The sequence below is a fragment of the Pseudopodoces humilis genome, chromosome 4 (genome assembly GCF_049639895.1).
Source record: "Pseudopodoces humilis isolate 2021_Gansu_Grassland_sample_001 chromosome 4, ASM4963989v1, whole genome shotgun sequence".
NCBI lineage: Eukaryota > Metazoa > Chordata > Aves > Passeriformes > Paridae > Pseudopodoces > Pseudopodoces humilis.
In genome coordinates, this window is record NC_142203.1 from 3,554,359 (window position 1) to 3,842,716 (window position 288,358).

At 42.2% G+C, this 288,358-nt stretch overlaps 7 protein-coding genes and 1 long non-coding RNA gene across 18 annotated transcripts in view; 3 read left to right on the forward strand and 5 right to left on the reverse strand.

Moving 5' to 3' along the window:
• Positions 1–2,063: 2,063 nt before the first annotated feature.
• PRRC1 (proline rich coiled-coil 1) lies at positions 2,064–24,970 on the reverse strand. 3 transcript variants are annotated; one of them, XM_005529440.3, is made up of 9 exons: positions 24,862–24,970; positions 18,637–18,753; positions 15,256–15,642; positions 13,927–14,084; positions 11,640–11,742; positions 8,444–8,607; positions 6,794–6,897; positions 5,002–5,104; positions 2,064–3,573 (listed from the first exon to the last, which is right to left on the reverse strand). In XM_005529440.3, exons 2-9 carry the CDS (start codon positions 18,731–18,733, stop codon positions 3,364–3,366), a joined length of 1,326 nt encoding a protein of 441 aa, XP_005529497.2. In that variant the 5' UTR covers positions 18,734–18,753; positions 24,862–24,970; the 3' UTR covers positions 2,064–3,363. The 3 variants fall into 3 exon arrangements, with proteins under 3 accessions (XP_005529497.2, XP_014113703.2, XP_014113704.2); XM_014258228.2 differs by lacking the exon at positions 24,862–24,970 and adding an exon at positions 24,643–24,850; XM_014258229.2 differs by lacking the exon at positions 24,862–24,970 and adding an exon at positions 24,458–24,583.
• A 3,902-nt stretch (positions 24,971–28,872) lies between these two features.
• LOC148184399 (uncharacterized) lies at positions 28,873–29,980 on the reverse strand. The gene is made up of 2 exons (XM_088054184.1): positions 29,705–29,980; positions 28,873–29,484 (listed from the first exon to the last, which is right to left on the reverse strand). The coding sequence occupies exons 1-2, from the start codon at positions 29,978–29,980 to the stop codon at positions 28,873–28,875; spliced, it is 888 nt and encodes a 295-aa protein (XP_087910310.1).
• A 7,138-nt stretch (positions 29,981–37,118) lies between these two features.
• MEGF10 (multiple EGF like domains 10) lies at positions 37,119–122,727 on the reverse strand. The gene is made up of 25 exons (XM_005529439.3): positions 122,643–122,727; positions 103,283–103,414; positions 100,564–100,665; positions 99,781–99,881; positions 94,694–94,786; positions 82,638–82,884; positions 81,995–82,115; positions 80,025–80,161; positions 77,447–77,659; positions 71,986–72,160; positions 71,053–71,173; positions 68,464–68,627; positions 65,516–65,618; positions 56,169–56,315; positions 53,977–54,111; positions 53,496–53,624; positions 50,862–50,990; positions 49,650–49,778; positions 47,743–47,871; positions 47,025–47,261; positions 45,963–46,090; positions 45,672–45,795; positions 43,841–43,885; positions 41,716–41,922; positions 37,119–40,835 (listed from the first exon to the last, which is right to left on the reverse strand). The coding sequence occupies exons 2-25, from the start codon at positions 103,396–103,398 to the stop codon at positions 40,672–40,674; spliced, it is 3,396 nt and encodes a 1,131-aa protein (XP_005529496.1). The 5' UTR covers positions 103,399–103,414; positions 122,643–122,727; the 3' UTR covers positions 37,119–40,671.
• A 40,534-nt stretch (positions 122,728–163,261) lies between these two features.
• C4H5orf63 (chromosome 4 C5orf63 homolog) lies at positions 163,262–172,577 on the forward strand. 3 transcript variants are annotated; one of them, XM_005532230.3, is made up of 5 exons: positions 163,262–163,509; positions 165,512–165,642; positions 168,331–168,451; positions 171,093–171,149; positions 171,915–172,577. In XM_005532230.3, the coding sequence occupies exons 3-5, from the start codon at positions 168,332–168,334 to the stop codon at positions 172,092–172,094; spliced, it is 357 nt and encodes a 118-aa protein (XP_005532287.1). In that variant the 5' UTR covers positions 163,262–163,509; positions 165,512–165,642; position 168,331; the 3' UTR covers positions 172,095–172,577. The 3 variants fall into 3 exon arrangements, with proteins under 3 accessions (XP_005532287.1, XP_014116282.1, XP_087910154.1); XM_014260807.2 differs by lacking the exon at positions 163,262–163,509 and adding an exon at positions 163,516–163,659; XM_088054028.1 differs by lacking the exon at positions 163,262–163,509 and adding an exon at positions 165,001–165,395.
• A 4,736-nt stretch (positions 172,578–177,313) lies between these two features.
• Positions 177,314–241,991, forward strand: MARCHF3 (membrane associated ring-CH-type finger 3). Of its 6 annotated transcripts, none has more exons than XM_088054027.1 (6): positions 177,314–177,429; positions 178,687–178,834; positions 216,715–216,995; positions 218,004–218,211; positions 230,345–230,554; positions 241,905–241,991. In XM_088054027.1, the coding sequence occupies exons 3-6, from the start codon at positions 216,736–216,738 to the stop codon at positions 241,965–241,967; spliced, it is 741 nt and encodes a 246-aa protein (XP_087910153.1). In that variant the 5' UTR covers positions 177,314–177,429; positions 178,687–178,834; positions 216,715–216,735; the 3' UTR covers positions 241,968–241,991. The 6 variants fall into 6 exon arrangements, with proteins under 6 accessions (XP_087910153.1, XP_087910148.1, XP_087910151.1 ...); XM_088054022.1 differs by lacking the exon at positions 241,905–241,991 and adding an exon at positions 234,082–236,192; XM_088054025.1 differs by lacking the exon at positions 241,905–241,991 and adding an exon at positions 234,082–236,192 and having other exon boundaries at positions 218,007–218,211.
• LMNB1 (lamin B1) lies at positions 241,297–264,582 on the reverse strand. The gene is made up of 11 exons (XM_005532228.3): positions 264,107–264,582; positions 255,338–255,494; positions 254,397–254,522; positions 253,230–253,400; positions 251,726–251,851; positions 248,966–249,186; positions 247,530–247,755; positions 245,459–245,563; positions 244,930–245,049; positions 244,110–244,223; positions 241,297–242,084 (listed from the first exon to the last, which is right to left on the reverse strand). The coding sequence occupies exons 1-11, from the start codon at positions 264,451–264,453 to the stop codon at positions 242,043–242,045; spliced, it is 1,755 nt and encodes a 584-aa protein (XP_005532285.2). The 5' UTR covers positions 264,454–264,582; the 3' UTR covers positions 241,297–242,042.
• Positions 264,583–264,811: 229 nt separating this feature from the next.
• LOC148184400 (uncharacterized) lies at positions 264,812–270,149 on the forward strand. 2 transcript variants are annotated; one of them, XR_015772370.1, is made up of 4 exons: positions 264,812–264,970; positions 267,312–267,571; positions 268,219–268,304; positions 268,695–270,149. It is a non-coding gene; the product is annotated as an uncharacterized LOC148184400 (long non-coding RNA). The 2 variants fall into 2 exon arrangements; XR_015772371.1 differs by lacking the exon at positions 268,219–268,304.
• Positions 270,150–282,901: 12,752 nt separating this feature from the next.
• The window catches only part of PHAX (phosphorylated adaptor for RNA export), a 9,763-nt gene continuing 4,306 nt past the window's right edge, over positions 282,902–288,358 (reverse strand). Inside the window, exons 3-5 of the mRNA XM_005532226.3 lie at positions 287,408–287,528; positions 285,543–285,626; positions 282,902–284,743 (exon numbers count right to left, since the gene is read on the reverse strand). Of these exons, the coding sequence (XP_005532283.1) occupies positions 284,474–284,743; positions 285,543–285,626; positions 287,408–287,528 (475 nt within the window). The 3' untranslated portion in view covers positions 282,902–284,473. The remainder of the gene's footprint in view (positions 284,744–285,542; positions 285,627–287,407; positions 287,529–288,358) is intronic.

Consider the following 288,358-nt stretch of genomic DNA (forward strand, 5'->3'; position numbering starts at 1 on the left):
GTATGTTGCAGAGTGAACACTATTCAGTGATAATGCCTTACTTTAATCTACAAAGTTTACTATTGTGAAAAAAACCAGTATTTTTTTTTACCATTATGAAAATTTTACAGCTATGCAAAGGTATATTTAAAAATAACCATAGGAATTGTTACAAAAATTCTCATTTTCACAAGTTTATACTTACAGAAGTCCTTCAGAAATCTCCCCCTGGAAAAACCTCCCCTATGCTGCATAGAGGGGTAAACATCAAAAGCAACTTATAAAACTTCATTAGAGATACAGAATCAAATCTGTGCTGAATGTCTCTGCTGCAAGATTTGCATGTTCGTGTTTGTGTTCTAAAGCTGGCCAGAATTGACAGGAGTATCAGACACGAGTTATTCCATATTCCTGATTTCTCAGCTACCCCCTACCACCTCCTGCATTCACCTGACATTCCTGACAGGCACTGTCCTGATGACTTTCACATCTTTCCACACTCTATTTTTTCATTTGCTCTCTTCTGCCACTCCTCACTATCTTGCCCAAAATGAGCAGGGGTCTAAAAAAGGTGACTGGTATTATTTCTAAAAGCCTTTTGTTAAAGGAGAACACTCTGGAAAGTGTGTGAGCAGTAATTGAGGCTATTTTGTTCCTGATTTTAGACCAAGATGTTCCACCAAGCTGTAATTCCTGTTCCATCAGATCCTACATCCCCTTCACACACCTTTAGGGCCAATCTTGAGAGGGGCAGCTGAGTGAAAGCTATCAGACTAACTTCAACAGAAATGTGTGGGAAATTTTATATCCATGCTTTTTCCTAAAAAACAGCCATGCTCTGAGCAGCACTGTGATAAAAAACTGAAGCCAAGAACAGAGCTATAACTTCTCAAAAAAAAAGCAGCAACAAGTGCAGAGCTTCTTCCAGCATTTAAAGAAAAATCTCAGTTTAAGGATCTCATGGATCTTCCTAACGTAATGCAAACTCAAAGAGCTTGGCTGTCTTTTATGTGAAACACAGTTTAAAAATGGCAGTATGATGGTAATGCACGTAGTAGCTTTTCTAGATACTTTTTCTGACGCTCACATTGGAGCAAACTTAGCAGGAAAGGCTTCTGCAGCTGCACCTACAAGTCACCCCCTGCCTTGATGTGGCAGTTGAGAATTGTAACAAAAGTTGCACATCCAAAGTGTCTCTGCTTTTCTAAATTGATCTGTGGATCAATTTAACACCCCTGCTGAGCTTCCTCTCTTATTGTTGCCCACATCACAACCCTGGGGGTGGTACAAAGCTGAACTGTCACCGTAATGAATTCATCCGTGTAACTTGGACCCTGAGCGAGGCCTCCATTCTGGAAGCAATTTCTGACTTTTTAGCTTCGTATATCATTGTCGAGACATTTTTCCTTCCCCTGGCCTCTTAGGGAAGAAGCTGAGCTCATGGTGCTTATGTGAGGATGTTATTTTTCAACATACAAGCAAATAATGCTCCCCCCAAAGGGAAAGAACTAACTGCTAGCTGCAAAGCTACACTATTTTGATTCTTCTGAGAGCTGTCCAAAATAGATCATGAGACCTTCACTGAGCCAGAGAAACTGGCTTCACTTGACTACATCATCTTCCTCTACTGCTCTCACCTCTTAAAGTGAAGGCCAAAGCCAAGAAAGGGAGAAAGGAAAGGGTCATTCCTCTTCAGCTTTAATTTTAAATCATGCTAGGGCACCTAAACTTTCTGGTGACTTCATGTCCTCCTCCTTTCCATCAGGGATGATGCAAGCAGGGGGTAAAACAGCAGCACTCAACACTGCAAACTGAAATTGTAGCAAATGCTAAGATGTCTTTACTGCACAATGAGAAAGAAAACTCTCTGTATCACTTTTTGGTTTAACATAGGTTAACATTGGTTTTATCGCTCTTTTGGTTTAACATAGAAAGAAAGCAGTCTCAATGAGGGACCTCAAGACTGAGAGCTGGATTCTGTTTGCTTGTTCAGTGTGAGACGAATCTGCAAACTGACCATGCAAATGCAACTTCAGTAAAGATGTTCATTATCTGTAATAAAAACCAAGCCTTTAAAACAGATGGAATTCTCTAGGGAAAACATTTATTCAACTGCTTAACAGAGTAAGCCAATTAAGGCCAAATATATTACTTGGAAATAGGCTTTCATTGGGTACAAATATGAGCTGGCTTAACAGTATATTGTATACAAAATGTTCTTTGAAAGCATCTAAGAAAGGTAAAAGCTGAGCAATATAAGCTAAAAAACTGCTTCTTTAAGGCAAACAAAAAGTATTTGTTTATTCTTTATTTCTTAAAAAAGTATTATTACCAAAATATTTTCTTCACGATTACTTCCACATTTCTAAGTAAAGATTTAGGATTATGTGAGCATGTATGGAGGATATTTATAGCCACAAAAAAACCCAGACACCACTGAAAACTTGAGAAACTGAGCTCATGACATCATGAAAGCTTTTAGACTTAGAAGTGTTTAAAAAACCCAGAATAGCAAAGCAAGTGATAAACACATCACCATTTTCCATAATCAAATTACTGACAACTGTAGCTACATAGAAAAAATTACATAATTACATATAACAGATGAAGTCTGGAAGCACAGGAATAAATCATATTATTCAAACTGCTGAGATGATTTCATGTGGGGAGTGTAGTACCTGATCTAAAACCCACTGAAACAACTTGAAATTTTGTCTGTGGTTCTTCAGCTGGCCACGAATTTAATTACCGTTACATAAAAAGCAGAAAGATGCAGCATAGAAAATGGGAATTCAGAATTATTTAGCAACAACTTCAAATAACGGGGCATGGATTTGTGCTCTTCCTCAGCAGCTCACTGTTATGTGCTGTAGACTACTTGGCATTGCTCCTGAGAACTATATACAGACACCAACCCAAGGAGGTGTTAAGTATCCCCTAAACACATGCCCCAAAAAACACATGTAATACAGAAGGTAGTCTCTCTGGATTGAAATGCATATATAACATACATGTTATGCTGTCAACATGTTTATATTACTAATATAATAGAAATAGCTAAACAAATATCCCCTTTAGAAAGAATACTAACTAACTATCTCAATAAATGCCTGGTAAGGTGTCACACCACAGCACATTCCAGTTAAAAAACTGCAATGCTGCCTGTACCAGTCATAAATACACGTTTGTTTGATGAATCATACTGGAAATCACACATTAGCTAAAAACTGCAATTCCACTCCTGGAAATCACCTTCACTTCTCAAGAAGTAGAAACGGCTTAGAGTTATATTACAAATCTGTGTAGCTGACAGTGGGAACACACGGCTTTCACTTCCATCCTAGAACCAAACCCAGCGCTCCTGGTGTGAGGGTGCCACCGCTGTCACACGGTCCTGGGTGGCAGCTGCTGTTTGTACATCCCTGCCAGGGCCTTGGCCGCGCTGTAGATCATCTGCCGGCGGGACATGCCCGTGAACACCGCGTGCCAGTCCGTCCTGTTCACGTTCAGCACGCTCTTCTCCAGCACCTCGCCCACCGTCACCAGCAGCCCTGACCACCTCAGGCTGTAGTCCTGAGGGGTCAGACTCTTGGCCTGCGGGTGAAAGTTTGAGAAGTGATCACTGAAACAGTTTGGAATTAGCGGATTTGCCTCTGCCTTCAGCTTTAACCAACTCTTCCAAGGAATCATTCTTGTGTCAACAGACCTATGTGGTAAATTAAAGGGTGTGAGAATCAAGTTTCAGCCTGCCCCATAATTTGCCTGGCCAATTTTTTGGATTTTGATGTATCATGATCCAAGCAACATTTGGAGAGTATAAATAGGATACTTGAGAGAGTGAAGACATACTGCCATTACCAGGAAGCAGTTTTGTTTTCTAAAACTGCCAACAGATGGAATCAAAAACATGTATTTATACAATATCCATTCATCCCCAGCCTGGATTGATCCTGTGGCTGCTCTCATCCAGGTGCAGCACCAGCACTTGGCCTTGTTAATTCTCATGGGATTCCCATTTCTCAATCTTGTCCACGTCCCTCTAGATGGCCCCATCCCTTGAGGGTGTCACTGCACCATCAGCTTCATGCCACCTGCAAACCTGCTAAGGGTGCCTTGATCCCTCTGTCTGTGTCATTAATGAAGATACTAAATCTACTAGAGAGGTAGAGCCATATTTCTCCTTTTGCCAGTCATCAACTTTTCAAAGCTGGAAGAACTCAGGAAAGTAAGAACTGAAACAAATGTTCACTTTACTTAAATTGGTGCTAATGAAAAAGGCCCCAAAGTTACTATTTGCTCTGCCAAAACAACATCTGAGGATCAAACCCCAAGCAGTTTTGGTTATAAATTCTTCACGGAAACATTAATTTTAAAAGAATTTTCAGGCCAGATTTAACTAAAGCATGACTTATATCTGCTGTCAGGCAACATGCAGTGACTGGAGTTATTCCCAGTCTGTGCCCAAAGGAAAATAAACCATCTCTTGAAAAACTTCTTTTGGTGGTATTTCAGAACTGCGCACTTCTGCAGTTCATTATTTCCAATTGAATGAACCACAGTATTTCCAATATTTAAATCTTTTGATTTCAGTATTTTACATTCTTGTCAGATAGCACATTGGAAATCAGCCTTGTCTTTTAGGTGGGACTCTGTGTGTTCATAGGGGACCTTAAGTCCAAGCATTGATCTGGAAAATGGGAATCTTGTCTTTAGGAATGAGTTTTCAGAGAGTACCACATGCTGCCTGCTTGGTTAGTATTTCTTCCTCTTGAACCTCAGGAGAGTAAAACTTATGCTCTAAAGTGACAGACATTGCAGAATGAGACTCTTGACTAAGAAAAGATTTACTATAAATCTCTGAAGATTAATTCATAAACATGATGCAAAAATATTTTGCATCCTCATTTCATAAATTAAAACATTTAAGTGTAATAACTTACAGTAAGAACTGCCAGCATAACTAAAATTAAAACCTCAGTCTTATGTCTCAGCTGTTAATTGCTAAGAAAACTGAAAACTCACCTGCTGAACATATTGTAAAGGCACTGGTGTTGCTTGGGTGAATGCTTCCAAGTGAATTCCATGAATTGGATCCTCAATAATCAGACATCCAATGTCAAACCACCTGCAGTGATGTGTAAATTGTTTTATTTCTGAGTACTGAGTATCACTCTGTTAAAAACCAACATGCTAAAAGTTGAATTATAAACATTTTACAATCTTTGTTACAGCTGTAGTAATAATGTAATAAAGAAACTCATCAAAGTGTTGTGGTATTTTGCAAGTGAAATTTACATGTGTCACTTTTTATCTATCTATCTATCTGTCATCTCTCATAATAGTGCATGTGTATGCATGTAAAATACATAAAATACACAGAAATACAAATTACATGAAACTTACAAATCAAAGGGGAAAAGAAAGCTGGAGGGGTGGGTGTGTGGGCAGACATAATCCCTTGGCCACAGTTATTCTGCTACAGTTTTCATTCAAAGAACATTTCTCATTAAAATAAACTTCCTTAACAATTTCTGAAGAAAATTGTCAATTTATAATTCCTGTTCTACATTCAGAAGACTTTTTGGCAAGTCTAATGCTGTAGCCATCATTTAAATGATTTATTCAGAGAAACATTTCTGCCTGTCTGGGCCACATAAGCTTCATGGTAAGAGTTTAGTGGAGCCAGACAGGAAGAAGCACTTCCATCATCTTTGTAGCAGGGAATAGAGCACTGGAATGCTCTGACTGGCAACTATTAAAGACTGCTGAGAAAGCCTCATGGTTAAATATAACTTGCTTCCAATTAATAATGAAGTTACTGGCATTTTCTTGTCTTCTAATGGTCGCATTTTTATGTGTGTGATGATGGGTTTTTATTTATTTTTTTGACAGATACTCTCCTTTTGCTAAAAATATATTTTATTTGCTAATAATATTTTATATTTGCTAAAAATATAAAATATTTTTACATTTTGTATTTTTAGTGCAATATGAATGAGGAATTTTCTAAAGGAAATAGAAGTAGGAAGAATTTTAATTTTTGTTTAGTATTTATTTCTATCTAGTCTCATTTTGGTGTTTTACTGTCTTTTTACAGAGGAGTAACTATGACATACATTATTATTAGAGGTGAGTGATTACTTGAAACTCCTCTCATTTGGATATGCACAAGCATGGTAAACAATAGAAGAAAACTATATAAGTTTGCATTAAGAAAAACTTAGCACTGTCCTTAGTGTTTTGGAAGTTAATTATAAAGCTGCTTCAAGAACTGCCTGTCAAACAACATTACAAAATCAAGTTGCAATGCATTTTTGAAAAAACATTTTTATGTCTGTGCAGTGCAAGTTAGATGCAGTAAGTACGTTCTCAGTGAAAGGAAAACAGAAAATATGTTATTTGATAAAATCATATTATTCTAAACGCCAGAATATCTCCCAACATCTCTTCAGATACAATTTCAGAGAGAAGGGAGGACGGACACAAAAATGCACAAACTATTAGCCAAATTCCAAATTTTACTGCTCCTTAATTTTTTCACTTCACTTCAAATTCACTTCACTTCAACTTCACTGTGTTTTTGCACTGTAAATCTACAAAAAACCTGACAATGATTTTTTTTATATTGAAGTCTCAAGATGCCTGGACAAAAAGCTGAACATCATCACCAAAACCAAGCTGGCTGGAAATACTGCAGACAAACCCTTTCCTCTCCTCTCTGCTTAAACTTCCACCAGCTCCTTAAAGGCTTTGAGTCAACAAGGAATATTCCCAACATCTCCCCACCCTCCTGGAATAAATTGAAGGTTCTCACTTGTCAGGAAGCAGCTCCTCAATGAAGTTTTCCACCGACACAGCAGGCTGCTTCTCGTGGATGACTCCTGTCCGGCGCAGGCTATCTATCCTCTCCTGGGCTCCCTGAGTGGCAACACAAGCTGTTAGACAAAACTCGGAACCACAGCTCAGTGCAGTGCTTGCAGATCAATCCCAAAAGAACCCTAGAACACACTTTGCAAAATGACTCAATAGGGAAAAAAACCCAGCAACTCAAACTAGTGAAAGGCCAGGAATCCCAAACAGAAACAAAACCTATGATAAAGCTAATTAAATAGTTTTAGGGTTTTTTACATTCCAAGAAAAACACCCAGGGTAGCATGCAAACAATTCCTAACCTGTGACAAGAATTCTTAACCTGTGACAGCTTTAACTATCAGTGAAAGCATCAGGGTAAAACTGTGTTACTTTGACATTTTTACAACTTAAGACTTCTTTGGTTTAGAGTCTTTAAGAGCTTTGGACCAACTTTTAAGAGCAAGGGAAAGAATCCACTTCTTGTGGTCCACATCCAACTAAAATAAAACACAGGAATTGTTATCCCTGAAATGGTTATACCCTGAAAACTACTATCACTCTGAAGTTGTAACAGAAATATGCAACACACTGCAGGAGCTAAACAAGTAAAGGAACATGCACATTGTTCTGCTCTATCTCAATATAAAATTGCATCAGGTAATACATTGCTATGAAGACAGGCTTTACTCCTCTGCAAGCACTGCCACAGCAGCTAGGGGAAGGGCTTCCTTTTTCATGAAGTTTTGCTTACATTTAGTAAAAACAGAGTATGAAATAGCTGTTTTCAGGATTTGCAGTTATTGACCAGAACTGGTGAAACAACCTTTGCTAACCCTTCCTTCTGGGGTGGCACAGCAGTTTGCAAGGCTGCACAGTGAATTCTTATTTTTCAGAGAGAACACAGATCTGTTCAGGAAGATCAAGTGTTGATCAAACTGTCTTTGATCTACAGAATCAGTGGGGAGAAAAAAATCAGTCTTGGAGCATCTCTTTTAATTTCCAACATGATGTGCTGGTAACAGACAATTCAAAAAATGCCTGAAATACTTTGAAACCACAGTAATAGCACAATGTATGCAAGACGGGATGGCAATCCATACAGTATAAGGAAAGTGACATAAATGCCCTTCACTTGCTGCAAATGTGTTTGCAGAAAACCTCAAAAATATTTCAGAGAGCTTTAAACTGATCTAATGATCTATATTGAGGAAAAAAAGTCAAAAAAACCCAAGGCCATTAGCCGCCAAGAAAACAAAACCAATCAAACAACAACAAAACAAATTAAACCAATAAAACAAACCCCACAAACCAAAAGCAAAACAAAAACTAAAAAAAACCCCAACAAACATAAAACAACAACAAAACCAACGAAGGAACCCAAACCACCAAAAAAACCCCAATCCCTTAAAGAAAATGTCTACCTATCCTAGAAACTGACCTTCACTTTACAGAAAACAAGATCCTTCTATATACTACTACAGCATTAACTATATATCTACTACTAGTACATATATATCTACATCTATATCTATCTATCTATCTGTATGTATCTATCTAGACTATACCTTTAAATATATATCAACTTTATATCAACTACTATATATTAACTTACTTTTAAGCCTGCAGCATAGCCCACAGGCTGGGGTGCAATGTTGGACTGTGCAGCCTCTCCAGTCACAACAGCCATCCCAAAGACTTCTTGAAAGGCATCCCGAATTGCTGCAACTTTCACCTCTTTATTAGAAGTAACCACTATGTCCAGCTCTCCCCCAGTTCCTGCAAAGTAATTTTGTAAAGCAATCTGTAAAAAATACATCCATGCATGGAATATTCCTCCTTCCCACTGCTGGGTAGTTCAAATACAGTTGTACACCTTCTCCAGCTGCTTTTTTCTTTCTCATGCACTGGACAATAGTTCTTCCATTAAGCAGAAGTCATTTAAGTTAGGAACTGAAATTCAGATGAATAACTAAAGCATACAAGGATGAAAGACAGGCAGCAGGAACTGACCTATTTTCAGGTCATACCAAAAAATCATACCACTCATTCAAGATGACAATTCAGAGTTTTAGGAAAATAACTGAAGGCATCCATTTCCAAGGATGTTCTGGTGTTCTGTGAAGCAGCAAGGAATATTGCAAACTCTTATGAATGGGATGAAGAACACTGATGCAGGTCATAAAATCCAGTGAACAGCTGCCAAATTACATGAGATTTAAAAGAAAGGCTCCCATTACTTTTTAGCTGTCCTTGGAATGTGAACTTCAGTGTAATTTTATTGCTTTTTTTATATATTAAATACATGTGGAACCAAAAAGCTTGTTCACAATTCTAAACATTTTCTACAGGGTTATATCTCCATAAAGAAGCAAGGGCTTTATGTCACCAGACTTTTTCAGAAAGAAATGAAGCAATTCATGATTTAAAAGAAATCTAAAATTACTACAGAAGACTCAATCACAACTCACATCTGTTTATCACAGCTGGATCAATTTTATTGTGCAGAAACACATCATAAAATGTGATCCTTGCTGTGAGAAGCTTTCTCAGGAACAGCTAAATCTTTTCTCAAATGTGGAATATGACACTAGAGAAAGCTGCCTAAATAAACTGCATCAACCACACGAGCTTACAGAGTTTGCAGTATTTATCCTGATTCAAGAAAAGTTCCCCCACTGATAAGGCTAAACCCAAAGCTTAAATTTTAATTAAAAAAAAACAATTAACTTTTTGGCTTGTATTACTCAGTAGACCTCAGTTACAGGAATAATTTTTATGAATAATCACCAGATAGACTAGAACAGTAGTAAGTCCTACTATTTTGGGAGTTTAGGGTAATTTTTTACCATTTTATTTATCAACTGCTTTGCTGAATAAAATTAGGTGTACAGATCACTGAACCTGGAGCCAATTTTTTAAATGCTGTGCAACGACTGGACTAAAAAAAATTGAGAGTATCTTTTTTTCATTGATCCCTTCTTGATATAAATCAATTGAACATAGTTAAACAAGTGCTTAAGATTGACTGCAGGCTTTTACTGAAGTCAGCCCTGCCTGACTGCTCAGGAACAGAAATACTGTTAAAAAGCTTTTAATGAAGCTAAAAACTAATCCATAACAGATCTTGGAAATCACTGCCTAACAATTTTAAGAATGGCAACTGTGCCTCATGTTTGAGTGCAGAATACAGAATATATTCTTTTGTATTATAGATCATCAAGTATGAAAAGTTTATCTTTTTTCATCAGACATACTACAGAACTGAAACAAAGATATTACATGGGTTAAAAGAGACCATTTGTGACAAAATCTAGTAAAATGGAAACCTAAAATATAACAACTAGACACACCCTGGTAAATGTAGGGGCAGAACCTTTACATCAAGTTAAGCTCCGGCACTTGAATGTGAAATTCCATTGTACCTTGTGCATTATAAACTGAAATGACCGTCCGTATAAATGAAAGGTCCGTATTTAATTTAAGATTCTGTGTTGTCTTTTGTTGTAAAAGCACTGTTGTTTATGCTTATGAGATGACCATTTCCTGTCTAGCTAGAAATTGTCTGTTCCAGGAATGCAGCTCAGATGACATTTTCACAATGTGCCACTGGAAACAGTTCAGCTCTTTCCAAGAGATTACAGAAATACTATTTGTACAGATGAGGGAAAAAAAAAAATTAAACCACCTCATGAAGAAGCTTTGGTAATTTCAGGTTTTGGCATGAGGAACATGAAATTCCTCTGGCATTGCAGTAATGAAGGGAGAGCACAGAGAAGTGGGGCTATTGTTGAGGACATAATTTTTGTAGAATACAATTCTACAAGGAAGTACAGGCTAAGTTTACAAACCTCTGCCCCATTTTGACAACCTGCAACTACAAAACCAATGCAGTACTTAAATGGCCAAGATGTACACAGATGCTTCCCCTTCCAACTGGACTTCAGAGAGTTTTGAGGTAACCATTGACTTAGTTTACTCAACCTAAATCCTACAAACAAAGCATTTTATTAGAATTACTTCCTCCTCCAGATAAAGTTGTTCTGTCAATAAACACTGGGTCAAACTATCCAGGATACCAACAGATCCTGTTTCTAAGAAGGGACGGTCATGACTGCAATACAAACCTTAAATACACTTTGCCAAATTGTGCATAAATTAACATTTACTGTAGGTTTGCATTGCATCCTGCTACTCTTCTCAAATACCTTCAGAAGGCATTGCTGGCTGGCCTCACTGGTACTATCTCCTCACCAGACAGCTGTTGGGAAATTTTCCCTTAAATGTAAGACAATTAACTACTGCTCAATAATTAGGTCATCTTCCCCTGTCCTCTAGTACAAAGTGCAGGCACAGTTAGCTGGGTCACCTAATAGGTTCAGCTGGAGAAAAAAAAAATCTCAGGAAAACAAAATAATAATAAAAAAATCATTTTAATAGTTTATTCTCAATGTTAGCTGTTTCCTGATCAGCTTTTTTCATAGGCAGAAAAAGGTCAATACTGACACACACAGGAGGAAGAACTGCTTATCAGGCTGCTAGGGGAAAGAAAAAAAAGCCAAAAGAACAAAAACCAAACCACCATGCTGGTGCCTTTTGCTTCCTTATTTTACTCTCAGGTCAGCTACATGTGACATGAAGTGTCGCTCAGTAAAACAAAAAATGGTGACTAACGAAAAGCTTTTCTTTCCTGTTAATTTTAAAACTGTAACTGAAATGCTTTAACACTTCAAGTGTAGAAGTGGTGTGCTATTGTAATAGCCTCTCCAGCATTTACAAGCAACACTTGATGGTTTATCATAAACACTTACTGATATAGGGAACCATGCCAGGATCCAGCGTTGTTATCATGCTCTCCACTGAATGCTTGGTTTTATCAAGAACAGACTTCACCATGGGATTCTCAGCTACACCCTAAATTTAAGCAAACACATTTCCATATTATCTTCTGGGTTGTTTTGTTTTTTTTTTCCCTCCTCAAGAAATTCAAAATGTTACAGTTAAAAAAACAACAAACAAAATCAAGCTGCTCTGCAACATCTGCTGTGCATTACTCAGCACAAACACGGCAGGATATGACTATCAGTGCATGGCTTTTCTGCTACAACCTCAAGTTTAACTATTACCTTCTTCATAAATGCAGAAACAGCCCTATCATCTTGCAAAGCCAAGCAGTGCTTCTCCACTTAGCATCCTGGCTGCCTAACTAAGATAAAGTTAATTATACAGAAGGTTCCTGAACACTGAGACTGCTTCTACCTGTGGAAGATGCCTTTATGTGTCCGTGTGCCTAGCACAAATAGGATGAAATAATCCATATCTGCATACCAATCCAAAACATGAACTTATTCCAACAATTATGTGGAAATCAGTCTTGGAAGTGCAATGGGATTGCTCAGGCATCTTTGAATGACTGAAGAAACTGAAACAGTCCCATTTGATTTCAGACTATTAATTTGTCAATTTTAGATCATCATAGCTTCCAGTATTAGTGAGCTTGAAGGAGATCTGGAAGGAAGGTGTAAGATTTCTTAACAACACCAGAGGAAAAAGGGTATATCACATTACTTCAACAACAGAAATAAAGATAACTGTGGCAACTACGGCTCTTCAACAGGAAATTCAGGATGCATTTCTGTAAAAAACCACCACCACATGGCCCAGATTCTGGCTCATCTTTAAAAAGCACAGACTCTGATGTGAGCATACATACATCATGAACTTGACAGTTTCAGTATAATTAATGATTCCTCACTCTTTCACCTAAGAAATTCTCAAGGAGTGGTTACTGAATACACAGAGTACATGGAATGCCTGATACTTCAACCAAAATCTTTATTACTGGAGTCAGTAACACAGATCTGCTCCATAAAAAGAAACAGGACACCTTCTGGATCCTAGTGGTAGCACTAAAAAGTGGATGAGGTTGGCTTTTCAATTAATTTGCAATTGAAAGCTCTAGTACTCTAAAACAGGCTACAGAATCCTGTTACAAGTAAAAAGTTTTCTTCTAGAACACTGCCACCTACTGCAAATATTAGGAGGAATAAAATACTGAAAGGAAAACATTGTTATTTAAAGGAAGAAGGAAAATGTGCTCTTATTATCATGAAAATGGCAGCATGACCACTCTGCTGTCACTGTACTGGTGGAGAATTAATCTTCCTCTTTAAAACTGTACCACTGCAGTAATGGAGGGTTCAGTCTGCACTGTCTTTTTCTGGCAGGTTTTCATGCCTAAAAGGGATTGAAAACCAAAATTCTTCAAGCGCACTGGGACAATAATCCTTATTCTTCCTTCACATTCAGTGTGAGATGGGACAGAATTTATTTAGTGCTGTTCTTGAAGACAGCTCAGTGTTGATAGCCTCAGATCTTTTTGCCACCACCTCCATGATGCTACTTAAATGTAGCATCTCTTACAGCTCCAGAAAGGTTACAGGCTAATGAAATTCTACTAGTTGATGCTGCTGCTTATTTCCTCTGTCTGATGAGATGACATCACAAGGAGTATCTGTTCTGCACTGTACATTTCATGCCTTCTAGCAGACTAATCTTACAAAATACCTTAGGCACTTTGGGATTGAAAAAATATGTATTTTGTCTGTCCTTGAAAAAAGACAAAATATAACTTGATTGTTATAGAACAAGCATGACTGGCATCCCACAGGAATCAAACTTGGGTAATTAGGAAGTTAAAAATGGGATATGCAAAGCATTCAAGCAAGGTAAAACAGACTTCTATTTTTCTGCATACAGTCTTTGTGAAGTAAAAAATACCTTTCAGGTCTGAAAGGGTCCTAGAATTTCCTCTGGTTAAAGAACACATCCATATGTAACAGGTTCTATCACAAGTTCCTATCACAGGATTAAAAATTAATCTAAAACACCTGCATTTTTACAGTCCCCTCTCTTCTATAAAGAGAAAAAGTAAAAGCATAGTTTCAGCAAACATTACTATCAAAAACAGCCACTTTGCACATGAGACTGGAAAAAAGAAATGATTTATAGTAGCATGCACTTAAAGAGTGCAACATGTCTTCCTACAGTCAGTACCAACTGGTAATTCCTCCTGAAGGTAACACACAAACCCCATACCTTTATAAACCCCCAGAGTCCTCCAGCAGGTGCTCCACTCTGGGCAGTGGACACTCTGGGATCTTCATGCTCCTCAGGAAAAGTGATTGCAGAACCAGCCCCAGGAGACAAAGCTGATGAGAAAGTTGCCTGTTGAGTAATGGGATCTGCCAGAACACCTGTAAGAGGGAAAGATAAAACACAAAGTGTTTAATTTGTTATGCTGAAGCAACATGCAATTGTTTAGCAGGAAATCAGCAGGAAAAATAGAACAATTCCAGGCTAATTCACCTCATTTCAAGGCCCAAGAACAATTCTGCCTGTTAAAAGCTAGCAGATCTAATGAATGCAACCATTGAATGCTATCTGCTAACAGAATTGAGACTGCCTGTGCATTACGTACAAAATTAAATAATTACTCTTTTTCTTATCACAGTTATTTAAAAGCTGTTCTTTTAATTGTATTCAATTCTCATAATACACTCTCAGTAAAGAGAGGGATAAGTGTAAGTCTCTGAACAAAGATACAGGAATGTTCTCATACAAGAGGAAAAGTAAATTGTCTAACACCAAGTGCTGAAAATCAATAGTAGAAAAAGGAGGAAGCTTTACGTATTTTAAAGGAAAACTAAAGAAACTAAAACAGTAGAAAAATAAAGTTGAACCCCTTGCCCCATTACTCAAGCTTATTTTAACAGATTTTTCAACATTTACTTTAATTTAGAGTATTTTTATTTTATGCTGCACAACTGATAGCTCTTTTTAGACATTTTCCTAATGCAGACTACTTAAAGAGATATCACCAATAATAACAAAAGCTTGGCCTAACTGCAGCTGAAGAGACAAGTTTTCATGCCACAAGCTGAAAATGACATCAGTTCATCAACCACAGCAACTGCCTGCATGGAAGGTATGTATTTTTAGCTTTCCTAATGTAATTTTGTGGCTGGAAACAAGAAAATAGAAGCTGGTGTCATGCGACCAGCAGCTTGTTAAGAGACAGATTTTCAGAACAAAACCCTGAAAATTATTTATTTTACAGCCTGTGATTGTCATTCTGGGGGAACATAATGGTTGAAGGTGGCTCTTTGAGCTGAAGGAAAGCTGTTCAGCTGGGCTGTGCTGTGCAAGGTAACAAAAATAAAAATTCTGAAACAAAAGATTTTTCCTGCCAACCTGAATGCTGCCAGAACTTGAAGTGGACTCTCTTGGTCCTGGACCAAGTTTTAAAAGTTATTATCCCTTCTTCTGAGTAGAACTAATTAAGTATACCTAGAAGAACAAAGCAGCCCCCCAGGAGATCCCCCCATGCTGCCCCACGAACAGGAAAGCAAATAAACAAAGAGTTACCTGTGACTGGAGGTGCAGAAAATGAAGGCATCAGTGGGCTCTGAGGTGCTCGGCCAGCGTGGCCTCGGGTGATGTCATAGGTGGAAGACATGGAAAACCCTGAAATGGGGGGACCAGTGGGAGGGGCAGGAAGGGTAGGACCAGCAGCAGAGCTGAGTGGAGGAGGAGCAGAGAACTGGGACAAGGGGGTGCTGAAAGCTGCAGGGGCAGCAGGAGGTGGGACGGGGCTTTGGGGTGGTGCAATTGTAGAAACAGTGGCAGAAGGCACAAGCGGAAGAGAGGCCGAGGTCATCATGGGAGGAGGAACTGGGGACACTCCAGCAGGCAAGGGTGGTGAGTAGGCAAGAGAAGATGGCATGCTTGGCATGGCAAGGGGGCTGGACAAAGCTACAAAAATAAAGGGGCAAAAAAAAAAAAAAGAGAGAAAATTATTTTAGAAGCCTCAGAGATTTCGGTTATATAATTGTTCAGACATTTCACAAATAATTTTTGGCCAGGGTTTTTCTCTCATTGAAAGTGAATTTGAAACTTCTGCTCGAGTTTTCATACAGCACCAATGGCACTTAATCCTTGGTGACAGTGCCTTGTGAGACCTCTTCCTGCACAGCCCTACTTGTCATTAGCATAAAAAGACAAGTTGGCATTTGACGACTGAGTTTACAGCAGCTGAAACCTGCCTCATAAATTTCTGCCTAGAAATCTCTAGTTATTCTAGTTATTCTAGTTATTCTAGTTATTCTCTGTTATTCCTGAGTGACTGCTGTATCAACTGATGATGCAGGAAGTGCTCATCTTCAGGAATAATACACACACTCCTAATTTCTGGGAGGGAATTCCTGTTCCAGAGGTGTGGCACTGTAAAATGGACTGAACCTAAGGCAGCCCTCTCTTCTCTGGCACTCATCTTCCTGATCCCTCTGCTTTCCCTGTTTCAGCTGATCCTTGGATAAGTCAATTTTCCTGTAAACCAAGTTTAGCCAGGAAATTAGGTAAGAAAAACAGAAATTGCCATTTTTGATGGCAGTAACATGCTAAACCAGCTTAAGCATCTCACTGGCCTCAGCCTAAACACCACAGTCAAATGATAAGCCAATCACACTAATACCATGGTCTCCAAACTTGGTCACACACACCCAGCAGTAAGAAAAAAACTGAGCACCCATTTGCCCATGTAAAATTTATTTACATATTGTTTACATGCACCACTGTACCAGTATGTTATGTATATTACAAAAAAAACACAACAGAAATTTTAAAATTATGAGGTAAAGACAAATGAAAAAAAAAAAAAGATTTCTTAAGAGTACAAAACATTTTTGCTTCCACTGGAAATTGTTTTGATAATATACTACCAATATAATAGTATAACTCATTAGTAATAGTTAACAAGTTATATAATACAGTCACTGATAATAACTTTTTAGGGTGAGCACTGCAACTGATGAAACCTCAGTAATTTTTACATCTTGGTTTAAAACCTGATCATGCAGGAGTTTAAAGGTCTGGTTCTACATCCAGACTGTTCTGCTGCTTGGGTTTAAGGACTGAAAAGAACACCTCACAGAGGGGGAATTGCCTCGTTGGAGTTCTCGCTGTATCATGCTATTCATTTTCCACTCTCACTCATAAACCATGCAAAAGTTTTCCCTGAAATTTAGCTGGCAAATTTTCATCTTCCCTGATGTCCATCAATTGCCCTTACAAGATGAATGTGCTGCATTTCTGTATTTTTAACAAGTGTGTTCAAATCCCACAGGAACTGTTTGCAAGATGTTTACACAGGTCAGGAAATTCTCCTTGCAAGTTGATGTCTACAGATCAGATAGTTTTTATGCAACACTTGCATTGGTATTGGCTGCAGGAGTGAATAATGATGGAAGTTATTTCCAAATATCACTGTTGGAAATGGTTTTTCAAAATGTAATTTTTTCACAAAAGTACTTCCTGCATTACTCCTAGCTGAAATACCACCTTTACTTGTGTGGAATAAATTATGACTGCATCTTTTTTTGAAAGTATCAGCTAGGTAGTACACATTTGAAAATGTCTAGGCTGAAAATCTGAAAATTGAAAATCTAGGCTGACAGCCTCTTGTCACCCCAAAAAACATCAGCAAATCTGAGACTTTGTGTTGGGGAAAAAGAAGTTCATGTCCACATTAACATCAACTCTATTAACAGACCTTGCTACTGGTGGCCAGCAAACCTCTGCCATATAAAAAAATATAAAATCTTTCATGGTCACTTCCTAAGTAGAAAATACTGCCAAAAATGTACTATTTAAAGACCATTTTTATAAAATTAACTTTATTGATGACATCCTGTAGCACTTCATGCACTCATGGCTCTGGTTTCTTTGCTTGTGTGTCAATGAGGCAGTGAGAATTTCATGTGTGCTAACATCTCTGCAAGCCTACTCCAGAATCTATTTTTATCCTAGTTAAAGCAACCACACCATCATAGGTTACATTTCCACAGTTTTAATTTTAAAAAATTGATTTTATTATTATAGAACCCATTTAATGTTGAGGGCAGATCTTCTCAGAATACTCCTCCTTTAGCATTTGACAAGAGAAACTGCACAAGTCTGATTCAATAATAACACATGTGCCTAAAAATTCAGTATCTGGTGTTAAAACACATTCAAATCAGAAAAAGTGCTCTGATTATCCCCCCACAAGTGAGACCTTAGAGCACCTTCCACTACCTAAAGGGGCTACAAGAGAGCTGGAGACCCCTTTTACAAAGAGTTTGAGTGACAGGACAGGGGGAATGACTTTGTAATGAATGCACTTAAACTTGATGAAGGCAGATTTAGGTTAGATATTAGGAAGAATTGTTCCCTGGCAGGGTGGTCAGGCCCTGGCACAGGGTGCCCAGAGAAGCTGGGGCTGCCCCTGGATCCCTGGAAGTGTCCCAGGCCAGGCTGGACAGGGCTTGGAGCAACCTGGGATAGTGAAAAGGGTCAACAAAATGATCTTTAAGGTCTTTTCCCACCCAAACCATTCTGGGATTCTATCAGCATTAAAGCACAGGCAATTATTCAGGTTTATCACTATCCCCTAGAGGACTGTAAATCTGTTTTCACTCCCTTCTGTGCTGCTCATCTAACTGTGGACTGTAGTGGAAGGTATTATGTCCCTGGCCCTGCATCCCTAAAAAATACAACTGCACCTACCTCACTTCCTAAAATACTTTCAAGAATAAAAAAAGTGTTTAAAATATTCTGTGTGATATCAGATGGGTTACAGATAAGGAGCCCACTTCCATGATTAAGAAACAATTTAAATCCTTTCAGTTAGCCTGGAGAAGAGAACTGCAATTATGCTGATTGTAACTGGTTTTGTAGTGCTTCAAAAGACAGGAATAAACGTTTCTGTACCTAATGTGACAGGTGTAGCAGCAGCTTCAGCCTCCCCTGCTGTGCTTGGAGGGGGTGTGCCAGGTGGAGTCGTCTCTATCCCACTCTCTTCCATCATCTTCCTTCAGCTACAGAAAGCTGTGAGGGGAAAAAAAAATAAATTAAAAAAAATAATATATATATATATATGTATAAATCAAAAATGCATCTTGAGAAACAAGGGAAAAGATTTTAAATTAGAATGTAAAGGCTACAAGACAGTTATTGCCATTCCTGAACAGAACAGGTAATTAAAATGCCAGGTCTAGGAATAAAAAAAGAAAACCACTGACTTATCTCAAGTACAAAATTATCTAGTGTGTCCCCCTTCTCCTGTGTCTTCCCTTTATTTTTAGCACTGTCATAATGCCTCAAACTCCAAAACTCTTTCTAAAAACCTTACTGTGCCTGCCCAGCTACTGCTTCCAAAATACACTGGTGGTACTTAGAAAAATAATAAGAGAGAAGTAATTACACATCACAAAACCCACATGCCACTGCAAGAAAAACTTAACAACTTAAAAACTTAACAACTAAACAATTCTGCTGCATTGTTGAGCTGCAATAATGCAAACCAGGACCTGTTACTTCCAGCATGATTAAAATTACACTGAAATTAATTTACACCAAGTTTCCCAGTAGAACCAATTCCTGTAAAATCCACACACCACACCTCTCTGGTGATGTTAGCAAAAGTGGAAGTAATTGAAGGCTTTGGATTTATTTTGAAGGCCAGAATTATCTTTTTGACATAATTGAATAAACCTTTAAAATATACTACTTCTAAAGAAATTAACCTATATGCTTATTTAACAACACTAAATTAATGTAAAAGGTCTTAGAAAAGTGGAAAAATTAAGATTTTCATGAACACCAGAATATTTTCATGCTTCAATACAGCAGAAGCTTTCAAAAAGTCCTGCTTTCTCACAAGTCTGGTAAACTACCTGTACCACCCCCTGAGGCAGCAGTCCTTAAGAAACTTTTACTGTAATAAATTCTTGTACAAATATATGTATAAATGTATATAAATATAAATAAATTATTGTAAATATATGTACATATATAAAAAATAGATAGACCCAAAACATTTTCCACCACATCCATATGTAATGTATGCCTATTGAGAACTGCCATCTTAGTCCCTTTAAGAATTCAGAGGAAAAGACTTAGATAATATGTTAAATAAAAATATTCATATGCATATAAAAAAGAGTTCCACTTAGAAAAATGCAGGAGCTTTCTTCTGTTTAAAAAACAAAAGTAAAAATTCCTCATTCTCTCATTTTTGTTTCAGAGATATAAATACATACAACTCTTAGTTTAATGCGAAGGAAAAATTACTATTATTATCAAACTGAAAAATCCAGACAGCAGGACATGAATGTCAGTCTTGACAAGTGCACTAAGGGTTTCAAAACCAAATGAAAGCATCAAAATCACACAGGAGAAGCCACAGACCCTCTGACAAATTACTGTGATTTGCATTAAGTGATTCAGGATTAAATGCTTCAGCCCAGTCATGGAAAGCGAGTAAATGTGGCTTATGTTCAGTAATCTTCAAGAAATTCTCATGATGGCTGGATTTTGGGTTCTGAGCATCTCTATTTCACTTAAGGACCTCCCCTCAGAAGGGATGAAAGGGTCAGTAACTGCCTGGTGGGGAACACACTGTTCTTGCAAAGTACATCTCATCATCCCGTAAAAAAGAAATGCAGAGTCTTCCATTAAACTTTACTCAGGGCAAGAATGTGCAATTTAATATTTCTGTCTTTTAATCAACCCAAAGGAGTTTACATTCCTCTGCACAGAGGTATTAAGATTCTTAAGTTATTCTTCCAGCTATACACTGCAAAGCATGAAAGAATTTTCCATTGTGCAATTAAAATAATCACTGACCAAAACCTAGAAACATTTTTTTTTGAGGCTCTTCCAATCTGCTGCTTGATTTCACCTAATGCCATGATTAAAAGCTGATGAGAGGTACTTACTACTTAAAATAAATTCTGTGGCCATGCAGAATGACTGGTAAAGTTCCACAGAGCAAGCTTTCCAAAAACTCTGTGCAGGGATTTTTCAAAGCTTCAGAAACCTGTTACAGTGGGGAGGGAGCAGGGGCAACCCCAAAAAGAGCCACCCGACATCTGGAAAGTCAGGAATTAGTGGAATTACAAATAAATAACTCTGTGGCTGTTTTTCACTGTTAACTTTGCTATAAGAAAGCTGAAGAACAGAAACAGTAATCCCAAATGTGCAAAAAATCATGTCAGCTGCTGAAATACAATAAAAATCCCATATGGAACTGACTGAAAAGATGTCTGGAATAGTATGGAGCCTGCACAAACAACAGCTTTCTGTACACTGATTTTTCAACATGATCCAGTTGTGGTTTGCAGGTACTACATTACGAAAAAAGTGAATGATTTAAAGAAAAAAAAATAAAGGGTAAATACCAGGCATGGGAATAAGCAAAAGGAAAGAGGATAGTACAATGGGTAATTTGAAGCTAATAGATCACAGTGTTGAAATAATCCAGCAGCACAGATTATTAAAATGATGCTACAGGATACTTATGAACATAACTGGCCTACCCAAAACCAGCTGAGGAATGTGAAGAATGGGTAGAAGAAGAAAATCATGGGAAAAAGGACCCAAGAAACCCATTAGTGGTGTTCCATCTTCAACAGATTCCAGTGGGGATTCCCAACTTCCCTCAGGGGAGATCCAGGGGAAAAAGTTTCCAAGTAGGATGAGACTACAATTCCTTAATAACTGCTGGGTGCAGAACTGGGCTGTCTGTTCAGTGGTTTGAGAAAAAACTCGGAAGTTGTAGCAATAACTCTTCGTAATCCAAGCCACAAACACACAATTTGCAACAGGGAACACCTGGAAACTGAGCCTAACTTCTTAAGGAAGCGACTTTTGTGCCTTTTTGCAAATTAGAGGATTTTGGTTTACTAAACTGAAGGGGCAAAGGAGAAACCCAGAAAGGGGGAAAGTGGATTTAGTACTAATATTAGTACTGCCATCTAGTGACTTTTGACCAGAAACTGCAAGTTTGATAATGCCACGTGTTTTGCTAGTAGAAAATCCTGGTAGAAAATACATGGAAATAAAAAGGAAGGGACATGGAAAAGAGAAATACAGAACAAACATATTTCCAGTGATCAGTTATCCTTAAAACAAATCCTTTAGGAAACAGAAGCATCAGTTTTGTTTGATCAATTGCTTGGTTAAAAAAGACCCCTTTTCAGTACAATGAAGACATTATAGGGATGATGCAAAACTCTCATACTACACAAAGAAAATACACTGCACCCACAAAGTCTGTCTCTAGAACTATTTCTACCGATTCTCACCAGCTGAACCTCATCTATTAATCTAACACCAAATCTCAGCCATTACCCTCATTCCCAAACTAGGGAATTACGTTGTGTATACTGAATGGAAAACCAGGCTAAAACTCTGACTGAAATTTTTAACAGAGCTTGTGCTAGAAGCAGGAAGTAAATAATTTGATTTAGAGACTAGAAGGCTTATCTGGCAAATTATTCATATTTTCACTTTAGTTTAATAGAAAGTAATTACATTTGTGCTAATATTTTGCAATAATCTTAATGGCTTAACCACACTTCAAAAGCATTCTTCAGGTTATTACTCTAAAAGACAGAAATTCACAGCTAATGATAAGATTACCTACAAATGGAGATTAGCAAATTTCATGTGGATAAAAACACATTATCCAGAATCAGATATAGAGTTTATAACATGTATTTTCAGTCATCTTTAATTGATCTCTTCTTCTATTTTAGTAGGCGCCCCTGCTAATAAAAAAAAGCAGAAACCCCACACAAAAACAAACCCCCCAGAAACCCACAAAAAGAAGCCACAATATATTTACGCACACTAAGAGGGGAAACTGCTCTTTAAATAGATCTTAAAATTAAACATAACCACTAAGCTGGAACACTAAATTGAAATGCCACTAAACTTTCTGACTTTAATCACAGTAGGCATAACATTTAATTAAGTTTTGACATGCTGCAGACACTGCTCATGGCTAAGCACAAACTAACAACTGTCCAGAATAAGGTGCAGCTAACATCAAATAAAGGACAACATTCTGCAAAAAATGAAACCAAACCAGAACTGGGACCTGAGTATATTTTAAACTTTCATCTGAAAATTCCCTCATGGTTTGTTTTTTTTTTTCCATTTTAGAAAGGGAGAGCACTATGGGCTTTCAGCCTCTGGTTTAGAAAATACAGCCAGATCCCAAAGGACACACTAAGTCCTGAATGAAGCCAAAGAAAGTGCACAGAGGGATCCTCAGTTTAATCACCTCTTGCTGAATGACTTGTTCCAAAGTCCAAAGTCTTAAAGAGAAGTAACCATGAGAGCGAAAAAACAACACAAAAAACCCCAACAAAACAACCCCGCCGAACTCTCCTCCACCTGTTTTCTGAGACTCTGGGCTCTTTACTGATGTCATACCTCGAACAATGCACCTGTGAGGTCACCCCTTGATTTGAAAGGTGGTGGCAGATAACTTTTCATTATTAAGGTTTTAGAGTAGGAAACTGAAGCTAAGTCAACTTTCCTCCCATTCATAATGAAGCTGACTGCACCAGGTAAACAGTACTGGGCACTATTTTGGGGCTCTGTTTAAATTGTTAACTTCCTCAGAGTTAACATGGGCACTTCAAAGATGTGACATGAACTGGAAAATCCACAAATCAGATAACAACGCTATTAAACCTAGTGCAGTGCGCTAGGTTACGCGTTTTGTGGTATAGCTTAATGCAGAGCCTGATATTGAATTATCAGTAGAGTGTGAAAAATATTCAAACTAAAAGAGAGTAGGTTTAGGTCAGATATTAGGAAGAAATCCTTGACTGTGAGGGTGGTGAGGGCCTGGCACAGGGTGCCCAGAGAAGCTGTGGCTGTCCCTGGATCCCTGGAAGTGTCCAAAGCCAGGCTGGATGGGGCTCGGAGCAACCTGGGATAGTGGGAGTGTCACTTCCCATGGCAGGGGGTGGAACAAAAATTATCTTTTCTGACCCAAACCATTCTATGATTATGTATTTCTTGCATAAATTACATTAAACACAACACCTGCATGACCTTTTCACCTTAAAATAAACCCAAAAAGCAACACCAAACAAGCCTTTTCACCAGCAGGCATAGCAGCTAAAACAGACCAGGACAGCTGGAAACACCAGGCGTGACAGCAAGGGCTGGTGGCCTTCCCTTGTCACTAGTGCAGACAGAATCCACAGACACCATAAACCCAGAAAGTTCCCTTTTTCCAAAGGCTGCCTGGTCTTATCAGAATCATCAGAATTCCAATTATTTCATTTCACACATTTTCATGCCATTGCCAACCCTCAGATTTGCAGCAAACCACCCCCCCACCCCCCCCCACTCCTTTGCTATCAAATATTTCAGTGTCACAAAACCCTCATGAAACCCCAGACAAGAGTGATGGAACTACCCAACATCATCCAGCAATGCCATGAAGTAACACCACCAAAGGAAAAGCCATTCCAACAATCTGCACCCATCAGTTTTCCAGGGCACGGAAATCTCAAGATGCGATGGAACAGCCCCAGCACTTTCAGAGGTGCTCTCCCAAAAGAAGTAACGCGGCTTTTTTCATGTGATAACAAAACCAAATAAATCACATAAAGAGCAAATTATGGCTCCAGAGACACGACAAGAAAGCAACAGGGCTCCTGAAGCACCATTTGCATCCGGCATTAAGAGATTCCCGAGGGTGAGGATGAAACCGCAGGCATTTTACCAGGACCAGCACTCCCATTCCTCGCTGCAGGGCTGGAATTCGGTGCCCCGGGGCTCCAGCACCCAGACTCTCCACGGAGATGGAAAGCCGGCCGGAGGCAGGAGCAGGACGGCACCGGCGACCCAGCGAAGCGCCGGGATAAATCGCACCGGGAATTCTGCGCAGTGCAGCTCCCTGGCCCTCACCTCACAGCGAGCCTCGGAGCACGTCGCTGGCAGCACTGGGAGCGCAGGAGCCGCTGCAGCCCTGCAAGGACGCGCCGGGTCAGAACACGAGGAGCGAGCCCCACACGTCCCGCAGCCTCTCCGGGCCCCGGCAACGCCCGGCCCAGCCCTCCGGCCGCTCCTCCCCGCCGCCGGGCACGACAGGTCACAGCGTCCTTCCGCCACCAAAAGCGCCCTCACCGAGCCCGATCCCCCCGTCCTGTGCTGTCTCTTCCCGGCCTTTCCCGTCGTAGGGATACAAGAAAGGAGGCCACGGCCGGCGCCGCCTCGGACTACAACTCCCAGCAGCCTCCGCGCCGCAGCCGCCACGCCATGCCACGTCGCTCACGGCCGGGTCCAACGGCCCCTCGCGGGGGGGTTTGCACCCCCGTCCTGCGCCCTCAGTTTGGTTCGCTCCGCACGCATATAAAGATGGCGGCGCGGGTGGGATCTCGGCTGTGCCACGTTGGCGGCCTGAGTAAGGGGTCGTGGGCGGGAAGGGCGGCGGAATGACGTCGTAGCTTTAAAGCTTGCAGCCGTTAGAAACTATCGGGCGCTCTGTATAGATCTTTATTAGTAGAGACACGAAGTACGTCTCGGTTGAAGTGATTTGTGCTCACAGAGGAAATTAGGTTGGGAAAGCCTCTAAGGTGAGGGAGTCCAGCCTGTGACCCGCTCCCTCAGCCCCTCCTGGAGCTCCAGCCCCTTCCCAGCTCCGTTCCCTTCTCTGAGCACGCTGCAGCCCCTCAATTCCCTGTGCTGAGGGGCCCAGAGCTGGACACGGCACTCGAGGTGTGGCCTCAGCAGTGGCAGCACAGGGACGGGCACTGCCCTGCTCCTGCTGCCGCCCCACGGCTGCCACAGCCCAGGGGCCATCGGCACCGTCAACATGAAGAGCTTCTCCGGCGTCCTTCCCTGCCTACAGGGGAGATAAAAAATAAGGTGGAATCTTCCAGACTTGACACCCTATCAGGCACCCATTATAGCTAATACAGGAATTTGGAGGGTATCTCAAATAAGGCTTGGCGAGTATGCTCTGACAACTGTGATGCTTACTATTGAGTCTATGCACAATATTAAGGAAACCTCAGCAAAGCCAAGTACTTTCCAGATTAATTTAAAAAAAAAAATTTTTTTTTTTTCAGGAGGTTGTTCCCTCTCCTTGTGAGCCTGAATTTTACAGTAAAATCTAAGGTTAGAGAAACAAGGAGAGGGCATGTGAGGAACAGAAACTGAAGCTTTTCTGTGACCTCTGACTTCCCCAAAACCCTGTTAATCCAATGACAAAAAATGTCCTCGGCCTTGACAGCACTTCCAACCTTGCTTACAAAACAGCAGAGTATGTGAGAATCTAAAGCTTGTAATACACCCTTGAAGTTGTATCCTGATGGAGAATAAATCTGTTTTGACTATACTGTGTGAGAAACACACATCCAAATACTGCCAGAATTCTTGCCTATACTCAAATGCAACTGGTTTACAAATTTAAGTGTACAGCTCCTCAATATGTTCCCAGATGTAGTTAATAAGTTATTTAGAATTCCTTGTTAAGAGAGGTACTGCGAGTGAAGTGGCTCTAGAGTCAATGAACTCTAAGGCTGTGTGTGCCTGGAAATGTCTGCTGGAATGAACAGCAGTCTTTTGTTTGTCTAGACCAGGCTGTGTTAAAACAAGCTAGTTGGGTGCATACACTGTATTGCTGTAGTATTTGCTGGTCACAACAATGTTTGCTGCTTCCTGCTGCTGGCAGAGCTGTGCTTCTGTCTCCTGACCAACCAGTCATGATGAGCCGAACCAGAACCACGACAGTGCTTTGGCCCAAAGCAGTCACTGCTGTTGCAGTGCAGAAGAAAGCAGGGCTTCCACTGTGCCACTGATTCCCTCAGTCTCCTGCAGGATTCTTACAAATAAGGTGTTGGCTCATGCAGATGAAGAGGAATTATTAAGTGTGGTGGGAGTTCTGTTAAGGTTTATAGTTCTTTTGACGTGTAGTTTTTGTTGTTCATGTGTTGTTCTGAAAGAATGGACTTAGCATTTCTACCAAGTGGGATTTCTCTCCTTTGTGCTAACCTCACAGGGCAGGTTGGAGAAAGAACTTGGGATGATCTCCTTGAACATGTCTGGGGGTAGAGTTACCCTGAGGGATAGATATCTGAGAATGGGAAGAGCAAAATTTGACACTTGGTGTGCTGTTACCAGTGTCACAGGCTTTGCAAGAGTCCCAGACACCATAAACCCAGAAAGTTCAGTTTGTGAGGAACTTTTTGCTCACCATTGGTGCCAAATCTGGGTTAGAAAATACTGCAAGTCTCTCAGGAGCTAGAAGTTCCTGTGGGGTGGTGACAGTCACGGGGGTGGCAGTCACCAGGAGCTTGCTGACTGTGTCCATGCTGTGAATGCGACATGGGCATAAAGACTGGGAAGCTGTCACTGGTCTGTGCTGGAGCAGTGTCACTGAATCCCAGTGCTGGTGGAGCAGAGGCACCCCAGCAGCAGGTGCGTGGTTCCCACAGGGCCCGTCATCCCCTCAGGGGATTTGAGAGGCTGGAGGTGGAGATGGGCAGAAGCCCAGCGTGGGCAATGTGGTGTGGTCAGCCAGGCCGGGAAGGCAGATGTGCTGGAGAGGCTGTGGACCAGGACGAGGCCGAAGGGGTGGCTGTGGCCTTGTAGCAAGCCTGTCAGCTGGGCTGTGGGACCAGGACTACAGCCTGAGGCACACACTCCTGGAGGAGGGGTCCCTGGCCGCTCCCAGCATGTGTCCCACAGTTCTGACAGTCCCAGGTCTGGCTTGGGGCTCCCTCAGTGGGAGGGACTCAAAACCCCCAGGAGCCAGCCTGGACTATGGCCAGTGCCCTGCAGGGACAGGGTCTGGTGGACATCAGAGGTGGGCACATGGGGAAGGCAGTGGCTGTTACCAGGGCGAGGAGAAGGATGAAGGAACAGGACTTTTTCTCAGCGCATTGTAGGGACACCTCATGGCAGGAGGGATGTGGCAGCAGGGCAGAGAGGCCACATCTGCTCCTTCAGAGCTGGGAAAGTTGCTTGGAAAGGCTGTGGGACCCTCATCCTGGGCAAGTGCCTGCTCCTGTTGGCCTGGCTGTGACATAGCAGTTTTACCAGCTACCTCCAGAGGTCCTTTCTGACATGAAGAACTTGAGGACTTGGTGACGGTCACTGTCTGGTACAGAAGTTTTCATGGGTCATCACTTCACTGCCCTGCAAAACAGGGTCCTACATTGGGAAGAGAGACTGTGTCATCCTTAGGCACAGAAACAGAACGTTCATGGGGTCCACAAACAATGCATGCCAGCTGCTGAAGGAAAGGTGTGAGGCAGAGTTACATACTGGAGACAAAACCATTATGACTGAAACTCCAGGGAATTAATGAAAAGTTACAGGGTTTTGCTAAAAAGAAAGTCATACCTGGGCCCAGCAAAGAGCTTGAATGGGGCAGCAGAGGAGCACTTGCAGCTTTATGTTGTGTTCTTTGTTCCTGCTTTATACTCACAAAAAGGAATGGCTGGATACACTTAAATTAGGTCAGCAGGGACACCCAAGGAAACATCACAGCCTTGTTTACAGGGAAAAGCCCTGACATTCTCCTTTCGGGAGAATGAAGGCTTCAAATTCATCATCTATACACTAAACTTGCAGTATTGTAAAATTAATTTTTAATGATAATTTAAATTATATAAATGAGAATTACTACTAATAGTGCCTGATGATGACAATTTAGGATATTTCAGTTAGCTAATTTGCTTTTATTTGTCAGATAATTGGTGGGAAACACAGGCATTTAACTAATGATAATTTTTCTTTTTCTGTAACTGTCTCAGTAATAATGAAAAGTATTTCAAAGGACTTTGAGATAACTGTTTCAAAAGGAATGATAGTTGTCCTTGTTTTTTGTCATCAGAAATGGCACAGGCACCCTACCACAACAAACTCAAATTCTAGTAATTTTACCACTTTTGTTGTAATCACCTCAAAAGTGATCTTTCAGAATCACTTGCAAAATTTTTCAAAATAAATACTACATCCAAACTAGTATCAAGAGTTAAAAGACAATGATGGAGTCTTAAAAATCTTAAAAATTATCTTAAAAAATTAAGAAAAATCTTAAAAAAAATTAAGATTATTCCACCGGTTTTCAAAAGTTACCACAAATTCTCTGGTTTATTAAAAGAAAAAAGAAAGTTCTTTAAGGAAGGACTAAAATTTCATCCCATATGTTGAACAGCTTAGGTGGTGGTGAGGAAATGGATACGGCAGCTCTCTGGCCCACAGGCAATGGCGCGACTGGGGCAAAAGCTGCCAGGCCGACGTCACCAACATTTGGACCCAGCGGGTGACTTTCTCGGCGTCCAGGTACGAGCCCGTGCAGAGGGTGTCCAGCAGGTACCACTCCTGATCCCTGGGCAGCTGGCCACCAGAGGCGTGGAGAAAGCACGTCGGCCCCAGCAGCCGCTCCCCGCAGCACAGGCACTCCAGCGCCACACGGACGCGCCCGGCTGGCGGATGCTCCGCGCTCTCCGGGACGAAGGAGTGGCCGGGGGGTGGCCGCAGCGTGACCAGCGGGCGGTAGGTGCTGCTGTTCTCCTGGACGCTGCAGACTTCACGGCTGCTGTACGTCCCGGCGACCAGGTGCAACTCCGGCATGAAATTCCTTCGGGACAGCACTCGGCAGACACCGAGGAGCTCGTCCACCAGCTCCTTCAGCCCCTTCGTGCTGGGCAGGTCCTGCTGGAGAAGCACACAGTCCCAGAAGGGTTGGGCTTGGCAGTCACCTTGCAAGGCCGTCCAGTGTGACCCCACAGCCATGAGCTGTGGGGACATTCTCAACTAGATCAGGGCGCTGACAGCGGCTCCAGCCTTATCCTGGATGTGCCCATCCTGGATGGGGTGGGCACAGCCAAAGGGCTGCCACCGCTCTCTGCACCCTTGACCTCATCCTCATGACTACTGACCTTCTCCTCTCTGCTGCACTTCTTGCTCACAACCATCACGTATTTCTTGAAACCCTTCAGCTCCCTGCAGCTGTCACAGCCACACTTCTTCTCACCAGCCAGCAGCCCACAGCCAGCAGAACCAGAAGCAGCGCTGCTGCAGTGGCCCAAAGCAGACACTGATGGTGCCGGGCAGAAGACAGCATGGTGCTACTGCTCCCCTCAGTCTCCTCCAGGAGCTGAGTCATCTTCTGATGCAGATATTCCTCATGCTCCTGTATCTGTTTTACTTCATCATTCTCAAATTGTAAATTCCCCTTCAGCACAGTGGGGGTGGCTAACAGAGCCGGGATGAGCACAAGTGTTGGAGACATTGCCTGGTGGGAGAAAGGGGGCTCAGCACCTCTGGGTGGGAGGGTGTAGGGGCCTGGGACACCTGCAAATGTCCCCAGAGCCTCTATGGATGCCTGCCACACTGAGTTGACCTGAGCCTGTGTCCTCCCAGCCCTGGGGCAGTGCTACGTGCAGATCACACAGGCAAGGGCAAGCAGGCAGAGTTGCAGTTGAGCCTCCCCAGTGGGACATGTCTGCCTGCCTGCCTTGCCTTTCTCACTGCCGTTCTCCTTTCCTTTCTCCTTTCTCCTTTCTTCTTTCTTTCTCCTTTCCTTTCGACCTTTCTCCTTTTTTTTTTTTTTTTTTTTTTTTTTTCCTTTTTCCAAACAGAACTACCCATGAAGGGCTGTCCAAGCACCTCACTGCAGGGAATGTCTGAGCCTGATGATAGTACCAGAGAACAGTGCAAGCAGGTGAATTATTTCTGTCAGGTAGCAGAGCTTAAGGGAGAAGTGTAAAGACAAAGGAATATCAGGGAAAGTGAGTGAAGGGAAAACAGACTGGTGGAGTTCTACTCTTCCATCCTTGAGAGAAGCCCATCAGGAGTCAGAGGAGCCCCCATGCCTATGATCATGCAGAAGACCTATTGAACAGGTGAGGGTGGAAATACAAAAAATAAAATACGAAATTCCACCCCCACCCAGCCCCATCACCTTCCCAGGTGTTGCTTCAGGATGGGTATGAGGCCCTGGGTCCAGGGGGTCAGGCAGATGACAGCAAAGAAAATAATCTGCCTGGAGAGTTTCCCAGTTAACACTTCATCTGTTGGACGAGTACCACCTCTAGTGTTAAAGAGAAAAGAAGGGTAGTGGTAGTTGTTGACTTCCTTCTGAGGGGAACAGAGAACCCTGGGTCCCAGAGGACTGGAGGTGCCAGTGTGACCCCATCCCCAAGAAGGGCTGGGAGGAGGCTCTGGGGAGCTCCAGGCCTGTCAGCCTCAGCTCAGTGCCTGGTGAGGTGGAACAGATCCCCTTGAGTGCCATCACATGGCACCTCCAGGATGGCCCAGGGGTCAGACCCAGCCAGCGTGGCTTTAGGAGGGGCAGGTCCTGCCTGACCAAACTGGTCTTGTTTTCTGGCCATGTGAACTGCCTATGGACGCAGGAAAGGCTGTGGATGTTGTCTGCCTGGCCTTCAGCGAGGCCTTTGACACTGTGAGCCACAGCATTTCCTGGAAAAGCTGCAGCCCACGGCTTAGGAAGGTGCACTCTGCGCTGAGTCAAGAACTGGATGGAGGCTGGGCTCAGGGAGTGGTGGGAGTGGTGCCACATCCAGCTGGGAGTCAGTCGCCTGTGGTATTCCCAGGGATCTGTGCAGGGCCCAGTCCTGTTTAGTATCTTTACTTACTATCTGGATGATGGGATTGAGTCCTTCATCAGTGAATTTGCAGATGGCACCAAGCTGGCTGTGCATGTGGATCTGTTGGAGGGTAGGAGGGCTCTGCAGAGGGACCTGGACAGGCTGGATAGATGGGCTGAGTCCAGTAAGATGTTTTACAAGTCCAAATGCCTGGTGCTCCACTTTGCCACAACAACCCCTGCAATGCTACAGTCTAGGGACAGAGTGGCTGGACAGCAGCCAGGAAGAAAGTGACCTGGGGGCTCTGGTGGACTGCAAGCTGCACGTGAGCCAGAATTGTGCCCAGGTGGCCAAGAAGGCCAGCGGCACCTGGCCTGGATTAGTAATGGTGTGGCCAGCAGGACCTGGGCAAGGATTCTTCACCGGTGCTCGGCACTGGTGAGGCCACACCTTGAGTGTCCAGTTCTGGGCCCCCAGTTTAGGATAAGGATAATTGATAAATCCTGGGAGAAGAAATAAACTCTCTCTTCCTTTCACCACACGTCAAGCGGTGTTTGTGTGATCAATTCATCTCCAGCAGTAACACTTCTCCTGACGTGGTGCCGCAGTCCTGGCTAACTCTGTTCTTGCAGCACCACACTGGGAGTGGGGAACTGCTCCTGACCTAAAGGACAAGAGCTGAACCTTAGAGCTGCTGCTCCTTACAGCACTTTGGATGCCAGTGCATGGAGGAGATAAAGGAGGAGGCTCTTGGTATGGGTTCCAGGGAGAGGTTTATTTCCTGAAGGGGTCAGGGACCAAAGAGCCCTGAACAGGGGTCTACTAGGGTTTTTATATATGGGGGATGTTCAAGGGGAGGGTAGAAAACTCCAACCAATAGGGAATCTGTGAGGGAGGAGTGAAGGGAGAAGATTATAGTTGAGGGACCAGTCATGTACGGCTTCGAGTATTAGGGGAATTGCAGGATAGGGACATGTACACCAAGAGGGATTGACAAGGGACTTCCTGAAACAAGGGGGAAGTGACAAGGGGAGGAGGGATGGGGAACTTTCCAGGGAAGGTAGACATCCAAGGGGAATACACAATTCAGGGGGGAACAGGGAATAAACCACTTACGTAACGAAATACATTACACCACATTTCCCAACCTGATGGATTCTGTGGCTCCATGAAGCATCCAAGCCCTTTGTATTCCTACATGGAAACATGACTCTTTATGGAGAATTTTAATTTATAACCAATGACTGCTTACCGTATGTAATCAGGATCACTCTGTTACTTTTTTATTAACAAGGTGGCTGTTTGTAAAACAAGTCAATTATTTAACGATTAAGCCCCCTGTTTCAACAGTTGTTGGGGTTGATTAGACAAAGAAGAGGAAGAGCTCAACCCAAAGCCATGGGAAACTTCCTCTTCTATGAGGGAGCTTTAAGCCCACCCCCAAAGGTCCCCCATTGGTTCTGTGTTAATCATTACCAGAATGTTCCTCGATCCTCATGTTCCTATTGGTTACTTTTTGCTGCAGTTATTATTAATATTCCTAATCCTCTGTCCTTATATGGGTCATTCCCTCGGACCCCGCCTTAAATCCTCCCTGTTCCATAATATATAAATGCGTAATATTTTGTGTATATTGTGTACTGCGTAAATGTATATATACTTGTCCCTGACCCTGGGCCCTGGTCTTTTCCAGTAAATCTCCTGTTACGTGTATGACATCCTGTTTCTTATTTTTGCCTTATTAAAGGTTCGGTTTTGTGTAACTGGATCAGACTTGTCTGTTTCGAATCCAAGTTGCCATTAACCAGTAATCCCAAAGACAGTAGGGGCTGGACCCACTCTGGGTCAGGGCCAGACTGCTACAGATGGTGCCTGAACAGGGACCTGTTACAAGTAAATCGATGGCTGCAACAAGTTGATTAATTGTTAGCATTTGATTATGATTGTTATTTAGTATATGTTCCTAATTAATGGTTAGTATTTGTCCATAGGGAGTTTGGGTTTCCATGCTTCTATAAGGGAAGGGGGTGAAGTCCAGTAATCTGCGTGGGATTGAATGGAATCAAGATTAATTTAAAGCTAATGAGATGCTGTTTAACAACGTGAAAGGCTCGTGAACTGAAAGAACATTCCAGAACATGACCTCATAGAAGTGATATCTGTATCTTGGACAACAACTGGTGGAAGGGCCGACCAACCACTCGATGCCCTGGAGGAATAATTGTTCTGGAGTGCACCCTGTTAAGGACTAATGGGAGCCTTAGAAATGAGCCAATCAGAGAGAGAATCAAGAATGAACCTATCATTCATGACAGAAGGGGGCTATAAAGGCAGTAGCAGGACTTCACCCTGGGTCCTCCTGCGGAACAAAATAGTCCAAAGGAGCGCCCAGTGTATTGCTGCGGTTTGTCCGATTTGCTGAGTGGGGCTCGGGCTTATCCTGGTCTCCTGCCTCCGTTCTTTTGTTTAATAAACGAGCTGACTTTTATTTTCACCCAGAAAGTCCAAGCCTTATTTATAACAGGTCCCCTGATATCCAGGTGAACTGTCAGGATTCAGATTTATCCTTCAGAGCTGAACGTAGGCCATTGCCATTCTCACTGGAGTGAGAATGGCTGGCAGCGGGTCGGAGTGGGAAGACACTTGGACTGCTAAGGAGCTGGAAGGAAGCTGCCTCAGCAACGACCTTCAGAGGAAGGTAGGAGAAGGGTGACATCTGCCCCATCTACTCGATGCAATTCTTTCTTTGGTTGGCATTTCAAACTAGTTTCAGGATGGGAGCAAGGATGTCGGTAGCTGAGAGAGACATCTCTGAAGCTTTTAAGTTAAAATCGGCAAACTGGGGAAAGAAATTCCAAAAGAAAGAGCTCCAAAATATAATTCAATAGATTCTTAGAAATATTCCAGAAGCCACTGAGCCCAAGATATATTTGACTGAATTTTGGGACCCAGTAGGGGAAAAAAAACCTCATAAATTTGGCAGCGGAGCGGAATAGCTTTGCACAAAAATTAATCCAAATATTCCAAATAGTATTCAGCGTGGCAAAATTAGAAGAAAAGAAGAAGGAAATTAAATCAAGGTTGTTCGTAAAGGAGCAAAAAAAACAATGACTCAGGAAACTGCAGGAATAACAAGCCCACCTTTTCCTTCAAAATCTCTCCTCTGACCATCCCAGATGTTGTCTCAGATGAGGCGTAGCGACCCGATTTGTGAGTGACACGACAGCTAAACTTACAGGCCTGTTGGGCTAATCACACGCAAACACCAATGTGGTGGACGGTGAAGAGCGTTTATTTCCGGTGCGCAGGTATTTATATAACCAAGGTATGATGACGTAAGCACCGTGACATTATGGGTTATAGAACTTCGGAGAAAGAGGGGTCCGATCTTCCCGTACAACGCGAGATCTTCCGATCGGCTTTCCCTATCTAACCACATCACCCAGAGGACAGACCTGGGGCTGAGATGGCAAATGCCTGTGCTGGTGGCTGGCCCGGGGAGAAGTGTGGCTTAGCCGGTGACTCCACTGCCCTGTGTCCATCGCCATCAGACCCTCCACCTGACATCCACAGTGGCAGTGCGCAGGTCATTTTGGACCTCTCCCGTTCTGTCCCACCAACCAAACTAACACCAAGCGGTCCAGTTCCACGATAATCACCAGTGGTTACAGCACCACCGGCCGCCATTTTAAGAATGTCGGCCATTTTGAAGGTTGCACTGACATTTCTGATCGATGCCCTGGTCTGTTGGGAGTCTCCACCTCCAGTCCCACCTATGATCTCGCCCATGCCTCTGTGCAGCACACCCATTACCCAGAGGAACCTCCCCTTCCTAAACCTAAGTGCCACACCTTCTCTGAGGAGACCGGAATTATGTTTGCTGCAATTCCAGAAGGGTCCACCTCCAAGATGGCTGCGCCTGGGTCACCATGGCCTACTGCAGGGCCTAGCTTAAGGCAAGGTCGCAAATACAAAAGGTTGCTCATAGCTGAAGGTGGCATCTCCCCCTCTGATTCATCCTCCTCATTGGAAGAGGATCTTTCCCAGCCGGAATTCTGGAAGAAGACTTGGGAAAAAATGAGGGCAGTGGTAAAAGAAGGTGACAAGGTTGGATGTTTTCCAATGTAACAGTAGAGCCAATCTGTATTGGGAGGCTTCAGCCTTTAGCAAAATCAAATAACTAAGCAAAGCAGCTGGAGAATATGGAAGGGGTTCTCCATAGTTTTCCAGCTTAATTTCAACAACTTTTTCCGCTCACACTTCAGCTCCACATGGTGTATGTTACCTCATGACATCGTTGCTAACCCCCACTGAATATTCATTGTGAGAGTTGGGTGGAAACATTTATTAAATAAGCTGCAACAAAGATTATGCCAGAGACCCTACCAGAACAGGACTGACCATGGAGCAATCAGCCAGAGAGCCAGGCCCATTACGGACCTAGATCAGCAAGCTATAAATCTACCAAGGTCTGCTGTTAATAATATTAAGGACACAGCCAGAAAAAGCCTTGCTGCAAATACCAGATGCCAGTAAGCCCAAACTGGACTATGCTGGTATCAGACAGGGCCCTACTGAGCCCTATATGGCATTTTTGCATCGCCTTAAATTAGTAGTCAATAAATAAGGAAGATGGAGCGCAGGAGAGATTGCTGAAACAGGTGGCTGTGGTTAATGCTAATCCAGAATGCAAAAAGGTTCTGTGTGCACTGAGGTCAGAGCCTGAGACCTTTATTCCTCAGATGGTGGAAGCTTGTAACAAATTAGCTATTCCTGTGCATGCTGCTGCTGTTCAAGCAAAAGTACTGACTAATGCTTTAGGTAGTTTTCAAAAGGCCTCCCAAAAGCAACAAAACCAGAAAACTGGGTATTGTTACAGCTTGTGGACAAAAGGGACATTGGGCAAAGAATTGTAACAAACCTAAAAGGGAGGTCTTCCAAAAACAATGTGACTGCAGTAAAAATAAAATACTAATCCCTCTGAGCTAGTGCAGGGACATTGCTGTTTATCGGGAAACCTCCGTCGGAGCGCGGGACAGCGGTGCGCAATGACACGAGATTCCCTGCCACCCACCTTGGAGAACATCAAGGGCCTCGGGTCAGCAATTAAAAGGTCATTAACGACCTTCCCGCCTCAATGCCAGCAGGTACCACATTGGAGTTGTCGACTGTCTGGTCAGTAATGATAACGGACTGTACACCACATGGAATGTGCACCATTCCTACAGGTCAGGCCCAGAACCACGGCCTGGAGACCTTTTAATTGTAGGAGCGGCATCCTGTTTGTTATTTTTGTCTTATTATTAAGTTCAGTTTCGTGTAACTGGATCAGACTCGTCTCTCTTGTATCCAAGTCACCAGTAATGGGTGATCCCGACGGCAGCAGCAGCTGGACCCACTATCCGGGTCAGGCTGAACTGCTACAAACAGCACTGAAGGGATGCTGAGGTTCTCAGCTTTGCACAGAAAAGCCTGGGAAGTGGAACTACACTTCTGCAATCCTGGATTGTAGCTTTTAAAATCTGAAACATCAGACCTCTATGATGTATTTTTCAGTTTTTGTATTACAATTAATAGTAGTACTTTATTTAGTTTCTTCCGATTATTAAACTGTTCTTATTTCAACCCACAGAGTTTCCTTTCCTCTACTCCTTCCTGGAGGAATGAGTAACTATCTGCATGGTACTCAGTTGCCAGCTGGGGTTAAACCATGAGAGCAAAAAAGACATTTCATACATTTGTCATGCTATTTCAAGATTCCCCTGTAAGCAAATGAAAATCAAAGTTTAAAAAAAAAAAAAAATCAAAGCACTTCCCATCTTTCATTAGAAACTTTATTGTATTAACCTACAGGTATGTGAAGTGACGTGAAATACATGGTAGTGAGAGGGATAATGATGAACATCAGTCATCTTTGGAAAATATATATATGTTTTCACAACAAAACACTTTTTTTGTTACAACTAAGAAAAAAGCCAGGCATACTTGATAGGTTTTCTTTAAAAATATAATACAGTTCAATCATATCAAAGTGAAGTCTTGTGGGCTAAAAAACAGAAAAGTTATGTTCAGTGCTCTAGCACTACTATGAGTGTATCAAATGACAAGGTTTTCTCTACAGTAACTGATAAACATACACTCATTTGTTTTCAGTAATTTCAGATACTGTATGTACAATCTTTAATATAAAGCATTTTTTGTCAAAACTAGCTCTGTGTTCTTCAGTCTGGACTTAAGAGCTTCGGTGTAAGAATTACTGTTTGGATACGTACTGAATAAAAAATTGTTGTTAGTGTATTTGAAAATCCAATGTATTTAGAGTAACACATTCCTTGCTTTTGATTTTATCCTAACTTCACTTCAATATGAACTTGTGGATTGTCTCAGCAGAAAGTGTGAGTACAATGAAATCTTCCTTCCCATAATCTGCTTGTGCATCTCCAATTAAAGTTAATGGAAGTACTCTGGGTAGATCAAGATAAGGACAGTTTTTATATGTAACAGTGTGTTGTGATTAAAATATTGGATATAGTAGAAAGCCGTGAGGTTCGTTACGCTTCTAAGTGGCCTGAATTAATAATGCCTACAGTATTTAAAGCCTAAAGTTTATACTCACTACTTTAAAGTCAGCTATTAACTCGGTGCCGCACGCCTCTAGGGGAGAGCTACCTCCATGTTCAGTGCTGTATTTTGTCACTATTGCAGTGTGAATATATTGAGGCAAGGCATCCCTTTCCATTCCTGTCTGTGGTGAAGCCAGTTCTCTGAGTGCTTGCTAAAATTGCTCCATCAACTGATGCATTCAGTCTCCTGCACCCTAGAGAATGCACCTTCAGAAGTATTTAAATGGTGTGAAGACCACAGTGGGATCTACAAGAAGAGCTGTCTGGCAGTCACGAGGACTGACTGGGGATCTCTGAAGCTTGAGAACAGAGTGCACTCCAGGAAATCGGTGTTCTGAGCACCTCACCAGCCATCATTCTCTGAAGTAAATTCGCAAGCCATTTGTTTGCCCTGTATGTACTGCAGATCCAGCTCAGATTTATGCAGACACTGCAGCTGCTGACTACACAGCAGGAGTTTCACCTGCATGCAGAAAGGCAGACCTCAGTGATGTGTACATTTAGAACACACACCATAAGCAAAATTACAGTAAACTCATTTATTTTCATGACTCTTTGAGTGAATGTATCACTCAAGGATATGTGGCATACTGGAAATTAAAAAAAAAACTCCCAACATTTACTCAGCTCTTCACTTTCCTATGTTAAAAGAATTGTTTATGTGATGAAGACAATTTACCTAGTGGTCTTCAAAAGAGCAAGACTTTTTTGTGAGCTCCCAATTGTTAAATGCAGCATTTTCTATTCATGGCTTCAGAGAAGAAAGGTTTTATTTTAAAGTCTGTTTCACACAGTACAAAAAGTTTGTTTGCATACAAACCCAATCAATACTTCATCTTAGACAGGGATTAAATGGCAACCAGCCTTAGAAATCTCATAGCTAATACCTGTACATTCCAAATCTAAACCATAATGGAATTCTTTATTCCAAGGATGCAACAGAAATGCCCAGGGAACTGCAAAGCAGCCAGGATCCTTTTCCTCATCCATCAGCAATGGGACAAGGTGCTACAAGAGGCACTGCCAGGTCATGTTAAACGCTGGCACCTCACCCTTAGGTTCCTAAAACTATCTTTTCACTGAAAGAGGCTGTCTAGCGTGTAGCAACCATGTTATTTTTAGGCTGATGTGTTCAGGGAAAATTCTGTCCAATGGATGGATACCTTGATGAATTTAATTTCCACTGAATCGTGGAGCTCATAATAGACTATTTTGGAAGGACTGAAAGCCCCTGTTGGGAAAAAGGGGCTGCTTTGGGAAGATGGTCTCCATCCACACGATCAACAGAATAAGCTAAACTTGAAGGAGGAGCTGCTTCTTTACTTTTCTTCTGGGTTCTTGGTGGCATTCTCAACAAAAACCACAATGATTTTCTTCCCCTGAATTAGTTCAGATTAATTCATTGTTAGGTATTCTTTAATCACCTCTGATAGACATCACTGTGAATTCTTACTTTTGATCCTCTTGCTCTGCCCAGAGGTCCTTTGAACTGGACAAAATAAAGGCCAGTTGGCAAAAATGCAAAAGAAATGGACACACACACTAGAATATTTTTGCAGTTACAAGCTAGTTCACTAAAAACACAGACACACAGCATAAAAATGGAGATAGAAGTTAATGGAGGTGGGGGGGTACATGTGTCACATTATTAGCAATGCAAAAGACCAGCTTAAGCATGTGTTTTCCCTACATCGACTATAAAAAAGAAAAGGTGCCTTTTTAGCAAGTATGCACAGAGTTTGCTTAGTTATTTAGAAGAAAAAAAAGTCAGAACACTTTACTATTTTTATCCTATATTACAGTCATTATAACTACCTTTTTATAAAATGTAAACCCTTCCTTGCAGTTAAGATTTACAGAAGTCATCACCTTTGTCCACTCCTTACATAATCAGTCCATGGTGACAAAAAATAAACTGATTCAATTTACATATTTTTTTAAGCAATAAACTGATATGTTGTGGATCATTAGCTTGTGTGTGGCAGAAATAGTGGTCACAACTGCAACGTATGAAGCTGAACTGTAGCAAAATACTTGTTGAAGACTGGTGCTGGGTCTGCAGTACTAAGAGATCTTGAAGCATCGTGTAAATATTGATGTATGCAATTATTTTATCTCCAGAACTATTCAAGCCAAGTACATCCACCACCTGCAATGGACGGCAAAGCCTGATGATGGATTTCTCAAACAACTGCAACATTGTGCTTCCTTATCCCCATCAGATCTTGTTTTTTCTTGTAATATGTCTTGACTAAAGATAAGAATGGAAGGTAAAATTTGGCAAGGCAGTTTTCCTTCAACTAGTGAATAACTGGTGAATCAGATCACCTGTACAAAGTGGTATTTGGTAAATTGCACTGTCCTGGGAGCATTACTACTCTGGAACATGACAGACATGAAGCCTATATTTGAAGTCCCTAAAATGTGATGTTACCAAGACTAATCTGCAAACTACTATTTTTTAAGCCAGTATATTACAGTATAAATGTGTTGCATACCTGTTTCTATAAAATTTACTGCCATGAATAAAAAGAGAAAGAATAATCAGGATCCCCAGAGTGTGGCATTTGTCCATCTGTCACTTGTATACGCAATACAGACCTCGTGCTGAGATTCTGCTCAAGGTACAGCAATTATCTGCCGGACAGATCAGGAGCCAAGAGAGATGGTAAACTAGAGAGGAAGGAGCACGACCGTGCCCCTCTGCCCCTTGAGAGTCCCAGGGCTGTAGGCATCAGCTTCTTGAGGGGTCATTCGCTGCTGACCTCCTTTGTGGAGGGCGTGGGGCTCTCTCGGACGGGAAGGAGGTCATAGTGGCATGGAATGTGGCTGTTTTTTGGGAGGTCGTAGGGATCCTGGCCGAAGCGCCCGCCGCCGCTGCCGAACGCGCCCTGGACAACGCTCACCGTGGGCTCTGTCAGGAGAGAGAGAGCACACTCAGCTTTAGGGAGAACACCGATACTTGATCTCAGTTTCTGCTTCAGTGGGAAGATTCATCATCCTGCTGAGTCCTGAAATGCTGCTGTAGAAACACAGGTTGGTGTTTTGGCTTCACACTTGAAGCAGGGCCCTGCCGTGAGGGTCTTCACTGACAGAAACAAGACAGTTTCTGTTCTTTATGTGTCTTTAATTTCAGGAAATTAAAAAAAACCCAACAAAACAACAACCTGAATTTGAGAGTTTTAATCAAGACTTTATAACAGTCCTTAAAAACAGAATGTGTATGTGGATGGGTTTCAGCGATCTCCAATTGCATGCAGAAAAGGAAAATACATCCTGTGACACTGCACACAATTTATCACAGCCCAGAGATGACTGGGATAGCTACCACTCCACAGGACCCCAAAGTTTTCTCTAACTAAAGAATTACAGGAACTAGGTAGGGCCCATTTCAGTGGAATGCTACATCTGTGGATGAAGATTTTATTCTCATCAAGAGAAGGAAACAGAACTTCAACCCTCCCTTACAGTCTAACCTAGAGCTGAACTCCACTGCATCAATGCTAAGCTTAACTTATGGTGTTGTTTAAAGGAGGGCTTTCACACCAGGGAAATTCAGAGGTACCTGTAGGTTACAGAACAGAGCTGAAGGTACTTCAAAGCCTGTTTGTGTGAATTAAACCAAAAGAGTAACAGCGCTGTTGCTACAGCTTTTGAGCAGAACACAGAATCTGAACACGTAGTTTTGTTTTTCCGGTGATTTTCACGTCTTTGACGAAATTGAATAGAAGAATAAAAAGCCCTGTGCTCTTGGTTCCTAACCCCCAGCACACAGAGGTGGATTCTGCACCTACCAACTTCATACACATTCTTGCTGGCAGTGGCAGAGCCGGTGATCTCGGCGTAGGGGGAGTCACGACGTGCCGGGGACTTCATTTCCACATAGCCACATTCTGAACTCTTTGGCACCAGAGCTGGTGGGTCTTTGATAGTAGCATAGGGGTTCTCAGAGCTGCTCAGTGAGCAATTACTTAAATTGTATTCCGAGTTCTTGACCAGATCTACCAAAAGAAAAACGTGTCACTGTCTCAAGCATGCTGTGTGCTATGGATGTTGCTACCAAAATAAAAAAGGTTTTTCTTTATTGCCGAGTTCTGAAAGGTCACTCAGAAGTGAATATTTAAATGGAAAGCGGTCATAACACTTCAACAATCAATGAAAGCATCTCAACTGCTATGCTCTTTAATGGACTTGGTCTTGCCACTAGCAAATTACTGTTGCAAAATCCAAGTGTCTTCAATTCTGGTTAAAATAGTACTTAGCATTATATTGACGTAAGCTGTACAACCAGTTTTTAACAAGCACTTCAGAACCCTTTCTGTTCCTCCAGGTGCTGAACTCGGGACACTTAAAATAACTGATCTGAGACTCTTGCAAGGGGCAATGTCTGGGTAAATGGCAGCATGATTTCTAGGGATGGTTTGGGTGGTACAAAATTTGAGTATTTGAGTACACTAAAAGAATAACCAACTTCTTCTAAGTTTCTGTAAGGCACACGCAGGAGAACTGGAAAGAAAACCTCAGGTGGTTTATGATACCAGGATTTAACTGAAGGGTGAAAAACTGGTATTTGCTCATGCTGGGAAGTGATTTTGCGGTGTTTGTTAATTTGTTCTCTGTGTTGCTTTGTCATATATTGTGTTATTTAACGTGAGACTGACCTCGGTGGACCTGTCAGTGGATGGGTGCTAGTGATTTTGTGACTCATTAGAACTGGGCTTTCTGTAATCACAGAACTGTACAACTGTTTAGGTTATGAAAGACCTTTCAGATCATTGAGTCCAACCATTTATGTAACACTGCCAAATCCACCACCTAACCATGTTCCAAAGTGCCAATTCTTCACATATTTTAAATCCCCCTGGGGATGGTGACTCCACCACTTCCCTGGGCAGCCTGGGCCAATGCTTGACAGCCCCTTCTGGAAGGAAGGAATTTTTCCTGATACGCAACATCTCCATTTCTGTCTTGTGCTGAGGGGCCCAGAGCTGGACACGGCACTCGAGGTGTGGCCTCAGCAGTGGCAGCACAGGGACGGGCACTGCCCTGCTCCTGCTGCCGCCCCACGGCTGCCACAGCCCAGGGGCCATCGGCCTCTTGGCCACCTGGCCACCCCTGGGCTCGTGTCCAGCTGCTGCCACCAGCACCCCCAGGGCCTTTCCCAGCTTGCCAGCCCCTCTGCCCCAGCCTGGAGCTGCAGGGCGTTGTTGTGAGCCGAGGGCAGGAAAAACCTGGTGTAATAAATCTTTCAACTGCGCCCTACTGCACACAAGGGGACAGCTGCTTTCTGTCCATGTGTTTAACTCATCATTCATATGGACTTTGCTACACCTTTTCCATTGTTTGGATATCCCTGGCCTGCCCTAATTAGGTACCACAGTGACATACAATGTAAAGTCGTGCAAGGTAACTGGATAATTCAGAAGATAAAAATATCACACCACTACCCAGATTTTCGGAATTGCTTCATTCCTGTCTGTGTCTCTGTATTTTGATATCCTTCCAAAGGGCATGCAGTGGATGTGGTGAAGGTCTGTGGTCATGCAGACCAGCTGCAGTTGGAATTGTCTCTCTTTTAGAGCCTTTCAGCAGAGGCAGCATGTGTTCTGCACTCTAGAACTGAGCTGTGCTGTGACTCAAGCACAACAGGAAACATTTCATCTATGTGACACATAAAATGTGACTTAAAATGGCTTGGTTTGTGGTTGTTTTTGGTTAAAAAAAATCAAAACCCAACAGCCTTCAAAAAAGATAAACTCACACCAGCAAACAAACCAATCATGCATTGATTCAGTGTCTAGGAAAAACTTAGTCCAGAATTATTTTTATATTCTCTTCACCTAGAAACCAAAGGTAATTCAGAGGAGTAAAAGGGATGCCTATGTAGCTTCATCTAAATACATCAGAAAACAACCTCACCTTTCAGGGACTTCCCCACATATCCCCTATCAAGTCCAAAAGCACCTGAGGAGAAAATGATACAGAAAAACAGAGTAGTTTTAAAACCAAAGAAAACAACTGTGATTAGACAAAAGGTTCTGAATGTTTAAAAATTGCCTTGGGACCCATTTCTGCCCTGGTGAAGTGATTCTCTTGTAAGGACTGTGAAACTGCCCAGGATGGGGGTACAAAAGCACTTGTACTATTTCCTTGCACATTTTCCAACAGGAACAGGGAAGGTGGGTTGTAAGGGACCAATAAAATACCAAGTTTCACCTGACAAAATGCCAGTTACTCACTCTTGAATAATCCTAGTAAGCGCTGTTGGACTAAAGCTTGCTATTTTAAATTTTTTTTTTCTGCCTGCATAAAACCTACCTACCTGAAAGGCATCCCACCTTGACCTGAAAATCTCAGGGTGTGCAGAGTTCACTCCCAATTCTCAATGCTCTGCTTCCAAATTGAATCACTCCCAAGTCAGGGTTACTCAGCTCCAGCCCCAGGGGCTGAACACCTCGCACCTGAATCTGCAATTAGCTGTTACTGACAGATTTCTCTCAGTAAATGTAAACTGCAGGGCATGACAGCTGTCTTGAGAGACCTGGCACTTTACTGATTACTGATCTATTCAAATAGCTTTGATTGATATTGTGGACAGCTAATTTTTTAATTATGCTGTATTGTGGTAACTATGCTAGAAATATTATAAAAGCCTAAAATGATTTTATCTGTGCACTATCTAAACAAAATTAGTAGTTTTAAAGAGGGAAGTGATATTAATTAAGGAGACTTAAACATAATTAGTTTTATTCCTTCCCCATCTTTATTAGATCTCATGTCAGCTGTCCTGTTTTCACAAGTTTAATGCTCAGGTCACCAGCCTTGAGTTACCCTGTTTGATTTTCTAGGAAACATTTACAACATCAGCATTCATCCAGTCCTCTGCAGCCTCCCTGTTGTGCTCAAGAGCTCCTGCCTTGGGCTAACCACAGCAAGTGTCTCTGAGGAGCATTTAGAGCAAGTTCAAATGCTCTGTGAAAACATAAAGCTGAATATTGAGCATTATGAGTGAAATCCTTTACCGAAAAAAAAAAGAAACCCAAACAAACCTCAAACACAACAGATCTGAGCCTGAATTGTAGTTTGACCAAGACTGGGGAAGAGCAGGGAAAAAAACAAACAGTGCTGCTTCCTGTTGTTCTGAATCCCAGAGTCTGATACATGTAAATATCAGAAATTAAGGTAATTACATTTTCTGAATTATACTGACACTGAAAGTCCTTTTTAAGGCTTTCACTGGTCAGCCTTTATGGAATGAATGAGATTGGAAAAGGGTGAAAGGACAGCATAAAGCAGGATACAGCAACTCTCACCATTTCTCAAGAATTTCTCTTAAAGACAATGCTCTTGTCTTTTAGCAAACAGGAGGCTGAGCTGGGAATATCTACTGTTTAGTAGTAATAAAGTGTCTCAGGTAATGAAAAAATACTTTTTAAACCACTGATTGCATTTTGTGGTGATTTAAAAAAAGAAAAAGAATATATGCAATCTTTCATTTATTAAGAATTTGTAATTTAGTCCAAACAGACCCTTACTTCAAAAACCCCATTATTTTAGGAAACTAATCAATAAGCAACTCTTTTAATAAAAATGGGATATTTTACACGTTGTGTCTTCACTGAGCATCAAAAACTGTTCCACCATTCCTCACAAGGGGTCACTTTCTTATCTCTTCTGCCTTAAGGGATGCATCCCACATGCAATGAGTAACATTCACATTCTCCTCCTTTTGTTTCTGCTCTTTTTTTACCAAGCTCATTGAGGTAGCCGCCGTGTTTCCAGTCTGCTGGCAGTGTTCCTGTGTAGTCCATGACACCACTTCGTTTTCCAGGCTCCATATTCTTCAGGTTCACAAACAGCTGGCTGTTTTTGGCCTGTTTCAAAGAAAGAGAGGCAATAAAACTGAAATTGTGAAGAAGATGCTGAATTTCCAGGTGATGATCGGGAAGAGCAAAAATGAGCCGAATAGGAGGGATCAGGGAACAATGTAAAATAAACTGAAGGCTGTCAGAGAAGTTTCCTCCATGTTTTTCTGCTTTACCTTGGCCAAGGCCAGTCTCTCCATGTTGGTGACATGAGGTGGGCTGGAGCACTGATTCAGAGTGTGGTAACTGGGGTTGGAGAAATAGTGGCTGTTGACATTTCCACCGTTGGTATGAGGGATGGTTTCTGAAAAGAAAAATGAAGGAAAATGAACAACTGAAAATAACACAGAATTTCTTTATTAAATTTTTGAGAGTGCTGCACTGATTTCTGAATCTGACCTAGAGCTTCTTAAAAAGAAACAACAAACCCCAACAAACACAGAACTAAATTTTATTCATTCCAATAAATTACAGACACAGGGCAGGAAGTGACAAGTCGTGTCCTCACTTTTTTATTAAGGAACATTCACAAGTGTAACCTGCTAACTTAACTCCCCTCTCTGCTGTGGTCCTTTTCTCTTTTTTCCTTTCCATCACTGCAGTCACTTGCACCACCAAGTCTGCACCACCATTTTCTGGTGCTTCAGGAACACCTGGATCTTTGCTGATCTGCTTTTTCTCAGCTCTGACAAGTCCTCCTGCTGCCTTCTTCAGCTGCTGCTTTCCTCAGCAGTGGCACAATTACCTAAAGTTTCACGTACCCACTGAATCTCAACTCACAGGCACTTTAATAGGTCAGAAACTCCCATTTCACTGCTCCTCCCTTAATTAGTTTCAAACCTTTTGCTGTTTCTCTGCAGAATCTAGACACAGATAGCATGAAATCCTGATTCTCTATGCTCTTTCTCTATTCAAGCTGTTGGCATTGAATTTAAAGTCCCTTGCAGAAAGCAGATTTTGCCACACTCAAGCTGTATATACAAGTAGGCACAGATGATAGAAATGTCCCTATTTAATGCAGAAAGAAAGTTGGAGGGTGCAAAATGTTGCACAGTAAAGTGGGGTACGTGGTCACTTTTCTTTACAATTAACACATTTTTCCCCAGTGTGCCACCTTCATGGTATCCAAAAGCAGAAATAAGTGAATTTTTTCACAGAACTCTGTGAGGGGCAGATCTGAGCACAAAGGCAAGAGATGGAGGCAGGGGAAAAAAAAAAGTGTTCTAAACATCACCTACCTGAAATGGTGTAATCTGCATTGATGACCCTCATAGCAGGGGTGTAGGTCACGGTGGGCATGTGTGTCTCCTTCCCTTTCTGCTTCTGCCTGTAAATGATGAACAGCACCAGCAGGAAAAGCACAACCAGGACAAGAATGATGATGCCAGCTATGGCTCCTATCTGGTAGGAGTCAGCAGGGAGGGCAGTGCTGGTACGGCTCAGGCTGTTCAGGTTCCCCACTATGATCACACCAGCTGGAAGAGGAGAAGAATTGAAAGTAAGTGGCATGAATCCTCAAGGGCCAGATGAGCAGGAGACAAAATTTCACTTCTAAATCTAACTGTATTTAATAATGCCAGAATAGACCTCTGTCAGTAACCAATCCTAAATTTAAGGAAGAACACTAAGAATCTTCACAGAAAAGAGATGCTTTCATTAATTTGAAAAAGAACATTCTTTGGGTGAAAGCATGGGGCAGGTGAAGTCTATGCCCCATCAGCACTTTTGAGCAGCCCAGCCCTGTCATTTCATGCAAATCTACACTCCAGTTACTTTGCTCCAGTTAATTATCACTGAGGCATCTAATTGAAAGCCTCCAAAACTGACATGAATTAACAGAATGTGCTACTTAAATAACCTATCAGATTTATTTAATGACACAGAGATGGTGTTTAACAGCTGAATCCATCTCCTGTGTGAGAAGATGACAATTTATTTATTGTGTCTGGGCTTTACCTTGATCACACCTGGCCCCTTTCCAGCCTGGGCTGCAATAGCAGGTCCCCGTGATGTGGTCACAGGTGGAGTTGTTCAGGCAGTCACAGATTTGGCGGCATCCATACCCGTATGTGCCCTGGGGACACTCTGCAAAGCAAAAACTCACTGAAGGCTTTGTGGGCAGCAGGTGGCAATGTGTCATCAGCATCAGATCTGCCCTGGAAATGCTCCTAGGAGGGAGCCCTCGGTGTGCAGGAGAGAGAGGAATTGTGTTTAGATGTGTACTCATCCTTCACCTGTAATGCCACTAAGGCAGTGCAGCGAGCAATCAAGGGGACAGAAAAAAGAAAAAAGAAAGCAAAAGAGATAAAAAGGGTAGAAGGCAGTGTAGAAATGGGAAAGGTGTGAATAAAGAGCTGGAAGATTCGGATCCCAGTGCCTGAAAAATCTCGTTCTCACACAGGTGGAGCCAGGCACCTGGATGGTGTCCTGTGGTGTGACAGATGTGCTGATGTAAAACAGCAAAAGGGCCCCGAGTCTAAAATGCACCACACACTTACAGAGAGATAAAACTGCTGCCCATATCATGCTCTGATACTGTAATGTATACACTGAGAAACTACTGACAGGAGAAAAATACCAAATTATGGAGAATAAGGTGTAACTGGGGAAGTTGTACTTAATTATTTGAATTACTTTAGTAATTCAATTACTGACCAAAGTGTCTTCTACCTCATGTTAGGTATCCTGGTAGAGGTTTGCCCTGATACACTAATAAAAAATATTTATTTTATACTGCCACCTCTTGGTACTGTGTGGTCTGTCACATTAGAGTAGCTGTGATGGTTTCAGCAAGTGTAGTATTGCTTCACTTTTTCTGAAATTCCTCAAGAGTTCTGCAACCATATTTGCTTCTGTCTTTTAAAAAGAATCTAACTCATCTTTCATGCATTCCCAATTTGGAATAATTTAAAAAATAAAATAACACAATGGCTGCCAGAGAACAGTCTTGACAAATCCCAGCTCAAGTGAAAAACTTTGTGTTTATGTACCTCCTCCTCCTTCTCTTGATTACATTGAAGAAAACAAGATTATAAATACTGAGGTAATTGGGTGGGCAAAACCCATCATGTCATAATATATTTTGGCACTTCAAGACCCGAAGTAGAATGAATACCAAAACATTCAGCTTAACGTTGTTAGATCATTATTATCAACTTGTAGGATAAAGTACAAAATCCATAACAGAGTTAGATTTGCCAAATTATTCAAAGTGATGTTTTGACATCAAGAGACTATCTTAGAAAGTTATCTTTTCCTGAACATTAGTGATGTTCTGGGGAGAAACACAGATGTCATCAGAATGCACAAATTTGGGAGCACAGCTCCGTAAGGTCAGCAAAAGTCGGACAAACAGTCCTGTGCTCACGAGCCTGATTATTCTTTTAGTCTTGTGTACAGCATTTTGCCACCAGTGGTGTCAGTGGTGCTATCCCTGATCTTCCTGAGGAGAGGAACCACACACATGTGAAAACAAAACGCCATCTACAACGCCTTCAGAACCAGCTGCGCTGTAAAACCACACTGCAAAGATTAATTCCATCCACCAGCTTAGTTCTTATCTCCAGTTTTCCAGCTATTAGCTGTCACTGTGGTTTATTCTAAGGGATGTATTTCATTGCTTTCACAGGGTGCTAATGAGAATTCCTTGGACTCATTTTGTTGCTTTTACATGATGGAGCAGTGGGGTGTTCTTTTAGCGTTAACGCCCCAAGCGACTAAAACGCAGTGCAGAGTAACAGACACCACAGTGGTAAAGACTTCATTCTGTCGGGTTTTAAACTATTTGGAAAAGCCTGTGGCCAGCAGGACTGTCCCTGGAGGCCAGAGGCTGTGTCCCAAGGCAGAGAGAGGGGTGTGCTCACTGTGCTCGCAGTGCCGCCCCATGAAGCCCGTCCGGCACGTGCACTGCCCGCTGATGTGGTCGCAGTCAGCTCCGTTCTGGCACTGGCAGATCAAGGCACAGTCCTTCCCAAAAAACCCCAGGGGACACCCTGCAACACAAGCAGAGGAAAGGGGGGACAGGGGTGAAACAGCTGCTCTGGGAGTGGAACATTCTAGTTCAGTGTGTTACTGAGGGCTTGCTCCTGCAGCTCCAGAAACGGAGAGCTCTGACAGCACAAGGGACCCAGACCCGCCTTGTCTGGAGTGGTTTAAAGCACACATCAGGCAAAAAAAAAATGAGGTGGGGAAATGGTGCTGGCAGCAGAGGTTCTGAAAAGACAGTTCCTTGAAGAAATGGGCTTCTAAAGAGATTTGAGGGAGGAGGACGAGGGCACTTTGGGAGTCTGGCCATCAGTCAGTGAACCTCTGGACATACTTCCTTTGTAGTTTATACTGAAGCATTAAAAAGCCAAAACAACAACACATTGTACCTGAGCTACTCACAGAGAAACCATTTCAGGATGAAGAAGACACACCACTGCAAAGAGATCATTATTCACCAGCAGGAAGCAAGAAACCCCTGCCAGCTGAACCAACATAGTGGATGTCTCCCAGAACTGCATCCATATGGTCCTGTAGTGTATCTGTTCTTGCCACTATGACATTACTCATTTGAATTACTCATCTGAAACAGCTAAGTTCTGATTTCATGGAAAACGTCGTATTTGAACACTAAATGCAAAAACACAGTCAGCAGCCCTGTTTTCCTTGAGGTCAAATATAGGGGTTGTGGCCAGGCTGACAGCCACCTGAACTGAAGGTAAAGCAAACTGAAAGTGTAATATGAAAAAGATAAAAAGTCAACTTTACCCATATTTATTTCTAACAAATGTTTATTTCTCAAACTTCTTATGAACTCTTAGCCAGCACGTAATGAATGCCACATAACTACACCCAGTCACTGCACAGCTATTTAACAAAAAGCTCTTGGGGAACAAAAACCAGTATTAATGCATTATTAAATGAAGAAAATTCAAGCAGAAATTATGATGTTACAGTCTAGCGAAATCACCATTCAGAGTTCTAAATGAAAACAGCTCCTGTATCAGTGCTTGAATTCCAGGTTCAAGCTGTTCTGAAGGATAATGCTGTCACTGATGCTCAGACTAAGAATGAACACAAAATTCACTCACTCTGTGTGCAGTAAAGGCCAGTCCAGCCCGGGGTGCACTTGCACTCCCCATCGTAGGCACTGCAGAAAGCTCCATTGTGGCAGTTGCACGTGTGGATGCAGTTTGGTCCCCAGTGAGAAGGTGGGCAAGCTGCAACAACCCAGAGCAATTAATTAACCTCAAATGACAAAGGTTCCTTGATGCACATGAATAGAGCTGCTTCCATTCACACATGAGGACTGCTCTGTTTGGTGTTTGCTGTTTCTGTCCCAAGTGCATGTTTTGGGCTGCTCTGCTCTGAACAAACAGCCACAGATTTACTCATTTGTTTCAGCTAAGGCATCATTGTGCTCCAGGTAAAAAGTGCTGGAAGATATTAAATGTGTGAAAAATGCACACTTGATATTCAGTAAATAGGACACTCATAGCAGAGAAAGCCTTTTCCTTCCTTCCTTCACTTATTTTTCACTCTGCAAGCAGTCAAGGTGATACAGGTTTTGAATCTCGAAAAATGAACAAAAACAGAGAAAGTTTAAACTCCTACATAGCCTAGAGCTTTAGATCCAATACTGAGCCTGTTTCTTGTGCTTCCACTGTGGAATTTCATGCATTTGCCTAAACGTGGTGAAGATAATCAGATCTGTACCTTAATCTGGTTAATTCAGTTGCTTCCGTGGGTCCAATAATCAATATAATATTTCTAAATACCAAGTAATTATTCAGAGAATGGAGATTATTTTGCTCACAATCATGTCGACTCATTATGAGACAGAATTTACTGGCTGCTTTGGAAATGTCATGATGGATGAATCTGATGCTACGTGCTGCCACTAGAACGGTGAAGTGGTTCCAAGATACTAATTACTATTTAGAGACAGCAAAAGATAATTTTCTTCATGGTAGAATATCACTAAGTGAAGAGGGTACTCTAAGAATAGACCCTTTCTGTTGAGTAGGATTCTCATCTTGAGAGGTTTTTTCCTTTAGCAAAGAAGGCAGTACTTTAAGTAGAACTAAGTATTTTTAAAATAAATAGTAAAATAATTCTTTAGTACTTTAAAAATAGTTCTATGGAAGTACAGGGTCAGTATGTCATAGGAAAGAAGAGACAGGTCAGGCACTGAAGCCTTGGTTTTATTCCTGTGTAAATTTAAAAGGGTGGAACCTCTTAATTGTTTTGTACTGATCTGGTTGCCTGAGACCAATAAAACTCTTTAATCCTTTAAATCCTTAAAAAATTTACGTAATGATTCACGTATAAGTGGGATGTAATTTTCAAAAGCATCACCTTTTCCCTCAGAATTTCAGTTCATTAAAAATTATATTATGATGAATTGAAAAAGAAAAAGGCATTAAGTTTGGGGTTTTTTGTTGCTTTCACTTCAGTTGTGCCTTGTAATTATTTTTTATTATTGTTTTTTGTTTGAAATTAGTGGTCAGCTAAGAAGGGATGTAAATCACATACAGGCAAAAGGTTAGAAGTTTAAAAAAGGTCGCTGGTTCTGAAAGAAATTAATGGAATCATTATTTTCCATGTGAACGAAAGGCCTTTATACAAAGCAAATAAACTTCCTCTGTTATGGTCCGTGAGCACAGCCTCAATAAACACTTCCATTCATATTGCTGGCACCATTTTCTTGATATTGATTCAGTGAGTAAGTCCGTCCTCCTCCTAAATACCCCTATTCTCCAACTCTCCCAACTACCTACTTATTTTACTGTAAAAACAGGGACCTTTGTAGCCACTGGCTTCCACAGGAATGGGCCCAAGATTTATTTTGGTATCATACTGGGCTGTGCATGCTAATCACTTCACAGGATTTAGCCAGGAAAGTTGTTTTTTTCGGGTTCTTTTCCCAAACTGACCAGATGTTACCCTGCACTTGTGCCTGTTAACCTGGGCCAGTCAAACCATAAATGATATAAACCAATGAGCCATGTTATTAAAAAATGCACTTCACTGGAAACCCCAGCACAATGCCTGACATTTCAGGGTATGGTGCAGCTTCACACAAGTGGGCTGACTGAAATTTTGGCACATGTGTGTTTCAGACTGTGTAGATTTTAGCACCTTATGGGATTGGATATGCTTCTCGTGAGAGTTTTCCTTAAAACAATTCTTTCCTCTAATTAGTAAGTTGCATATACCCATCCAGGCATATGGGGAGTGACTATTTAATGAAATTACTTTACAAAAAGTAGTAAAATTAGGGCCTTCCCTTCTCCTTTTTAAGTCAGTAACGAAGAGTCCAATGAGTTCAGCACACTAAGACAATCCTCACTGAGTGAGGCAGAATCACACTAAAACTGTCTATCTGTGAAAACACTTAAAAAAGGAAGAAAGAGGAAAATCCATCACAGAGTTACAAGCACTTAAAAAAAAGGGCATAGTGGAAAATTTCTTAACAAAATGTTTGAATGCTTAGTGAGAACAAGGATGGTTGTGCAGCCAGAGCACTAACCCTGTCTGATAAAATTTCTTTGTTCTTGGCCTGGCCAGGGAAGTTTAGGATCTCTCCATGATTTACCATGAAGTCCTAATTTCTGACTTAAGACAGTGTTTCTTTACAAAAAAAAAAAAAAAAGGTATTTGAAATAGCTGGACCCTGATTCTTTGTTCTAAAATTAAAGGGAAAAAAAAGAGCTGGTACTTACGCTGAGAGCAGTCACTACCAATCCATCCAGGGTAGCACTGGCAGGATCTATCAATTGGATTACAAGTCCCATTATTGGTGCAGGTGCATATTCCAGCACAGTTCTTCCCAAACCTGCCACTGGGACATACTGAGAAGGCATTGTCAGAATTAGAACTCCTTAGTGATCAGAACAAGATTTAATTTTCTTCATTTCAGGAGAAAACAACCAATATTTTGATCGAGAGAAGGCATTGCTTAGTACAAGGATAAAGTGAGGTATTATAAATTATGGTGAGTACCATATCCACATTCACTACACAAATAATGCAATTGAGAGTACAGAGGGTTTCATACTGAAGGATGACACAGCCTAAGATTCCAAGTTTATAAACTGAACATTCCAGAACAGAAAATATCTTTGGCCTCACAGCTCCCAAGTGATGGAAATCATTCCAGCACTTGGCGAGCGCATCCCATGGCGTCTTTCTGGCCAGCTGTACCTTCATTGCAGAGGGCTCCTGTGAATCCAGGCAGGCAGTCACACAGGCCAGTGATGTGGTGGCAGGGGCCACTGCTGTGCACGCACTGGGGGCAGGTCTGGCTGCAGCGGTGTCCGTAGAAGCCCGGCGAGCAGACTGGAACCAGAGGGGACACACTGTCACTGCTGCTGCCCTGCCATCATCCTGGCTCGGAGCTGGCTCTGCTCTCCAAGCCCAGTGGTGGTCCCTGTTATTTGTACAGCTCAGTGATTTACACTCCCAAAACAAGATCTGCTCCTTCTCCTCAAGGATTTGGTGTATTTTGGTTCATCACGACTCTGTTGACATTCCACTACATGTCAAGCCACCCTGAACTTGGATAATGTTTGGAATGCATATGTTCTTTATTTGGCTAAACAAGGACATCTTTTGAAGCACATCTGAAGTAACAGAGAGAATAGTTTTATCTCTAGAGAAGCAAGGTCATCTTAGACCTTGATTCCTGATGTGTTTCCTAACTTGGAATTCAAACAGCCATAACTTCACTGGATAAAAAGCACAGATGTTTTCCAATCAATCTTTCTTTTACATGGTACAGAGTCAGTCTAACTTTGAGAGAACCTGAGACCAGAAATACAGAGCTTACCAGTTAATTGTGATGCTAAAAGCACAAGTTCTCTAAAAGAAAAAGAAAAAAAAAGGGGAGGAAACAAAGGCTGTTTCTCCTTCTTTGTTGATCTAATCCCTTTTGGCATTTATTTCCTGATAAACTAGAATATTAGGTAACAGATCAAGAGAAATACCTGAACAGCTGCAATTAGCACTGATAAAACTACCTTGGAATCTTTCCAATATTTCAATTTCATTCAAGATTCAGAATTTTAATTACACACTTGATACAAGTTATATGGCCAGGTTCTCTCCAGAGAGATTAACTTCTCCGAGTGAAACAGTGCCAAAAGGTCTTCCTGTTTACTGAAAAGGCAGTTTCTGACCAGGATCCAAATTTTACATATGACCTTTGTCTTCCCAGCCTGCAGACCGTGCCTCAGAGGGGCACTGGACTAGGAACCTCTTGTCCAGGTTACAGGCACATTTCCAAAACACAGGGGAACATTTTTACATGGCTGGGTTACACTTTGGATGCGCTGATTGACTGCAGGGTCCTCAGAGATTAGATAGTGAGAATAATTACTGCTCACAGTCAGGAATGCTCAAGGAATACTAATGCCACACTGATGAGGGATTTAGCAGTGCCATGTCACAGCCTTCAGCTTGAAATTTTGCCATTCCTGGACTGAGAGAACTTCCCCTTCCTCTGGTTCTCCTTCTCCCTCACAGTCACCATTCCAGGTCATCTCTTCTGCCTTTTAAGCCTCTCTTGGAAGAGCCAGGACCTTCTTGGCTTTTCCTTAAGCCACCTGCTCCTGGATCCTGTTTCTGGGAGACCTGCTCTGGAAACGGGGCTCCCCTCCAGTTCCAGACAACTCACATTTCTCTTCCCTGAACACCTTTCCCTCACAGCTTCAGTGACTCAAACTGAAGACAGCTGGACTGCTGGCAAACGGTGACAGGTCTTGGGAGGGCACACTTACTATTTACCTCCCTGATTCTGGCATGATTTTCCTCAATTCATCCCTATCTCTCTTCGTGCAATTTGTATTTTACCCAGACAAGTTTTTCAAAAGGAAGCAGGGGTACATTTGACATCCTCTGTGAGGCCTGATCCCACTGACTGTTCTTACAAAACAAGTGTTAAAACCCCAAGTATTGACTAAGCTAATGATCCCAAGCAGACTCTAGGGAAGGCTTTTAGTTTCTGGAACTCAAGTATGTTTTATTTACCTGTATTACAGACTCAACGCTCATCAGTCAGGTTTGGAAATGCTTTAGAATGGAATCCCCTACAACACTTCTTGGAAAGTCATGTTCATAACAGTGCCACAGGACAGACAGTGAATAAAAGGAATAAATAGTGAATAAAAGGAATTCTGTACCATAACCAGAAGAGCACTACTAGATGGAAACATTTGTTCATTGCAGGTAACCCCTTTTTTTCCTGAATATTTATGTGTTTTGTCAAAATGTCCAATCAAGGAGTGTTTCCTGGTCTTTCACACTGCAACTAGCAAAGCATAATGATGATTTATGACACGTTTTCCAAGCAACTGAGGGAGAAACGGAGATTTGAAAAGAATTTATGTTGTCCTTACTTCTCTGGCAAGTGGTGCCTCTGTATCCTGGTGCACACTCACAGATCCCATCATCTGGAGAGCAGGATGCTCCATTTTTGCAGTAACAAGGCAAGGAGCAGTTTGGGCCCCACTGTCCCTCAGCACACACACTGTCACAGTGAATACCTGCAACCACAAACAAACAAAACATCTGTGAAGAGCTCTTGTGCACAGTTAGGTTAAACCTTTGCTTCTCAGAGGGCTGAATCTTTATCCTCAGATAAACACACCCTATTTATCAAAACACCACCAGCATCAGGAAAGTACAAGAAGATAATCTTGCATCTCTGTTCCTGCCTTCCCCAGAACAGTGGATTTCCCTGATATTCCAGTTTTGATGAGAGGTACATAAGTGGCTTTTGCTTCCTCCACAATGGATGTTTCAAAACAGCGGAAGATTTTTGGTTTCGGATTTTATGTTTGGGAAAGGCACGACAGAAGGTATTGCAGGAACTTTTCTCTCTCAGAATTCTTCGTGTCTGACATAATTTGAGTATAATAATGGGGTGCAGGACATGGAATGATTTCTAATTAGTGGTGAGCTGATTACTGCTCAGCCTTGCACCGAATGGAAAAATGTAGTGCACACAAAGGGTTTCCAAACACGCCATGTGAGCATTCCAAAATGCTTAGCTGCCACAGTGTTAAGGATACTGCTCAGTCACAGCTTTGCTTAACCTGCTTTGGTATAAAATTGATTGTAAAATGGCCACAACCTGAATCTCTACACATAGATCATAATACAAACCACCCATTACAATCATCCAGTCACTGTTTGTTTGCTGGGTTTGTTTGTTTGTCTGCCTGTCATTTTCCTTCACGTTGCAGCAACATTAAATATAATTTTTCTGCTTTTTAAGAAGCACTGTGCATGTTAAATGCCAGCAGGCACCCCCATGGAACTCAGACTGTATTGTGTCTGCAGCACTTTGCATTAACAACCAAGTTTTATTGTAATGCCTCTACTGAATGAACCAAAAGTGGACTGGATCCAACCACAAGCATGTCTTGCTTTGTAAGTATTTCCAGCAAAATATGCCACAGGTTCAATGGCTGCCAGAGTCCTAAAAAAAGCAAAACAGTTTTACATGTGACAAGGGGAAAAAAAAAAAAAATCAACTTTGAATGCCAAAACCTACTGCTTGTAAAAATCCTGAAAAATAATTACATGGTTTGCTGATAGATCAGACTAAGAGGTGATTCCTCAACACCCCCCAGCATGTGCCCTGCAAAGCTGCCCATATCTAAAGACCAACTCTCTAATTAGAGGAAAGGTGTAACTCCAGACTCCTGAACTGTTTTTCTCTGCAGGACAATCAACAGATGGAAGAATCAAATATGTGTTTCAACAGATTGCACCAACCTCTGCCAGCAAGACAGAAGAATACTTGACTTTAAAAATCCAGATACTGACAGACAGTACACAGGCCACCTCAAAGCCCTGACTGCACAATGATCATTAGTACTGACCTAAAACAAACCTATTGTCAGAAAATGAAAGGCTACTTACATCACTGCTTTTTCTCTTTCTGCCTGCCTAGACAATGTCACTCTCCTGTCTCCATCTACATTTGAGAGGCAGTGCTGACTTGTTTCTCAGCAGTCTAGTTCAGCCTTTTCATTACCTCATTTATGGATAAGCAAATTAAAGAGAGGGGTTTGACTTTGAGAGATGCTGGTGCACATGAGCAGCATGACACCACTGCATTTTAATTCATTTTTTCCCCCAGAAACAGGGCCACTTCTTCCAGCTGCTGCTTCGCCTTGCGTTCCCAGTCTTGAGAATTTGGGTGTGTGAGACTGTGAGAACCCTGAGAGCATCTCAGGGCTGAGCCCTGTGTCCATGTGAGGGTTATGTGCCGTATCACACATAGCTGCACCCTGCCGCAGAAAAGACATTTTTCACAGCCTCAATGGGTGTCAGCAGTGCTCAGTGTATAATGGTCACTATTAACAAGCCACTGGTTGCCAAGAGCTACCAAAGTGCATTATCTGAGATTATGTAGACCAGTGGCATACAATAACACCAGGCTCAATTATACTGCCTTGATCTGTGCACAGAGGATGCTTTATGACAGCAGAGTGTCCGAGGGTGATGCGGGATGGGGAAGACAATGGGTCCCACGCTGCACAGAGCCATGGGGCTTAGAACAGCCAGCAAATACCACTAAAAATGAAAAAAAGGGGGCAAAAAAAAGGCTCCTTCAGTACACATGAGGGAACATCATCCCTTAGGGAAACTGAAAAAAACCTGCCTTTTACTTCTCACTTTCACCCCTTACGAGGAGGTGAAGAATGGCATCACTCTACTTAGCAAATGAACAGTGTACACTCAGTGCCACTGAGTAACAATGATGACAACATAACACACTGCAAGACTGCTGAACATGATTCTGTTTCACTGTAATTTCATTATATTCACTCTTGATCATAGGGAAAATCAGTATCACTCCTCTGAGTGTAAAGAACCAATGTAGCAGGGTAGAAATAATTTAGTTATTTACTGCATCTCTACTTATTAAAACAATTTTCAGTCTCACTGTTCATTTTGTTAAGTCCACAAGGCACTTAACAAGTTGAGTTTCATGTCTTACAGTTGTAAAAACCAAATGTGTATTTTTGAGAAAGAACAGGTTAGAAATACTTAAGGGATTACAAAAAGGTCAAAAAACTTATTTCCAGAGTGATGTTTTTTTATGAAATTTCATCAAAGAAAGCTGTGCTTTAATAGAAAAGCCAGAAATTATTCAGCAAAAAGAAGCATTTTTACTAGAATCTTGCAAATCAAGATTGGACTCAGCTTTTACAGCAGTGTTACCAACCGGTTTATGACTGCCACAGTTTCATGCAAGCACTAATCTCTTACACAAAATAAAATTGTTTTTATTAAGTTTTCATGTTGGTTTGGATGCTGATAAGGATATCTGCAAGAAAATGTTTTTGCCAGAGCTATGGACAAAGAGCTCTTTGATGGCCTTCACAAGTTGCTAGGCAATAGCTGAATGCTCATGATAAACTTCAGCTAAGCTGCTCTGAAGAAATGCTCGTGCATTTAATGCCCAGTGCTTTATGCTGGGGGCCTCACATCCAAATCAGCATTCCCCCAGCATTTGTAATTGCATGAATGAAGTGAAGAATTCTTTAGGGATACCACTCCTTCTGCCCATGCTAGCAGAGTATTTGCACACTCCCTATGCTGTATTTTTAAGTTGAGACACAGTGATCCACCCAAGTCAGATCAACAAAGAGCTGATTTGTTTTAGTATTTGAAGGGGGGGTGGAAAAAAAAAGATTACCAATTATTTATTACTATCTTCCCAGGCAAATTTACTGTTGGAATAAGCTGTTTTCCAGCTTATTATGTTTACATTGGTTCTGATAAAAGGTTATCCAAACCTTAAGAATATTTTTTTTTTTGGTAAATAAGTTTTTTTTTGGTAAAGAACATGTATTTGCTGTGCAATTTATATGTTAACACACATGGAACCTTCCAGTAGAACCCCTCAGCATTAAAACCTATTTATATACTGGTGTACTTCCCATGTGTCAGTGCAGAATTGGATACATAGCAGCCTAGACTAAAGACAGAATAAGACCTTCAAAACCTGGAGGAATTTTGGTGTCATTAAAGCTAATGACACTTTCCCATTATGGTCCAAGAGCTCACCCTTCCTATTTGAGAAAACCTAACACTTCTATTCAAGGCAGCTGCAACTTCTGATGGAGAGAATTACTTTCCTAATTTCTCTGTCAAATAATGGATGGGCAGCCCAAAGGAAAGGAGGTGGTGAAAAATATCACAGGCACTATTTTTAAGTACCTTCAATGTCTTTGAGAGAGGAAGGTACCTTGCTCCGCTGCTGAAGGTAGCTAGAGGAATTAATTACAGCGTCCCAAACTGAGGAGCTAATGAGAGGATCAGAGATTTTTCTGCTGAAGCAGATTTTAGCTGCTTCACTGCAGCAGTAGGAGAGGCTGCAAGTTTTGGTAGGAAGTTAGCTAGAAAAGACTGTCAACAAGGACATCTGAGTTTGAAGGCAAACATCCTTATCTGCAAATTTTAGTAGCAGAATGCCTTTTGAGGTATTTCTAGTATCCTTCTGAAGGCCATGATCTCACTACATACTGTAGTATCCACTCCAGAGGTGCTCTTCTTTTTATCTGTCAATCTCTAGGCAGCAAGAAATAACACTTCTCCCTTTTTTTAACTTCTTGGTAGGCAGAAAACAGATAAACTTAATCACTGATTTAAAGCTATTTTTTTTTAAAAAAGGGTGGCATTTTTTCCACAAAAAGATCCGCCACAGTGCAGAGAGAACAGACATACAGACACAGCCAAATTCAGATGCAAAATGGAGCCAAACCTCTTATTGGAGGATTCCTCTTCCCAAGTTTGAAAAGCAGATTTATCATTTATCATGAGAGAGTGCTCAGGTATCATTTCATTCTGCAGCTCACTGAGTGTTCCTCCCAGTGCGGCCTCATCCTTCAGGAGGCCAGGGGAAACTGGTGGCAGTGGAGGGAAAACCACGTTTTTACAAGAGAATCTTGGCTTGGGTGCACTGGTTCTACAGCAGCAGCGCTCATTTTTGCCCTAAAGATGAACAAGACCCATGACAGAACTTTTCCAATTCTGTTTTTTTTCATTTTGTAGGAGGAAGGAAGGTGCATACTCATGGAAAGCTGAGGGTCAAGGCAGAGCTGCAGCTTCCCAGCCGACCTGAGTGTCAGATGGCAGACCTCCCCTTTATAATCCAGCAACAAATGTGCCTCTCAGAAATACTGTCAGAGGCACATGGAAGGACACAGGAACAACACATCTGGTGATGGGTGAGCTGAGTAATGCCAGCAGGTGTCCAGCACAGAAAAAGTCACCAACACCCCTCCTGCTGCAGCCTGTGGGTGAACGCCGTGCCTGCTGGTGAAATGTGGGCTGGTATTACTGCATCTGTCTTTTCCACAAACCACTGCCATTGTTTTGGTACAGATAGCAGACTAGTGGCATTTCATAATCCCTGGCATCACATAGCCTTCAAATCGATTTTGAGAGTAACAAATGTCACCCTGACGTGACATCTCCTCGCAAATGCAAAGGTAGGGCGGAGCTGCGCCAGTGGAAGCAGAGCAGTGATGTTTTTGATCAGGGACACCCACATCGCTGCAATTACACTGTCTGGAGGGGAAAAAAAGGCTTTTGCCATCTTCATTAATTAATTAATCATATTGCTTTTAATTTAATTGCTTTTAATTATAATTTAATTGATTAATGCTTTAATGCGAAACCTCGGTTTGCGAGAATATGAACTCCCTAATATTTCAGGAAATTTGGGAGAAATTTGTTTTGACAGCTGCTTGCACAACAGGTAAGAAACTAAAATGGTGCTGGCTGGTTTGCTTGTTGAGAGAAGTGTTAGGATGTACCTCTTTAATGGAAGTTAACCCCAAGTTTTGGTAAAATTTAATGGAAGAATTATCATTACCTATCAGGAGAGTATATTTTCTGTGTGTCCCTGCTGTTTTCTATTTGAAAAGTTCTCACTCTTTTCCACTCTCTGGCTACAGAGAAATGAAAAAGAATTTTCCCTCCAAAAAGAAGTTATTTATAAGATACAGTGAAAATGTCAAGGGAAGAGGGAGTTTGGGGCAGACATCATCCTCTGTGTGGGCGGATGTTTCTCATTTGTGCCATCCTGTCATGTGGCTCCTGGAACGTGATGGGATGGTGAGACTGCCAGGAAAAAAACATCACCCTTAACTCTTCCTTCCCTACACGGAATCGAGCTGCTGCACAGGGAAAGCATGATGCAAACTGCGGAAAAGCACAGGATTTCTAACAGGGGTCCTGTAAACCTAAGTCGCTTTTGTTTAGGATGTAACAGAATGAAACATTCTTTTCATTTCATTTGGGTTACATTTGGATGTAACCCAAATGAAAACCAGCAACCCCAAATAAAAACCTAATTACAGGTTATTTTAACTATTTCTTGAGTCTTGGAACACAACAGTCAAAAACTGAACTTTTACTCCTAAGCAGAACCTAAGAAGGAAAAGAGATCACCCCGGGAATGCGCAAAAATGAACTTAAAAGCTACTTAACTAAACTAAACCTTAGAGCATCTCCTTGTTGAGCCAGTGGGGAGCTACAGCTCTGCCTGGAGGCTGAGGCCAGGCCCTCATGCCCACGTCAGCAGCTCAGAGCTCCCTCACACCCCGAGGTCACTGATCCACCCTCCCCAGCCTTGTGGGACAACTGTGTCACTCCTTCATTTGCTTCTGAAAAGTTATATAAACTCTTCCCTCTGATGAAATTCCCTGGGGGAAGTGCAGATAGCTGTTCTGTTCAGAGGGCTGAGGAAAATGCTGCTTTTCAAGTACCTTCTTGGAAAATGTGTGTTGTTTTGATGGCATCAAAACATTTTGGGAAGTTCACCTTAGCGTCATGGATTTATTTGTGCTTAAAACCAAAAAACACTGACAAGTTCAGATTTTTAAGCTTCCTCAAAATGTATTTATTTTTAACACTACATTCCCAGTGGTTTTAAGCTAAATCCTTCATTTGGGTTGAATAAGCATTAAATTGATCCAAAATCTTGTTTTTCAACTAGGTAGGTAATACTACCCACCCAAAATTATTATGAAAAACTAGTATGAAATATGGTTACTTTCACAAATCCAACACCAAGATAAAAAAAAAAAAAAGCTAAGCCACTCTAACACAGTTTCTTTCATTTCAGAAGCTCCTGTATTTTCCACATTTCCTCCACCTGCTTCTCCACTCAACTCTATGCAAAGCCTTCCTCCTTAATCCTACAATCTACTGCTATTCCTGCAATGCACTGTTACAGCACAGCTATTTGAGAGCCCTTTCCTGAAGTATTCCCTCCTATTTTTTTTTTTAATCATTCCAAATATAAGCATCTGCACAAAGCCTGGATTCCTCACTGGGTATTGCTCTGACATGCAAAGTGTGGGAGGAGGATTTTTCCAGACACGGAGTATAAAGTCAGCTATGCTGTGGATGTTGTAAAGTGTGTCTAGACATCACCAACATGTCAAAACTAGTCTGTCACACACATGCTGCTCTGATGACATCACCCAGGGATGGGGGGCTCCATTTGATCAATAATTAGGCCTGAAGTCTCTTTCTTGTGAAGTCTTTTTCCTTTCTGAGAAAGAAGGCAAAGTAAGATTTCACTACACAAAATTACTACATTATGTCTTTGTCTTATTATATAACGTATATTACTGATATATTATCCTCTCCCATACCTGAGTCCAAGCACAGTCAAGTTTTGTGCTGCATTTGAAGCCTCTGTCACACCCTGGGTTAGTTGTATCACAGTGACCAGGTAGTTTTTATAACCTATTATAAAAACTGCTGCTAGATTTTTAATCTGGCCTTTCAAAACTGCCTGTTTTTACCTGGATCTACTCATTAACACAACTTTTGACCCTGATTGTCTATCTCAATTTTAGAAGACTCACAAGATGTGAGCTTCAAGCTGTGCCTTTAGGATTTGTGACCAGCTCTGCCTACCTGCACTGTTAAGATCAGCAACTGTTCACAGGTTTTTATGGTGGGTATTCTTTGATTAATAAATTTAGTAATTTATGAGATCACATTTTCAGCAGATTCAAATGTAAGTTTGTGGAAATGTGTCCAAACACACACAATTACCTTAAAACTACCTGAAAGTTAAGGACATTAACATCTTAACAGAATAAATACAAAGTAATGTCAGGAAAAATAGCAATAGCTGATATAAGGCTAATAGTATTTTTGGTAATTCACTCAGGTAGCTATGTTTTGCACTTCTGAGTGGCTGAGGGCAAGTACCACTTCAGGCTGTGGGAAGAGAATTGAACCAAGAAAGTCCTGCCCCAGTTAGGTGAGTGCTGGCTCCTGAAGCTCCTCTCACTCACACTGAGAGTGAATGGTGAGACAGGCCTTCTCAAAGAGCTAATGAACAGAAAAAATGAGTAAATAATAGGTTGGTCTCCCAGGGCAAAGCAGGAGCTGTTCCTGCCTGTGTATCTGTAATCCCTAGAGATTTCCACCTCCTACCCATAATAATCACAAAAGTCATGTTCATCTGAACAGAAAGTAGAAAAACAGCAGGTAAGCTGTAATCAGCTACAGTTAATCAACCTGAATTATAGACACTGAGTATTATGTACTTCAAACAAGATGCTGGCAATCCATCCACAGAGCTAGGAAGAGCATAATAAAGGTTTGGGGAAAAAAATCAACAGTAAGACTGTATCTATCTGAGGAGATTATAAGCTCACCTCCACCTACTTTGTCAAAAAGCACCACAGAAAAAGGAAAACAATTCTACCATCAACCTTCAAGTCACTTAGGCTAAACATCAGTTTATACAAGAGTGGAAGATGTCTTGAAATCACAAAGGAAACACAAATCACTGATTTTCAGAGCACAAACATGCTTTGCTCATTTGAGGTTTGTTTTTCATGCTGACTCCTCATGATTAAGTGGAAGGAGCCCACACAGACAGGTGATGTGAGATCTGACCCTTTCAGCACTGCAGCATCACAGTGAGGCAGTAAGTCTGGAACACTCCAAGAAGGGGAAAACTTACAGTGTTAATTAAACCTTACTGAAGATCAAAGAGCTCTTCCTAAGAAATTCTTGTGAGACTTTAAACTCCCTCCTGGAGATAAAGGGAACATTTCATGACAGCTGCCCTTCTGCACAGTTCCACCAGGTTTTCAATAAATCTTGCTCTCCACCAGCAAGAGGGGGCAGCAACAGTGCCAAACACAAATTCTGGTGAATGGTTTGACTGACATAAGTTCTTAAAATCAAACTGTAAGGGGAAAAAAAAAAAAAGAATTTTCACATAGGACAAAAGATGTGCAGAGAAACTTAAAGAAGGTTGAGACACTGAAATGGCAGCACGGTTTGTCACAGTCTGCATGGCTGTCTTGGTTTGAGACGAGTCAGGAGGCTGACAAGTTAGGGCAATGGTTCATCCTCTTCTTGGCTGCCTGAATGAAGCTTCCTGAGCTCCTGGACATGGATGCTTTACCCCAGAACAACCTTGGATAGCTCCAGTTGATCACCACTTCTGTAAGGAATTGTGTAGTGGAGGTGCCCAAGCCTGAATGTTTCCCTTTCCATTCCCAGTTTTCTGCAGATCCCACACTGCACAAAGCTTTCCCACCCGTGAGTCACAGGAGGGACTCAGCAGCCAGAGAACGGGGCCCTTTCCCCTTCCAACCTCACAAACTCTTCCTTTGCCCACAAAACCGAGTCCCACTGATGGGGAAACTGTGTTTGTGCTTCCCAAGGGCGTCTCCTGTACCTGACCATCCCGGGAGGCAGCGGCAGTAGCCCGTGGCGGGGTGGCACCCATCCGCGTGGCTGCAGTCACAGCGCTCAGCGCAGTCCAGGCCGTAGGTACCGTCCTGTGGCAACGAAATAAAACACAACAACCCAGAGATGATGGCAGCTGGGAGTTAGAGGAGAGAAAAGTTGTGGTCAGCCCAGCCTGAAAAAGCAACCACAGATCTCTCCTGAATCTCCAGGCTGATGTTAATGTAAAACACTCGCGGCGTTTGGAACATGTCAGCATCCTACACTTTCGTTCTTTCATTAAAGAGGGGAAGATAAAGAATGAATTATGCTCTCTTGAAAAACACCAGACTAAAGCAATTAAGTCTCCTTTCTGCATCAAACCCTGAGATCTCTGCTTATGGGTCAAAATGGGTACCACACAGAGGCATAATTTTTAAGAAAATGAGTGAAAACCATTAAATTACAAGATACCTTCAGTGTGAGGTTCACTGCATAAATAACGCAAACAATCACTTTCTTTTGATTAGAAACATTTCTCTTTTGATTAAAAACATTTCTCTCTGCCCTACAACATATACTCCATCAAAGAGAGATAATCTTTGGCTGTTGGGACAGTGCACAAAACAAAATTTTTATTTTTACCTATGCAACATTTTTTGAACCAACAAGAGATTAAAGTTACAAGCTGAATCATCCTGTTGGTGTATTTCTTTTTTCATGGAAAACATCTAAACATCTGAATTTGCTTTTCACAGAAAATCAACCCAAGAAACTGAGAAGAGCAGATTCTTTACAATTTCCAAACAAGGAAAAGTATAACAGTACACTGATCTTGAATTAAAAGTGTCAGAACCAAATTTAAAAACTAACATGGAAAAAAGGCCACTATAATTTACTGTAATACTTCAGGGTTACCCACAGCAAAGGCAAAGAAGGGAAAAAAACATGTCCAGTTTAACCCCCCACCATTTACATTCAAGGCTAAAAAGTGGTGTCAGTTGCATTAAAAATCTATCATAATCATAATAAACCATAACCATGTATCAATAATCATAAACCTTAATAAAACCTGTATGAAAATTAATCTGCTGTTCTTTGATGTTCATGCATACATTCCAACCAAGTGCCACAGGATTTGGCTATTCAACTGCCAGTCTTCCAAGTCTAAAGCATAAGAAAATCTTACATTACTTTGGAGTAAGGAGCCTTTTGCTCATCTCAACAATACATTCTTATATGAAGAAAAAGAAAAGATTAAGCATTTCCTCTGCATACAATCAGATTTGGAATGAAAGGAAATCCTCAAATATGCTGCTGAAAAGCAGTATTTTTAGCCTGCTATGTACTTGGACTGAAGTCCAAACTGTAGTTCAAATCTTGAACAACAATCTGAGCAGTGATAATAATGTTCTTAAGTACAAATTGAAATACATTGATTTAAATAAAGTCTCTGCTCATATGTGAAAAACATTTCAGATAACTGGAAGTATTTGAATTATTTTTTTTTATAAATTGTTATATTTATTATTATTTGAATAAACAATTTCTGCTTATTCCCCCGCTCTGGAATTTTGAAGCAGAATTTGCATTTGAAATAGGTAAATGCTTATGGAGATGGTTTGATGCAGATGGAGAGAGGGAGAGGAAGACAGTGACCTTGGGCATGCTGAATTATCTGATACAAAAATGCTTTTAAGCTTTATTTTACTAAGTTTGGGATAGTAATGCAGCTGCTCTGAAACGATACATGTCTTTTTTAAATGTCAGTTTTGGAAGAGCAAAGGCAGCTTGGGAGGTCTCATCGCCCTCCAGAATCAGGCACTAAGTGGTAAACAAAGCTGTTTGAGAAAACAGAAGAATCAGTCTTCTGATGGAGATGCATTGTTGGAAACATTGCACAGGTGGTACTGATATCAGCCTTGCAGAATATATTACATTTCCTTTGCCACTTTACTCATTACAGGAGTGCTTAGTCTTAAAACCAAATGTAAACACCCAAAAAGTCACTCCTGAGTGTTCCTAGTGCAGTTCAGCAGAACAAATTCTCATTCAACACGAGGTGATTTCCAGTTTTCTGCTGCAGTTCAGCTACTCCCATTGCTCAGTAGAGCTTGTCCAAACTGAAAGAAGCTTAAATCAGATGTGGGAGGGGAATTTAAAAGGTTTGTGTTTACTTCAGGTGACTCCTTTGCAGTTACATCAAGCCAACAACCTGCTCTGCACTCGTACACTGCAAAAGTTAACAACTGACAGGGGAAAGGAGAAGAGCAGAAAGCAGTTTATTTTAATAATTAGTTTTGTTAAAAATTTCCCAGAAAATTGAAGTCCCTCACTGAAAACAGTGGACTCTGGGAAACCACATTTTTTTATAAAATATAAAATATTTGTCTTTTCTTTTTCTAGTGTTTGAAATATAATTGAAACTGAACAGTTACACAATAAAACAAATCCACTTGGAATTTTACTATTAAAAAACTTCTGAAATTACATATTTGAATTTATGTATTTTACTTCCCCAAAACTGCAGATTACAAGATGGAACAAAGCTGGTAAGGAGCATGCTATTGTTGTCACAATGATTTCTGATTTTCCAAAGTCTGGGAGAGAGTAGAAGTCAAAGCCCCAGCAGAAAAGCAAAGCCCTGTCATGGAACTGGGTGCTGAGAGTACATTCTCACATTTGACTGAGAAGGAGTGAAAATTCTTTATTCATACTCTAACACAGACATAAGAAAAAAAGTAATTTAAATGACATTATTTGGGGTGTATTTTTGGTATTTTTCTCTCAGTATTTATACTTGAAAGTAGCTGAACAGCAGCAGTTTGATAGCATTTGGTGAAGAAGTGTTAGGAGAATTGTTAGTGCCTGTCCCTGCACCCTGTTCTGTGCACTCTGAAGGGACTCATCCAATATTCTTCTACAAAACCTCAAAATTCAGTGGGATTATTAAACTACCTGGCAAGGGAGTTCACATTTCTCTCCCCTCCATCCTGGGGCACAGGTACAGGTTCCATCCAGAGCGTTGCAAGCCCCTCCATTAAGACACTGGCAGGTCAGGTTACAGCCCAGTCCCCACGTGCCACTGGGGCAATTTATGGAGCAATCCACACCATGCCAACCTGCCAAGAAAAAAAAGGGATTACAGCCAGAAATTAATCGGTTTTTTCCCCATTGCTCTCAGAGGATGCTTGCCTCTGCCTGCCATGGAGCATGTCTCTGAGATGGGCAATACTGGGGTAAAATTCACTGCAGGATTTATCAGCAGCTTCAGCTGAGGGCTTGTCCAGGTTGGAACAAAGGTGTTGAAGGGCACCTTGTAACATCTGTGCACAGCACACATCTGCAGGTGGGTGCCAACAAGCAAAAGAGACTGATTGAAGATCTGAAATGGAAATCGAGACATCTTCACTGAGAAGCTCTAAATTACATTGAGAGTGTTAAGGTGTAGCCTGGAAATAAATAGGAATATTTTCCCTAGGCTCAAGCTGTTGCTTTCATAATTGTTCCACCAGCATTCAACTCAGGCAGTCCTCTAATATGGTTTTAATAGGTATCTAACAAAAAAACAAACCAACAAAATCCCGTGAAAGTATTGCATAAATTGGATTCTTCAAGGAAATACAGAAGAGCTTTCAGAGGATTTCTGTACTTCTCTCCAAATACAAAAAGAAATGTAATGGAAAATAGTTCTAAAATGCAGCATTCACCACTGATCATGCCTGATAGCAATGGTTTGCAGACTGGATAGACTGGGATGTGAATAGATTTTTTAAAACGTGATCATCCATTGGATTCAAGAGGAACAATGTGAGGCAGTCAGTCACATATTACCACCACCAGTGACACAGGCCAAGTTTCTAATTTTGTACCTTGTTTACAGTAAGTGGAGGGTAAAAATAATTCTGCACTGAGACTGATCAATAGCCTATGCAAAACACATGCACAGAAATCAGGCTGCCTCGTGCTTCATTGATAACTTCAAATTTAGGGGTCATTTCAGGAAGAAATGTATTCTTTACAGTTTGGCCAGGAAATTGAGACACTTTCCCTCAACTGTCTTCCCAGGATTTATAATCTTCATTTGTTTACATGGCAAGTACCTATGCTCAGTTTCATTTTACTTTTTGCTGCCCTTTTTCATTGTAGTATGATTAAAACTGCATGAGATACAGGAAGATAGGATTCTGCATTGCCCAAGGAATATTTTTCTCCTCATGAACTAGCTGCTTTGCAGCATCTACCTGAACAAGGTTAAATGAGCCCCAGTTCTCTGGAAAGAGTAAAAGTTCCACATTTACTCCACAACTAATTTAACAGTGTCAGTCCCTGAAAAATTTAGTGACTATTTGTCTAGCAAATTCTGTTTAGATGGGATATTGGGAAGAAATTTTTCCCTGTGAGGGTTGGGAGGCCCTGGCACAGGGTGCCCAGAGCAGCTGTGGCTGCCCCTGGATCCCTGGAAGTGTCCAAGGCCAGGCTGGACACTGGGGCTTGGAGCCATCTGGGATAGTGGAAGGTGTCCCTGCCCATGGCAGAGGGAGGAACAAAAAACCTTTAAGGTCCCTTCCAACCCGAAGTGTTACCAAATCCTCCAAAGTCCTTGGTATAAATAAACCCCTCTAACACTGTTCTGTGTCAGCAAGTCAGGCATTAGTTTACTCCTGGTCAGGGTCTGTGTGTGTGGCTGACAAAATTCTGGCCTCCACACAGATGCAGACAAAAAACTTGCTCACCTATTTATACATTTTTAGCAAACAAAGAAATTATTATTCACTGGTTCTAAATGATGTAATTCTCTTTCATTACGTAGCATTCTATCCTCAATTGGTAATTGATTCCTCGCTTCTCAGGCTAATTAGTCTGTATTTTTTACACTTTTTCTTATCTTTTCCCCATGTAGGGAGTTTCCAACACACATATATGGAGTCTTTGTTATCTTGTTGTCTTCCTCATCTTCTGGTTTCTGCAAAATGTCTTTGTAGCCCATAAATTCTGCACTTCTTGTGTTCATTTTGAACAACACATCTCTCTCTCTCTCTCCCTCCCCCAGGCTTTGTTCACTGAGGCATATCAAAGTTAGCTAAGTAGAACTTGAAGTTTCAGTAACTTTTCCCAAGCTGTATTCCCACAATAGCTGCTTATGACAAACTTTGCTAAATTGTGGCTAAAAGTGATTCAAAACTAACACACTGCTTATATTGAACATACTGGCTATGATTAATTAAAATCAAATTATTAAGAGTAAATGAAAATCATTAATTAAAAAAAACAAAACAGAAAGTTACATAATTTCCAATTGTTCTGGGATTCTGTATGATTTTGATTAGGAATGCTGACATAAAATAAAGGGTACAACCCACAGACCTCCTGAGAGAGAAAAGAACATGCTTTCCTCCCTGAGAACATGTTTTCCTTGTTTTCACCTCCCAGAGCAGCAGAAACATCAAGTGTCTGTTTCTCATCAAGTTTCCTCTCCTCTACTTCAGAAACCCAATTTCATTTCACAGTTACAGAGAATTAAAATCAATCTGAGGAGACACTTACCTGCTTTGCAGGCACAAGAGCCATCCACAGGTGAACAGATGGCCCCGTTTTTGCAGCTGCACACGGAGGAGCAGTTCACCCCATATGTTCCAGGGAGACAAGGGGTACCACATGATGCACCCTGAATTATAAAAATAAAAATAAAGTCTAAAAACTATCTGAGGAGCCTCAGACAATACAACTGACTGAAGTGATACAAAAGCCAGAATTAATACAGCTCAGGCATGTCCTAGGCTGTCACTAAATTATCTTTAATTTAGGGGAGAGGGATACCTTCATGCTTTTGAAGTATTTTTAAGTCTTTTTAAGTATTAGTTTTCTATGATTTGTTGTGAGGGTTCAGGTCACAAAGCACCTGGTTAGATCAATGGGCAGTAATGAAGGAGATCTTTATGAAACCAAGACAATAAGAAAGCAGTTTAATGGTAAATTATGTGGGTATGTAAAGTACTTTTAAGAGCTAATTTGGCTGACGTTTTCAGTTATTACTTTTACAAGAACAGTCATACTGTAAAATGGTAGGTTAGCATCCAAAGCACATGTAACAGCAAATGTGTGTAAAAGTTGCAGAATAATCTGTCCTGAAGTATAAAAAGAATTGCTTTTGGCTGGAGTTTCTGGGGAAGGAGCTTGAGGAGCTGATGACTGAAACCTATCATTCCTCCCTTTACTTACACCTCAACAGCATGGCCTCATTCTTACCAACATCTTATAAAGCAAACAACTTCTCCTTCTAAAAATACCTTCATTTCAGCACTGAGAACCCACCAGAAATGTTGACTTTTCAGGGTCCAACAGCACAAGCAGCGCTACCCAAACACCCTCACTTTCCCTTTAACCGTGGCCGAGAAAGGACGGGGCGGCACCCTGAAGAATTTGTCGCACAACTGGGGCTGAAAAACTGTGAAACTGTGAAAGTGAGACCTCTTTTACCTTAAATCCAGGGGCACAGGTGCACCTCCCAGTGACGCTGTCGCAGTCAGCCCCGTTCTGGCAGCTGCAGATCTGCTGACACGACTCCCCGTAGAAGCCCGGAGAACACGTCTCGTTGCAGTACAGCCCAGACCAGCCTGGCTTGCAGGAGCATTCTCCAGACATGGGGTGACAGCTGCCACGGGTGGGGGATGAAAGGTTAACTCAGTAATTCAGGACTAAACATGCCATAAATATTATTTTCTCTCCACAAGACAAAAAAAAAAAAAAAAAAATAAAAAAAAAGGTGTTGCAGATGGGTTGCGTGAAGGGCCTTGTGTGAGACGATTTTACTTCCCAGAATGTGATTTGGTGTGTTTATATAAAAATATGTGCCAATTAAGACAGGAAATGGAACATGACACAGCATACAGACATTTTGGGAGGACATGGAAAGAAATGGAGGGCTATCATTCTTCTGTCTGTATTTGAACAGAAACCTTGCTGAAACACCTTTTTTACCATAAGACAGATATCTACGGATACAAATATTAAGAGGATGAAACCATTAAATTCCCCAGCATTTGTTGTTACATTCCCACTCTCTAACAGGATGATTTTCTTAACACTGCAGAAGCTCAGCAGCGAAACATGATCAAGAAAAACAGCATGGCACCATCCAACACAAAATAACAACACAGCAACCCATCAGCAGAGCAAGAGAACATTCTTCTCATTAAATTAGCTCGGAAGAGGACAACTGGAATCTTTCAGGGAATGGTACAAAACCATCAGCACTGGGCAGAAGCCAGCTATAGCATGAGAGCAGTGACCTTTTGGGGAGTATCTCCCCTCTCTGCTGGCCATACCTGGTGGCAGAGCAGCTGCCTCTGTACCTGGAACAGCAGTTTCATTGAAGGGCCACGCAGGCAGCTGCTGCCTCGTAACAAATGGACATCATCAGCTGTGCAAAGATATATAGGCTGGGAGAGGGGACACAATGGGGTGCTCTGTAGCCCTCTGGCAGACAAAGCATTTGCTTAATTCTCACCAAAGGAAAGCCTTGCTATCCAAATCCAGTGTATTTACAATGGGAAGACTGTTCAGAGATATTTGCCTCCCACTGATTGAAGTGAAGCTCCTTTAAGAGTGCTGGAAGGACAAGGAAAAAAAAAAAAGTCTTCCTCCAGACAAATTAAATGACCCATGACAAGAGCCTGGTTTTGCAAGACTTGCTGACTTTGTGTGGGGGTGTACTGGAAACTGAGTGTTTTTCTGACCATTTGAGAGTCTGAAAAAATACCTGCTGCACTTTTAGGTGCTGTAACATTACAAAAGCAATCTTTGAAAGAGCTGCAGTGTTACATGGGAACACAACATTGGCTGCAAGTGCTCTTGGATTTGAGGGCTGCTCTTGTCCAAGTAAGAGTTTAAAATTGCTGAAAACAACCATTGCTAATGAGGGAAGGCATGGACTGTGAAAGCTGGAATATCACCATGTATTCTGCTTTCTGCATATTTAATGCACACGCTATGGCACCATAAAAATTCATGGGTCTTCAGAATATTAAAATACCTTTGACAGTGTTGACACAAAGTGAGAAGAAAGGCCTTTTCATGCAGAAGTGGTTCAAAACTCATGAACAGCCCTGGTTATTTGTTACTTACGTGCACACCTGCCATGAAACAAGATGAAAGGAAACTATTCTCATATAAAACACAGGCAAAATTATGAAGACACATGATGCAGCAAGATAATCAGGTTTGTACCCTGCCCTAAATTCCTGTAGGACCCCAAGTTCTCATCAGTGGAAGAATGCAGAGCAGGGAAATTTAAAAAAAATAAAAATAAAAAATTAAAAAAAAATTAAAAAAATCCACAACTAGATAGTCAGGATAAGAACCAGAATATATTAATAACATAAATTCAGTAGCACTGGCACGTTTAAGACATGAATCCCAGCGTTCATGGGACAAATTCCTAAAAGATCCTGACTGGAAGTGTGGTTTGTTGTTGGGGTTTGTGGGGTTTTTTCCCCTTCCAGGAGAGGGGGAGCCCACATGCATGAGGAAGCACTGGATATGAGGCAGAGGCATTGATATTCTGTGCCCCCCAGTGAGTGTCACTGAGGCGTCCTTGCACACGTATTGACTGACGCCCAAATTAGTATTCCGTGATTTGTAATTAGATGTAGGAAGCCAAAGCACTTCTGGAGGTTTTTGATGGGTTCTCACGCAGTTATCTTAATTGGCAATAATGTTTAAATATTAAGGTAGGGAAATAAAGAGATGCTGAGAGATACTGGCATTATGTCCTCTTTTATTCCTGGTTGTCTATTCACACCTCCTGGAAATGCAACCCTACTCTGTACAGAGGCAAAAAAAATTATTTGTGGGTAGTGAATATTATGTATTTGAATGACCTAGATGAAAAGAATGATTTTTATATGCTTCATTTATGTGTTTTGCTTTTAAAATATCCAACCAAATTGTGCATCACCCTAAAAAATAAACATAATATGAATAAGAATAAAATCTCCATGAAAAGCTCTTGTATCTATGCATACAGGCCCATTAGAAAAATGGAAAATTAAAAGGCCCTAATCTTTACTTTAAAAATAGAGCCAAACTACATGGACAAATACATGAATTCCACCAATAAAACTGCAAGCAATCCTACACAGGTATCTCAGAAAGGGCATGAGACAAAAAAAAAAAAAAATCCCCACTAGTGCTCACATCATGAATAAATCTTAACTTGCAGCCTGAACTGCACCAAGGGTGCTGGTACAAGGCTTTTACCTGTTGCCGTCCTCTGGGCCCCTCAGACAGATTAAAATCTCTCAAGTGTAGCTATTTTTATGCTCTACAAAGCATTTAATAAAGGCTGCTGGTACAACCAAAAGCAAGGAAGGGCTTGCCTTTCATCTCCAGGAGCTGCCATCGACCAACAGCAGCAGCAAAATCCCTACAGCTTATCCTACCCAAAAATTCAAATAATGAATTATTGTCAAAGCTGTTTTGATGCCATCTTTTTGTCAATCATAAAAGTAATAAAAAACCAAAGAAGGAGCATTTTTCAGCAATGTAAGTGTAGAAGTATGTGAAGAAAACTACTAAAAACATAGTTGTATTCTGTAAGTTACATACATCTTCTTTAGAGCAGGATTTTTTAGAGCTAAGCATATTTTTAAAATTAACCTTTAGTTCATTTCTGTATTGATTAATACAAATAACCCAGAGCTCTAAGCCTACCAATAGCTCCTCTTTGAGGATATCTAAACCAGTGATCACACCCAGATGAAAAAAAGCTTTTATGGTATCAAGGGCCCCCAGAACAGAACCCCAGACCTACAGACACATGAAGTTTACTTGCAGAAGGAATTCCACCCCCTTCTTTTTCGTGCCCTGGTATTACTTTGCTGCTAAATGGATTAGTGCTGTGAAGTTCCTCAGGCTAGAGCCAGGCCAAGCAGTGTTTGTGGCAGGCAAGAGAGGGCTGAGGGTGTCCCCCGACATGATTTAAGAGTTGCCTCCTGGCTGACTGACATCAAGAGGTGAGGACAGCCAGACACAAATGGCTTCCAAAAAGATTCCCCAAAGCCTCAACTGTCCACAGGGAGTTTTATCTTCTTCTTCATTACCCTGATTCCTGCTATTTATGGTCTTGGTTACCTGCTGACCCAAGGGTAAGGAACTTACATGTATGTAAAATTCACTTGTGAAGCAATGAAGATATTTGTTTTTCTCACACATCACGATGCTCTGGCAAATATGTTCCAGCACCTTCAAGGTTGTTAAGTGCCTTTGGATTTGTCATTCAGGGGGGGAAATGTCCCAAAAAAACCAGACCAGTCAAATGCTGTTGTTTACCAATGTGAACATTTGTGATCTGATTTGACCACGAGCTGTCTCTTCCAGTGGTATAAATGAAGGAGCAGCTGTGTGGAACATGAATCAGAAGTAATCCCTGTAATATTAGAAATGGTATACAGTGCAATGCATTCCTGTCAAACCAGGCTGCTGCAATGGTCTGCAGACAGATTTTTCAGGGAAGTAGCTAACAATATTTCATAACACAATATTATTTAGTGTGCTTGCCTAGTTTGAGAGCTGGAGGGCCTTGCATTATAGTGCCATTTATTCCTGAACACACTGCCCAAATAATAAACTGGTTGATTTTACATCAAAAAAACTCTGTATTTTTTTCAAGGTATTTCAGGCAAATGGGATGAGCAGAAGCACAAGTACACAACTGTAAAAGTATATGACAGGAAGGGGGATAGAATTCAGTTTGTTATCACACAGTTTGTCAACAAAAGGTGTGTTGGACAACTCCAACAAACCACAAAGTAAGTTTTCACAGAGAATTAAGACAATAGCTATTTCCATTCACAGATTTAACATCACTGCTAAATTCTGGCTAAAGGATTTTATTTTGTCTATGAGAAAAAGTGCATGTTATATTAATGTACAGCAGCATTCTATGTGACACTCAATAATTCCTGTAAATTTCCCCCCACAGCTACTTTCAGCAGCAAAAGTCCTTGTCCAAGGTACTGTTAATAGTAATGCAATTAAGTGTAAGTGAATGCACAATGACCACAGTATCTAATCAGAAGAACTGTTTTGTAACAAGAGAAAGCTGTCCACAAGTGTTCTATAAATATACTGGCTTGCCTCAACTGACATCTGACATCCCTCCCTCACAGCTGAAACTCTGTCTCCAAATAACTAGTTTTTATCTTTTCATAACAATATGCCCAAATGCTGTCAAAATCCATAAAAACTCAAAAAAAAATAGGGCTCATTGCTTCCTGAGTAAGGAGAGATGTGTAAAAGCTAAGCTATTGGGAAAACTATTTCTCATTTGATTTCCAGGGATCAGATTTTACCTGCTCCTTTGAAAAAGCAGTTAAATGACAAAAAATGTACTTTTCAAACCCAGATTTACAATAGTTATGGGTTTTGAAATTCTGTACTGAAATAGTCACCCAGAGCAATTATTATATACAGAGAGAGACTGAGGGAGAGGAATGTCCAAGCTTCTCATGCCCAACTCAGAGGACTTCACACATCCATTGATTTCAATTCAGTTATTTCTCATCTGCAGTAAACCAGAATATGTGAGAGACAGCCCATGACTATATGCAGTGAACAACATAATGATTTATTCAGGTGGCAAACACAGATAAAGGTCATGTGCATATGATTTGTCTTAGTATTTATTTCATGGGTCAAAGACCAAACACAGCAGTGAACATTATGATCAAAATATGCTTGCAAGTAAAAACTAAAAGCATCTTTTGGGTTGGTGTTTTCTTTCTCACTGTGGCCATGGAACGTCAAATACAAGTCTGTAGCTGCTCCAGTTTGCATGAAAGTATTAGAGAAACCAGGAAATAACCCCTTTTCAGGTTACATTTGTATTTCTGTGTTTCACTTAGGAAAAACAAAGCAGGGCAGAGGGTGCAACGCCTACCTCCAGGTGTTGGGCATGTGGCAGGGACACTTCTTATCACACTTGAGGCCATAAATTCCCTCGGGGCAGAGCCTGGTTTCACAGTGCTGCCCGGTGTAGCCTGGCTCACAGAGGCAGGCACCATTGATGTGGTAGCACTTCCCACCGTTCTCACACTTGCAGGTCTCTGCACAACGCAGCCCGTAGCTCCCCACTGGGCACTCATCCTGGCACCTGTGAGGTAAAAAAAAAAAAACCCAAACAAACATCCCCAATCAACAATCAAAAAAATGGTTGTATTTCCCATAAATGACAGCTTATGGAGGTTTAAAGGAAATAGGGTTTATGAGGAATGTCTTCTGCTGGTCAGAGACGTCACTTAAGTAAGAGCAAAAATGTGTGTAAACCAGAAAAACCTTCAGGAGATCAAACCCCTTCTTTTCATCTGATTTTTCTGACAGATGAAAATGAAAATCAGTAAAGACTGGAGTTTAACCCACATGGGGAATGATTTTTGTTGCTGCTTAAGGAAAATATATCTTAAGAAAGAGAGTTCTTCACCAAACTTTTCCTCCTCTCATTCACAGTTTTAAGAAGATATACACTTTTGCCAACAGATTTATTTCTTTAAGTTTTTATAGATGGAACATGTTGTTTAACCTAAACATCAGTCTGTATCTTTAGCCTGACTACTAGAATACAAAATTTCAGTACCCTGCTTCTCAAATTTGCAAATCATTAACTAATGATTTTCTGGATAGTAATTTCATTTGGCTGTGTCTTAAGATTTTGATGTTTTCAGCTTTGTCTTTCCTGTGTTCTAGAAAGGAATTGTTAAATTCTGATTGCCAGTCAAGTTACAGACTGTTAAAAATACTAGTTGATAATATAACACACTATTAATGGGGTGGTTTTTTGTTTTGGGGTTTTTTCCACTGTTTTTCTTATAAATTTGTTTTATTGTTTTGGTTTGTTTTCAGGTATGACAAGTGGTTCATTACATGAGAATTTAAAAGACACATGATACAAGTCACTGCAAAATGTAACAGAAATTAGCAGAGCCCTCCAACTGAAGTAAAATGGGTAGACATGTTCGTTTCATGCTTCTGCAGTATTTTTCTCAATATGTTGCTGACATCCAGAAGTTTCAAGTTATTTGTAACTCTGTCCTAACTGAAATCACCAATAAAATCTTATTTTCTCCTGGTAGCCTAAGAATAGAGCTAATTACCCTGTATCAATATTTCCTGATTTAAGCTATACAAATAAAGCCGTGAAAGAATTCTCTTCAAATGCCAACCAGATAATCCCAGCCAAACTAGACAAAACTTAACCTTGAATTTTTAGGTTTTTTTAAAATTCTTTTAAAATTTAACTTGCAAAAACCATCCCTTCAGAGGTGGTGTGTATGGGCTACCTCAGACACTGCCCACACAGTTCTCTGACGTTTTTAAGGACCAGTCTACAACCTTGCCATTGACTCCTTCCTGCCCTTGGAACCATCTTGAGAAATGAAAATTGAAAATACAGCCTCTTTTGCAGGAAAAGAGGGAGGCTCAGATTTGCAAACGTGATCGAAACTGCTGCAAACTGCAAGGCATTTCAGATGAAAGTCTGAAATTACTACAACATGAAAATATTAATTTTCAATTACAATATTAAATTATTACAATATGGAAAATTTAATTACTTTTAGAAACACCAGTGTAGAGGCACTGTGTAGATACTTGTGTGGTTACTCCTTTGATTCTCCCCTGGAGCCCCTGTCTGTGTCTGCCTAAATGCATCTACCACCTTCTGCACTGTTTCTTCACAGACACAAATATAACTTTGGCATGCAAATGTCTCTGGACTAATTATTCCTCTTCTTCTTGAGCTCTTTTTCCACATTATGTCTGGCAGAGCACTTCCCACGTCCTGTGAAGGTTCATGTGTGCATATGGTTACAATACCCACAGCTGCTGGCAGAGATCCCCTGGACTGACCCCAGTGATCAGGCTGCTGCTGACTCCTGCAAATGAGTTGTGTGCTGCTTAAAATACACGCAGGAAAACGTTCTTTCATCGCTTTCCACTGCCTTCAAGAGCGATGTCTCACACTGCTATCTTTCCAATCTGCCAAACTCAACTCATACAGCCATCAGAAGATTAAATTTTTCATTTCATTCGAGAGGAGCATTTTTAGGAGACAACTCTCCGGCCTGCAGCCTTTGAAGAGGGACTGACCGAGCCTCCCTCGCTGCTGTGAGTGCCAGACATCTGCACAAACCCACCAGCCTCCCTCCTCACCCCTCCACCACAGCACAGGCTGCACCATTCTGCAAGGCTCTCCAAGGGAGGAAGATCCACAAGAAGTGCCAGAGCACAGCAGGAAAACAGTGAAACCCCGCAGTTCCTTCACAGGAAGTGTTCTTTCACATGGGCTTCCAACTTGCAATCCGGCATCAGCCGAGTGACACGGCAAGCATTTTGTCACCAAAATTAGCACTTTTGATCATGTCTCAGATACTTCCATTGTTCTTTCTACCAGCTTCTGAGGTTCCCCTGCTGTAGCTGAGCCCTCCAGGCTCAGCAGCCTGGCAGGAGTGGGTTTTCCTTACCGTTCCCCTGTGTAGCCCGGGCTGCAGTGGCAGTGACCCGTCACCGAGTCGCAGGTCCCTCCGTTGTGGCACTGGCACTCCTGTGAGCAGTTCTTCCCAAAACGACCCTCAGGACAAGGCTGACCACACACCATGCCCTGTGAGTGCAGGAGAGAAATCTCAGAGTTGGGACTGCAGCTTGAATGGACAAGGAGAAAACGAGGGAAGGTCAGGGAGATCCTGTATTTACTCTCCCAGTGCTGATCTTGGAAATGCCAGACCCTTCTCCAGCTTTAAATTTGGGACATATTCCAGCACTGGAGGAATAATCTTCTAGGATTTCCATGTTGGAAGTAAAAGCTCATGAAAAATACTCTTTCTAAGCACCTGTAAAAACACACTTGTAAGACTAACTGATGTCAAGCTCTTCCCAGTTTATTTACCAGGATTACTATATATCAATACACCCAGAAATGCCCTCAAGTGAATAGAGGCTCTAATGCCCCAATTATTCTACTTTATAGTAACTTGGGTATTTTTTTCTGATGAATGAAAAAGCTGTTTGCAATTTCACTTAGAGAAGGATATCCTAAAAGCTTAAGTAGCATGATTGCTCCTTTCAGTGGGTTTCGAGTTTCTGCACTGCCTTTTACATCCTTGGAATTAATCACACCTGGGTGGTGAGGGAAACATCAGAACTTAAGACTTTTAGGAAGCCATTTCAAGAAAAAGGTATTTACAGGCATTTAATCAGACAAAAGACATCCAGGTATTTCATCTAACACAAGACCCTGCAGAATTTGCACCTGGCTACTTTAAAACTCCTGTACAGGAAAAAAAAAAAAAAAAAAAAAAAAGTTTAACTGACAAAATAGTGTTTCACGGAATTGAAAGCCCTACAATTGTAATTTATACTTAAATAATTACTTGGAAAATTAGTCAAAGGCCTAAATAATCATGTATTAGTTAATACGCACTAGTATAAAATTTTCCTCACTACTTCATGTGCTATATATCTCTTTTTTAGTAGCTGTGTATAGGGAGATAAAGGGAGTTAGGAATTTTTGCAAACATTGTATTCCAAGACCAGTAATTTTGCTCTCCTAGCATGAAATGCAATAAAAAGTAAAAATGGCCATATTCCAAGCTAGGTAGTCGGGTGCTCTGCTCAAATTGATAACCACAGATTGTATTTTATAGCATGCTCTCTAGTTGGTGAAAAACTGGCCTCTGCCACAGGTTCTTCTCAGTATAATACAGTCACAAGGTAATTAAACCATCAGTAAATGTGAATTTTCACCCAAAATAAACATTTAAATGGAAAATAATATCAAATGCTCACAATCAGTATTATCAGCAAATGTATTTAAAGAATTTATCTGGGCCTTGATCACCTTCTAGCTGCATTATTTGCCAACTCAGAGCAGGCAGCCTGATAGCAAGGGAAGGCAATTTGCAGCTCCAAGGTCAGGTCTTAATTCCCTGCCCTCTGATAAAAGGGAAAGAAGCCTAAAGATAATGTCAAAGATCTGATGTTCCATCTCCTCCCCAGCAGTGAACACATATGCAAAGGTTTGGGCTTTTTTTCCACACATACTTGACATTCAAAAATGGGCACAAACCCCACTATTAACAAACACAGTGGTGTCACCTCCCTGTAATATCAACCTACATGGAGAAACCAATGACTTGCAGGCAAGATCTAAAGGATATTGCCTTGTCACAGCACAACCATTCCTTTTGCTTCCCAGAATCTGATATAGTTAAAAAGGCAGTGCAGAGCTGGAGCATTTTCAGTAACAGATGGTTTCGCAAGCATTTTATTTCAGTCCCTTATGCTAAAATATGTTTCTCATTACTCCTGGCTACAAGCAGACTGCATTTGCTATCCTCATTTGCTACCCTTTTTTTTTTTCTTTTCCCCCCTTTGAGATGTACAAATATGGAAGTTTTGGGGGGGTTTTTGGGGGGTTTCAGAGCTCATTTTTTACCATCCATCCCGGCGGGCAGGAGCACTCCCCGGTGATGTGGTGACAGACGCCTCCGTTCTGGCACGGGCACCTCTCCTCGCACTGTGGGCCATGCTTCCCGGGGGGACACAGGTCCTCACAGCTGTGCACAGGGTGGGGACAGCACAGACACCCATTACCACAGGCCCCAGCTTTGTTTTCAGTGCTATCATCATCAGCTCCTCCAGCCAAAATTGTGGAGCCCAGAGAGCAGCGTGACACAGAGGGATGCGCACCGAGCGTCGTGCGGCATCCACACAACGGATCTAAGGAAGCAGACCTGGCATTCTAGGAATCACTGCTCCCAAAACATCTCTTTATACACAGTCTGGCACTCATTCAGTGCTGCTGACACAGCTCTGGAATGACCAAGGCCAAACAACTCCATGTTTCAATGCCATTTCCCAAACCTGTGATGGCCAACAAGAACCCTCTGCTGCTCCTTTTCGTGCATTTTTACCCGTCTGGGTCGACGCTTTATTTCCTCTTGGCCGCACATCTGAAACGCGCCCTGCAACGCTGGTTTGCCCAAAACTGCTTGCTCAGCATGGAAACTCACCCCAAACTCCTCCAAACTCATACCCCACCGCCCCAAAAAGCGACACAGCCACTTAAAGGCACTTACAAGGCGCCGGTGTATCCGGGGGGACACCTGCACTCCCCGGTGACGTGGTCGCAGGTGGCTCTGTTCTGGCACTGGCACTTCTGGTGGCACTCGTTGCCGTAGGAGCCGGGGTCGCAGCGCTCCTCGCAGCGCCAGCCCTTGAAGCCGGCGGAGCAGTGGCAGGCCCCGGTGATGGGGTTGCACAGGGCCCCATTCTTGCACTGGCAGCGGCTGCTGCAGTGGGGTCCCCAGTGGTCGCTGTCGCACGCTGGATGGGCAGAGGGAGGAAAAGCGCGGCGGTTTTAGAGTGATTTTTTTTTTGGGCTCCACTGGAGGTGCTGCGAGCTGGCCACGCAAGTTATGGAATGGAGATTGTTACTCCTCTTTGGTCCTAAAGGATCGTGGCAGGCAGGGCAGACTTGGTTTTTGAGATTCATGCAAGTGATTCTTCCCGAGAAAAGGCAAGATTATAAAACACTGGGAACTAAATGCAAGCTCGAATCTCTTAATTCTCAAAACTCTTCATTGTGACTCTCCGCCATCAAACCATGAACTCCCCTTTACAGAGGGAAGTCTAAGTTTAAAAAATGTAGTCTAAATCCAACAACAACTCTCTGAATCCCAAAAGGAGGTTGCAAAACTTGCTTAGGGTAGATTTATGATTTTGGGCAAATCAAAGAATTCCTACTTGTTCAGCTAATTGCAAATAATTCCTTTGCAATCTTGCAATATGCTAATAGGGCAAAAGGAGACATAAGAAGCACTTCAGCAAGCAAGAGGAAATCAACAATTACATGGTTAAACTTCATCTGGATGTTAGGAATTTGGTTATCCAGTGTGTCTTTACAATCATTCAAATCCATCTTCTCTTGTCTGCCCCAATGCATCCCACTGAAGCCCCATAAGCAAACCATTCAGAGGGTATTTCAGCATCAAAAGAACTTAATGTTAAGGAAGAAATTTTATCCTAAGAAACACAGGAGTTCTGTAAAGAGCCAGAAGATTAGGGTCACCTGGAGTTCAACAGGAATGTGTTAATCATATGGTCAAATGGTCTGATTTTATTTTTATGTTCTGTTGATAACAGCAGCACAATGGGAAAGCCTCAATTGCAGTGACTGTAAGCCCAGGCTCTCCTCTTGGAGACTGACAACCATTGTTCTCCCAGTCTTCTCCTGGGGCAAAAAAGCCAGGCAGAGAACAGGCACACTTTCCTAGACTAATGCAAAGTAATTCAAGAATGCTCCTCAGGGTAGAAATTATTCAGCTGTAAGAGCTGTTCACCCAGGCTACACAAATAAAAAGGAATTAGGGTCTTTTCAAGAATCTACTCCTTAAGGTTGGTTTTTTGGTTTTTTCTTTTCTCCAGGATAGGTCACTAGAACATGCATCCATAAATGGAGATATTGTGAGCACTTACACACAATAAAACAGAGAGCAACAGAAAGTAGTGTTATGTGTTATAAACACCCAGCAATGCTGCTGGGCTGTAAGAACAACTGCCCATCTTATTATTATTGGCCTTTCTCTTTAAAGATGTGTTGTGGACAAACAACAGGTCTACAACAGTTTTGTAACGTGCTGCTCCCTACAAATTGCCTCTTGCCGTGATAACTTCCAACATTTTCAACGTGTCTGCACAGAGTAGAACATATAATCCTCCTCCTCAACTAGCTATTTTGGGATATAAAAAAGACATGTATGGCTTTCAAGATGCCTGAGAAACTCATGTCTTCTGTCATGATAGAGCAGAAACCCCTATTTTTTTTTTAATGTTTTTTAAAAATTAACACATTAGTCTGCTGATGAAAGTCTTATTCCTTTCAGACAAAATTTCAATTTCTGCCATTCCTCAGGGAAATATTAATTAATAAATCAGGCAATTAATAATTTTTTAAAACTCCAAAACCCAAAAAGCCCTGTCCAGGCATGTCTGATAGAAGGGAGAATTCAGACTGATTGCCACACCACAACTGCTCCAGTGCAGAGCTCAGGCAAGACCATGCCCTGATGGGACTGGCAAGAGAAGATTTATTCTTGGTTGGTGAGAGGCTGTGCTCTTTTACCAGCTGCTGGGAATAGGGTGTTTGGTGTGGCCACCAACATTCCTGCAGCTTCCTGAAGACCCAGTGTAACAAATCTGTGAGCCAGAGGGATCAGAAACTTCTACCAAGCACCTGCCACTGCATCCAGCACCCAGCCTCACTTGAGGAGGATACACTGCACTGTGCATAACCATTAATTAGCCTCCTGGCATGGCCTTCTCATTATGTTCACAGGAAATCTTTACAATAAAAGCACATCCAAAGGCTGGCAAGGGGATTCTCAGCCTCAGGACCATTCCCCTGGCAATGACCAGGTGAATGACAAACACTTCACAATCTTTCATTATATTCCCCAGCACAGTTTTGCCACAACCCCTCCCAAAAGGTCTGTCACCAACATGTGACTTATGGGAAGAACTGTGGAGAAATGTGCAGAATTAAGGGGAATAAATAATAATACTGAACAAGATGGATAAATCACTCATTTTACCTCTGTGTCCCCTGACTGATCATCAGTAATATTCTCCATAGGAAATCAGAGTGATTTTTCAGAAACTGATGCTCAGTTTAGTACTAGAAAAGAAGAAGGCAAAGGGTAGAAATGTTTCCTGTGGCAATTTTGGATTACTTAGAATTAGTTTTGGAGCTTAAATTTACCAATTATTACCTCAGACTATTTCTAGCATTCAGACACTGAGAAAGCTGGGCTGGAAGTCACACACATCTGCTAATTTGGTGGAATGGGATAGTCTTGGAGTTCATGGCTACTGCCAGGCTACAGAGTGTCAGCTGGAGTTTAAGGAGGAGAGCTGTGCTGGCTGCAGCCAGGTCACAGGCACACATGCACAGGGCACACACAGGCAGCTGCAAAATCCTCATACACTGATTTTCTCAACAGATCCAGGGCCGTCATACCACAGCTCTCAGCACAAGGAGAAAGGGGAGCAACAGAAAGGCAAGAGAATGTTCAGAATAGTTTCAGCATAAGGATTGTGCATCTCAGCCCCAATCACTCCTGCAAAGTCTGAACCACTCAGAGGTGGTGCAAAACCCAGCCAGTAAACCAGCACTAATTTTCTGTGTTGATCCTTACAGAACTGTTTTTACATGGAACACCTTCACTACAAAAGGCCCTCTTTGCCTTTCACATGGTTTTTTTATGTTTTAAACAGAAGACTTACTATACCTGTCAGCTTTTGTATCAGATTCACAGCGTCCTTTCTGCCTTCCCCTTATGCAGTAGGGAAAAAACCAAAATGAACATAAACACTACTTTTAACACTGTGGTATTAATGTCACATCTTCTTAAAATATTTTCCTTTCATTATTCATCTGGGAACATCTTCTTTGTCACCACAGCATGCACGGTGCACATCACACAATGCCACAGACACAGGGAGGAAAACTTTGCTCTCTCCTTTGGTTTGTTGAGCAGAAGTAGGAATTCACCTTTGGAATAAGAGCACTGCACTGCATAAATTCTGTTTGACATGAGCACTGTGGTAAGACTCTCTAAGGCTATGCAGGTCTACCACGACAAAAACTCTTGCTGACCAAGTGATTTGAAAAACAGGGAGAATCTTAAGGATTAAATGGCAAAAAAAATCCCACCTTCTAGAAGAAGCTGAAACCCGTGATGGAAACTGCTACCAATTTGGGGCCTTTTGTAGCATCTTTGAAGATGTAAGGTTCTCCTGTATAGCATATGATTTCCTTGTAAAATTACTGTAAAGCATGTTGTTATTGTGCTGGGCTAAATGTGGTTTTATGCAAATGGTTTTTGTGATTTACAAACTGAAGTGGTGGGAGCCTGGATATTTTAATTTTTTTTTTCGTTTTTTTTTCTAAGAATCTGGAACATGTGTAGAATTTGGCAAGTACTTTATTGCTCTTTATATACAAAAAACACTTTTAACTAAATATGGCCACACACTTGTGTGTTTTTTTCCCTGCTTTTTAGAAATGTTGATTTCATTAAAGGGCAACACAAAAAAAAGTGCAAGTCCCAGTTTATTCCTGATAAACCCACCTTGACCACCTAAAATTCTGCACTTCTCTAAAGGTTGGCCTATAATAAGAAACATATAAGGCTATCAGATCAAGCCAAAGAACAGAAGAAAAACCTCCTTAGAAGCTCTAACATGCAACTACCTTTTAACTATGCCACAGTTTCCCTTATAACTTCACACTGAAGCCAGACAATGTTTATTGAAATGCTATTTTTAAAGATCACTGCTTTTTGTGCCATTGGGGAGGGAGAAGAACTACAGCAAAACGAAGATTTACGGTCCTTGCTGTCAGTTTCTTGCAGGTGTCTCATATGCAGCACCAAGACAACTAAATGAGATTTTAGTCTATCTTACCCATCTTTCTGCAAGACACATTGCAGTGTGTTCCTGGAAATACACACTGCTGTTTGAAAACAGAGGAGATCCTTATCACTCAATTAGGCTTATGTATTTTTATGGTCTTCTAGAAAAACTGAAAACAAAATTCCCTACCACAGACAGCAGGGAGTGAATACTCCCTCCCCTGGAATGTAATATTGTGAAGTATAAATTTAAAATAACCTAACACTGGCAAATATACATATTCCTACCTATCTGCCCTCAAAACTCCCAACCCAGTGAAAGGTGATTTTCCTTGCTTCAGCAAGTAAAACAAACAAGCTGTCCACAGCTTCATCGTCCCTCTCCTCTCCTCTCCCTCTCCCTCTCCCTCTCCTCTTTCCTTCCCTTCCCGCACCTTCCCTTCCCCTTTCCCTTTTTCCTTTCCCTTTTTCCTTTCCTTTTTCCTTCCCTTTCCTTACAAACAGCCAACCATAGATGGTGTGAGTAAAAAAAAGACAATATTGAGAAAACTCTGATTTATCCAGAGAAGTATCCCACTGAGAGTCTTATTACTACAAACAAAATTGCTAATCCCTGGACATGCCCCAGGGTGTGACCTCCAAGAGTCAACAGAAGGGAAATCCATGGATTTTTCTAAGCAAAAAAATGACAAAAATATGGATATTATCACTAATCTATACTCACATCACACCTACTGTAAAATTTAGAGAGTGCTCTTGAAACTACTCTCTGCTATTTCCATCTGCAGATCTAAATGGATTGCATTTGTTTCCCTTAGGATATTCCTGCAGGATAGGAAACAGATAATAATTCTCCCAATTGGAATTTAAGCCAAGTAAAAATAAATTCATGCCGATTTTGAAAGCTATAAATACTCAAAGTGTGTTTCAAATTTGACAAGATGCATTAAGCCCATGGTGACATCAGCCTGTCTGTCAGCCTGGACAGCAAATGTGGAACATGGCAAACAGAAACTTCAGAGATGAGTCAAAAAAGCCAGGAAACAAAGCCAGCTACTCTGAAAACTAGAATAAAAACATCCTGCAGAAAATCTTCAAAGTATTATTTCATAAAACCATGGGTTATTCTCCATGTTTTTTGTTTTTTTTTTTTATTTTGTTCTGTTCTAATCATATCAAAATGCTATGAAAATGGCACATGCATATTAAAAAACAAATAATCTCTTTTTTTTTCCTTCAGAGAACCACACATAATAATTATAAAATACCATTTTCTTTTACTAAAAGACCTACTTTACCTACATCCCAGTCACAAAAATGCATGGAATTTCTTTTTTTTTTTTCCAGAATGCCATTTCTATTGGATCTGGAATTTTCTTTCAGTCTTTTGTTTCTATCTCATTCCATTTATTATACTGTAGGCCTTTTACCCTGTGGCGTCTTTTTCATTGTTACTTTTTGTTTTGTGTATAAGAAAGGATTTTTATTCAAAATGCTAAGCTTAAACTTAATTCAGGGGGTTTTCTTGTTTACTTTATAAAAGCCTTTTGATCCGTGAAGTGGAAGAACAATGGAAATGTGTTTTTCAGATCTTATGAAAGGCTGGAACTATATGCCTTTCACATGCCATAAATTTCCAAGACTCTTTAAAGTGCTTTGGACAGCAGAACACAAGGATGGATAATTGATAAGGAAAACACACACAGATGGTTGTTGGTATTTGTTTTATCACATTACTGAGATAAAACCTGTTAAAAATAATTATTATTATAGGAAAAAATTTAAGAACTTTCTTGTACTACATTCTGTCTGTGACCCCAGTTTTGCAGAGATGTCCTTGTAGGAACCATAAGTTAGCTGTTTGTTGGTTGGTTTTGGGTTTTTCTGTTTTATTTTGGTTTGGTTTTTTTGCAATGACTTGAAGGTCATCTTAGTTGTGCTTTTTAATGAGCCACAAATGGTATCCTTCACATCCTTGAAAACCTACGAAGTGAGCCACTGAAAATATATAAGCCCGCCAATATGTAAGGCAGATTGAAATGAAAACAGCACTAAAAATACTTATGCACTGTTACTAGGAAAAAAAACCCCAAACCCACAGACTTTAGTCAAAAAATCAGCTTAGGCAAACAGTACAAATTACTAGGTTTCCAAAATGGTGAAAAGCAGAAATGAAAAGTTTCTCTGGTCCAGAAAATATTTACAAAGCATCAAAACTATTACCATTTACTGGAATGCCTTCCTTTAAGTAAATCTCAACATAAGTAAATTTAATAACTCTGTTTCGCAGAAGGCAATTTTTTTGTTTCTACTTTTGCCTAAAGACCGATCCAGTACTTAAGCAAAATTCTGAAGCGTGGCCATAAAATCTATTAATTTCCCTAGGACTTCCAAACCAAAATGGTCACAGTACCAAAAATATGCTAAACATAAGAATATTATTATTTCAAATGCACAGTTGTACTGCACCTCTACACAAGGAGAGGTGCTATGCAGCCCTGGAAATTTTGATGCCACCTACCACAGTGACACTGTAGTGACTGTGAAAAATGAATGCGATGGCAACTTCCATGAAATATCTGTTTTTCCTATTTGCACCTCATCTGACTTGCTGGTGGGTTAGTTTTTCAACTCAAAGGTATCCAGCCTTCTTAGAGAGGAAAATGAAGTGTTCAGCTGGAAAAAGTGAGAAGTCAGTTGGGGGAGTTACAGCAGCAATAATTATAGAAGAATTACGGGTAGTGAACATAGGGAAGATACATTAAATATGAACAGGTTCAATTTAAGATTGTTCATGACCCGCTGGCACGGGAGCTGGGCTGGGGGCAGTTCTGCACTACTTAAATAAACTATTTCTCTACATTTTCCATACAAGTAAACAGCTCTCTGCCAGGATACTCTGTAGGTTTGCCTGTGTGCTTACCAGCTCCCCAGTTCTGGGAACCAAGCCTTCCTAATGCAAGGATGTGGTTAAAACCAGAACTCATTTCTGCAGCCTGCTGGATGGCCTGGAAAACTCAGGGATGAGCTAACCCCCTAAGTGTGTCTTGCAAGCTGCATTAGTTAAAAATGCTTTTGACAAAGGAAAAAGGAAAGCAATGCCCTGGCAAAAAAAAATAAATAAAAAAAAAATTAAAATAATAATAAAAAAAGCTCAGTTTAGGAGGACTCTGTGCCATCAAAGTGTGCAAGGTGGTTCCAGGCAGGTACCACACAGGGGCTGCGTCACTTGGGGTGCAGTGGAAAAGTCACACATCCACCCCTGCAGGGTTAAAGGAAACCAAGGGCTGCACTGGGAAACTGGCACTGCCTGTGGCTCACGTGAGTGTCTCACACACATTAATGCCAAGGGATCCAGTTTCTGCCATGGCCTGCATCTGCCAAGTCCCATGAAGAAAACAGAGTGATTTTCACGGAATTTGCGAACTTTACAAAACACCCATGGCTGTGAAGGAAATCTGACAGTAGCAGAGCTACTGTAGTTTAAAAGTTACCTTAATAAGCCCATTTAAAGGTAAAGGTTTCTCTGAGGTGCCAAGCCTTAAACCTGAAGCTTAAAGTATTAAGGAAAAATCCTATTTTCTTCTCATGTTTTACAAAACCCTGGAGACAAATTATGTCTTATTATACCATTTTTTCTACTCCGATGCCTTCAGACCATAGTCCCAATAAAGCTCTACTAATCAACAACAGAATCAAATTACAAATTAAAACTCAGTCATTCAAACAGATCTCAAGATTACTGCGGCACAGTAAAAATGGAAGAATTCTACTCCCATTTTCATGAACAATCCTGACCATGCTTTAGTCATAAACCAAGGACATGTCATTCCCTTTTTTGCTTTACCACTCATGCCAGCTGCGGGGATCACAAGGCTATAACCATTTCAGACAAGTCAGTGTAATATTGATTTTTGCCTCTGCTCCAGCTTATCCAGAAAGTGTCCTATTGATTTCTGAAGGAATTATCTGTGAACTGCTAGGCATGAGAAGAAAAACAAAGTGGATGTCCTGGTTGTGGATCTGAACTGCATGCCCACTCAAAACTCACAATCAGGCTCATATATCATCTCTTATAAAATAGATGACAACATAAATAGAAATAAAATATAATATAAATAAATAAAATTTATAAATAAATATAAAGTACTGTTGCAGGAGTGTGAGCAGAAAACGGGCAGAAAACATAAATTATAAATGTACAACAAGGTCTAAATGTACAACTATTAGCACATGTAGCAACTTCTACAAAAGACTATTCTATTCTCAGCCTGTAGTCAAAAGCATTTTTCAAAACAACCCAATCTGACACCTAGCAGTTAAAAAATTTGATAAAACAGTAATTTAGTTCAGGAGGGAAAAGTTGTGTTAGTTTGTTTGATTGATTGATTGAAATCAATCAATTTTGTGTTAGTTAGATTAAATAAAATCTATTTGTTTAACCTATAATTTAGCAGTCCATGCACTTTTGTTACATTGCACTTCCCCAGCCCACAACTGTCCGACTTACATTTCTGGAATTCACAAGTATTTCTTCCAAGGGGAGCTGACAACATATGGATTCTGCTGATTTCACTCACTCAACACATGTTCTGTCCACTCCCTTGTCCTGACTGTTGTGTTCAATCAATAAATCTTTATTAGAATAAATTGTTTTTCATGACTGCCATCTCTCCCACTAGAATGCAAGCGCTCTGCAAAGAGGTGATCTCTTGATCCAAGTGGTGTTTCCTCTCAGGTCTATCTACATTTTCATCACCTTCTTGATCCACCTCACACTGACTTTCACTGCAAGTAAACACTGCCTAATACACTCTATTTCCTTTAAATAAAAGAAAATACCTGAAGAAAAATTACACCTTGTGCAGGAAATGCTCCCCAAGGAAACGTTATTTAATTAACAAAACTCCCAGGCCACCACTCAGGTTTTGCTTGCTGAAGAATAGATCCAATCCTGTTTTCTGTGCAGCTGGGATGTAATTTTTTCAGAAAGGCAGAGGATGTGGTGGGGAGCAGAGTCATGGTCTGGGTTAGAATTGAGCACTGAAAAAAGACAGGCTCAGCACTCTTGGTCAAACATTAGGCCTTCTCTCCCTAAACTAAGAGCAGCCACTGACCTAAACAATTCAGGAATTGGCAAAGAGTCATGGCAATAAGGAGATGATATTTGCTACAAAAGGAAATGGGAGTCACCCAAAAAAATTATTCCCTCCTGAGAAACAACTGATAAAAATCAGTCTGGGGGGTTGGCAGATGGACAGATGCTGCAACAGGACTAAATTTGTTCTCAGATACTTGCAGATAAAATTCCTTTGTAAGGAGAATAAACAATTCCAATAGAGATAGGACAGCAATTTGGAAGAAAGTGTTTAGTTCTGCAGTTTTACAAAATGTTTTGTCCCTAGGTAGAACAGTTCCTTCCAATATGTGTGCGTCCATGAAAATGAACAGATGACTACATCTGGAAGTTGGCCTAATACCTCACCCTTTGAGGATAGTATCTTCTGTTCAGTCAGGGCACTTTATCTGGTCATCAGCAGCCATAAAATCCCTGAACCTTTCCCCTACAAAAACATTGTCCTGTCTTTCTAATATGGTTCCACCATTCAGTTAAGTAATGAAAATGTTTATTTGATGGACATCAGTGCAGTAGGGAAATATGCACCTATTCCTACTGAATTAATAACTTGCTATATAAAAAAAAATATTATTAAAAAAGCATAGATCTTTATTTTGTATCATTGTACCTTTCTGTGACTAAAACAAGAAGTTCAGGATCATGCAGAAAATCCAACTAAAGAGTATCAAAACCTTTTACATTGGACAAGCAACAAGGAAGCTCAGAAAGCCAAGCACCTCTCACTGTTATTTCCAACATTATCCACCGTTTCTTAATTCAGTTTGACCTGTGTTGTAGCTCTTCAGACAAGGAAACCATGGACAGATAGCAGCAAATGTCAGCTCTCAAGCTCAGAAGGACAATCGAGTGAAATCAGTAACTTTCTTGGGTTTGTCCACACAGAAGGGGATAAATACCAGAACAAATGTTCCTGTAGCACATGTACAGAAATACCCACTTTCTCAGCCTACCCTCCTCCTCCTACCAGTGATCCCAAACAAATTCTGGCAGTTCCAGGTAGCCCTAGTGTTATACAGGAGCCTTTAGAGGATCACCAGCCTCTCCAGAGATCACTGTTCAAAGGTACACAAAAGGCAAGCAGCTGAGGAAGAAGCAGAGGAAAAGAGCTGCAGATGTATTCAGAGTGCATTACACCAAACAGGTAAGAGAAATGGACACCAGAAACCCTATGAGACGAAGGGTTATTTCCAAAGGCAGATTTAGAGGTTCCTGTCTCATCTAAAGCACACTTTCAGACTCGAAAATCTTAATAAATATATGTAACATAATATGTTACAATAAATATAACAGTATTTTTGCAATCTGTGCTGTCTAATGATTCACATTTCTTCTGCATGTTTGATCAGCTACAGAAGAGCTCAATACATAAGTTTTCAGAAAGAAAGATAGCAGGTTATGATGATTTATGTTGAAAATTCAGTACATTAGATTAAGACCAGTCTTACAGCAACACTGTTACAAAGAACAATGGCTCTCTCACTTTTATGCCTTATGCAAAACTTGGGTGTTTATTTGGAGTTATACATGAATCCCAAGTAAGTATACATGAAAACTACACAAAAAATGGTGTAATTAATTTTAAAATGCTTAAATTATTCCTCATGCCAACAAATATGCTGCTGGAATAATAGAGCAGCTCCAGATGAACTGAGTTATGACAGCAACATGTTTGAAAATTGAAGAAAACTTCCTTTTTTTAAAAAAAGAAAAATAAATTAGAGTTGTTAATTTTATAGGAATAATGTATTAAGTTAACTACCAGTGCAGTATCTTTGCCGTTTGCTAGAAATTTGTAAGGTCCATGGAATTTAACTTGTACATACAGTTGTTTTTATTGTTGGCTAAAATACATTTCTTTCAGCTAGACAGTCACTAGAACTTGTTACAAAAGATGTGATTTTATGTCAACCTCAAAAATACATTTTTAAAGACCTTAAAAAAGGGAGTTACACAGCTGGAATAAATGAAGAATTACAATGAATTGAACCATTACTTTGAGAAATTGTCTTTCAACCAAAGGGAAGAAAAGGTAATGGTTTCTGTTCTGCACAATTCTGCTCCCCTCACCTCCTGCACATGTTCTTATGGCAAAGGGAAAGGAGAAGAAAGTGGGAGAAATTTGACCAGAGTACAATGGAAAGACACAGAGAGTTCTGGGAGTGAAGAGTGAAGGGGAAAGCGGCAGAGTGAAAAAGGAGGACAGAGTTGTTAGGAAGGCTTTCCTCATAGCTTTTAAATGTGACCTGGCACCATCAAACTTCACACATTAGTAAAATAAAAACTGTGAGCTTTTCTTACATGTAAAGTAAAATTATGTCTGTACTCCAGATACCTTGCTATCTGCATGTTTCTGAGCACAAAAAAAAAGAAAGAAAAAAAAAGCTCATTAGTGCTGCTACGAGGGAACACCGTTTGCAAGTAAATGAAGAAAAATCAGGTTACACAGAGTAACCTGATAACTCAGAAAAAAGCCCTGATCAGACAGCAGAAGCCCAAGCACAGAACTGATGATTGTCTGTCCAGAAGAGAGGATAACACCATGGAAAGAGTACAAGACAGGCAGAAGCAGGTGAAAACTCACCACTGGAGCAGTTGGGTCCTCCCCAGCCAGGCTCACACTGACAGGTGTTGGGAGCAATACAACGGCCGTGGACACACTTATCAGCACAGTGAGCTGCCAGAGGAGGGAATAAAATAAAACAATTAGAGAAATCCTGCCACTGGGAAAAATCTTCTTTAAAATACTCTAAAATAGTCCTAACACAGTTCTTTTGTGTCTCAAAAAATTGTACCTCTTAAAAGCAAAATAAATACCAGTGTTTTCATGTTTGGTGGCATCTCTTAAAAATATATTTCACTTCAGTCTCTTCTATTTCTCTTAAGTTTGAAAACTCCAGCTAAAAAATGTTTTAGTATTACTCAAATACTTCCGAGGAAATTGTCCAAATTTAATGAAAAAAGAGTCAAATGATCCAGGTTGGAAACTCATTTGACCATGGTCCTGGACAAGGCTGGCCCTGCCTGAAACTTGGATGGGATGACTTCCACAGGGCCCCTACAATCTCAACCATCCTGTAACTCTCAAGCAAACCCTCATGCCAAGAAAAAGAGGGGAACTTCAGTAGGCATTCCAAAGAAATTCTCTTTTGCAACAGCATGGATAAAATATGATTTGCAACACCAGTATTTTAATACCGACTTTTCCAAATGGTTGCACAGTTCAATTGAAGGATAAACAGTTACAGTGATTAAAGCAAAGCATGACATATAAACCTTATCAATCACTGCAACCTTTATTCTAAGTGCTAAACAGGCTGCCTGAAATTTATTCTTTTTTGATTTATTGCAAGCACATCTCTAAGTTAAGCCTTAATTTGAAACAGATCTTTTGTTTGAAACATCTAAGAAAAAATTGAAATGGCCTTGATATTCAGCATTATCAATGACAGAATGTAATACACCCAAGAGGAAGAATCTTTGACCAGCAACAATTTACTGGCATCATATTAATCACAAAACACCCCTACCTTTCCAAAATACATACACTGTAATAATTTCCTTCTACTCTGAACAACACTAAAAGTTAGAAAATGTGCACAGGATGAGATTTTCCTTTGTACCAACATTCCCAGCGAAGCTAAAGCAGAAATCTGACTGTTATACCAATGAATACAAAGTTAGCAAGGGGAAAGAGACAAACATTAAAAAAAAGTTTAAAGGGGGTACCCTGTGGTTCAGAATTGATTGAAAAAGTTTTAGAGTAATTAGATATTTAGGTAAAGTATTTTCAAATGTTCTGGGTTTTTCTCTAGTTAAAGATGATGAAGCACATTGGTCATCTTTACATTTAGTGTGTCCAAGGAAAAGGAAAACCACACAATCATCTATAAAATAAAAAGTTTTGATCATATGTGATCTCAGCCATTAACTGCTTATTTTTACAGCCTTTAGTTTTCATTCCCAACTATTTCTAACAAGCTGCTTTTTAGACATGCATTAAAATGACCTTCATTAGAAATCAACAGAGACAATAATAATTTTTAAACGTTTGATGAAGCAAGGAGTTAACACAAGGTGTTGCTGCCTATTTATGTATTATGGAAAGACTGAGTTTAAATAATACATCACAATTTTCCATTAGTCTCGTAACTTGATGTGAATCACTTGTATCTTTGAAGATTCTTCCCTAGTTAGTGCTGCCTTGGGCACTGAGGCTCTCCACAAACCAGAAGTGTGAAAAACCTTGCCAGCAAAGCCTGAGGCAGCAGGAGGTCACTCTGAACATGCAGTGTGAGCAGTTGTGTGAATAACCCAGGGAATGCAAACATGCTCAGCCCAAATTTCGGAGCACTGAGCTTTAAATACAGCGAGGCAACGCTCCACCACCTCCTCTGTGAGGCAGCTGGAACAGAACAGGAAAGGAAAGAAGCTGCAAGAAACCAGACCTATCTCCTTGCGCTGCCCCTCATACCACGCTGAGCACACAGATCCACACTCTGGATATACATAAAAATCTGTTCTCTAAGCAAAAGAAATCACTCTTCAGACACCTTTTGGGCTTACTGATTCTTGGCAACTGATTCCTACATCTGTATAAGACAGGACATGTTAAAAAAAACCCCGAACATGTCACAGTGGACACAGGGATGAGAGAAACAAAATTTACTACCCAGAGCTACGAAGAGATGAGGACAACATAAAAAGCACCTAAAAGAAGCTGAAAAGACATGAATGATACCAGGAACAGATGAACTACTTCATCTTAGTTTTCTGTGGAATTGTTGGGCATGGTACCAAAAAAAATATATAGCTGCAGGAGAAAAACTTAAAATTAAGGTTTTGGGTTTTTATTACTGACCAGTGTGAAGAAGCACCAAAAAATCCATGACAGCAACTGGCATGTCTTCTTTTTTTCCAAGTGAAAGCTCAATTATAGTATGAAAAGCAGTCTGGGTTTACTCTTTAACATTTGTTTTTACATCTTATTTGCCCTTCTCATTTGTGCCTTACTGTTTTTTGTCAAGATCTTTTCTACAGTCTTGCCTTCATTATCTGATATTAAAAGAAAACTTGAAGAAATGTATTTTTATCTTTTATATAAGTTTATGCATGCATTTTAGGATCAGTTGCTTTTTCACTTGGAAAAGCCAGCCATAAACCAGTTAACATAAAATTGGAACACTTTGGCTGTAACTATGCACATAAAGTAAATTATTGCAAGGTTTAACTCCAACTTCTTCCAAACTCGTTGAAACAAATATTTGTCGTGGGGAAAAAAAATCAATTATCTATTAAACTACATTATAAACATGTTTTTTTTCAAATAAATCCTTCTACACTGTATGCTAGAACATACCCCTTGTTTGATCCTGTGCTTGATGGCTATTTGCTGGTAAAGTTAGTGATATTCAGTTATATCTTAAGATAGATGGTTCATTTTCTATTTCATGTTTTGAGAAAATTCAACAAAGATCTCCATTAAGTTTCTTAGAAATGTACTACAGTGTTAGAAACTAAGTGAGGTTAATGTTCAAGCTGCCAGGAACAATCAACTTTTGCTTGTGTGTCCATCTTCAATAAAGCCACAAGAAAGTATCTTAAAGCCTTTGAAATCTTTCTTTCCAGAAACATGCTAAAAAAAAATAAAAAAATAAAAAAGCACCTTCTGAAAAAGTTTCTAGTCTGTAGCTAAGCCTATCATGCCAAATCTCCTAGGGATTGCCACTGACAGTAGCAGACAAGTGGCAGGAAATTCTTTAAAATTAATGAGAAATTTAGTCTGTCACTCAGCCTGGGGTGGAGTTGCTAAGGCCAGGAGTTAGCTCCTTTATAGAGCTTCACAGGATTATTGTTCTGCCTTAATGTATCTGCACATAAACTGCATTCAGATCATCTCAGTGCATCAGGTGTAAACATTGCTATGTGCACCAAAATTTTTAAGAGTAAAAATAACAACCCAAGGTCCACTTAACCTACTGTTCCACAGAGGTACTGGAAATACTGAAGACAGAGGAGAGAAATTTGTACATTATTTATATCCTCTAATAACATGAGTTTCATAAGGACAGCACAAAGCATTCTTTTTTAGTGAAAGGTAATTAGTACTTACAAACAAGGTATCTACACTCTTATAAAACAGTCCAAATACTGACCCCATATAATTTTGGATTTAAAATTTTAATACAATTAAATTTAAATTAAGATTAAGTGAAATGCCACAACTAATAAAACACAGATTCCTATTATTTCTGAGAAGAAGCAATGAAATTCCAATTCACGCAATGTTGAGTCATACCAAAATCATCTAGCAGTAGACTTTTCTAATTTACCATTCTAAATTGAGAAGTCAAATAAAGGGAGAAACAAACAAAATATCAACAGCATCACGAGGATTTTAGCTTTCTAGAGGCATCTTGCATGCCTCTAAACAAAATAATCCACACTTCATGGAAAATAAAACTGCAGTAACAGAAATGCTCCAGCTGGAGATGATGAAGGCTGAAGGTCTCTCTCTTTCCTCCAAGGTCAAATAAATGCAAACTCAGCTACATGAAGGGTCTGTATTTTCACATAATTTAGAGCCTGAGGCATTCCACAACCACTTCAGAAGTCAGAGCAGGTATGTCCTGTACCATTATCAGGCATGCTTTTATGTAGTAACAGGAAAAATTAATATGTCCAATGGAATTTGAATTTTTCAGGTTCTGAATATCATTATGTTAACACAATGAACTTACTACATATGCTATGGCTGTGTATAACCTGCAGTCACATAAGAGAATCACCATCATATTTGTCATTACAAGTCAAACTGTAACACACTTCAAAAAGTATACTACCTAATAAAAAAATTAAATATCATTCATACATGCTGTGTAACAACCACATGTAGTCAGAAATCGGTTCTTTTGAATCTGATATACATACATATTACAAACAAAAAGGCTAAAATCATTCCCAATCTGATATCAGATATATTTTTTTTTACAAATATTTTTGACCTTGCTTTTTTCACATGCAGAAAATGTTTTGAATCAAAGCTTTTTTTTTTTTCCAAATTCCAGGATGTAAAACATGTTCTTAGCAAAAAACATTTTAAGACCTCCCTAAGTCTGTACAAGGCCACACAAGAGAGAGAAAAACTGAGCCAAGGTCGCTGCCAGACCCCCCAGACACAAATTTTCCCAGCTGTGGGTTAGATGAGGAGACAGGGGCATGTCCCACCCAAAAAAGGTGCAGAGACCTCCAAAAAAGGTGCTGAGACCTCCAAAAAGACCTCTGTGTCTCCAAGAGAGGTTCAACATGAGGATCTACTGGATCCAAGGAGAAAAGACTTCCGTTTCCCTCGTGGTTTTAAAACCTGGTGTTTATTTGCTGTGTTGGAAAACACAGATGTCTGCCCTGTTCATCTTTCACAGGACCATTATTTAGAACCACATCAAGGCTGGCTGGCCACTGGGACATCTGAAATCCAACCATCCTGCCATTTGCCATTTGCACAAGCCCAGCTGGCTGCAGTGAGAGCTGCACGTGCATCACTGATGAGTAACCCTGCAACTCAGCCTCCAAAAGTTACCCACCAGAGGGGAGTCACGCCAGCACAGGGATGGATGCATGGAATTTCAAAGCCAAAGAAAGAGAAAAGGAAGAAAGGAAAGCTGAACTTACGGACACACATTTCCCTGCTTTCATAGAATCCAGGGCAGCACTGGGATTTGCGCCTGTACATCGTTTTCTCACCATGTCTGTAGGCAGTGCGGTAGCTGATCCTGAGGAGAGGAGTGAGTGTTTGTCACGTAGCTTGGGTCAGAAACAAGACAGGATATATTCTTGTACATTTTAAAAAATATTCAGGTGTCGCAAGAAAAGAGGAAAGAAATGCTTCAAGTGGTCTTGATTTATCTGCTGTTCAAGAGTCCAAGGGGTTCCCTGACATGCCTTATGCTCATGGCTGGTCAAAAAACAGCACTTTTCCCACTTGTAAGGGTTCATACTTACGGGAATATTCCTCTGAGGAAAATGCCCTTCATTGATGTCACCAGGTTTTAATCATTGAACCCTTGCTTGCTTTCTGCTTGCACAAGAAGTTTCCTTCAACAAGTCTTTTTGCTTTTCTTTCAAGAAACATACACTTACTACCCTCAGAACACAACACTGCAGGCAGCAAGGGGTCTCCATGATATTTCTGAACAAATACACCTTGCAGGGTCTGGAGAATTTAGTTTTTCACAAGCTGTTCATTTTCTGTTAGCACTCCATGGGATGGTACACCCCAACCTGCTGATAAAATGCATGTAATACTGCTTGGACAGGCATTTTCCAGTTGACACAGATCACAGCAGTTAGACAGGCTGGGTACTACAGCTAAAAAATCCTACATACCATGCTTGATTTTGAATCAAGAATCTGAACAGTATCAGCAAATTGACAATACTAGGATTTATACATCACCTGTGTCGCGTGCACTTGAACCAGTTCAGGATGTCAGTACAACTGGTGTAGTAAATCTGATCAAAAGGGTGTGGATATGACTCTTGCACTGTAACTGAGTAACTGAGGAGAGACAGAGAGAAAAAAGGGAGATCATCAAGCAAGTGCTTTTAGTACAGTCTCATTTCATTAGGTCTTTTACAGAATGGAATAAATGTAACAAAACACCCATGTCTAAAAAAATGAGACAGAAATCTTGTGAAGAAAAGCATACAGAGAGCCATCATGCTTCTACTGTGTAGCACATTTGATGAAATTCCACTACTTGACATTTAAAGAAAAGTAATGTTCGCCTAAATTTTCTTAAAAACAGAACACCTGTATCTCAAACAGGCAGCAAATGGAAGCAGCACGTATCAGGTGTTCCCCTGTGGAAACTTTTATTAATGCAACTGGATAACTGGACAGCTAGTTAAGGAAACAGAAAATTAGGTTTTTTCTGTCATCACTCAAAATAGAAAAATAGGACTTTCTGAAAAATTTCTTGTAAAAACTGTATCTGGGCCTATAGGAAAACATTTAGACACTAAGTGAATATTAACACAGAGATACACCTGAGTAGTAATGACTGAAAAATTACATTACAGGCATACCACCGAACAGTCCAATCAGCAATCAAAATTAATGAATACTGAAGACCCTGCTTTCTTTTGCTTACTGGATAATTTTCAACACAGAACCATTCACACCACACCCCCAGAAACACTATACAAAATCCTACTATTATTTTTTGCCAAATTACACAGTGTCCTAGAAACAAATCCATGTTGAGAGCCTCCAAAGCTGTCAGTAGGGCAACAAGAGCAGAGCCCTGTCGCAAAAGGGGAAAATATTGAATCATCCTAGAAAACTCTTCGAAGAGGCTGTTTGTGCTGGCAGCCAGTCCTGGATTGCGCAAGGCAGCTTGAAAATACAGGAATGCGTGGCAAGCTCCTGCAGCAGGAGGATTCTGATTCCCAGGACCAGCCAAAACACTAAACAGCCTGCCCAGCTCTCCCTCACTTCCACTCATCACACCCCGACCCCTGAGCACCCACTGCAGGGTGACAGCCACAGTCTCCTCATCCTGCTGTCACCATCTACACCAAGGGGAAGCACATCCAGAGCCACTCACCCCTAAAGGCACACACCCTGCTCCCTGTTTTCCTGAATGAAGGCAAGCAGCCCTAATCCACCCAGCTGTCCCAGCCCAACAAAATACCAGTGGGATGCTGGCGCTTGCCTGAGGCTCCGCGCTCTTCTCACAGTTCATTTGTAAAGACCATTTTAGTACTGACTGAGGTTTATTTTTTATTTAAAGCACACAACAGTGCCAGTGGCAGTCAAGAGCTTCTGTCTGGGGCTTTGCCCTTTCATACTTCTGTCCCTTTGTCACCTGCTTTGGGCAGCAGCGTAAACCACCAAGTTTATTTGGAGCTCCGCCCCATTTCTGAGACACAGCACACGAAGGAAAAAATGTTCATGGAACAAAGTGGGCATGCTTGCTAGATGCATTCTTCATTATATTTTTCCTTCTGAAGACTTTGATTAGCTTGTTTTAAATTATATTACGCAGTGTGAATAGCTGTCTTCAGGGTTTCTTTCCCATTCTGCCTTTACTATCCTGTAGTTTCCCCCAAAACCACTTTTATCTACAAAAACTGCAAAGAAATCACACATTATAGGACAGAATCCAGTAACATGATAGACAAATGCCTGACTACTATGAACAGGTACTTAATATGGTGACTACTTCATATAAACATTGTTGTATGAACTAAACACAGCAGCTGAGGCAGAGGTGCCAAATGCTTCACATAAAACTCAGGTAAGTTTCCAAGGAAAGTCCATAAGTGTTGGGTGGTTTTTTTTTTTAATAGATAGACTTTATAAAAGAATAATTACAAGTTTCAATTTTCTTTGTAAAGATTCAGCCATAACAATCACAAATAAATGTACAGTGGGTCCCCATGATGTAGCATAAAACACAGTTTACATTAAGAGCAGAAAATACTGACATCCTCAAGTTGAACTGTGAAAATTAAGACTTTCTCATGGACCAGCTGATCAGTTACAGGCACAACAGTTATAATGAGACCAGAAGTCTTGTTTTCACTATCATAACTTTTGCACAAGGAAAGAACTTCAGCAGATGCTTGAGGCTCAACCTCTCCTGCCCATTGTGGCATTTTGCAATTCACATGAAATTGGATGAACAAACAGACCAACTACATTGATGATGAATTTAATTTTGCATGTTATAAATTTTTGAACCTCATCAAAATAATTAAACAACAAATCTTGATTCAGATCCTGTGAGTGCTGAATAGGAGAAAATCAGCATAATCAAATTTGGCCAAATTCCAGTATGGTTAATTATGTTTTGCATATGTAAAACTTCTCTTCACCTAAATTGGAAAGAGCTATTTTTACTCACTTCTTGTACCCAGATGGTTGTGTAACATTGCTAGTACCACTGTAGTGTTTTTTTGCATCCTAACCCCCAATGCAAAGATGCATTTCAGCCCATAGTCTTCTACATATCATGAACTCACCTGCCCATGCAATAAAGATAATTCTTTTTCCCCCATTTTTAATCTCAGCTAAAAGCTTTCAATAATTTGAAGCATGCCAAGTAAAGCAATGCAAAATGATTACATCACAATTTACACCACTTATTTTTCCAAAAGGAAAGTATTACCTTTCCCAGTGGCTACACACATTGGGATCCTCCAGATTCAAAGACACAGCTGAACCCATCCAGTGGTACAGGAGTATGACAGAGAAGCCAAAAAGGGAGTTGAAATGAAGAACCATCTTTCCAAAGAGGTGACTGTGAAGAAAAAAAAAAATAAATTAATCCATTAATACCATACAGAATATAAACTAGCTAATAATGTTGACCATCTATAATCAACCTAAAGCAAAGGGTACTTCAAGGAACACACACCTGCTTGCCCAGCAGCAGCAATACCATGCCCATTTGGGAAGAAGAACAACCCAAACAGAGCAGTTTCACATGGGCTCAGCTGGTGGAAAAACTGCATCTCAGAGGTGCTGCTGTCCCCTCCAGCTGCAGCCACCCAGGCTGGGTGTGCTCAGCCAGGCTCTGCCCACTCTGAGAGCCAGAGCTGGGGTCTGGGATAAAGGCTGGCACTTGCTCAAGACCACAAGAGTGGAGAGGCACAGCACCAGGAGCCCTGCACGTCCCTCACTTACAGGAAGGGTTTGTGCCTCCCCAGGTGCTCCCCATGGCCAGCACAGCCTCACATGTCACCCTGCACTGTCACTGCTCTTTAAACTTGGATCCCCAAAATTTAATTTAATTTATTTTAGTTCCCCCTCCTCAGCTGGCTGTAGTTTCCAAACAGAATAAACGCTCATTAAAAAAAGCTGTGGTAGTGACATGAAGGTCTAAAAAGATTATCCTAACACTTTCACTAAACAAATTGTTTTAACTTTCGTGCTGAAACACTCTTAATCCAACTGGTCATTAATCCACAAATGCCAGAATGGGTGCTATTAACATGTAATTTATTTGTAATCACTTAAGCTACATTTCCATTTCAGTGAACATCTGACCTTATTTCCTCACTTACACACCAATTCTAACATTATACCTAATACAATATAATTACATTTTAATTCTAACATTATATACACATTAATTCTAACATATATTCTAACATTTATATGAGATATATCTCATATAAATAAGATCCTTAAATCTAATCTGTAATATAATGAGAAAATAATTTCTAGCAAATATGTTTGACTTAATATAAACATTTTTAACCAAGTAAATTAACCCAGAAATAGCAATTTCTTACTTTAAATATTATGGGTATAAAGCAAATGACAGAAATCACTTTATTTTATGAGAAAAAAAAAGAACATAGGGCCATGGGGAAAAATAAGAGACAAAATAGTCTTACTTAACCCTTACTTCATAAGTCAGCATAAAAAAAGCTCACAACAAGAAACTATTACATCTAAGGTATCTGAGGATACAGAGATGATCCCATTTTGCTAAATTAATCTTGAAAAATCAAGCTGCTGAAAGATATTTCGTGGTCTGTAACTATTTCTCTACATGCAGCAAAGTAGTCAATGTGCAGCTATTTAAAGAGCAGCTGTATTTTCAGCTAATAAATGCACTGAAGTAGTGATTTCATTGAAAATATTCACTCTGATTAAGCGGACTGTAAATGGTATTTCCTTTTTTTTTTCTTTTATTCTCAACTTCAGCAACTTTCCTTTTGCAGGATACATTTAACAAAATTTAAAATTAAAAAAAAATTAAAAAAATAAAAAAAATTTGCATGAACCCCCTAGAGTAAAACTTGATTGCATTCCAGATCTTTTGCTTAATTATTAAGGAAAATCCAAACAGAAAATCAGTACAGCTGATTAGCATTGCTAAAGTGTTGATATTAGCAATAAAAGATGTAGATGTCTCATTTAACTCTTGCTGCCTATGGTTTTCTCCAAGGAAAACTGCTCAGAGATGCACTTTTCATACCATACATTGCTCAAATTATCTCACCCAATAACACAAGAGTATTTTCATTATCTGCATGTACATGGAACCCATAGTTAAAGTACTGAAAACGCTCATTTTGAGGAATGCCTGTGTAAATTAGTGCACAGGCAAATAATTTCCCATTATTTGTTGGGGAAAAAAACCCAACAAACTTAAGTTAATCCCTGGCATTTCACCACCAGGACTTCCTTCCACAACAGGACACTAAAATCTTACTGCCTGTTAGCTTTTTCTGCAGTATTTGAGGCAAAATCTCTTGTTGACAAACCTGTATCTTTATTCCTATTTCAGGCAGGAACTTTAAGGCAGGTGCAGTGTCTGTTCAGGTCAGATTTCTCTGTCTCCCTCAACTTTAACCCAGGCCCATTATCTAAAAATTTTAACAAGAAAGCAGTGCAGCTTCAGAAAACAAATGCAGAGTACTTCCCTAAATCTCTGTAAAATAATTTAGGAAATTAAACTTTTTCTCCATTTATTATTAAAAAATCAAATAATCAATAACAGTCATATTAAAAAATTAACTTGATCACCCCAAAGTTTATTATAATTAATAATAAGCTCATTTTAAAATGGTGTCCCAGGTGTACAAAATATAATCCCATAAATTACAGGTACTCCCCTAAACATGTTTAAACTTGAGCAGCTACATGAATTGCATTTGTCTCACTAGTAAGCTGATGAAAAATCCTTTACGTGCACTACATAAACACAGTTAGTTAACCATTAATGCACAATATATGAGATTTTTAGGCACTTTCTCTGCCACTACCAGCTGTGTTGTTTTTATTTGGTTTGGGTTTGTTTTTTTTTTTTCCCCATGTGGTGTTGAGGATGAAAAACAGAGAATGAACAAAAAAATAAAATTTAAAAAAAAAAATAAAAAAATGCTTTTTTATGAGGTGAAAAATAAGACATGCTTACAAATTAATCTCTCCACCCACCCAGAGCACACCCACAGGCAAAACTGAGGGCACACAGGGCACACAGTTCTCCCTCAGATTTATCATAATCAAGGTAAATAAATACAGGTGGAACTGGGCGGGGAGGGCAGGGGAAGGTATGATGTACACTGTAAAATAATTGAAGGTTGCTCAAGGCTGCAAACAGATATTTTTTGGTCAGCAAAATCAAATGCTGCCAGAGAATTAACCAGGATTAGAACTGCATGAGGAACAGAGAATAGTATGACACAGTTGCTAACATGACATAATGGACCCAAGACCAAGGGAAATGCTGATGCAGCTTTCCCATTACCGTGGCAAAAGCATTTTTACCATTGATACATGAAAAATGCAGCAGGAACGGGCCATTTAGTTAGAATTCAAACTGCAGGGAAGTGAGAGCCTTTCGTACTCTGTTGTTGCATCTCAAAGGTTTTACAGCACTCAGTCCTGCCTTTCTGCAATGTTAAGGCACAGGGACATCAAAATGTTTTCTGAGCTGCAAACCCATGGGCTGTTCTTAACTGCACAGACATGGCATAAAACTGCATGTACAGCAAGTGCTACTTGAAAATAAGTTTTCTCTTGGTCCATTGTAGTTTTCTTCAAATTTTGGACTGAATTGTAAACCACACAGTCATCTGTGCAGGGCCCCTTGCAGGTGTCCTTGCCTTCCCTCTCTCCAGAGCACCCCACACAGACTTGGTGACTGCAGCTGGAAATTACAGCTCCACGTGAGAAAAAGGAGTTTTTCTAAATATTTTTTGGTGAAGAATTGTTTGGCCTGCAGGGCCTTTTCCGTAACACTCTTCACTCCAGAGGCTCAGCTCCCCTACCAGGGACACAATTTGCTTATAAAAATGTCTCTCTCACGACTGATGTCAGGCAGAGCAAAATCTGAATCTGACCTAATCTTGTCAATGATGATTAATCCCATGTTAGCTCCGTGGAAAAAAAAAAAACCACAACTGATTGCTTTTATCGATTACATTAGAGAATTAATGGATGAAGAGAAGAAGGCGTTTTCCCTTTGGAAATCAGTAAATCAGTTTGACACTTTGTCACATGAAATCTCACTCATAAAGGAAATACGAAATAACCTGAATTAGGAGCATTATCACACAGACCCTAGGCTGGCTGAAGATGTACAGTCACAGCAAATGGAAACTGACTGGTCTTTTCCCAAATCCTCAAAACATGTCACTCCAAAGGCAGCATTGACTGTCACTGTCATGGGGAGCTCAGGACAGACCAAGCTGGCAGGGCTGAGACTCTGCCTGACAGAAAATGTGTGGGATCTGCACAGCCAGCATGAGAGTTTGCTAGAGGATAATCCAATATCCTTAATAATCCAATAGCCCTTAACTGAAGTGCCCTAAACTTCCACACCCTCCATGATCAGAGATTGTAAGAGGCCTTCTTGATGCAGCTTAATCAGATCTGACCCTCCACTTGTGCTGCTTTTCAAACCTCACTGTGAAAGAGACTGACACATCTGGAGAGTCCAAAGGTGCTGAAGATGGCTAAGCAAGAGATGTGGGAAAAACAACTCATTTAGACTCATTAGGTGTCTGAAGAATAACCAAGTCAGAGGCTGAGTGTGCTGGAGCAAGTCTCCTTGATGGAGACAGATATGCTGCTACTTTTCTCCTGTTATGCTGCTAAGAAATCAGTAATCAATAACCATTTTTCTTTGGTTATTAGATAATTTTTATTTTTAAGTCTCTCTTTAATTATCAGAGGCTTCTAAAAAAATGAGGCTTATGTAATCAAAATGTTTGTCTGTGTGTCATGGCCTCATGCCCAATAACTTGTAGTTTTATTGGTCACTTAAACTGGAAGCAAGAGAGGGGAAGAAGTCTTGAATTGTGGAGTTCCAGAGAATCCAGGGATAATGCAAAAGTCTGGAGGAAACCAGGCTTTATTTGCCCTAAGTGATGGAACTACCAGTTTTGAAAGCTACAGCATCAAGTAATGCTCTAATTTCACAGAATGCATCTCTCTATCATTCCTACTAAATATAAATGCAATAATACTTGACCTGATCTTAAATAACAGAGAGCACCTCTCAAACTATATTAAAATTCTAAACAGGAGTAAATTTTGGAGTTAAACTGTATTTTTTAGGTTTTTTTTTCCCTTAAACACAAACATTTTCCGGTGGAAACCTGGAGAGGTTGGGAGCTGTCACACTGCACATTGTTTTGTAAGCATCAAACAACCTCTTGGATTGTAATTACAAGCACAGAATGAAATAAGGTAACTGCAAACATGGGAGGAAACAGAAATCTTTACCACCCAGCAATTATGTGGATTTGCACTAGTAATGCCACGTGGTTTCAGGTGGAATGGGTGGCTGGATAGCATGGATCATGCTGCAGCACAGACCAAAAGCATGGGAATATTGCAACAAGGTCCTCAAGGACTCTGTCCTTCCCTGCAGAACACTCAGCAGTATCTTTTAAAAGACCTGTTCTCACTGCAAAAGACCACATGAGAGTTTCCTCTAGGAACTGTCCTCTTGAAAAACAAGATTCTCTTTGGCCCACGACTTCACCTACTGCCATTCAGTGGGAGTTTTGTAAGCTGGTAAACTGGCAGGGACCATATATCCACTTATCAGTCCTCTTCTCCCTTGAATTAGCATTAAAAGGGCAGGAAAAGACAGTTCAGTGGAAGTCAAGTCTGCACAAGGCAAGGAGGCATGGTAAAGACAAATGCCAGCATGCCAGATACTCTGCAGATGGACTCATTATTATTCCTCAGAGGAAGGCTGCCAAACATCACAAACATGGGGTCACTTCACTGTAGCTTTCATTATCTGCTAAATTAGGGCCCTTTCACTTGAAAGTATTTCCTTTTTTTTCAGGCAGACAGGAAGTATAGGTGTTGAACCACTCAGGTTACCTATAGCCCTTGGTATTGTATGTTTAAAGATTATTTCCATGGGGAGGCAGCAGGATTAAGCTTTTAACAAAAACCTTTTGGCTAAATACGGTTCCCTTTTTCCTTTTTTTTCCACCCAAGTGAAAATTTACCAAATAAAGACAGTTAAAGCTGTGTAGACTCCAACCCAAATTTTCTAAAAAGCACACTTTGAGAAGATGAAATAGCACCTTGAACATAAATCCTGATTTGCTTGTTTGACATAAGACATTTCAGGGGAAACATAAAAAACTATGTCCATACACAGATGGCACCTCTCAGCCCTAGGCATCCTTCCCAGGGTGGATGTTGGGAGCTAACAGTTCTCAGCAGAAGTTGCAAATGTCATGTAATTTAATAGAGTCTATACAGTATAGGTTTGAGACAAAAATCATATACCCCTCTTCTTCTTACCCCCTCCTCTCCCTTTCTTTTCTTTTTTTTTTTAAATTAATATATTTTAAAATATTTTTTCAAATAATGTATTCCTTACTGAAACACCTCTTTCTATTAACCTCAGGTCTATTTTAGTGGTGCAGGTGAACACTTTAAGTAAAAATGTCTGACTGCATGTGTTTAAGGAGAATTATTTCTGAAATTAGGTATTACTAGCATGTATGAAAGCTTTATTGAAGAGTTACAGGATAAAGATATCTGTATCAAATTTTTGTCATAGTCCCTCAGCCATATACCATCTAGATTTCTGATATTTAATTTTTTTTTTCCCCCTAATGGGAGTCATAAAAAAGGCACACTGCACATGGATGTAACTGTGAAAACTCTGTGGTTACTGACAAGCTGCCTGGGACAATCCTGTGGTTGCCTAAATACACCAATGCCCTGGTTCCACGGCTGTGGAAATTACCATTCATGGTTTTACCCTCTCCTGAACAAAGTTTCTGTGACCTCTCTTTTCCTATTACCAGCCTTACAGACACCGTGTCACTTCCAGTTTATTGCCAGGATATAAAAGAGTACAATCAAAGGACTCAGTTACTTCAGCTTCCTATGCAATTTAGGATCAATTTCAAATGTGCCTACCTTCATTTAAAAGTCTTCTGCTTTTCAGCCCTCTTCAAAGACAGCCTCTGTTTCCTTCCCTCCCCCATCACATGCATGTTCTCTTTTTCCACATACATTTTCATCATACATTAGATTCTTCCTTTTCCTAGACACAGCCTCTGTTATCACTGGCAAAATTCTTCAGTCTGCAGCTCCCTGCACTTGTCACAGCCTTTCACTGGACCCTTTCATTATGAAAATCAGACATATGAACTCCTGCATTTGTTTATAACTTCTAGCTGCTAACAGGATGCTATAACTCGTGCAAAAAATTTGCTGGCAACTCTGCTTCAGTACCTTTGTCCTTGTAAATCATCTAGTGAAATGCCATTTTGCATGTAACACCCAGCAGAAAATAAAGTTGTCCTTCCAGCTAGCTCCCGTTTTCATGATTTACACAAAGCATTACACTCCTGTAAATCTTTATCACAGCTCACAAACTTCACTTTTCAAATGATCTCCTTAAAAAACCAAAATTAATTAATTCTGATGCCATTTCCCCTTAACAGCTTCTGAAACATTTCAATGCATTACAGATCAGTTTTTCCGCCTCCAACAATCAAAGCATCTGTGATTCACTGCACAAAGACTCACATGCCCCCACCACCCTGCAAAGAAAATTCAAAACATTTTAGCAGAAGAATGGGGAATGCAAAAGTGTTTCCTTTGACAGTTCATTCGCTCACTTCTACCTTTTATTTTGGTTATTTTCAGAGGTTGGAATGCTACTAGCACTCAAAGGAGAAAATGGAAGAACAGGATTCAGAACCAAAAAGTGACTGGTTAATTCTAGTTCTTTAACAAACCCACAATTAAAGGGATAAATCCTATCTTTATTTAAGTCTTGAAGAACTTCTGCCTTGAAGAACTTTCACAGGGATTACAACACAACCTCAAGAGGCCTACAGAGTGAGGAACATGCAAAAAATGTAGTTTTCACAGTAAACTGGCTTAAACACATTACATCCTCCACAAACATTAATACAAACTTAAAACCATGTTTGCAGTTGTGGAATTCTAGTACTTAGTCTCCCTGTCTGCCAGCAGAGAAAAAAATAAAAAATTCCTGGGGAGAAATCCAACTTTGCCAGGTGCCAGTGGTGTCTGCAAGTTTTCTGCACAGTGAGGATATAAAATGTGCAGGTGAATGTACACAGGCACAAAGTGGTTCAATACACTCCTACAGTATCACTTGAAGTTGTAGGGTATGATGTTATGCTTCTGTGAATAAATAGAACCTCCAAGAAATAAAACTACCAATGCTTGTGGCAGGCAGTAAAAAAGCAAATTCTTTCTAAGAATGACTAAGTAAACAACTTTGTATTTTATGCCTCTTACACTAACAGAGTAATTTCATATAAAAGCTTCCTGTTCAGATTTATATCAGTATCAGTTTTCTCTTACCATAAATTTTAGGGCACCTCAGATCATTAAATTATTGAATTAATTAAGTCTAACGATGAATCAGAGGCCTTTTTAAAAAGAGTGCCCAATACATCAGTGGAAGAAACTAATGACAGAAAATGCCTTAGAAGCTTCAACAATCAGAAGACAACTTTTTTAGGTTATCAGTAAAGTTTCTCTAATATGTTAATTGGCCTGGGTTTCAGATTATCTGAAACCTTTTTTAAATGCCTGCTGCTGAATTCAGTTGAGGGCAACATACTTTGAACCCAGAAGAATCAAGACCACATTTTTAACAACTTGAACACAAGGCCCTAAATCCCACAAAATATTATCCTTCAGGACACATGTTGACTTCTTTTAGCCAGTACCTCTTTGCAGTTTGCAAAAGGACAGCAGTAGCACAACCACATATTTGTCATACAAAAATGGTCTGTTCATATCATTGTCTGACAAAGCACCTTTAGTAACAAAGCACCCTATTCAGAGATCTAATTTTTGCAGACATTTGTATGCCAAATTAAAAAAAAAAAAAAAAAAGAAATCTCGATGATGGTGGGTTTAATGAGGTACTCTGTTATTCTCTGTAATAAAAATTAAACGAGAGAGAGACAGAATTCTTCAGCTTAATTGCCACATCTGTTATTAGGCACTTTACTTTGATTGACTGGAGTGTATGTGTCAGAGACTGTGCCAGAAAACAGGCAAACTTTGTAAAGTAGACTTATAACTTATAGCCCAACTGGCACTAGCAGCATCTCTGTTACAGCTTCTGCTGCCTCTCAGTTAAAACTACAGGAACGTTGGCCTTGGTTCAGTCATTCATTATAAACTGAACCAAGTATTTCAAATTATACCTCCTTTTTTTTTTCTTTTCTTTTCTTTCTTTCTTAAAGGTAAATTAAAAGCAGCCCCTGTTTTCAGAAGGAAGACCAGTGGTTATCTTAATGTCTGAATGTGTCATCTCTCATTAATGGATGAGAGAGACATAAACAACTGAAAATCTCGAAGTCGCACCACATGAAATTTCACGTTCAGCGTGCATCTGCTGCCTTATCTTGCCAGCAGGTGAGCAAAGGGCTGAGAGGACAGTGACAAACAGCACAGCATTTGCAGAGTGACTGGACAATCACAGTGAAGGAGCTCCTAGGAAGAGCAAAAATGGAATGGACAGTCTCCTCTGATCTGCATGGAAACTTGGATAAAACCTGAACTCAGGAATTGCCTTTCTCTGAAATTCACATATGACACCTGGTGAAAACCCTAGCTATTTTGAGCTAGCCAATAACTGGTTGTATGACCAGCTGATTTTCTTTTGGCTCTAGAACCCAAACTCTTAGCATCTACTGTCCTGACATAGCAAAATGACACTTTCTCCCTCAACTAACTTTTTTTTTTTTTCCAATTTCACACCGGCTTTCTACCAAGAGCACAGAAATGTATGTTGCTATTGTAAGCATGAAGACAGACAGGCCAGCTGCAGTATTGCTGAAAACTGCTTTTCATCCACTTCATCCAGTAAGAAGTAAGGGATTATTTGACTTTCCTTACCAATTTTCTCTGCTGCCCCAGAGAGTGCAAAGAAAGGTAAAAGTATGTGTAGAAGAGCAACAAAAACTGCACCAATATCCACTGCATCTGCTCCTGAAAGGCAGAAGGATGCTGCTGTGCTGGAAGCTGAAGCAAAGCTGTCCACCATGGGCTAGGTGAGTGATGGGCACTTGGCCTGACCCAACCTGTTAGCTGCCCACTGAACTAATCCATGTATAAATCTTTCTTCTCTCTGGAGGGCAGATTGGGACACTCTAATTCTCCTCCTCCAGGAGAGCAAGTGACTGTTTTTTGGAAGGAGTCTGCCCCAATGGGTGAGACAAGCCAGGGCAGATGCTCTTTGTCACTGGCTGAAGGTTTTTGTTGGGCCCTCAGGAGTTCAAGGCTGCTCCATGCTACAAGGGGGTCCAGAAAGTTTCCACATGGCTCTCTACTTTGAGGTCTCTTCTTTTGCAAATATCTGTTTTCCCTCATCCTAGTGAATACAGCAAAAGATAGCACTCACTTAAGCACATTTATTTTAGATACACATTATGTAATAATCTCACATACAGCATTTTAATTGACATAACTCCCTACAAGATATACAACACTTCTAACACTGCACGGCCTTTTTTTTCTTTTTGTTACGAGGCTACTCTTAATAACCACACTGTACATGGAAAGTATTTGACTCCAGTCTGTCAAAGTGTTTCATCTTGTTTCACAAAACCAGTCAACAGCAGAGCTGAAAACAGAATTTAGGTCTGCTACTCTCCATTTTCAACCCACCCTCAGGACCCATGCCTCCAGTTTGATACTCTCCCACGATGGCAATAACATGAGCATCATGGTACCAACTGGGTGTAGCAAATCAGGAAATACAACCTTCTGGGTCCTAAACATTTACAAAGGAGTGACTACACCCAATGTCACGACTGAGAGAATTTTTTTTTACAGATTTGGGTCACCTCTGAAGAGGCCAATAATGCCTTCTTGTCAGTCTGCTGTTTCACTTCTTTGTTTTTCCCATTGGTGTTCTTGTTGGAATCAGCAATGAAGGAAAACACACACATATGCCTAAGAGAAAACATCAGTGTAATAAAGCTTTGCTATTTCGCTGGAGATAGGCCATGCAACAAAAAGCAGGGTAATTTTCGGAACTCTATTGAGAGACTCCCACAAGAGAAGGAGATAAAGTGAGTATCTAGAAGGGAGGCTCGAGAAACATTACTCAGTGGCATTAGACATTTTTGGAGTGATTGCAATGGATTTCTACTTAATTCCAAAAAACCCCCTTGTGCAGACCAAGAGGCAGCATCAGTGACCCCAGGCTTTCTTCACAACTTGTCTCATTGCTAGATGAGAAAGGGCATTTCCTCCCTGCATCCTGACACTACTTCAGCAAGCCAGCCAAACAAAAATCTCTTTTCTGAAGTTGATCCACTGTCACAATACGCACAGAAAGGTTGGCAATCTGCAAAAGCACAAAAAATCTTCTCCGGCATATTAGTGGTGCAGACCAGAACCCCAAACCACTGCATCCTTTGAGGTTCACTTACCATGAATGCATATCCTGGCTGTGATTATTCATACATAATGCAAATTGGCATGAACTAGTATTCAGCAAGAAAGAATGAAGCATATCTAAAACAAGCATTAATGTTGCAGAGGAACAATATTGTTCCAGAGATGAGATTAAGTCTCACAGCTCTCTGAAATGGGTTATGGAGATGGAAAAATCCACTGACAAGAAGAGGGGATACTTAAAACAAGGAAGCTTCTCTCTTGCTGTGTTTTTGTTTTACTATTTCAAGAACTACTCACCCAATCTCCTTACTCAATAATTAAAAATGCAATCTTTTCTGGGTTCAGAGTTTAAACAAGTTCCCTGGAAGTAGTGATATTTTTTCTTCAGCACCATCTTCTCTTTTGAAGTGATGGTGGCCTGTGGCATACCTGCAGAGCAGAATCTGAAGTGTGTAGACCCTTTAATCCAGACCAACCCTAAAGCACAGAGAGCACCGTATGTATTCTCAGCGGAGTCCATCACAGTGCTGGCAATTCTGCTTTTGTCTAAAAGAAAATTTAATTATCTATTAAAAGAAGCCAGTTGTTCTGGCTTTGGTGGAGGCAGCCTTGGTACATTTGGATGACACAGATGTGTGTGTCTTCACAAATCCTAAAATGCATCAACAATGGGTCTGCCATCATGAACTTTCACCTCAGTTACTCTGGAAGTTCAGTGATCTCACCTGAGTCACTCCTGGTTTACTAAATGCAAATAAGAGTAAGAAAACTGGGTTCTCTGTACAGTCACTCCTTTTATTTTAAAAGAAATAAAACTAGCTACATTTATTAATTTAAACAAACAAACAAACAAACAGAAATTACATTCTTTGCAGTCTGATAAAATCTTCATGAACTCTACCCCTCTATTTAAAATGCACATTTTAATCTCACTGGCAGGTACCCTTCAGAAACAGTTGTTATCTGCAGTATCAGTCTGGGGAAGGGGGGGAAAAAAAATGAAGACGAAGGAGGAAAAAAAAAAAAAAATATTAGAAGATCAAGTTACTCTTCACTTCCAAACAAGCCCGGCCACAGCTGTACATCAGCTTCCGAGCAACTGCTCTACAAACACACAACAGGGCTTCTGTCTTCCCACAGGGTTTGCTCGGGTCACCCGCATGTGGCGTGGATTAAAAAGGCAGGAAAGCTCCATTACGGAGCGAGCAGAGCCACGAGTTAAACGGGGGAGCCGGTGGCGCTGCTGGTAAATATCCTGCCCTGTGCTCCATCCCGAGGGGGCTCCCCCAGATCCGGAGGAGCCCACACACAGCTCTGGAAAAAGAGGCCCAAATCATCATTCTGCTTCCGTACTTTCACTGTCTAAGCAGGAAGAAGTTGGGAGGGAAGGTGAGAGGAATGACGGGTTTGTCTTTACAGACAAGCTGTGGGTCTGCTGATAAGATGCAGCTATCAGTGAGAGACAACAGAAACAATGGGATGGATTCCACTAAAAGATGAAAGAGGCACTGAAAGAGCACCATCAATTCCGCAAGAGTTAAGAATTAAGAAAGGATTATGCATTCGGTGGGGAAGGTATCGCAGGTGTCAGGCGTTCCGGGAAGTCTGTATCTCTCAAGTACCTCAGCCTATGGGGAAAGAGAGAAGGGACAAGCGGCCGGGAATTAGGATAAAAAGGAGGCTGCGCCCTCCAAAAATTTGAAAGAGCCCAGGGGAATGCCCCATGGCCTCTCCCTTTATTCGAATAAAGTAAAAGGACTCCTCGGTCTCCTTTTTGGACATAAACCTCTGGTGTTTGTGGATTAATTTTCCTGACAAAGGAGACCAGAGAGTTAAGAGTGGTTTTCATAGGCAAAAAGAGGATATGAAAGAGGCAGCCTCTGATTTTCACTGGTGACAGTGATGGATTCAGGCAGGCAGTCTGTGCAGATTGTGAGGTTCTTCTTATGGTAGAAAACAGCAGAAAGGAAAAGTGACACACAGCACAGTTAGGGAATAAAGCCAAACCTCTTTGCAGGGTGTGATCAGTAACTCTGGCCATCATCAAGTGCCACCTCCCATGTGCTGGAGAAGTCACTGCAGCCCTCAAGGCTGCAAAGGCAAACCAGCTGTTTTTAAACAAATACATTTCTAATTGAAGAGCTCTCCACTCCAACTGCTGTGTCCTATTTACTCGCTAGATTTCCAGCCCTGCTGCCTTTGGGACCAAGACTGCAACAGCTCACAACCTGTCAGGGATATTTCTTCGTGTATCAAGTGCTCTTGAACCCTTTGAAGAGGGTTTATAAATCACCAAACAGATGTTTCCCACAAACACACACAGCCATTATTTGTGCTGAAGTTCCAGAGATCATAAGATGTGTGTATTGACAGACCAATGTGGTCCAGAATTTTGTGAACACTTTAGGAGACTAAAACCCAGCTACACATGCACAAAAGCACACAGAAGGAAGCAAGGGAGCAAAGAAGCAAAGGAAGTGGAAGATCCACTTGGCCTGTTGGCATACTCCGTCTTATTCCCACTAAGTCTGCTCTGAACGCTGTGTTACATGTGTTTTGCTGATTCCTGACAGCAGCTTCTAAAAAAACATAAACAAATCAATTATGTCATTTTGTACTTAAAACTTAACCAGACCGTGGCATGTGCATACACACAAACACACGTCTTTTTATTTTTTATTTTTTATTTTTTTTGAAAACTTGCAAGTGCTTCCAGTGTGATCAAGCTTGGTCTGACTATTGGCTTTTGGAGGATCTGATGCCAGTCAGCCGTGCATAATGGGCTCTTTGTCTCCCTGTCACATGAGCAGCATTGTGTTACAATCATTGTCACTCTGGGCTCAAACTGCAAGGCATGCTTTCACACAAAACACTCACTTTGGGGGCTCCTTTTGGCAGAGCCCTGAGATCGAAAACTCTTCTGCTGCACTTTAGTTAATCAGCCCAGCAACGCTGAAACTTTAAAAGTCAGGATTCAAAAGCTCTCATCCAAATCAACCGATTATGAAGCTTCTCTATGGGCCACATGAAGAGCAGGGCAAGTAACGTAACATAACCATCATTTATTTAAATCACTTTAAATCGCTTTTCCTAGACCCTATGACAGCAGACAATTGTGCTCCAAATAACACAACGTGGGGGATGGGAAAAAACCCAAAAACCCAAGTCAAAGTTATCTCCACCTTGAATATTTTTCTCCTGCACTTCAGAAAAATGCCTGCAAGATAAAATCAAAACATTTCCACAGGACAAAGACAAGTAACTTACCAGGTGACAATGTTATTTTACTACTTGCTCTATAAATCCTTTAAATTCCCCAAGAACACCCGACCTCTCCCCTGCCAAAAAAAATTCTGAAAAATACATAGACAAGACTTCCGTACAGGAGGAACTTCAAAAGTTGCTTTAAACATGCTGAACTCATTGAAACCCTGCACGGATGTCTCTGCTTTCATTCATGGAAAGTATTCTCACAGGGCTGAGACCAAACCATGTTAAGAACAACATCCTCCTGCCCGTACTGTCTCTTGAAAAAATTTGTACTGGAAATTTTTTGTCTTGTACAGCTACTCTTGAAATACAGCACTCTGAAGAGGACTGACAGGACCTAACCCTGAAGGAAACAGGCACTGTGTGGGAAGAATTCATGACATAATGCCTGTGATGTGCAGAAAACTTTGGGAAGCAGTGGCTTCTTCCTGAAAGAAATGGGCTGTGCATGGAACAACAAGCTACCAGCTCGTGTACCATCTTCTGTCCAGCACATTTTTCTTTCGTTCGCAGTCCATCAAAGTAACATAACTTCTTCTGAGCCCTGGTTTGGTGTTCCACCCTGGTACTGCTCATATGTGTGCCAGGTACCCTAAGCACACATTATCCTTCCTCTGGATCAATTTTCTTTATTAAGCAGCCTGAGCCAGCCGTCCTCCCTCTCTACACCCTCCACTGCAGACCCTTCCAGATGAGCACTGCCCGGGAGAAGCATCATCATGATGGGTCAGGGCCACCCTGACTCTTGCCTGGACAATTCCACCCAGACCACAAACCCTTGATGGTCTCCTCTTGTCCAGCCTGACAAATTCACCTTCTGCATCATCCTAAGGTCATGACTTCTCTGAGATGCCCTTTGCCTTTCATGGTCTCTTCCCATACCCAGCATTTCCAGTACTTTTCAAGATGTTGACCCTTTGTTTGGTGAGGCCTTGGTTCCAGCCATCATTGGCAAGATACTGGTACCACAGAGAAATAGTTCCTCACCATTTCCTATCTGAAAAAGAGCTATTATTAATCCCTTTAAATGTATGAACTTCCATTGACTTTTCACAAAGAAGAACATGACTTTAACTTGAAACCTGTCTTTGTTATTTCATTGTCTCCTTATTTCCTCTTGCCTTTTGTCTTGGGGTTTAGATCACAAAAGGCAAGATCATTTTTTGCTACTGTTCTTCTGTTGTGTATCTCCTGCAGCTGCAGGGGTGGACACTAGAACCATACAAGCTGCAGCTCTTCGTGCCAGTGATCCTAATTCTAAAATGACATACTAATATGAAGTCTTTCAATTTCTTAGAAAAAATAATTTTGCACACACTTGCACCCCTGTGTGTTCAACAAAAATGATCTGGTAGGCTGAGAAGGGTGTTCTTTTACAGCAACAGAAAAACAAAATTAAATTTCTTTCCTGAGGCCACACAGCAAGTCAATCTCAAAGTTAAAATCATGTTTTTTTTGCTGTATCTTCTCATTGTCTTGCACATCAAAAGACCTCAGAATTAGTATCTCACTGCTGACTATGAGTAATTAATCAGATACAAAACACTGATAAAACTGGAAGAGATGGCTGTCCACATTTTAATATAAACCTAACATGTACATCCAAAGGCATGAACCACAAATCCTTACACAGGCAAAACATCAATTAAAGACCAGACAGTTTGAATGGGTTAATTAACATGAATGCTGACACAATCAATAAAGCTATTCCAGTAAAGTAAATCCCGCCCCAGAATATTTCTCCTAGTTTTCTGACAGATGGCTTTGGATGATACATACTCTTTTCATAAGTAAAAAAAACCAACAACCCTCATTTGGAATAGCAAGACACAGATTCTTCACACAGATGAAAAAATACTGCAGTTATATCTACATTTATGCTATGATGACTGGAGCATATGAAGTCAGTACTAATTACTGACAAACTAATCTGTTAATATTAAAAATCAGGATCAAATTCCTGGCAGTGAGTCAGTACCATAACTGCTACATACTGAAATTTGATTCCACTGGCATCATTCATCAAGGAAGACACCACTTAACAGGAGTAACGATGTAAGAACTTTGTCCTTTCACGACACCATTCCTGTCCATACCTGAAGAAACACTACTCATCAACATTGTGTTCCATTAAAATAAATTAAAAAACTAAATGGGATCACATCCATCTTACAGCACTGTCTACATAACTTTGGGTTTTTTAAAGCAGTGTATCTTTGGTTAGACTAAAACTGTGTCACACACAGAAAGAATTTGTTTTTTACCTTCCTCAAAAGACACCTGCTTTCCCTAATAAGAAGTGAAAATGCTTAGACTAGAAAAAGTGATGTAGAAAAACCACACAAAACTCCTGCCAAGTAATTGGAATATAAATTCAAGGGATCCTTACCAGCTGCAGTCAAAAGCCCACTCCAAACTCTGCTAGATGTTAATCAAACTTAAGTATGTTAATGCACAGTTCCTGTGTTCTTTGCATAGATGACTTAATTGCTTTTGTTAACTGCACTTGCTTCCTTAGGGGGTGTGTGTACCCGTACAGCTGAACAGCTGATTGTGGAAAACATGGTTATGCAAGTCACCAAAGGACTGTTCACTTGGCTAAACCCTTCTGCTCACCTCAAAACAACTCATTTAACACTAGAACCACCCCAGGACAGGTCCTCCTACTCCCACCCCACCAGTCACACTTAAAATGACAGCATTAGCTATCTAAGTAGACATTTAAATGGTAAAATTTATATAAAAAGGGCTATGGCATCTCCCCCCCACCCCTAACACAAGGGTAGTACAGTTTCTGTCTTTGGGGACTTAAAGACACAGCCAGCCCTGCCCCTGCAGAACTGTGCCACATCTGGACCGTTTTACCACCTGATACACCAGAAAAGGGCAAGTCTATTTCCAGAGAAATTAAGCAGACATAGCCAGCTGACTTCACACAGGTCACTGAGCTGCCTGCAGTTTAGATTTTTTTTGCCAGATACCGACTATAATCATAGTCCACATCTGCCAAATGTGGATATATCTCCAATGTCCATAAGATACAAATTCCATAGCCACTCCTGTGAACTGCTCTTTTCTGTCAGAGACTTGTAACACTCCAGACTTACAACCACACACTAAGGAGCAAAGCACAAAGCCATGGCACCTCCACAGCGGCCAAAACTAATACGATGCCACTGATTCACCCCCTGTAGAAGCAGCACACATTTAAATTTGATTGTGTGACAAGGCCACATGGTTGGCCGTGTAAGAAAAATTAAATGAAGTTTATTACATAATGTGCCATATATTGATGCTGTGCAGGTGCATGAGTTACATAGGCAAATAAGTAGAAACTTGGTCCTAAATTACAGTTTGTCCAGCTGATTAAAGATCTGAAGCACACCTGCCCAGCTGGTCTCTTTGATTTGAGATGGGAAATCAAACTAGATGTGTTAATATGATTTCATTTGCAGGACCAGTAAGTAGAAAGCAATACAGTTATTTGGCCACCCAGCCTGGTATTTTCCTAAATTCTGTCTCCAGCTCAGATAGTTGAATCCCCACTCCCTCCACTTCAAGAAGAACACACATACCTAATTACATATGCTTTCCTCCAAGTATTGTGCTATTGGGCACAAATACCAGTTAGGGATGTTGACAAGACAACTGAAGCCAGCTTTCAGTTTCAGTCTCACATCAGACATGCTACTCAATCAAAGAACGCAAGACTTTTCAGAAAAGATCTGCAGCTTATCTGCTGGGAAACAAATGCTACTCTCCAGACTTGTCTTTTTGGTTTTTTGTTCTTTGTTCTTCCAAGATGCTGGATAAAAACATTTTTCCTATAGACAGTCATTATGTTAATCAGCTTTCAAACACACTGCTGCCAAAGCTCAGTTACCAACTTGATAAAATAAGCTATGAAGCATCTTCTATACTGATGACACATTCCAAGTGAGGTTTTAAACTCACTCTGTAGTGAGAAGTTCGTACTTTGGAAAAACTTCAGAGCTGTATGTGATTCTAGGAAATGCATGCTCACTTTGACTACTTTTCAGTACTCAATGATTGGCAGCAACATTTAAGTAATTAATAAGATTATCAAAAGCTCTCCATTCCCAGCTCATTCGAGGAAAGGCAGCTGAGTATTTTTCCTAATTGATTTGTGCCTGCATTTCCAGATTGAACCTACTCCTTGGCTGAAAGACAAAATAGGAAATGTTTATGCTACTATTACTGTCGCCAAAAGAAAATCTGTGCAGGATACCACACAACTGAGAATTTCTCTAGGCAGCTTCTGCTGAGAGACATATGCTGGAACGGAATCAAGGTATTAAACAGATGTGCATTTTCACGTGCAGGTCACACTAATTTACATCTATACACAAGCATCCCTCTATTCCAGTGCATACACTCGCTCCAATCTCTGCTCACGACTGCCAAAAGCCTTCCGCGAAAACGAAGCATAACCTTTAAAAACAGACACTTAACGGGAAAAAAAGAAAAGAAAAAAAAAAGTGCTCTGAAGAGAAGCTGAACCGACTCGTCCACTCTCGGGACCGCAGCAGCTCTCCCGCATCCCGCCCCACCATCCTGTCACCCCGCACGAACGCGGGGACAAACACGCCTGAATGCTCTGCAAAGGCGGAGGCACCGCGGTCGGCTCCGCATCCCACCCGCTGCCCGAAGGATGCTTCTGCCGAGGGAAAACCCCGCTCCGGGAGCGATGCCGCCGCACCCCCGCTTCCTCCCCGAGGCTGCCGCACCCGGCACCTGCGGCCGGGACGAGACGGGACGGGACGAGACGGACGGGACGGGACGGGACAGGACAGGACAGGACAGGACAGGAAGGGACAAGTCCGGTCAGTGCCTACCTGTCCCGCGGGCGCCCTCCCCGTCCGACGGGCCGCCGGGAGCCACCGCCGGGAGCCGCCGCCGCCGGGACTTGAGCGAGGGGCGGTGAGAGCGGCGGGGCCGGCGGGGATCAGCCCCTCCTCCGCCGGCCCCGGACCGCCCCCGGCCAGACCCACAGACACTTTTAACCGCTTCCCCGCGCTCCGCCCGCCACTCTCGCTCGGGCCGCCGTGCTGAGCGGGTGCTGCCTACTCTGAGTCCCGGGATCGCTGCCCTCAGCGGGCGCTGCCTCCCCTCAGTCCCGGGATCGCTGCCCTCAGCTCACATGCAGGCAAAGTGCGAGCTGTGTAGGGACCCCATGGGGAATTTTATTCGGCCTAGTGAAAGATAGGTACCTACGCAAGAGGTTGTGGAGGAGTGAAGTCGTCTTTTCAAACGACTAAATACTTACGTTCCCCCCATGAGGGACTAATAACTCAGGCCCGTCAGGAGATTGAAATTTACAGAAAAAGAAACGTCATGTGCTCCTCGCCAGAGCGGCTTCGGGAAGGAAGAGCAGGATGACTTAAATATATTCTCGCATGTTTAAGATACTTCGCAAGAAATGTTGAACTTTTTCAAATTCTTTTCCCTATCTGAACATGCTGTCTCGGAAACGTTAATTTGGTCGCTGCTTGGCTCGGTCTTTGCCAGCGGCGGGCGCGTCCTGGAGCCGGCGCCATCGGCTCTGCGGGACGGGGAGGAACGTTCCAGCACCTTCTCCGAGAAGCCACATCCGTAGTCCCGTACGCAACTAAAACCCGACCATGCCACCCCATACAGCTCTTCCCCCATGGCCGTGAGGTCTGGGGGTGCTGAGGGTGCTGTCCCCAGGCGCTCTTGGGTTACTGGGTGCCCGGCTTAGTGCAGCCCAGGCTGTGGGGATGCCGAGTGGCCGCACCTGTGGGTGATCCCACATGGATCGGGGAGTGTCCAGTGTGTGGCAGGGTGCTGGTGCCGCTCGCCATTCATGGGCTGGGTGGGCGCTGCCTGAAGCGGCGCGGGCTGGGGGCAGAAGCAGCGGCGCTGCCGCCTGAGGAGGCGCAGGGGGAATCGGAGTTGGCCCTTGAGCCCCAGGCGGGTCTGCACAAGGTGGGAGCCCGGCAGTGGGAGCTCAGTGCCCATGGCGAGAGCTCCCAGGGTGCAGGGGTGCCTGACGGGGGCTGGGGCTATCCGTGGCTGGTGCTGGATGGCCGCTCCTTCCTGGTGCCAGGTTGTGCATTAGTAGGATGAACCTGCGGCAGTTCGCAGGAGCTTGTCCCAGGCACAGTATAAACTGCTGTGGTGCCGAGGGAGATCATGGCAGTAACACCGTAGACATGTGGGGACACCAAGTGGCCAGAGGGACTGCATGGGTTTGGGATGGCTGTGGGCTGTTGGCACCGAAGTCCCGCCGTGTGAGGGGATTTCAGGGACACAGGAATGTCGAGAAAGTTGTTCTGAAGCCGGATATGGGTCTCCTGCTGATGGAAAGGGGCTGGGGGTCCCCAAGATAGTTTGCAAGGTTGGGGAGCTTTTCTCAGGCCTGGTGTCACTGGGGCCTGTGAGTCCCTGAGCAGCCTGGTGAGCCCAATGGTCCCGAGATGGAGACCTGGCCAGCGAGTCCCCTTTTGGAGATGAGTGGCGACTGCTGCATCGCCAAGAACTGGTACCACCTGTTACCTGCAGGTGGAAAGGGAAAATGTCCTTCCCGAGGCCCTGGATGGGCAGAGTCGCTGAAATACAAACATGGCAGAAACAGTGATGCAGCTGGAGATGGAGACAGGATCTACAAAAGAGAGGCTAAAAGGAAGCCAAAGATTTGGCTGCAACCATAATGTGAATGGAGGTCTGGGAGGGAGAACAGAACACTGTTTTTCACATAACCTCGAGTATTAGGAATGGCAATAAAAATGATAAATGATGAATGTAAGCATTAGCGAAGTAGTTATGATGAATGTGTTAGATGAGAAGAGTGTACCGTGTTTGTAGCTGTAGGAGAATAAAAGCACAATTTATATACGACCCCAACCCCTTAAGACTGTAATATTTCGATAACCAAACAAGGCGGATGGCGAACGTGTAATAATCTCTGTAAGATGAGGGTGGCGGAGATGCACATGGAGGTGTGGTGTTAATCCCCTGCATGCTGCATGCTCCCTCCAGCCAGGCCTATAGAGATGTGCTTTAGTTTACAGTACCTGACTGTGGAGTAGATTGCTTGCGTGTCCCGTGTAGGTGGAAGGGGATGTGTCCTTGCTATGGCCCTAAATGGGCAGAGTTGTAGTTGAGATGCAGACATGGCAGGAATGGAGATGCAGCTGCAGATGCTGACAGGATGTACCTAAGAGAGTCTCAATGGGAGAGAGAAAGTCCTTACATCTTGCGTTGATTGGTTATTTCCAAACATTTTTCCTGACACTGATGGAGTTTCCTGGGTTTAGTTTGGTTGATGTAAGCAGATCAGCCCCTGCTTGCCAGGGCAGCAGGGGCTGAGCAGGGCCATGGGGTGATTCTGCATGGACATTTGCCCAAGCCTGCAGAGGGGCTCATGCCTGGGGCACTTGGCTCTGCTGGTTTCTTTTTCCCAGTGGGTGTGACGTATCAGAGAGGAGAGATGGATGTGGATATTTGTGGGTGCACAGCTATAAGGCAGCAGAGCTCTGTGTCCAGGCCTCCGATGAGTTGTGTTTGGGCTCTGTGCAGCTTTGTGTTGAGCTTGTGCTGTTGGTTGTTGACCTGAGGAGCTGCAGGTGCTGTCCTGTGTGATTGTGGTGGACAGAGCAGGGCCTTGGGATGATCCTGCACGGGATCCTGTCTGTTCCTGCAGATGAGCTCATGCATGGGGCACTGTCTTTCTCTCTCTGCCCAGCGTGTCTGCTGTTCGTGGAGGCCAGGGGAGAAAGGTCAGGCCTGGCAGCAGGCGTGGGCCAAAGGGCTGCTGGCAGCAGGTGCCGTGCCCAGAGGCTGTGGGCCAGGCAAGCCTTGAGGTAGCAGGTGTCTTTGGGGCTGTGCTGTGGCAGTGGCACGTCCCTCGCTGGCTCTGGAGGTGTGGGGTAGCCAGGCAGCGGCAATGGTGCTGCTGAGGGGCTGCTGTGGTGTCTGCAGCACTGTTTTGTTTGCTGCAAGAGTGGGGCGGGCATCACGTGTGGGATGAGCAGGTTGGGTGTCAGCTTCCAGCTGTCCTGCAGCTGCAGAGTATGTGTCAATGGGCCTTTGGAGCTGGGCAGGGAAGCTGGCAGCTGGCAGGGCTGGTGCTGGGTGCTCTGTGTGCTCATCGATGCCCATGCTGTCAGCAGTGGGCAGCCAAGTGAGAAAGCAGAAGGAGCCTCCAGCAGCAGCCTGGTCCATCCAGAGGTGAGCTGTCAGAGGGGCTGTGGCTTCTGGACAGCCTGTGTGTCTTGGCCATGGGAAGGGGCGGGTGCCTGAGACCTTGGCACTTCTGCTTCCATTCTGTGCGCAGTCAGGTTCTTGTTCTGGACGCAGCAGCCTCAGCAGCCACTGCAGGCCTGCCCAGAGCAGAAGAGGACCAGCATCATCTGCCTAGAGAGACTGGGCAATGAAAACGCCTTCCAAACCGTGGCGTGCCCAGCACATTGGGATTCCTGGTTCCGTTGGATCTGCAGCCAGGGACGGGCTCTGCATTCTGGCAATTCCACCTTGCGGTGTCGGGAGCCGAATAAGCCATTGGTTTGGGCAGTGCTCCCCATAGGGACCCAAGTCTGGAAGAGCTTGGCTACTTTTCTTCCAAATGGTCAGAGGCCAGACATAGTGCATCAGTGCATCACCTGTGGGATGAGCAGGTTAGGTGTCAGCTTCCAGCTGTCCTGCAGCTGCAGAGTATGTGTCGATGGGCCTTTGGAGCTGGGCAGGGAAGCTGGCAGCTGGCAGGGCTGGTGCTGGGTGCTCTGTGTGCTCATCGATGCCCATGCTGTCAGCAGTGGGCCGCCAAGTGAGAAAGCAGAAGGAGCCTCCAGCAGCAGCCTGGCCCATCCAGAGGTGAGCTGTCAGAGGGGCTGTGGCTTCTGGACAGCCTGTGTGTCCTTCTGGCCACGGCTGGGTGGGCGCTGCCTGGAGCGTGGGCTGGGGGCAGAAGCAGCGTTGCTGCCGCCTGAGGAGGCGCAGGGGGAATCAGAGTTGGCCCTTGAGCCCCAGGCGGGTCTGCAGAAGGGGGAGCCCGGCAGTGGGAGCTCAGTGCCCATGGCGGGAGCTCCCAGGGTGCAGGGGTGCCTGACGGGAACTTGTGGGCAAAGTGCTAAGTTTTAATGACCAATAGAACTGTCAGCAAGGGTGGAAATGCGTAGGAAAAGTATAGGAATGCAATTAGTGCCCAGTTGTAGAAGTAGCATCACTAATGTCGAAGAAAATTTGCTAATGCTTAGTTATGATGAATGTGTTAGATGAGAAGAGTGTGCCGTGTTTGTAGGTGTAGGAGAATAAAAGCACAATTTATATACGACCCCAACCCCTTAAGACTGTAATATTTCGATAACCAAACAAGGCGGATGGCGAACGTGTAATAATCTCTGTAAGATGAGGGTGGCGGAGATGCACATGGAGGTGTGGTGTTAATCCCCTGCATGCTGCATGCTCCCTCCAGCCAGGCCTATAGAGATGTGCTTTAGTTTACAGTACCTGACTGTGGAGTAGATTGCTTGCGTGTCCCGTGTAGGTGGAAGGGGATGTGTCCTTGCTATGGCCCTAAATGGGCAGAGTTGTAGTTGAGATGCAGACATGGCAGGAATGGAGATGCAGCTGCAGATGCTGACAGGATGTACCTAAGAGAGTCTCAATGGGAGAGAGAAAGTCCTTACATCTTGCGTTGATTGGTTATTTCCAAACATTTTTCCTGACACTGATGGAGTTTCCTGGGTTTAGTTTGGTTGATGTAAGCAGATCAGCCCCTGCTTGCCAGGGCAGCAGGGGCTGAGCAGGGCCATGGGGTGATTCTGCATGGACATTTGCCCAAGCCTGCAGAGGGGCTCATGCCTGGGGCACTTGGCTCTGCTGGTTTCTTTTTCCCAGTGGGTGTGACGTATCAGAGAGGAGAGATGGATGTGGATATTTGTGGGTGCACAGCTATAAGGCAGCAGAGCTCTGTGTCCAGGCCTCCGATGAGTTGTGTTTGGGCTCTGTGCAGCTTTGTGTTGAGCTTGTGCTGTTGGTTGTTGACGTGAAGAGCTGCAGGTGCTTTCCTGTGTGATTGTGGTGGACAGAGCAGGGCCTTGGGATGATCCTGCACGGAAACCTGTCTGTTCCTGTAGATGAGCTCATGCATGGGGCACTGTCTCTCTCTCTCTGCCCAGCGTGTCTGCTGTTCGTGGAGGCCAGGGGAGAAAGGTCAGGCCTGGCAGCAGGTGTCGTGCCCAGAGGCTGTGGGCCAGACAAGCCTTGAGGCAGCTGGCGTCTTTGGGGCTGTGCTGTGGCAGTGGCACGTCCCTCGCTGGCTCTGGAGGTGTGGGGTAGCCAGGCAGCGGCAATGGTGCTGCTGAGGGGCTGCTGTGGTGTCTGCAGCGGTGCTTTGTTTGCTGCAAGAGTGGGGCTGGCATCACCTGTGGGATGAGCAGGTTGGGTGTCTGCTTCCAGCTGTCCTGCAGCTGCAGAGTATGTGTCGATGGGCCTTTGGAGCTGGGCAGGGAAGCTGGCAGCTGGCAGGGCTGGTGTTGGGTGCTCTGTGTGCTCATCGATGCCCATGCTGTCAGCAGTGGGCCGCCAAGTGAGAAAGCAGAAGGAGCCTCCAGCAGCAGCCTGGCCCATCCAGAGGTGAGCTGTCAGAGGGGCTGTGGCTCCTGGACAGCCTGTGTGTCCTGGCCATGGCTGGCTGGGCTGGCTGGGCACTGCCTGGAGCGCGGGCTGGGGGCAGAAGCAGCGGCGCTTCTGTCTGAGGAGGTGCAGGGGGAATCAGAGTTGGCCCTTGAGGCCAGGCGGGTCTGCGGAAGGGGGAGCCCGGCAGTGGGAGCTCAGTGCCCATGGCGGGAGCTCCCAGGGTGCAGGGTTTCCTGACGGGAACTTGTGGGCAAAGTGCTAAGTTTTAATGACCAATAGAACTGTCAGCAAGGGTGGAAATGCGTAGGAAAAGTATAGGAATGCAATTAGTGCCAAATTGTAGAAGAAGCATCAGAAATATTGAAGATAATCTGTAGTAATAAAAAAAAGCATTAGCAAAGTAGTTATGATGAATGTGTTAGATGAGAAGAGTGTGCCGTGTTTGTAGCTGTAGAATAAAAGCACAATTTATATACGACCCCAACCCCTTAAGACTGTAATATTTGATAACCAAACAAGGCGGATGCTGAACGTGTAAATAATCTCTGTAAGATGAGCGTGGTGGAGATGCACATGTGTTGTAGTATGTTTATTCAGTTCTGTTACAATGGTTAATATTTCATCTGTTTCTTACGTTCCTGGTTCTCCCCCATTTACTACTTTGGTTGGTTCCAGTTGTCTGTTATGTAAACCCCTCCCAGTTTTCCTTAATGTTCCCCATCAATCACCTTTACCCTGCCCCATCTCTCCATCCATCATCGTAATCCCCACCTCTCCTTCCAGCTCCTTCCACGTATATCATCCCTTTCTTGTCATGTTATTGGTTGTTCTGTTCCCGCCTTCTTTGTATCCCCATTGGTCCCTGATATTGTAACCTCCTCCCCTTACCCCTCCCTCTGTGAGCTCTGATTGGACCCTGGACTGTGCCCGCCCCTGAGATAAAACGCAGTGCACAGAGGTGCTCTGGGCTCTCTTTAGTCCTGCTTTCTCCCAGCCCAGACCCTTGTGCTCATCTCGTCTCCCGAATAAACCTGTTCCTGGGAAGTACAGCCGAGCGAGTCTCCTCCTTCCTTTTGCCACCACCCATGACGCCTGAATTGGCAGAGCCCAGCAGGATTCGGTGCTCTGAAGGTTCTGCAGTGGGATCGCCTTTCCCCTGCAGTTCCCCACTCCTGGCGACTGCCCGTGCCGGAGAGGCACCGTAGAGCTAGCCCGGAGCTCCAGTGTGGCCAAGAGCAGCGTCACACATGGAGGTGTGGTGTTAACCCCCTGCATTCTCCCTCCAGCCAGGCCAATAGAGTTGTGCTTTAGTTTGCAGTACCTGACTGTGGAGTAGATTGGTCCTATGTCCTGTGTAGGTGGAAGGGGATGTGTCCTTGCTATGGCCCTAAAAGGGCAGAGTGAGATGCAGACATGGCAGGAATGGAGATGCAGCTGCAGATGCTGACAGGATGTACCTAAGAGAGTCTCAGTGGGACAGAGAAAGTCCTTACATCTTGATTATTACGTTGATTGGTTATTTCCAAACATTTTTCCTGACGCTGATGGAGTTTCCTGGGTTTAGTTTGGTTGATGTAAGCAGATCAGCCCCTGTTTGCCAGGGCAGCAGGGGCTGAGCAGGGCCATGGGGTGATTCTGCATGGACATTTGCCCAAGCCTGCAGAGGGGCTCATGCCTGGGGCACTTGGCTCTGCTGGTTTCTTTTTCCCAGTGGGTGTGACGTATCAGAGAGGAGAGATGGATGTGGATATTTGTGGGTGCACAGCTATAAGGAAGCAGAGCTCTGTGTCCAGGCCTCCGATGAGTTGTGTTTGGGCTCTGTGCAGCTTTGTGTTGAGCTTGGGCTGTTGGTTGTTGACGTGAGGAGCTGCAGGTGCTGTCCTGTGTGATTGTGGTGGACAGAGCAGGGCCTTGGGATGATCCTGCACGGGATCCTGTCTGTTCCTGTAGATGAGCTCATGCATGGGGCACTGTCTGTCTGTCTCTGCCCAACGTGTCTGCTGTTCGTGGAGGCCAGGGGAGAAAGGGCAGGGCTGGCAGCAGGATTGGGCCAAAGGGCTGCTGGCAGCAGGTGCCGTGCCCAGAGGCTGTGGGCCAGGCAAACCTTGAGGTAGCAGGTGTCTTTGGGGCTGTGCCGTGGCAGTGGCACGTCCCTCGCTGGCTCTGGAGGTGTGGGGTAGCCAGGCAGCGGCAATGGTGCTGCTGAGGGGCTGCTGTGGTGTCTGCAGCGCTGCTTTGTTTGCTGCAAGAGTGGGGCTGGCATCACCTGTGGGATGAGCAGGTTGGGTGTTGGCTTCCAGCTGTCCTGCAGCTGCAGAGTATGTGTCGATGGGCCTTTGGAGCTGGGCAGGGAAGCTGGCAGCTGGCAGGGCTGGTGCTGGGTGCTCTGTGTGCTCATCGATGCCCATGCAGTCAGCAGTGGGCCGCCAAGTGAGAAAGCAGAAGGAGCTTCCAGCAGCAGCCTGGCCCATCCAGAGGTGAGCTGTCAGAGGGGCTGTGGCTCCTGGACAGCCCGTGTGTCTTGGCCATGGGAAGGGGCGGGTGCCTGAGACCTTGGCACTTCTGCTTCCATTCTGTGCGCAGTCAGGTTCTTGTTCTGGACGCAGCAGCCTCAGCAGCCACTGCAGGCCTGCCCAGAGCAGAAGAGGGCCAGCATCATCTGCCTAGAGAGACTGGGCAATGAAAATGCCTTCCAAACCGTGGCGTGCCCAGCACATTGCGATTCCTGGTTCCATCGGATCTGCAGCCAGGGACGGGCTCTGCATTCTGGCAATTCCACCTTGCGGTGTCAGGAGCCGAATAAGCCATTGGTTTGGGTAGTGCTCCCCATAGGGACCCAAGTCTGGAAGAGCTTGGCTACTTTTCTTCCAAATGGTCAGAGGCCAGACATAGTGCATCAGTGCATCACCTGTGGGATGAGCAGGTTAGGTGTCAGCTTCCAGCTGTCCTGCAGCTGCAGAGTATGTGTCAATCAGCCTTTGGAGCTGGGCAGGGAAGCTGGCAGTTGGCAGGGCTGGTGCTGGGTGCTCTGTGTAGTTATCTATGCCCATGCTGTCAGCAGTGGGCCGCCAAGTGAGAAAGCAGAAGGAGCCTCCAGCAGCAGCCTGATCCATCCAGAGGTGAGCTGTCAGAGGGGCTGTGGCTCCTGGACAGCCTGTGTGTCCTTCTGGCCACGGCTGGGTGGGCGCTGCCTGGAGCAACATGGGCCGGGGGCAGAAGCAGCGGCGCTTCCACCTGAGGAGGCACAGGGGGAATCAGAGTTGGCCCTTGAGCCCCAGGCGGGTCTGCAGAAGGGGGAGCCCGGCAGTGGGAACTCAGTGCCCATGGCGGGAGCTCCCAGGGTGTAGGGTTGCCTGACGGGAACTTGTGGGCAAAGTGCTAAGTTTTAATGACCAATAAAACTGTCAGCAAGGGTGGAAATGCGTAGGAAAAAGTATAGGAATGCAATTAGTGCCCAGTTGTAGAAGTAGCATCACTAATGTCGAAGAAAATTTGCTAATGCTTAGTTATGATGAATGTGTTAGATGAGAAGAGTGTGCCGTGTTTGTAGCTGTAGGAGAATAAAAGCACAATTTATATACGACCCCAACCCCTTAAGACTGTAATATTTCGATAACCAAACAAGGCGGATGGCGAACGTGTAATAATCTCTGTAAGATGAGGGTGGCGGAGATGCACATGGAGGTGTGGTGTTAATCCCCTGCATGCTGCATGCTCCCTCCAGCCAGGCCTATAGAGATGTGCTTTAGTTTACAGTACCTGACTGTGGAGTAGATTGCTCGCGTGTCCCGTGTAGGTGGAAGGGGATGTGTCCTTACTATGGCCCTAAATGGGCAGAGTTGTAGTTGAGATGCAGACATGGCAGGAATGGAGATGCAGCTGCAGATGCTGACAGGATGTACCTAAGAGAGTCTCAATGGGAGAGAGAAAGTCCTTACATCTTGCGTTGATTGGTTATTTCCAAACATTTTTCCTGACACTGATGGAGTTTCCTGGGTTTAGTTTGGTTGATGTAAGCAGATCAGCCCCTGCTTGCCAGGGCAGCAGGGGCTGAGCTGGGCCATGGGGTGATTCTGCATGGACATTTGCCCAAGCCTGCAGAGGGGCTCATGCCTGGGGCACTTGGCTCTGCTGGTTTCTTTTTCCCAGTGGGTGTGACGTATCAGAGAGGAGAGATGGATGTGGATATTTGTGGGTGCACAGCTATAAGGCAGCAGAGCTCTGTGTCCAGGCCTCCGATGAGTTGTGTTTGGGCTCTGTGCAGCTTTGTGTTGAGCTTGGGCTGTTGGTTGTTGACGTGAAGAGGTGCAGGTGCTGTCCTGTGTGATTGTGGTGGACAGAGCAGGGCCTTGGGATGATCCTGCACGGGATCCTGTCTGTTCCTGCAGATGAGCTCATGCGTGGGGCATTGTCTCTCTCTCTCTGCCCAGCGTGTCTGCTGTTCGTGGAGGCCAGGGGAGAAAGGTCAGGCCTGGCAGCAGGCGTGGGCCAAAGGGCTGCTGGCAGCAGGTGCCGTGCCCAGAGGCTGTGGGCCTGGCAAACCTTGAGGTAGCAGGCGTCTTTGGGGCTGTGCCGTGGCAGTGGCACGTCCCTTGCTGGCTCCGGAGGTGTGGGGTGGCCAGGCAGCGGCAATGGTGCTGCTGAGGGGCTGCTGTGGTGTCTGCAGCGCTGCTTTGTTTGCTGCAAGAGTGGGGCTGGCATCACGTGTGGGATGAGCAGGTTGGGTGTCAGCTTCCAGCTGTCCTGCAGCTGCAGAGTATGTGTCGATGGGCCTTTGGAGCTGGGCAGGGAAGCTGGCAGCTGGCAGGGCTGGTGTTGGGTGCTCTGTGTGCTCATCGATGCCCATGCTGTCAGCAGTGGGCCGCCAAGTGAGAAAGCAGAAGGAGCCTCCAGCAGCAGCCTGGCCCATCCAGAGGTGAGCTGTCAGAGGGGCTGTGGCTCCTGGACAGCCTGTGTGTCCTGGCCATGGCTGGCTGGGCTGGCTGGGCACTGCCTGGAGCGCGGGCTGGGGGCAGAAGCAGCGGCGCTTCTGCCTGAGGAGAGGTGCAGGGGGAATCAGAGTTGGCCCTTGAGGCCAGGCGGGTCTGCAGAAGGGGGAGCCCGGCAGTGGGAGCTCAGTGCCCATGGCGGGAGCTCCCAGGGTGCAGGGTTTCCTGACGGGAACTTGTGGGCAAAGTGCTAAGTTTTAATGATCAATAGAACTGTCAGCAAGGGTGGAAATGCGTAGGAAAAGTATAGGAATGCAATTAGTGCCAAATTGTAGAAGAAGCATCAGAAATATTGAAGATAATCTGTAGTAATAAAAAAAAGCATTAGCAAAGTAGTTATGATGAATGTGTTAGATGAGAAGAGTGTGCCGTGTTTGTAGCTGTAGGAGAATAAAAGCACAATTTATATACGACCCCAACCCCTTAAGACTGTAATATTTGATAACCAAACAAGGCGGATGCTGAACGTGTAAATAATCTCTGTAAGATGAGCGTGGTGGAGATGCACATGTGTTGTAGTATGTTTATTCAGTTCTGTTACAATGGTTAATATTTCATCTGTTTCTTACGTTCCTGGTTCTCCCCCATTTACTACTTTGGTTGGTTCCAGTTGTCTGTTATGTAAACCCCTCCCAGTTTTCCTTAATGTTCCCCATCAATCACCTTTACCCTGCCCCATCTCTCCATCCATCATTGTAATCCCCACCTCTCCTTCCACGTATATCATCCCTTTCTTGTCATGTTATTGGTTGTTCTGTTCCCGCCTTCTTTGTATCCCCATTGGTCCCTGATATTGTAACCTCCTCCCCTTACCCCTCCCTCTGTGAGCTCTGATTGGACCCTGGACTGTGCCCGCCCCTGAGATAAAACGCAGTGCACAGAGGTGCTCTGGGCTCTCTTTAGTCCTGCTTTCTCCCAGCCCAGACCCTTGTGCTCATCTCGTCTCCCGAATAAACCTGTTCCTGGGAAGTACAGCCGAGCGAGTCTCCTCCTTCCTTTTGCCACCACCCATGACGCCTGAATTGGCAGAGCCCAGCAGGATTCGGTGCTCTGAAGGTTCTGCAGTGGGATCGCCTTTCCCCTGCAGTTCCCCACTCCTGGCGACTGCCCGTGCCGGAGAGGCACCGTAGAGCTAGCCCGGAGCTCCAGTGTGGCCAAGAGCAGCGTCACACATGGAGGTGTGGTGTTAACCCCCTGCATTCTCCCTCCAGCCAGGCCAATAGAGATGTGCTTTAGTTTGCAGTACATGACTGTGGAGTAGATTGGTCCTATGTCCTGTGTAGGTGGAAGGGGATGTGTCCTTGCTATGGCCCTAAATGGGCAGAGTGAGATGCAGATATGGCAGGAATGGAGATGCAGCTGCAGATGCTGACAGGATGTACCTAAGAGAATCTCAATGGGAAAGAGAAAGTCCTTACATCTTGATTATTACGTTGATTGGTTATTTCCAAACATTTTTCCTGACACTGATGGAGTTTCCTGGGTTTAGTTTGGTTGATGTAAGCAGATCAGCCCCTGCTTGCCAGGGCAGCAGGGGCTGAGCCAGGGCCATGGGGTGATTCTGCATGGACATTTGCCCAAGCCTGCAGAGGGGCTCATGCCTGGGGCACTTAGCTCTGCTGGTTTCTTTTTCCCAGTGGGTGTGACGTATCAGAGAGGAGAGATGGATGTGGATATTTGTGGGTGCACAGCTATAAGGCAGCAGAGCTCTGTGTCCAGGCCTCCGATGAGTTGTGTTTGGGCTCTGTGCAGCTTTGTGTTGAGCTTGTGCTGTTGGTTGTTGACCTGAGGAGCTGCAGGTGCTGTCCTGTGTGATTGTGGTGGACAGAGCAGGGCCTTGGGATGATCCTGCACGGGATCCTGTCTGTTCCTGTAGATGAGCTCATGCATGGGGCACTGTCTCTCTCTCTCTGCCCAGCGTGTCTGCTGTTCGTGGAGGCCAGGGGAGAAAGGTCAGGCCTGGCAGCAGGCGTGGGCCAAAGGGCTGCTGGCAGCAGGTGCCGTGCCCAGAGGCTGTGGGCCAGGCAAGCCTTGAGGTAGCAGGCGTCTTTGGGGCTGTGCTGTGGCAGTGGCACGTCCCTCGCTGGCTCTGGAGGTGTGGGGTAGCCAGGCAGCGGCAATGGTGCTGCTGAGGGGCTGCTGTGGTGTCTGCAGCGCTGTTTTGTTTGCTGCAAGAGTGGGGCTGGCATCACGTGTGGGATGAGCAGGTTGGGTGTCAGCTTCCAGCTGTCCTTTGCCTGGTAGGTCGTGGGTCCTCTGGTTGCTTAAAAGGGCTGGGGGTCCCTGAGATTTCTTGCAGGGTTGGGGAGTTGTTCTCAGGACACCGAGAACATATTCACATGGTCACTGGTGGGCTGTGGGACACAGGGCTGCCTGGTGACCCCAAGACCCCCAAACTGAGACCTGCCAGAAGACATACAAAGGTATTCCAGCCTTCCTCCCAAAAAAGCCCTCCATTTCCTTCTAGACCTACATTCACACTATGGTTGCACCATTTTGTACTCCTGAGCTTCTGTTTTGGACATCCAGTCTCTGTCTCCAGCTGCATCTTTGTTTCTGCTTTGGCTGTGTCTCATGTACAGTGAGATCTAATGAGTCTCATTAATAATTAATAATTGTAATCATGTATTATTACATCTGATGAGGGCCTACTCAGGCCTACTCAGGGACTTCACCCAGGGACACATGTCCTTCCACCTGCAGGTGACAGACAGCATCAGGTTGGGCTTTGGGCACATGCTGGTGTTGGGGTTGATTCTAATAAAACAACCAAGGGTGACAGCCTAAGGCCATGGGAAAACCCTTAGTAAGGGAGACCAAGTTTTGCCCCCATAATTCCCCTTTTTCAAGTATGTTAATTTTGCTCAAAAGTTCTGTGTTCCATTACGATTGGTTGTGTTTAGCTGCAAAAATCTGAATATTCCTAACTCCCTTCCCTCACTGGTCTCTTTCCTTAAACCTCTCCCTTCCGCCTCCCCTTATCCAAGTTGTTATATATCCCTGTTACACCCTGACCCCTGCTTTTCTGCCACTGCTCTTGTGCATGGTAAAAGCCTCCTTGTGGCTCCCTTCCCAGTTCGTCCCATAGCATTTTTCTGGCTTAGTGTTTGTTATTTTCACATTATTAAACCATTTTGTTTCAGGCAACCAGGTCAGGCTGTATTTCTGAACCCAGTTGCCAAATCTCATGAAGCCGGCAGTCTCAGCATCCAGGCTGAGACTGGCCGGAGGCTTCATGCTGGCATCTGTGACTGCCTTGCTGTGCCCTTGAGCCAGTGTGGCAACGACAGAGCAGGGCCGTGGGGTGATCCTGCACGGACACTAGCCCAGCCATGCAGAGGAGCTCATGCCTGGGGATTTGGCTCTGTTACTTTCTCTGTGTCCCCAGAGTGTGTGGTATGTCAGGCAGGAGAGGTGTGTCTGGGTATTTGTGGGTACACAGCCATGAGGAACAAGCTCTGTGTTCACACCTCCTGCCTGATGGGTTCTCTTGGGGCTGGATGCAGCATTGTGCTAATGTTGGGCCATTGCTCATTGATGTAAGGTGTGGTGGCTAACAGCTTGTCTGAAGGCCCCACAGTTATCAATAATCCTAATGTTATAAGTGAAGTAGAACTATGTAACTAATTATATTAGTACGAGTCATCCCTCCTGGGATGCAGGGCCAGAAAGACTTCAACCCCATATAAGGTTATGTTTCTGAAATGTGCCTGATGGCACTTCATAGGTTCATCAAGTTATCCCATTGAAGGTTTTGTTTCTAGAATCTTCCTGGATCTCTCCCCCAACTGGTTGCAATTTGTTGCAGTATTTTGCATCTTTCTAACCCCAGTCTGTGTCTGGACCCATGCCCTCAGACTGCGCCCTCACACCTCCCCTAAATATTGTTGTCTCTGCCCCTAGTCCTGGTCTTTGCACTTCATTCCTGTGCTGCACAGGCTTTATGGGCCTCATCCCTACTTGATTTTCCTATTCCAGTTGGTTTTGGGGACTCCAGGTTGCCCTGGTGTCAAGGGACTCTGAAGTTTTAAGGGTCGTTGCGGCCACCCTCAGCAGAGCAAACACCTGAATTATGTAACTCGACCAGTCTGGACTGTTGGGGAGCAGGTCTGGGCCACTGGGGACACAGGCAGCTGTTGACCGGGTGACAGCTGATCCAGCCAATCAGGACTAACAGTGCAGACTTTCAAAACTACGTAAGAAGGACAGCACTCAACAAAAGTTGACCGTTTTCACGTGAATCTGGGTTTGTTCTGTCACATACTTGTCTCCAACATCAGCGACAAGTGGTGACCACTGATGTGACACAACAAGCTGCCGTGGGAATTGCAGGGAGACAGAGCGCAGTGGGGATTGCTGCCTGCAGCCTGTAGGACTGTGGAGAGCAGTGGGGAGAGCTTTGGTAATCCTGGTGGAGCAGCAGGTATAGATAGCTGCATAAGACAATGGAGAAAGCTGCGTTGGTCTGGACCTTTTGGGAATAGAAGATGCTGCCAGGGACTATTGGAGCATAGGCTTCATTACAGGAAGACCCCGTTGCCAAGGTACGGACTCTTTAATTTAAATAAATGAGGAATAAAATACGACAAGCTGGCTTTGTTAGCCTTGGTGATGTGGTCCGAGAACCACAGATTAGACATGACTGAAGGAGCTGCCCTTGACGATAAGAACATGGGAGGGGGCAGATTTATAACTGAAGCAGCTTCCATAGGTGATGAGCCAGCCATTAATGTAATAAAGCTCTGGAGGTTCATTGTGGACTCGTCGAGGCAGTTAAAGACCGAGTGTGACACAAGGATGGCAGAGGAGACACCGCGGGTGCTGCCCGCCGAGGTGACCAGCAAGGACAGCGCACGGCAGCAGGGAGACGCTGGCATTGCATTGGGCAGAGGGGAGAGGAGGACAGATGAGACAGCTGCAGTGCTGCCCCGTGCTGGGACACCTTGCTGGAGGAACATCTGCAGCCACACAGAGTGGAGTCTCTGGGCAGGACGCATGGCCAGTGGAGCACACCGATTGAGCCGCAGCTGAGTGAAGCTGCTGCGATGTCACACCGAGCCATGGCAAGGCCCCATCAAGCTGCAGAGCCGAGTGTGCTGCTGAGCCATGCCATGCTGCTGTGTCTGGCGAGTGCTCTTGAACCGTGCCAGAGCTGCAGGCCTTTGCTGCAGTTGTTGGCCAGTGTGATTGTGGTGGATGAGAGCTTGAACAGCTTTTAGGTGTGGGACAGCGGCCACACAAAGCTGGAGACAGCCAGGAAGGCTGGGCAGGATGTGGCAAGAGCAGGAGCTTTGCAGTGAGACAGGCTGGTGGGAGCTGCTCGTGGAGGCCAGGGGAGAAAGGTCAGGCCTGGCAGCAGGCGTGGGCCAAAGGGCTGCTGGCAGCAGGTGCCGTGCCCAGAGGCTGTGGGCCAGACAAGCCTTGAGGCAGCTGGCGTCTTTGGGGCTGTGCTGTGGCAGTGGCACGTCCCTCGCTGGCTCTGGAGGTGTGGGGTGGCCAGGCAGCGGCAATGGTGCTGCTGAGGGGCTGCTGTGGTGTCTGCAGCGCTGCTTTGTTTGCTGCGAGAGTGGGGCTGGCATCACTTGTGGGATGAGCAGGTTGGGTGTCAGCTTCCAGCTGTCCTGCAGCTGCAGAGTATGTGTCGATGGGCCTTTGGAGCTGGGCAGGGAAGGGCTGGCAGGCCTGGTGCTGGGGTCATCAACACAGGAAATTACAGTTCTGGTTTTATGCCTGAACCCCTCTCTCTTCATCTGCAATGTTGTTGGAATCCAAAATAAAAGCCTCTCTGAGCTCCTTAGAGAGAGAAAATTATTAAAATATATTAAACCATATATGTAGAGTAGAAGTGTAGGTTTTAGTTTTAAGTAGGTAAACATATAGCTTAAGTGCCCTATGAGTCTGTGTTAGCTAGTGAAAAGCGTTATTACCTAGTTTAAAATTCTATTATAATACCCTTCACAGATTCAACTTAGCTCTAGACATAACGAAAATATAATTTGCATTCTTGGATAAGAGCAGGTAGGATTATTCACGTAAACAGATAATACCCTATACCTAAAATCTAAGTAAAAAGAACATTGCTTTCGCACGTTAGAATTAAGTTCAGATTGGTGTAGAAACTATTGTTTTAGAAGCGTGTTTTCAGCTGATTGGATGATTTATGAATTTAATCCCCTGTATTGGGGATCAGGGAAGAAAGAACGACTGAAGGAAGAAGAACAGCAGCTCCATCATCATTACCAACTGCTTCTGTGGCCCAGGACAGCAAGGACAACAGAACTCCATGCTGAGAAGCTGCTGCCCCGACCATGGGAACCTTATACTAGAGATCTGCTGCTCAGAACTCAGGACTTTATGCCAAAAGCTTTCAACAAAGACTTTAGCTCTCTGAATTCTTTGCCTTTGAGACTGACGCTTTTACACAATAAATACCTTTTAGCAACCATCAACTGCTCATGTCTCTTTGAAACCTAGAAATATTCCTGGAATCCCCGTTGAAGCGTTGACATGGCAAGGGCACTGTTGTCACCCAAACTTATCTTTGGCTTTACTGTCACCATGCCTGCAGATCCACAGGCGATGTGGGCTCCAATCCTGGGTCACAATAGGTATGTTGCAGAGTGTGCTCTATCTCAGAAAGGAAAAACCTCATATTCATAGGACTGTTGGACACTGGAGTGGATGTCACTTGTAATAAATAGAGACCCTTTTGTTCGCCTATGTTCACTTACCATTTCCTGCTCCAAGTGGCCAAAGGAATGGCCCCTTGTACCAGCTGCTGGGGTCATTTTGCACTGGGGGAGCTACCACCAGTTTCAGGAGCTGGGACAACATCTGCTTTGGGGGCTCTGAGAGCAGAGTAGGCACAGTGAGACCTTTTGTGGTCTGGGGGAGGGACCTATTATTGCAGGGGGGGACACGACTAGAAATCCTCACCCTACCACTGGATTTCTAGTCAGGGACACTGAGCAGTGTACCTCCAGTTAACTTGGAAGACTGACAACCCCATATGGGTGGATTTATTCTTCCAGAGAAAAAATTAAAGGTGCTGCAGTCCCTCATGCAGGAGCAGGTGTCCAAGGGTTGTATAGTTCCATCTGTTACCCCTTGGAACACGCCTGTCTTCATTATTCAAAAACCAGGCAAGGACAGGTGGTGGTTCCTGAAAGACCTAAGAAAGAGCAATGAGGTTATTGAGGGTAAGGGTCCCTTCCAGCCTGGCCTGCCCTCAGCCTCTGTGATTCCCCAAGACTGGCAGATGGTGGTCATCAACCTGAAGGACTGTTTTTTTAACCTCCTGCTCCAGACAGATGATGCCCCCAATTTGTGTTCTCAGTCCCATCCCTAAATAGGCAGCTCTGCAACAACACAGTAACAGTCTTGTCACAAGGCATGAAGAACCCACCAAGGATCTGCCAGTGGTTTGTGGCCCGAATCTTGTCCTCTTTTAGGAGGAAATACCCCAATGCAATCATCCTCCACTACGTGGATGACATTCTCACCAGTGCAGGGACTCGTTTCCTGTTAGACTGTGCTCTTCAAGATGTCACGGAAGCTGTACAGAGCAGGGGGTTTGAGATGGCCAAGAAGATCCAGCACACCACCCTGTGGAAGTGCCTTGGCCTCACAATTGCAGAGAGGATCATCATGCCCCAGCCTCTACAGATCAAGGATGAACAAAGGACCCTCTGAGATCTACACTGTCTCTTCAGAAGCACCAACTGGGTTTGTTCACTGCTGGGGATCAGTACCGAGGACCTCACACTGCTGTTCCACCTCTTGAAGGGTGATGAGGATGTCGATGCTCTGTGATCCCTAACACCAGAGGCCAGGGCACTGGTAGAAAAGGTAGCTGATGGCATAAACACCAGGCAAGCACATGGGTACTATCCATAGATACCTTTCTCCTTACCTATGCTCAGCACCGGCCCCAAATATTACACACTCATATTTCAGTGGGTTCCCCAGATATCAGATCCTGTGATAAGAATTGAGTGGGCTTTTAGAACCCACCAGCCTGGCAGAACCATCACAGCAGCACAAGACATTACAGCTCAGCTAATAATAAAGGCTAGGACCCACCTGTATGCCCTAGCAGGGATGGACCTCGCTAACATTTATTTGCCCTTGACCACTGACCATCTAAATTGGTTACTCCAAACTTCTGAGCCCGTGCAATATGCATTAGATAGCTACCCCAGACAACTTTCATTTCAATTAATTTTCTTAAACTGTTCAATTTGGCTTTCAGTTTGGTCCCAAAACCTGCGAAGTTCAATTCCATTAAAGGCTCTGACTGCCTTCACCGATGGATCTGGGAGTTCCATAACTCCGTCATGACCTGGAAGGACCTGGCTACACAGCAGTGGGAGTCAAACATTGAAATCATCCGTGGGTCTCCTCATATCACCAAATCAGCAGCAATGGTCAGAGTCTTCTCCATATTTGATTAACCATTTAATCTGATTAACAATTTAATCTGGTCACTGATTTGGCCTATGTTGCCAGGGTAGTTCAGAGGGCAGAAAATTTAATCCTAAAAGGTATTTCAAATCCCCAATTACGTAATTTACTTACCTGTTTATCTTCCATCCCACATAAAAAAAACCCACTATGTTATGCAGACAAGGTCCCATTCCAGCCTTCCCAGCTTTGTTGCAGAAGGCAACAGGCAAGCAGGCACCCTAGCCATGGTGGCAAACATGTTTGAACAAGCAAAAATAAGCCACCAGTTCTTCCACCAAAGTGTACCCACAATAGTGACAATGTTTAAAATTAGTAGAGAGCAGGCCAGATCCATAGTGGCTACATGCCCTGTCAGGCTTATACTCTGCTGTCTCTCAGAGCTGGAGTCAACCCAAGGGGACTGCAAAGTCTCCAGCTTTGGCAGACAGATGTGACCCATTTTGCCCCCTTCAGCCATGTAAAATACATTCATGTGTCCATCGACACATCCTCTGGAGCTGTCTTTGCTTCCACCCACACGGAAGAAAAAAAGCAAAGATGTCATCAAGCATTATCTCTTACCTTTTTCCAACTTCCCCCAAGAAATTAAAACAGACAATGGCCCTGCCTACACCTCACATCAGTTCCACTGATTTTTAAATCAATGGGGTGTGTGGCATAACACAGGCATACCCCATTTCCCAACAGGACAATCCATTCTGAAGGGGCCCCACCATTCCATCAAATGGGTCCTTGATCAACAGAGAGGGGGAGTCCAGGTAGTATCTCCCATTGAGAGACTGGTGAAGGTGTTCATGTTCAACTTCCTGAACAATTCATTCAGGGAGCCTACTCTCCTGATCATCAGGCACTTTTCCAATTTGACCCAAGCACAATTAAAAGACAAACTGCCTGTGTTGAACAAAGACCCCGAAACCAAACAAGTTACAGGCTCCTACTCACTAATAACCTGGTGGGAGAAGGTATGTTTGTGTTTCCACAGGGCCAGGCCCAAAGTGGATCCCATCAAATAATACAAAACCATTTATCAAACTCATAAAGCCAACATCAGGACGATGGCCAGAGGAAGCAGAAGAAGAAAAGACAAATAACACTGGGGAGGCCTGGAAGAGGAGGAGAAGCAAAAAGATCATCCACAAAAAAAGAGCCCCACAGCAGAGGACATGGCATTGGACTAAACCACCTACTCAGAAATTTCCCACCGAACTGAAACTGTGTGGCTAGACAATCCCATTCATGTTTTGTCACATAGTTTTTGGAGTCCTGGTAAAAAGAAATACAATTTGTGCATTTTGCAGGCTCTACTTTTAAGTTTTTGAATGTTTGAATGTCTTGAAATTGCAACTCTGCCCATCCAGGGCCTCGGGAAGGACGTTTCGCCTTCCACCTGGCAGATGACAGATGAGCTCTGGCACCAGCTGGTACCAGTTCTTGGCGATGCAGCAGTCGCCACTCATCTCCAAAAGGGGACTCGCTGGCCAGGTCTCCATCTCGGGACCATTGGGCTCACCAGGCTGCTCAGGGACTCACAGGTCCCAGTGACACCAGGCCTGAGAAAAGCTCCCCAACCTTGCAAACTATCTTGGGGACCCCCAGCCCCTTTCCATCAGCAGGAGACCCACAACGGGCTTCAGAACAACTTTCTTGACATTCCTGTGCCCCTGAAATCCCCTCACATGCAGGACTTTGATGCCAACAACCCACAGCCGTCCCAAACCCACGCAGTCCCTCTGGTGTCCCCACATGTCTACGGTGTTACTGCCATGATCTCCCTCGGCACCACAGCAGTTTATACTGTGCCTGGGACAAGCTCCTGCGAACTGCCGCAGGTTCATCCTACTAATGCACAACCTGGCACCAGGAAGGAGCGGCCATCCAGCACCTCAGCACCAGCCACGGATAGCCCCAGCCCCCGTCAGGCACCTCTGATTTTACTCTTCGCCTTTCTCTGCATCTTTTTATTTGTGGAAGTGTGGCCGGATTTTATTCTGCTGTCACGATGGGGTGTGAGGAAGCAGCACAGCTGTAGTAGCTGCAATACTAATACTTGTAATCATTTTTGGAGGCAATATATTCAAAATGCCATGGGAAAATAAAAAAAAAAAAGGCATAACCAAGGTATTTCTGTCATCTCACTGTAATCGAACTAATGCCAGCTTTGTTTTGATATGAAGCTTAGTAGATTCAAAAAGCCCTCAGAAATTGAACTAGAATGATTCTCTAAAAAGATAAATAACGGTCTCTTTGATCCGGATTGTCTTTGTGTAAGAAAATCTTTCAAAGTATTGCATGGAATATCTAAATTCTAGACACTGAGCAGAACTCCAAAGGGGATTTTGTTGTCCCATGTCAGCAGCTCAAGGCACTTATGTACCTCCACAAAAGATTCTGAGCATACATAAGTGACACTGGGAAGTAGTAAAGCTTCAGAAAGAAAGAGCACAAGTCCTGAAAAGGAGTACTGAACACTGTCTACTGAGAAAAAGAGTTATTTAAGCACAAAATACACATGTATGTAAACAGTCAGAGTATCATCTACTTATGTAGCTTTTCAGTATCTTTTACTTTTCCAGTAATGCCAAATTATTTGATCCAGAAATGATTAGGTGTGAAAATATGTAACATGACTTACCCAGCTGTTGCGTAGACAAGTGTTTCTCTGATGCAGTGAATCTGCACTTAATGCAAAATTTGCACTTACAGTCCAGACTGTGTCCACAATTTCATGGTTAGAGGATGAGATATTCCTTCTGAGAAGATGGAGAAGAGAAGTGATTTTCCTAAGATCGTGCAGGAGTTGCTGTTTTCCACTTGTTTTCTCAATAACAAAAATGGAAGAGTGTGGACATGATTTTCTGAGCCTTGAGAGAGTTTTGGGCTCTCAGTGGCTGGTCTGTTTCCCAAGGGAAAGTCTTTAGGGAAACTCTTCTCCCTCAATGACTGTTGTATAAATAAGATTTTAGTTCTCAAAACAACGACACAGATGTTCTGAGAGTTTTTTTTATCTTGTGCCACCAATGGGATGAGAGAGGTGTTGTTCCTTGTACCAATCTTACATAAACAAACACAGTGAGACCAGCGTCTGTCACTTTATGAAAAGCCCACAAGTGAGCTCCTTCTGTCAAAGGGCTTCAGCAGGCAGCTGAGCCTGTCTAGGAATAGGCACGTGTTTTCCCTCTTCCATAAGTGCTTCAACACCTATAGGTCACAGGATGTGACCTTGGGGTTGCTGAAAATTGTCAGCAGCTTGAATAGCGCAAAGCTCGCTCCATTCTGACATCCAGACAGTGAATTGTGTACCTGTCAGCATAAGTGGCACGGTTTGCTTAAGGTCTTGAGGTGCCAGATCATATGAGTTCACCAGTTTCCAATAGTAAGAGGGGCACTGATGCTGTTGTCTAAGGCAGAGCAACACAGCTCTTTTATGGCAAGCCTCCCCATCCTAGGTGGTTGATTGGGCTGGTGAATGACCAGAAAATTGCAATAAATCGGCATTCCCCTCTATGGCAGATTGTTTTCTCACTGCTGTCCACAGCTCATGCAGATACGGAGGAGGAAAAGATCAGGCTCCCCCTCTGGATCAAATGGATCAGGAGACCAGGGGCCATCCTCTGGTTCTCCTCCTCCTCATCATAAGCCTCGCCAAGCTTATGATCAGAACCTTATGTTTCACTCAGTGGGGGCACAGAAGGGTTGTCAAGGTGGCACAAGAGTTTTTTCTCAGGTTTTCAGGTGTGCCTTGATCACCTTGGTCCCACAAAGCAACCCCTAAAGCATCCCATGTCTGAGGGGGCAGAAACATTGCATTAGTCAAAGTCAAACCACAGTCTTTAGCCTGTAACAAGTCTTTCCAAACTGTAGGTTCAATTTTCCTGTTGCATTTTTTCAGAATAAGTTTCAAAGTCCTTTTTGCAACATCCTTTTGTTCCTGTGATACCTTACTCCCCGTTGTTCTCAGCTGCTTGCCTTCAGTCCTGCGGAGAGGTCGATTGGGGCACCATGGGCTTCATTTCGGCTCCTGTAAAGTGTCAGCTGATTGCATGAGTTCAGGGTGGTGAAGATACTGAAACATTTATTACAAAAAGGAAACTGGTTTTGTACAGTATGTCCTTATGTAGTATTTCTTCTCTAAGTGGGCTATCACACATTGCCATGTCACACCATACTTAAATGTCCTTTTTTGGGGGGTGATCACCTGCTGGTCACTTACCCAGCAAGCTCTTTCCTGATGGATGTCTGCCCCATGGCATTTCTTGCCCACAAGGTCAGGTGGAGACAAACCTTTCTGTGTTGCCATGGCATTATCTCCCTCTGCAATATTCCTGCTCAGAAGATGGAGAGAAGTGATACGGCTACGAGCTACGAGTGCTGTCATCATTCTTCTGCCTCCAAGAGATTGATGCTGCATTCCCTCAGCACCTCAAGCTTGCAGTGTTTTTCAGTGATGAGTGCGTTGCTGCTCGCTTTCAGGCTGCAGGGAAGAGGAAAAGAGGGGAAAAGGGGATCACTGGACCCAGAATGATCTTTAGAAGGCCTGGTTAAAATGAAGGGGTGATCACAGCCGCACCCTAGACTTTAAAGGTGAAGGTTTGGGGGATTGGAGACAGCAGATTGCAGAGCAAAAGTGCAAAAAAGGGAAAGGAGGCAAGGTGTGAAATAAATGCAAATATACTAAGGAGTCAAAGCAAATATAATAAACTAAATGAGGAATAAGAAAGGATTAAGTAAAATCGTATGAAAGAGATGATGCAAGAATAGCATTTGATTTGTGAAGTTTTTCAAGCACGTCCATCCTTCTTTTCGAGACAGACAATATTTTCTAACAATTTCTTAGGATCTTAGAGGAAAAGCAGTGTTGGCCAAAATCCTGGGCATGATCCGTGGTGGCAGTCTTGGTGTGATATGTAAATAACAATGTGACATGAGAGAGAAACAGGACAAATTAAAGTGCTGACTGAAATTTTTTTATGTGGCTTAGGGTACAAAACTGGCATTCAAATTTATAAGTGAAAAAAGAATAAGAGGAAAACTTGAGATATGAAATGGAATTATATATGATTTGAAAACATAGGTAATAAAGAAGGACATTTGGTATTGGAATTAGTAAGTTTTCTGCTATGTAAGAGTTAAAATACTTCTATGTGGAAACAATCTTTCTTCACTTTACAGCAGCATTCAGGAACTATCAGGTGGAAAAAAATACTTGCTGGGGTCTTGGGACAACTACTTAACATTCAGCATCTTCACTCTTATCAACACACACACACTTGGGTTGGAAAAACCACCACAGCACCCTGATGGCAGTGCATATTCTTCTCCAAAACCAAATTTTGTCTATTAACATTGCAGTGTGCAGTAATCATAGTTCCCAGGGAGGGGATGAACAATTTCTAGCTTATGCAACCACTTGTGTCCCTTGGAGCCATTGGGCCATAAATAGCTCACAATCACTGACATAATCAATCAGATGTGCTTTACCACATGCTTGTACTGTTGAACATCAAGCTATCATATGGCCTTTATTTTATTATTATTTATTATTAAATAAATATTATTTATTTAATGGTTGGTATTAGGCTTGCAGTAACAGGAAACACTGTATGTAAGGTCCAAACTTTTACTGGTTTTAAGTCACAGTAACCCTAGATGTTGTATACAATATGAAAAAAATGTATGTAACTATAAATATAAATATGATTATACTATATATAATTATATATCAGCATTATTTCTTGTATTATATGTTATTACATGCACAATATTGCTCCAAAGAATTTGCCTCCCCATCAGTGCAGCACCCATGGATTTCAAATACATTTTTGAATTCTGATTCCTGGTGCAGATAAGGAAAACAAACCCAGTAGCAGTTTAAATGAAATAGCTACTCAAACATGTAGGGGAAAAATTGACAAAAATACAAAATTTTGATTTTATCTTTTTTTTTTTCTTTTTTTTTTTTCTTTGCCATCTCCTGTTTTTAATGTCTGAGTTGAAACTATGTCTCTAAGGGTATTTCTTTAGTTAAAATACTTCCTTTTATTTTTAAGAGAGTGTAATATAAATTATAAATTAACAGACTGGTTTAGAAATAAAGATTATCACCATTGCAGATGACCTTTTTTTCCTTTCACTGTTCTGTAATACCACCTCTTACAAATAATTTTTCATCCCGTTATGAGTGAACTTCAAGTGCTTTGGAAAACAGCCCAGAATATCTGATTGCACTAGGCTCTGACAACCTGCCACTTCAAATTCTTGAAGCTTGCTAATAGAATTTTATTTCTGGGAAGATGTTTGCTCTTCTGCAGCAATAATTGTGGGTTTTTAGGGTGAGAGATAACACAAAAAGGAGAAAGAACATAGGTAAACATCAACCATACCAAAGTAGAGCTCAGATCCAATAGAGTAATTTTCACTTGTGTGGTGACAATGGATGAACCTGAGCTTTCTCTCCTTAGAATCATTTAAGGTGGACAAGACCCTTAAAATCACTGAGTCCAACTTGATAAATTTGGAAATAATTTTTTCTGCCCCATTACCAACCAGTGTATGTTTGCATGAGAGGCAGATGGGACAACCTCTACACTGTAGAAACACCCCTTGAATAATTGCTCACATACTCTGGAGAAGTGCTTATGGTCAGCACAAATCATACAATTTTACTTGATGTCTAGTGTAAAACTGTAATTTCTCCTGTTCAAATACCAGATCCTCTGTATGTGAATGGTACATATTAGTGTATTTGAGGTGATAACTAACCCCATTACTTACAAAAAATTCCTTAATCTAATGAAGTTTTCAATAAGAATATTAAGTGTTGCAAAAGTTGTACTTAGATCCCACAAGAAGTAAAAAAAAATAAAAAAATAAATAAAAGCAAAATAATGAATTACACCCTCTTAGACAAATTCATCCTCAGAGCAGAAAAATGTATTAGTTACTACATTTTCTGGCAGAGCTGGAAGTCTGAAAGACTAGAAGTGCCTGCCAGGCTAGAAAAGCAAAAGTAGGAGATACTGTCACGTTCACCCCAATGTAATTCAGTAGCCTGAAGTTCAATTAGGTGCCACTGGTTATTGGCTATCATCTCAGAGCTTCGAATCCTGTGGAAATAGGATTGCAAAGAAAATGTGGAGATGCTGCCTGGAACTCTGAGGCACTGCCAGATGTGCCTGTGCTTAGCACATCTCTGCTGCTGCTCATGTTGGTACCTAAGGGGGAGGAAATCAATGAGGCAATTATGTATTTACAGCATTCTTGATAACAAAATCACCGTGCTCTTGGGGGCAATAGATCAGGCACAGAGGCTTCAGTGTGTGTCTGGACTCAACAGGTCAATATTAATTTATAACTTCATTTATTACCATGGGGTTTGTTTGCTTATTTATTTCATCCTACATATATATATTTATTATTTAATTACTACGCTCACATCACTCTGGAAATTAGGCTATCACCTTTGCTTTCTCCCACATAATAAAGCAGAAATTACAAGTTATTTTTACACTTCAGCATCTGAAAGACGCAGAAGCTGATGTGTTGCCTTGCAGATCCACAACCAGAAAAGGTAAAGTAAAACAGAATGGGAATGCTTGCACAGTCCTTTTTTTGTGTATTCACCATGCTGTCTCAGGAATGGCTGCAGCCACTCCATATAGTGCTGAAATGCATCAAAGTACACACAATATCCAAAATTTAAGGAAACCATTTAGGGGCAAGGGAGGCTCTTTGGGCAGCTTCTCCAGATGAAAGGAGTCATAGAAAATACCAGTTCATCCCCAACACTGCGATAAACAAATCTAACAGAGGAATTAACATCAGTGTGAACACCTCTGTGTTGATTTTTAGCTCCAGGTGCTGCACTGGCAGCGAGATTTTAGGCTGAAACTGTCCTCCTCTGTGTTTTTTGCAGTGCACAGTTCAGAGGGCTCTGGATGCATGCAGGAGTATGGCTTCCAAAATACACTCTAAAGCAGACATTCCTGTCTCATGGAGAAGTCTAGGTGAAAAATAAAAAAAAAGAAGAAGAGTTCTTACTTTGAAAGGCATTTCTTAGTGTTTTTACATCTACAGCAAAAGGATTATTTTACAGCTTTAGTCTTCGTTCTATGCAAAAGTCTATGAACAGAATGTTACTACTGTTAAAGACATTAGATACTATTATATATTAATAGATATTTTTATTATATAAATAATCACTGTTACAGTGGAGATATCTGTAGATAAAATTATGTTAAGCAGCTATTTCCATTTATTTATTTATGAGGTGTAGTCTTCTACTGAATAAAATTCTCGAGGAGTCATTTTGCAAATTAGGACAAGAATTTTCCAAGCTACCAGAGTTAAAGGAATTTTATTCTCCTCCTTCAGAAAAGGAGAGGGGGGAAAATGGGCTTTCTTAGTGTCTAAAAATAAAAAATGCTTTTGCCTAAAATGTTTTTGTACTTTACCTGACCTGAGTTTCTCATGAAAGATCCATCTCTTTTATTCTGTTCATTATTAGCTTTCCTAAAACTGAATGTCCAGGCTTGAATGTGAGCTACAGATTATAATTAGGCTACTTCCAACTATAATGCATAGAACCCCTAAGAATAGTACATATTTTTACAACCAAACTGGTGGTGGCACTTTACATAAATATTTCTTCTATGGAATAACATGTTAAAAAAAAAAAAAATATTATGAAGGAAAAAAAAGCAACATTTCTTCAGTCTTAATGATCGGGAAATTTTCAGAGAGAAAATATAAATCAGAGTAAATTTAAAAGTAGTTTTTTCATTATTTAATACTTGATTACAAAGCAGTTATTAGGTCTATGAGATGAATATAAGTATCTATACATATATAAATCAGCTTATCATTAAATTTTTATAAAGCATATATTAATGTAAGAATCATTTGTGTTTCCAGCAAGTTTTGCAAAAACCTACCCTGGCTGTCTGCCATCTACCCCTCACATGTTGCCCAGCACAGGAAACTCTACATGCTTGCTAATGGTAAAATTCTTTTTAACATGAAATACAACTTGTAATTTTGAAAAAACCCAAAAAATATATACACTACGTTTTGTATTGCATTCATGTATTTTGAATATTGGGATTTTTTTAAATGGTTATTTCATTATTATCTTTGTGCATTTTACATTAAATGCTAGCAGATTTGACCTAAAAATCTTCTTCTACACCCTTTTCAGACTTTTGGTGTCTGATCAGATGACCTAAATATAGTTTTGAACTGCTAATGATCCATCCAACGTTATCTACAGGCAGGATGGAGCACAGTTACTGAAATGTCATACTGCTGACAGATTTCAGTTGTGCTTTCTTCTAATGTGTCAAAATTATAATTTCTGTTCTGCACCAGAACCTAAATGGATAAACGATTGCAAAAGTACTTAAGGAACCTGATGTTTATTTTAAAATTGTGCCTTTCTTTCACAACCCCACCTGAAAATTCCTGGAAAAAAACCTGAAGAATGAAATCTATTTTTTGGGATCTCCTCAGTGAATTTCCTGCCATGGAGTTGCTTCCTGATGGAATACCCAGCAGCTCAAACCTGAAAGGTGTTCCTGGCATCACTGAACGTTGAAAACACGAACCCATGAGTACTGCTAACAACTTAGCAGCTGTTAGTATTTAAACATGCCAATTAACTTGTCATTAGGGCAAATTACTCACTGAGATCTGCAGTGCTGTGTCTCCCCTCATACAGAGTCAGTACAGTCATTTTAAAGCAGGTCAGGTACATACACTGCATAGAGGGGATAATCTGATAGCTGTCAAAAAAGAGAAACAAAATAGAAATATATTCTTCCTTCTCACTTAAGCAGTTGTACACCCACCAACCACACTCTCTGCTCCCTTCCTTTTTTTATTTTATTATTATCCTCCTTGTTTTTTATTACACTTGTTGGCAGGTTGCTCTGGGATTTCTTGCCTTGGTAGTGTTGCCTCCACCCCAGCTCTAACTGGAGGGGCAATTGCTGCTCTGGAACTGTGATTCTAATTTCTAAATAATACAGATTATAATATATTTGAGACAAAAGTCAGCTAGCAGGGGCTGTTCAGCAGCTGCTTCCATGAGAAAATGAGACAAAACCCTGAAATATGGGTGCAAAATCAGGTCGGGGCATGTGCAATAAGCATATATAACTTACATGGACTTAAAAACCTGCAGATAGAAGAGATTCACAGGCTGGGCTGGTTCTGGGCAGCATGGCCTTAGCAGAGCCCTGTTTTGACCCACACAACCAAAATTCAACCCAAAGCGCAGTAGAAATCCTTCATACTGCTCTGCTTGTTTTAGTTATGATTTATTCTTGCAGGAGCGCTGATTGTAACTTCGATTTTTGATTGTGGCCAAGGCACATGTCTGTGCTGGTGGAACAAAACCTGGGACTTGTGCTGAGTGCTGAAAATTTGGTGGCCAGAAGAAAAACAGAAACACATCAACATTTTCAGTTCTTTCCGAGGAGAGCACTAACCCCTGCAGAGATCCATTAATAAAGTAATTCAATCACAAAGGCTGTGGAACAACCCCAGTGGTGCTAGGGTTGGTTAACAAAGGATAAATTGAACAATAGGGAGGAACAAGAGTGCAAGCAGTGCCTTATTTTGTGTCACTGCCTCACCTTTTTTTGGCGGGCGTGGCAGGATGCTTTGAAGATGCTGTGAGTGACAGTGACACCCGAAGGTGTCAGGAGGGGTGGCACTGGAAGGTGGGCAGAGCACTGCCTGAACCAGCAGAACACAGGGCCTTGCAGAAACCAGCAGCAGGCTTATTAATTGAGAAATTAATTGAAATAACACATGCTAGGTTTCTAAACATCGGGGGATTAGGTTCACAAAGCCCTGCCTGAGGCACTGCTTGAGGTCCGGGTCAGCTTGATTAATTTTATTCCATATTGTTGGGCACATATTGCCTCTAAATACCTCAGAGATGGCTTTGTGGCATTCTGTGAATAATGAAAACAAATACACACAAAGTTTCGTTTTAATAGCACTTGGAAGACGGAGTCGTATTTTTGCACTCTTATATGCAGAGCATCGAGGTCCCTAAAAAGAAATCTGCTACCTTTCATGGACTGAAATAACTTCTCGCTTGTGTTGTAGTAATAACCAGCCTGCGCCAGAGGAAGTCGCAGGGATTTCAAGTGTTTCGAAGAGAAGTCAAGCCACAGGGTGCCGCTATTCCGCCAAAAACAGAACTTTTCCCGCATTTCTGCTTGCCCGGTGAGTTTGGGTCAGCAGGGAAAGTTTGGAAGCGCTGAGGAATTGGTTTTCGCATCCCGGTGAGGAATTACAGGGTGTGTCAATTCCCTTGACTGCAGCCAGGGAAATGATTAAAATGAGGAGCGAAATTCGGCACGAACAGAACGACAGAAGGGAGTAAAAAACGCAGAGGCAGAGCCAGACAAGCTCCCAACAACTTCTCCTTTCCACACAAAATTCTGATCAGATGCTTTAGTCAATGGTTTAATTAGTGCGTGCCGTATTTAGACAGGCTCCTAACATTTTGGAGTTGGTCCCCCCCAAGATCTTGATGCTCCACCTGTTCTGGTGTTATGCACAGAGTTCCTAATTTAAAATCTGCCTCGTTGCCGAGCTGCAAATGCCTCCTGGCAGCCTTGTCCTTTTGTACCTGGGAGGAAGATGAGGTTAAGTAGTAAATGGCTCTTCCCAGCCATTCTTCAGAAAAAAGTTGCTCTGCACTGATGGAGTAAATCTGTGTTGAAATGGCCTTGGCAGAGATCAGCTCTCTTGGTCAACAGGAATCATTTATTCAATTGCTTTACAACCAAAGCTGCAAAATAACCTTGTTAGGGAAAAAAAACCTGTAGTGCCTTGCAGTTGCTGCTTGTAGAATTCCCAGAGTGAGGAAGTGCTTCCTCATCTTTATACTGGTTTTGTAATGCCTCACAGTGATAATTTCCAAGAATAGCACATTCTCCTGCTTTTTAATAGCTACCTTGCTGAGGAGAATGGAATTACTTTTCCTTAAACTGCTACAAAAACATAACAAACAGAAGATTGTCCTACCTCAGCTCACTGAAGTACCTAAAATTTTTGGATTTATTCGTTTTTATTGTTTACACTTCTCCTAGCTCCCATGCCTTTTACTGAGGTTCTAAAATAGGAATGGAAACCAGGCCTCACCACCTCCTCATGGCAATCAGGCTAAATTAAAAAAAAAATAAAAAAAGTTCATTTCAACCTTATTATGAACTTTATTATGGGTAGAGCACTTCCATATTTACTTCTAAAACAAATACTAGGAAGAAGTTATGGAGTGCAAAAGAGTGGGATTAGCTGGGCTAAAATATACCCCAACCACCTATATAGTATTTGGGATTTAAAACATACAGGGTGGCAAACACTAAGAATTGAAGCATAAACAAATAAAATTATTTTTATCTTGCGCTTACTCCTATTTAAATATATGATTATCTTCTTTATAAACTTCTCACCTGTCTGCACAACAAAGCATAAATATAATTAGTAGAGATTTTGTTTGTATTCAGTAATATACACTATTTCTAGTATTCCATAAAATTATGCAAAACTCCCCACGCCTCCAAAACTGTTAGGCAAATGTTAGAGCGGTACTACTAAAAATAAAGAAATTATTTTAAATACAATTTAATATGTTATTATTTATTTAATAATAAATTAATTTAATATAATAATTTAAATATAATTAAAAATATTGAGGTTCTATGGGCACACCATTTCAGCCACTGAAAGTAATCAGAGATGCAAAGACAGTGGGAAGAATGTTGTGCCAACTATTTAATGGACCAGGTTTTGAGGCTGTGTTAATTTACAGCTGAATAAAATGCCAGATTCTGTACCCATGCTAGCATACCATGGTTATGATTAAACCTAAGATTAAAGGTACTTGAAATTTTACATGGTAATATGAAAACTCAAAAAATGCAGGGAACATTTGGAAGCTCATTAGACTGAAGATCTGCTAATTAAAATTACATATTGCACTTACAAAACGTGATTCCTTGATGGATTTATAATGTCTGGCTGAAGAATCCTTGGCACATTTTAAAATAATTAGGCCTGTACTGGATGTAAAGTTTGAATCACGGTTATTGTTGTGTCCTGACAAAGTGGAAGTCCTTGAACAGATAATTACACACAGATTTTGAGCCTCAGTTTTGCCTCCTGAGAGGACTCCACCAAAGGTACATCACAGCATCAAAACTGGACTTCCTTCAAATATAAGGAAAAGCTTTAAAAAAGAGACCCCAAATACTGTATCTCAGCCATGTCAGTATAATTTTGTTCTTAAGTTAAAAGAAATAAACTACTGCAGCAATTTTACTAATACTGCACTTCATCATCTTCATCCTCATCATCATCATCAACACAATCCAGATTCGTTACCTCATCTGTTACTTCATTTATTTGATCAGTGATGTTGTATTGATCAACTGCTTATGCACTTTTCTTAGCACCCAGCTCTGAATTAAAAAAGCTGTAAAGCAGCATGAGCTCTAAATACCGTTATCTCAAAATACCTGTATCTACTAGTTAACAGGAAAACAATAAAAAATAGGATTGTAGTTTCTTACCTTCTGCCCTAGATTGCACCCTAAGGAATAAGTTTTGCAGCATGTCTGAGATATTAATAAATCAGATAAATCTGGAAAATAAAGTAATTTTTTACAGGGAAGCTGTGATGGAGCTCCTTTTCCATGTAGGCTGACTCACCAAATTCCTGTCTACACAGCCCCACTGAAGCCAAAATATGAGTTCTGCATTGTCTTATAAAGCTTTCTGCTTGTACTGCTCAGATAAAAGTTCTGCTCGTCCTTTGCACAACCGTGCTAACCCAGAATTCACTAATTATTCTTGCCTATTTGGTTTTTACCTTGTTCAGAACAATTGTCTCAATATCTTTCTCTCGCCAAAAATAAAAAAAATAAAAAAAAATAGATAAATAAAAATACATGCATCACACAGTACTGGCACAAAATGTACTGCAAGAATGGAATGTAACTGCAAGAAAAACCTCTGCAGGTGTTCTCAAGAATCAGTTTCGTTGAATATCTGCTGTATTATTTAGATGCCTGGGCAGCATGTGCATTCCAGATAAGCTTCATGAACAAGAACTCTCCTTGGAGCTGCAGGCTGCCTGGCAGCAGGGCCCTTCTTTTCCTGGATATGGAACAAGAGTGGAAGTGGAAGAAGACCACAGAAAATCAGGTCAAGACATACAGTAAACCATAAAGGCAGCAACTGACTGCGTGTTTTGTGTGCCATTAGTTTCTGAAATACTGAAGAAAGCTGTCTCCAACACGAGTGGAAAGGAGCAGAAAGTCTTTCTGATGAGCTGAAGCATTGCGGACGAGGATCTTAAACGCTTAATAGTCAATAAACAAATTAATTTACAAATAAATAATAAAGAACATTATAAAAATGGTTTAGAGGCGTTGTATGACAAGATCTAGGTAGACTGGAGAAGAAAGCAGTGGAGGAGAGGGGTGACTTTAAGGATTTGCCCAGTTACCAGCCTTACAAGACACACTGGGGTGATATTCCATGGTGACAGGATAAAACAGGATTGCAGTGGAGAGTCCAGAGGGAGGCAAATGATGTCTTACTCCTGAAGAACTGAAAACTGAACAAACAGGAGGAAAAAGGAAGAAGAAGAAGAAAAGAAGAAAAAAAATGAAGAAGAAAGGATACTTAACTAGCTACATTTTCATTTGGACTGTAGGGATGGGCAGAATAAGGAATTTTCAGCTTACACCAGTAGCTGAACCTGTGTTTGAGGATCCATTCACTGACAGAGAAAGCACTGAGGAAAAAAGGTGAATATTGTGGAATCCTCCCTCCTTTAGCTATTTTCAACCCAGTAATCCACACACCTGCACACAGAGCTGATCAGGAGATAAAGGAGTCATTACAAGACAATAACTTCTTTCTCCTTTGTGCCTACTGAAAGCTACAGTCTTGTTAAATGTTACTTCTGGATTAAAAATTGACTTTTGGGTAGAAAGAACAAAATGCCTGCATGCTTTTTTTTTTTTTTTAATTGTGGGAATTCCAGTGTAACCTCTCCAAGTGTTGAATCTCCAGTGAAGTACTGAATGAAATACCCTGAAATTAAATCAAACAGAAAGAACAGAGGGGGTGAGTAGGATAGCTGCATTGATTAGGAATAAAATGGGGAGTTCCTGTTTTATAGCACCTGTCCACAAGTTACAAGAGGATTGCTTTAATTGGAAATAAAGTTGCCATCCTTTCTGGCTGTTTATTTTATGCAGATCTCAGAGCAGTTGATAAAGTGTGATGAGGCACTTTATATTGTTGTCCCCTTACAACTTTTCTGCTGTGGGATCATGATGACAGCAACACCCCAGGCAGGAATTAGCCCATCACGTATCAAGATACTCTCTGCAGTATCAGGGGCAGTACTGCCTTGCAAACTGAGAAAAAAACCCACTTTTTTAGCTCTGAGCAGGGTTGGAGATCAGCCCCACTCAGAGATCCACTCAACACACCACAATTGATTTTTGCTGCTGTCAAACCAAGCTCGTGAGATGTTTAGGACAATCTATGGCTCAACACATTTTTGGTGACACAAGGTTTTACACAGAAAGAGCTCTCATCTGTGAGAAAAAAAAAAATAAATTACAGTAACATCACATTCTGCTAGATCACATTCTGGGCAGAAAAACAACCCAGGTAAAGGCCCAGCAGCAAATGAAGATGTTTTTCCATGACTTTAGGTTCTTGTTTAGGGAAAGAACAGTAAATCCACAAGGAAATCATTCCCATGCTTTGGAAGAGCTCTCTTCAGGAGACATGCTCTGTGTGAATTTTGAAGCTGCACCCATTTGCCTTTGCTCAACTTCCATCCCACTGATAAAAGAAAAATTTTATCATAAAAATCACTCATCACGTCCCTAGACCTGGAAACTCTTCTGCAGCTGAACCACTGCGAGCATTTTGCTGTATCAGGGTCAAATGCACCTTTTTTTAACTTCAGAATAATTTTATAATTGATTTTAAATCAACACAAAACACAGCACTGCTGCTGCTATAAACTTACCAAAGCAAAATAACACTTACCAAAAAACACCCATGGCATTAAAGGGAATGGGTTATAACATAGATTATGCTGGTAGTCAGTCAATTATTTACTGGGTAGGGAATGTGGAAGCAGCAGAAAGAAAAAAAAAAAAATATCGCTGAAAGAAAGAAATCACGTGAATAGATTTTTTGTGCCACGTGCTGACTTAATAAGGTTTGAAACAATTGTCATTTCAAATGTAAAGGCACAGCTTTTTTATTCAGATGGACTTCAAAATACAGAGTTTTAACACTCTAACATTCTTGTTAGCTTTGTATCAGAGGGCCAGAATATGACTTGTGTTTCACCGTGGGGTAATAAATTAGGAATAACAACTTTTGCATGATATAGTAACTATATTTTGCATTAAATTGAAAGGAGCATTAAGAGTGTGAGGTATTAGAAGATCCATTTCCTTCACAAACCTGTATGGTTTGTGGGAGAAAATAAAAGAAACACATTTTTTATTCGTTAGTACTTCATTACTTAACACATCATTGCAAAGTACATTGTTAGCCTGAAAAATAATTTGAAGATCATAGCAGAGCCTCACACTCAATCTTTCCTCTCATTTTCTTTCAAACTGTAAATGCTTTTTCAAGTGACAAGGCTTGCAGGATGTTGCAAGGAAAGGCTCTTTTTGCCTCGAGAGACAAAGCATGAGGAGATATTTCTAGGAAAAAAGATACGAAGGTATAGGAGTAAAACAGAATTTCTGCTGTTCACTTCGTAATGCCAAACAAATGCTCTTTGTTCACGTGTCACTTACGAGCAGTCAAAGGCATAGTGGGCACATGATGGGGAAATTTTGGTTGGCAAAGTGGCTGCTGCAGCCCTCACATACTTTACATGGCACAAAATTATGCACATTATTTCACTGTCCCATTATTCTTCAACTACATAATCTCAGAGGTGAGGGGAGTAGGGCATTTGCTGACACCACAGCAGCCTTAATTTGTTTGAAAGTAACCCTTTATCCTAGATACCCTAGATCCCATGAAAACTTCTCTCTCCCTCAAGTACTCTCCACTGATCTGGAATTTATGTAAAGTAAATTTTGCTGTGGACAAAGCTGCTAGGCACAACTCCGTCTTAGCACCCAGATCAAACATACCACAAATTATTTTCTGTGCTGCGTGCAGAAGAATGGCCTGACCCAAAGCTTTTTGAAAGGGAAGAGAAAGAATAGCATTGATTTCCAGCAGGCTCTGGCTTAGCCTGGAACCGAGTACCCTCTTGGTGCTCAGTAAATTAAAATTTGGATACCATGTCTCGCCATGGCAATGGCACAACAGAAAATGTGAGATACAAAAGTAAATAAATCCAAAGTGCTGCTTAAATCGCTGTTACACAATGTGTCAATTGTGTGCCCCCATGTTTTTAATGCTCGGATGATCCCTGGGCTAGCAGACAGGGCAGAGTTCACGGGCAGGCGCTCCCTTCCCTTCTGCAGGTCATTTATACAAATGAAAATGTTTCTCCACTGGCATTCATCATTTAAGGAACACATTATGGGGTTTTTGTAAAGCATGTTCCTCAAGGTGTTTTTCCTCAGGCTAGGATCTCTGAAAGCTGTTCTTCTTACGGCAAAAATTTTCTCTCACATTAGAATCAAATTCTCTAACGCGTTTCTCTGGCGTTCCTCCGCTCCTTATTGAAGCTACTGAATATGTGGTGCTGTGATTATTTTTTCTATTTGTCACCTTTTCCGTACTCAAATAACTTGAGCATTAAGAATTTCACTTTTCACCGGTACAAAATGACTCCTTCCCCCAGGCAGCCTGTTCCAATGCTTAATAATCCTTCCAGTGAAGAGTTTTTTAAACGTGATATCCTAAACCTCCTCTGGCCCAGCCTGAGGCCGTTCCCTCTCCTCCTGTCCCTGTTCCTGGGAGCAGAGCCCGACCCCCCCGGCTGTCCCCTCCTGCCAGGGACTTGTGCAGAGCCACAAGGGCCCCCTGAGCCTCCTTTTCTCCAGGCTGAGCCCCTTTCCCAGCTCCCTCAGCCCCTCCTGGGGCTCCAGCCCCTTCCCAGCTCCGTTCCCTTCTCTGGGCACGCTGCAGCCCCTCAATGTTCTTCTTGGAGTGAGGTGCTCAAAAGTGACCGCAGGATTTGTGTAGAATGGCTTTAAGCTGAAAAAGGGTAGATTTAACCTGGTTATTAGGAACAAATTGTTCCCTGGCAGGGTGGGCAGGCCCTGGCACAGGGTGCCCAGAGCAGCTGGGGCTGCCCCTGGATCCCTGGCAGTGCCCAAGGCCAGGCTGGACATTGGGGCTGGGAGCTCCTGGGACACTGGGAGCTGGCCCTGCCGGGGCTGGGGTGGGAATGGGTGGGCTTTGGGGTCCCTTCCAACCCAAACCATCCTGGGATTCTGTCATTGTAAGTCAAAATAACATAGAGAAATAAAGTAGAAATCTGGAGGAGAACCAGATTGAATGTAATGCATCAGAACATGAATTCTTTTTGTTTTGGATTGTGAGACTGTGTCTACACTTTATTTAAGAGATAAAATTTATAAAGAAAAAAAAAAAAAAGTGGAAGACTTGTGCATCATAGCATGGTACCTATGCAGCAAATTCAACCATTGAGTCATAACTGCCCTTGAAATTTAAAGATGTCCTGTGTGCCATAATGAAAAATAGCATAGAGCTGCACTTCTTTCAGATCTCAGAACACATTTTTAAATATCAAACTTTACAGCAATCCGTCTCATTCCTAAGCACAGCAATAGTGAGACATGCTGTAAGTAATAATTCTTTCTGCATCTGTCACTATGAAGATTAAGAAGATTCATCTCATAAATATTGGATTAAAACCAAAGATAATTTTGTGCTGAGATATCTACAGTGGTGTATCAAAAACCTGACAAAACAAAACTGGTTAATTGCGAAGCAGATGTTTGTAGCGTAAGGAAAACTCTTCTTTTTTTATTATTTTTCTTCTTTCCCCATCTTTTTTCAACTTTTTTTTTTTTTTTTAATTTTACATACTTGTACTGTATTATAGACAACCTGATCTGAGGCTGGAACCAGTCCACACCTGGGTGCACAACAATAAACACATGTGGCAGTGTAAGGAAATTCTGATTTGGCAGGACCAGGCAATGTTTTGTTTAATTAAACTGTGTTAGGCAACATGGCAGTGCTACTGAAACCAGGAAAGGAACACAGCCAGGTATCTTCTGGCCTTCAGCAGCAATTTTATGTAAATAAACTGTTTTTGGGAGCTGTCTCCTCCAGGTTCCTCAGGGAATTACAGACACATGTCCCAGAGAAGGCTAGGCTTGATGTGTGAGAGGGATAAAATTAATCTGAGATGTCAAGAGCGTGCTGATCTCTTCACTTAAACCTGATTTCCAACCTGCTTCTGCCCTCTGTCTGAGTGTCCTCCCACCTCTTCTGAGAAAGTGTAAGCCAGGTGAGAGCCAGCTCAGCAATTCCCTTGTGGGAGGCTTGTCAGGTCTGTCCTGCAGCAGTGCCAAACATCAAAGCCTGGATTTTCTGATGGTGGGGGGAAAAAAAAAAATTAAAAAATAAAAAAGAGAAGCCAGTGTCAGCTGCCAGCATCATTACATCTCTGTTCAACAGCAGGGATTAAGACAGTGGCTGAAAATGAGTCACTAGGATCCAGAGCTGACTCTCCCTCGTGTTAATTTCAATGCTGGTTAATTACATGTGTCACATCAGCAGGGTAGGATTGCACCCCTGGAGAGCCTTTCCCCTGTGTGCTGTTGTGCTTCTCAGAGCACAGATGAAGAGGGGAAGCTGACTTGAGCCTCTACCCAAAAGATTTCACTCCCACTCTCAGCCTATTATGACAAAACCAAAATCCTGACAGAAATACAGCCACTGAATCTAAACATCAGCCCACAGCTTTAGTTGCCCAGCAGTGGACACTTGCTAATTTTTACTTAAATCTTTCCTGGACAAAGGAAAATGAAGACACCTGACAACTGAAACACATCAGAGTAGTCAAATGGAGCATCAAGAGCATCCTCTTAGCACCTGCCTTGGAGATATTTATATGCACTGATAAGATCCCATCTCAGTCACCTCTAGACTAAACAGGCCCAGCTCTTTCCCTGTGTGCTTTTGTTGTTGTGACCCTTTGTGCTCTAATGATACCCTCCAAAAAATCGGATTGTTTCCATTATATAGTATACCCACCTGAGTGGGTGCCCAAAATCCACGTTGCAGGAGGATGGAGAAGATTTTGAGCCCTGCTGCCCACTTTCTGGTACATAGCGGAGGGCATGGAGTGAGGGAGGTGGGGGAGCTGCCAGCCAGGACTGTGCTCTGGTGGTAGAGCTGGAAAAGCAAGATGTGACTGGAACATCATGGAACTGGAGCCATGCAGAGGCAAGGCAGCACTTTTCTGGAACAGACATCATTGTTCTAGGACACCACAAATAAAACACAGCATCAGCACAGGTGGCAAAAGGTTGGTTCCTTCCTTCCTTCCTTCCTTCCTTCCTTCCTTCCTTCCTTCCTTCCTTCCTTCCTTCCTTCCGCCACTTCCTTCCTTCCGCCACTTCCTTCCTTCCTTCCTTCCTTCCTTCCTTCCTTCCTTCCTTCCTTCCTTCCTTCCTTCCTTCCTTCCTTCCTTCCTTCCTTCCTTCCTTCCTTCCTTCCTTCCGCCACTTCCTTCCGCCACTTCCTTCCGCCACTTCCTTCCGCCACTTCCTTCCGCCACTTCCTTCCTTCCTTCCGCCACTTCCTTCCTTCCTTCCGCCACTTCCTTCCTTCCTTCCGCCACTTCCTTCCTTCCGCCACTTCCTTCCGCCACTTCCTTCCTTCCTTCCTTCCGCCACTTCCTTCCTTCCGCCACTTCCTTCCTTCTGCCACTTCCTTCCTTCCGCCACTTCCTTCCTTCCTTCCGCCACTTCCTTCCTTCCTTCCTTCCGACACTTCCTTCCTTCCTTCCGCCACTTCCTTCCTTCCTTCCGCCACTTCCTTCCTTCCGCCACTTCCTTCCTTCCTTCCTTCCGACACTTCCTTCCTTCCTTCCGCCACTTCCTTCCTTCCTTCCGCCACTTCCTTCCGCCACTTCCTTCCTTCCTTCCGCCACTTCCTTCCTTCCGCCACTTCCTTCCTTCCGCCACTTCCTTCCTTCCTTCCTTCCTTCCGCCACTTCCTTCCTTCCTTCCTTCCTTCCTTCCTTCCTTCCTTCCTTCCTTCCTTCCTTCCTTCCTTCCTTCCTTCCTTCCTTCCTTCCTTCCTTCCTTCCTTCCGCCACTTCCTTCCTTCCTTCCGCCACTTCCTTCCTTCCTTCCGCCACTTCCTTCCGCCACTTCCTTCCGCCACTTCCTTCCTTCCTCCCTCCCGGCGAGCCTCCAGCCCCCTAACAAAACTTTGTGACGCTTCTATTGCTCTCACCGCTGTTACATTGCCATTATTTACATCATTACTATTACTATTACCATTTTACTTTCCCTTTCGGGCCTCGGCCGCCCCCTTGGCCGCCGGGAGCGCTTCCCGGGCCGGTGTCGCTTCCTTCCCGTGCCGGGGTCACGTCACAGCCGGCGCTGCCGGGCTCGTTCCGCCGCCGCTCCCAAAGGTGCGTGCGGGACCGGACACGGGGCGGCTGCGGCTCCTCGCCCTTCCACTCCTCGGGCTTTGCTTCCTCGGGCTTTGCTTCCTCGGGGATGCGGCTGCCCCCGGGATGCGCTGTCCCGGCTCCTTGTCCCTGCGGAGGGTCCGGTTACAGGTTTGCGAGTACCGGCACCAGCAGCGGGGCCGGCTCCTTGCGGGGGATAATGAGGATGCCTCTGGATACACTGTACCCTGCTGGGCTCGCCGGCGGGGCCTCGGTGGTTTACCTCAAAAGTTTCAACACTGACAGAAGTGTTTAAAAAACGTTTCTGATGCTATTTATATAAATAAATGTGTGTGTGTGTGTGTGTGTGTGTGTGTGTGTGTATATATATATATGTGTGTGTGTGTGTGTATATATATATATATGTGTGTGTGTGTGTGTATATATATGTATATGTATATATGTGTATATATAGGTATATGTATATATGTATATGTATATGTATGTATATATGTATATATATGTATAGATGTGTATATAGATGTATAGATGTATAGATGTGTATATGTGTAAATATGTATATATGTATATATATGTGTATATGTGTGTGTATATATGTATATGTATATATATGTGTATTTATGTGTATGTATGTGTATATGTGTATATATATTTATATATATGTATATATGTGTATATATATGTATATACATATATATGTGTTTGTGTATATATGTATATGTGTATATATGTATATATATGTGTATATATGTATGTATGTATGCACATGTATTTTTTTAAATATTTTCTTTTCATAAGTATCACATATGTTCATATATATGTATATATATTTTACACAAATACATATATCATGCATATAATATATGTATGTATACACAAATATGTATCATATATATATCATATATAAATCTCATATATATATCGTAAATATAATTATATTTATGCATATATGTAATCCATATTATTATCTATTTTATATATTTACATGCATATTTGTGTATGTGTATATGGATATATGTGTGTATATATAATGTTTAATATATATATGTATACACTTAAAAGGTACAAGCTGTACATATACACAGATGTATATGTAATATATACATATTATATAATATGCAAGATCATATGCATAATTAATATACAGTATCATTAGATACATTAAATATATTACATAAAAACAGTATAATTAATATAATTATCAATATAACACACCAAACCAATACTACATACTAATGATATATTAATAACACCTTCTATTGGGTCTATATAAATATTAATATGTATTAATGTCAGCAATATCTTAGTATTTTAACATTATTGATATATTTCTTAATATGGTAATTTTAGGATATGTAATGTTATATACATATTATATGTTATATACATAACATGTTAATATGATAATTTAGGATGTGTAGCATATGAGATATTAATATAACTTCATGAGATACGTGATTATAGATAAAATATGCTGTGTTCTATAGTATATATGACATATATATATATGGCATATATATTATAGTCTATTATGCTGTTATTACTATTATCTTTTAAGCTCCATTACAAACTTTACATTATGGAAGCAGTCTGTAGTTTTGTGTAAGTTCTGTATAGTATTCAGAACAGGCCATTACAGCAGGCTGTTGGATGTTATTTAAATTACCTGAAATTTGGAGTGTGGCCCTGGACCAGGTTCTAGGATGCACACTCTTGGGGGGATTACTGAACAAAATGTGTTTTCCATTGGGATGAAGGGATACTTCCCTCCTTTCTGGGATGGAATGCAGTGTGTTAGTGGCATTTTCCCCAGGTTACCCTACTTTGGAGGAGAAAATGCATGGAAGCATTGATTGATGCAGAACATCTCCCCACAGATACAGCTGGTACTGCTGCTGACATCTTTGAATTTTGAGCTCTTGCAAGAACCTGATTCTCCCTGAAAGGCTTCTAGAGTTATGTGCACGTGCAAAAAAAAAAAAGATTTTTGTGTATTTTGCAGGCCTCCTCTGACCATCTGGTGGGGTAAAAGCTGCGTGGGGAACTCCACAGCTGCAGGATTTGCTGTCCCCACTCACGTGGGCTCCTTGGTCTGTGCTTGTGGCACCTGTTTTCCTGTTCAGCATTTCCTTGGTAGGTAATCAAATGCAGACTGCCAGAAACTTCAGTTTCCTTGATGGCCATAGCTCATTTAGAATGAGGGATAACAGGAGATAGGTGTTTTAAATGCCATCAACATGCATTCTGATATTTGCACCTACTTGCTCCCCCATTCTCTTTCAGCTGTTGCTGAAAAGGTAAATACTTCCAGAAAAAAGCCATCCATGCTTGTCTACCCTTGATTGATGCTGAGACTAGGTTTATACAGATAGTTATCTCATCTAAATAATGGAAGGTTTTAGTGTCACAACTTACTTTTCCTACAGATGAGGATTTATTGGGTGATGGAAATTCTATTAACAGCGATCGAGTCCAACTTGGCTTTGCAAAACAGAGCGTGGGCCAAGTTGAGACTCAAAAGAGTAATTTGTTAAATCCTTAGCAGTGTGTGGTGTAGGGGAAGTTAAATTCTCAAGTTTGCAATCATCCTTCTTTGCATTTATGTATTCATTTTTTTCCCTCAAGCAAATCTTCATAATTGGTGGTAGTCTAGAGAGAGATCCAGAATAATTATATGGGAAGTTTCATGCATTTTAGTGACTTTGGTATCATTTTACTTCAGTGAATAAATAGACAGACAGGACTCTGTTTTCTTTTGGTTTCTTATAAAAACGTCCAGCTAGACTCATGCTAGCCCTGGAAAAAGCAGATTCTTTCTTCAGTAGCAGTACTGGTCAGTGAAGGTTTGCTGCTGGATTCTGAAGGTAGAATTGCTTGTAATTACATAAAATTGGTAAGAAGTTAAGGCACTGCTGGCTGATTTCTTTTTGTGGGGTCTCAAAGCTCAGGTAACTGATACTGTTTTATTCATTCCCCTTCAGCTGATGTTTTGGTAGGAGTTATCCTCAGGACAACAGAGCATGGAGAGATCAAAAAGGGGCTATATAGGACTGAGCTGGAGTTATTTTATGCACGTATGTGTGTGGAAGGGAGAATGTGATCTATGGAAATCTGGGCTTCATTCTTTATGCTAGCCACAAAACAATTTGAGAGCATCTTCCTCATTTGGAAGGCTTGCTACAAAAGCTAGCAACGAAAGCATTCTTAAAAAACTTGTCAGAAAGCAGACCTTTTTTCTTCCCCCCATTTTTTATCTTGCACATGAACAGGCCAACATGCTGCAAATTCTCCAAGCCAAAACTGCACCCGTTCTGGATTTCTATTTATTGTGGGTTTAAAAATTTTCCACCTCTGACTGAGGCTCTTCCTGTCATCCAGATCTGCTTTTTTCCCCGAAAGGTTCCAAGCTGGTTCTTACATTTAACATGCAAAATCCCAGGCAGTTCTATTTCCACCTGGCAAAGTGAAACAAATGCAGTATCTGCCAAGGACCATGACCTTTGGCAGTGTGAGCTGTGCCAGTCAGTGCTCAGTGACAGGAATTCCACTGCTCTGCCCCTGCAGCTGACTCTTACTAATAACTGCTGTCCTTTGGCTGGCCAGGAGGATTGGTGGAGCAGTGCCCTGTCACCCATTTGATTTTTCTTGTGATTGTGGCTTAGAAATACAGCATTAAAGTTTAGAGTCCACTGCAGTGTTCTTTCTTAGTGTTTTTTCTGGATAAACTGTCCTTTTAAAAAGAAAAGCTTTATGATACTGCTACTGAGAGATCCAGTGAAGCAAAAGAGTGCTGGGCTCTTTTTTACTGATCATCCTAAACTGTGCTTAGCAGTTGCAATGAAATCCTGCTCACTCTTAATCTGTTTGAAATTGTGACATCACAATTTATGACAATTTATTGATATTTAGCTTTAGATAATAGAGCTACAGGTAAGTCAGGCCTGAAACTGAGCAGAAACAGTTCGGCTTTCGGTAAAAGGGTAAATTTTGGGTAAATTTTCCCGGTGTAAATTCTGGTATCAGGTGTCATGTCTACTGATAATCACCATGCAGACTCCCTTTGGATTCTGAGATCTTTTTTGTTTTGCTCCTGGATCCTAAAATGCCTTTTAAAGGTCACATTATGACAAAAGTTTGGAGGAAGCAGTGTTGTTATTAATGACACCACGAACAGGTGACCTCAAGACTCCAGCATGGCACCCCTCAATAGCACTTAACTTACTCAAAAGAATCACAAACCCATCAATCAATTTGCTGTTTCAGGAAGGACTTGGGGCAGTGTGAATGCTTTTAATATTAGCAAGTTAAATCATCTTGGCTGCAGCTTTATACTCACTGCGGAACGCATTATATTAATATTCTGATTAGGTGCAGATTAGTTTTTTGATGGAATAATTCGGGTAAGTAGACTATGTCAAACACTGCAGCAAGATTACAGAGGTTCAAAGCACAGCACTTTGCATTTTTAAATGTGTAATTCCAGCTGGCATCTGTGGAGGTGGAGCGGTGTAATGCATGTATGCCAGCATTCGCGTTAGGGACTTAAAAAAGGCATTTCAACAAGGAAAACGTAGGTGTTTTGTTTTTCTTTTCTTAATGGAACTGCTGGTTTTGAGCTGCACAGTGTTTCTGGCCTGCCACGTAGTAAACCACCTCCCTGATGAACGTGTTGATACTGTGAGCATAAAAACCCTGGGATGGATGTTTTGATTGTGTGTGATTTAGAGCCGCCACAGAAGCGTCGCGTTTATCCTGACATTAAATTTCATGAGCTATAACTTGGCACAGAGCAACTCAGGGTTTTATTTCTGCCTGAAACAGGATGATGGTGCTCTGTTTTCTGAGCAGAGCCCTGCCACGAGTGAGGCAATCACCCAGCCCCCTGGGGAGACAACTCTGCTCAGCCAGCAGGAATAAGCCAGTGTTGACTTTATTCACCAAGGTAAGAGCTATTTACACAATAAAGCTGGGCAAGACTGTGTGTTTATCAGCTCTGTTACAAAGGAATCACAGATTAAATGGCTTGTGCTTGCCTTTTTTTTTACCCCCCCCCTTCAAAGTAGTGTTTACTTAGTGGGTTTCTGCACACCAGGCTTCGCAGCACAATCCTGCTCTCATTGTAGCAAGCAAGAATTGGCAATCAACAAATATTTCAGGACAGTTTTGCCTCAGTGACTCTATGGTTCATTTGCTGGTTGAAGATTTGGCCCAGCTGCCAGTGTTTCACCCTGAAAATGGAGAAGAGAGAGATGAATTGTTACACACACAATCTGCCAGCCACGAGCATCGGCAGCCAAAGCAGGCTCTTCAAAGTTCTCATGTTTAATTTCAGCACCACCTGTGAGACTGTAAAATGTATCCAAATAGTGCTGGGAGCACGTGAGGGAAAAGTAGATTTGGTTTTGCCCTCTTTTTGCTTTATTGGCAACAAATAAAAGGCGTGTAGGGTTCCTAAGTGTATTTAGAAAACAGATGAGATGAGAAGGAAGGGTCATTTGTGGACTGTCACATTCCATGAATTGTTTTTGATACCTGCATAGTTCTGGAGCTTTATAAAGGATGGCACAGGGTGAGTTATGCTGAATTTATGTGGTTGTTGCAGCTTTCAAGAGGAGAATAACTACAAATGCAAAGCACTGAGAGTGATGATATCAGTGTGGTGGTTTTAAATACGATTAAAATAATTTCTTCCTCCTGCTCAGTGTTTGTTCATTCCATCAGTAACCACACAGAAGTGTTTAAACTGTGTGACAAATGAATAGGTTAAAAATAATAGGTCAGCATCCATTTAATAATAAGAACTATAAAGTTGCAGCTTTCTCTCCCCCTGCCCAATTCAGAATTCTTTCATCATTCAAATGGGGTAAGGTAGGGAATAATGCTCTTACCTTTGGGTTAATAATTGGGAAAAAAAGCTCTTCATGTCTTAAAATTCCTAACTACTAAGGCACTGTGTGAAATTATATTTTCTAGTAGCAGATTTCCAGCAGTTCTCTGAAATGGCCTTTTGTAGAAGGTGTTTTTAACTCTAAATGTTGACTGTTAACTTTAAATGTTCACTGGCAACCACAAAGAAAATTGCAGACTATAAAAAAAATTAATCTATGCTGTTAGTTTATGCTAATTGACCCCTTGTTTGCCTCCTCCTTATTTTTACTGAGGAGAAAAGAGGAGGAGAAAGCAGAAGGGAGCTATGACTTCTGAATCAAACTGATGGAAACAACCAAATGGGTTTCACATTTCAGTCCCCTTTTCTGACCACCCCAGGATTTGTGCAACAATTGCTTACATAAATCTACTTTTAAACAAGATTTCACTGTTAAAATAATTACATTTTTATTTTAAACCAGTACCACCCACTGCCTAAGCTTGCCATGTGGGTAACACCATATTTTTTTCCTAAAAGCTAGCTTCCTTTGCCAAATGCATTGATGTACCTGGTACTTCAGGAAGCTCTCCACAGGCCCAGAGGAGCCAGGTGTGTCCTGTTTTGACTGGAAGGAGCCTGGTGTGTCACAAAACTGATGTGCAGGATCCAGGGTCATTCCTTTCAGTCACCAGTATCTGCTAAACCAGGCCCTCCAAAAGTAACTTTTCAGGACGATGAAGAACACAGCACTTTAGTGTCCTGGGCTCATCCATGTGGGAAAGGCAATTCAAATGAGATCTAAATAAAAGTAGAGTGTTTAATCCGAAGTAATTCACATTCAGGAAATAAAAAGTAGCAGTTTCAGATTAACTTCATATTTGAACAAGCCCTAGGAAGACTTTTCAGTGGAAATAAGGAGAAGAAGGTCTTTTCCAGCTGTGGAAGTTGTTTTGGGGCAGAGGGACAGAGTGATCACATTCACCTCCAAATACTTTACCATGTGAATTACAGGCCAAATCCTGCTGTTGCAAACATTGGAGCAGCATGCCTTCATTTGAGTTACTTCTTCAGATACTCAACCCTAGTGGAAGATGAGGGAGTTTTCAAAAATGTGAGGGTTCTTTTGACCCCACCACAGGTCAAAACACTGCAGTTGTTTGCCAGTTCTCCCTGCTGGAGGTTGCTGTCCTTCCAGCTCTGCTCAATTTCTCCCAGGCAAAGCCAAGCAGGTTATCTTAAATTGTCTTCTTTTCCCATTTGAACTGAGCCATGTGTCTCGATCTGAGACAGGCTGGAAGTTACTTCTGTGGCTTCCTCATTCCTCTTTTAGCAGGAATGGGACCTGCAGCTGTCTTCATTTGGTGATGACAGTGCTTTGAGTATTCACTGCTGACCAAAATGAGGGGTCTCTGCAGGACCTTTCAGACCATTCCCTTGGATCAGCTTTTAGAAGACTGTTAATTTCCTCCATGAGAAATGGAATAGCAGATGTAAAATAATTAAATTCAGTGTCTGGATAGTTTGTTTGTCTTCTTTTCATCCATACTGCACTGATAAATAAAGTTTTAGAAAGCCCTACGTCAGGGCCAGGGTGCAGGGAAGGGAATGTGCATTTACAGTAATGAATGCTCCTGTCTGGGTGTGTTATTTTACAGCACAAACAACTTTTGTGTTTTACTGCATGCTTTAAGCTACTCTGAATGTTTTCATTTAGAAACCATGCCCTCTGTGTGATGAAGCAAAAGAAGTTCTTGAGCCATACAAGAAAAGGGTAATGTATGGAAATACTGTATATGTTTTCTATATGGAAAGAACAGTTAATCAGGATTCTTTCTTTGTAAAAAGAAAATTGCTTGGGTTTATTTGCATCTGTTACTCTTTCATGGATGACCTCTTCAAGGCTATTTCAGCACTGATTTACATAAAACTCATTATCCAAAAGCATTTTGTGACAATGCTACAACTATTGGCAAACTAAACCAATATACACCGTGTTGCAATAGTTCTTGAAAACACCCCTTTTGTAAATACTGTTGCCTTTTCTGAAGGATGAGTTTGCAACTTTTAGGAGGCAGGTAATGCTATTATTGAGGAAGGATGTGACTAAGTGGGGCTTGGAATATTTGAACTATGTGTGACTGCAGTTTTTGCTGCGCTTCAGCCAGGTTTTGATCTCTGTGTTGAAGGATGAAACCTTTAATGGAAGCATTAAGAGCTGTTGCACTCTGCTGCCTGTTTTGTTCCCAGCTGTGTGTTTGTTGAGGTTGCTGCCCACAGGAGAGTGGCTCTGCAGTAGAACAAGTGGAACAAGAATATTCTGGGGTAGGGAGAGAGTCCCTTGTAGAGAGGCAGCCAAGGGTTGTGGCTACATATATTTTGTACTCAAAAAAGCAGGCCCTTCTCTACAACACAAAGAATAAATTCACAGTCTTCAAGAAAACAGCCTTGCATTTCTGAGGAAAACACTGATCAGAAGACAAGCAGATACTGTTTTTCAGTGTCCAACAGGAACTGACATACTTCTTTTCTGCCACAGTTCATTCTGCAGGAGGTGGATATTACCCTTCCAGAGAACTCAGCGTGGTATGATAAATACAAATATGACATACCTGTTTTTCACTTCAATGGGAAGTTCCTAATGAAGCATCGGGTCGACATTCAAAAGTTTGAGGACCGACTTAGGAAGCTGGAGTTGCAAAGCGAGGGAAGCCAGTGAAGAAAATGCTGCTGCTCTGAAGCAGATCTCAAAGGGGAAAAGGTCTGTGAGAAAAAAAAAAAAACAAAAACATCTTCATTACCTGGCCTTAAATGTCTTAGGACATAAGAGCAGGAAAGACTTGAGTGACTTGTGTTCTATTTTGTATCAATCACCCAGCCCAGCTGCACCACCTATTCTGTGCCATTTCATTTGCTGCTCTGTTTTGGGCTGTTTTTTCACTGACAGAATAAAAGCTGCTCTGTAACAGCAGATGAAGTAAACTCTGTTTGTTTGGGGCTGGCATGGCCACCTTTGGGTATCGGGGGGTGGCAGAGGGGTGGTTTCTCCCAGAAGCTGCTGGAAGCTTCCCCTGTGTCCAGCTGAGCCAACACCAGCCAGCTCCAGGATGGACTCCCTGATCAGGGAGAAAGAGACAATCTTTAATAAAATGACCACAAACCTCATTCTCCATCTCCAAACGGGAGGAGAAGATTGAGTGAAGCTGAGCCTGGGAAGAAGGGAAGGGTGGGACAAAGGAGTTTTTAAGATTTCGTTTTTCCTTGTCTTTATCCTACTGTGATTTGATTGGTAATAAACCAGTTTCCCTAAGTCAAGTCTGTTTTGCCTGTGACAGTGATCAGTGACTGATCTCTCTCTGCGTTCTCATCTCAACCCACGAGCCTTTTATTGTATTTTCTCTCCCCTGCCCAGCTGGTGAAGGGACTGGTAGGGTGACTTATGTGGGTGTGTGGCACCCTGCCAGGATCAGTGTTTAAAAGATGATTAGCAGGTGTAGCCTGTAGATATGTAGGAGACTTTTTTAAAGAAGTCTGTGAGCCTATCCTAAATGATAATTTGAAATGCAAAAGGGGGCATTTGCTGTGAAGTTAAAAGGACACTTGATTAAAGACCACACACTCTCACTGGAATTCTAACTACAGAATGGTCATCACAAGTGGATACAACTACTGCTAACACCTCACACTGAATAGTTTATTTGTCACATTTCAGTTCTGTCTGCTGCACAGCTGCAAATCCATTTTTAATGTGGCAAGAATGCCATTTTATCAAGGATTGCTGCAGTTACTTCAGAGCCCCATAGGCGATGCAGGTCTGTGAAGGAGACAGAAAGCCCAAGTTAAACATATTTGCAGGAAGAAAAGAATGACATATTCAGGAAAAGTCAACCATTTTAGGTTAAATAGTCTGGAATAGACTGGAGAAAGTTGCTGGTATTTTTCATGTACTTAATAGAAGAAGCTAATCCCTACCTGCTGCATTTCTGTTTTTCTTATCGTGATGATATTCAGTCTTTTCTTCTCACTAGGAATTTAAGCAGGTTCACTTGACAGATGTGTCTTCACTGAGGGAAGAATCCAGATGCAATGCCTGGCCGGAACAGCAGACTGAAATACGACAGGATTCACGGCAGACTCTGAAGTTTTGGAGTATGGTTTAATAAGAAGTCAGCTGATCTGCTGTGGGGAAAATGGGATGTTCCTTCATGGCCTCACCCTGCAGTGTCTTTAGCATTTGACAGATAATTTGCAATTTGGTGTATTCCCCAAGATGAGAAAGTTCTGGGGACTGGGGAGTAAGAAATTAAAACTAACTTCCAGCTTAGCAGCTTCAGTCCACTCAGGTTGGGGTCTGAAACTATCCAAGATTTCCCAGGAGGGAGACTTGTGCCATTTTTATAGCAGAGAACTTGAGGTAAGTTCAGCCAGATCGTGGATCCACAGTATTTTTCATCACCATTAGCAGAAGAACAGGGCTCTAGAGACAAAAACTTCCATACTTTCTGCAGTTCATAATGCTACAGTCAAACTTCTAATTGTTCCATGGGGTTACTTTAAAATAAAAGATCTGAATTACCTCCGTATCAGCAAGTTCCACTTGCTTTTCTTCTATGATTTCTATGGTTTCAGAGGGCTCAGGTTTTTCCCTTACTGAAGTTTTGTGATAAGAGGGCTGCATAGAGCACTTGTCAACCATAGCTCAAGTGCTCTTCTAAAATATAACAGCATTATCTCAAAGATAGGGACAACGGAGGTCATGTGGACTCACCCCATTTCCCAAAATATATAACAGACAGAGACTGGCAGAGCTCTCAGAGGGAATTTTGCCTTGGTTTTATTTTAGTAAGGTCTGTTCTGGGAAGGGGGAAAAAAAAAAAAAAAAAAAAAAAAAAAAGAAGTTAAAACCAAACTTCTTAATCATTTTAGAATTGATGAATCCCTTGCTCCTTTTTCTGTCAGACTGGAGATTTTCTTCTGTAGCCAGTGCCAGATACTTTTTTCCCATTTATTTTGTAAAGTGAATGATAACAGGATTTCCATAATAGCTTTTGACCATTGCATAGCTCTTATGAGTGAGATGGAGCTTTTCCATTAGGGCTGTGCTGCCAGAAACCTTCCAGTGGTTTTACTGTTCTACGCTTTAAAGAGAATGGAAACTCTCTTTTCATCAGTTTGGACACAGGGACGGGGAGGTGGGAACGTGTCAATAGGGAGTGTTGGTGGCACAGCCTCATCTTCATTTTCCAAAAGCAAGGAAGGATGCATCATATATAAATTTGAGGGGTTTTTTTAAAATTCTTTTTGAATGTAGGAAGTGCAGCAGTCTCCCAGCACGTGCATCTCTCTAATCAAATGTGTTAAAGTATAATACAGATATTAAAATGAGAAGGTATATGCCCCTGCTGAATATATATTTATGGAGCAATATGCAACTCTGTGAAAACTGGCAATTTACTCTTTTGACTGTGAGTATTGGCAAGAGTACAAAACCTTGTAATGCACTATCTCTGTAGTAAAAGGAAGCTTGAACACAAGATGGATTTATTTCCCATTTCTGGCCAATTAAAAAGCACATAGATAATGTCCAATCTTCTTCCAGTAACTATAAAAAAAAAATAAATACCCGCTGGGCTTGCTTTCTTTTGTGTTCTGCTTCTCTGACTCTTTCTTTGTGCCTTTAAAATGTACACAAGACGTGGAAGAAAATGTCTCATTTCTTCTAGACACAGCACTCCAGGCTCCGTGTCTTCCTGTCCAACTGTGATACACAATCTCAGATTCAGCTGTAATCACATGGCCATCTGGATTAACCACACGTGGAAATAAACAAAGCCCCATGTGCAAGTGTTTACAAGTTTCCTTTTTTTTTTTTTTTTTAAATACAATTTTTGTTTTTTCCCTTTTTAAATTTCAGTGTCAGTATCACTTTCTGGGCAGTTTTGCTTTATAATCTACCAGTAACATCTCTCTTCTTTTCCATCATGCCCTGCTGGCAAGAAGCCTCCATCCCATTCTTGTGAAGCTGCTCTACCTTGTAGACCCTGAGTTTTTGAGAGTCATGAACAGTTTCCAGTTAGGGAACTCCAGCTGAATAAAGGCTTGAGCTGCTTTTGGCAAAAAAATCATGGTAAGAACCACAAAACCATTCTCTGTCCTCTATCCTCACCTCTTGTAGCACTTCAGATCAAATCCTGGTTCCTGGTCTGGATCTTCCAGAGGGAAATGACATATGACCAGGCCATCCAAAAAGAGTTCCTGCAGGAGACAAATACTCTCAGCTCTCTGTCTTGTCCATGGGATGCACTGCAGCAACTGAGGGCACTCCAGACCTCCTTCATTTTCCTTCAGTGCTGCCTTCTGGGGCACATATGGTTGTCTGGAAGGATAAAAACTAAATCCCTCCCAGCTGTACACAAATCTCACTGAAAAGAGGCACAACTGCATCCACCCACTTCTCCTGGGGAGAAGGCAAAAGAACAATGGTGAGAAATGAGAAAAGTGAGAAAGAAAGTGGATTACTGCAATGCACCTAGACACCAGGTCAGGGTGTGCAAAATTCAGGGTCTTGCCACAGGCCAGGTAGTTTCAGCCTGCCACCTAAAGAGCTGAGACTTGGGCCATGTAATCTTGTGTCAGTCCAGTCCTTTCCCTTCCTTTCTCCCCTTCCTGAGCCCCTCCCAGGAATATTTAACCTAGGGACCAGTTCAACAAGGTGATACAGCTGAGGGGTTTTTTCCTTGAAGGTTTTTGTGGGTTTTTTTTGTTTTGGTTTGGGTATATTTTTTATTTTTATTTGTTTGGTTTTTGTTGTGTTTTGGATGGTTTTTGTGGGTTTTTTTTGGGTTCGGTTTTGCTTTGATTTGGGTTGGGTTTTTTTCCTTAGTATGACATTCCCTGGAGATCTGCTCCCAGAAGGGTGGCACAAACCTCCCCATCCAGGGGAGAAAGGCACGGTGAATCAAACCACCAAACCACATTGATACACACAGGTTTGATTGCGACACTGGGCACTAATTCAGGCTCCTTCTCCAGGAGGTGAGGCATTTCAACAAGATCCCCGAGGTGCCAGGAGCTGAAGCTGCGGATCTGTTTGCAAGGCTGAGATCCCAGCGACTTCACTGATGTCCCTGCTGCATTGAGCACCTGCATTTCTGCTTGATTTACCTTACCTGCCTCCTGCTAAGGTGTGCTGGGTGACTTGGCCAACCCATGCCGGGCTCTCCCTTTTTATTTTGATGCACAGGCAGGACCTGTGTGCTGTCTCCACTTCCACCTGGAAGTGCAGCTGTGTCGCCGGGGGTGAACATGCAGGTGCAGGTAGAGGTGGGCAATTTTTTTTTTTGGCTTCACTGGCAGGAGAGCAAACCAAGGACAACTCCTCCCTGTCCCTGTGATGTGCTTTCTAGTAAAATTTTAGCACCTCTTGCTGCTTTAATGGGCAGATGTATTCAGGGAACACAGCAATTTTATGAAATACCATCTCAGCCCTGCAATAGTCCTTTATCTCGGAACAAAGCGAGCACGACAGAGGCAGCGAAATGCTGAACTGTGGTTAGGCAAGGAAAAACATTAGCCTTGGGGTTTATCCACCGCTATCTTTGGAACTCGGAGCTGTCGTTTTTGATGCAGCTTCAGCTGGGTCTCAGCGGCTCGGACGCTCCCACTGACATCAGCACCGGAGCATCTCCGGAGGCGCAGCCGGCTCCGGGCAGGCTCCTTCCCTCTCGGACCGTGGGGACGCGGCTCTTCTGAGCTCTTTAACTCCCGTGCGACGAGGAAACGATGGATTCCTTCATTCCCCGCACTGCTCCAGGCTCGCAGGGAGCTGTCGCTACCCGGCCGCTCCTTTGTGTCGCTGCTGCTCCGCGGGTACCGCCGGGGGAGGAGGAGGAGGAGGAGGAGGAGGAGGAGGAGGTGGAGGAGGAGGAGGAGGAGGAGGAGGAGGTGGAGTTGATGGCAGCGAGGTCCAGTGGCCACAGCCGAGCCCGAGGCACATTTTGGCTGCTTCGTCCGTGTTTTTGGAAGGACAGCTGAGGGTCCGGCTGGAGGAATAAGTAAGTGTGACTGGGCACACGGGAATGACAATTCGCGGCTCTGGGTGGGCGGAGGGGGTTTGCGTTTTCTGTGCGGGAGTAAATTGCTGCTGCTCTCCTCTTCTTCTTCTTCTTCCTGCTATTATTGCCATCATCATCATCATTATTGTCGTTGTCATTTGCAGTAGTTGAAGTGAGGTTTGGCTTTAACTCTTTGATTAAAGAGAAAGAAGCAAAGGCGTGTGAGTAGAAATGTCCAGCGGGAAGCGATCTGGGCTGGGAGCTGTTTCGGGCAGAATCCCCTTCGGGACTTTGGAGCCGGGGAGGCAGGAAATACGGATGCTTTATATCCCAGAGGATGTGACAAACTGTAGCCATTTCTGGGATTCAGCCTTTGTATTTTATTTTATTTTTATTTTTTTATTTTTTTATTTTTTTAATTCTTTTTCTTTTTAATTGCCGGGGATCATAGGGCTCTTTGCAGATATAAGGGGTCATGAAACTACTCGGTCATGTACCCGCACATGCCAGAGGAGTTTAACTTCCAATGCAAAGCAATTGTTTAAACTTAAATTTAACCCCGTGTTGCAGCCTCTGGGGCTGCTGATGGTGCACGCAGGATCTTTGCCGAGCAGAGTCTCAACTTGACTGTACAGGGCAACCCAGCCATTCCCAAGCCATCAAAACAGTGAAAGCAGAGCATATTTTCCCATTAGAGATTACTTGTTTTGGCAAGGGTGTTTACAGCCTGTCCAAGGTCCATTGGAATAAACAGGAAAAACTCTCACTGACGATGACTCATGTCCGTGGGCTTTGGACCAGTGCACGGTGTTGGAAATGTGCTTTGCCAAGTGGAACTCCGTAGGTAACCCTCCCACAGCCCCCCTGGCTTGTGAAGGGAGTGGGATGAGGTGGAGAGTGGTGTCAGACAATAACCTGTGGGTTTGTGCCTTGCTGTAAATACATTTGCTAATTGCATGTGTGTTCCTTAGGGTTTTACATGTCATTGATCTTTAATTAATTGCTAATGCCTTACTCTGCTGCGGTTTGCGAGGCTGATGAGGCAAATTGCAGCCCGTCTTTCTGCAGTAATTATTGCTGTGATGGCATCTCGGGGTGTGCAGGGTCTGCTCTGAAACTTCCTGGTCGTGGGGTGCTTGTGTCTGGGAGTTTGCAAGCATCAGACTCACCTGGGAACTCACAGATCGTCTGGCTGCCCGATTTCCCTGTCAGAAGGGACTTTTTCTAATACCTTTTCTGATCTCTTGCTTATCACAGGCCACAGGATTTCACAAACAAACCCTGCATCAAGCCCACGACTCCTGTGAGGTCTCCACTTGCCCTTATGGACAGGCTCCATCCATGGCAGGGCTTCAAGCGTGTTTGAGCCACTGCCTGGTGGCTCAGAGGCCTGAGCTCTGAAAGGGTGAGTAATATCTCCCATTTAAAATGACTGCAATTAGGCTGAGAGCTATTGTGATCTATCAAAATAGGGCTTTGCAAACAATGCCAATTAAAAAGCACCAGGGTAAGGTTGTTGTGGCACTTTCTCTCTGAATTTCTGCGGACTCTTCTTCTCTGCAGCAGACACAAAGAGATGTGTGTGGTTTCTGTAGTAGCAGAAACTTCACCTCTGTTTGCAAACTCATCTACACAGCATGTTCTTTGCACTCCTGCAAAGAGTTTCAAATTGTTTCTGAATGATGTTCTGAAGGGATTCATCCTCAGACCACCATTGATCAGGTGACAATATTACCCTAAAGATGACTCCAGCTAGTTGGAGCAGGCCCAGAAGAGCCATTGTGGGCATCCTTCCCTCAAAATAAAACAGATTATAGACCAGTGAAAAGTATCTGAGAGCATCAAAAAAGTGGTCACAGCTGATTTCTGCTGCCAGGGGGGTGTCCTGCTTTCCTTATGGAAGCTGGCAGGAAGAAATGCTGCTGCTGCTTAGACCCACAGGTCTGAAAGGGAGGGAAATTGTTTGTGGCACAGTGCAGGAAGGCTTGTCAGAAAATCAGAGTGCTGAAAACCAACGAAGTGATAATAAGAACGCTTTTCAAGGGATTCTTGCATTGCTCCCAAGTCATCCCCGCTGTTTCAGCCCCCATGGTGATGTGCTATAGAGATTTTTTTTGTGTCCTTGCTATGGGACACCCCTCCACACACCAAGGAATCTCATATATTTCTTTCTTGTGATTACTGAACTTGTTTTCACAGCAATACAAAGCAACAGGAAGGGGAAAAGAGTGTCTGGTATCTCTCTCACTTTGCTCACATTTAAGCTTCGTGCAAGGCAGTGTAGACCAGAATTAATTACTAATTCTAATTATACTTTGTGTCTTGGCGATATTGATGAAATTTTCAATTTCTAATTTATGCATGTGCAGCTTCTTTTTTTTTTTTTTTCCTTTTCCTTTTCCTTTTTTTTTTTACCACTGCAGCAATAAAGCCAGCAAAGCTCTTAAACACATGCCTATTTTAAGCCTGCCAGCAGTCCCTTTGACTTAATTCAGCTGAGTGGCCCAGGGTGGCCCAGGGCAATTGTTTAATATAAAATTCTCTCTGTCTTGATGGCAGCCAAAGTTGTGGTTTTTTCAGGGTTTGGAGGGAAGAGGAGGGAGGGCAGAAGGGAAGAAATTTTTTTTTCCTGAAGCCTAACACGACTTGGCCAAGCTCTTCTGGGTAAACCTTCAAAATGGGGATTATTGTATGTTAAAAATCCTGGTGTCTCGGTATTTGCTTTCACCCTGAAGAAACTCTGGTTTTTATGTGATACTTATTAATTCCAGAGAGGTTTAGAAGGCCTTGCTCATACCCACAACACTTAATTATAACAAAACCACCATTAGATCTGCCTCAGAAGTGGCTATTTGTCCATTACCTGGAGTATGTCCATGCCTTGGCGCTTTAGCATCCTTCCACACTTCCTTGTCTTCACCCTTTTTCTGACTTAAGCTCTTGCACTTCCCAGGGTTTTCTTTCCCGGTTTTCCAGTAATTACCTCCCAGTTTTTCTTTCCCTGAGAGCCTCCCTCAGCTAAAACACAGCTGGCAGAACCAGGCCAGCATCATCACTCTGCTTTTGTGTCTTCCCTCTCCTCTGTTCAGGGTCAGCCTGAACGCTCTGGGCAGCTCAGGACAAGGATTTCAGCCACCCCTCTGCTTGGGTTTCTAGCAGGACCAATTTGGGGGGTCATTCAGGGCCCAAATCTGGACCAGTGTGAGCCACCAGTGGAAAGGAGGGAACAAGGATGAGCACCAGGGTTAAAGGGAATGTAGTCCTGACACTGATGAAATTTGGATAATATGGGGCAGCCGTGGCCTGTTTGGTTTGCTAATATCACCTCATAAATTCCTGATCTTTGGACGTTCCCTGGCTCTTGAACTGAAAGCTACACCTTCCCATCCTTTTATTTCTTTTTTTCTTCTTATATATGGATGTTGTAATGAATTTCCATCTAACAGCAGTGCATTTGTTGTGCTCTGTTCTCAGAAATGATGATTACTAGCACACTTCTTTCCTAACAACCAGCTTCCTCTTGGAGCTGTCACTCAGTCTGATTTGCTTATACCACAGATTAGCAATATCAGACTTATTCCTGCTGGTGAAACCCAGTGCTTGACACCCTGGAGTCTCAAAATACAGAGAAAGGATGAGGGGGCTATTTATAAAACAGACTGTGGCCAAAAACCTTATAGCCAGTATGAAGTGATGAGGAAAATAAGGCATGCTGGAAAGAAGGGGTAGAAAAAGAGCCTACAGTTTACCAGTCTTTAAATTCAGTATTAAATTGAAGTTATGAACAAATCTGTCCCTGATATTACCCTGTGGTAATATGCATGAATATCTGTTAGTCTTTTGTCTCATTTGAAATGCTCTTCTGTTTTATTTTTTTAAATTAGTATTTTGGTCCCCAGCACTGAAGCTACCACTGTAAGGTATCTGTATTAAATTTTAAAGAATACCTCCATCAATTTTTAACCATCTCCACTTATTAAATGTATTACGTAAACAGTTTTAAAATGTCATTTCCTGAGAGTTTCTGATGCAGGAGCATTGCAAGCAGGTTTCACCTCATTTTGGGGGTTTGGAAGAGCAGGGTTTTGGGCAGCAGAGGCAGGAGAGGTGAAGAGTTGTTACTAATTCACAGAGAAATAGTCCTTTCTCAGGCCACTTACAGGTCAAAGCTAACAAAAAACCACCAGAGATTTTGAGTGGGCTTTGACAGGTAAATAATCAGTATAACTCCAGCTAGTCTTCAGAAAGGTAAATTTCATCCAACCAGGTATTTAAAAGAAGTAAAGAGATATTTCTAAATTTGAATACCTGTGATTTAAAAGTATTAACATTTAACACAGTATTTTAGTCCTAGTGATTATTTGAAATGAGGTTTTATATTTTCCTTTTGCTTTCCAGCATTGTAAGTGACTTTACTTGTACTTCTGCCCCTTTTTGGATTGAATTCTGCTGTCTGCACCTCAGTGTCTGTGTGAGGAAATTTATTCTTGTGAAGACACTGCCAGTGTAAACTCAAAGAGAAATTTCTAGAGAGTTTTCAACATTATTCCCATAATACTTTTTATCAGAGACACACAAGAATTGTAATTCTGCTATCTCTGTGAGGATAATATTAGCAGAGTTCTCATCATCTTTGCTCTGTCCTTACTGGAGTCTTAGCTTTGTGTTAGGAGCTCTTCTGGAGGCATTCCATAAAACTAAATGGAGATTAAAACTAATTGGTTTCTATGTAAGCCACTGTAAAAAATTGAATAATAAGTTGAGGAAATTGTCTTCTTTTTTTTCTTTTTTTTCTGCCATTGAAAAGTTTTATCACAAAAGAGTTATTTTCCTCTCCCATCCTATAAAACTCCTGCTAATGCCAAAGAATCATTCATTATATGTCTTAAAAGAAAACTATAAACAAAAAGAAATAAGAATCAATGTGATTATTGAGCGTAATTTATATCCCCAAAGTTTCAGTGATGCAAAAGCCAATTACAGGAGCACTTCCACTATCTCATTTATTATATTCTGCTGATATTAGTCATGGTGAGTTTCTAGCTAGAAAGATGAAAAATGCAGTTTTCATATTTAAGATCTGATATTTAAGCTTTGAAAACCCCACAATAAAAATGGAATGAGGAGGTGATTCAGTGCTGTAACATGGGACTGGAAGTGTCACAGCTTTTAGAAGCCAAGCCAGTGCATTTTGTGACCTTTGCTTTGGTTCTCATCTGAAATCCAGCATGGGCTGAATTTCTCTGCTTAGGAGCAGCCCTAGGAAGAACTTTCTCTTTACTCATTCCCCATTGTCTGCAGAGAGGTTATTTCCATAGTGAGGAAAATTAGGGGTGTAGGTTTTTCTGCTGCTGACCAAATCTTTGCAGCAGGATCCTTGCTGGACCTCCTCTGATTTTTTAATCTTCTCATCTCTACCTCTGTTTCCTTGTGGAGTAGCTGAGTCTTGGTATTCTTCTCTGAAAATACATTTAGAAGGGATTAGCTGAGGCATGGGAGTCAAGACACTTCTGAAATGCATAGCATTATAATCTGAAATAATTCAGTGCCCCTGTTAGGAACAGTTTTTAATTTAATATACTCATAGTTAAAAGTGAGAAATACAGTGTCAAGGGGAAAAATACTTACATGCCATCAGGTAAAATTTAGGTAGCTACTCTCACTTAAATTCCTAGGTTCCCTTACAATGTTTTACTCAATTAATCGTAGCTGTTAGGTGTCTATTGCCCAGTCCAGATATTTGGCTCCTTTTTAAATTGAACATGATTACTTCAAGTAATTTGCCAGTGTTTTGTTTGCTCTCAGTTTAGTCAGAGAACCCGGTGGCTATCCAGATTTTTTTTTTCTCTAAGATGCATGAATATTTAAAATGGAAATCCTTTCTGAAAGGTATTTGTATATTTAGTATCAGTAAAGCATTACAAACTGACCCGTGAGCCAGAAGGGGAAAGGCAGAGATGCTTTCTCAGATCCATGAGATCCTCAGCATTCTCTAGGAGAACCTTCAAGTTTTTATAGGAAGTGGGAAAAGAAACTGACTCAGTTTGTCTTTGAAAATTGCAGTTATTAAAAAAAAAAAGGGTGGGGGGGGGGAGGGAGGAAATAAACTTGGCGTTAATTTAAGCAGAATTTTGGAGCAAAACAGGAATCTTTTCTGCATCCCAGCTTCTTATAGGAATATATTTACTAGTACCAGGCTGATACTGCCTCTGGTTACTGACAGGAGCCATCTCCTCATGCTAATTTAGGCAGTTGAATAGATGCCCAAAATCCTGGGATTATTTAGATAAAAGTAGGTAGGGTTATGCAGCGAGGACTGAGTTTGAATCTGTTATGAGAGAGACTCATCATTCACTTGCTGGAAGTCCTGAGCAGAAATAACCCAAACACAGGGTACACCACACAGGTGATTGCTGCAGTGACCTGTGGAAACTTCTGGGCTCACATTTTCACGTGTAATTCTCTGGATTGAGCACTTTTAACTTCAGGCAATAAGCTTTAAATCAGTCTCTCAAGCCCTTTCAAAAGGAGTGTTCAGGGGGAATTTTTCTGGTCAGGGGGACTTCCAGTGCCATGGAGGGTTTCAGTAAAGTTTCAGATCCATCATCTTCATCGTGCTGTGGATCTGATCACGAGGTCTGTAGGCATGACCTGGAATTCCCTCCCTTTTCAAGCTACAGATTTGTGCTCTGACTGTTGGGAGGAATTTGAGTTCTGGCTGTGCAGTGCTCAAAATCATCCCAAAAGAGGCTGCTGCAAGCACATCTGTGGCTGTCCAGCCAGCCTTCCCTGTTTGTGCTGGGTCTGGCTGGGGTGGAGGTAATTCATTAATTCAGTAATTCATTAATTCAGTAATTCATTAATTTAGTGGAAGCCCATAAATTGCTGAGGTTTTGGGTTGTGGCTGCACGGGTGTTGTCAGGGTTTTTGCTCTCTGTGCCTCCCCTGCCTCCTGCCCCCACAGCAAGGAGGTTGTAGGTTTTTGGGGGATGACCTGAGCTGGCCAAAGGGTTTTCCACAGAAATTGTTGTCATGCCCAGCGATAAAACCTTGGGTAGGGGAAGATGGGTTGGGGGTCTTGTCCTGCAGCTGGCATAAAGCTTTCATTAACTGATATTTATTAGGATCAGTAAACTCAAATGAATAAATAAATATTGTTGTGAAGCTGTGACAGCCCAGGCAGTCTGAAGCGTTTTAGAATTGGTAATTTGTAAAAAGCTAGTATAGAAAAAGAGTTGTACCATATTTCACCCCTGCAATGGGATTTCATCCAACATTTTAACTTTCATCCAGCAATCAGGTCATGGCACCAAGCATTCGCTGCCAGCCTCCACTGGGACCATCTCCATCATTCCTTTTGCTTTTCTCTCAAGCTCCTGTTCCAGATTAGCCTCATGTTTAACCTATTAAACTGTTGAGTCCTGTCCACACAGCTGAGCTTCACCCTGGGAACGTGGTGGCAAAACAAATCTTTGTTTCTCTTTGCTGTGAGTGCCACCACTAAAGCTGAAACCTGTTTCTGTTCTGTTAAGTGAGGTAATGGATAACCAGCAGTGAATTTGAAGGCTGCCCTACAGGCAAATAACTGTAGATTGCCCTAACCTTGTTTTTCCCACTGGCCACAGCAGTCCTTGACACTGATTTGTCACCTTCTCTCCTTCCGTGCCTTCATGAAACTGAATTAAAATCTTCCTCCAAGTCCCACATAGCTTTGCCTGCTCAACACTTCTCTTCTGCAGAGGTGTTGAGCAATATCCACTAATATCCACTTTTACCATCTCTCTGACCACTCTGACCTGTCTCACTCCATCCTCTGACCAGGTCTCCTGTAATCATCTCTGTGTTTCTGCTTGTGCTGCCATATGTGGGAATCTGCTCACGACATTTTCCTCCCAAGGTTCTTGCTGGTGCAGTGAGGATGACAAGGTGACTTCTGGACATCCCTTCCAGCCTCAGCCTTCCTGTGATTCCACCTGGAAGAGCTATCCTCGACCCCTCTTCCAGTAGTTTTCAGCATTAGCTGTGTGTAATTAGAGCTGACTGTCCATTTTAGTTAAGCACCAGTCCTATCTCATCATTAATTCCTGTAGCACTGTAAAAGGGGAATTATCTAGTTGTGAGCACCATTTGCCTAAATAAGCTGTCACATTTCCCTCTAATTTACACCCTGTTGCTTTATTGTATTTGGATTACAAATGCCCTAGGCTGAGGAGTTTACTTATTATTCCTATTAGGAAAATATTTCATCTATTAACACAACCATTAAGAAATCAGCAGAAAATCATTTTTGGGTGCAGAGACACTGTCACTTGGCAGCTGTGGCCTTCCAGAGGAGTGCTGCTGCAGGTTTGCGCCTGGTGTCTGTGTTTTCATGTGCTGAGAGCTTCTGGAGAGCCAAAACGAAGCTTCAGCCCTGATCAGGGCTGGAGGTCTGCACAAGCACTGCCACCCATCCTGCTGCCCCTCCAAAAAACTGCTCCAGGCCACGGGGGTGCTTTGAAATTCTGCCTTCATGTGCTGCCAAGAGGATTTCTAGAGCTAACAAAGGCTGACATGCACTTTTGCAGGTGGTGGCTCCCTCTTTGCTCTCTGGATATTTGAGAAATTGCTGTGGGGATGAGGACGTGGTACAATGTTTGTGTCATGCCTTCAAGCTTTTGATGGTGAAAATGGTGGGGTGTCATTTAACCTGAAAAAAGAAGGAATTTTTTTTAAACTAAAATAATTATTTATGTATATCCGACCTGCTGATTAGTCCCTGTAATACTCAAGATGTTTAAGCAGCATAGAAAAACAATAACAGTGCAATAACTTAATATTACTTAATTTATTATTAATTGTTAAATAACTTATTTCTTAAATAGTGCTTACAAAGTTTCTTAAAAATTTCTTTAAATATTTGTTTATTTAAATTTCTGAAAGATTTCTTTATTTAAAGAATTTATTATTAATTGTTAAATAACTCAAGTTATTTCTTAAATAGTGCTTAGAAAGTTTCTTAAAATTTTCTTAAAAAGTGCTAAGAAATACAGGTTTGAAGGCTGTCCTGTTTACCTTCCCAGCAGACTGTGTTCAGTAACTGTACTTCAAAAGGATGAGGATACTTTAAGTTTGTTCACTTTATAGACTCATGGTGTCTGTAGGTGATCAGTTGTAATGTGAACATCCTCTATCCTGTAAATATTATATATTATCTTTTAAAATCAATTTTCCTTCCTTTCTGAACTTAACGAGGAATATGAAAATTAAAATAATTAAATAATAATTATTTAGTATTAAAAATTAATATTTAAATTTAATGTTAAAATATTAAATATGAAAAATATTAAAAGACAATTCAGTCTTGGTGCTGCTTGTGAGTGAAATTTTTAAAGGAATCCTTATGAATAAAATGCTAGTAGTGGTGCTAGGATTTAACACATTTCTTAGTTGCAGGCAAAATGCTAAAGAAAACTTGAATTATTCTTTGGCTCTTGCTTGAGCAGTGAATCCCAGACAACTTCTAGAGCTTCACCTTTACCAGAGTGCAATCAGTGTTGCCAAGGAGAGTTCAAGGGTTTTCTGGGGCATTTGTGAATAGGGCAGAGGAGAGTGCTCTTTCATCTCACCTTGGCAGCTTGCAGTGGAGACATATGTAAGAATTTCAGCAAAATAAACCCTTTCAGCAGCACCCTTGCATCTGTGGAAGGACAAGAGTTACAGATAAATTGGATTTACAGACACAGCAGCCACAAATTGCAATGCAAGCAGACCTGCGTGCTCCACCTCATTAAAAAAAGCAGTTTTGTGTGTTGTGTGATCCAGTTGGTCTATTAAGCAAGAGCTGAAACTCCTTTGTTTTCATGTCTTTTAGTTTCTCTGCATCGTGCTGGAGCAGCCAGCAGAGAGTCTACCACTCTGGGGGTTTAAAGCAGGAGACAAAATCTTGAATGGAAACAGTCTACTCAGGAAACTGTAAATTAGTACAGAAAGAGATGCTGTCAACAAACTGCTCTCTTCTTTAAGGAGAAGTTAAATTCTGGCTCACTCTGGTTGTCCCCACCATTTGTTTTGGCTGTATAAATTTTTTTGTGGGAATCAGCAGAAGGCTGGTGTTCCTCCACTAACTTGTGGTAAATATAAATATTCTCAACCTCTCTCCCTCTCTCAGTGACAAATGAATTTAGCAGGACTGAATATTGCAAGTTTCCTTCTGGTACACATTTTCTATTCCTCTCTAGCTCTGAAACTGCAGCTTCCCTGTAGACAAGAGCTTTGGGTAGTTTCTGATATTTCCTGACGTTTTTAATGTCTGAGTGAACCTCTGTGTGGTCACTCAGGCCTTCTCAGAATGAAAATTTGGCAGTTTTCAGGTGAAACCAATAGTTTCATCCCAAAAAGGAACCTGAGGCAGCAGGTGTGGACAGACTGGAATGGGAAGTGGAGCTTGAGGCTTAGCAGCAGTGAACATGAGCTGTGCCCAGCGCAAGTTCAGGTGGAAAACAAGGCCCTGGAGGTGCTTTGGATTTGTGTAACATTTGTTTCACATCTGACCTTAATGTGCTCACTTTTGGTCGTGCTGCTCAGGGCACATCTCAGGGTACGTGGCGCTCTGAAAAAGTGATGGAAAATTGTCCTACAGAACTCTGCTATTCTATAAACTAACCAACTTTTACACTTCATTTGTACTGAGTATTGCCTCTGGAGAGAGCAAATTCAGCCCAGCAGTTAAAAAGGGAAATTTGCCTATTCCTATCACTGAAAGTGGGAGAAAGCCAGGCAGTACTTCTTCCCACTTCGTTTTTTTTTTATTTGTAGAATGAATATGACTGCCTGAAAGTGATGGTTTCATATTTTAGTACTGATCTACTTTGCTAGAAAGGTTGTAGTAGCTTTTCATGCTACCCATCACTTCAGTGAAGTGACAATAGCAGGATTTGTTTATCTGTGATGGTCAAGCCCTTCAGGACATCTTCTAAAGCAGAACCAGGTACGCTGTCTTACTTCTGTTTGTAGATTATCACCCCTTTCAGCAATGATCATCAGTCACTGGGCTTTCCTTAATGGTAGGGAATGAAGGATAGCCAAAGGCAAGAGTGATTTGTCTTTCCTTGGCTTTGCCTGTCGCTTCCCTGTGCTGAAGAAGTTACAAAATTCATTCTGCTCCAAGGTTGGCTCGGCCTTCTGCATAAAATGGTCGTGATCAAAGCTTCACTTCAGAAAGGAGTTTGAAGAGGTAATTTAAAAAGGACAGAGTAGCATTTTTTTTGGTTTTTAAACCTTGCCAGTCCTCCTAATTTTATAGTTTTACAAATATATTCCCCCTTCCAGAAAAATCTCTGAATTTTGTTTTTCAGTTGTGCATGTTTTTTGTTTTGTGTTGTTTTGGTTTGGTTTTTTGGTTGGTTTTTTTTTTTTCCCTCTGTCTTCCTTTTCCCCCTGCCTTAATTTATTACCTTTCTCTTCTGCTTCCCCTCATCTCCTTCCTCTCTCTTATCCTTGGTAGTCTCCCCACCCACACCCATCAAGGGCTCCCCAGCAGAAGGAGCCACCAGCAACCTCTAACTCCTGTAATTCACGTTGGCTGCACAAGTTTTGGGACAAAAGGCCCTCTGCTCTGCATTTTTCATGCTGACAATGATCTTTTCCAGGTGAACACGGCACTCACCCACTGGGACATTTCAGAGCTGGTGACCAAACCCTTTTTTTTCGCAGTGTGTCAGACACAGCAGGACCTATCTCATTAGCCACTGGGGAAAATTACTGTCCCCTGCAGACGTCTGCCCTGTGATAAACTCCACTTGTGGGTCATGTGGAACCTCTCCAGATGGAGCAGTAAGGGGATGGAGCACGATGTCTGCTTCATTTGATGTGGTTTTGGGCTGCCCTCCACAGAGAGTTCACTGCTCTGCATGTAAAACTCCAGCCACCTGCTGCAGGCTGCTCTTGGTCAGATTTGTGAAAAACGAGGTTCACATAATTTTTGTAGAATTTAAAAGTTTAATAAAAAAACAATTAGGAGAGAAAAATAAAGTAAAGTATACAGATCCGGCCGGGTGTCTCTGCATTCAGCCAAGAGAGCACACCTTACTGACAGAGGATTGTCCCTTAAAAACAGAATCCTACTACATATCCATAAATTCTCATACATATTCATACATTCTTCTGAGGATCTTTGGTGTTCTTCTGTTTAGTTTTCTCTTGCCCCCTTCCCAATAGATCAATCTTCTTGGTGCCATTGAGATTTACATTCCCTGATACCAGGAATGCAATAAATTCCTCCTCCCAGAGCTCTGGTCACTGCTGTCTTCATCTGGATAAGATAGTTTACAAATGCAGGAGTTCTCTAGCTATTTTTTTTTTTTTCTCAGTCTTTGGGTCATACAAACAAAAGCAGTTTTTATTTTAACACTATGCCATAGCCTAACATATATGTATTATACTACTATTCCTAAATTTCATCAATAACAGAAATAAAGAAAACTATATTAATACAACAAAATTTCTCATTCTTATACACATAACATTCATTTTAATATCAGTGAAAAGCCAACAATATAAAATGTATCTATAACAGATTCACAACCCCACTGCAAACGGGAAAATGGAAGCACTGTTCTATTATTCAGCACCTTTTCAGGGGGCAGTGCTTCCTCACTGCATTTTGGACACAGATCAGTGAAAAGAAGAGTTTTTAGGCCATGAACCAAAGAGCCCTGGATTTCAACCTTTCTGTGCCCCTTGTCTTGTGTCACTGCCCTGGTGCCAGCTCCAGTACAGAGGGCACAAGGACAGAATCCTCTGCTCTCAGTTTCCTGCCCAAGCAGGTGTGACCAGAAGCCTTTTGGCTCCTGCTTTCCTCTGGTGCAGCTTGATTTGTGGTCGTTCAGCACAAATTATTGAAGTATTCTGCTGATTACCAGAAGGGAGGTAAGAATACTCTTGAACTGCTGCAAGTTACTTGCAGGAACAAGAATAACATCCAAAAATCCTGGGCTTTAGGACAACCTGGAGCAGCATGGTGGCTGATTACACCTGACTGTGGATCTCTGGCTGGAAGTTTAGCCCTGTTCTTTTTGAAAGACATTTTTACACAGCCTTAAAGAATTTCAGAGTGTTGTGCAACAATATTGGGGTGTTGAAAAGCGTGCACGGGGCTGTTGTGCTTTTGCCAGCGGCATTTTCCTGGCCAGAGTAATTTTTTTCTTCCCCAGTGTGTTACATTTTATAGCTTGGTTCACTTTTTAAGGGCTCTTGGCAGGTCCTTAAACTCTGGGCTGCATCCAGAGGAAGCAGCCAAAGTAAAGCTGTGCCAAGCCACAGCTACTGTGCTGTTGATTTGTTAATTTTTATTACAGGCACAAATTATAATATTTAGCAAGCAGTCATTCCCTGACATTTGCAGCAGGGGCTGAGTTCCTCAGTGTCTGATTATTAAACAGAAATAATAGTATTAGTCACAAAAAGTCATGAAAAGCCTAAAGCAAGGTCTTGGAACTTTGTTCTACACGTAACTTAGATATGATCTGAGCTGGAATCTACCCTGTGAATTTGGTTTTTTTTCTGCTTTTCTAAGGGAAGAGAGAACTTTGATTTTTTTTAAAAAAAAAAATTTTTATTTACTGGTCCCCTTTTAAAAGGTCTTGTGTTTCTTGTGTTCAGGAAGAATCAGCAGCCAGGTTTCCTCCTGGTACTCCAGGATCTCACTACAGACTGTGTGTGTGCACAAATGGACACACACACACTGATATTTATATTTATATTTATATTTATATTTATATTTATATTTATATTTATATTTATATTTATATTTATATTTATATTTATATTTATATTTATATTTATATTTATATTTATATTTATATTTATATTTAAGCCAGACGTTAAAACACTTGAAGCTGATTTACAGGATGTCTTCAGAGTACTGAAAAGAAAAAAAAAAAAAACCCCATGGGAATATTCTTGATTTCCCATAATGACATGGTTCTTATTCAGCCTTCTCTGGGGGTAGGGGTGGAGGGTGGGGGAAGCAGCAGCTTTTTAGTGCATGCTACCAAAAATAGGATTTTCTTTACATGGAGACACAGTGCTTAAAAGAGAAATAAACCCATGCATTTTGTGTCTCCTCAAGTTCTCTGCCTGAAAATATTTTGACTAAACCTCTGGGGTGTAAATGTGGTATTTCCTTTCAATCTCCTCTTGTGCTTTTCCTTCTCCCATGAGGGTTCATTGAAAAATACATAAATTGGAGTAAGAGTATGGCCAGGCTCTGCTTGCAAGAGCAGAGAATTCTCTTTCATAGAGCTCTCTGTGCCCTTTATTTTTTATTAGAAGCTAGTTAGATTTAACAAACCCACACCCACTGTTTTAAATATTTCATCTCTTACTTGTTTCATCTCTTACTTTAAAATATTACAGACAAAATAGAGGTGGTTTTTTTTTTTTAGTCTGATGAGGTTTCCTGCCTCAGAAGCAGAGAAGTCAAATCTCTCATATTGCTAAAAGCAGAGAGAAATACTTTCAGGGTGATAAAGCCGTGTCTTTATGTGAAAAGTGATACTGAGTGCACCAACACATTTTCCTGTCATTTGTGGATCTTTCTAATGGGCAAAAATCCATATTGGCAGCCTTGTGTGTCAGCCCTAAGCCTGTGTAATTTCAATCTTGCCTAAACTCTGTTTTCCTTGTAAGAATTACCATTTCTCATGGCTGTGAAAAGGGACAGAATCTTTCAGTGCTGTTAAAAGTCTCCCAGGCAGCTTTTGAAGCAGGAAATCAGAGCTTGTGTGTGTGGATGTGTGTGCAATTTAGCTTTTCAGCATACACATATTTGCCAGAATACTTGCTTTCTGTGTTTGCAGGGGCTGCTTTTCTTGTTTGACGAGGCCAGGCAGCCTCTGAGCCCAGCTCCAAACTCCCCAACACCCCTGTAAGACATTAACTCAGCAAGAATGAATGAAGGGGTTTAATTTTATTTTTTTTCCTAGGAAATGTTTCCTCCTAGCTGGAGGCTTGTGTGAAACAGATTTCTATGGAATGGAAAAAAAAAAAAAATAAATAAATTAAAGGTCATGCATGCAGTGAAAATCCAGTGTCTTGCTCTTTTCCCAGAGGGTGGGAAAGAGACTTAGCTTTACAAACATTTGCAAATCTCTGTTTTCTCATTAGTCTTGTCTGTTGGCCTCCCTAATTTTTAGATGCCACTAATTGCCTTCTGTGTACGTCTTGTATGGGAGGAGAGAGCAGCTGGGTGAAGAGGGGAAGAGAAGTTACCCAGAAAAAGAGAGTTTTAGCACAGGGAAACGAAGCTTAATCCTGAGGTGCAGGGGTTGAAGGGAGAAGAGAGTGCAAAAACTGCGTATATCTGAAAGGAAAAGATTAAACACACTGAAATCCACTGAGGAAGGGGCACTGCAAAGTCAAAACAAAAGAAAAAAAAAGAAAACCCCAATAAAAAAAATAAAAATGCACAAAAGCAACAAAAAACCCACAAACAAATAAACAAAAAACCCACAAAAACCCCACAAAACCCAAAAAAAACCCAACAAAAAACCAACCCAAACCAACAACAAAACCAACAAAAACCAACCAACCAAACAAACAAACCCCAAACAACCAGAAAAATAAAATCCAGCAGAAGGAGTAAGAAATGCTAAGGTCACAGTATAAATTACTTATCCGGTTCTGATTTCAAGGGAGAAGTGATTTACACTGTGCTGATCCACACCCTTCCAAAGAAGCCTTTAAACCCGAAATCCTTTCACAACATTTTTGGCTGTGGGATGAGGAGCTGGGAAGGTGCTGGTGGGAATGGCAAGCAGGGACTATTCCAGCTGCCTCTGAGCTGATTTTACAGGCTCATTGGAAAAGGGGTCACGAGTCCACAAGTCCTTCACCAGCCCCAGTGCTAGTCCTGTTTTATTTCTGACAACACTTTTGGTTGGTTTTAAGTCCTTTCCCCTTACCAGATGCTGGTCTGTTAAAATCAGGGAAGATAAAGCTATGCCTGCTTAGCACAAATAAAGCAACAAACCTTATTTTTTTAATAGCTAGGTGGGTTTTTTTTTTACTCTTTTAAAGAGTGGGAAAGAACAGAGTGACACAGATGAGGATTATAGCTTGTTTTATGGTATAGTCTTCTCACAGGTAGGTATAACATCCAGTTCATTTATCTTCTGAGTGTTTTTTTAAAATTAAATAGCCATCTCAGAGGAAGCCATTGCTACTTGCTGATGATTATCTTCTGCAATGTGTAGGAAGTGGATAAGTGTGCTACACCTGCTGTAGTCCTCAAGACAGACCATGGCATGTAAAAATTTCTGTCTAAATTACAAATTAAAAATAACATGAAAATGAAAAACTGTTGGGAGAAAGCCTTTGTCCCACAGCAGTAACCACTCACTGTTCTGTGTGGTTTGCTTGGGTTTGTTTTGTTAAGTGGCCTGGAAAAGTGAGTTTTTCTGGTAAAATTGCCATAATTCCTCTCCCCATTCATCATATCCTGCGTGTTTAAAAACATAATTCTCTGCTGTTGGATGTTATGCTGTCATGCAGGTACAGGTGAGCTCCACACACCAGGAACTCTCTCTCTTTGCTGGGATGCATCTTCTGTGGCCTCGGTTAAAAGAACAATAATTTAAAAAGAGCTAAATAACTTCACACATCTTTTGTTTTTGTATCTTGGAGCGGGCATGCAGCCCTTTGTGTGGCGTGCACATGGCATGAGAGACCCCCTTGGTGGCTGCTGGATGAACAGGAGGGTATCACAGGTTGTGAGGCTTTGGGGGTGAATTATGGACAGGTTAAAAAAAAAAAAAACACCAAACCACTGTGAAGAGGCTGAGAGAAAGCAGGGAGGACCGGTTTTAATTTGCTCTTGGATTGTCCAGCATGTCTTGTTCTGCTGTGGGGTGGTGTGACATGCACAGTTCTGGTGTCATATTTTGGCTGTGGGGTAAAAGGTGGTAGAAGGGCTTTTTTTTATTTATTTAATTTTTTTCCTTCATTATTCTCTTTCTTGATAGGAGGGAAAATAACCCATCTCTGCAGACAGCGCTGCCAGAGGTGCACTTACTCTCTAGGACAGAGAATGCTGCATTTGCCTTTGGCCTTTTTATAGCTCTCTTTCTGGCCATGCAGTTTTCCTAATGGAGCCACGTGTCTGATCCTTTTAGCCCAAAGAAACATTTCAGCATTAATGACTAAGAAGGAGTCAGGGCTCTGTGTGTGCAAGAGAGGACATCAGGAACTCTGTGGGAGGCAGATGTAAATGCCCAGGTGGTTGTGGCTCTGCTGAAAGGATGAGAAGTCTGTGAGGATGGAAAAGGAAAACAGAATTTTAATGAAATACAACAAGTTTGCAGATAACTCGTGCTCCTTTTGCCATATGTGTGGGTTCTTATTTGATGCTTTTTAAATTTTTTTTAAAGTCAAGCACAAAATAGGCATGGAAAAAAGAGGATGGAAGTGCTCAGCTGTATCAGCTCTATCCTTCCATGATCACCTTTTAACCATTGAGCTGTTAACACATCTGTGAGCTAGAAGGGGTAGAAAAAGGTTACAGAGCAGTCAGCTCTTTCAAAATCCTGAGTTGTTTAGAAGAGTGATGCATTTCACAGTGGATTGGTTTTACTCCAGCTGAATACCCCTGTGGGAATAAATTTGGATGATGCACAGTTCACATGCAAAACTAGACATAGCAGAGGTTTCATGGGTACATTCCCCCAACTTTTTAAAGTACTTAATTTACAAAGCAGCATGGATAAATTTAATAATATTAAAAAAAAAAAAAGTTATCAGGGAAATATCTCTTTTCTTTTGAGCTGCCATCCAAAGGTGCACAGGGAGCTAGAGCATAGGAATTGTCATTCTGGTTTTAGAGGAAAGGAAGGAAAATATATCCAGGGCCATGCCTGCTTCTTCAATTTGCTTTGCACGTGTTGGTTTTCAGATGTTGATGTTTGTGACTGGGGTTTGGAAAGGAAAGGATTTGTACACAGGATTTGTATTTTTGTTCTTTTAAAAAGAACAATACAATAACTTTCCTTTAAAAAGAAAAATACTTTCACACAGTCTACTAAGATATGTGGGAGAGGAATATGTTTCTGGGAGTGGAAAATGCTCCTTTCTTAGGCATGCTAAGCTTTGAAATCTTCTTGTGAAGTTTTCCTGCTAGATGTGACAAAATAACTTGGAAGTAAATATAGTAGCTTTTAAAAGGCAGAAACCACAGCTAATGATAACTGTGCAGCATTTGAAATGTGATTTTGAAACTGAAAGTTGAAGACCAGAGACTCAAATCATAGGGATGGATAATCTGAAGTACATTTGGATATGTCATCTAATTATCGTGTTTTAAAGGTTCCTGAAGCTTCTCTCCCAGAAGAAAATGGGAGAAAAGGTAGGAGGAGAAGATGGGTTTGAATATTATACCATGAACAGTTACATATGTGTTCATGACAGAACTAGACCTCATTATTTGGCTCTGTAATCCAAAGGAAACAAGACTGGGGGCAAGTGGGGTGTCTTCAAAGTTCCAAGAAAACCAAAAGTGTTAGTGTTTGTGCAGTGTCAGTGTGAATGAATGGCAAAAGATACAAACTCAGTGCTTCTCAGTATGTTTGGGATGGTCACAAAAGCCTCACAAATGCACTGTGCTTGGTTTTGTTAAATAATTAAACACATGTTGTGGGACTGAAGCACTAAGAGCTCTGTGTGAGTGCTTGGAATTCAGCTGGTGGGAGAAGCAGCCCTTGGAAGACAGGCATTGTCCACAGGGATTTCTCAAGCAGCTTGGCTGTGTTTAGCCAACAAGATCTCCCTCCTGTTTTGTCAGGAGTGCTGAACAAATAACATTTTGATTTTGCTGCCTTGAGTTTAGAGAAGCTGCTTATCAGGGCTAGGAACAATCAAATGTGCTGTGAGTATCTGGTGCTTTCTTTTGCATCACACAACTGGATGCCCTCCTGCCTCTGCAGAATCGAATTCTGCTAAAGCAAGACATCCACAGAGAGAGCTTAAAGTCATCTCTGCCTTTTACCTAGGCTGTGGTTCAAAAAAACCATGCTGCCCATAGATGCTGATGCTATTCTGGGACTGCATGGTAATTCCCAACCAAATAATGAAACTGCACGCCAGCTTTTCTTGCATTAAAGCTTTAATAGAAAAAGGGTGGCCAGCTGAGCCAGAGATCTACCCCCACAGCCTTATGTTTAAGTCACTTTGAGCCTGCCAGGGTTAATGCATCTGTTTTCCATCTGCTGGTCTAATCATACATTAAGCTATAACAAAACATTAATTCCCGGAGCCTTGGAACATCATCCTTTGTGCCTGTGGCATCCTGATTGACTGGGTGAATTCTGGAGCAGCAAACAGCCACGTATTGGGATGGTTATACTGAATGATGAGCTGAATGTTCTTTGCTTGAAGTCTCTGTCCTGCTGTAGTGCTGTGGCAATTAACCTGTGGTGTAGGTATGGCGTAAATTTAATTTTCACGCCCTGTGACCTCGGCTGAACCATTGGAAAGGCTGCTCAGGGCAGGTATGAGGCATTTCTGGCTGACTTGGGTTATGAGATGCTGAAAGTAAAATTAGCCACCCAATATTTGACAGAAAATAGCTGAATACCAAGTGAAGAGTCAGAGAGAAATGACTTAATAATAATTTTTTCAGCTGGCACAAAGAAGCTGAGTTTAATTGCTGTAAATTCTGTTTATTGGAACGATTAGCATGTCTAATTAACAATTTTGCAAACTGGATTCCCAGGCCTGTTCTGCAAACATGCAGAGTATTTGATCTTGCCAAGAACCTACTGAGATGGACCCTTTTTTAAGCAGTAGGATGAAGATGGCCAATACAACAGCAAGGAAATCTTGACCCCACTGAATTCAGTGAAAAACTTATCCTGAAAATCAGTGGATTCAGGTCATCTTAAGTGCTGGATCAGAGCTCTGGAAAGTTGCTGGAACTAGGTGGAAGGTTCCTGGTGGAATTTGTGCTGAGAAAGTCAGCAGGGCAGGAGGGGCTCCTTTTCTTCTTCCCCCTGCTTATGCTGCATTATTGGATTTACATCTGGCTCACGATGAGCTTTGCCTCGTTGTCTGCTGCTGGGCTTTGTTCCTGCCACAAACTTCACAAAAATCTGGGGTTTTTCCCTCGGTGTGGAGTTTTAAAAAAGCAGCTGTCCTTGTTTCTCCAGTGTCATGAGCCTGATGTTGCTCTTGGGTCAGTCCTGCCAAGCTGCTGGTCCCCATTAGGTGCCAAATAAATTTTGGAAGGAAGTAACTCTGTTGTTCTGTATCCTGTCCTATTATACGGTGCCTAGGGTTGCAATTACTTAAAAATTTAAAGCCCAAAATTAAAAGTAGAGTTATTTTTGTTAACTTCAGCCCTTGCAGAAAATTAGTAAATACTTACCTATGCAATTGGGTCAGATGTTCCAGAGAATGCATAGATTTTAAATTTTTTTTTGCTTTTCAAGAGAATAAAATAAAGCAAAATACATTATGAATCTGTGCATGGCAAAAGGAAAGAAACATTGGATTATACCACATAAGAAACATTGGATTATACCACATACAGGTTTAAGAAAAAAATACTGCTAGACACTGTAAAAATATTAAATTTAGTGTTAGAGTACTAATATTAAGATTGTGTGTACAATACCCAGGCTTTACCCACAGCCAATGTACATATTATTCTCAACATACCCTAAAATCCACTAAACTTCTTGTGCACACTGAAAGCCTCCCAAAATAGGAGGAAGTAAACTCCTTGAAAACGTATAATTCTTCTTAATAAGATAACCACTAAGATGGAATTCTTGAAATAAATCCTATTACTCTTTATCAGATATAAAAGGAAAATATGTGGTCAGTTAACAGGTTAACTGCTCTGTCTGTTTTTTAAGCATGCAGATAGGTGTGAAAACCCAAAATGCTTTATGGTTTCATCGGACCTTAGCATGAAGTGATTCCATGAAAGTCTTCTAAAAATGAAATTATTAGAAACTTGGTGCACCAGTCACATCTCCAGCTCTCCAGACCACCCCAAGTTTTCCAGAAAAGCCAGCTTTCTAAAATAAAGTTGCATTAACACTTTAAGGTGACCAAAACTTACAGCTCTGCATCACGTTTTTCCTCACAATTTAGACTGTAAGTGTTTCTAAGAAGCACTGACAGCAAAGCATGAAACTCAGCCTGGCTTGAGAAAACTGCCTTTCTGCCTCTGCCACTCCTTCAGCTGAGGCACAATGTGAATTTCCACCAAGTGAGATGCAAGGCAGTGGAGGTGGCTGTGCTGTAAAGGGAGGTCCAGGGGGTCAGTGAGAAAATCCCCTTGGCTGTGGTGAAGTCCCAGCTGCAGGTCACTGCACTCAGCAGCCCTAAAAACAGTGGTGTAATCAGCAGGGACAGCTTGGACAATGTGTGCTGATCCCCAGACTCCTGAAATGAGTAAAAAAATTGTGTCAGCTGATGAGCCAATGTTAAATTTTATGGGAGGGACCCAACCTTTTTTCCCCTGTGAATGTTTTTCTGTGGTTACATGGCCAGGGGGCTCCTTGATAATAATGATGAATGGCTGAGGTGCCCACTCAGTCTTACTCAGAATAGAGGATTTTTTCACAGCAGCATTATCTAAAAAAGCCCCACAATACAGAGAATAAGAAGTTCCATGGAACTGGGATTTATTCCTTGAAGTAATTAACAGCTCAGTGAACTGAGGATTTAATCCTCTGTTCTTTGTGGAAAAATAATAAAATTGGTAATAGTTGCCATTTATTTTTATTTCATGGAGTGGTGAGGCTTTTTTTTTTTTTTGGTTAGCAGAATCAGGAAATTAACAATCTTGTTAATGTGTTCTGCTTTGAGATGTTGGTTGTCATTGCAAGGCTGCTCTGCCAAGGACAAAGGAACAGAAAATAACTTTGGATAATGTAGTCTATAAATTACTTTTACCTGAAGAGTTAGTGTATTCCTGTGCTGAGCAGATCCTAGAAAAAATAATGGTAATTAACTGACTGGCAGACATTTGTTTCAAATGAAAAAAAAATTAGGAGTAGGAAAAAAAATGTTATTAAGAGAGAACAGAGATATCATCTACTTTTAATTATTCAACAGTATTTTGTAGAGATGAATCATTGCTGGCACTGCTAAAGCAGAGACAAAATATTTAGTCTAACACTCTGTAAAAAAAAAAACCTCTAAATGCTCCAGGCGGATCTTGAATGCTTTTTCTCTGATTCCCACGGATCTTTACTGAGTTTTATTTTGTGGAAACACACAGGACCACAGAATCAATTAGGTTGGAAAAGAGCTCTGAGTCCAATCTGTCAGCCAGAGCAGAGCACCCAGTGCCACATCCAGCCTTTCCTTAAACACCTCCAGGGACAGTGGCTCCACCACTTTGAGCAAATGTATTTCTTTTTTTGATCTTTCTTTCTTTCTTTTCTTTCTTTCTTTCTTTCTTTTCTTTCTTTCTTTCTTTCTTTCCTTTCTTTCTTTCTTTCTTTCTTTCTTTCTTTCTTTCTTTCTTTCTTTCTTTCTTTCTTTCTTTCTTTCTTTCTTTCTTTCTTTCTTTCTTTCTTTCTTTCTTTCTTTCTTTCTTTCTTTCTTTTCTTTCTTTCCTTCTTTCTTTCTTTCTTTCTTTCTTTCTTTTCTTTCTTTCTTTCTTTCTTTCTTTCTTTCTTTCTTTCTTTTCTTTCTTTCTTTCTTTTCTTTCTTTCTTTCTTTCTTTCTTCTTTCTTTCTTTCTTTCTCTTTCTTCTCTCTTTCTCTCTCTCTCTCCCTCTCTTCCTCTCTTCCTCCCTCTCTTCCTCTCTCTCTTCCTCTCCCTTTCTCCTTTCCTTTCCTTTCCTTTCCTTTCCTTTCCTTTCCTTTCCTTCCCTTTCCTTTCCTTTCCTTTCCTTTCCTTTCCTTTCCTTTCCTTTCCTTTCCTTTCCTTTCCTTTCCTTTCCTTTCCTTTCCTTTCCTTTCCTTTCCTTTCCTTTCCTTTCCTTTCCTTTCCTTTCCTTTCCTTTCCTTTCCTTTCCTTTCCTTTCCTTTCCTTTCCTTTCCTTTCCTTTCCTTTCCTTTCCTTTCCTTTCCTTTCCTTTCCTTTCCTTTCCTTTCCTTTCCTTTCCTTTCCTTTCCTTTCCTTTCCTTTCCTTTCCTTTCCTTTCCTTTCCTTTCCTTTCCTTTCCTTTCCTTTCCTTTCCTTTCCTTTCCTTTCCTTTCCTTTCCTTTCCTTTCCTTTTTTCTACAAGTAACAAGAAGCTGCTGAATTTTGGGGACAAAATTCCCTCCTCTAGCTGTTATGGCTTTGTGTAGGGAAGCAGATTGGCTTGGACAGAGCACCCTGACTCTGACAAACTCTTTGCTTCCATTCAGTTTTACTGATTTTTTTTTTTTTTTTTATAATGCTGACTGTTCTGTGGGGGATGTGGGGACATACCATGCCCTCAGGGCAGTCTCTGCGAGGCTGGGGATTGCTAGAATGTGAGGAAATAGTCAAAGCCATGAAATAAATCTGTGGTTTGTGAAGCTTGCCAGAGGACCTTGATAAACTGCTGCTCCAGTGTTGGGTGTCTTTTCAGAAGGAGTAATTTTAAAAGGTAGAAGCCATGCTTTTCCACCTGGTATAAGGCAGCAGTGGAGGTGGACACTGGAATTTTAGAGCAGAACTCTGCTAGAGAGAGATGACCAGTGCTTGGTGTTTTTATTATTCTGTCACCTTTGTATTAGGCTGCCTAAACTTTGCAGCAAGTGTTGTTGCAGCAAGTATTAAAATATTAACACATGAAATTTGCAAATGCATCTCTGCATTAAAACACACAGGGGAAGAAAAGGAAAACCACTAAGAAAAGAAAACTCTTTTTCTCTCTGTCTCGATGGTGATAGTTGTGATGAACAGGCAAATTTTGAAGGTTAACCGAAGGATACAGGCAACTGGCATAAAGCTTTTATTGACTCTGCTATTTATTAGGATGTGACAGTAAACACAAATGAATAAACACTGTTGTGAAGCTGTCACAACCCAGGCAGTCTGAAGCTTTTTGGAATTCGTGTTTTTATAAAAAGCTAGTGCTGAAAGAAATTTGTCATATTTCACTCCTGCAATGGGATTTCATCCAACATTTTAACTTTTATCCAATGATCAGGTCATGGCACCATGCAGTGGCTGCCAGCCTCCACTGGGACCATCCCCATCATTCCTTTTGCTGCCCTCTGGAGCTCCTGTTCCAGATTAGCCTCATGTTTCACCTCTTAACCTGTCGAGTGAAGAGCTCAGGATCACTCTGTTCACTTCTGGGGATGAGCTCAGGAGGCTGATGGCCCTGCAGAGCTCCAGGTGTTCAGCTCTGAGTGCTTTCCATCATTTCAGCAGACCTGGGACTCCTACGGGTTGGTGTGTAATTCAGAGAGGGTCAAAGCAGCATGCTGAGGATGGTGGCTGCTGCTTTGGAGTGCTCAGTGTGAGGTGCTGACCCATAGCCTGGTGTTCCTAATTCACTGGTGCTTAACATCCAGCCACCATCAGTGACACAATGGAAGAAGAAATAATCCAAGATGCTTAGATTGCAGGTGAAGCTCAGTAGACTTTTCCTTTTTTTTTTTTTTTTTTTTTTCAATTCTTTGTCATCAAGTGTCTGCTGTCCCAGTTCTCATTGTAATCAATGCTTTACCTCAAAGAGAGAGAGCATGAGAAGCATGAGGCAGGGTCAGAGCTACAGTAGTCTGAAATCCTTTCTCATCCATGTGGTTCCTCTGTGTGAGCTGGGTACTTTACCACTTCACTGGGCTGAGCACTGGGGAGATTAGTTTTCTCCAAACTAGCTTATGGTCTAGGTAATTGGTTTTCTGAGGGCTTAAAAAATAAAAATTGTAAATCTGACACAAGGTCAGTGTTGGTTCTTTGCTTATCTGCTCTAGGCTGTTTATGAGAAGTATCAAATGCATTTATCTCTAAAATGCTTGGAAATAAAACCGTGTAGCATTTTGTGGCTGTAGCTGGAATATAAAGGCCTTGTTTAAGCCCTTGGTATCCTCACATGAGGACAGGTTTACACCTTCATCTGCTGGGCTGTTTAAACCCCCAATTTAGTCTTTAAGGTCTCTGTGAAACACAATAAAATACCTACTGTGGATGCCTTATGAACTTTATGTTACAGAGATCCTCAGGCTGCTCCTTCCTGAGGTGAAATGTGCCCAGTCATGTCTGAGGGGGCAGGTGCAGCAGAGGGAGGAGTTATTAATTCAGTGTTGATGGGAGTACCGATAACACACAGAATTGTAACTTTTCTCTAAAAAATCCTTTTTGTTTCTCTGTTTCTGCTGCATCTCTTCTGTATTTTCTTTTTTATTCTTGGATTTCCCAGCCTCCTTTGGACTGAATTCTTTTGGGGTCCTCCCTCATGGGGAGCCCTTCTTACCTCAGTTCTTGGGATTAGAAGAAAACTCCCCAGCTCGTTAGAATCTTGTTTCTTGTGTTTATTAAAAGGTCATCACAAAACTTAACAGGTCTCTCCTGGCTAAACAAGGTTAATCTTTGCAACCTGGTACATTTCTTTCTTCTGATGGTACAAACAAGGCCTTGTGGCTCACTTCGTGTCTGATGCACAAAATGGCCCCGAAATACGCAGATCTTTTATCTTTATACTTATTTTCACCCAATTAACAATAGACACATATATTATTTTTCTTAGTGACCCAATGACCCAACACCTGTGTGCTGCACTATGGTATTTTCTATCCAATCACTTACTACTACCCAAAAACCCTTAGGAGAAGAACATGAAGAAGAAAGAAGGACAAGAGACAACACCCTAAATCCTCCATCTTGTCTCCTGTTCTCTAAACTACTTTTTTACCCAGTGATTTAAAAAAACTCTCTAATCTACACACACTTTTAGCTTTTTCTATCTAACTTTAACAGTTGTTTTCATGTATCACCATGAAAACATGCTCATGAATTTCATATTATATGAAATTCAGTGTTTTTCTGGATCTTATAACTAAGTATCAGAAACAAAGGCACACACTCTGTATTCCAGACTCCAACAAGAATAAGCTTAGTTTTCGAGGACCCGCCCCCAAGGACAATCAGAAGCTGGAAACTGAGTCCCACCTCTCTTTTCTCCTCCTAGCAAATTGCAGATCCAGTCTTTCACAGCTGCTGAAGTTGTAGTTTCTCTGACTTAGTGCATGCACCTGTGCCAAGATGAATGTGGGAGCTAATCCCCCCATTCCTGCCCTCCTTCTACTCGTGCCCATGACCTCCCAATCCGTGAAGCTCAATTGCAGCATAAAAGGATCATTTCCCTTGCAGCAACTTATTTTAAATTTAGACATGTTCTGATACCCAGGAGATCAAAGTATTTTCAACAGCACAAGAGGAACTCATCCATAATAAAGCCTTTAAAGCCAGCTCCTTGCCTGTAAGCTGATTTCAGTGTGCAGAACGGGTTGGTGGCTCACTTTTTGTGACTACAGGGTTCTGTGACAATCCTGCATCTTGGGCTGGGAGTAATTGGCAGCTGTGAGGCTGGAGTGGGCTTTCAGCTATGGCACACAGCACAGAGTTAATTTCTAGTTGCTGTTTGACTGCCTGCTATTCAGCTGTGTGCTGTTTGACTGCCAGGGGTTTATAAAGGCTGAAAAAACTGCAGTGGAGGAGAAGAACTGGAAGTACTTCACTGGACATTGCTGCTGTAATCAGGCTCTGCTGCCGCTGAGGTTTAGAAATTAGAGACAGCTCCCTCAGCTCTTTCAAATATTTTATACATGTACAGGTTGCTTGTGCCTACTGGCTCTCAACCCACTCGAACAGATTCCGGACAGAGTTTGATTTTAAAAAGCTTCTGCCAACCAAATCAAATTAAGTAATGAAATATCAAGTGGAAAAATGAAAAACTGAGAGCGGCTGTGGCTCAGTTTTCCCCATGAATCTGTGTTAAAGCCAGGTGACACAAGGGCACTTCCAGCCCACTTGGGTTGTGGCTGCCAGCCCCTTGCCCTTTGCCTGTTCACACTTCTCTAGGAGCACAACCTGCTCAGGGGTGTGCAAGTTCTTCCTTTTTTTCTCTCCTCCCTGAAGACTCAAAAGGCAATGAACCAGTTGCCACCTCCCATTTGCACACACAAAAAACCACCCCCAAAATCCAAGTGGAAATTTTCTACCACCTGGACTCCCTCACCTCCTCCAGTGCTGGCCTATTGCAATTAACTGCTTTTGTTGATCATTAGGCTTCTGTTGTTTTGCCTGTGACAAAAGACAAGTGTGCTCTGGCCTGGGCTGAGGCTGTTTAGTATTTTGAGCTCAGACAGTGAATTTCCTGTCTCTGTTTTGCTTATTTCAGACCTGCTTGGCAGCTGAGAGCTGATGGCTCTGTGCAATGAGACAGATATTCTGAGTTTCTGGGAAGGCTTGGTCACAAATTCCTATCCATAATTAATTCATCCTCTGTCTGTATCAGCAGCCAGGGATGTAATGTGCTTGAAACAGATACTGACTGTCAGAAAGGACAGATCTGACAAATATTGGAAGCAAATATGTGTTTAATTATTGCAGTTATTGTATGGGACTGTTCAGCTTTGGAGATGAGCTGCACTGAGGAGGGGTTTGAACAAGGCTTTGGCTTAGTTTAAACTAATTTTTGTCACTATTTAAACTCAGTGTTCTTCATTAGGGCGACAAATACGTTGTATGCCTGGAGGATGTTGCACAGACAAGTATGCCAGGAGCATTAAGATATATTTTATAGAATGATGGGATATCAGGGATTCATTCTGCTTCCACAGCTGTGGTAGGAGATAAACCAGGAGTTAGAAAGGAAGAACAGCTGTTGGAGGATGTCAGCTTCCTTATAAAAACACTGGGGATTCATTTGATGGAAAAAATGAACAAATTTAAGGACTAGTATGACTAGCTGAGAACAATGCCCAGATGGCATGGGAAATGTAATTAACCTTTGGCAAATGCAGCAGGATAAAAATGACGATTCATTTGAAATTAAATGCAGAAATTCACTACGGTTCACCAGTTTATTAAGATGTTTGTGCATAAAGGGGTCAGTTTTTCAACTTCAGCATCACTGTTATCGTAAAATACTTGTGGAAGTATTTTAATTCTTCTTAATTAAAGACCCAGAAACACCCACTAAAAATCTCACTAGTCAATGTCAAGGAAGGTAAAAGTGATGGAGATAGCCTAACATAAAACAAAAAATGATTGAATCTTACTTATCCAGTTTACAGGGTGAAAAATGATGTTTCCAGCAATAGGCAAAAGCTAGGAGACACGGCACTTAATGAGGAGATTTGTTTCAGTGCTCTTCTCTAACAAGGTGTAATTTCTTTCTGACCTGACAGGCTGCTAAACCTAGGGATGCCATTAAACTGGTAATGAAGTGCCACGCTAAAAATAGTCTTACTGCTTTCTTTCTGGTTGCCAGAACCAGCAGAATCATCTGTATACTCAATTTACCACTGTGTGTGAGACATCTCTGCGTGGAGGCCCCCAGGGAGGAGGAGTGTCATCTTTTCTCTGTCTCACAGAGCAGAGTTCCCCTGCTCATCAGGTGCTAAACAGGCAGACAGCATTGGGAGCTAGGCACTTGATGCTGTGTGTTCGCTCACCAGGTTTTGGATCAGTGTGAAGCGTGCTTTGAGAGCTCGGTCCTGAGCCAAGGAAAGTGCTCCTCGTGGAAAATGTGCCTTTGAAGCTGTCAAACTTTACATTTCATGGGCTGTGTAAATATAAATTGCTCTTGATTAAGAGATGGAGCTGGAGTACATAGCTAGGGCTGGTTTTCAGGACTGCTAAGGTTTCCATTTTTAGGTTTCATTGGTAATTGTTTCTACCTAAACTCACCCCAATTGCTGCTGCAGCCATTGCATTGTGTCAGGATGGTGAGGGAACAGATCCCAGAAATTTCCACAGCCCTACAGCTGCCTGAGCCCAAACTCTGGTGTTTAGAGTGGTGGAGGGGACAGAGACCCACAAAATCCTGCATTGTGGAAGATGGGAATCAATCAAGAGTTTGTGGAAAACCTACATCCTAAACTTCCAGCAGGGTTTTCCTTTTTACCTGCCTCAGCAGCTGGCAATGGCAGGAGGGCAAGTCTTGGAGGAGAATCTTTTAATTGCTTGTTTACTTAAAAAAAATAAAAATTGGAGGATGAAGTAGACTGGTAAAACACATTGCTGAGAGCAAGTAAGTATTTTATCTTTCTTTTTACTTCTGTCTGTTCACAGCATCCCCAGAAAACCCAGAATTTTGCAGCCCCCAGGGCAAAACCTGGAGCTCTTTGGTTCCTTTGCCCTTTGGCAACAACTAACTTCACACAGATTCTTCTGCAGCAGAGCCAAAAGGGCTCAGCCAAGTTTTAGCATTTCCAGCCTTCTGGATGATTTCTGTGCCATCGGTGATGTCTGACGATGTGCAAAGTGGTACAAAGATGTGCAAAAGTTTTGATGAGGCATAAGTGAATCTTTAATAGCAGTGTAGTAGTAGTAATAATAATAATAATAATCATAATCATCATCATCATCTGCTTTAAAGGTGTGGTTGAAGGAATATCACAATCATCATGCCCTGAGACTTAGTGGGACTTGGTCCTGGTGTTTGGGGCAGCTCCAGGTATCAGCCTGGGGCAGGTGAAGGTTTCAGGGTGACCTAATTGTCACCTTTTTGATGCAGAAGAGAGGCTAGAGGGAGGATGGAGAGAGACTGTTTATAAGGGTCTGGAGTGACAGGACAAGGGTTAATGGCTTCAAACTAACAGAGAGTAAATTTGGATCAGATATTAGGGGGAAATTATTCCCTGGCAGGGTGGGCAGGCCCTGGCACAGGGTGCCCAGAGCAGCTGGGGCTGCCCCTGGATCCCTGGCAGTGCCCAAGGCCAGGCTGGACATTGGGGCTGGGAGCTCCTGGGACACTGGGAGCTGGCCCTGCCGGGGCTGGGGTGGGAATGGGTGGGTTTTAAGGTCCCTTCCATCCTCTGATTCTGACACACAAAGCTCCACCAAGCTGCAATAATATTGTGGCTCATGGATGTGGTGTCCAGTTTCTGGATTATACATACTCAGCTTCTAAAAAAAGGATTACTAATTCTCTGGCAGTGAAAACAAACGGCAGAGCCTGCTAAATCACGCTATAGGAATCTATGAAATGTCCTGCAGGTCCAATTACATAACAGTATAATTTTTTTACCATCAGTCTGTCTCACTGCTGTTCTGCAAAGTTCTAATATTCCTATACCAAGCTGGTCTTGGGCATGCCAGAAAATCTGCATGTCATGGTTGATTTCAGTGCAGAAGTCACAGTAACACACAGGGTGAAATCCCAGCTGAGATCAGCTCAAACCCACTCCAGACTTCCACTGCCTTTATTTCTCATAGGAATAAAGCTGATACCTAGTTCTCACATCTGAGAAAAGCTTCATTAGAAGCTCAGTGAGCACAACCTGTCTTTGAGACTCCAGTTTTGAAACAAAGACTACTATCATACCCTGCATACCTCTGTTTTGATGCATTGTAATTTAACCTGAAATCGTTCTGGTACCTTCATATTAATTTATTTTTCCTAGCTTTTGTTAGAATTAACTATCTTTTTGTTATTTTTCTTGTTGGTATTTCTCTTGGATTTGATAAGGACAATAATGTTGTCAAATTTTACCTCTGCCATTTTGATTTAAATCTATCTTGTAGTTTTGATTCACTAGTGCAGCATTTCAGTAATTTGCTTGAGGATTACTGAAGAGAAATTGAATTATTTGTGCTTTATTTTGCAGCCATAACTTTTCCTTTCCAGGTCTGCACGTCAGATCTGATTTGTTTGACCATTGCCAACTTCATGTGACAATGACTAAAAGCATTCTTGGTATGCTCATTACTGGAAAAGAAATGGAGCTGCTCAGTCCCCACAGCATTTAGTTTTATATAACACATCACATACCCATGTAAACCTAGTTAGTCTAGGGAATTATCACTGATTTTAATTAACTCACAATATCCCCATGTGTATTTGTCTCATTCTGGACTGGAGTGAAAGTCTTGGAGTTTGATGAAAAACTCTTCCCCTCCCCCAAATTCCAGTTCAGAGGGAAATCTTTATGTAAATATCACAGAAACCCATGGAGTCCACATTTTGCTCCTGCTGGGAGAAATAGACTGATATGGGAACAGGAAGGGTTTATCTTCCCATGTGAAGGAAGATGTAGCAAGAATATTTTTAGCTGCTTCTGACTGAAAAAGGGTAAAAAGGGAAAATGGAGAGGAGCAGACCTGCATTTGGAGGAATTCTGCTTTTTGAAGTGTTCTCCTCTTTTTCAAACGAGGTATTTGGAAGACTAATTCCCCCATCGTCAAACATCAAACACTCAGCTGCTGCCTAGTGAAACACAACAAGACAAAGTGATGCAAAGTAAATTCTCTTCAGGGAAGTGTCTTGTTAGATAGCACCTCCAGAAACACCTGGGGTGATCCCACCTGCTTAGAACAAGTGAAAGCACATATTCCCCATGTAAATATATTAGTTTGGGGCATGCTTTGCAAAGCATCACACACAGAAGCCAAGTTCCATGTGCTTGCAGGCCGTCATCCAGGTGATTCACTGCTGAATAAAACATGAGAATTGAATCCACCCCATGGGGTTTTCAGCCTTGCTGTGGAACTGATAAACACAATACCCAGGGAAGAAGGGAAAAGGGCTTCTGATTGTGCTTGGTGCACGTAGGCTTCAATGCAGAGCACCAGACAACATTTTTAGTAATGCACTAAAGCACCTTGCAGACAGTGAGATATTTGGGGTGAATCACATGGAAAGGAGAGAAGTCCTCTGTGCAGGAGCTAAATGCTAATATTAAATTTTTATGCAGACGAAGACTAAGGAAGGAAAAAAAAAAAATTAATATGGAGGTACCAGAACAATTTCAGGTTAAATTACAATGCATCAAAACAGAGGTGTGTAGGGTATGAGAGTAGTCTTTGTTTCAAAACTGGAGTCTTAAAGACAGCTTGTGCTCATTGAGCTTCTAATGAAGCTTTTCTCAGATGCAAGAACTGATGCAGCCAATATTGCCAAACTCTGGAATTAAAATATAAAGCTATTAAAAAGAGAAATGTTTTCAGTTTTCTACTTAGTTTAATTTGAAAGTGGGCTTAGTATCTTTTCTAAGTTTCATACATTGAGCTGTTTTCCCATCAATAGTGAGGAGTATAAATGCAATAATTGTAACAGGATCATATTTGTGTGCGGTATCGACTGCAGGAGCTGGAAGAATCAAATGTACTGAAAACGGGCAAATAATTAACTTAGCAATGATGAGCAGAAGAATTAGCATTTTTGTTAAGCTGTCTGTAGAAATACCCTGACCACGTTTCTCCAAGCATCCCCCATTAGTAGTTAAATATTTTTTGCTGTCTCTTTTTGCCCTGCAGTTTTCAGGCTCTTGCCTCCATCACCTGCCAGCACTCTCTGTGCTCTCTGCTACTCAAACTCTTGCAGACGCGTGGCTTGCTCACAGCCTCAAAATCTGGGTGGATTTGGCCACCCTGAGCCTGGTAAAACCACAATTTAAGAGCAGATCCCATTTGTCAAAGAGTTAATTTACACAAGATTTACATGAAAAAGAGCTCATGAGCAAACCTCAGGCTCGAAGCAAAGCCTTATTAACTATTTACACCATTTGCAGTTTAAGTAAGTAATTTTCAGCTTGGCCTTACCTGGCCAGGAGGGATCAGTTTGGATTCAGCTGATATTTACCTGTGTGAGAAAAAAAAGAAAAATAAATAAAAAAGCCAAATTAGGGATTTATTTCGTGGGCAGGGCAATGATCTTTGTGATGCTGCCAGCCCTCCTGTCAGCCTTGCAGAGGGAATGGGGAGGGCTATTTTTGAATGTGAAAACGTGGCCTTGTGAGCACATAAATGTTTAACTTGGAGTGTTTTCCCCTGAGCTCCATCCTACAGCTGTGGGACGGTAGCTCTGAGCCCAGCCTAAATGTGGGGCAGGTCAACAACTCCATCAAATGCAGCTCACTGGGATCAGATCTGACTGAATTTTCCCTCCTAGGACCTACAGGTATTTAATAAAGGCTTTAAGACTTTATATTTCACAGCAGCATTGGTCCTCACACTGTCTCGATTCTCCCCATCCGCTGACAGAATATTTGAAAACACCAGGGTGTGGTTAGGTGTAACTCCTGTTCCATTCCTTTGGAGCACTCTCAGAGGGTGGAATGAGCACCCTGCACTCCCAGATTTTGCTTTTTTTTAATTTTTTCCTGACAAAACAAGCAGCAGGAATGAAGCACCTCAAAGGAGCAGAGGTGCTGGCTGGTGCCGTTAAAATTGCTGCTGCTGGAAATTGCCAAAGGCAGAGGTTTTCTGATGAAATCCCAGGTACTTGCAGAGAATGGGGCTGCTGAAAGTTTTGCAGTTCCCATCATGAAGGAGGTGCCTCGTCAGTGAAACACACAGTGCAAAAAAAAAAACAAACCACTGTCACTCTCCAGGACTTAGTGATTTTTTAGAGATGATCCCTGGCTTTAAGGGCTGACATGGAGCTCTTTGTCCTTTGACAGCTGCTGAGAGCAAATTAAATTCTCATCTTGCACATTTCAGGCCAAGAAGTGCTTGACTCATTTGTATAAAGTCACCTAATTTAGAAGAGAAAAGAGAATCCAGAACTTTATACTGCAAAAACCCCAAACTTCTGGACCTTTTAACATGCCAGCTTTGAGTACATAAGCAGATCCTAATTCTCTCACTGTGTTTTGGTGCCTAAGTGTGAAATCAATTGTGGTTTAAGCCATGTTCTGGGGCCAGAATAAGCAGGAAGTTTGTGGGCAGGAATGGGGAAATAGGGGAGTGGGCATCTGAAGCTGATTTGGCAACGAAAAAAAGGGAATTTAGGAACATGTTAGAGTAGGTGCCTTTGTAGCCTGTGAAGAAAGACATTTCTGCTAGAACAAAAACTAATACAAGGGAAGAAAATATACATATTTCCTTATACCTTGGTAAAAACAAAAAAGAAATCCTATTTCCAGTCCAGTTGAAAACTGAATTTGTATCTTCTGGGTTTTTTTCTTATTAATGCAAGGATAAAATGCCACCACCACAAGTACTTACGGCATTTATTATCACCTGAAAACTTTCATTTCAACAACCAACAAAAGGATACAGATCTAAGCAAATTACTCAAGTTAGTGGCTGTGCAGGCATATAAAGCAATTTATTAGAGTTCACAGTGCCAAAAAGGCAGTCTATTGATCTCATGGAAAGTGGCTCAAGGTTCAGTACATAACAAAATAACAATGATTTGTGATGGCAGTGAAGTTTTAAATGCATGGTCAGACTCTTAAGGACTATTTGTGCTGGACTGCTTCGTGGTGCTGCCTCAGACCAGCACTCAGGTTTTTTTGATGTACTTGTTTATAAAATTGCACTTTGAATGCAGCCTACTGCGTGGCAGTTTTTAAAAGCCCCTGGAGCTCTCTGCAGTCAGGCCAGATGAATGGGAAATGCTATTTACAGCCTGAAAAATTAGTAAAATGTGGGCTGGAACAGAGTAAAATTGCCCAATGTCATCTGGGTTTGATACTGTGCTACTTTCTGCATGTCGAAACACTTTAATGTGAAATCTGTCCTCCTCAGCTCGTGAACAATTACCACATCTTCCTCTTGCACCTTTCAGCGGTCTCTCACAGCTCCTTACAAGGTGGTGGTGCAATATAGCAAGTTGGATGCTATTGACCAAAAACAGTTTTCTCCAGCTTTCTTCTCCTGCTTCACCAGAACTGCCGTGTCCTGGAGCTGCCTCTCTCTCTGATGGCTTTAGAGCTCCAAAATGAGCAGGTCAGGCAGTATTTTTTTTGTCTCCTTGTGCTGGGTCACATGGCATTATCAAGTGTAGGGATTTGTCTTCTCCATTTAGAGAAAGCAATTTTTAGAGAAAACTAATTTTTAAAGAAATTAATTTTTATATAAATTATTTTTTTTTTTTTTACTGTGGGGGGGTCTTGTGGAGCTGCAGCATCCATGGTTTCAGCTGGAACTGCCAGTTACTCCACCAACTTTTTACTCAGTATTTGTGTATTTGGAACCAGGAGGGCATCCCCTGAAGCTCTTTGTGGTGGATTGTGGAGGGGAGAGTCAAGAAACATTTCAAACTATTCCAGATATGAGAAAGGATGCACATTAAACTTGATGTTTGTCCACTAAAACAGTATTTTCAGGTGCTCCAGGTGTTCTTACTTTTCATAAAGTGTTCTGTCTATTCCACCTTCAGAGTACCCTGCTTTGTTTCTTAGTAAGTAAAAATCTAGGAGGTTTCAGAGTGCTCTGGAGTTGAGAATTTTGGTTCTTCTCCTGCATTTTTTGGTGGGAAGGGTGAAACTGTGTGTGACCCAGTGAGTGCAATGTCTGCTTTGCTCTCTGGAGCATCCTAAAGGGTGGCATAAAATTATTGTCTAAACCTCGGTGAGGGAGAGGTGAGTTCCTGTTCCCCATTTCTAGAAACAAAGGCAATGCATGATCTTGTGACACTTGAGCCAGTGGAGAACACCTTTTTTCACACAGCCTCTTAACTGCACTGCTGACAGCTTCTGAAAACCTGAATTTATTACTCAGAATTTATTACTGAGAATGCAGCAATTTGCATTCTGAGTAGCCAGCCAGAATTGATAGTAGAAAAGAAGGTGGGAGATGCCCCTCCATAACTTGCACCATTCTTCCACCTTGCAGGAAGATAGAGAATTCTCCAGATCTGCTGAAATCCCAAGTGAAAAAACTGTCCACATGTCGCTGAGGTCCAAAATTCTGGAGTAAAATGTGCAAAATTATGTGAAATTACATAAATAGGAATCAGTATCTGTGAAAGCTTCTGAAAACTAGAGGGGGGTGTTTTGGTTATTTAGGTTTTTTCTGTTGTTGTTTTTGTTTCTTTGGGATTTTTTTCTTGTTTATTTTTTATTATTATTTTTCTGTGTACGTGTTCGGGATTTTTCTGTTGGTGTGGGTTTTTTTTTTTTGGTTTGGTTTGGTTTGTTGCTGTTATTATTAACACCAGCATTAGTTTTTTTGGCTGTCTTTTTAAAATAATGCACTATTTCTTGGGAAAATGTCTCCAGATGGGGTGCTAGTGGTTTTCCATACACCTTTTTAAGCTGATTGGTGCAAGCTCGTATCCCATTTCTTGAAACTAATGGGGTGAACTCGTGGGAACGTGGAATCAGAAAGGTGAATGGGTTTCCAAGTTTGAAACCATGACTGAGAGAGGTGGAATAAGTGCTATTCTTAGCAGAGATGCTGGAAAAAAAAAGGAAAAGGGAGCAACTCTGCAAGTTGCTCCACGTTCAACATTTGCAGACCCCTGCTCGAAGTGTAAAGATCATTTTGTCTTGTGCAAATCTCAGCCACTCACAGCTTCAGCAGGAGAACAGCACTGCTTTAAAAAGGCAATGCTATGATAATTTAACTTGTCACCCTGATGATGCTTTCTAGGTCTAAGAACTGGGTGAACTCATGCACAGCCAGGAAGAGAGGAGCAGGGATTCCAGCTGTATTCCAGCTCTGCAGATGGCTTCATCTTTAAATTCCATTTCAGGGCATTGATGCTGGTTCTTAACATCTTATTTGAGTGCAACTCAACTGGAGGGGCAGTGTCTTGCTCACTGGCTCTTGTTGAGCCTTGTGGGGTTTTTTTTTGGTACATATAAATCTCTTAAATAGGAATATAGCATCCTATGAATTATTATGGGGCAAAGGGTGTCTTCTGAACTTGAATCTTCTGCCTGGCTTCAATGCCCTTGGATAATTTGCTGGAGTTTACTGGTTGGTTTGTCATTGTTTTTACAACTACTCCATGAAGAAAATATCTGCAACACCTTTACTTTTACTCGGATGCCTATATATATATATATAAAATCAGAGTAAATGAAAAACTAGACTAGTGACAACACAGAAAAGAAAAAAACAAAGAGCTAAATGCTACCACACATTCATCATGCCAAATTTTGCCACTTTTCTCAGAATTTTCTGGTGTCTGGAATAAATATTGATATTCTGTCTTCCCCAATTTAATATTGCTTGTCTTCATAAATATTATCTAAGCACGTCTTCCTGGTTTTGATCATTATTTTCTCTTTTATTGAGGCATTTTTTGACTGATTTCCACTTGTTTCAGGTGAAAAACTTTTTGACATGACATACATATGGGTAAATATTGACTTTGGGAGTTTGTGGCTCTTAGGATTTGCTATTCCTTAATGCCAGCTTTAATTTAGGTTTTGCTTTGGATCTCTGTGCTTCTCAGGACAACTAATCTCCATTCTTTACCATGGGGTTCAGAATTAAAGCACATATCACTTAATTCTATAATTGTATCGCTTTTCAGGCACGTGCACTGATTTTGTGTGGAAAGGGTTCTTCTGAATTCAGAAAAATATGTTGTAAACTTTCAACTTCCTTTTAAACAAGTAGAAAGGGATTACCTGTGTCTGCTCTGCCAAAGTGAGGTATCAATGCAGTGGTGTAGGCAGAAATTTGAATTAACATTGCTGAGATATAGTCAGATTATTTCCCGTGGGCTTTTTTTGCATTTAGTTGCATCTTCTGATGCTCCAGCAAATGCTCCAAGCTCATCAAGTGAGTGGTGGATGTGTTTGTAAAGGCCTGGATGGACATTTTACATGAAATGATAAACCCACTGTTGTTCTTAATGGGGTCAGTGAAGCAATCAGGAAAGAAATATATAAATCTGTAGCTTGGGTCTGTAAGCATGATACTTCTTAGGCTTTTTTAAGTTTAATGAAGCAGCTACTCAGCAGCTGAACCTTCTTGTTAAACAGTCTCAGCACGGATTTTAAAACTAAAACATTGCTGAACGCCACGGTCTCCTTGGAGAGTCTGTGGCTGTTATTCTCTTGAAATGTCTGCATCTTTTATATGTTAATGGTTTTGACAATCAGCCATTTGCTTCATTTTCATTGTAAATGAGGCCCAGAGTCCGATTCCCTTCCCCATTCCCTGAGCACTCTCTCCCCTGTAAGCTGTCTCATCAGCCTCCAGCTCGCTCCCTGGGGTGTGTGTGGTCTGGAAATAGCTGAAGTAATCCTGCAAAGCAAACGCTTTGCCAAAGCATTTTCCTATTTTAGATGCCTTTCTAAGAACACGAGTCCCTGTGTGGAAAACTTGTGTGGTGCAAGTGGTCCAGCATCCACGGCAGCGCTCTGCGAAATCTTACTGCCAAGGACATCCCTTCAGGGGGCTTCCAAAGGTTTGTGCTGCTATTGCTCAAACCCAGCAAAAGTCGCAAGGTTTGTGCTTGTACCCCTGGAGAAACACCCCTGTTTACAGGGTTTTATTCCTGTTTGGTTTTTAAAGATTCTTCTCAGCTGCAGTGCTGGCACCCTCCAGCTGTGGGTGATGCAGAGTATTTTGGTTTTGAGGGGGAAGCTCCTGATTTTGACAGGGGAATATCACCACTGCAACCTGCAAGGTTTACAAGGGACTGCAGCCAAGTGTCCTGAGGCGTGCTAGGGAAATTTTCCCTGCTTTTGCAGCGGGATTCACCCACCCTGTGTGTGTGATTTTGCTGCCTGGCCCCAAGGGGAAGGCGGCAGGGACACAGCCTGCTGGAGCCCTCCACGACCAGGAGCATCCATCCCACCAAGGCATCAGGGAATTTACACGCCCAGACCCCTTGCTCCCAGCACAGCCCTTCCTTCCCCATTGCTGTGGTCGAAAGCACCATGCAGAACACACTCACAGCCATGTGAGAAAGAGCAAAGCGGAGGAGAGAGGCTCTGGCAGGCTGTGATTTCTGCCTCACCTTGTGGCATAAATTACTGCTGCGCCCAGGCTGTGATTAAGCAGGTTTGTGTGACTAAAGCCCTGTACAGGATTAATTGCCAGGTCTGTGCTCTGCTGTGGGTTGGTGATAGAAGACACTAAGCAGCAGTGAAGTTTTTTCAAAGGGGATTTGAAGCTGATCAGCCACTTTCTCCTCCAGTACATCACTTTCCCTGTTGGCGGACAAGTGGCAGGCAGCCTTTAAATTTGAAAGTGCACAAGGGTGAAGACTGTATATTCATTTGAAACATTTTGGGGGGGGGAGTGACAAAGGGTTCAGCCTCTCTATTTGTCACTCGTGACTTCAGGAGTCTGCAGAGAGAAGAGAGCAGAGTTGCTGGCTTGCTGCTTGTGGGGTGTGCAGACTGGTCGGTGTTTATTTTTGTGACACCCAACGCCGTCAACCCCCTCTCCCTGCCGAGTGGGCTTGGGAATATTGGGCTGGGGAGTGAGGGATGCTCCTTCTCACGCCAGGTGTTGGTCAGACAGGGAGAGATGTGCCCCACAGCACCTCCCTGTCCTGGTTCCTGCCTAGATGGGGACCCCCTGCCCAGAGCCATGAGGACGAACCGCTGCAGCCACCTGCCTGGAGTCCCTCCGGAGTGCCCGCGCCCCACGGCCCCCGATGGCAAGAGCCTGCCCAGCAGCAGCAGCAGCGGGGGCCTGGCCACCAGCTGTCCCCAGTATGTCATGCAGGTGTCCTCCAAGGATGGGCAGCTGCTCTCGTCCGTCGTGCGGACCCTCGCCGTGCAGAGGTATGTGGGGGGACAGAGGGAGGGACAGGCCCCTTCCCGCCTGGTCTGGTTAAACCCCAGCGCCAGCATGGTGATGGGCACCCTGCAGAATGCATCACACTTCCTAAACACCCCCCAGCTGCCATGCTGAGCAGCCAGACAAGCTGTTTCTAGCACCAGCTTTGCAGCTTCTGTCGTTGCCCAAGTGATTGACCAGCTCTTCCTGCTGCTGGTTTAGAGAGGCAGATCAGTGGTGAAATATATTGTTAATCTATGCCTTTGAAGCATGCCTCAGGCTGGCTTTGTTCTCATTAGAAGCAAGAAGGAGTATTCTGATGTGTTTGGCCTTATCCAGACTTGATGCTTGGATCAAAATTAAATTTGTCTTTGCTGGTGGTGAGCTGGAAAGACTTCATGGATCCTAAAGCAGTGCAGAAGAAATACCCACCTGCAGCCACACAGCAGGGATGTGCTTGGCACAGTTCTTTTCAGTTCTCTTGGTATCACTCCTTGACCTGTCTGTGGGGTGTCCCAAAGGGAGGGAAACCTTTTCCAGGGAGAGGAGGTTCCTGCCTTCAGGTGCTTTTCTGAAGCTGTGGCCCTGCCTTCGGGGTACCCTTTCAGCAGCCCTTTACTGTTGGCTAGTGGAAATAATGTTTAGGTCAGAGGATCACCACTACATCAAGAAGTGCCCAGCTGAGGCAGATTTACAGCCTCCCTGATGCACTTTGGGATTTCCTGAGGCGCCTGCACCGCTGCTTTGTGAAGAGCTGGGAAATACAAAATACAGAAGGACGTATCTTCTGCCTCTCATCTGCCACTATGATGTCTTTCATTCTACACGTTTCCCCCCCACCAAAAAGAGGAGATATTTAAGCAGGAATACCAAAACCATTAGCCCAGCAGCTTGGATTACCAACCACAGGGCAAAGCACCCTTAAATACAAACATTTCTAGCCCACGACCGAGCCAAAGGCCATTCCCGCAGCCTGGCGCTCTGACCAGCGGTTTTCTCTCCCTCTCCCACAGCAGCCCCTTCAATGACCGCCCCATCTGCAGGATCTGCCATGAGGGCAGCAGCCACGAGGAGCTGCTGTCCCCCTGTGAGTGCACGGGGACGCTGGGGACCATCCACCGCAGCTGCCTGGAGCACTGGCTGTCGTCCTCCAACACCAGCTACTGCGAGCTCTGCCACTTCAGGTTCGCCGTGGAGCGCAAGCCCAGGCCACTCCTGGAGGTCAGTACCTCAAAACTTGGTCCTCAAAAAAAGGCATGGCCCTCAAAACTTATTTTTTTCCCTGGCAGAACCATGCCTGCTTTTTATGCCAGCGCCACAAAGCCTCTGCAGCCCCACTGGGGTTTGGCAATATCAGGGTGGGAGCTCGGGGGAGAGGGTGGGAAAGAGCAAAACGCCTCATTTTGGAGTAAATCGGAGCAAATGGTCAGAATGGGGTGGGTGGGTTTGCCCCCCTGCAAACCTGAGTGGAGGTTTGGGGAACAAGTGTGCAGCAGATTCCTGGAATGGCCAAGCCAGCTTGGCAGAGGGTGGAAGAGAGGTGAGGAGCAGCTTCTGTGGAAGTGTCTGGACCCAGCGTACTAAGTGTAGGTCAGAAATTTGTTAATTTATTTTTTTCCTTTTTGCTTTTGAGAGGCAACAAACTTAGGAGCCTTAGAAACCCAGTATGCATGCCAAGCCCACAAGAAGGAATTGCTCTTGTTCAGTGTCTGGCATGTTTAGCCATTTGTGAGTGACTTTTTGGCTTCTTCTTGCCTATGTGCCAGACTCAGCTGTGAATTGGACACTTGTTTCTCCCTTATCAATGAAAATTCAGTTTTTGCCAACTATAGATAGCAGCTCCATGAGGTTTTCCAGGTTTTAGGGTATTTTTGGTCATCAGGAAAAGGAACCCAAACAGGTTAAATCTCTTGACACTGTTAAGGACCTTTTTCCTCCCTTATTTTATTTTGGAAAAACACGAAGTTTAGCAAAGCAAAGTTAGGGCTTCTTTTGGAATCAAAAGTGAAATACAAATAACATTTGATAAAATTAATGAGAAGCAGCATTTTTTATACCTGGTGGTGACACATGCAGAGCTTGGGTTCAGGACAAAATGTCTTTCCAGTGCATCTTAATTATTCCTTTAAACTGTGTCAAAACTGGTGGAAAGAAGTACATTACTAAAAATGGGTAGGGGAAAGCAGCATTTTTATTTTTATTTCTATTTTTTTTTCTCCTGTTCCCAGAAAAGAGGACACAGGACAGAACTGACTGCTGGGAAGGAGGTCAGGGGATGAGCAGTTCTAGAGTACCAAAATTAATTAAGATAGGCATGCACATTTTGTGTCTAAGCCTAAGGATTTCTTCTTTCTTCCTCATGATACCCCCACAAAAGGTACTTGATGTGGGATTTAGTACAAGTCCTGCACCCAGAGCAAGGCTTGGCCAGCTTGGTTGCCTCTGGTTGCTGTCTGGTTCTCCTCTCAATCTTTGGTGCAAGAATGATGCCAGTCTGAGTCTGCCCTCTGAGAAGAAAGATAAGAGATGCTGAGACATCACAGTTTGATTTCAGAGCCCAGCCTCTCAAAATTGTTCCCTTGTGATGGTTCTTGGTGAGGCTTGTGCTGCACAATTGGATGTGGTGCTGGGCATAGCTGACGATGATGGAAGGAGCTGAAAGCAAAGCTGACCCTGCCCAGGCCTGCTTTATTTCTCCCAGGTGAAATGAGCTTGCTTTTTGGGCAAAAGCAGTTAAAAGCAGTAGAAATGACAACAATGATATGTAGAGTAATAATGGTAATCCTGCCAGTTGTTCCTCAGCTGAGGACAAATGAAAACCCTGAGCAAGAACATTTCTGAAACATAGCTAAGTGTTTTTATCTTTACTGCTCATTATTTCCTGACTTCTCAGGTACTTAAACCCACAGTATTTTAAGTGCAGAAATCAACAGTTGGTTGCAGTTGCAGGAATGGTCATAAAAACCCCCAATCCTTTGTGATCCTATAAAGGAAATATGTTTTCAGTTTAGAAGGAAAATAAAGATGTACTTTCAAAGCTGAGAGCAGCAGAGAGAAAGAGTAACTAAAATGAGCTGTATTTGTATATTTTATTATATTGTGTATTTTATATACTTAATTTTGCAAGGGGCAAATTAAGCAGAAAGACAATCAAACCTTTTGATTTCTGTCAGTGTAATTTAAGTTTGTCCTGGAAGTTTCTAATTATTTAATACACAGGGCTTTTAAATGCAAAGACCTCCCCATGCAAGTAATTGTAGGAAAAATCTGAAAGTTCCCAATGCAGGACCAAAGCAGAAGCAAGTTTCCAGATTCCCTCATCTTCTGTGTCCTAAAAGCACTTTCATGCTTGTCTCTCTGTGTGACCTGGAGTGTGAGGACATGGAAGGAGGTTTATCAGGTGTAATAGGACCATTTCTCACAAAAACCCTCTGGTAGCATCTGGATGAGTGACAAGCCAAAGTGGCCACCTGCTTTTAACACCTCAGTGTGTGTAGGTTTGGGGTGGGGTGTCAAAGTTCTCTTCATTTAAGGAGGTAATTAGTTCTCCAAAGATTCCCCTGACCTAGATAATGGAAAGAGTAAATGGTCCTCCTCTCACTGGAGGTGAATGATGAGTTTTACCAATGTGTTTTAGTAGGTCAAGAGAGGCTATTGTACTCATAAAGTGATTTATAGAGCACAGACTCTAAAAACCTATCCAGTAACTCCTCAACATTCCTTGTCTCACTGAGTGAATACATCCCATTCAGGGGTCAGTGACAGGTAGTGAAGAAATTCTCAAAGCAATCAGTCATCATATTGATCTTTTCTCCAGGAGATCTTCCCACCAGGGGTGGGAAAAAAATAAAAATAAAAAGGTATTTCTGACTATTCCAAGACATATCATACTGTTTTTCAAAGGGGAAAAAAAAAACCCTAAAGAAAAAGGAAACAACATGCTATTATATTTTCTCCTTGTCCCTTCACTGGATTGATCATTGCTTCCTAGTGGCTTAGACATGAGCGTGGAAGAAATCTCTTTCAGTGGAAAAAAAAAATAAATAAAAATGAGGCACTTTCCTGGTTTAATCTAGAAATGTCATATGTGAATTTATTCCTGCTGTTAGCAGGAGAGGCTGCAGTAACTGTGAGGTTGAACTGGAATAAGTGGCACAGCTGATGGTCCAGCAGTATTCCTTCCTCCTTGTGTCCATCCTTTTGGCAGCAGCAGAGGACCAGAGACAGCTCTGTGCCTCTCCTTTGTCTCTGCCAGAGGATGTGTGTTTTTTGGCTGAGGGAGGATTTTCTCCCTGGAAATGCACAGTGGGATGGCTGTTTGATGCCCAAACCCCAACCAGACCGGCAGGCAGTGGTAGTGCAGATCCATCCTCCCAACAGCAAACTTGTGGTGCCTCTGGGTTCATTTTTTTTTTTTTTTTATTTTTTTTTTTTTAACTCACGTTATTCTCCCCAAAAGAACTATATTTCCACGCTGGGAATGTGAATCAGGCACTGTGGTGGTGATTAAAACCCTCCTTCAGCATTCACAGTGGTGCAAAATTCGCTTAGAGGAGTCAGGGTCTGAACCCAGCCCTTCCACCCCATGACAAAGGAAAGGGAAATCTACAGCAGGGTGTTTGATATGCACAGAGCTGGTGTTCCTTGTGACAAGGACATCAAAACCAGCACAGTGAGATTTCAAACTGCAGTAATTCCATTACTGACTTCTATGGACCTTCCAGCTTTATATAAGCTGCCTTTTTCAATGCAGTGCATCCACTGGAAAAAAAAAAAATCTGCATTAGGAATGTGTGTTATTATTCACGTAGCTGCTTTTGCTGTGTTTCAGCATAAAGATTAGTCAAGCTTTTTGTAAGTATTATGTATCATCTTCATTTCAATTTCCACATTGCATCTGTGTTGCTTCCACTTGGCTCAGTGCAGGAGCAGGCACGAAATGTGGCGGTACAAATATATTTATGTGCAACAATAAAATGTTAGGGAACAGCCAGCCACAAAATAAAAGCGGTATAAGGGTATTATGTGACCATATAAGTCAGGCTTGTATTTCTTTTAAGTTACTTACAAGTTTTAAGCCAACCAGGATTTGGTATCTGTTGGTTTTGGTTTTTTCTTTCCAAACAACAGAAAGCACTTAATTAACAATCCAAAGCTCATAAGCAAAACAACATAACTAGGAGAAAAAATAAAGTCTGGATAAGCACAGCAATATTGGGCAGAAATTAACTTCAGTTTTTCCCCACAGTGTTGCTGGCTATAGAGCTTGTATCAGTAAAATAAAATAAATTTAAAAATCCTCTAAAATGTACACCTATGCATGAAGTATTTAAGATGAGCTTACATTATAAATTAAAACCTCCCGAGGCCTTACACTGAAATATTAATTTATTTCCTGTGCAGGGCTTTGAGTCACGATGTTTTTATCTGTTGGGATTATTTTAACTTATTTTTCCTCTCTGCTGTTCAGTGAAGCAAGTCATTAGCATTAAATTACTGCAATGAACAGACAACAGATTTGCTGCAGGTAGTTTACAAAAGGGGCCACACCTCAAGCCAGAAGGAAAATAAATGGTTCCTCAGCATAGTCACCAACCAGGAAAACTTTCATAAATCAAAGTTTGGAGGAACTGCAGCTGTCCATACATCATATTAGGGCTGGGAGCAGATAACTAAGGTGTGTCCATCCTCCCTCCTTTCTTGACCCAAAAAGGGCAGATTAAAAGGGCAAAGGTGATAGAGACATTTTTGTACCTAGCTGTCTTTGGCTGTGAAAAAAAATCCCCCTAAGACCAACTCACAACAGGGAGAATTTGAAGCAGCCATGTAGATTTCCAGTTCGTATGTCTGAGTTTTAAAAAGTATTTTAAAATAAATAAATAAGTAAATAAACTCCCCAGCACGGATTTAAAACCAAAAACTCTGCTGGATGCATATTTTTTTGGATCCATATATTCCTAATGGAGTGAAAACCAGAGGCCAAACCAGAGTGTTTCTCCTTTAAAGAGAAATTAAGTAGCTGTTTTATGTTCCTTGCAGCAAGGATTTGCTACAATGCACAAATCTTTCTTATAGTACTGGCAGGAAGAGTGCAAACAAAAGCAACCCACTCCCCATAAAAAAAAAAAAAAGAAACATTTAAATTACTTGTCAGTGAACAGACTAGTTCAAACCATCGCATCTGTAACTGCTCATTCCTAAATTTATAACAATCAAGGGCAAAAAAAACTCGAGGAAAGCTCCCAGGAGAAAGTAAGTGTACAATCAATTTGCTTCAAGAATGAGCAAGATGGGGGAGAGATGCTGGAGTTTTCAAAGGCACAGCTTCTCCTGTTTTAGAAAATGGGTTTGGTGACTCTTCTTTGGACATCAGGATCCTGTAAAATAGTTCTACTGCCCAGCTGTCACCTGTCTCTGGTCCTTCCTGCTGGTAGCATTTCCTACCACTTGTAGGAGCCAGTTAAAGTTTACATTTTCTAGGAAAATAGAGCTGGTAAGTTTTATTGCATGTGTTTTTGCATACCTGACAAGCGTTTATTATCTGTCGTGTCTTTTGGTTTCCCATACATTAGAGCTTGTAGATCAGGACATTCCCAATGTCTTGAAACAAGTGTTGCCAGTAGCAAATCTGCTTTGCTTTTCTTTTAAGATGTGAAATGTGATTTTTGTTGATTTTCTCGAATGCCTATATTTGTCTGCCTAACTGGGAATACAGTCATCCAAAACAGAATGGGAGCATTGCAAATATACACAGACAGAGAAAAAAACCTGCAGCTTTTCCCGTAGTGCCACAAAATCTTTTCTTTCTTGACACATCCTGGAATCTTTTAACTGATACAAGCATCTCCAGAACTGTAAATTAAAAGTGGCTAATAGGAAAACAGGAGAGCAGTGAGCCAGACTAATATTAAAAAATTATACTATCATGTAATTGGACCTGCAAGGCATTTCATAGATTTCTATAGTGTGATTTAGCAAGCTCTGCTATTTGAGAATTACTAATTACTATTACTAATTACTGTTACTAATTACTATTACTCTAATAGTAATTAGAGAATTAGTAACCCTCTTTAGAAGCTGAGTATGTGCAATCCAGAAACTGGACACCACATCCATGGGCCACCACGTTGTTGTTGCTTGGTGGAGCTTTGTGTACCAGAATCAGAGGATGGTTTGGGCTGGAAGGGACCTTAAAGCTCACAGGGACACCTCCCACTGTCCCAGGCTGCTCCAAGCCCTCTCCAGCCTGGCCTGGAACACTTCCAGCAGTCCATCCATCAAATCCACCTCTCCCCAGTTTAGGCAGAAGGCTGTTCTGGGAGACCCTGTTGAAGGCTTTGCAGGAGTTTTGCCGAATTCCAGGGAAATGACATCCATAGCTCTTCCCTTTTCCATTGGTGTGGTCACCCCACTAGAGAGGGTCACTGGGTTGGTCAGGCAGGGCTTGCTCCTGCTGAGGCCGTGCTGGCTGCCCCAAATCTCCTCCCTGTGCTCCAGGAGCCTCAGCAGAGCTTCCAGAGGGCCTGTCCCATCATCTCCCCAGGCACTGAGGGTGCTCCCAGGGTCTTCCTTTCCACCCTTTTTGAACACAGGTGCAATGTTTCCCTTCTCTCAGTCACCTGGGGTCTCACCTGACTGCCAGGATTTCTCCAGTATCATGGGCAGTGGCTTGGCAGCTCCAGCCCCAGTTCCCTCGGGACTCTGGGCTCCATCCCACCTGGTCCCATGGAGCCGAGCACACCCAGGTTCCTCAGCTGGCCCTGAGCAGGATCTCTCCTCCCAGTGGCAGAGCCTTTGCTCTCCAGTGCCCATCCTGCTCTCCCTCCCCTGGGGAGGGCTGGGAGGAGAGGTTCCCATGGGAGACCGAGGCACAGGAGCTGTTGGGTACCTCAGGCTGCTCCCCATCCCCTGTCTCCAGCTTGCCAGAGTCGTTTAGGGTGGGGGAAAACACCTTCTGTGACCTTCCTTTTCTGTTTTGTGAAGCTGTGGAGTGTCCTGTTACCCCTTCCCCTTTTCCAGATTCAGTTCCAGCTTCCCCTTGGCCTTCCCCAATTCTCCACAACCTCTTATAGAATCTAATCTCTAGACTCATCCCAGGTCACCTGTCCTTGCTTTCACTGCCTGTGCATTTGCTTCTTTCCCTTTCCTTTGGCCAGCAGGTTCCTACTGGCCCACGCTGGTCTCTTGCCTTCCCTGCCCAATTTCTTCCTCCTGTTTTTCAGCTGGCATATGACCCAAGGTCAAAACTGAAAATTGAGTTGTGGTGTGACAGCAACAGCCTGTGGTGATCTCCTCACACTAAGGAACCAGCCCTAGGTGGTAGCTGTGATTTACTCTTTCCAGAAAACCAAACAAAAATTAAAGTTTTACCATACACCATCCTTACAACGGAAAATGTGATTTTTTCCCCTTTCAGGAACATGCAGACATAGCAAAATTTATTTTCTGTTTCAAAAAGAAGCCTTGGGTCATTGAGACACCCACATTTAAAATATTCCCTGCAATTTGAGTTAAAATAGGGGTTAAATTTAAGTAAGAGCAGACTCATTTACAAAGAGGTCACGATATTGACACAATAACATCACAGAGATCAAATAATTGTGATTCCAGCTCTCAAATACACAGGCCTCTGCCTTTGAGACCAAAGAAACATCTCTGTGAACTGTCACCATGGCCTTTCTAAAGGCACCTACTAAAGACAATATCACTGTGCCAGTAACAGAATATTTGATATAAGGACCCAAAAACGGAAGCATAAATGTTTTTTTAAGGCAAAAATTAACAGTCAAATGTTTGTTTTCCTTGGCAAAACATTAACCTAGAAAAGTTTTAAGTCACCCAGAATATTTCATGACACTGAAAACAGGCATATGTACCATTCTAGTCTGGGAGGTTTTATTTTTGAGTTACATTTAGTTAAGCCAGCTTTCAGAGCATTTCACTGAAAAATGTTAATGTTTCAAGTAAAAATAGTGTAAAAAACAAAAAGGAATTGCTCAGATGCAAAATTTTTTGACGATGGGCAATAAATGGGAGGAGGAGGAGCAATAAGTGGTCATTCTGGTCTTTAAAAATATTCTTCATTCCAGAGAAATATTCTTTAAAAAAGAGAGAGGGTATCATCCCTCCTGTGCTTAAAGCCCAAGGGAAAATGCTCCCACTGGTGGCTGCTGGCAGGAAACCAGAAACCACAGTAATTTCCAGCACTTCAGCTTGTGCACAGCCTGCTTCCACCAGGACTCACTGCTGAGCCATCAGCGTGAAAATGGCAAAATGAACTGACAAGTTTTGATGTGCAATGAGCTATTTTTTGCTCAAAGGACAATGCGTTTAGGGGAGATAATTCCTTCCTGCCCTCTCCCCCCAGCTTCGTGGTGCAACTCCAGTAGTGTTTAAAATAATCTCTCCAAGGGGAATGTACTGAACCAGAAGGGGCTCTCCAGCAGAAACAGATTGTAGCCTTAGGATCTGATCAGGAAAAAAACACTGTGCACACACTTTGCTTTTACATTTGTGAGTCATCTAATTGAAGTTAGACCTGTAGAGATGAGTACTTCCAGGATTTGGCCTTTGGCGGTGGTGAGGCAGCTCAGAGTCTGAGTGGAGGTGTTTTTCAGCAGTGCTCTGCTGGCAGCTCATTTTGGTTAGGGTAGATAAATCCAGAGAGTCTGAGCCTCTCCAGGGTGTTCTGGTCCTTGGCTGCTGCTTGGTCCAATGATTTTCTTCTCCAGTTTCAACCCCACTTTGTGAAGTGACTGCAGCAAATCTTTCTGTGTGTGTTATGTGTGTGGGGTGGAGGAGCCCCAGGTGTGTTCACAGTGCTTTGTCAAGTCCAATGCAGTACATCACAAATCTCTCTCAGGATGTAAGCAAGCTCCTTCTCAAAACTGTGTCAGCCTTTAAGGGTTTTAGCCTAAGCTGCCCTTCTTGGGAGGCTGCTCCAGAGCTGGATCCTCTGAAGGATCAGGATTTTTTTTTTCTGATTCTTATCCTAAATTTGTTTGGGGACAACAATTATCCATCTGTTCCTAAGCCAGCCTTGCCCCTTACCTCAAGTAGCACTTTTACTTCACCGATGGTCCCCTTCAGTTCTCCCCTGTGGCTTTCCTCAAGGTGCATTTAGAGAGTTACTTAGTTGAGGTAGATGTTAGCCCCCATCTCTCTGAGGTGCTGGATTCCCAGAGGAACTCTTGGTTTGTCTCAGTCATGAGCCAAGGTTGGGTTTTGCATCAGGTGCTGTGCTTAAAGTTCTTGAAATAATTTTAGCTGCCACTGCTGAAGTCATTTCACATCTTGTTATTCCTGCTCCAGTTACCTGTGGATCAGGAACAGGGAACACTAATCACTTTAAGACTGCACTTCACAAAAAGCCAGGCAGGCCAGCATTTTACTTCAAACATGACCCTTTTTATAACTTTTTATTTCCCTTCTTTTTTCTCCCTCCCGCTCTCCTAAATGGAAATTACCACTCTGAGAGTCTCGACTTATTGCAGAAATAATTGGGCACGTTGACACATTTTAATAGGACAGATTTCAGTGTCACAGTGCAGATCTGACAGCTTCATCTGGCCTTACATCTCTTTCTGGGCCAGCAGGGCAGTCCATACCATACTGCCACAGTAATTAATCAGCTCAGGGCTTTGTTAGGGTCCCTGTGTGGGTATGAGCTGCACAAAAGGATTTGCTGACTTAGCTTTCTAGCTATAAAGTAACTTGACAGTGCCCATTCCATTCCCAAAACAAATGACTGAAACCCAGAAACAGAAGCAGATTTAGAAGCAGGTGTGCACTACTTCAGGAGAAAAATAAGTGCTGTGGCTGAAATCTGTACAACCACTGAAATTGCTTAATCTTTGCTTTTGACTTATACTTCAGAGCCAGCTAATGAAATCCTTCCGGCTTTTTGAGGTTAGACTGTAGAATTGTGATGGCTTTATTTATTATTTAATACTACTCTTGCCTGCCACAGCCTCATCAAATATTTGAATTGCTTGGGTTTGACTCTTTGTTCGTGTGCCACAGGGCATAAGGAGCAGGGGGCCACCAGCTCCACACCATTTTAATCTGCTCAAACTTTCAGTCAGGTTTGATGGTGAAAAAATCCTGTCTTAATTCAGGTGCACTGCACTGTGCCTAGTGACAGTCACAGGGTGGGGATAACAGCACATGCCCTGGCATGTGTGCTCCCTCCCCTGCATCCCTGATGTTCTTCCTCCTTTCCCCCAGAACTGGGAACTGTTCTTGCACTACCTGAGCTGCTTTAGTGCCAAAATTTTGAAGTCTGTCCTGGGAAAGCGGTGAACACCTGCAATTCCTGTTGAGGACAAGAAGCGAACAAATGCCTGGCATTTCTCTTCCAGGTCACCTCTCAAACAAGTGCTTTCCACAAAACCTTTTTTGCAGTCTTTAGAACCTTTGAAAGCACAATCTCTACCATCAGGTGCTTTCAGTTCCTCTCATTTTCTTGGTGGTTTCACATTGCAGGGACTCCTAGAAATGGAACAAGGGGAAGGTTGCAATCAGTCCACTTCAGAAGCAGCCAGATATAACCTGGAGCTGTTGCACATAAACCCTTGAGGTTGTTTTTAAGTAAATGGATTGAAAGCTCCAAGGAAAATAGTGTGACTTTCACTTTTTAGCATTCTCTTTAAAGCTAAAGTACCTTTAGTAAAATAAAAAGATGTTCAAACGTAAACCTGCGTCCCATTATTTTGCACAAGCTCTGCCGAAGAAAACTCTACTTGCAGCCTCCTGCTATTCTTCTCCTGATACTGATGGGGTGGAGGGGTGAGGAAATGGCTGTGTGGGGGCTTAGCTGCTCACCACAGCTGGTTACTATCTTTCCTGGTTAAGGAGAGGTAAAAAACAGTACTGAACTTCCCTCTTGGCATCTTCCCTTACAACTTCTTGCTCACAAGTAATACCTAGCTGGTTTAAAGCACTTTGTACTTCCTTAGTGTCTCAGGAGTATTTAACCAAGTTAAAAGCTTACATCCTGAAAAAAAAAAAAAAAGTTATGAAAGTATTTTTTTGTGTTCTAAATTCCTGAGCTGTACATGAGGCAGGACTTCTGCTGCCATGTGTAACACACTTGGAGAAGTAAGAGGACCAAAGTGTTTAGGGATGCATGAGCTTCACCTGATGCTGCTGGCCCCAAAAACCCATGAAAAGATGCTGCAGAGCAGGTTTGACCAAACCCTACAGCTCACATTAGCAAAAATTACAGGGCTGTGTAGTTTTCCTGTTCAAGACCTTGTGTGACAAGGTTTGGGTTTTTTGGGGGTTTTTGTTTGTTTTTTTTAATTAAAAGGCCTTAAAGTGCTGTCCTAGGAACTTCTTTAACCTCTGCTATTCCTGTTTATAGAAATGTTGGTGTGAGCTTGATAGCTGTTCAATCCTAACCTTTGCTTCAGCAGCTGACTTTCAGGCACTCTGTTTCTCAAGATTAATACCCTCTTAATAAAAATAACCTTGTGTGCATTGAACTCTGCTTAAATGTGGGTATCTGAAGTTGAAAATGGCTTTGCGAATGTTATGAACGGAATGCATAAAAAAAAATAAAAAAAAAATCCTAAAATAGCATGGAAAATGTTAAAACATTTTCTGCACGTTTGTTTGCACATTAAGAAGGGAGATTTTCAAAGAAGCCAGTGGGCAAATGCTAGGGGCTGTGCTACATAAAACTCTTCTCAAGACAGCCTTTACCACAGCTGAATAAATGATGTGGTGGGTACAGATAGAGGTGGACGCCAATAGGAAGGGAGGGGGAGAAATTCAGGTCTCTAGTGTTGCCTACAAAGGAAAACTTTTCAATGTTGAGAGTGGTAAGGTAAAAAGCAGTTCTTCAGTGAAAGCTTGCAGGTACACAAAGTATAGGTATGCATGTGAGTGATACTGGATTTCAGTTTTGATCACAGGATACAATTTTAATAGGGTTAATTAATTAGTAAATCTAGCAGGTAGATTCAGTAAGAGACCAGTTGCCTTTGGGTCTGTCCCCTGGAGCTGGTCCAGGGGGTTGCTTGTCTTATATTTTGCTACAGCTCTCAAATTCTGGTGAAAAACTAAGTATCCTGGTTAGAAGTTCTCTTCTCAAGAATGAGACTAAACAGAACTTAAAGAACGTGTTAGAAAGGATTGGCTTATGATTCTGAAATGTGAGAGAGGCCAGGAAGAGTGCTAGGAGCTATACAGCTACATATTATAAAATTCTCCAGGTACACGAGAGGCATCCCTGCGGACTCCGAAAGCTGTGTCCTGTGTGTGCTCCGAGTTCACTCCTCAAAGAGGTGGATTTGTGCTTTGAGCTGAGGGCAAAACACCCTCCCTTGCCTTGTCTGTGTTCTGCCTGCAGTGGCTGAGGAACCCTGGCCCCCAGCATGAGAAGAGGACACTCTTTGGGGACATGGTGTGCTTCCTCTTCATCACCCCGCTGGCCACCGTCTCCGGCTGGCTGTGCCTGCGAGGAGCCGTGGACCACCTGCACTTTAGCAGTAGGCTGGAAGCTGTCGGCCTCATTGCACTCACTGTGGCACTCTTCACTATTTACCTCTTTTGGACCCTGGTAAGTATCAGGGCTTTTATTTAACCCACAGGAAAAAAAAGGGGGGGGAGAGAAAACGGGAAAATCAATGGCATTGCTCCTGCTTGCCTCCTGTGCTGGTAGGTGAAGCCTGCAGGAAACCTCTTGTTTCCACAGCATTCAAGCTCCCTGGAACATCAGAAAGACAGTTTGCTTCGGGGTGAGGATTCTCAGATCCCAAACACCACTGGGGACAGCGGGAGGGAGACAGGGAAGTCGCAGGGAGGAGTTTGGGACAGATGCTACAGGAGGGAGTTTCATCAAATGTGATGTGCAAAGGGTGAAGGCACAGCACACACACACACACACACAAAAGATTTAGGCGAACAAATTGGCTGCCACATTTTATTCTAATGCAACATCTTGCCAGTTTTACAATTCAGAAGTACTGGATGTGGGGGAAGCCCAGGTCTGTGAAAACAGAGCTGCCTTTGCAGTGCAGGTTAAATTGCATCCTGCACCCCAGCACGAGTCACTCGCATGCCAATCCATCCTGAGAGCCACTTGTTCTGTGCCAGGTTGTTGAGCTGAGATAATTTACTGTCCCCAGGGCACTGACAGGGCCCAGCAGAGACCTGAGGAACACAGGGGACAGCTGCCAAAATGGGTGTTTATCCACCCACGGTGTAGCAGTCCACTGAAAAGGCCAGGTTGATGCTGTGTTTGACATTTCACACCTCCTTCTGTGCAGTGGGGAGGGCAGGGTGGGTGCAGAGGGGCAGCAGTGCACTCAGATGGTGCCAGGCTGGTTCTGCTGGGGCAGGAAAAGCCCAGCCTGCCTGCCTCCCCTTTCAGCAGATTTGGACCTGTGTAAGCTGCTGAGGAGGTGGCACTTCTGAAAAACTGCATTGGTGGAGCAAGAAACCCCCTGTGCTGAGGAGAAGGGGATGTGAGGGGAAACACAGAAACACCACACTTCCTCATGGGTGTCTCCGAAAAAGCCATGAAAGGGAACATTGCATTTACACATTTGTGAGCCCTGTCTCACCCACAGAGGGACGCTGGCAGGCAGGAGGGAAAGCTCAGAGTTTTGCCTTTCCAGCCTTGTGCAGTTCACCTCTTTGTTGTTTCTGCTTTTCTGTGAAGCAGCAGCACTCTCCTGAGACAGGCCAGGTACTCCAGCAGAGAGGCCACACTTGTTTTTCCTGCAGTGCTGGGTGTAGATGTGCCTGGCAGGTCTGCAAGCAAATATTGTTCAAATTTCCTTTGGGTACAGCTGCCTTAGAAACCAAAATGCTGAACAATTTACCTAAGAGACTTAATTCACCGTCACCAAAATTGTTGGGAGTGGTAAAAGGCATTTTTTTAGGTGGACTTAATTAGCTATGACACATGGACTTGTCCAGCCTTGCCTATTAAGACTACTGCAGCATCTCAGCTTTGGTGCCTGTCTCTGGGTATTCCATCTGCAGAGCAAGAAGCAAAAATCCCTTCTGTCCACTTTATAAAATTTACCCCTTCCAAAGCACACAGAGAAATGTGCTACTGGCTCTTGGAGAGCATGACAGTGATAGTGAGCCTGATGTAAATGCCTGCCTTGGTTGAAATTCAGTATCTTTGATGCTCCCTGGGTCGTGGACAGTTGTAATTCTAGTCTGAATTGTGATTTAGGGCAGTAGGAGATGGATGGGCTAAGGAAGCACTGTGTTCACCTGGGAAGGGCGAGGCAGGAAAGCCTTTAGGGGACTGAATCACCAAATGATTGAAGGCAAAACAACCCTCCCTTCAGTTATGGAGGAAAGCCCCAGCTCCCCTTGCAGGAAGGAATGGTCCTACACACACAGAAATGTTGATTTCATCCAATTTTTCAGCAGCACATGCCTTGTCACTTTTGGAAGTGGGAGAACCCTGTCACATAGCTGTGGCTGTGCAGGGAAAAGGTTCAGTGCTGCGGGGTAAATTGCACACAAGATGATACAATATCCCTTTAGGTCCTGGGGAAATTAGGAGAACTAAAACTTGGTTTTACTTCCAGTAAATCGGCTTTCCTGCTCTGGAGGCAGAAGCTGGCATACAGATTATTTACACACCACAGTTATCCCAGTGAGCAGTGAACTGGAGGGATGCTATTTTTTAGCACCCCAGAAGCTGTTTTATCCCTCCCTCTAAAGCAGACAAGTTGTCCATAAAACACTGCTGCTTTTTACTCTGTTGTTTTTAACACACACCAAAAGAGGTTCTCCCAAGAAGGAAGACCCGGACACAAAAAGGAGGTTGATACTTAAGGAATTCAGGGCCACACTTCATTTTCTCTTGTATACCATGCACACCTGGTTTAACAATGCAGCTCTTACTCCAAAGACCTCACATTCTGCTGCTTGAAAACCCAGCCTGGACTCTCCTGAAGCTGTCACTGCATTTTACAGGGCGTCCACCTTCGCAGGTGTTGGGGTGTTTTTACCCTCCTCAGTACTCCAAGCAATTTCTGCTGCTCCTGCAGTGTCTTTTGAGGAAAGATTTCTCATATTCCTTCATACACACTGCTCCACAGAAGATGAAGGATGCTTTCCTCCATGGGGTGGAGGGGAGGTTGAAAGTTGGGGGAATCAATCGGAGGAGCTGTCTTTGCTTCTAAACTTTACTTCTGAACTGCTTAGTAAACCAAAGCAATATAGGTTTTCCTCAGACAACTGTAAAAATATCTAATAATAAAAGAAAAAAAAGAAAAAAAAGAAAAAAGAAAAGCATTCTCCTCGTAGGAGATCATTGAAAGTTATGTTTCTTTAACTAAAACACCCTTTATGAAGTAAGGATACAGTGGATGGGTCAGCTCCTGCCCACAGCCCAAGGACAAAACAATCATCACTTGGCACATTTCTCTCAAAATTTACATTTTGGTTTTAGATTTTGTTGGTTTTTGTTGTCCTTGTTGTTTTTTTTTAACTGCACATATGCATCCTCTTACACAGCTATAACTCCCACAAAGCTTGGCTGCCACTAAAACTTGGTGTAAACTATTTTTCAAAACCAGGAGGCAGAGCTATCTTGCATCTCCACAGCAGTCACTCATTTCTCTTCCACAATAAGGCTGAAATTACCTGATAACAACAACAACAACAACATGAAATTTTCAGAGACAATCTAAATTGAGACACCCACGTTGTCAGCTCATTGCCTCGGTGCAAGCCCAACTTTGATGCATTCAGCAGTAAAATATTACAATGTAGAACACACAACCCTGTGTTCATCTGCCTGCAAACAATTACACTGTCAATTTAGCAACCTGAAGCAAGGCAGGATATCCCAATTTTTTTTTTTCCCATGTGTGCCAGCCGCTCTTGTGAAAGGCAGAGGCAGGATGTCTGATTTTTCAGGCTGTGGAAAATTGGAATGAGAGATATAATAGGCACAGGCTGCTTTTCTCCTCTGCTGTGGCACCTTGGGACAAAATGGGTCTCTCTCTACAGCAGTTTTCACCCATTTTGTCCCACTGGGAGGTGTTTGCAGCCCCAGATGGCTCCTTGCAGTGCCTGAAGGCAGCTTCAGGAAGGTGTCCCTTCTGTCCCCAGGTGTCCTTCAGGTACCACTGCCGGCTGTACCACGAGTGGCGTCGGAACAATCAGCGGGTGATGCTCCTCATCCCAAAATCTGCCAACATCCCCTCCACCCAGCAGTCCCTGCTGGGCCTGCAGCCCCTCAAAAGGAGCTCCAAGGAGACAATTGTGTGATTTGGGGTGGGGCTGTACACTGAAGGTGTTTCTTTCTCAGACTGGCCGGGGCCGGGGCAGCGTCCGGCACCCAGGAATGTGCAATTTGGATTTATGGACCGACTGCAGAGGGAAAAGTCACAGCCAGAATTCAAGTCATGGATGCTGCAGTCATTTGTGGCATTTGCTAAGCTGCCAAACGTGTTTAGTTAGCAGGGACCCTATGGATTCTGCAAATATGTTAATTCTTGCGTCATAGAGTGATGCAAACTTTTTTTATTTTGTTTAAAGTATTAAACTATGGTAATTAACAATGCAAAACAGGTTTAAAAAGTGCTTTGTTTTTATGATTTCTTGCTCCTACAGTACTGTTTCTTTAGGCAGCTGGACAGTAACCAATATTTCTTTCTGCTTCCTAAAGCACAGCAATGGCATTTCCTCATTTGATTTTATCTGCAGGTCCATTATACCAATGTTTTGATTATTAAAATTTGTGTGTAATGAGCTCTAGAAATTGGCACATTATTTAAATGCTACAAAGTGATTAGAAAATCCTATTACCCATTTCTTATTTGGCAGAGAAGGCCTGACAGGAAGATTCTTCAGTTATGAATCTAGCAGCCACAAGAAAAATTTAAAAATTAGACAAATTGCAGCAATCTTCCTATCAAAAGTATTATAGTACACAGCACTCAGGAAAAAAAAGAAAAAAATGTACTTTTCCATGAAGAAGCACCACATTCTTCAGTGAGGTGCACATTCTGCTGCTGTGAATTCAAACTTGGCCAATTTATCCTGCATTTACACCAGGCTGAATTTAACTCAACAGCTTACTTTTGTATAGGGAAAGCTCTGCATACATAATGAATGAGATCATCAGATAAGTTTTAGGAAGCAGGGACTCATCTTGCATGAAGAACAGCATTATTTTAAAGCAGCAGAAACTCCAGCTTGACAGGTAGGATTTAGCAGAGTGTGTGCAAACCCTGACCTCTCATGGTAGCACTGAGACAAAAAAAAAAAAAAAAAAAAAAAAAAATTAAAAACATTTAATACACAGTCTTCTGTGGTGGCCAAATTGAATTTGGAGTGTAAAGATCAGACCTTATTCCTGGGTGGCTTTATCTGCTTCGCCTTGGTTTTATGCCCAATTCATTCAGCAATTCTTCACTCCCAGAAGAGACACACTTATATACACAGATTTATTTTAAATAACTATACAAGATCTCATTACCAAATGCTGCTAGAATTAAAAATCGATACAGAGCCTCTCTGAACAGATGTATTTCTTAGAATTGTGTATGGATGGCAATACCACCACGTGCTCTGTTCTCCAGACACTGCAGGAATTGAAAATCAAAAGGAAGTCATAGCAGGAAGGCTAATAATTTGTTATTCATAATGTTCAAGGTATTATGGGTATTTACCATCAGACAAGAAGTTATTTGATGTCTTGTGCGTGCTCTGTGGTGGGAGGGGGGAAGAAAGCTTAGTAGACAAAGCCAAATCTGTTAAATTTATTTATTCTGTCTGTGGACCAGTCTAGCTGTGAGCATGTTACTTAACAATGTTCTTTGTCAGTCATGGGGATCGGAGAACCATGGGGATATACAGCAATAACAGCCTCATTCCAACAGAAAGGAACTCACACAACCAGCCAAGGTGTGCAGTTAAATCATGAACCTGCAGCCTCGTCTGACAAGGCTGGGGTTGCTCATGTTTGGCTGTGAATATCTGCTTCTCTTCCAGAGAAAACGATACAAGGCTCCGAAGACAAGGATGTCACAATCTCTGTGAGAGCCTAAAACCTGTAGTGCTTTATTTTTCTTTTAATACCTCTTCCCAAAGGTAAAGAACTATTTGGAATGAAGACTGAATGTGCATTTAAGCAGAATTCCAGATCATAAATAAATAAATAAATAAAAATATCTGCTGGCCAGGGGCAAAGAAATAAAGCAAATCTAGCTGGGTCAGGATGCTGTCAGTGTTTTAATGCCCACACACATACATTAGGTAAGCTTTCTTCCGAACTTCATTACTGCTCTCGAATTCCTTGAAAGAATTTTTATTCCTAGTGAGTGGTATTGTTGCCACTTTGCCTCATGAAACCAAAAATTGGAGTGATTCGGAATTTAAGTGGCAAAACATTCAGGGAAACATTTATTGAAGTGCAGCTGCGAGGTCTATGCACGGAGATCAGCACGGTGGCTTGGCTCAGCTCATCTGTGTTATTTCAATTTTGGTTTTTTGGTCTTCCTTTTTCTTTTTTTTTGTGTGTGGAGACATCTTTATTTACCTGAAGAAAGCATATTGAAGCAGAGAGAAAAAGTATGGTCCAGTTTGGCACATACATGACTAACCCAGTTCCTGTGCTCGGTGCAGCAACACTTGATGCAGAACTGCCTGGTGAAGTCACCAGCAGTAGTGTCCCATGGATTTTCTTGAGGAAAAAAAAAGTGTCAGGAAAGATCCAGCCAGACACTTACCATTGCATTAAACCCATGGAAACAAATAACAAAAAGCAAAACCACAAAACAACAGCAACAAAAAAAATCAACCAAAAACCATACTTGTATTCTTGTTTTTCTAAAGCACAAGAACTGGGAGGTGAGAGATATTACTTCTTAATCCCACTTCTGCTCTAAAGATTCACAGACAGAAGGATCTGCCAGATGGGAGCTGATTTTTCTTCCACGAGTTGATGCTGTAGATGCCACACCAAGCCCAAATTTCCATTAAAAAACTGGATCATTACAGCAAACATTCTACAACAGCAGCAACACCTACTTCTGTCTGAATAGAAGTAAAAGACAAAATTAACCACAGCAGCAGGCAGAGCCAGCAAAACTCCTGGCAGTACAATGACACCTTCGTTATGCTCTCCTTAAAAAACAAAATTAATTAAAGAACATGATTAATGAAAGGATGAGTGACCACCTTTTTATTTTTTAAAAAAATGTCACTCAACTTCTCTCTCAGAAACTTTATGCTTTCTTCTCATGAAGCTGACCTTGTAATTTATGTTCCTTTTCCCAGATAAGTTACATAGAAGGAACAGTATTCAACAGTATTTGAGCCAGAATTTCAAGTTGCAAATGATAAAAGCAGCCTGTTCTGATTCAGTGTGATGAGCATAATGCAAAATGAGGAAGTTTTGCTTTTTTTTACATAGTCTTTTCCCTGCAGGACTTGCCTATCACATTACATAAAGATTTAGAAATACCCCAGCTTTCTGTTCAGCTGGAAGCCACAACAGAAGCCATTATTAAAGATACTTCAGTTTTTGGCAACGTTTGGGGTATTTTTTTCTTTCGTTACTCAACTGAACAGCTCTGCCAGACATGAGACCTCAAAATGTCATTTACATTTCATTTATTTAAACCAGCTTTACACCAACACAAAACCACACAGGGCAAAGTGAAAACTCTCCAAAAAGGGGACCCAGAGCCAATATCTGGCCATTGATGCAATGGGTACCATCAGAAAGAGGTATGGGAACAGATACTGGGACAGACTCGTGCACTAAGAGAGCTAAAGAAGCTCTCCCTCTGAAAAAAAAAAAAAAAGGAAAAAAACCAAGCCTGTTAACAATTAAATATCTTTACTTGTTACTTTTTGTGAGACGGCGCCTCATTTAACACTGGTTAATTAAAGAAGCTTTTCCTTGCAAGCAGAACTGAGCCCTGACTCTTTACTGCCAGTTATTGGGTGTTCAAAAGCATCTTTAAAAACTACCATGCACACTGATAGGCTCACACCATTTTTAAGGCTGGAAAAGATGATGGAGTTCAACCACAAACCATGGCCCCAGGTGCCACATGCTCAGGATTTTTTGACCACTCCCAGGGTGCTTCTGAGTGATCAGAAGCTATGTTGGTGGGAGAGTTTAAAATATTCTTACTCTTGTTTTGAATTTTAAAAATACCTCCTCTTGTTTTGAAGCAGTCATTCTATAAAGATGACTTGTATATGAGTTGTTAATGCTTTTCAAGTAATTGATAGGAAAAAAAAATAATATAGGGAGTTTGTGGTGGCAGGTGTGCACATGTAAAAATATTTCAGGAATACTAACAGCAGTATTTTGTTTTCTAGGAAGCCTGCTTGCCATTCTGTGCTTCAAAAAAACCATAAATATTTGTAAGGGGATTTTAATATTTAATACATATTACTAATATGTGCTTCTCTGGACAAAGTGATAACAAAACTGATGCAAATCATAAACATTAGTTAACTAATTGTTAACTTTCCACCACTTTGCTAGGCAGACCATTCCACCCCTCCAGTGAAGAAACTTTCCCTAATAACCAGTTTAAACCTTGCCTGGAGCTGCAGGGGGTTGTTGTGACCCAGCACCTGCCCTGGTTGTGCCTCACCCCATGGATCCAGCCTGTCCAGACCCCTCTGCAGAGCCCTCCTGCCCTCCAGAAGATCCTCACTCAAATTTAGTGTAATCTCCAAATTTACTGGGGGAACACTCCAGGCCAATGGAGAGAAATAATAACCAGAGCTCATCCCAACACAGCACAGATGATGATGACCCCTCACTAATCCACCCTGCAATTCCCACGTTCCAAACTTGGTTTCACATGCATTTCCACACGAGACTGCTCTGTCAAAAATCAATTTCACAAAACCAAGGGTTACATCTTGCAGTCCTTAAGTCCTGCATCTTTTGCTGGCAGCCTCTCCACACCTGCTTGAGCCAAGGCTGCAAAACACTCTTCCTCCTCCCTTTGGTGTTGAAAGGTTACAGAACCGACGGGAATTTTCTTTATTCTAAGTGTACCAAACACTTTCCCAGCAAAAGTTGTCAAAATGTTGATATTCTATGTACAACATGCCTCAGGAGCAACAACAAAACACACCACCCTCAAAAACAAGATGCTGCAGTTGCAGGGGAAAACAATGTCACATTTTCATTCCACAGCTTAAATTACTATGCAAAAATTGATAATAGTAAGTAATAAGCATATTACTTATTAATAAGTAATAAAAAGTAATAAATAATAAATAATAATAAGTAGTGAGACTTGCTTACCAATAATAACATTTTTTGTTCTGAAAGTGCAGAACAGCTACGAAAACTCACATCCAAGGGTTAGCTTTTAATTGCAGGAATATTCTATCACCCAATCAGCTTAAGCTGAAATGTGCCTTCCTTTACTGATGCCCCAAATGCAGCTTTTCTTTGGGGTTAATCACAGTGTTTTTATCACACAGAAATCCTGAATTTATGCAAACCCACCAAAAAGAAACCAGATCTGCCAAAGGCTCTGAGCAATAAATGCACACCAAGCAAAAACCTGAGATAAAATAGCTAACTTCTGCCATAAATCCTGTGATGGAGCTAGCTCAGTATTATAAATAATTAAGTGTCTGAGCTTTTCCTTGATGTTAACCACCACAGACCAGGAAAGGCTAAGTAAGTGTTCACATCTATCCCATACAATTTCCACTCCCTTTCTAAAAATCACCCATTATTACCAGTTGTCCTCTTTGGAACAGGGGCCCTAAAAGCTTTTATTCTCCATCAACTACTTGATTCCTTTGCCTGGAGAAAAATCCTTCATAGTTATAACATGGCCATTTCTGCAAAAGCATTTTTTTTTTTAACCTGAAGTACAGATACTGCTTGCAGCGCATTATGAATATGAAACACAGTGTTTCACAGATAAAAAACATCCTTTTCAATCCAGAAACCCCCAAATTAGTATCAAAATGATACACTGATGAGACAAATTTTCATGGAAAAAAAATTTAAACCAAGATCAGCCTTTGAAGTTGAATCATTTATAGGAGAAAATTAATAATTAGCATCTGTTGAACAGAATCTGCATATTAATTTCTCTGCCCATATTTTGCTGTCTGTTTGGACAAATGTGATGTACATATGTAAATCATGGACAAGGAAATCCAAAGCAAAAAACAAACTTTAGCCCAAAACTGCTGTCAACAACACCACAAACTAATTATACCAGTTTTGACTACACTGGGGTTTTTATAATGAACACTGCAAACAAAGAATGCAGTTCAGAGGTTTGCTGCACAGGTCAAACCACTTATTTCCTAAATTCCTAATCTGTTTTTCAAGAGGAATGAGTGCATTGGAGCAGAAACATTTCTGGTAAAGTGTTTATCCAGCTACAAGCACTAAATTGCTAAAGAGTTTTCACCTGCAGGAGGATGAAATTTGTATCTATTTCCAGCAGCAACGATAATCAAGTTATGGAACTTGCAGGAAGTGCTGGGTTGTTAAGGAGCAAGTGTTAAAAAAAAAAGACAAGCAAAACAAGACCTCCACCTTGTGGCAGGATGTTTCACAGTTGTGCTTCCCAAAACTTCCCTCTGCTAATTTACAGGAATTCCTGCCACAGCAAAGGAAAAACAAAAGAAGTTATTCTAATATTTGTATTTCTCCCATTGTCATCGAAGAACAGGCTCTACAAATAAAATAAATAGGAACAAATAAACAGGAATTTGATCTTGCAGGAAGGCTGCTACCATAACTTAAGAATTGTCCATCAATCCCCCCTTTCACTTCTGCTGGCACGTGGTTGAAATGCCATCACATTGGTCACCAGAAAAGGGCTCATCCAAGATGAAAGGCATGTAAAAAAAGTCTTAATTTTTCCATGAAAGAAAAAAAAAGCCACAACCCAAAACATCCAGTACATTAAAAAAAAAAAAATCCAATTAGTTTCCAAAATTCTGGCCATGCATTTAGAACAATACATTCAGGCTATGTCAAAAGGTAATTATTTTACACCACTTCTAAATCTCTCTTGCTTGCTCAAACTGCTTAGCCTGGTACTTGCAAGATGCAATAAAGTCAGTCCAGTAAGAACAGAACCATGAGCAAAGATGAGCACAAAGGCAACAGAGTGTGAATAAAGCTCAAAAGAATTAATTTTCCAAATGTGAAGCAGTATCAGCCATTATTCAGAAGCAATCTTTGCATCTCAAATGCCACTGTTCCCTTTAATGGATGTTTCTTCAGCTTCAAAGCCCATCAATTTCAAGGATTCAATACTCATTCAACTTTCAGCTCAGTTCTAGGAAGAAACAAATTCCAAAAACTTTACTCTTCTGCAGAGGTACTTTATTCAAATGTTTTCCAGACATCAGAATAATGTGAAAAGGACAGAAAAGCTTTCAACGTTGGCAAAATTACAACTGTTTCCCATACAAATGTAGACTAGACCTCTAGAGACTTTGTTTTGTTACTAAAAATTGTAAACAAGTAAGGCAATCCATATTGAAACAGCTTTCTAATTTGTTAGAAAAAAAACACATTAAGAAAATTTAAGCTGGTAACACTATCTTAACACCACAACTACAAGGTGTAACATGAATCCTCTTCCAGAATTAAGAACTCTAAACCAATCCCCAACAGCACCTAAAATACAAAGAGGTCGTAGCAACTAGTCTAGAGTGGTATAATCTAAAAAAATCGATCCCCAAAACACACTGGAATATTTCTACTCCAGCAAGGTTTCAATGAAGAGAGACTGGCGTATAAATCTGAGAGAGACAGGAGCATCAACTCTCAGTTCTCCCTGTCAGGAGCCACCAGCTCACGTCCTGCCAGGAAGTCGGGATGCTTGTGACAAACCTTCCTTCTTCTTTTGTATTTTTTTTTTTTTTTAATTTATATTTTTTTATTTATTTATTTTTTTCTTCTTCAGTGGCAGAGGAAATTTAAGGCCATCAGACTCGCAGCTTTTGAAAATTCACAGACAGGAAAATGACGTTGTGCTTCTCAGAAGGCTCTGTTCTGCAGGCAGGGATTACCACGGCTGGAGGAGCCTGGAGGGGCTGGAATTTCACATGACCACACAGCTTCTGTTGGATGTCCTTTGCTCTGCCTGTTGTGAACAGGGAGAACCATTTAAAACCCAAAAGGAAATCATACCAAAAAACTCCCCCAACAAGAAAACCATGATCCCCCCCCCTAAACAGACAAACAAACAAAACCAAACCCAAAAAAACCCAAAACAAAATCCACCAAAAAACCAAAACAAAAATAAAACAAATGAACAAAAAAAAAAACACCACCCCAAAAAATCACCCCAGCAGCAAAATGCTTTCCTATTCAAAAGAAACTACTGTGCTTTTATATATATATATAATTTTAATAAATATATAAATTTTAATTTTACATATAACATATATTATGATATATTACATTATGATATATATTACGTTATGTTAGGAGGGATTTGCAACAACATTATGATATATACTACATTATGATATATATGTTATGTTATATGTTTTGTGTTATGTTTTGTTATGTTATATGTTTTGTGTTATGTTTTGTTATGTTATATGTTTTGTGTTATGTTTTGTTATGTTATATGTTTTGTGTTATGTTTTGTTATGTTATATGTTTTGTGTTATGTTTTGTTATGTTATATGTTTTGTGTTATGTTTTGTTATGTTATATGTTTTGTGTTATGTTTTGTTATGTTATATGTTTTGTGTTATGTTTTGTTATGTTATATGTTTTGTGTTATGTTTTGTTATGTTATATGTTTTGTGTTATGTTTTGTTATGTTATATGTTTTGTGTTATGTTTTGTTATGTTATGTGTTATGTTTTGTGTTATGTTTTGTGTTATGTGTTATGTTATGTGTTATGTTTTGTGTTATGTTTTGTGTTATGTTTTGTGTTATGTTTTGTGTTATGTTTTGTGTTATGTTTTGTTATGTTTTGTTATGTTTTGTGTTATGTTTTGTGTTATGTTTTGTGTTATGTTTTGTGTTATGTTTTGTGTTATGTTTTGTGTTATGTGTTATGTGTTTTGTGTTATGTGTTTTGTGTTATGTGTTATGTGTTTTGTGTTATGTTTTGTGTTATGTGTTATGTGTTATGTTTTGTGTTATGTGTTATGTGTTGTGTTATGTGTTATGTTTTGTGTTATGTTTTGTGTTATGTTTTGTGTTATGTTTTGTGTTATGTGTTATGTGTTTTGTGTTATGTGTTTTGTGTTATGTGTTATGTGTTTTGTGTTATGTTTTGTGTTATGTGTTATGTGTTATGTTTTGTGTTATGTGTTATGTGTTGTGTTATGTGTTATGTTTTGTGTTATGTTTTGTGTTATGTTTTGTGTTATGTTTTGTGTTATGTTTTGTGTTATGTTATAAATATGAAATTGCTGCCCTGGCATGGTACAAACAAGTGTCAGCAAAGCTATACAACCTGTTTTACCCTGGAATTAAAAGAATGTTACCTTGTCCTTTCCTGTTGAGGAATAATAGAGGACAGGTACCATATTTGCCATATTTGAATCAGGGAGCATATACAAGCACCATGTAGAGGTTTCATATAAGAAATCTAACATCTCTGATTTCCAGCACAGCTCTTTTTTTCTTTTTCTGGTCTTCAGAACTTCATTTTTTCTGCATGCCAGGGACATTTTCTCTCAAAGAGTTTTAAAATCTCTAATTTTCTCTATCAGAAAAAGTATGTGAACAGAAGACACTAACACAATTTTTTCTATCAGAGATAAAAAGAGATTTAAATTCTCAAAACTTTCAGTAAATTTACCTGCTTAAGCCAAACTTAACTACAAGCAATTGACATGGGGGAGGAATCTTATTAGGAAAAGAGTTTAGGGGAAAAAAAAATCCCCATGTCTTTAAACTTTGGGAAAAAGGTGTACTTCTCTGCAAGAGGATATATTAAGGCAGTATTTTTACACTGGTTTCAATAAGACAGCTCCATGCTTTCATTAATTACTGTAAAAAAAAAAATACAAAAAAACCCCAAAACTAAACAACAACAACAAAAAAATCCACACTTGATCTTTTCTTTTTTTTAAAAAAGAATTCATTACTTACATCTCCATTTTCTCAATGCAAATAACCCTGTTAACTCTTAGAAAATACCTGCTGGCGGTAAATGTCTTCCTCATCCAGAGCTTCAGCTGCTTCTTCCTCAACTTCCTCATCCTCCCCTTTACGTGCTGTTGTTTTGAACACAGTGCTTCTCTGAGCAACCTCCTGCAAGACATTTTTTAAGACTTGAACTCTTAAAAAAATAAGAAAAAAAAAAAAAAACCTCCCACTCACCTGCCTAAGACTTTGAGAAATTAAAGTTCTGGCTGCTGGGGAAGCTATTCATTTTGTTTGTATACTTTTCAGGTATTGCCGAGCATAAACAGCTTGGTTTTGAATCTCTTAATGATAAAAAGGAGTGTTCCTGACAAAACACTCATCAGGTTCTTCCAAAATCTGCTTTTTTCATATGTATTTGTGTATTTTCTTTCAGCTGCAGCATGTCACAGTAACTGTCCCCCCCAAACCAAGATTTAAATCACCCCTCACCTGAATTAACCCCTTACTGCTTCATGTGGATTTCACTATAACATCCCCCACTCCTCATAAGCACCCAGGCTTAAGGAAAACTAATTTAGAAGACAAATCACTGAAGAGTTTACCAAAACTTTCTTTTCAAAGTGTGTTCTAAGGCACTGCCCAGCTCCTGCCATGAGGGAGGGGCCTGAACAAGTAAATTTTCTTTGATTTAGACTCAATACAGAGTAAAAGAATCACAGGCTTCAGTAGAGGCATTTCTAAACTACAGCAGTTCTCCAAAAGGAGAAAACTTTACCAAACACTGCAGTGCATTCCTGTGTGGAGCCCTAACCTGCATCTTTGTAGGTGATGCCACCACAGAGAAAGCTCACACAGATCTGAGGTGCTTTACCTCTCCCTGAGAATTTTTCAGCACAACTTTCACATCTTCACCGGTGCCCCAGGAATTCTGGTTCTTCCAGATGAGGTCAGTGGGAGGGCTTGCAGTTACTCCAGCATTTGCAGCCCAGATCTGACAAGAGAAGTCACACAGGAACGTTTTTTTTGCCAGTCTTACTGCATTTCCAAACTACTGTTGCAGTTAATTCCATTTAAGTGACACTGTGGATCTCTCCCAGTGAAGAAAACCAAGTATCTTCCCAAGTTTTCTACAATAAAACACACCTGTTTTTAATGCAGGGACTTTAGAATATGTAACATGATGTAAAGTTTTCAGTGGTGAAAATACTGCTTCACACAGAAAGTAAAGACCTGAAAAACATCTCCCTGCATTAATTGTCCCAGCAATTGACACAAGGAATGCCCAGCACAATATCAGGTGATTATTTCCTGAGCATGTATAAAAAACCTTGTGCCTTTCTGACCCACAGAAGCTGGCCTGAAGTCCATTTCTAGTGAGCACCTGAAACGTGACAACTTACTGTAACAGTCTGGCCTGCCTTTAGTACATATCTTGAGGTATATCTGTAACTTGCAGAAGTGTCTCCTATTTTTCGGATCATCTCCCAGCCTCCCATAGGTTGATCCTAAGAAAAGGGAGAAGAAAAAAAGAAAATAATAATAATAAAAAAAAAATCCACCAGCATTCATTTTCTGCTATGCATGTAGTGTGTTTTATCTTTAAGGCCGTGGCACACATAAAACTTTCAGTGAAAGGGTTTATTATCACTTGATCTTCAGCATGGAATTAAAATAATTTTAGGTAAGTTTATCTTACCTCTTATTTGAAGTTAAACCGTAATAAATCCTGCTTTTGAGTTCTGATACTAACTTAGCTAATGTTTATGATTTGCACCAGTTTTGTTATCACTTTGTCCAGAGAAGCACATATTAGTAATATGTATTAAATATTAAAATCCCCTTACAAATACTTATGGTTTTTTTGAAGCACAGAATGGCAAGCAGGCTTCCTAGAAAACAAAATACTGCTGTTAGTATTCTTGAAATATTTTTACATGTGCACACCTGCCACCACATACTCCCTATGTTATTTTTTTTCCTATCAATTACTTGAAAAGCATTAACAAATCATATACAAGTCATCTTTATAGAATGACTGCTTCAAAACAAGAGGAGGTATTTTTAAAATTCAAAACAAGAGTAAGAATATTTTAAACTCTCCCACCAACATAGCTTCTGATCACTCAGTAGTTGCCACTGCCAGTTTAAATTATCAAAAAATAAACCATCTTATATATTTCAATGGATGCTGACATTCAGATTGTCATTGCACCAAAACATGCCATAATTAGAGAGGATTTAATAAATTTTTTTTTAATCTATTTTTATATAAACTGTCAAGACACTTGAGAATATTCCATGTACAGTTTATCACATTGCACTACAGGGAGTTGCTCAAATCTAGACCCCCTAGAAAAGTGCTAAAAACATGAACCACCCATGGTTACTGGGAACAAAACTGATGCTTCTTTTTCCTTACGAAACAATGAATGTGTAGGCAAATTAAATAAAAGGTGTGGGGAAAAATCCATGTGGCAAACAAGTATGTGAGTGGCAGGGGTGAAGCTCAAAAAAATCCCTCAAAAAAGCAAAGAAAATGTCAGGTTCTGACTCATTAGAAATAGTTTTTGACTTGGAATTGAGTCATCTACACAATGAAGTATCTAGACCAAGAGAAATGTCAAGGTTTCTTGAATTCACTGAATTAAACCATCTCTTCCCAGGTGTGGCAATTACAGGTAATTACAACCCACATCCTCACTGACTGGAGGGGACTGGGACACTTGGAACCAGGCCAGTCTTTGTCAGCTAAATCATCATGACATGCTGCCTTTTAGTGAAGATAAAGGAGGGAAATGTGCTGTGTGTAACAGCATCATTATGAGGGCAAGATAAGGAGAAGTTGTGATTATTATTTATCAAAGTGTTCTTCATATGTGCAGATATGTGCACCCTCCCAGTATAAATTGCAACCTATTCACAGAATCAAATTACCTCAGCAGTCACTGCAACAGTGGCTTTGCATGGGAACTGAGGGCTCATAAAATTGTGGGTGCAGCCAAGGAAGAAGAAAAACTACGATTTAGGAAAGGTCTATGCAGATACAAGGGACATCAGCAGTTAATTTCATCTAGACCTTTATTCTGCATCTGTGTATTTTATTTTGGGCTTTTTTAAGGCAGAGAAAGTGCTGTAAAGGCTTCTAAAGCACCCTTTTTGTCTGCTTGCAGTATTTCTTATCGGGGCAATGTCATCTGTAAAGTTTTACAGGTACATTACTTGCAAGGCAGAACGCAGAAGTGCGAGGTAACGTTTGGTTGGATGGGCCACCTTGCAGTAAAAACAAAAGCACTGAAAACCCTTGGGGAAAAGCCAATATCAATCCAGAACAGAGTGTGAAAGCTTGCTTTGAGACACTGCAGTCCCTTCATGCCACGAGCTCCGGGATCAACACAAAACCCGGGAGCTGCTGCCAGGGCGCCGAGGACACCCTCGCACCTCGAGTCGTGACACACACAGGCACTTCCAAACCTGCTCAGAGGTGTTCTTCAAGCGGATGAACTTCCCATCCACGTCTATCTCCTCGATGGACACGTTCCCCGTGGCAGAGGCAGAGTGGGAAATGGTCACGCTGCTGCTGGCTTCCGACTCCTCCACGTCGATCCTCTTCCTCTTGCCGCCGGCCATGCGCACGCTGCGGCTGGACGAGGCCCGCGAGACGGTCACCCGGGAGGAGGGGCTGGGGGACAGCTTCAGCCTGGCGTGGGGAAGGGAGGAAACACACAACAACTTCACATCAGAGAAAAGGAAGCTCAGGGAGGTTCCTCCTTGCTCTCCACAGCTCCCCGGTTGAGAGGGTGAAGCGGCGCTCTGCTGGCAGGGAACGCGGGACAGAGGGAGAGGACAGACAGCTCAAGCTGGGGCAGGGATGGTGTACACTGGGTATCAGCAGGAATTTCTTCACTGAAAAGGCAGTCAGGCTTTGTCCAGGGAAGTGGTGGAATCACCATCCCTGTAAGTGCTGGAAACACACATGGATGTGGCGCTTGGGGATGCGGTTTAAGTGCTGACCATGGCAGTCAACAGCTGGACTCAAATCTTTCCCAGCCCTAATGATTCCGTGATTTGGTTTTACTTTTCCCACCTTTTTTTTTTTTTAAATAAACTTTCTTCCATCTCCTTCCCATAGATTTATACAGCAACACAGTAAAAAAAAGCATGTTACATGAAGAAGTGAAGGCTTAAGTATTTAAGAAGTGAATAAAACATTGTTAAACAGCTGATTAATGTTCCAGAAGCACAGAATACTGATGGACTACTAAATTAAGAGCATAAAAGCATTTGTTAAGGACTACAAGGAAAGAAAAACCCTAGGGAGACTTAAGCCACTGTGGGAAATTAATGCAAAAACACAGTGGCATAAAACCTTTGGCTGTTTCATCCCCACAGTTGAGAGGAATCAGCAGTGAGTGGCTCAGAATACTGTGAAGAATCAAACTGCCTTAAATTACAGTTGTGACAGAGGTGAAAATTGTCAGTATTGGAAGAAATCTGAGGCCAGATGTGGAAAATGCAGCTAGCTGATGAGCTGGGCAATCATAATGGCTTTGTTACAATTATTCTGCACTTGAAAGGAATTTGAGTAACAATTAATTAACCCTGCAATTAATCTCAAAGAAAATTAACATGGCACCAAACAGTCATACAAGTGAAAACTCATTACTTCTTCTGTGCTGGATCTTAACCAAAAAAAAACAATAAAAAAAACAGGTATTTGCTGTCTTGAGAGCTGGTCTGATAACCAGTGTGGTCTCACAGTGACTTAGAACTGTGTCAGAGAGGAGGGGCCAAAACCAATGCCCTGGAAAGCAGTCAAGCACCACTAAAAACTGCTTTTTAACAGAGGAAAAGACGAGTAAAGCACAGAGATAACAGAGACAGCACCTTGTTGCCATTTCCTTTCCTACCTCTCCTCTTCACCCTCCAGCAATTTCCGGTATGCATTGATCTCCATGTCAAGTGCCAGTTTCACATCCAGGAGCTGCTCGTAGTCTGTCAGCTGCTCCTGCATCTGATTTCTTATCTCTGCAATTTCCTTCTCCTTCTCTGCCAGCGTTTTGCGGCAGTTTTCCTGCTCCTGGGCCAGGCTGCTCTCCAGCTCCTGTGCTCTGTCCTGCCACGCTCTAGACTAGAGGAAAAGCATTGAAAAGATCAATGATGGTGCAAAGGGAAGCCCACCCAAGCCTCCACGTGCTCTGCTCTTCAGGCAATATGGAATTCAGGACACTGAAGTTACATCCTCCCCTATTTCTGAGTTCAAACTCGCCCATATTCAACTTCCTGCTCTCCACCTCACCTACTGGAAATGTAAACACCTCAAATTCCAGTGAAACTTGCAACATCCTTGGAAAAACAACTTCTTTGCTCCGTTTTTCTGAAGTATGAAAACATACTACTGTACTTGAATTTACCTGAGGAAGAAAAACTGAGCTTAAGAGTTTAACTGTTTAACACATGCCAGACAGGACACAGGAACACAGTCTTAAACTGCACCAGAGCAGGTTTAGGCTGGACATTGGGACAGATTTCTTCACCAAAAGGGTGGTGAGATATTGGAATGGGCAGCCCAGGGAGGCAGGTGGAGGAGTCACCACCCCTGGAGGTGTTAGAGTGCTCTCTAGTTCCCAGATGTCTGCTTTGTGCTTCACCTTGGTGCTGAATCCTAATTAATCCTGAATTCTGGGAGGCAGCTCCCCTAAAGGAACAGGGGTTGCTGTCAGTGAAAACCTGTCTGCCTACCCTTGAAGCCTCCAAGGCTTGCTCAGAGTGTGCTGATAAGCCTTCCTTAGAGAAATCTGATTTGTCTCCTGCTTCAAAAATTTCCATCAAGCCAGCAGATCTTAAAATTGTACCCCCAGAATGGAATGCTTATCCAAGAAAGCCCAAAATGATGTCAGCTTTAGGGTTTACTTTCCATAAACATGCTTTCTTCTGTTTCACAGCCCCTTGAAATTTAATTATTTTTTTTAATTAATGGGCAGACACAGAATCCAATGCCCCATAATCACGGAGTTTGCTATGCATGCACCCAAATTTAGGAAGTCACCACATATTCCAGAGACAGAGAGAGAAGGGAGTCTACATGTCTGACACAAGTAACTGACACATGTCTGACCAGTGTAACTGGTTGTCCATGCTGAGAGTCAGATAAGGAATTTAACAAATGGAGTTTTGTGTCACATGAGAGATCACAGCGAAGTCTACTACAGAGCTCAGTGCTGGCAGCTCAAACCAGACCAGCACCAGAGATAAGAGATTTCCAAGAAAATAAAGCTTAACTTAGTGCTAGTAAAGTGGAAGACAAAAATGTACTGGGGCTGATTTCACTAATGCTACCAAAAAAAAAGCCACCCCAAAATCACAGCCAAAATGGTTTCTTTGGTGGAAAATCACAGTCAAAATGACAGAAGGTGATTTTTCCTGAAGTTGATTGCCCTGAAGTTAGCAACAAACACTTCTGCCGGTCCAGAAGCAAGTCCTCTCAACCAAGCTGTCACTCCTGAAGTGAACAGAAGAGACAATTAACTTAAACAACTTATTGACTCTGAACCCCCAAAAGATGATAGTAATCTAAAGGCAGAAATAAGATCTAAGTGGCCAGAACTTTCCATCCAATTCCTGTGGGACCTCATACACATGCATTTTATCACCTGATCTTTTCCAGAAACTAACTTGACTAGATAAAAGGAAAAGTAGGAAGACTCTTACTAGTAGCTGCCCATTTATTTGGAAAATTAGGAAATAATGTCCCCTGCATTTATATTTTTTACTCAAAATATACAGAATTTTGATGTCCTACTGAAGTCTACTGTACAGGAGGAATAAAATTCAAAATGTATCACTCACAGAAAGGATCAAACACTACTAGTACTTTATAATCCTAAAAAAATGTAAATGTTTTGTTGGTTTTCAAGTGAGTCACAAAAGATAACTGCAGAACCAACTCCTAACTCTCCTCATTTTCACGCTGGATTTCCCACTGCAGTGCCCACAATGTTACAGACAGGTATCTACTGAAGATACCACTTGTCATACATCGTGTCATACTTCTCTGGGTGTGATCTATGCCCTTTGTGATCTAGGAACAACCAGCTCCTGCTCAAGATCCTGCCCTACAGATGCTCAAGTACAGTTAGATGTTTTCACTCAGTCTCACGTTCCAAATCTGGGCAAGATCACATCATCAGGTTTAGTTTTTTCAAGATGTCTAGATGCAAACCGGATCTAGGATGAAAAGAGTCTGCAAATTCCAGTTCTGGCTTTGAATGTGTCTTCGTAGAATTGCACACTAGGCTGGGCCAGTCACTACTGGACTGCTCAAAGTGTCAAGAACAGTTAATACACATTTGTCTAAAATCGCCTCATCTATCCACAAAAATTCGCAGAAGGCAGTTAACAGTACCCTGTTTCACAGACTTTCTCTATAGCAGAACACTACACACTGAAAAAGAAAATAGAGTTTGCCAAAAGGAGACATTAAGGGATTTGAAAAAGTACAGAGCAGTAGGAGAGAAGACAGGCTCCAGCCGTGACGCTGAACATACTTACAACTTAAGGGAAAGACAGACCTTTAATACAGAAACCAACAACTACAATGGAAAGAAAAGCCCTTTAACACAAAAATCAACAGCTGTGAGTAGCAGGACCAAGGAGGCACAGCTGGTTACCTCTTTCTGGAGGCTGGTGATGTGGGAGGACAGGCTGTCGATGCGCATGCGGCTCTCGTTCAGCTGCTCCCTGATGGTGTTGGCTGCAGAGCTGCTCATCTCCGAGGACAGCCTGGCACTCTCCAGCTGCAGGGCACCCAAGTGAAGACATCAGTTTCAAAGTAACTTTCACCAGAAGGAGGAATGAATCACCAAAAACCCACAGGGCACGGCTAAGCCACTGAGTTCCTCTCTGCAACTCCAACAGAGAGAAACTTTTCTTTGTTCAGGGCTAAAATGTGGTTGCCACGCTGGACTGCGCTGCCTGGAATTCCAATTCTCTGAATATTTACTTTGGGATTAAAACTTGCCCTTGTAGACATTACTGAGATTGAACTAAGTTCAGTTTTCATGCTGGCCAAATTTCATTTAACACACTTAAACTGAAGAAGCTGAACTGAAAGTACTAATTCTCTAAAAAGAGGCAAACTTGTTAACTTTCAGGCAATGTAAGAAAAAACTGGTACCAGTACCAGTGCCCTAAGCCACTACTGCCTCATTCCATCACTTCAACCTTGAATAAAGAATAATGAATATAAATAATGAATATAATTAAATAATGAAAGTTACTGTTACAAAGTAACTAAATCATTCCTGCTGAAAACTACCACACACACTTGAGCTGCACCATAGATTTACTGAACTTGTTGTTGATGATTATGCAAAGCAATCCAATTATTTTTTTTAACTAAGTTTCCAAAAATAAAGTAAAGTATACCTGATGAGAATGACCAAGAAAGCAATGAGAGGTTGCATTTTTGGCTAGATTGTATTTTAAACAAACTTTTCCAGGCCAGATTGAAGGTCTGGAGACAAACAGGCTCAAAAGACCAAAACTGATGCTAATTAATTCAATTTGTATGAACTTTTCTGCTGTAACATCCCACTCTGCTTTTAAAAAATACTAACTGCAACAAGTACAGCCACAGAAACCAGGTTCAGTTGAGACATCAGGGTGCCTCCTGACATAAATACTGAATAACAGCAGAGGAAGGAAATGATGAAGTATAACTGATTACAGCTTTCTGCCTAGATGAGTAAAAACCAGAAGTTACTGGGCATTGTAAAACTTCCTCATGTTTTGTACAGGGTTAGAGGACTATCTTCTGTCTTCTCAGCAAGTCCCATTATGAATTTTTACACAAAACATGGGGCACTTGATTGATCATTGTTCAGTATCATGCTTAACAACACAAGAACTTCCCTTAAATTCACAGGAATCCCAGCATTAATCACTTTTCCCCCTAGATCACCTTCACACAGCGCTTCTTCCCCTTCTGCTGTTGCACTTGATGAGGATCAAACCTGCCCCCAAAGTGAGACGTGAAAATGCAAATTCGCACTCAAACGCACGCTAATTTCAAACCCAGCTCCCTAATAAACCCCTCTGAGCTGCCAGCAATTATGCTATTAGGCAAAACAAAAACAAAGCACGTCAAGCAGCTGTGTGAAAACATGTTCTCACTTTGGAATGGTAAGTCTCCTCGAGCTCCTCTTTGTACAGCTTCACTTGTGCATCGTGCTGCTCTCTGATTTCGTGGAGGGCCTGGGCCAGCTTGTGCTCATATTCAATCTGACGCCCAGAATCAACCTCCACCAGGCGAGTTTCGTGCTTCCTTCTGGTCTCATTGATTTCCTGTGAGAACCAGAGAAACGTGGTAACACCCAGTGAAGACAGGACAAGAATTTCAGAAGACTATCCTGCTGAGTGGTGAGTAGTGCAGGTTCTGGTATCAGATTACTTTGACATGAAACTCTTAGTAGAAACAGTCTCCCCAGTCTTATTTTGCAATAGCCACTCATTAAAATTAGAGCTAGTATACCACCAACATTTTTTTTCTGAGAGTTGTCTGGACTTCCAAAAAATACACCTCAGCACCATTAGATTTTTATTTCTAAAATAAATTTTTTAGAATTTCTATCTTTCCTTTCTTGAGGTACCCTTCTGTGCTTCAACAAAATCTAACTACTGTTTTATAACAGTCACCCCACTTTGCCCATTTACTTGTGTGCTTGCCTGTGCTTTCCCTGGAAAGAAAGGGATTCCAACAACATGAAACAAAACTGAAAATACTCCAAGCAAGAAAAAGCACACATGGAACAAAAGACAGTATGATCAAGTACATTTGTTATTGTCCTAAGGCTCCTCCTGGAAAGCCTCAAATGCCACAGATGAAAGGGAGGGAGGCAAGAAAAAGTTCTGAAAGACAACTATTCATCCACTTTTGTTTCCATTATTCAAAAGCATCCTATTAGAAAGATTTGACACTGCAGGTCCAGAGCACCTGTTTGAGTCTCCCTCCACTTTATTTCTTATAATGGGATTATGTGGGAAGTTACTAACCTACTTTCTCATTAATAAAAAAAGACATGTGCATTGCATACCATGATCAGAATTTAAGATGAAACATGACACATGAAGTTATTTCACCACACTAACTCAGAATTAAAATATTTTCTTCTAGAAAAAGGAAGTTAGAAATCCCCACACTAGAACAGAGGTAAACCCTACTCTGAGTAGGAGTTCAGACAACTTGCAGAGGAACCTCCCAACCCAAATTATTTTCCTATTCTCAAATGACCTCCCAGTCTTCTTGCCTTTAAAAATGTTAGTTTTTGAGACTAAATTTACCTCCTCATACATATTTTTACGGAATTCCAGGTCCTCAATGAGGCTCTGACAACGGTTTTCAAGATCCACCTTCTGCAAAGTTTCGTTTATAAGCTGTTCCTTGGCAGCAGCTAAAGAAGCTTCAAGCTTTAGGAAACAAAAGAATCAAAACAGCAATTATGCAGCAGAACTCACACTCAAAGAATGGCCAGAGCCTCACAGAACCACAGCTTAACTACACATTAAGGTATACCTTCACAATCAAACCCCAATACCTACCCCTGTAATATTGCCTATCACAAACATACACTTTTGCAGCTGCTTATACAAGTTGAGTTCTATATATTTCACATTAGTAACTGGCATTAAAATTGCTACTTAATAATTTTCTTTACAAATCAATTTCTAATACATGGAAAACACCAGTTTCCTGGTCTCCACAACCCATCCTCTTGAGGTGGTGCTGCTCAAGATCACAAATCAAAAGGCTAACAAAACTAGGACAAGAGTTTTTCCTCCTCCTTGTTCCACCAGAACAGGGAGAACCACAAGCAGAACCAAAAGGAGGGCAGAGAGAAACTGTTACTTGTTATTATCCGTTCTTGCGAAGTCAATCTGCCCCCCAAAACACTTCTGAAAAGTGTCAAGTGTACTCTGAGTCTTGACCTGCTTTCTTCTCCCTAAGTACCCCTTGCAACTTCAGCATCTGCAGTTTTATGAGCTGTTTCTCTCACCATTCATCTTATTAATAAAACTCAACAGTAACTCAGAAACTGCTTCTAGTGGTGAAAATTAATCACTATTTGTTCTAGCTATGACCAGATGATGGGTTTTCATCTTTTTCTTTTTTTTTTTTTTGTTACAAAGTTGTATTTTATCAGACTGGCAGCTCATAATACAGAAAACCACCTCAACTGGCTAACAGAAATTGATGGTTAATTGATGTTTCTTCTTCTTCTCACCTCTCTAATTTGATCTTTCAAATCTTCAATGTCTCCCTCCAGACTTTTCTTATCACCAAGGGCTGTGGCCAGTGCAGCTTCTTTAGAATTCAGGGCTGCTTCAAACTCACGAAGTTTGACCTGGGCTCCACTGAGGTCGGATTCCTTTTTTGCGTAGCTGGAACAAACCAGAAAAAGTGGTTACAAGAAAACCTAGAAATGCCCGTTGACTGCTGACTAATAAAGCAATCTGAATCTCAAACTTGAGAAACACCTGTCAAAAACATCTTGTGTTAGTTGAATTTACTGTGCTTTGCAGCACCCTTCAAAAACGGCAAAGTCCCACAGACCTGAGGAAGCAGACCCAAATCCTGTCTATCCAACAATATCTGCCCTCACAGAAATTACACTGGTGCAGAGGTGATGTGATTTCTTTATGAGGGCAAGCACAGAACATTTTCAAATTACCTTCAAACTAGTTTTTGTGTCTAGACAAGCAGTCACACATTTTGTAGGCGTTTATTTCCTAAACCAGCATATTCAAGCAGAGAAATGAAATGGGAAAAAAAGTAATGTCTCATAAACACAAGTTTATTATCCACAAATAATGTTGTAACAGGCTACTATCAAAAGCAGGAGAAAGGAAACTGGTGAATGAATCAAAATGTTTCTTGTCCTTAGATGACACAAGCATTCATTAAATGTGTAACCAATTCTTCAGCCTTGGAGTTCCATTCTTTTTCTGCCTGGGATATCCACATTTGTCTACCAAGGGCAGTAGCATGCAGAAGTCCTTGATGGTTTTAACTGAGCTATGAATTTTTTAAAGGAATGGACAGATTTAGGCTCAGTAATACCACAGCCGGCATATCCTCCTTCAGTTTTCCTGCTTTTCCTTTCAGATGTTAGGAAAAAAAGAAAAGAAAAAAAAAAAAGAAAAAGGGCAGAATTAACAACATAATGCTGAGATGATTTTGATGATGAAATTGGATAAAGACAGATCCAGAATACATCCACTACTTTCTAATCACTGTACAGTTTATAAGACACAACAGCAACACTTCTTGGCAAAAGGAGACCTATGGCAAAATCGACAGAATATTAAAAGGAGAGACCCTCAGTTTTAAAAGATCCTTTAATTCCCCAGGTTACCTGCACTTGTCATGCTCGGGGGAGAGGCAGGTGCACACAGAGGGGTGCAGGGATGGAATGCATGTCTGGGGGTTTCAGCACCACAGCCACACCACATGGCAGGCTTTACGCAACAGACTTAGCGCTCGCTAATCCCGATCCCATGGGATTAGCACCCGCTCCCCCCTCCCGCACCATGGGGCAGGCTGGGAGCCCCTGAGACACACAAAAACACTCTCTTCTGCACTCAGCTGCTTCCTCCTCCACAACACTCCCCAATCCCTTCGTGGCATTTCACTTCTCAGATCCACAGCTGTGCCCACAGCTTGGACAAAACCACAGGATTTAGGGTTTGGATACGCCTGCTTCCAGCTCTCCCTGTTATTTCCTAGAGGTTCTGTCCTGTCCTTCCTCTTCCACCCAGGCCTGTTGGAACTTCAGCATGCAAGGAAGGTGTGCAGAAGAAACTCCTTCTCCCATGCTGAAACCAAGCCCACCCTGAAATGGAAAATGTTGCAGAGCTATAGACAGCGTGCTGCTCCTTAGTCTGCCCCAAATTATCCTGGACTTTGAAACAGGGAGATTCCCCAAAATATGCCACTTTCCAAAGCGTGTGGACACCTTAAAACTATTAGTATTTTAAATTCTTTTAATGCAAATATCTTTTTAATGCATTTTTACACTGGAAGGCAGCTGAGAGGAGCATGCTTGCCATGCAGCAGCAGAGAATAAAAGAGTATATAAAATGGACTAGCAACAGCAACATGATTAAAACCCAGTGTGGTACCTGTACCACAAAAAGTATTAACCAGTTAGATCAGCCCTTTCAGGCTTGTTTGCAGCAAGGCTGTCTATGAAGCCACACTATAATTTAATGCAACAAAAGCCACAGCAGGGGGGTGGTGGGTGGGTGGGTGGAGAATTAAAATTAAGCACTATTAGTTGTTAGTGTCATGAGCTGTCTGAGACAGCTCAGCTGAGCACATTCTCAGAGAGAAAACAGAAACTGGAGCTCCACACTTCAAACACTGAAAGCCAGATGAAATCTCAGCAACTGAGCAGTGTCATCCCAGCCCTAAAGGGAAGACAGGAAAGGAGGGGAAGATCAGAAAAGCCTCTGTGATTTATAAAAACAAACACTAATGTATACAACACATACTTCAGCCTAACACACACTAATTTTCACCAGGAAGAACTCCAGCCTCTTGACAATAGCTGGCTTCTTCCTCCCCAGAGAGCCAAAGCTACATCTGAATACAGCAAATGAAAAAACCTCAAACACCTTCCTGTTGCAGTGTTCAGAAGTTACCTAGAACTGCACTCCTTTTTAAGTAGTTTGACTCATGAAAGGAGAAACAAAAGCAAAGAAGTAATTGCTGACTTGCATCTTTTTCAAAGAAGCAGCTTGGCTTTCTCTCTTTTGACTTCAAAGAGCGTGGATCTTCTTATCCACAAATTGTTAACAACAACCTAGAATTTCCCATAATCTCCTTATACTTCTTGCTAAGTTAACAGAAAAGCCATATAAAAAACAAAACCCAAAAAAACCAACAAAAAAAACCAAACAAAAATAAACCACCACCACCACCAGAAAAAAAAACTCAATAACCCCAACCCAAAAACCAGCAACAACAAAACCACCCCCCAAAAAAACCCCAACAAACAAACAAAAAAAAACACCCAAAAAACCCTCCAGAAAAACAAACACCCAACCAAACCAAAAACCCCAAAGAAATAATTTTCTAGCTGTTCAATAAGCTGAGCTGACCATCTGGAGCCAGACAAACCACACACTTAACACAAGGCAAGCAGTCAGCAGCCAGACCTTGGGAGGTATAATTCAAAATTTCCTCTGAAACTGACCGAGTGCAGGATTACCACCACCCTACAACAGCTTCTTCTCACCTCCCACACTTCACCCACTCTTTTCCGCCCCTACTTAAGAGTCTGATCACAAAGCTAAGCATTACCAACATTAATCAAACTCTCCTAGAACATCATTGGCTTTCTGCCAAGTCATGACATAGATACACAGGTGTTGTAATCCCTGATAATGCAACCTATATTTAGACCCATATAAAATTACGTTTACTGCGTAGTGGGCTAGTTTTCTACTCCAGTTGTAGAGAAATATGAAAATAATAAAAGAAACCCCAACTACAGTCACGAATTTTCTATGTTTTATTTAGCTAGCAGTCAGTTTCCCACATTCTTCCCCTATGGCAGACAAAATGCTAAGGCTGCATTTTGCAAGAAAGTGCCTTAAAATAAGGCAGCTAAGAGCATTCAAATTTTGGAATAGAGTTCAACATGAAAATAAGAGTAACTGGATGAGTTTGGCTGTCCTGTAAATAAATATCTGTAATCTGGTTTCAGCTTGTCTCACGTCACCCATTTTATTTAAAATTTATTTATTAAAGTGTTTGAAACCAACACCAACACACCATCTCTGGTCACATACTGCTCAGCTGTGACCCTGCTTGAAGTCACAAATCCAGTCTGAAGTTCCTGGTCATCTGTGTGAATCCCATGACTATAACCCCATTTCTAAGCAGGACCTACACACATAAGCACATATCAAACCACTGCCCACTACCCTGTCATCATTACATGCTCACATATTTGAGACCAAGCATTTGTGTCCTACACTGCACAGAAGACCTGCTTACTTGAGAATACAAATTCTTATATTTCAGTGGCTTTAATTATTTTGCAACAAGTTAATCACCCCACCCCTTCCCCCTCTGGGTGCTCTATGATACACATCAAAACAGCGACAGATTTCAGATTAAAGCTTTGGAGCTCCCCAGACTCCAATCTTTGCCTCGCTTTTCAAGATCACCTACAGTAACAAAAACATGCCTCAAAAAATTTAAAGTCAGCTTCCTTTCCACAGTTCCTGCCCAGCTCCTTACAGCACATATGCACCCTGGAAAACCCTGGAACAGGTGTCACATCTTTTCCTGCACCAAGACCACATGGTTCTGTGCAGTTGCTCAGCTGCAGAGTGCCACACACTTGCCCCTAATTCAAGGCACAGGCTGATGGGAAGCTGTTCCTGATATTTATTTTACTGCCTAATCTCAGTGCAGAAAGGGACTTCAGAGTGTAGATGGAAAGGAAGGCCAATTGGAGATTCAAAGCCAGACAAACAGATAAATTATCTATTTGATATTTAAAATTAAAGTCTAGTTCCTTGCCACCATTACATTTGCTATTAATGCTTGCACTCTACAAAACACCTGAAGATAATAATACAGGAAGATTAAGTCCTTTACCAACTTCTCCAATAAAACATACAATTTCCTTCAAAGTTACTTTGATCATGTTGTCTCCTCTTCCAGGACAGCAGATGTCCCCCAGCACTGGCAAAGAGCCACAGTGAAACCTCAGCCTGCCAAAGACAAATGTAAACAATGGGTTTCCTAAATGAACTGGTGTTAACACCAGCTTATGCCTCCCAAAGAACACAATTTCCTCACACGACCAACCAGAACGTGGACAAGTCCAGCCGGGGATTTTTGACCCGCCGTACGCTTTAATTAACCCCCCATCACAAACATCCCTTGAAATAAATTTTCTTCATCTTGGAAACCACTTCCACCAGTGGAGAACTATGCTGAAACCTGACCCACCAGCAGAGCCACACAGCACAACAGCCAGCCTGGCTTTCTGAGCAGCCCTTGTTCAGCAGGACTTGGTGACACAGCTGTGCCAAACCTGACAATGTGCACCCTTGTCGACTGCCCCAGTGACACAGGATGCTTTTTCCCCCCAACCATCTCGGCTCAGCAGTTCTCCCTGGTGTGCACCTGGGGAAATGATGAACCCATGACACATTCCCCCTCAAAAGCAGCTTTCTCCAGTCTTGCAGGATGTGCTGGAGCAATTGGGACCTGCTGCTTAAATGATGGCTTTATGACCTGCCCGAGGATCACATCTTTCACTGATTTGTGTGCCTTGTCTATTTAACCCTTTTCTCAAGAAATACGAAATTTACAGCAATCTGAACTCCCAGCCAAGGCAACGCTGCTCTGCTGTAGGAAGTGCATGCACTCTACCTAAAAATAACAGGATAATTTAACAATTTTATTAATAATTTACAAAATAATTTGTTGCTAATTGTATCATCACACATTTTGAGACTTTGTGATCCCACTACCTCCCTTCACCTTTATTGTTCACCAGCAAGCCCAGCAGCTGGAAATCAACATGCTCAGACATTTTTTTCCGTGGAGCTACTGCTGGTGTCTTCCACAGGCCTTGACTGCAAAATTGTAGCAGCCACAATTAACTACACTATTTATTTGAAGGACAGAAGTAGAGTCTCTACAACAGCCACCACCAATGGCTAAGCATACAGCAAAGTCTTGCCTAATCACTAATGAGAAAATAAACTGGAAATACTGTGAAATACTGTGAAATGGTCTCTCAATTCTTTCTCAAACTACGGAAGAGAGATCTGCCTCTTCTCCACCTCCCAAGAGCTCTCTAAGAATTCTATACACCTAAATTCGAATTACATGGGGTTTTTTTCCCCCCAAGTCTTAAAATACAGAGATTTTTTTTTCCCCCCTTATCTCCATTCTGTCCATCACAAGCTTCCTACTTACACAACAAGGAGTATCACTTTCCCATCCCCTCCCCAGAACAGAAATAGGGAAGCTGGTTTTCTTCAGCCTCACTTGTTTTCCCCCCTAGTACTTTAGAGATTTGAAGTATCAAGGGAAACCTTCATATTTAGCTATAGCAGAACCCACTGTATTGGCAAGCACTCTAGAAAGAGGGCATGCAACAAGTCTGCCATATATAGGAGCATCAGCTGAAGAAACAAATAAAATTTATCCTGAGGGATTAGAAGTATGAAGAGAGCAAGCTTTTTGGCGCATCACACCATGTAGATGGCACTGAATGCAATGAATAGGTGACCTGATCTTTAATTTTTCTAAAGAAATAAAAGAAGTCCTACAGCACTTGGAGAGTAACTAGAAGCATGAGCTTGATGTGAAACCCAAAGAGTGACTGTAAGATGACTGGAATAAAATGAATCAAGCAATTAAGAAGGACGTCGTGCTAACCAGAGAAAGCAGAGTTGCACAAGAATAACACCTGCAAAAATATTCAAATAGCCAAAAAAAAAAGCCACACAAAAAAGCCAGCTAGACCATGAATTATATTGCCCAGCTTCAGATAACTAAGTGGAAAATCATCTTTTCTCCCTCCACAGACCCAGAACACCTTGAGAGCCATTTCTCCTCACATTTATCTCCACTGGCTCTGCAAGGAACACTAATTTGAGTGTTATGACATGGCTACCAGAATACCTAAACCACAGAAACCAAACACGCCAGGAAACACTTTTTTTTTTTTCCTTTTCTTCTTTTTTCTTTCCCCAAGTGGCTGTTTGATGCAAACTACTATATACATTTAAACTAAAGCCAGCACATAGATCACACTGCAGTTCAGCTTTCAGAGAGGGCAAGGAAAGTTCTGTTGAGAGCACACATTCTCATCTTACCTTGTAAACCTTTACAACACTCCTATGCACACTTGTGAGAAGTGTTTCTAAGAGTATTTTTTGCCAGGTTATAATGTGACTTAAAAGCTTTAAGAAGCCAAGGGGGAGTGTGTTCCAGTTCAAGTGAAAAACCCCTTTGCTCCTTTTTAAGACTTTGCAAATAGAATTACAGATAAGCTTAGATATCCCAGAGATATCCATCTTAACAACACTCAAAGAGGACTAAGAAACTGCACGCCCATCGTGAGGTCTGGCACCAAACACCAAAGAGCCACAAACAAGTGGAATCCAGGAGCCTCAAATAGCATTAAGTGTTTTACTAAACCATCCAGGAGTTATTGGCAATCAACACCCTGCCCCCAGCAAAACATCAGGTTTTTGCCAAGTATCCCAACACAGGCAAATGCAAGACAGAATATGCAGATGTCCATGTCCACATTACTAATGACCTGGTTCCAGCCACAAAAAGGGAATCCACTACAGGCTGCATTTAGATCCCAACCCCACACATGAAGTCTGGTGAGAAGCTGACACAAGGGTGTGTCTTCCTCAATAGAATCACTAAGAGATGGAAATTCCTGGCCTGACCTTAGAGTCAAGTAATGTTGGTGCCTGTCTGCAGCTACACCTGGCTTTCCCTATCACTGTCAATGACCACTTTGATTTAAGACCTTCATAAGGCACCAAGAGGTAACCTCAAGAGCAACCAGTCTCACTAATTAGAAGCTCACAGTTTCAGTTTTTTTAAATAACAGAGTCCAAAAGATATCAGAGTTGTCTGCAGACGCTGGAGACATTAAGTATCTTTTTCATCATGAGAAATCAGGGTTGAGAGGGCATTGAAGACACACTAGCAGAGGAAGAATAACAACTCTGGACGTTTCTTCCCCTCCCAATATTGACACACCTTGTGATTCCAAGACTAAAGGATGAATGGCTAAAACTGCAGCAGTCACAGAAATCAAATTGAAGGTAAACACAAACAAGGAACCAAATAAACAACTGAATCGAGTCGAATGCTTAAGAAGCAAAATCTAGTGTCTCAGAATCAGTTCACTGCAAGAAAAGGGATCTTGGCACTGTGCCCTAAAGCCGTCAAGCTGGGGGACATGTGGACACAAATTCTACCTTTTCTAACACCTGAACATCCAGAAAGGCACACAGAAATTACAGTTCTCTTTGGTTTTAAGTACGCTCCATGTATTACCTAGTGAGTGATGCAATATAATGAAGTTAATCTGTTTCAGAAAAGCTCTGTTTTTCACTCCGAAGCAGCCTGAGCCTTAAAGACAGCATCCTGTCCGTGCAGGGAGCAGTGAACAGTCATGGAATCACAGAATGTTAAAGCACTGGAATGGACTCTAAAGCCCGTCTGGTCCCAAGTCCCCAGCCAGAGGCAGGGATGCCATTGACTACAGCAGATCGTTCAGAGCTCCATCAAGCCTGGCCTGGAACACTTCCAGGGACAGGGCATCCACAACCTCCTGGGCAACCTGTTCAGCGCCTCACCTCTCTAACAGCCAAGAATTTCTTCCCAACATCCCATGTAAACCTGCCCTTCTTCAGCTCAAAGCCATTCCCACCTTGTCCTATCATTCCGGGCCCTTGTCAAAAATCTCTCTCCAGCCTCCTTTCCTTACAGAAAGTGCTCCAAGGTCTCTCTTACTGCGGGTAGCAACCAGAGCACTTCACCTCATTTTTTAAGCGCCAGCCTCCCTGTAAAACCTGTTCTAGCGCCTCACCACCCGCACAGTAAGGGATTTCTGCCTAATATCCAACCAGACCTTCCCCCTTTTTCCGACCGCACCGTTCGGAGCCACCCCGACGGGCAGCCGGGACGGGCCGCGGATGCTGCGGGGACCGGGGCTCTGGCAGCCGGCGGGGGCGGCGCTCGGGGCCGGCGCTTCCCGCCGGGGCGGAGCGGCGGCAGCGCTGCCCGTGCCTCATTCATTCCCTCACTCCTTCCCTCACTCGTTCCCTCATTCATTCCCGGCCGCGCAGCCCCCGCCGGAGCGCCCGCGGGACGGCCGGGCGGGAGCGCAGGGCGCGCACCGCGGCTGCCTGGGCCGCCGCTCCGCCCGCATCCCCATCTCCATCCCCTCATCCCACGGCCGCTTCCCGGGCCTCTCCCGGCTGCCCACCTGCCCAGCAGCTGCTCGTGCTCGGCGCGCAGCTTGCCCAGCTCGATCTGCAGCTTGGCGCGCTCCCGCGCCGTGTCGTCCAGCGCCCGCCGCGCGTCCGCCAGCTCCGCCTCGTAGATCGCCTTCAGCCCGGTGACCTCGCGGCCCCGCACCTCTTCCCGCTGGGTCACCTGCAGCTGCAGCGCGCTGTTCTCCGTCTCCAGGCTCCGCACCTTGTCGATGTACACGGCCAGGCGGTCGTTCAGCTGCCGCAGCTCCTCCTTCTCCTGCAGGCGGGAGGTGCGCGTCGGGCTCTGCGGGATCGCGGGGACGGCGGGTCCGCGGGGCCGCGGGGTAGGGTCGGCCATGGAGCGCGGGCGGGGGGTACACTGGGGGGACCGGGGGGGGACCGACGGACAGGCGGACGCACGGACGGACCGACTACCGCCGCCGTCGCCTCCTCCTCCTTCGCCGGCTCCGCACCGATCCAATATGGCCGCGCGCCCGCCCAGCCGGACCGCGCTCGCGGCCCTCCCGCCCACGTGACCGCGCGCCAGCCAATTGCGACCCGCCTTCTGCCGCGGGCTAAATTCAAAACCCGCCAACGGCCGGCGGGCGCGCCACTAAGGCCACGCCCCCCCAACCGCGCCCACGCCCCGCGCGCGTTCACGCCCCTTATTCCCGCCCCCCGTTCCCGCCCATGGCCCCGGACAAAGGGACCCGGACTCCGCGTCCTCTCCCGCTGCCGCGCCCGGGGGTCCCCGCACGGGCTCCCCGCAGCGCCCCTCGCCTGGCCGGGCGGTCTCGGGGAGATGCACTCCTTTGCGGTGTGCTTATAAATTACAAAACCACGGGATAAATCAGGCGGGGATGATCGAGCCTAAGGTATGCCCGGATACCACCCTGTCAACAAGAGTATGGCACTGAGCGCCGCGTTTAGGCTTTCCTTAAGCGCCTCCGGGGATGGTAACTCCAGTACGTCCCTGAGCAGCCCGTTCTATGAAGAAATTCCTGCTGATGTCCAGCCTAACTCCCACTCCCCCCGGCGCAGCTTCATTTCCTCTTGCCCTTGTCCCTTGGGAGCAGAGCCCGACCCCCCCGGCTGCCCCCTCCTGGCAGGGACTTGTGCAGAGCCACAAGGGCCCCCTGAGCCTCCTTTTCTCCAGGCTGAGCCCCTTTCCCAGCTCCCTCAGCCCCTCCTGGGGCTCCAGCCCCTTCCCAGCTCCGTTCCCTTCTCTGGGCCCGCTGCAGCCCCTCAATTCCCTGTGCTGAGGGGCCCAGAGCTGGACACGGCACTCGAGGTGTGGCCTCAGCAGTGGCAGCACAGGGACGGGCACTGCCCTGCTCCTGCTGCCGCCCCACGGCTGCCACAGCCCAGGGGCCATCGGCCTCTTGGCCACCTGGCCACCCCTGGGCTCGTGTCCAGCTGCAGCTATAAGCCCCTCATAAATAAGGAATTTTGCCAGCATAACAACTGTTGTGATCATTTCCTATCCCGAATTTACTTCTCCCTCATAGGCTGCTCGCTGTGGTTTAAAAACAATGTTGACTCCTGCTGCTGCCTGAGCACCCAGTGTAGGGCTGCTTTGAAAGAATTTGGTAGCCAGGGATCTCCCAGGTGACCAGCGACACCTGCATGAGAGGGCAGAAGGAGCTGTCCAGGGAGGTGCTTGAGGAAAGACTGGAAGTGGCACTCGGTGCCATGGTCTGGGTGGCAAGGTGCTGTTCATCATGGGCTGGACGTGATGACCTCAGAGCTCATTTCCAACCTAACTGATTCCATCATTCTGCGAGTTTGCTCATTTCAGGACTCAGAATGCAATTCCTTAGGTGGAGTCAGCCCAACTTTTGAGTTTGCATTTTCATATTCCTTGGCTGATCTCAGTGTGGCTCCTGAAGTTTTGCTGCCAGTGAGAAGCACTCACTTTCAGGCTGAGCATTAATTCTTCAGGAAAAGCAGGAATCCTTTTGCAAATTTCCACTGCTTTCACCACAAAGGTGACAGCCCTTCAAAGTGAAAAAAGAATATATTCCAGTCACAGGGGTGTATATAACAAAAGTAATTTAGTCACAAACTAGTCATAGTTGGGAGCTCCTGCTTTTCCCACATGATGCCTTGGCTGACACAAATTATCTCTTTCTGGTTTCATTATCTCTTTCTGGCTTTTCCTTCCCTGCCCGTTACTAGAATTTGCTCCTTTTCCACTGGAAAAATAAAAAAGCTGGGTAATAAGAGTGATAGCAGCTGGGAAAAAATTCTACAGCACCTGCTTGAACATAAAATTGTCAGCACAGTAGGATTATAACCTAGGGTAGTTTTACACTGCAACTGGCACTGGTGTGAAAGGATCTGTGTTCACAGGCAGCACAAGAGACAAAGTTTGGGAGGTTTTATTGTTAGACAAACTGAGCCCTCTGTAGGTGTTTAGTGCTGGCTTTGATTCTGTCTGCTTCCAAAATTTAGTTTGGTGCTTGGTTTTAAATCACAGTTTTCATTTCATTACAAAAAAAAGTATCATCCCTTCCCCACCCCCTGATATTTCTCTTGCAGTTGGGCAGCACTTTTCACTCCATTTCACCTCCCAAATCAAAATGATCTATTTAAAATCCAAACTATTTGTAAGGAGGCCTTCCTCTCCCCTTATTAGTCTCAAGATTTAACTTTCTTTTGTTGAAAACACTGCATTTTAGCTTCCCAGTCTACTACATGAGATTAAACTAAGTGGTACTTTTTTAGCAAACAAGGTTAGCTAATACTATAAAAATTAAATGGAAACAAATATTGTAGTAGAGGCAGCTGGCCAGTTTAGTCTGCTTATTGTAACTACACACTGAAAAAAGTAAATGTTGATCTTGCCAATTCTATGCTTATTTTTCAAAAATAGCATTTCAAAAACAGCATTCATTTTCAAAAAAGTGGCATTTCTTATGCACATAAAAATTTTAATAGTTGAATCTATTAATATATCAGTATTTAAAAAATAGAAACTTGTGTTGGTTTCAACAGCAACACTAGCTTCCATAAAGAAATAAGTAATCATTGCTGCTGCCAGATTTCCCTGCCAATTTCTTATATCTGCGATTTCTTTCTGCTGGTTGTGTGGTTGAATTCTTCCTGCTGGATTAGTCTAAAAAAGGAAGTGAGTAAATGATGGGTCTTCAAGTTGTGCCTGGGCGGATGGTAGGCTTATGAAACTGAATATCAACATTGTTCCTCTTTACTCAGGGCAGCTCTGGCTGGATGCAGGGCACATATGGGATGAAGCCTCTGTGTCCAGAAGAGCCTGAGAGTACCACGGTAAAACCCATCAGTGATCAGAGAGTCACAAAGATTGAGAGCCAGGAGTGTTTTCTCTCCCTCAGAAACCCAAAGAAACAAACAAGAAACCAGGAATGTGGTGTTTACCCGTGTGACTCAGCCCTGCCTCTGACACCTCTGAAAAACATCACAAGTACTTTCCACATAGCTTCAAAATGCCACAGCAGGTATAATTTATAAATTTTAATTTACTAATTTTGCAGTCAGCATAAACTGTGTATGTGGGATATGCACACAATTTAACAGACCTGACAGACTACACCTCTTGAACTCACCTCTTCAAAATGTAGAAAGCATTTCAATAACTGAGACATTTTTAAACAAAAGCCTTCCAACGTGCACCATTTAATAGCAAAGGTTTTCTCTGGATGCTGATTTAAGTAAAATTCCAGAATCTGAAAAGTTTTTGGGAAATTTGCACAGATCTTTTAATTTCCAGTAAATGAGTAATTTTTGCTGTTGCCAACTTTGTATTGCTTAGATTTTACATATATATAATAATTTGTATTTATACCATATTTGATTTTAAAGTGAACAAGAATCATAGTGAATACATTCTGCATGTATGTCCATAGTCTGAGGGTTACCTCAGTGATTCAGATACTGTTCTCCTAAAGAAGAACTTAAAGAAATAATTTAAAAATATTATACTTTATATTATCTAACCTGAGTACTTATGAGAAAATACAGTTTGTTTCCACCTGCGGAATGTCTGCTAAAAAAGAGTCTAAAAGAGAATTTGCTTCAGTCTGGGCTTTCAAGAAACCAAGCAAAACAACAAAAAATGAATAGAAATGTTTTTTTTCTGTAACAGCCATGGCAGGAGGAGAGAGCACAGAGGTGTCTGCAGCTGTTTAGAAAGAGAGCAAAATCTGGACACTCCTCACATGAGCAGATGGGGTAATAGTAATACTCCTCCCTGTTTTTTTGGCTTCAATGATGTGAAAATGATAACTGTGACTGCTGCATGGTCCCTGTGCAAATTCTAATTGCTGCTCTGTATAGAAATAACTTAAGTATGACTACACTGCACTTTGTAGGTTCCCTCATGCAGAACTTGAAGCCTTTCCTAAAAAAATACTTTAAAAATATTAATTTAGCACTATTAGCAGGATTCAAACAGAGCTATCAATATTTTTTGAGCTAAATGAGTATATGAAATGAAAATGAGCAAATTACATTACTGCATTTTTATTTTTTTTAACTGCTGTTTCAGGTAGAATGGAAAATCTGTTTTTCATTTCTGCTGAATCTTTCACACTGAAAACTTTATTTGAAAACTATGTTTAGTGTTCTGCAGGACCTCTTTCTCCAGGAGAAGCCAAAACAGGATGAATAAACATGTCTGGGACGTGGACACACAGCATGTGCCTGTGACAGGCTGGAAGATCAAGGCGGGCAGGGGCAGGGGAAGCAGAGCAGGAGTAACAGAAGCAAAGAGAACCACCACGAGAACTGCACTGTGCTGGTCTTCGTCATCTAAAACATTTAAACCACCACTGTCCAGCTTGCCTTGCTGAGGCAGATGCTGAGCCACGCAGTGTTTGAAAGGATAAACACAAGGGGTGGTGTTTGGTTTTGGCTGAGAACAGCCCAGGGAGTTGTCTACCCACACTGCAGAGCTGCCCACAGGGGAAAAGCAGCGATACGGCTGTTTGCTGTGGTTGAAATCACTCCCCGCAGCGATTGCAAAACCACAAAAGAGAGAGAGAGAGAGAGAGAAACTGTGGAAGGTAAAGGAGAAGCAGGAATTCATAATTGCACAGTTCCACATGAAGGTCAGGTTAGGCTTACTTTAAAAAAGACCATGCAAAACTGGTAAAGTTGCATTTCTGCAGAACAGACTACAAACTAGATTGTAAATACAGAATCTCCTGGCTAAAGAACACAGTTGTTAGCACAGATGGTTTATGCTTGTACAGAAGTGCTAGTTTTTGGTAGAAAAGATTTTGCCATGAAGTTAGAGGTATTAACCCTACTAGTACATGAGAGTGCATTGCTGTGGCTGGTCCTGTGACAGGACAATAATTCACATTGTAAGTGCATGGTTAGAGAATACCTCAATTATTGCCATCTTCTGAGACTTTGTAATTAGTTTTATGAAACTGTCAGCTTTGTTTTCAAAGGCTAATCATATGAACTTGTCAGATTAATCACAACTCTTAGTTCACAGGTCCTTGTCCCCTTAGAGGCAGTGGAGAAAAGAAAACCTGTTGTGTGAGTCAGTGCAAAATTAAACATCTTAAAGAAAATTAAACACTCGCCCTAAGTCTATTGTGGCATGTGACAGGTAACAGCAGGCATGGTGAGTTTCCCAGGTTCTCTGAGTTAAAGTGAGTGCTTGTGAAGCTGATGTGCTCCACATCTCTGGACAAGTATAGTACAGAATTTCAGAAAACCAGATTTTAGCAGCCTGCTTGTCTTTCACATATTCTGCTTTCTTGCCAGTCAAAGAGCCTGTCCTCTGTTTTTACAGATATCTGGAGAGTTTGGGGCTCTGGAGGGTTTTAACTTTCAGAGCTGCTCCTCTAAAAAATAGTTTAGTGCTCTTTCTGGAGTGGAAATGTCTCATTTTCACTCACCCACATCTGGAAGATTGTTGTTATCAACTATTAAACAATTATTAAGCACAACTCTTTTTGTTCTGTTTGCACACCCAAGAATAGTAGTAGGGCTGGAAAGCCAACCTTCTCCAGCAGGTCTTGGAGAGGGGATGGCTATGGGGTAGGCCCAAAGGGTTTAGGGGACCCCAAATTTTACACAAACACCTCACCCCTACCCTGCTGGGTAGTGTCCTGCACAGGGCCACTGGACATGGGGGTGGCTTTCTCCCTGTCCTATGTGTCACCTGTGTCACCCCCACAGAGGAACTCTCACCCTCCACAATGTAAAAAGAGCAGGGCTGTCCCTGGAGGAGAGCATTCCTGCTGTCCCCGAGCTCCAGTCCTGCCCAGCAGCAAGCCCTGGGTCTCTGTAGGGCCAGTGCCCTGTGTCCATGAGCCTAGTCTGTCTCCCGCCCAGGTGCACCTGGAATCACCTTACAGCAGCAGAGAGGGACGGGAAGGGCAGCTTGAGGACAAGGCTGCGCTCCAGTGGCTGCACCACCCTCACCTCTGGCCCCTCCAGGTCCCACAAATTGTGAACAGCAGCCAAGAAAACCTGGAGCACACCAACGCAGTGTCAGCTGCGGAGAGCCTGGTTGATCTGCCTGTAATGCTGGCTCACGAGTACCCCGGGAAACTGGCCCACAGCATGTTGACCTTTGTGGCACCACATTAGAGCTACCAGCCCCAAAGGGCTTGTTCCCTGTGGGCAGAGGGATCCTGAGACTCCCTGGCTGCCAGACCTGAGGAATGCTGCAGGACACCCCCTTGCAGGGACAGCCTCAGACTGTGAGAGCAAATGTTCTCCATGCCCCAGACTCTGGAGATGGTTCTGAAGGATATGCACAGCCAAGGCTCTGGCACAAAGGGCTCTTCCATGCTAAGGAGGACACCTGTCCCAGCGCCTTGGCTGTGAGTCAGCGGGAAAAGCCCGAGTGTCCGTGCCCTCAGCTGCTGCTATGGACCAGGAGCTGCTCAGCGTGGGCAGTCCTGCTGCCTCTCCTGGGAGCTCACTGCTGGATTCCTGTCAGCTGCTGGCCTCTGACAATGAGAAAGAGGAATTCACTCAGCAGTGCAAAGCCTTAAGGTTCCTGACATAAGCTGCTCTCCCTGCTGCTCGGGGGCCTCACGATGCTGTCAGAGAGCGCGGAGATGGCGAGCAGTGCGGTGTCAGGGCAGCCGTGTTGGCAGCTGGGCTCTGGGGCCATGGGGAGGGTGCCGGCTTGGCCTGAGCTGGGAGTCAGGAGGTGCAGTGACTGCTGCAAACATCCTCCCTGCCTGGTGCCTGTCTGGGAAACTCTGCTGCCTTGGACCTTCTCACAGAATGGAAGCTGTCTTTCACACATGCAAGAAGAATGCTTGGGGGCATGGGGAGGGGGGGGCAGGAGAGGGGACTGATACCTCCCGGGGGTCTCAGTATCGGGGCAAGGGCTGCTGGCAGTGTTCCCCCAGAGCCCAGACCGTGGGTGGGGTCCCTGCAGAACCAGCAGGGGCAGAGAAGCTGGCAAGGCCATTTCCAACACCTGCCCTGCCTGTTCCAGCAGGCCCCTGGCCACAGAGGCTGAACACGTCCGTCCCCAGAGACTTCCCAGCTGTCCCCACCAGGGCTTCGAGCCTCGGTCCCTGTCCCTCACAGCTGTCCCCAAGAGACCCCCAGACACTCTGGTGGGAGCACATCCCAGCTGGGGATCCCTACGGGCGGGATCACCGCAGGAACAAAGCCCAGAGGTCTCCTTCCCTGGGCAGAACTCCTCGAGTGGACGGAGCTCAAGCACCCGGAGCAGCCGCAGCAGCCGCAGAGGACCGGCGGTGCTTGGCGAGGATGAGCCCCGGGACCCAGGCTGGGCCAGGGCCGCCCCCGCCTCCGGCTCTGCGGCCGTGCCCCCCTGCCCTGGCCCAGCAGAGCCACAGCCCGGAGCCGCACCCTCGGTCCTGAGCTCCACAACACAGCCCCCGAGCGCTCTCGAGGCCCCTCTGCCCTCTCTGCACCGAGCAGGGGCCAGGCCTGTGCCCAGCGGGGCAGGGGAGCTCCGGCAGCGGGGGCTGCTCTGGCCCGCTGCGGGCTCTGGGACACGCCCGTGCCCTTGCGCCCTCTCCAGCCGGCAAAGGACGGGAGCAGGGCTGAGCAGAGCCTCGGGTATCTGCGGGACCCTCAGGTATCTGCGGGACCCTCCGGTTCACCGGCCAGACCATTCCCCGGGCTCCCTCTGTGGGCAGCCCGGCTCCCGTCCCCCCCAAGGCCAGGGGACGCCCCGGGCAGGGCCTCGGCCGCCCCGGCCCCTCCTGCCCTCACGGCCGGGCTTGGCCGCCGCCTCGCCCGGTGGTCCCTGGGGCCAGCCCCGCTGGGGCCGAGGGCAGGGCTGGGGGAGCTGCTGGGAGCGAACGGAGCTCTGTGCCCAGGGACGGCCGCGGAGCCTGAGGGACCGGGGTGAGGAGAAGCTGGCTCCGACCTTCAGCGGTGAGCGGGGAGCGAGGGCGGGGGGCAGCCGGGGGGTCTCTGCAGACACGGGGGCTCCTCCGGGTTCTTTGGGTCACAGCCCTTCAGCCTCTGGAGGTGGACCTCGATCCCACATCTCTGGCCTGGCAGCTCAGGCTGCCTCGATCCTGAGGAGCCCAAGGAAGCAGCAAAGACCAGGACGCTTCCTGCAAGTGCTGTGCTTCTGCCACTGAGCCACTGCCTGACAGAAGTTTCTTCTGTTTCAGAAGAAACAGAGGTTTCTGCCTCACAGAAACCGTGGAGTTCTGAATTGGAAGGGACCCAGAAGCATTGTCAGAGTCCAGCTTTGAAGTGAATGGCCTATGCAGGGATCAAAGTCACAACCTGGGCATTATCAGACACCCACCCACAATGTCATGAGTGGCAAAAACGACCTCCAGACTTTGTGAAGTCCTCAGAGCCCCAGGGCTGGTCAGCAGTTTATGTCTAAAGGATCACACAGGTGTCATTGAACCTTACAGGATTCAGGCTGGCAAACCAACTCTATTTATAGAGATAACATGAAGTATTTATTTTGCAATCCAAAACTCAAAACATGGGCTGATGCCCCAGTGTGGGCAGCAGGGGAGGGGATATTCTGCCCCTCTGTCCTGCTCAGGTGAGACCCCACCTGCAGAGCTGCTCTCAGCACAGGAAGGACTGTTGGAATGAGTTGGGTTGGAGCAGGGTGCTTTTTGAGACCTTTGGTGAAAACACTAAAATCTTAGAATGTCGTTCTGCTCCTACAGGAGTTGCTGTGGGTGACAGTGCAAATACAGTAAACTTGCAGTGTATTTCTAGTCCAGACATGCCTTTATATTCAGTTTTATAGCAATAGCCTCTTTTATGTGGTTGCAAAGATGAGTGTCAGGGTTTGTTCTAAGGGTGTTGCAGGTATTGGAAAAAACCAGTTTTCATATTTTGAAAACACAGACATATAAAAGCCTTCTGGTTTTGTTAAATTAATTAGTCAGCAAGGTACTAAGTATGATTTTAAAAGTTTGGCATCTTGTTTGTAGAGTTATTCTTTAAAAGTCGCATTCATGAAGAAGCCTTGTGAAAATTGTCCTGTTTCAAAGCTAGGAACTTTGATTATTTCAACCTGCCAAGTGATTTCTGATACAGAGCACTGACTTAGGGAAGATACTTATTGTAAGCCACAAAACAATTTCCATGCAGTTAAGGCAAGTCTTCCTCCTAAGCACAGAAGAAAACTTCATTTCTTAGCTGTGTAATGCTGCCTTACAGTATCTCTGCAGTGGAAATTCTGTATGAGTTTTCTGAGATTTGGAATAAAGGAGACTTGCTCAGGCTCCTGAAGTTGATAGTTGAAATCTCTCCATTTTAAGTGGTGCTTTATCTGTATCTGTTAAACTGTCCTAAATCTCATTTAGCAGAGGAAAAAGATTGCAATTTCAAAACTGTCATAGCAGTGTCATTTCACAGCCCAGCTATTTGTGGCCCTAAATTAGGCAGGACTGTGGACCCCCAGAAAACTTTACAAGCACTCAAGTAGCCATTTTAAGGAAAAAAAAAAAAAAAAAACTTTGAGAACAAACGTAAAGATTTGCCGAAACTTGAGAAGGAAATTTCAATGTGTATTTGGTTATAAGTTTCTGGTTTGGGGCTTTATGAATACAACATTATAACCACAAATATAGGAGACTTTCAGTTCTGCAAGTTTAAGAGGTTTTATTTTTATTTCTTTTTTATAATTTTATTTTATATTACTTTTTAACTATGGCTCTATCTAATTTTGGCATGCTTCTTCTTACTTCTGGAGGGAAATGCACATTGCTGGCAGGTTCTTACCTTTTAAATTACCAGTAACATCATTATAAACATTTTTTCAGTGCACAGGTACGTGCAGGACAAATTACTCAGAAAGAAGGATTTATACCAGGGTAGAGCTTTATTATACAAATCCTGAATAATTCAGAAAAACTGATCTCACCCGGTAATTTTCATTAATAACCGCCTTTCACAGAATAAATTTGCTCATAGAACATCTCTTTTTCAGATTTCCCTACATCCATAGGGATTTCCCTACATCCATAGGGATTTCCCTACATCTATAGGCATTACAAATGGTGCAAGAGCACCCTGGAGTTAACTACAGAAAATTAAAAGTTGCTTATTTCCACTTGGCTTCAATGACTAAAGTCATGCGTTGTGTTTGCCTCTGGTATTCAGCTAGCAAGTTCTCTGAAAAATCAGTTTACTGCCACAGCATGAATTAAGGAGTTAATGTGAGATAAACCATAGTCCAGCAGCACAAAATCTGATCTTTCACCTTGGAATCACAGAATCACAATTCCTGTGATGGGGACGGGAGGGGAAAACTTTACCAGTCCCCTCAGCTGCTAAATTAACAAAACACTGACTAAAGATAGGATTATTTGTTCTATAACAAGAATAGTTTTGTTATTATTTTTTATTATTTTTTTACCTGCAACTATCTTCAATGAGCCTTATATGTATTCTTGTAGATTCATGCTCCCGTATTTAATTTAATTTTATTTTTCTGTCAGATAAGGCTCCAAATATAAGACTTGTCATGAGTGTCTCATTGAGAATTTTGACCTTAGCTGTCACCAAATGGACACTACAGCAATTTCCCCAAATCAGCTTCATTTTTACCCTGAGTACATTGAGTGCACATATGCTTCTTGGTCACTACAGTGCTTCTTGCTTAAACTACTAAAAACTACATTTAAAATCATATTCCCTGTAGAAATTTCTCTAAGGAGGAGAAGGAGAGAATCACTACTGTTAAGTCACACCTTCATAAGTTTCAGGTCTTCTGTTAATTCTACAGGGCCGTATTTCTTTCCTTGCATCATTGCAAAACTATTTTACAGTAATACATAAAATTATTTTACACTGATAACTGGCTGCCTTGCACATGGAGAATTTTTGGAATCCTAAAGCTTAGTTCCTCATGGTTTAAGAGATTTAGGTATTAATTCCAAATGGCATCTCACAAAGGGCCAGATTCCATCCAGGGATAAATGACTGCTCATCCATGCCAGCTTTAATGTGATCTGCTCTGCTCAGCAGAGGACAGGATTTCACAGGAGGCTCTTACTTGATTCTGTACCCTTTTGCAAAAGTGAATACTTTATGCTTCTCTTGGGCTCTGTTGAAATGGCAAACTATGTTAAATGCTGCTAAGGGTACCAAAAAGAACTTGAGCTAATATTCTTATTGATAGAAAAACATTTTGCAATTAGCAGACAGAAATCTTATCTCATGAATGAAAGGTGCTCTGCCTTGCAGTAGCCTGTGAGTGGGGAAAACAGCTTTTGACAACAAAGCTTTTTAAAGGATAATGCATTTCCTGTATGTTCTTGCAAAGAAAGTAGTGTAATGCAAACTAGGTAATAGCTAAGGTAATAGCTAAGATACTGATATGCTGGCTGCAGAAGAAAACTCCTATGCTTTCTAGAACTCTCAGAATCTGTCCATCATCTCCCAAACTTCTCGAAGGCTCAAACAGTACTCTGCTTGTTCCAAAAGTTTAAAGATAGCTGAATAATTATTTCAGGCCTCGTGCCAAAGTTTGCTTGAACATCTTGCAGAGATGACTTAGTTCTGAAAATATGCATGCAGATAGGCAGTAGTGGACCTGCAAGATATCCTTTCCAAAGTTCTGGGGTAAAGACTTAAAGCAACAAAATCTGTTTCTTTCTCCCCTACCTTTCCTTTCAGGATGTAGCTCATTTTTCTTGCCTGTGATTTCCCCTAAATGGGCCCTGGCAAAATACCACTTCCTCTTATTCCTCAATATGGAATGATATTATGCTGTAGAAATATGGTGTATAGGAACAACCAAGAAAGAATAAGGAAGTAATTAATTTTTTATTCAGCCTTCATGATAAACTTCATGCTTCACTCTGAAGCAACTGCCAAGTCCAAGTAGAAAAGGACTATCCTACCCACAGATACCTGAAAAATCTAATGAATAGTTGCCTTTATTAATCACTTGATTTGTTTACTCTTAACCTTTTCAATTGCAAGTAGTATTTGCGTGCTTTAGGACAGAAAATGTATTATTCCTTCCTTCTCCCCTGGTAATTCTTACGTAATTACCTGAGGTTTAAAGGTGAAAATTATAACTGTACAGACAAACATCATAAAACTTCCTTCAAAGGAGTGGCTCAGAAACACAAAGCAGTGCTAACGTGTTATCTTTTTGATTATCATTGTTCTTAAAAGTAAATATTGTTGGTGTGTGATAAGCACATTCAAGCAGCACAAACAACCCCACAGCCAGCACCTTTTGACAAAAAGCTATTTTCATGCCTGTCCTTCTCTAGGGAATGCTTGGGCAGGAGCGACACTTAGAGGAAGGCAGAGATGACACACTTTGTCAGCATTTTATAAAATTAGTTTTGGGTATAACTAAATAAATATACATAAATAAAATTATTTTTTCTGCCCACGCTGAGGCAGGGATATGGTGAGTGCCTCCATGTGGATTTCAGCAAGCCCCCAGCATCACTTTAGATGATGGGGCTTGCTGAGTTTGGCTCTAGGTCCTGCTGATAACATCTCCTTAACTTCTCAGACATTAAACTGCTATTTCCTCCATTTACTCTTCCTCTGGGGAGCTTGTCCTCCCAGCACACACCAGATCCAGATTTCCTCCTGGCTGCCTCACATTCCTGGTTCACAGACGTTATCCAGCACTTCCAGAGGATTTCCTTCAGGGATGCAACTGCTCAATTTGGTTCCATTCCCACATCTTCAGCTTGAACTACCAGTCACTGAACCTAAGTCTTTCCTATTTATCTTCCAGTTTAAGAAAAATCAGCTAATTTCTCTCAGGTCTCCTGAACGATCTCTGAAAAGTTTCAGGTCCTCTTAGCCTGTAGACCTTTAATGTTTTTCCCTTTTTCCAGAAATGGGGAGGAAGCTCACTCCCAGGTGAGGCTGAGTTCTACCTCCTGGAAGGTCTAACTCTCTTTCACCAGAATACTGTACAATAAATAGGGTAGAAACCATTGCTCTGATAGCTTTGAAATATTTAGGACAGCCCAGGGGTCTGCATGCTGCTGCATGTCTGCATGGTGAAGTCTGATCACCCTTAAGAGACAACTGGGGAAAATGCTCTGCTGTGCTTTTGTGAGGAGAAGGAATTATGGACTATCAGTGTTAAAGAGGAATATTTTGGAGGGGGTTGTGGGCATGCAGAAACTGCCATGCAAGGAATGGGGGAACTACAGGTGACATTTTCTCACATGTTGCTCTTAAAGCCTTCTTCCCCTGCCCTGAGTAGTGGTGAAATATCTCAAGTGAAATTACTCCTCCCACAGAGATTCAGTCACTGGGATACATTTCAGTGGAAATGTTTTTCCCTCTCTTTTACCCAGTGCAAATCAAAGCCTTGTAAGAAAATGACAGCAGTAGCAAAGATTTGTTTACTGCAGTACAACCAACTCTGAACTGCAGTCTGCAGATAAATTTTAGGCTTTTGAAAAAAGCTCATTAAATCCTAATGTGTGGTCTCAGTTTAGAGGCTAAAAGTTTTACATGTTGAGCTGTTTACATCTTCCTACTTCACCTTGAAGTATCAAGGCAGATCTACATTCAGTCATTTTTAGGAATTTCTGAATTACAGTGAAAGTGTGATGGCTTGAAAATTGGAAGTAATTACATCTTCAGAGAAGAAAATTCTGCTTTTCCTGCTTAGACTAATTTCCTCATAAAAATAAAATAGTCGTAATTATTTTATTACTTTATTACTTGAATCAAGTAATTTCACAGAGGCGGTTTAGCATTATTATCGGTTCCCGTTCACTGCTGGAAGGCTTAAGTTTCCCTACATAAAACTGGCAGCTCTTAAAAACTCCCAGAAGGCCAAAGGAGCATTGTGGGGTTTTCTGTGTGTAATGCTGGGTGCAGTTTAAGCAGCATATGAAGGTAGTGGAATGTATCCAGAGTCCCATGTCCCATGAAGAGCAGCTGAGGAGTTTGTGTTTGTCCTCTTTGGAGAGATGACCTCGTGGTTCTCTGCAGCTTCCTGAGGAAGGGATGTGCAGAGGGAGCTCCTGAACTCCCCTGGATGACAGGATGGGTGGGAATGACTCAAAGCTGTTTTAGAGGAGGTTCAGTAACAGGGTTCCTACAGGTGATGGATGACACCCTGACTTAAAAAAAATTATTTGCAGAGTGGCCTTAATGGAAGGTTTTAACTTCTGGTCAGCTCTGGAGTGGGTAGGCAGTTGAACTAAACGATTTTCATAGGAACATTTCTATTCCCCCCCCCTCCCCCCTCCCCTCCCCCCCCTCCCCTCCCCTCCTCCCCTCTCCTCCTCCCCTCTCCCCCTCCTCCTCCTCCTCCTCCTCCTCCCCCTCCTCCTCCTCCCCCTCCTCCTCCTCCTCCTCCTATTCCTATTCCTATTCCTATTCCCTTCTTCTAATTCTATTCTGTTCTAATTCCCCACCTTTTTAAGGGCTTGCTGGAGGAACCTATTGATTTCACTCTTAACTATCTCTTGGGTAGGGACTATGGTTTTGTAGATAGCAGCAGAGTGATATATTAATTACATGAACCTCTTTCATGCCTGCTTTAATGTCATCTGTTTAACTCCTCATATAACTGCTGAGATGACTCTTAAAATTACCTTATGATTTGTCTCACATGCACACACCCTTCCATTCTCTACAGGGTTGCTGTGCAGAGAAAATTGCAGCAGGTTTAGGTTTCACTTTCTCTTCTCATTTTTGAAGAGAGTAAATGAAATTGCAGCATGGAGGAAGGGAGGGAGAGAGGAGAGGAAGTGGTGTCCCGAGGGGCCAGGGCCCTTGGCATGGAGCTTAATCTATAATTAAAGATAAATAGGTCCAGCATTAATAAATGCTTTTGGACCTATCTACAGGAAACTCCTGGAGAAGGTCACTGCCAGAGCTGGCTGCTGAGCCCGGGCAGTCAGTCAGGGCAGGCAGAATCCAGGAAAACATATCTGCAATCCTGAAGACCCTTCTTAACCTGCTTGCTTGGCACCCTGATCTTTTCATTCCATCATTCTTCAACTGCAGATTATTGCACTTTCCAGTTGTGGTGCTTGGAAATTCATCTGCTCTACACTCTTTTGGCTAAATTGGGGCATCCAAGCCTGAAAAAAGCTCTAGTCTTTTGAGAGGTACTGAGGATGTTCTGGCACAGAAACTCATCTTCAATGCCTTTTACTGAAGAATATCTGCATAAGGTAAAAAATTAGGCAGTTTGCAGAAAACGGCTCAGAGGAATAACATTAAAAATAAAAACCAAATAAAAGCAGTGAGAAGTGTTACCTGTCCTTAAAGCATGGAAATAGACTCAGTAGCAACTGCTGTGGAAAAGAAGGTTGTGTCAACCATAGATCTTTATCCACCATGACAGAAGTTCTTCATGGAGCAGCAACAAGGTTGAAGAGTTATTTTACATATTTTCCTAAGTAAATATAAATGCAATTTGTTTTTAAATCTGAGACTACTTAGGGAAAAAGAAGATTGTGCTGACATATAGCTCCTGTACATCTACAGACATTCTGATTTTCTACCAAAGCCTTGAGTCCTAAATTATTTTAGGTTGTCATATTCTTTACCAAGGAAAGCATGTCAACATTACAGCAAATTGGTGGGGTTTTATAATTATTTTTCTTTATAAAGAAAGTAGTCCACACAACAGTTTGGTGCATTTTTGTGTGCCATTTAAACATTACACACTATTCTGTTCCAGTTTGTTTTCTAAGAGGTAAAAGCAGCTCATGAGTTTTCCAAATGGAAAAGCAATCACAGTTGCCCAACGTCTGGAAATCTGAATGTGTGAGGATATCAACAAGTAAAATTTCTCAAGGCATTTATTTTTTTTTTTTTGGGTCCATGGCAGGGTCTCTCCTGATGCTCCAAGGCAGAATGCTCTTCCAGGATCTATTTCCCCCAGTTCTGCATATTGAATGAAGATATTTCAGTGGCTGAAAGGGTGTCAGTAGAAAAAACATCAATGGTAACTAAACATCAAATGTAAAATAATTACTGTAAATAGCTGTATTGTCCATTGGGGGGAAAAAACCAAAATCCAAACACCATTAATCGTCAATAGAACAAATGAAATATTTAGATGGCAAACTAAAAAAGTGGAACTACTGCAGAAAAATGAGAATATCTTTCAAAGGGATTCTTGTCTTAAGAATGCTGATATATTGAATCACTAGTAAGTTTTCAATTGATAACACATTCTATTTGGGAAAAAGTTTTCAAGATAGAAAACATTTTTTTTTTCTGCATGTATTTAATGATACAAAATTTGTTTTGTTTCTTTAAATAACTAAATAAATCTTTCTGGTCAAGCAAAAGAAACAAGAACCCAACAACCTGAAAGATGTCTAGAACAGCTAAATTGTGTGTGTAGTCTCCCTTCAGATACACATTCCTCATTTTTGTCAGTATTTGGGTCCAGATGTTTGTGAGTCTAGAAATGCATTTGGCTGGGCAACATTAAACATAAACAGCTGACTGTTCCTCCCACAGCTCTGAAAAAGTGGCATCTATCAGCATTGCAGATGGGGAGACAAGAAACCTTCAAATATGTAATTTTAAAATAAAACTTTGTTCTGCAAGAACAAAGGTCTGGTTCTCAGGTCTGGCAGGTGACAAATAAGATGGGATGCATGAGGTTCAAAATCACCAAAAGGCCATAGCTGCCCACTGAATCCAAGAGGTGGTGCCTGGAAATTGCAGTCATTGTCTCTGCCACATTCCTGAATCCCTTAAACAAACTGTGATGCCAGAGCTCCAAGACTGGATGGATATTCCCAGACCCACTGAAGACCTAGAGTGCTTCAGAAAAAGGCTTGGATCTCTGAGGTGTTGCTGACCAGTAAGAATTAGGAACAGGAATGGGGCACTAAAGAAGCTGATGTTCACTGGAGCCATGAGTTCTCCTCTGTACATTGAAATAAACATTTTTTTTTTAAATATTGCCTCTGACAGACTTGTCAGTCATAGAATGGTCTAAGTTAAGTGGATAAGTAATGAGCATTGTCATCCTGAAGTTTAATGACTGATAAAAAATTTTTTGGAATTTAAAAACCTCAAGAACTGTCTTTATTACTCAGTCTACCAAAATGAGCACTCATACTGATGTTTTTGACTGATAAACACCTGGAACTTAAAAAAAACACTGAAGAATTGTCTTTATTACTCAGTCTGCCCCTTCACCTTTACTCTGAAAAAATACAAGGAATCCACTTTCTCTGTAACAGAAAATATCAAAATTAATACAGTCATCTCCTTTCCCCATCGCCTTTATGCCTTGAACTGCGTCATTCCACGCTTGCTTGAGAATTCTGGCAAACACCTGTTAATAAGCCCAGAGGGCCTAAGAACACCTTAATGAGATCATCTACTTGGAAAGGGATATAGAATCTGTAAAACTGCAATTATACTTCAAATGATGCTTTCAAGATCTGCAGCAAAACTGAATCATTAGTTATTTTTTCCAGTGGTACCAAAAATTGTTGTTTATCAGTTGGAACTCTGGATGCAAGGTAGCAAAAGGTCTTTGGTTATAAATAAGCTTTGTGTTTTCAGAACAAAACACATTTCCCTCATTTTTTCAGCATCTTCTTTGGGTATAATAGAGATGGCTCATTATGCTATGGTTTATGGGATGGAGGGTGATGTTTGTGCCAGCAGTAGATTCTTTATTTGCAGCAAATATAATGAGTCAACCATACCTGCTCATCAGATTAACTCAAAGAGCTCAAACCCCAACCCATGTTGCTAGCATTTTTGTCTGCAGAATATCAGCTACCAAAATCTAAACAGATAGATCTGCTCCCAGACAAAAGACAGGCAGGGCTGCTCCCTGCACAAGGATAAGCCCAGGACAGACTGAAGGTGATTAAGCAGGAGCTGAGAGAGAAAACCTGTCTCAACTCCAGCTCCTGGCCCTACATTAGCCATCTGCATAAATGAAAGCAGTATCCAAACACTCCCTGAGCTCTGTCAGGTTTGGTGTTGTCACCGCTGCCCTGGGGAAGCTGTTCCAGTGCTCAGCCACCCTCTGGGGGAAGAACCCTTTCCTGATATCCAGCCTAAACCTGAAAACCCTGACCCAGCTTCAGGCCATTCCCTGGGGTTCTGTCACTGGTCACCAGAGCGAAGAGAGCAGTGCCTGCCCCTCCTCTTCCCCTCCTGAGGATTTTGAAGACCCCAGTCAGTCTCCCCTCAGTCTCCTCCAGTTGAAAAGACCTTCAACCCCCAGACCCCCCCTCCAGAACCCTCCCCATCCTCACTGCCCTCCCCAACAGCTTGATGCCCGTTGACCTTTTGTTAACGACAACACTTTACACACCATTTCAGTACCCCTTGCCTGGGAAATCAAGGTTAAAAATATTAACATTAAAAAATACACAGTGCGAATTACATAACAATAAAAAAATTGCTTAAACCAACGTTACAATTTGCTGATTCTATCCAGAAAACAGTTAAGACATATCCCCAAGCAGTTCCCAAAACCAGGATGAAATGGTACAGTCCCAAAGCAATTAAACAGCACAAAATTCTGTTCCCTTTAGGAAGTTACTGGTTTACTCTGGCCATCACTGGTTAGGAAAGTTAATGAAAAAGTATGAGATTTTATTATTTCAGCACGAGCAACTACTACCAGCAAAGGCATGCTGCACATCTGATGAGTAACTTTTTAACAATTAAGAGCTCTGACACATGAACAGAAAAAAAGCAGAAAAGTCAAAATCCAGGTTTAGTAAGGCAGGTAATGGAATGTGCTGTTATGTGTAAGAAGCATTTCTCCAAATGCTGCAGTCCTTTCAATGCCAGCTCTTGGCAGTACTGAGTTGCTCAGTCTTATAAACTGACAATGTGTTTTAGTGACACACTTTCCTTCTGAAACTCAAGGACTCAAAGGTGAAAAAAATTTATGCACAAAAGTTTGGATCAATAGTGTCTACTCACAAAAAAAAGCCACAACTTATTAGTGACAAAATAACTTGCATATCCGTGCTGCACATGTTATTCAGCTATATTAAAAACAATATTCGACATAAAAATTGCTTTTGGCCGAACTAACAAACTACACAACTATTTTCAGCATCAAGTTAATAATAAAAAAATATCCCCTGCAAGAGTCAGCACAGAAAAACTCCAGATCTTCTGCAAGCTGCACATTATCTCATTGCACACAGGAGGACAAAAACAAGAACTGCAGGGTAAAGGGTTTATATCTGCACATACAGTCTACAGACCCTTGATGGGAACACAGCTTAGTAAAATCTCACTATTCTGAAGGTTTTCAGTTCGATTTGTCTGCAAACAAAAAGATCCATGGAACTTAGGTGTGTTTCTAATAATGGAAAATGTTTAGATAGAACAGATAGGAAGCTCAAGTCACCATTGGATACAAAGAATAAAACTACTGCAGAAATCTGAAACATATATTGCTCAATACTGCTTATTTACAAAGTTGTTATTCGAAGGTCACTCACCACTAAAATTAAGTTTATTTCACAAACCAATCTGTTTTCACAGGTCTTAATCCTATAAATACTGCTGTTTTTGTCAATACACTGCCACATCAAGAATATATGATCTTTTTTATCAAGACTAAATTTACACTGTTTTTTCTGTTCATCTGTAGTAAAGAGCATTGCTCACCTGTTGACTTTTGTGTGCTTCAGCAAATTAAATGAGAAGTGTTTGGTTAAAACATAGCCTTAACTCCTAAACCTAACATGTGACTAAAAACACTTCCTAATGTGACACAGAGCTGTTACCTATAAAAATCTTAAGAGTTTCTGAGGACTCAGCAAACAAGTAACAGGACAGTTAAGTCTTTCATGCTGTTAAGTTTAGCTAAAAATTACCTCCTGTTCTTCAGCATCAAGCATTCCCCATGCTTCGAAAACAAGAAGCCACGGGATTAAAAGAAAGGCTCATTTAACATGTTTTCTTAGAGACTCTGTTACCAAGAATATCAGTAACTAAAAAATCTCTAAATCGTGGGGATTATCAATTTCAATAGTATCCTCAGGCTCCATCTTCGCCTCGTGGTGCCCCTCCTGCAGGTCATCCAGGGAAGCCAGAGCCTCATTTGTGTCACTGGCAAAAGTCTCACGAGATGCATCATCATATTCCTGCAGGTTCAGCCCCTTGATGGCCTTTTTCATCTTCTTGCCCAGAACTTGTATCCTCCTCTTCTTGGCAGCTTTTTTGTTTTCATACTCCTTTTGGTTTTCCAGATAGAATATTTCCTTGAGAGAAAATAACAACAAAAATGTTGACATATTCATTTTACTGGTATTTCCTAAAGAAAATGTGAAGTAATAAAAGAAACAAATATTACAAATGCTTGTCAATATTTACCTAAATTACTTGTTATTGAGAGCAGAAGTGTGAGAAAGACTGCACTTAAGGAAGAGAACAGAAAATTTCTTCTGTAAATTTCTTCTCTAATAGTGAAAAGTGATCAGTCTTGCAACTTTTAACAATTTTTTCTGACCAGTGTAAGCTATGGAAGGATGTTTGGGTTTTATTTTCCTGTTTCTTTTTTTTTCCCCTCCAAACGAACAATTTAATGAGAAATTAATCAAATTGTTTGAAGGAATTTAATGAAGAATTCATTCACAATTCTCTGCCTGGTGCCACAGCTGGAGCTATACAGGACAAAAATATTCTACTGAGAGGCCTGCATTCAATCCATGCACAATGACACAAACCCTTCATGGGGAAACACAATATGGACAACTTTGCTGTAAAAAATACAAATACATGAATTAGGAAAATCTAACATTTACCTCTGCCAGACTCTACGACCTCATCTTCCTCAACAGGTTTTTGTGACTGGCAGCATGCAAAAGTGAGTTCTCTCTGCTTAGAGTTTATGACAATTCAGCAATTTTTGAGTGTTTTATTTTTTGCTTGTCTTTCGAATGTGAAAGTCTGGTTTCAATGGAATACACAGTTACATTTGTTAGAGTTTCAGTCGTGACATTTCTAGTAGGGAGAAAAAACCCAAAGGAGAATGTACATCTGAACTCCTGACATTTTTACCTTGATTTGTTCTTCTTTGATGCTCGGTGTGTTCTTCAGCAGGTTTAAATAAACGCCCCCAGGTGTTCTTCTCCTGGTGCCATTCTTAATAGGGAGAGAGAGCAAGCTTAATGGTAAATGTTGACAAAAAAATAGCCTCTAAGGCAACACTCAGTGCTGAGACAGAATAAAGCTAATTTAAGTTCTGGTGTTTCAAATACCACATGAAAATAACCCTGGCTATGCCTCATTTGTGACTGAATTAGTCATGTGAAGGTCAACAATCAGCCTGCTAAATCTGGACGGGAAAATCACAAAGTTACAAAAAAAAATCCTTTAGAACATAATGCTAAATTGTTAAAACTACACATTAAACCTGACTTTGGTAGTGAAGAAACAAAATATGAATAATATTCTAACTACTCTCACAGCTATCTGCAATGAGTTCTGCACTAGGTTAAACACTCAGAGAATTCCTAAGATGTCTAAAACAAATTTAATAAAACTGTGTTCATCTCAGGGGTTTTATTAATAATTGTGCTCAGAAATGCTACAACTTGTCTGTTGTTATCTACAGGATTTTACATTTCTGTTGAAGGCATAGGAAACACAAGCAGTACTTTAAAAATTCCTCCCCACATGTTAAACCCAGCAGTTTTCAGTACAGCAACTGCAGTGCACGGAACGGGCTCAGCTTTGAAACCTCTGTAAATTACAAGTGCTAATTATCATACTATTATTCAATTAAAATTTGCAGTATAAAACACTACTTTTACTACAGTAAAATCTGGATGACACTGGTGCAAAATGTCATACTTTCCTGCTACATAATGTACTATATAATCTAAAAATTCCAAGAACAGGGATGGGCAGGTTTTATGTAGGTTTTTGAAACAGCACATGTGAACATCTCTTTATCACCTTTATTTCATGATGTCTTTTGTGATCTGCTTTCAAAGAGTGTACTCTAATCTGCTTCTAAAGCAACCTGTGCCACCAGGAGCTGTGTCCCTTCATCTCTGTTAAACACTTAAATTTAACTTTCAAGACAAGAGAATGCTTCTAACACAACTAGCTAGCTGGAATTTATTGCCTTTTCTTTTTTGAAGAAGGGAAGTGGGTTTTTTTTTATTGGGGGGGGAGCTCTTTGGTTGGTTGGTTTTTTAAATTTATTTGATTTTTATTTTTTTAGACTGTGCCCCTCTACTTGTTCTTTGCCTCCTCTCTACTTCCAAGTGATGGAACTTAAAAATTGTAATCAAGTGAAAGTATTTCCTGGTTCTCACCCACTTTTTTTCCTCATCCACAGCTTTTCTTACCCACTGTGTTTTTTGCACTGAGGTTCATTATTTAACAACAGCAAAAACACACCAGGAAATTGATAACCTAACATGGAGTACAGGGTGTTTTTACCACTATTTATAACAGAAATCAGTGCTCAGTTATGCTCTGCTGATACACAATCCAGTGGTTCCCTAATAAAGCCAACAGTTTTCCTTTTGGGAGTTATTCTGCAAATAGGATATTGGAAATGCTGGTTTTCATTCAAGCTTGAGAATTCTTAGGCCTCAAGTCTGTGAGGGAAAGATTCCAAGGAGAGCCACAGTAACAGACACAACGTTACCCCTGCAAGTCAGGCACCAACCTCAGCACAAGAACCTGGGTAATCCCCAGGTTCATTTACCTTCCTGTTTGCTCAAATCCTGCTGGAATGTTACACGAGTGTTTGTTAGGGGAGGGTCTCATGGCAAGGAAAGGCCATAAAACTGCAGGAGAACAAGTCCAGCACAAGAGACTTGCAACAGCACTGTGTGAATATTCTGCAAGTAAAAAGCTGTGTTGCCCTCCCCATCCCTGGCAAACCCACAGGATGACATTTTCCTTACCACGATGAACAGTCCACCATTCTGCTCCACTTCAGCTGTTTCCATCAGCAGCTCGATGGCTTTTCTCTTCCCAATTATCTTCACTACTCGAGCAATTAAGTCTTTCTTTGGCTCACAAAGTCTGTTCAAAGCGGGGAAAAAAGGAAAGGCACATTTATTGTCAGATAATTTCTGGAGTATAACTGACTGTGGAACTTCCACAATGAATAATTCATTTTGTGCTGAAGAGTCTGCACGTTGAAATGTGTTTAAATGGTTTACTGAATCAGATTTCAAAACAGTGAGCTTCTGAGGGATGTTTTTTTCCCTGAAGCATGTATTTTTAAAACTTGTTTCAATGAAAATGCCTTGAGTAGTTATTTTTCTTCTATTGATGTGTAGAATATCAAACCAAATATAAAACTGCAAAGACATGCATAAACCTCTGAAATCAAAGTATAAAAGCTTCTTGTGCATTTAATGGTTAAAATTAACTTTTTACAGTTAAATCAGCAACTGGAGAAAACAGGAAGTATAAAAGCTCCCCCGTATCATGTGCTATTTAAGTCAAACCTACATAACAAAGAAGAAATCAGTTTACTGACTGATCTATGATAATCTATTAAAAGAAAACTAAACAACAAAAATTACACTATAACCAGAGCCCTATTGATACAGGGCAGTGCCACTGTACACTACTAATAATAATTAGTATTATTAATAATAATTAGTGGTAAATGTAATACCACTGCTACAATTAGGAAAAATTATAAAAAAGATGCTTCTGCTCTATTTCAGTGAAGCTCTGTATAAGAAAAAGGTAGATTTTTTGCAAGAAATATGCTTGAAATTTTCAAATTAATAAATGAAGAACTACCCAGAACTATTAACAGCATTAATAACTAATTGCTGTAGTATTGCCAAATTCTGAAGTAATACCACACATACACAAAAAACTATGACCAATAAACC

Coding starts and splice junctions, on each gene's coding strand:
- PRRC1 (XM_005529440.3), bottom strand. CDS start 18,733: ATGATGGAAGAGAGTGGGATAGAGACGACTCCACCTGGCACACCCCCT. Junction 11,743..13,926: donor GACTCTGGGGGTTTATAAAG/GTATGGGGTTTG, acceptor GCTTAAATTTAG/GGTGTAGCTGAGAATCCCAT. Junction 6,898..8,443: donor GCTATGCTGCAGGCTTAAAA/GTAAGTTAATAT, acceptor GTTGCCACTCAG/GGAGCCCAGGAGAGGATAGA.
- LOC148184399 (XM_088054184.1), bottom strand. CDS start 29,980: ATGTCTCCAACACTTGTGCTCATCCCGGCTCTGTTAGCCACCCCCACT. Junction 29,485..29,704: donor TGGTGAGAAGAAGTGTGGCT/GTGACAGCTGCA, acceptor ATGTCCCCACAG/CTCATGGCTGTGGGGTCACA.
- MEGF10 (XM_005529439.3), bottom strand. CDS start 103,398: ATGGTTCTTCATTTCAACTCCCTTTTTGGCTTCTCTGTCATACTCCTG. Junction 46,091..47,024: donor TGCAGATTACACCATTTCAG/GTAGGTGATGTT, acceptor TTTTCTTTTCAG/AAACCATCCCTCATACCAAC. Junction 41,923..43,840: donor TGTGGGGAAGTCCCTGAAAG/GTGAGGTTGTTT, acceptor TTCTTTTGGTAG/ATCTGGTCAAGAACTCGGAA.
- C4H5orf63 (XM_005532230.3), top strand. CDS start 168,332: ATGATGGTGCTCTGTTTTCTGAGCAGAGCCCTGCCACGAGTGAGGCAA. Junction 168,452..171,092: donor TGTTGACTTTATTCACCAAG/GTAAGAGCTATT, acceptor GTTTTCATTTAG/AAACCATGCCCTCTGTGTGA. Junction 171,150..171,914: donor TTGAGCCATACAAGAAAAGG/GTAATGTATGGA, acceptor TTTCTGCCACAG/TTCATTCTGCAGGAGGTGGA.
- MARCHF3 (XM_088054022.1), top strand. CDS start 216,736: ATGTGCCCCACAGCACCTCCCTGTCCTGGTTCCTGCCTAGATGGGGAC. Junction 216,996..218,003: donor CGGACCCTCGCCGTGCAGAG/GTATGTGGGGGG, acceptor CCTCTCCCACAG/CAGCCCCTTCAATGACCGCC. Junction 218,212..230,344: donor AGCCCAGGCCACTCCTGGAG/GTCAGTACCTCA, acceptor TTCTGCCTGCAG/TGGCTGAGGAACCCTGGCCC.
- LMNB1 (XM_005532228.3), bottom strand. CDS start 264,453: ATGGCCGACCCTACCCCGCGGCCCCGCGGACCCGCCGTCCCCGCGATC. Junction 255,495..264,106: donor CACGAGCAGCTGCTGGGCAG/GTGGGCAGCCGG, acceptor GGTTTGTTCCAG/CTACGCAAAAAAGGAATCCG. Junction 244,224..244,929: donor TGAAAAATTCTCAGGGAGAG/GTAAAGCACCTC, acceptor AATGTCTTGCAG/GAGGTTGCTCAGAGAAGCAC.